The sequence below is a fragment of the Dipodomys spectabilis genome, unplaced genomic scaffold, assembly GCF_019054845.1.
Source record: "Dipodomys spectabilis isolate Male_0828 unplaced genomic scaffold, ASM1905484v1 ptg000059l, whole genome shotgun sequence".
NCBI lineage: Eukaryota > Metazoa > Chordata > Mammalia > Rodentia > Heteromyidae > Dipodomys > Dipodomys spectabilis.
This window is the reverse complement of record NW_024870736.1, coordinates 4,506,364-4,789,336: the sequence shown is the minus strand read 5'-3', so window position 1 is coordinate 4,789,336 and position 282,973 is coordinate 4,506,364. Positions and strand designations below refer to the sequence as shown.

Genomic DNA, 282,973 nt, shown 5'->3' with positions numbered 1-282,973 from the left:
TCCTCTGATTTTGTTGTTGACACAGAGAATGAGGTGTCACCAACCATCATTCTAATATAAAACTGTGGGGAAAGGGCACTGAGTGCAGAGTCCTTATGTCTACTGTTGACTTCAGCTCCCAGTTTTTCCTCTCTCAGAGCCTCCTGAGAAGGCAGTTTTTATTCTTAGCGTCATTGTTTCTATTCATTAGGTGGCTCAGCCTCACAGGTACTCACTTTGTTCCAGTCTAACAGGAAGTCTGTCAGGGCACAGGGCTCCATCCTACTGTGTTAAACATTGAAGATTACATGAGTCTGTGAGAAAAGTTTGCAGATTGGATCTAGGATTCCCCAGGATATTAAGATAAGTTCGAATTTGCTAAATGGTAACTACACAGACATAATGAAAACAAAAAATTTATACTGTTTTGGAGATTTTATTTGCTCCACCAATAATAGTGGGTTCACTCAAGTCAATATACTTAGGCAAAATTTTCTTTTCAAATAATGTCAATTGGTAGTATTTTAAAAAGTGTATCTAAAAAGGAATTTGTGCCCTTGATCTTAGGTAATTTGCACCTCTGTGACTAGGGAGTTAAACTTCATATATATATATATATATATATATATATATGTGTGTGTGTGTAGATATATAGATATATATAGAATGAGTATATATATAAATATATAGATACATATACTCATTCTGTTAGATATATTTATATATCTATCTCTCTCCATATATATTTTTATATCTAACAGAATATATATATATATATATAAAACAGAATGAGTTTGGCTGTTGCTTTAGTCAAAGCAATTATCATCATTAAACACTTTTGTGGCCAATACAAGGGTAATGTTCATCTAGTCCAGAAAAACATATACTCGCCTTATATCTCTGGAAAAGAACTCCAGCATCTAGTTCATTTTTTCTAGGACAGGCTATGCCTAAATTAATAATTTCAAATCACTGCACAGGTATGAATTACAAGGTATATTTGTTTCAGCAGCCTTGTTCCAGCAGGCTATACATGAGAAAATGATAGTATCAAAATGTCTCCCCTGGAGACAATCTGCCGACATCTTCTTGCCTGGCAAGCCCTCTTCTCCAGGAGATCTGGGCCTGGTTATCCTCTCTACTTGAAAGCATCTTTCAGTTCCTCATGTGTATCTTCGGGTTCTGTGAAGGATGACAATTTCTTCCCTCTGTCATTCTTTTGCTTCTTCCTCATACTTTGAGATGTTCCAGGAATCAAACAGGCTAAGACTTTAACAATGATAACCTCCATCTAACTGATATTCTACCAGACCAGAGAAAAATGTTTGGAGCTGGAATAGTAGGAAGCATGAGAAGAAATATGTGCGAATACACTAGCAGTTCCCTTGAATGGAAAATTTGCTTCTGTCTTCTGGAAGAGTCTTGAGAGGACCCTGAATCTGAGATCTGCTAGAATCTCTGTGAATGGAAGCGCTGGTGAGATCCACGTGTCAGAAGAGACCAGGTATATAGGACCAGGGGCGGGAGGAGACTTCATAATTGCTGATGTGGGCCGATGCCTATTAGAGTGATTGGCATTCCAAAGTGGGTTTGAACAGCTCAGAATTGATAGCCAAACTTCTCAAGCTCACTCATATCTATGCATGTACACATATACTAACATTATAGTAGCTGTACCTAACTTAGTCCCAATTCAACTCAAAAGTAGAGGGATTCAAAGTGTAATGAACGCAAGTTTCTATTTTCCTAGTAGAATAAAAGCTTAAAATAAAAAAACCACATATATCGTTAAATAGAAAATACCAATTCTACTTTTTGAAAATTTGAGCTGTCATGTTTTTTCTTTGAGAATTTTCTGAAAGATTCAACTTATAAGTAGGAAAGACTTTCTTAGGCTCATGACTTATTCTATAAATAAGACATTTGTGACTGTGGTGAGATAGTACATTATGGAGGAGCAAATGGTGGAAGAGCTATTCATCTTATAGTAGGAAGCAGAGAGAGAGGGAGAGAGAGAGAAAGAGAGAGAGAGGGAGGGAAAGGGAGAGGGAGGGAGGAGTGGGGATGGAGGAGGGGCTGAGGTCCAATGTCCCTTACAGACCATGGCTCAATACCTAACTTCCTTCCATTAGGCTCCACTTTCTAAAGGTTCCACTATCTCAGCCACAGGTTGGGAACAAAGCTTTCAATATATGGGCCTTTGGAGGATATTTACCCACTCACAGAAATTATGGACTTAGCATAACACCATCTATTCTTTATGGTACTTGCCAGTTCATTGATTTGTCTTCCCATCTTCCCTGTTAACAAATCCTTGAAGACAGGAAATGTGTTTGTCCTTATCTACTCAATACCTGCAGCAGTGCCTGACTAGCAGGCACCAAGGAATAAATGGGAAATGATGGAATTGATGGCTTTACAGGGACCTTATATCTAGCAGTTTCCAATAAATAAAGTACTAGTTCAAATGATGGTCTATGTCAAAAAACAAACTTTACAATTTAGGCGGGGAGAGGAGGAGTGTAGATGGGAGGGCAGGGATGGGAGGGGAAAAACAAAGGAGGAGGCAATAATGCTTGATAAGAAATGTACTCATTACCTTGCTCATGTAATGGTACCCCTCTGTACAGTATTTTCACAATAAAAAAGTATTTAAAAAAAGATGATGTTATGCGAAATGAACCCCAAGATAAGGACACACACACACAAAAATGATGGTCTATCTATGGAATGAAATGTGTAACCAATTAAAACTTGTAGAAAGTATTTCATGACATAAGGAAATGATTATTACTTTGTGAAAAGAAAAAATTCAACATAATCATGTGTTTTAAAATATTTATAGAATTTCTCTGTGGGGTGGTGTGTGTGTGTGTGTGTGTGTGTGTGTGTGTGTGTGTGTGTGTGTGTGTGTGTCATTCCTAGGGCTTGAACTTGGGGTCTGGGTGCTATCCTTGAGCTTTTATTGCTAGCACTATACCACTTGAGCCACATCTCTACTCCCAGCTTTTTGGTGATTAATTGGAGATAAGAGTCTCATGGACTTTCCTGCCCTAAGTGACTTTGAACCTCAATCCTTAGATCTCAACCTCCTGAGCAGCTAGTATTAAAGGCTCGAGCCACCGGCATACAGCTGTGCCTAAATTTTTTAAATAAAAGAGAGTCAACCTTATAAATAACATTCCTGAGAGATGATACTATAGAGGGATATTTTTAACCTTTCGTGTGCTTTTCCTACAGTTTAAAATTTTTCTCTAGTGATTCCAGATTGGTTACTTAGCAAAGGGGGAAAGCGCAATTGTAATCTTTCTGAAATGGCATCTTTATTTTCATTTCTTTGCTGTTGTTCCAGTTTCTGAAGTTGCTTTGTGGGTTCTCCTTCAAACAACAAGGGGCCTCTGACAACTCTCTGACTTCCTCTGCTTTGTCTTCCACGTTCACTTTTTTTATGCCATCTCCCCATGAATACTCATTTACTCTAGCTTTTCTTTCTCTAGGATGGAGTACGTCCTCTGAGCTATTACAATGCAGATAAATCAACTCCAGTCTTTCTAAGTATGGCTTACTCACTTGGTATAATTCTGAGCCCTTCAGCTTTTTCCAAAAATCCCCTTAAGCACTCCCTCTGAAATCATTATTCTTTCCTTATGTAAAGATAATAATAATAAAAATATTAAAAGTATTTTACTTCTCCATTTTTTTCAAGTGAAGAAACCAAGGCTCAGAAACATAAAATGCCAGACTAATGTTGAACAAGATTCAAATCCAGGTCTTTCTGGTTTCAAAGCTTTAACTATTTATTCTGAGGCAATATGTCTTCCTCTGTCACTGAGGAACTGAGTCTCAGAGAGGGGATAGTCTGTCCAAATCCACATGGATGGTAGGCAGCCTTTAAGGACTTTCTAAGATGCCTGGCCTCTTTGAAAAGAGGTTAAACCAAAGATGTGTACAAACAGGAGATAGATGGAGGAAGAGACTAGAAGCAGTTAAAACAGAGAGATAGCTGGGTGGCAGTAGCTCATGCTTGTGATCCTAGCTACACAGGAGGCTGAGACCTGAAGATCACAGTTCAAAGTCAGCCTGGGCAGAAAAGGCCCCATGAGTCTTTTTTTTCTTGATTTAAGTATGCTCTTTATAATTAAAAATTAATGATAAATACATTCTCTTAGTAGAACTGGTTAAGGAAATTAAGGTTAAGTGACTTGTATTTTATTTTAAATTTTAAATTTTGAATTACTTTTTATTATCTTCTAAAGTAGTCATACAAAGGGGTTTCAATTCAACATGTCAGTTACAATGCATCTTGATCAATGTTTCCCTTTTCATCACTCATCCCTTGCATTTACTTTATTGCTGTTGTTTATTTTTTTATTTATTTTTAAAATTTTTGAAATTTTATTGTACAGAGGGTTTACAGTTACATATGCCAGGTAATGAGGACACATCCTTGGGAACAGTGTTACCTACTCCCTCATTCTCTCCCAGTTTTTCCCCTCCTGATGTCCCTTCAAGTTGTATAACTCATTTTTTCTGTTTGTGGTTCTTATTTTTTTCTTTCCTTTTTTCTTTGGTTTACTGTATTCCATTCAGACACTCACTGTTTTTTATTTCTGTACCCTTTGTCTTGTATGTAAGTTTATCTGATTTGGGGAAGGGAAAGGGAAGCACAGGAATGCTGGGACAAAGGGTGAATCAATACAGCAGTGAAATCCACTAGACACTATGTTGTAGACTCTTACCGCCAATTAACCCCGAGAACTAGAAGTAGAGCTATGACTCAAAATGGTAGAGCTCTAGCCTCGATCACAAAAAGCTCAGGCCCTGAGTTCAAGCCCCATGACCAAAAAAAACCCCCAAACAAATAACAACAACAATAACAACAAAAAGAACAGAGAGAGGAAATGATACAATGATTTGCGAAGACCTGAAGGCCTGGTTAATTCTCAGTGAGATTCACTTCCGATAAATATATAATAGGTGCCAAATGCTTTGATATATGACAAGTCTCTTGACCAGAAGAGTGTCAGGAATGTGGATAATCTTCCGTAGACGTTTATTGAATAAATACATTTAAAAAATCATTGTTCTGCTGGCACCAGTGACTCACCCCTGTAAACCTAGCTACTCAGGAGTCTGAGATCTGAGGATCACAGTTTGAATGAGACTTTTATCTCCAATAAACTACTCAGAAAGAGCTGGAAGTGGTGCTTTGGCTCAAGTGGCAGAATACTAGCCTTGAGCACAAAGAGGCTCAGGGACAGTGGGACCTGAGTCCTGAGTTCAAGCCCTAGGACTGGCAATAAATAAATAAACAAACAAATGTTCTTTATGTACTCCTTGTAGCAACCCTGGAGACAGCGTTTCTTTTTCCATCTTATAAATGAGGGAACTGTGGGTAGAAAAGTCAGTACTTTATAAGAATCTTCAAAATGAGTGTAAGGAAAGACGGGAACTCAGCTGGCTCTGCCATGGTGTTCCATCTTCCTGATGTACAACTGCTTCTCATATACAATGGAGAATTATTGTATATGAGAAACCATTCATATATTTTTCAGGATTAGTGGGGGAAGTGAGAAGAGACACATGAAGATATAGTTAAGTGGTACTGATACTGGCTATTATTATTTTCAACATGAAATTTGTTAGATATAACTCTGAAAGTAAGAATGATGTATTATCTCAGAGTTTTCTGAATTTTAGTCATATATACCCTGCTTTAAAATTTTTGTTTATGCTTGTTTAAATAGCATGCAATTAAAATATATTATAAAATATTTGTTCAAAAGTTTAAATATACTGATTATTAAGTATTATCTATTTAAGATACTACTTCAAATACTGTAAAATGAATTTTTCTTTGAAATGTTTAAGTTGGCTTGATGTTTAAATTTAAATTTCTACTTTAGAAAAATTTTAAGTAATAAAAATAAAACCTGTAAAAGCCATAGTTTGATGTGCTTACAACATATGTATTTCCCAGTAAAATTTAGAATAAATGTGTGTTCAGACAGACTTGGCCATGCTCTGGATGCAGAGCAGGGAGCCCTTCATGTACTCCACTCCTGATTCCAGACTTTTTGCAACCCTAAAATTGACACATGGTTCAAGTTGTAGCTTCCTTTCAGGATGAAGGCAGAGAACCCTCAGAAAGTCCCTTGGAGGTGCTTAACGAAAACTCAGCTACAAAACGGAGTATGGAACAGAATGAAAATTACTAGAGAATTTAAATTGAACCAGGGAGGGAGGCATGCACATTGCAGACAGTAGTGATGGTATGAAGAATACCTCTTAATGTCTGGGTTTGGTGTGGGATGAAGGGTCCTAGAACAGTATACAATGTGAGCTAGTGGCAAGCTCTGACCTCCTAATTTTACATTCTAAGTTTCATGAGATTCCCAACATTTGCAATTGGCTCAGAGTTAGAGATACTTGGAGCTGTGTCTGTTGTTAAGACCTAAACAGGCTCCATGCCATATCTGTCTCTTCCCTATCATCTGCCAGCACCTCTGAGTTGTCCACAGGAGTGTCCATACTTCCATAAGGGCATAGCACTGCAGGCAGAGAATGATGTATAATTTTGTTTACTTATCCTGAACACTGGACAGGAAGGTTTCTAGGGTTCTGCCTTGCAGCAGGCCTGGTCTGGTATAGGAGACACAGCCACCTTGCTCCTAGTAATCCCAGAAAAAGTCCCTACCAGGCCAGGGAAATGAAAAACAGCTTTGTAAACTGAACCCAACACCAGCAGATAGTCAGGAAAAATGATGCTCTATTTATCTGAAGACTGAAGTTATGGGACTCTTCACTATGGCAGTGTCTACACCAGCCAGGCTTTGTGTCTTTTGGCCACTCTGCAAGATGCTGGCTAACTCTGCGCTGGAGCCAGTCTTACCCTGCCTGGGCTGAATTCTGCTGGATAGAGCTCTGGGTTTCCTAACTTTCTGTGTCTTCTCTGTCTGTGTGGAAAGGGTATTTGAGGAAACTGCAAGTCTCTCCAGCAGTGTGGACTTCGGAATGGCTCCCTGTGAGCCATGTCAGGAAATGCTTGCACATGAAAGGCTGGCAGCCCCCTTGTACCTGGGGGCTTTGGACGAAGGTTTCCAGCCCAGCCTGCTGGGTTGCAGGTGTGAAGGGGGAAAAAGGCCCATGGAGAAGGCAGTGGTGGTTCCAAGGAGCAATTGCATGCTGACATGCTGAGTGGACTAGGGGTTAGTGCTAAGAGTGCAGAGCAGGAGTCCTGGACAGAGATGCCTGCGAGCATCCAAGGAATGAAGGAAACCTAGAAGCCAAGATGTAGAAGGTCTTTGTGAGTAGAGAGCAAAAAACTAAATTGACGGATCTGCCTCTTCAGGACAGGGCTTCTTCTGCCTCTTCTACACAGGGCTCCCAATGTGCCTGAGAACTGCTGGCCTCAGGAGGAAACTATGGAGCCCCCTACCACTCCGCCTGTGCTATGAGCTATGTGTGGCTGAGAGGGCTTTGGGTAGAACCTGCCACAAGCCTTGCCTTCTGCTACTATAATGCTCCCATGCTGGGATCATTCTGCTTCCTGCTGATGGTTGGTTGCAGCCCTGGTGGTAGTGGCTGCTTTTCAGTTGCTACTCAACAGAACCATTGTAAATTGAATATATAAACTTAAATTGTGTTAGAAACAAAGTAAAAAGCATTCAAAATAAACATTACTTGTGTGTTGTTGCCTGCTATTATTTCTGCTTTTTATTTTAATGTTTAAATGACAATACAATTTGTACATGTTTATGAGGTTCTACATGATGGCTCAGCACATGTGTAATATAATATCTAAACAAAGGTAAGCACATTTGTCTCCTCTAACATTCAGCTTTTTCTCTTTTTTGTTAGTTCTTTTCTTTTCTTTTCATGCCTGGTACTGGAACTCAAGTCTTGAATACTGTCCATTAGCTATTGTGCTAAGGCTGGCACCCTTCTACTCAAGCTACAACCTCACTTACAGCTTTTGCTGGCTAAAAGAGTCCATAGATTTTCCTGACCACGTTAGTTTTGGAACTTGAGCCTCAGATCTCAGCCTCCTGATTAGGTAGGATAATAGGTATTAACCACCAACACCTGACTATCATTTCTTCATTGTAAAAAAAATGTTCCAAATCTTTATTTCTACTGTTTTTGAAATATAGTCATTATCCACATAACAATAGGAAACTAAGAAAGTTATTTCTCCTCCCTGACTGTAACTTAGTACTCTCTGACCTTCCTCTTTTCCTCCCCTTTTCTACTCTCCCAGCCTTCACCACCACCCTCTCAACTTCTGTAAGATCAGCTTTTTAAAAATCCCATCGATGCATGAAATCATGTGACACTTGTTTTGCTGTGCCTAGCTTAGTTCACTTTACATAATGACCTCCAGTTTGATGCATGTTTTGTGCCAGAATCTGATCCCATTTTTCAGGCTGTTTGTATACATCACATCTGTGTGTTTTTCCAGCCCTGTTTTCAGTGGCATTATGTTGGCTGCTTGAGGCTGACTGGGGTGGAAGTATTTACAACACAGGAATTAGTAGAAACCACAAATTAGGCTTCCCCTTGTCCTCCTCCTGCCATTTGTCATCACACCATCAAATGGCACTTAGTTGGCCATTTTCCTCCCATTTTTCCTTCTAGTTTTACTGCATTTGGAATGCCAGAGTAAGAGGAGTGGTGGGAGAAGACTGAGGACTCTCATTCTCCAGTACAGCATAGAGTGGCCTTTCCTTATTGAACGCTATATAATGGTGCCCAAATGTTGGCTCCTAAATATTCCAAGTGAAGGGAAGAAAGTCAGGATCTTGGTTGTGGAGATGGGAGGAGAGTTCTGGAAGCTCTTGCCCCATAAGGCCTGGGTTTCATCAATCAAATCCCATGACCGATTGTTCTACCTTTTATAAAACAGAGTTCCCTCTACCTGCTTGTATTTCACCAGCCATTTCTCCATCCTTCTTCACCCCCTCTTTTTGGAAATCCACACATGCTCCACCTGGTAAGCACTCTACTTGCCCAGACACGGCTTCACCTACATAAGAAACTCCACTGCCAGAAGGGAATGGTCCAACCCAACAGAGTCATCACATTTCTCTCCTCACAGCAGGCCTTCAGCTACTCACCCCTGCTTTTCTGTTTCAGCTGAATCTTTTCTTTTCCAGCCTAAGATTACAGAGGTTCATAAGTGGTGGGGCAGAAAGAATAAATGAAAAAAATCTACCCAAAAGGTCATCTAGGTAGTATGCTATACTCACCTTGTGCTGCCATCACTCCAGGGCTTTATTAATGCAGCTGCCTCCCCTATCCTTCCCTCCTTGATCATTCATATCTTCATGCTCTTTCTCATGTAGGCCACATAGACTTGATAGGAATGAAATAAAACAGCAACTGAATGACACAGACTTGTAGGGGTAACAGTGGCTTCAAACTTTATCCTTTATCCCAAGATTTCAGCAGCCCCCATTAAGGGAGGTATGTTGACTGCAGAAAGGAAACAAGTTTCACTCTAAATCCTATTCAGAAACCATCCATATCAATGTTATTCCCCAGTGTTGACAGGGGACCTATTGCCATGCTTTTTCTAGTACTACCTACCAAGGTACATAAAATAATGTACAAAAGACTATGTCAACAAAGAATACCTGTTTTGGAAAGTTTATGACTATAGAAGAATGGAAAATGTTGCAATGGATAGAAATTTGTTGCTTTACATTTTTATTTCAATGATGTTATTCTTTTACACATTCTAAATTCAACAGTTATGTCATTATTAGTAATTCCAATTTCTTGTTTAATTTCCATGCAAGACAGGGCTTGCCTGTAAAATGCATTGATAGAGATAACTTTCTATATTTAGTGAAAGAGATGCTATCAGTAATTTACGGAGAAATGGTTACATCAGGGTCTACTGTTGATGAAATAAACCACAACAAAGAAATGAGGCGTAAGATGATATAACATCTTATATGCCACAAAGAACCAAGACCAGTTGACTTTGGTGTTGACGGATCTTTGGTCCCCAAGCACTCTCCAAGTGAATGAGCCTAGTGGCCTTAGTGCCCTTTTGGGTTAAAGGTAGAGTAATAGTATCAAACAATTCCATTTGCACCCAGAGAAAACAATTATCTGCTCACCACAAACCACCAGGAAAATGGTATTTTAGAAAGGACAGCTGGATATGAAGTTCCTCTGACTTGCCCAAACTGCCTCATACAAACAGGAAGGGACTGCCTGAAACTCACCCAGGCTATCCTTTTATATTTCCAGCAAAGAAAACTGAGGCACAGGATGGAAAGATGGCCTAATGGGATCATGTGTGTGACCAAGCTGAGAATGCCCAAGTTGATTGCAGCCCTGTTCTTCCTGTATAATATGGAATTCTCTCTGAGCTTCTGCCAGCACTTAATGTGTCCCAGACAAATACAATGCTGCTTACAAATATTAGCCACCTCTGTGAACTAAACTACCAAATAGCCACCTTTAAAGATAGCAGAAATGCATGGCTGGAATTAACTTTAATAATACATTGTCTATCATCCAAAATTATCACTCAACATGTATCCAATTACGAAATAATTCTTAACATGATAGGTTCCATTTTTCTTCTCCTGATTAGACTATGCAGTTTACACTTACTGAAAAACCTCCATTAAATGTTGTTGGCAAAGATTTCTTTGGTAGTTTTTGTTTTGCTTTTTAGTGGTTTTGTTTGTTTCTTTGGCTTATTTTCTTATATATTAGTTTATCTGTCTTTGGGAGTGTAAGGCACAGGAATGGAGGAACAAAGGGTGAACAAATACAGCAGTGGTAAGCATTAGACACTATGCTGAAAACGAACTATACAACTTATGGGCAGTGAATGGGAGGGAAAAACTTGGAAAGAGTGAAGAAAGAGGTATATTGCTCCAAAAGAAATATACCCATTCCCAACTTATGAAGTGATAGGCCCACTGCACATCATTTTTATAATAACAATTAAAATATATACAATAATCTTTATGAAGACAGACCACAGTTTACATGTTCAGTTGTCACACCTGGCCAGGAGCTATTGCTCTGGATATGAAACTCTGAGTTTTGTTTCTTACTGATGAGACCTGAGACGATTTCTTACCTTTGAGCCCAGGTGTTTTTTAGGTTTAAAATGAAGAGATGCACAGGTGTTTCTATGAGTGTGAGAATTGCAAATCTTGCAAGTCCAGGAAGTTCAGGAAGCATCTGGCTATGTGTGGGGCCTGTGGCAGCAGTCCCAGTACCTTGCTGCATTAACTAAGGTCTTCAGAACCCAGAGGAACACAGCTACAACCTTTATAGTTAACCATGAATGGCATTTCAGGGCCACTTGGTAGTAGAGATTTCTAATGATAAATACCTTCATTCCATTAAGGAAACCCTCTTTTTTTCAATAAGTTTTTTATTGTGAAAATACTGTACAAAGAGGTTACAATCACATGAGCAAGGTAATGACTACATTTCTTATCAAGCATTGTTGCCTCCTCCTTTGTTTTCCCCCTACCATCCCTTCCTTCCCATCTCTACAACTACATCCCCCCCAGCCCCACCCCCACCTCCACCTAAATTGTAAAGTTCATTTTTTGACATAGCGTTTTGTACATCTCATTGTTGCAATGGGTTAACGTGTATCCCTATTTAAACAATTGTTTTTTTGCCTTCTGCTCCCCAAATTATACCAACATCAAATACAGCAAAAACAGAGGTTATACCATGGGGGAGGGACATACAAAGCAACAAAAATATTACATGGTTCCTTATAAATACGTTAGACCAATAGCAAGAAAGAAAAAAAACCACTTGTGTCCTTATCTTGGGGTTCATTTCGCTTAGCATCATCTTATCTGACCTTTTCTGCTTGTCTCAGACATATACTAGTTATTGCAAATAAGGGAAACCATGGGACCTATGTTTCTTTGGGTCTGGCTTACTTCACTTAATATGATTTTTTTTTCAAGTCTTTCCATTTCCTAACTAATGGGGCAATGTCATTCTTTCTGATGGAGGCATAGAATTTCATTGTGTATATATACCACATTTGCTTGATCCATTCATCGACTGAGGGACATCTGGGTTGGTACCATATCTTAGTTATGGTAAATAATGCTGCAATAAACATAGTTGTGCTGGTAGCTTTAGTATGGTCTTGTTTGTGATCATTTGGGTAAATGTCCAAAAGTGGGATTGCTGGGTCATAGGGGAGCTCTATGTTGAGTCTTTTGAGGAATCTCCATACTACTTTTCAAGGTGGTTGAACAAGTTTACACTCCTACCAACAATGCAGTAGGGTTCCTTTCTGGCCACATCCCCTCCAGCACCTGTTGTTATTAGAGTTCTTGATTATAGCCATTCTAACTGGGGTGAGGTGGTATCTCAATGTTGTTTTGATTTGCATTTCTTTTATGGCTAGAGAGGTTGAGCATTTCTTCATGTGTCTATTGGCCATTCTTCTTTCCTCTTCAGAGTAGTTTCTCTTTAAGTCTTTAGCCCACTTATTTATTGGGCAGTTGTTTCTTTGAGGATTTGTTGTTGGGGGATTTAATTTTTTGAGTTCTAGGTATATTTTAGATATGAGACCCTTGTCTGTTGTATGGCTAGTGAAGATCTTCTCCCAATCTGTGGGCTTTCTATTGATTTTGCTGGCTATGTCATTTGTCATGCAGAAGCTCTGCAATTTCATGCAGTCCCATTTGTCCAACCTTTCTTTGATTTGTTGTGTTTCTGGGTCTCTATTAAGAAAATTTCAGCCTGTGCCAAGGAGATCTAGGGTTTCTCCTATTCCATCCTGTAATGTTTTCAGGGTGTCTGCTTTGACTCCGAGGTCTTTGATCCATTTGGAGTTGATTCTGGTACAGGGTGATATATAAGGATCTAGCTTTAGTTTTCTACAAGTGATTAACAAGTTTTGCCAGCACCATTTACTGAAGAGGCTGTTTTTCTTCCATTCTAATTTTTTTAGCTCCTTTATTGAAGATTAGGTTGCTATAGGTCTGTGTGTTCATTTCTGAGTTTTCAATTCTATTCCATTGGTCCTGATGTCTCTTCTTGTGCCACTCCCAAGCTGTTTTGATTACTATGGCTTTGTAGTAGAGTTTGAAATTTGGTACTGATATTCCTCCAGCACTGATCTTTCTGTTAAGGATTGTTTTTGCTATTCGCGGTCTTTTATTGTTCCATATGAATTTTTGGATTGCCTCTTCTATTTCCTTGAAGAATGAGGTTGGAATATTGATAGGTATCGCATTGAATTTGCAGATAGCCTTGAGAAGTATTGCCATTTTCACGATGTTGATCCTTCCAGTCCAGGAACATGGCAGGTTTTTCCACTTCCTAAGTTGTGCTTTAATTTCCTTTTTCAGGTTTTTAAAGTTTTCATCATAGAGGTCCTTCACTTCTTTGGTTAATTCCTAGGTATTATATTGTTTGTGGGGCTATTACGAATAGAGTTGCTTTCCTGATTTCAGCCATGCTCTTCTCATAGTTGGCATACAGAAAAGCCATTGATTTTTGAGGGTTAATTTTATACTCTGCTACTTTGCCAAAGTTTTGAATTATCTCGAGTAATTTGGGAGTGGAGTCTATGGGATTCTTTAAATACAAGATCAAGTCATCTACAAAGAGGGAGAGTTTTACTTCATCTTTCCCTATTTGGATCCCTTTTATGTTTGCATCTTGTCTTATTGCTGTAGCTAGGCATTCTAATACTAAATTTAAGAGAAATGGAGAGACTAGACATCCTTGTCTTGTTTCTGAGTTTAGCAGAAATGGCTTTAGTTTCTCAAACCCTCTTATACTGTAGACACTCGGTTGGTTATTGCATCTCAAGTTCAAACAGACAAGGGTCCTGAATGCATGGTTATAAGAGTGAATATTAGAAGTCTGTAATTTCTACATCTTTTTTTTTATAAAATTTCTCTAAGATATAAAGTATATTCATTGACTTAAAGTCATGGTCTTTCCTTCAGTTAATTATAATGAAGACTTTCACACAAATGAAATACAGACACCTTTTATTGCTTACAACTAGGGTAAATATGCAGTTATATATGTATATTACATTCATAAACATACATAAAGTGACTACAATGTAAACAGTGACTGTAGAGTTGTACAGTGCAGAGCAGTGCACAGTGGCCCTGAGTTGTCATTAGTTCACTGGAGGAAGCACAGTGAAACAAGTACAAGGCAGGGAAAATAAAAAACAAATAAAAACATGAAAAGGCAAAGGACAATGAAGGAAATGAGCTTGAGAAGACAAATACATGGAATAGGTAGACAAAGAAGTGAGGCTCTAGGTGAATGGAGTGATGTATAGTCCTATATGTCTTTCACTAGATTTGCCTGTCCTGCTACCTGGCTCCTGTATATTCTGCTATTGAAATGTGTGGGTTTTGCCTGTCACTGAACATTGGGGATGCCATAGAAGCTGTAGGGTCTTGTTAAGAGACCAATTGAGCCTTCCTAATCTCCTGAGGAGAAACTTAGGCCAGGAGATGAGCCTTTTCTTCTTCTCTAGTGGTGTCACCATTGTCAACAGCTTTGAAACACATGTGGCTCATCTGTGGACATAGTGCCATTGACCAGAAGGTCAGAATGACTAGGATGGGTTCCTGTGCATATGACTTTTTGCCCCAATGTCCATGGATACATATTTTAAAGATGGCTGCATCCTAATTGGTGCCCACAGATTCAATTATGGCAGTGGCCTTTTTAGTCCTGCTCAAGTGGGTTTACCAAAGCTCAAGTGGGCTGACCAAAGCTCAGGCCATCTCCATGTGACCATTCCTACTGAGTTATAAGAACTTGTGACCAATGTGACTCTAGCAAAAGAAACTACACTCGTGTCCTGACTGCAGGGTAGCATAGTGGGAGAAAGAGGAGTTCCAGAGAAGTAGTAGACTTTAGCTTTGTGGAGTCAGTTCTATTGCTGCCTTAAATCCCACCTTCAAAGAAACAGCTCTGGCTTTGCAACAAACCAAGAGAGTGTGTGACGACATTCATCAAAGGTTGCACTTGCAGCCTAGCCAACTCTGCAAACTAAAAGAGTACAGGAAAATGGTTATGTCTTCACATAACAATGCAGGTGCAGCCTTGCCAACTTCATAGACACTCTTATATGTGAGTCTGCAGAACCAGTGAGTGGCCATCCCTATTGCCATTTTATATTTCCCCTAAGCATTCTATTTCCATCTTTGTTTTCCAGCTCCAGCATTTGTGGACAACAGTAAATGGATAAAGCATCCACAGAACTGTATATATTGCTCTCAGAGAGTGGCTAAATATTTTCTTCAGATATTACTTTTGAGTGAATAGATGAGCACCTATTGTATTTTGAAATATTTCATTAGTAACTAAATCCCCCACCAAAGAAAATATATGGATGACTAATTGGCACATGGGAAACTATATTATTCATTAGAGAAATCCAAATTACAATGAGTTCTCTACTTCTATTAGAATGATTAAATAATGAAAGAAAAAATGAACAATATCAAGTGTTAACAAGAATAAGGAACAATTCAAACTATCAAAAGCAACTGAGAGAAAAAAAAACTGCTTGGAAAAGAGTTTTGCAGTTTCTTAAAGTTAGTCATACACTTACCACCTGATTAAAATATCTTACCACTAACCAGAAAAGTAAAGTCTTCACATAAAAATATTAACCTCAGAGGTGAAGGGTAAACAAAGGAGGAGGCTGCAATGCTTGGTAAGAAATGTATGCATTATCCTGCCCATGTAATTGTAACCCCTCTGTACAGTATGTTCTCAAATAAAATAAAATAAAATTTAAAAAAAAAAAAAAAAAAGAAATGTGCTCATTATCTTGCCCATGTAATTGTAACCCCTCTGAACAGTAATTTCACAATAAAAAATAAATAAAAATTAAAAGAAAAAAAAATATTAACCTCAGCTGTGTTTTAAGTGAAAAAATCCAAAAAGCTTCCTATTACATGAGTCCATTGATATGACAAAAACAGTAAGAGTAAAAAAAAGATCAGGGGAGGCTAGGGCTGGAAGAGGAGGCATTTGTCTAAATTAACCTTTGGAGCAAATTGAGGAAAGGGAGCCAAGCACTAGAGTGATGGTGCTTCCCACTCCTATTCCCCAAATTGTCAAAAAAAAAAAAAGTACACCAGAAGGAGTAAATCTTCTTTCCTATATATATTTAAAATCTCCACTAAAATAAAATTTTCTAATGCCTTCAGACCTAAGAACAAGTTTTTTAAATCTTCCTGAAGAATAATATAGCTTTTTCTTTTTTTTCTATAGTGAAAAGACCGTATAGAGGGGTTACAATTACATGGGCAAGATAATGACTACATTTCTTATCAAGCATTGTTGCCTCCTCCTTTGTTTCCCCTTCTCATCTCCCACTTCCCCACCCCCCACCCCCTGGCCAAAGTTGTAGAGTTCGTTTTTCGACATAACGACTTGTACATCTCATTGTTACAATGGGTCCACCTGTATCCCTATTTAAATGATTTGTTTTTTCCCTTCCCCTCCACAAATTATACCCCAGCTTTTTATTTTTCTTATAATGTTTCTACAGGAGCAAAACTTAACTATAAGGAAAAAACAAAAGAAAGAAAGATAGTGACTGTCAGAGTCTGAACTTTTCAAGGCCAAGAGAAGTAAGAACAGAGTAAGCTTGCATCAGGCAGGTATGGCACACATGCTGAACAGAAAAATCTCAGTAGAAATCACCTCCAAATCAAATGCTAAAAATCACAGTTTATGGGCAATCCTGACCTGGACATAAGCTCTGTGGAGTAGGGCCATGACTCTGTCCAGGGTAAGATAGATAGATGCTTGTCCATATGGCATCTCAGCCACCTAACCCTCCTTTCTGGGTTGGTCAGCATATTTATTTTCCTTAAGTTCCCATATATTCCTTTATCTGTGGATTGAGAATTCCTACTATGCTAGAAGAAGGATTCCAAGATGATGACACCCAACCAGGTGGTAGGTTGGCCTAGGTGAGTGGCCCTGGGAAGGAGCAGGAAGTGTAGGAGCAGGCTTCCGTAGGATAGGAGATAAACACTCTTCCTGTTCAAGTTTTCTCTGCCCTACTCACCATATTCTCCTGTCTCTGGTTGTTCTCTCTTGCTGAACAAGTTTTCAAATATCAAGACCTAAAAGGTCTTCAACAGCTCCAGCCAGGTACCCTCAGCACAGGCAAGGGAAAGCACCCCAGTCACACCTTTGCCTGATCTTTCCTGATCCCATGTACACTGTCATGAGGGTCTGCATGCCTAAAAGCCCAGGTGTGAGGATCACTGGAGCCTAAGAGCATTAGGTATCTTCCTTCATTACAGAACTAACAACTGCCAGAAGCAATGGCTGTGTCTTACTCATACTATATCTCCAGGAACCGACAAGGGGTCAGGGTAGATACCATTGATGATTCATAAAGATATGCTTAAAATAATTAAGAATAGGTCTGGGAAGGTGGCTCAGTGGTAGAGTGCTTGCCTTGCATGCATGAGGCCCTGGGTTCAATTCCTCAGCACCACATAAGTAGAAAAAAAAGCCAGAAGTGGCACTGTGGCTCAAGTAGTAGAGTGCTAGCCTTGAGTTGAAGAGCTGAGGGACAGCACCCAGGCCCAGAGTTCAGGCCCCACGACCGTACCCAAGAAAAAATAATAATAATTAAGAATAGTTAGTCTTACATTGTCCCCAGTCACATTTCTCAAAGAAAAAGGGAAGGAACTCTAGAGACACAAAAATGGGGGAGACTTGGATGAATTATTTGCATAGCATCCAGATGCCGTACTCTGAATAAGCACTTCCTAGTCACAGCAAAAATTGCCTTAATTGATAGGACTGCCAGAGTGATTTTTAAAAGGAGTAAATTCAGTTTATTTCAGCCTATCAAGACTGCTCAAGGGCCTTTTGGTATCTTCTTTGTCCAAGAGTAAGCCAACGACATGTTGCCACAGCCTGTGATGCCTTCATAGTTGTTTTGGGTGATGAGAGAGACATGTGAAGAAGCCACGATTCCAGGATAAGACAGAAGCAGAGAGACTGGGAAGATAGGCAGAGCTGTGACTCATATCTCCACTAATGCTCACTTTTTATTCTTTGCAGGCTTGATCAAATATCAGCTTTTAAGTGGGCAACGCCCAGGTCAAACTCAGTTCTTCAGTTATTACAATCGCTGTGTGGTTTTCTTCAGTCCTTGGCCTCAGCCATTGGCATGAACTGAAACACAAGAGGCAATTTGCCCATGAACTGGTCTCATTTGTTTTTGATTAAGATGATTTAGAAAGGGAAAGACGGTCTCCATCAGATCACTGTATTAATGGATATAGGCTCCCAACACAGGAGATAGAAGGTTTCTAGCCACAAGGGCTTAGACAGGCCATGGTCAGAGCAGTGTATCAACAGTGATTCAAGCTCTGTGACCTCTGTGGAAACAGAGCTTTGGGTCCTCATTAATGTCACTCCTTAGGGCAGTCACCAAGAGAGATAGGCTTATAGGGAGAGTTCCAGAGCCTGATTCAGGCAAGACACAACTGGCTGCAGGTATTTGAGATGGTCCAGGGGCAGGTCTCTATTTCTAGATTTCTTAGACAAACAGGCCCCACGGAACCAATTGCCAATTGTTGATTCATCCCTGAGTGATGTTTAGCTGGTTTCACTGGCAAGTGCAATAAATATTCACAGAAATGTATTGCATGTGCTCTGGAAAGTGCCCTTCCATGAATGCTGGTTTCAGAGCTGGGTTCATGGAGTAGAAGAAGAAAACACAGGTTCCAATTTCTTTATTACACATAAAACAAAACTGATTATCTTGATCATTTGTAAGTAAACAGTTCAAAGGGTACATGGCTATGAACCATCACCTCCACCATTTCCAGAAGACTATCATCTCCGTAGTCTGAGACTCTGTACCTATTAACTCTTTGTGTCTCTACCCTAGTGCCTGGAAGCCCCTATTCTATTTTTTGTTTCCATGAATTTGACTTCTCTAGGTTTAAGTGGTATCACATAGTATTTGTCCTTTTTTTGCTACTACCCTGTTCTATTTAGCCAACAAAGTCTTCAAGGTTCATCTGTGCTGTACCACATGGTAACATTTCCTTCTTTTCATAGATGAGTAGTTTTGCACTGTATGGATAGATTTCATATTGTTTGAACATGGATGGATTCTTGTGAATAGTGCCACCATGATTGTGGGTGGCTGAATGTCTCAAGTCTTGATTTCAGCTTGTTGGCTATACCCACAGAGTGGGAGAGGATCATTTACTATTTTCCACAGTATCTGTCCCATTTTAAATTTCCATCACAGAATTTGGTGTCTGTTTGCTGCTTCAAACAGTGAGACAGGTATAGAATATGCTTTTAAGCAAACAGATCTTTGTCAAACAGAAGTAGATTTGGCCTCAGAAGCCAAGACAGGGAAACTGGCTTTTGTGCATTTTCAAGACAGTCTCTAAAGGGTGCCTTTTCAGCCCAAAATTGTAGGAGGGAGTTTGGCATGATGCAGTGGTGAGATGACACAATTTTCCATAGCTCACAGGGCTATGCTTGATAAGGGGCCCTGTATTCATACCCCAAAACTAATGCCGTCCAAGATCTCTATATCCTGGATGGCAATAGCCAAGAAAACAACATGTTGCAAAAGCTGTGGCAGTGCAAGCCTGCTAAGAGCTGGAAGACTCAGTGACCTTTTAGGGCAGATCCCACTGTTTTGTTTTGTCTTGTTTTGTATTGACAAGGACAGATTTGGTAAAAATCAGGTAAAGAGACACTGAGATGTGTCATCCTGAGGCAAAGGAATTCACTGTTGTGAATCTAGGGCAGTAGCAACAGTTACTGGTATTAACTTTCTGGTTTGTTAAGACTTCTATGAGAGAAGACTATACAATCATCCCATTTTATAGATATGGTACAGAGAGATCAAATAAGCCTGGCTTCCAGTAGTCTGGACTCACTTTTTTTTACCCATTCTGAAGAGGGAAGAATGTCGAATAAGCAGTGCTTCATCTTCAGGGTACATGCAGCATAATTGAGAATACAGATAATAAGGAAAACACAACCCTATGCATATGATGTAAAGCAAAAGGAGTCCTCAGGGGCACAATAAAAGTCTTCTTAGAGATACTCACCTTTAGCCAGGCACTGGTGGTATGATTTTCATGCTAGTTATTCAAGAGGCTAAGATCTGAGAATCATGGTTTGAACCCAGGCAGAAAAGTGCTTGAGTATCTCCATCTACTCACACAAAATCCAGATGTGGAGTTGTGGCTCAAGTGGTAGAATGCTAGCCTTAAGATAAAAAGCTCAGAAACAGCAATAAGAGACCTCCCAGCTAAGAAAAGTCCAGGACCAGATAGTTTTACAGCGGAATTTTACAAGGCCTTCAAAGCAGAGCTCACACCAATACTCCTCCAACTCTTCAATGAAATTGAAAGAGAAAGCTCACTACCGAACACATTCTATGAAGCCATCATAACCCTCATCCCAAAACCAGGCAGGGACTCATCAAAGAAAGAGAACTATAGACCCATTTCTTTGATGAACATTGATGCAAAACTTCTCAACAAAATTTTGGCCAACCGACTTCAACAATTCATCCAAAAAATCATACACCACAATCAAACAGGATTCATTTCAGGGATGCAAAGCTGGTTCAATATATGCAAATCAATTAATATTATTCATCACATCAACAGGAGCAAGAATAAGAACCACATGGTTATCTCAATAGATGCAGAAAAAGCACTCGACAAGATCCAACACCCCTTTATGATGAAGGTTTTGGAAAAATTAGGAATCCATGGAACATTCCTCAATACAATAAAGGCTGTATATGACAAACCTACAGCCAGCATTATACCCAATGGTGAAAAACTAAAGCCATTTCCTCTTAACTCAGGAACAAGACAAGGATGCCCACTCTCTCCACTTCTCTTCAATCTAGTATTAGAATGCCTAGCTACAGCAATAAGACAAGATGCAGACATAAAGGGGATCCAAATAGGGAAAGAAGAAATAAAACTCTCCCTCTTTGCAGATGACATGATCTTGTATTTAAAGAATCCCATAGACTCCACTCCCAAATTACTCAAGCTGATTCAAAACTTCGGCAAAGTAGCAGGTTATAAAATTAACCCCCCAAAATCAATGGCTTTTCTGTATGCCAACAATGAGAAAAGTGTGGCTGAAATTACGAAAGCAACTCCATTTGTAATAGCCCCACAAAAAATAAAATACCTAGGAATTAACTAAAGAAGTGAAGGACCTCTATGATGAAAACTTTAAAATCTTGAAAAAGGAAATCAACACAGAACTTAAAAAATGGTAAAACCTCCCATGCTCCTGGATTGGAAAGATTAACATCGTGAAAATGGCAATACTTCCCAAGGCTATCTACAAATTCAACGCAATACCTATCCAAATTCCAACCTCATTCTTCAAGGAAATAGAAGAGGCAATCCAAAAATTCATATGGAACAATAAAAGACCCCGAATAGCAAAAACGCTCCTGAATGGAAAGAACACTGCTGGAGGAATATCAATACCAAACTTCAAACTCTACTATAAAGCCATCGTAATCAAAACAGCTTGGTATTGGCATAAGAACAGACCTCAGGACCAATGGAATAGAATTGAAAACCCAGAAATGAACCTACAGACCTATAGCCATCTAATCTTCGATAAGGGAGCTAAAACAATAGAATGGAAGAAAGACAACCTCTTCAGTAAATGGTACTGGCAAAATTGGTTAACTACATGTAGAAAACTTAAGCTAGATCCTTATATATCACCCTGCACCAGAATCAACTCCAAATGGATCAAAGACCTTGAACTCAAAGCAGACACTCTGAAAACATTACAGGATGGAATAGGAGAAACCCTAGGTCTCCTTGGCTCAGGCCGAAATTTTCTGAATAGAGACCCGGAAACACAACAAATCAAAGAAAGGTTGGACAAATGGGATTGCATAAAGTTGCAGAGCTTCTGCAGGGCAAATGACATAGCTAGCAAGATCAATAGAAAGCCCACGGATTGGGAGAAGATCTTTACTAGCCATACAACGGACAAGGGTCTCATATCTAAAATATACTTGGAACTCAAAAAATTAAACCCCCCAACAACAAATCCTCAAAGAAACAACTGCCCAATAAATAAGTGGGCGAAAGACTTAAAGAGAAACTTCTCTGAAGAAGAAAGAAGGATGGCCAATAGACACATGAAGAAATGCTCAACCTCCCGCTCAACCTCCCTAGCCATAAAAGAAATGCAAATCAAAACAACATTGAGATATCACCTCACTCCAGTTAGAACAGCAAAAATCAAGAACTCTAACAACAACAGATGCTGGAGGGGATGTGGACAGAAAGGAACCTTACTTCATTGTTGGTGGGAATGTAAACTTGTTCAACCACTTTGGAAAGCAGTATGGAGGTTCCTCAAAAGACTTCACATAGAGCTCCCCTATGACCCAGCAATCCCACTTTTGGGCATTTACCCAAATGTTTACAAACAAGACCACACTAAAGCAACCAGCACAACTATGTTTATTGCAGCATTATTTACCATAGCTAAGATATGGAACCAACCCAGATGCCCCTCAGTAGATGAATGGATCAAGAAAATGTGGTATATATACACAATGGAATTCTATGCCTCCATCAGAAAGAATGACATTGCCCCATTTGTTAGGAAATGGAAAAACTTGGAAAAAATTATATTAAGTGAAGTAAGCCAGGCCCAAAGAAACGTAGGTCCCATGGTTTCCCTTATTTGTACTATCTAGTATATGTATGAGTCAAGCGGAAAAGGTCAGATAATGTGATGTCAGGAAAATGAACCCTTAGATGTGTATTTTAATGTTTTTTTCTTTCATGCATGTGTTTCTAACACATTTATAAGATTATCTCTTTGTTGCTTTGTATGTCCCTCCCCCACAGTATAACCCCTGCTTTCACTATATTTGATGTCAGTATAACTTGTGGAGGAGATGGGGAAAAACCAGTTGTTTAAGGATACAGGTGGACCTGTTGCAACAATGAGAAGTACAAGTTGTCATGTCCAAAACGAGCTTTACAACGTTGGTGCGGGCGGGGGGGGGGGAAGGGGGGGGGAAGGGGGGAAGGAGAAGGATTGGGATTAGGGGGAGAGGGGGGAGGCTGGGAAGGGATGTGAAGGGTAAACAAAGGAGGAGGCTGCAATGCTTGGTAAGAAATGTACGCATTATCCTGCCCATGTAACTGTAACTCCTCTGTACAGTATGTTCACAAATAAAATTAAATTTAAAAAAAAAAGATAAAAAGCTCAGGGATAGCACCCTGGCCCTGAGTTCAAGCCTCAAGACCGGCATACAAAAAGAAAAAAGACACTAAAGTTTCCATGATCCATGCACCTGAGTAGCAGGTGAAGTTGACACATACCTTTTGTTTATCACCACCTGACATCATATCAGGGGCACACACACACAGCAGACTTGGGTCAAATCCAGCCTGCCAGATTCAATTATTTTCCAAAAACTATACAAGTGATTCTGACCTCACTGTGTACTTGTCTGCGAACAGTGGCAGAATTGTTCAGATTCTATCTATCTCACTGGCTTTGCACGTCTTTGCTCAAGCATTTACCGTAACTTTTCAACTATTGATCATGTTTCAGTACAATGATCCAATGATCCAATAATTCTCAACTCACAGCCAGAGTGTTTGCATCTGTGATCTGTCTGCTGACCCTCCTTTATGATTATTTGGAAGTAAATCCTACACATTGTGCCAAGAAAGAAATCGTCTTAAAATCACATATGTATTTTCAAAAACTTTAATATATCATGAATATATCATGAAAACCAATTAAGGATTATGTGAAATACCTCTTACTTTGCATTGTTTGGGTCATCTGAATTTATCACTAAAACCCCTTGATATTTCCTGATATAAATACACCAAATACATTTTACGAATCTAGTTGCACTGAGGATCAGATTTTTTTGTGCATATTCATCATCTCAAAAAAATGGCCCAAAAGAGTATCATGCAATATTAGAAAACATAAGAAATTTTAATTTCCCAAGAGAGGTCTATTGATCTGCAGATAGGGGTGTAACAAAATCATTCCCTGCCAGGAGGAGCTGGGAAAACTGAAGAAGTGAGTGTGTATCACTGTTCTGAAAGAACAAAATGTGTTGAAATGACAGTCGAACAAGGACTTGATGCAGACCCACACAATGCAAATGTAAACAGAGCCTTTCTTCCCTTCCCTTTCTCTACCCCTTCCCTTCCATTCCCTCCACTTCCCTTATCTTTCTTTTCCCTTCTCTTCTTTTTCTCTCCCTTCCTTTCCCTTCCCTTTCTTTTTCCCTTTCCCTTCTTTCCTCTCCTATTTCATGCCTGCCAGGGGAAGCTAGGTAGCTACTGGGACATAGATACCCTTGTTATCTACATCACTGAGACACTGTCCTTACTGTTTGGAAAGTCTTTGCTGTGCCTTTAGAGGGGCCAACTCCTGGGCTTAGGACAGAGCTCCTTTAGCTTCCAGCAGCACAGAGGCCCTGCTCACTTCCATTATTTCATGCAGACACACAGTAGGAACAGATGTCTTCCACACAGATCAGTCATCACAGATGAATTCAGTACTGGTTAATGAACACATCGTTTTGGACCACATTTACACAATTAGTCTTTAGAACTAAGAGCTGCTGGAAATAAAGCTCACAAATCACTTTCTGGATTGTGTGTGTGTGTGTGTGTGTGTGTGTGTGTGTGTGTGTGTGTGTGTGTGTGTGTGTGTGCTGATATTGGGGCTTACACTCAGACCCTGAGTGCTGTCCCTTAGTTTTTGGTTTTTTTTTTCATTCAAGGCTAGCACGCCACCACTTGAGCCACAGCTCCAATTTCGGCTTCTTGGTGGTTAATTGGAGATAAGAATCTCTTGGACTTTCCCACCCAAATGTTGACTCACAGTCCTCAATCTCATCCTCCTGAGTAGTTAGGATTACAGGTGTGAGCCACCAGTATCCCAAATGACTGCTTGTTTTAGGGAACAGGCCTTCCTAACTTTGCTGCTCCCAGCCTGTATCTGAACACCATCGCTAAAGCTTCCAAGAAGAGACACATCTCAGGCTTCAAGTTTCCTCATTAGAGGAGTAATTGTGAAGAAAACATTGGGGCCTCGCTATGAGCCTGTGTCTTATAACACAGTCACAGCTACAAAATTACTGTGTGCTAAACCTGCAGTTCCAAGAGGACCAGACTGCTTCTCTTGGGCTCCCACAGTACCTGAGACAACACAAGACACAAGAAGTTGGCTGAAGGATGGAATGAGGAATGAGTGGAGAGTTGGTAAACATCTCCCACTGTATGCTTTACAGACACTTCCTAACACAATACACATTTAATCAGTGTATTGTCTTTGCTCCTTTCCACTGCTTGTCCGTATCATGTCTTTTTACAGGATGGCAATCATAGCATAGGTGGGATTTTATTATCTACTTGTATTAGTCAGTTGTGATTACACAATTGAGATTCCTGAATCATTTAAATTTATAAAGAAAAGTTTATTTAGCTCAGTTTTAAAATCAGAGGGCATGGTGCCTGCATTGGATCAATTTTTTTTTTCTGGTTCTACTTGAACTCAGGGCCTTGAACACAGATAGCTTAATGCTGGTGCTCTACCACTTTAACCATGATTCCAGACTTGCTTTTGTTAGTGATGGAATCTTGGAAATGTTTCTGTACATGCTGGTTTTGAATCATGATCCTCCTAGCTCTCATGCTAGGATTTGGCTCAATTCTGTCAATGATTCTCCTCCTAAAAGTACATGACAGCAGAGGCACTTGAGCAATTGTGGAGGGATAAAAGCTTCCATTATTGGACAGGAACGTCAGGGAGATACAGGAGATACACATTTCCTTCAATGGTCATTGCCTCAATGACCTCTCATGAGACTCCCTCCTCCAAAGATTCTACACCTCCTAACCTTGGGTGCCAGATCTTTAATAAAAAGGACCCTGAGGGCATTCAGACTACACCTAAAGCATAGTACAAGAGCATCAACAATTATTTCCAGAGATTCATTTTCACAAGTAGAGTATGTGGGTAGGTCACAAATGTGATCCTGAATAATTTTGTGTAACTACTATAGGTTTTCTATACTCGCTGCTGCAACAAGGACCCTCACAATGTATGCCCACTCTGTGTTGGCTGTCTTGATTCTTTACCCATTTCAAAGGCTCCAATGTATCTTCAGTCATTTTTACTTTCAGATGGTCAGATATGCTCTCCCTTTTCTAAGAATAATAACAATGTGACACCATCACCATTATGACTACTATTTGCAACACAAATTATCAAATACCTAAACATCTCCTGTGCCTCACCCGGAGACAGAAGTTTCAAGAATAATCACAAAGGTCAAGAAACCAACACAAGAATCCATTCCTCTGACTCTCAGATTATTGTTTTTGAAAAGAAATTATCATCAGAAGTCAGTGGTTCATGACTATAATCCTAACTACTCAGAAGGTTGAGATCTGAGGATCCTAGGTCAAACCCAGCTCAAGTAGAAATGTCTGTAAGACTCTTAATAAACCAACAAAATCCTGAAAGCAGAGGTATAGTTCAGATGGTATCAGCCTTGAGTGGAAAAGCTAAGGGACACTGTTGTAAACTGTTAAGGCTTACAATGGAGAGGGACAATCCCCTTAAAGCCAGGACATGGCTTCCCTCACGTGGCCACTGCTCCCTGGGTTGTGAATTTCAAATATAGACTACTGACTTCTGCAGTGAGAACCTGCTGTTCTTCCTCCCCTTCTCTTTTTGTTACACTGCTATTTCCAGCTCTCTTGCTGACTGTCCCTTTTCTCTTTTCCTGGTGGCATCTTCTCTTCTCTTCCCCAGGTTTTCTTGCCCTTCTGTCAACAGTAGGGTTATTTGCAGGGAGAGAAGTTCCAACATGTTTATGACTTGTGATCAAACTGCGTTAGACACCAATGCTCTCAGTGAATCTTTTGTGCTTTGTGGTTTGTGCAGCTGGGACACCAAAAGTTTACATCCCTGTGCTCCCTGCCCCCTTCCCTGCAGGTGTTGGCTTGATATTTCCTGTCATACAACTTTCTGTTTTCCTCCAAGTTTCTACCTCAGAAAAGGTGTGGAAAATAGATAAAGAAGAGAAAAGATTTTCCAAATGCTGGTTTCTGTTTCATCTTCCCAAGGGTCATTAGAGATGCCTGGTAACTTTCTAGGAGGGGACATGTGCAATGCTTCAGGCAGGCCTGGGCTCACTCTACATTCACCTCCAACCCATCATGAGCCAAACCTTAGTATGTCTCAGATACCTCATCTCTGGCCAGAAAACCACACAGACTCAGGAAGACAGTCTTTCTGTGGTGGTGTGGGTGTTGGGAAAAGGTGTCTATCTCAGAAAAGCACTTGCTAATGAAAAAAGTGTTTCTTGGATTTCTAGCTAACAGTAATAATAACCATGATTATAGAGGAGTCAAGACTATTAGGCAGGTGATGGGCAGAGATGTCCTAGATAAAGGAGACTGAGAGACACAAGTGAATACTGCCCAAGACCTGGGAAACGTTTTCTTCCTTTCTGTAAGATGCATTAGAGGGTATGTTAGTGACTTGGGAGTATTGCATGGGGATTAGATTATTTTTAGGATCAAATCAAAGTCTATTCTTAATGTGGATAAATACTATGTGGCAAAATGTCTCTGTATTTGATTTTAGGAAATACAATACATAATACAGTGATTACAAATCTTTACAACATGCTCTCTGATGATTCAGAAAAACATATAGATGTGAAGAATGCTAAATCATGGGGAAGCTAAATCATTTGGAAAACATGGATGGAGAAAAAATTTTGCATATGTTTATAAACTGTTTTGTAAATCTAAGTTACTTCAAAATTAAATGTTAGAAAATAATAACAGCCAGACATTCTAATACTTTCTTTTAATTCCAGCATTCATGAGGTTAAGGATCAGGAGTTCAAAGCAAGTCTGGGCTACATAAGCAGTTTTTTGTTTGTTTTTGTTTTTTGTCAGTGATGGGCCTTGAACTCTGGGCCTGGGCACTGTCCCTGAGCTCTTTAGCTCAAGGCAAGATAAGAGATTAGAGTCCCACAAACTTTCCTGCCCAGGCTGGCTTTGAACCATGATCCTCAGATCTCAGACTCCTGAGTAGCTAGGATTACAGGTGTGAGCCACCAACTACCAGCACCCGGCAACATAAACAGTTTGAGGCTAGCTTAGGCTATACAGAAGTTTGGCATCAGCCTGAGCTATATATGGGTACTCTGAGTCAAAATAACAAATTACTCTAATAGAGTGTGTGCCTGGCATGCTCATGGCTGTGGTTTGACCTCTAGCACTGCAAAAATAGAACAGTATAATGAATTGGCCTCCTGACCACATAAACTACTTCTGGAGGTATATAAAATTTTCATAAGCACATAGTAGTTGGATCAACATTATTCCATGCACATATATTATCCCACTGCTTTTCAAGTGTACAAAATTCTGTTGAAATAAAGAAAATACAAATCTATTCGCAAATGGTAATGAATTAGTTTACAGCTCCTTATTTCATAAAACAGAGTAAGGATGAATCTGGAATGGCAGCGTTGTACAGTTATACATTGTACTATTTCTAGCTATTTTACTATGTGTTTAAAATGAAAGAGTGATGAACTTGAATTGGTGAAAAGGAAAGAAACATACTATGATGAAAAGAGTTAGATAACACAGAATGTTGTTCTGGTGTCTCTTTTGTAAGACCTGTGGCTAAGAGTGAGGCCAAACCAGCACTGGGCTTCTCCAGCTCATCTTTGCAGTGGGGGTGTCCAGGGGCGCAGCTAGGACCCTTTGTGGCAGGGAAGGGCTTATAGATGGGTGGGGACAACAGGAGGGGGGGAAGGGGAGGGGAGCTTTGCTTAGGGAAAGCCAGAAAGGTTTCTTTGGAAATGGATAGGCTGAAGTGAAATATGAACATGAGAAATGGAAGCAAGATCAGGCGTTGGCAACAAGAGAGAATGGAACATCAGGCAGGAGACCTGGAAGGAGGGAAACTAGTTATACTTTGTTTTCCAATGTCCAACTGGAGAAGGAAATGCAATTAAAAATAATAAAAAAAAACAAATAAAAATTAAAGGTAAAGTCAGAGCAGAAGACAGAAGCAAGTAGACTATGAAAAAGGAGGTAGTTATTGCATGTGATGGCATATATATATAATGTTACAGCTACTTGGAAGACTGAGGCAGGAGGACTGAGCAACATAGTAAGCCCCTGTCTGAGAGAAAAAATAAGAAGGAAGGAAGGAAAGAGAAAGGAATGGTGAAAAGTAGGGAGAGAGGGAGGGAGGGAAAGAGGAAGGAAGGGAGGCAAAGGCCTCCAGAGTCCTAGTCATGCCTAGGCCCCTCCCATTCATTCCCATAGAGGGGACAAAGGGTCTTCCTGGAAATGAGACAAAACTAGGCCTGGAAGACAAAAAAGCAGACCACTGACATAACTAGGTAACCTTGTGTACAGAGGCAGAGCAGCCACTCTGGGCATCTTCACCTGCTCTGGACCTCCACCTTTCACCCAGCCTCCCCAGGAAGAGGGTACCACCTACATCACATGAGTCCATCCTTCCACAGGACAACTGTATCAAACAGAAGCTCCTCTTCTTGAACTGAAATATTCCTCTTTTCTACCCTTTCAGCTCAGGAGACCTGGAAACTTGAGTCAATTCCTAAATGCTCCCTGATATTACATGGCACTTTGCAGGAACCAAAAACCAAATACCACTTTTGGTGCTTGAACCCTACCACTGTCTATGGCTTAGATTCAACTTTTGCTATGTGTGCCCTAGTCTACTTAATGTTGTGATGAAGTCCTACTGTCTAGTCTAGGTGTTGCCACTGACTAGACCTTGGGAGTCCTTCTTATCATCTGTTATGTGGGCATGGTGGGGGCCCACACTTTTGCTAAGAATCAATATAGGGGACTATGCAGTAGCTACTATGTAACAAATGCTTGCTAAAGGTGGGCACTGGGCAACAGCTCTATCTTGGACCTTTCACCCTTTGACCCATTGAACAAAGGCTTCTCCAGAGCCTAACATGCCGCTCCTGTCCTTGAGAAGCCCAGCCTTGGGACGAAGGCAGGTGGTAGTCTGCAAGGGGGCACCAGCCATGGTAGGGCTTCTGGGAGACCAAGTAAAAGCAGAGCAAGGAAGACTGCTAGGAAATATTTGGTAAATCAATTTATTTGGTGATTAACTATTTTTTGCTGAATGGATATTGAATGTGTTTGAAATCAAAGACCAAACCACAATACCCAAGAGGAAATGAGAAATGGCTGTAGAGAGGGTGCAGGTTAAGGCGTGGCAGACATTGAAAAGGCAGCTCCCTGATGGGGTGCAGAACCCGAGACTATGAGAAAGCACGTGTCTTGATTTTCCTTTTTGGGTGATGATGATGGTGTGTGTGTGTGTGTGTGTGTGTGTGTGTGTGTGTGTATGCACGTGCGCATGTGTGCAGGTTCTTCCTCTGGTTTTTCAGAATTTGAAGCAGTAAGTTGGGGATTTATCAGAATCATTGTAAGTAAACAAAGTAAAATGTGTTTCCATGACCTGCTGCATGATAAACTGATTTCTATGGTTTTTAAGCTTTAGTGGAATGAAATGGAGTCTCTGAAACAAAAGCAAATTAATGGATTGATGAGACCCTGGTGTGGGTCTTTCCAGAAACACCTCCAGGCACTGTCCTAGAAACTGTTAAAGGAAAATGAGGGCTGGGTGCTGGTGGCTCACGCCTGTAATAGCTACTCAGGAGGCTGAGATCTGAGGATTTCAGTTCAAAGCCAGCCTGGACAGGAAAGTCCATGAGACTCTTATCTCCAATAAACCACTCAGAAAACTGGAAGTGGTGCTGTGGCTCAAGTGGTAGGGCACTTACCTTGAGCTGAAGAGCTGAGGGACAGCGCCCAGGCCCAGAGTTCAAGCCCCACAACTGACAAAAAAGAAAAAGGAAAATGAAGCACCCACAGGATCCTGACAAAACCACAATTATGCTTGATGAAACACAGTCTGTCAGTGGGGACTCTGAGAGGAGAATAGCAGGGCCAGGTGGTGATCCAGGGCAGGTATACAGGGAAATATGACTTAGAGCCCAAATCTGCCTGAGGTGAGTGGCTGTTGGCATGGTCTTCAGTTCAGACACTGGAACTGAAACCCTAAGGGAAGCCTAGAGACACAGGCAGTTTCTAGGATTCAGACAAAAGCTGGAAATGGTCCTCAGTGTGTCCACACTTCACAAAGAAGTGGTCTCATGGAAATTCTGAGGTCACCATGGGCTTTTACAAGGCCCAGCATAAGGACTGACACTGTGCCAAGTCAGAGACAATTAGCAAGCTGGAGGGATGACAGGAGTGGCAACAGGCAGGGTGAGGGCAAAGAGAATGGCAGCCTTCTGTCTTAGCCCCTGGGCTCTGACTAGACTTGCTGAGGGAGCCCCAAAGTCCCTGTTGGCCCAAAGACAGTAGCTCAAAAGTCATCTCTTTAAAGAAAATTCACCTCCTTGTTCTTTTACACTTAATGACTTATGCAATTTAGAAAAAAGAGAAAACAATAACCGAAACCAAGCCACAGCCTTTCAACAACTGAGTTTCACCGGGAGAGTCGATTTAGTGGAAACATTGACAGGTGCTCCTGTGTAGCTGGCATCACACAGCTACTGGTAGATTCCACGAGAGGGAGACTCGGCTGACCTGACTCAATGAAAGGAAGTGGTGTGTTTCCATCACTGAGCTTGAAAACAAGGTGGTATGAGGAACAGCTTGTGTGTCATTGGCATTTCCCTGTTGTGTTTATGAACTTAAGGTAGGAATAAATTGTGGGGTTACTCTAATCTTATCTTTTACAAGAAACTAAGAAGCCCCTGGTGGAACGAAGGCATGGGGCTGAGGTGTCTGGAGGTGCTGGGAAAACCCAAAGGTACTGAACCAGGGAAGGGAGGACAGAGGCTTCCAGAGAATCAACTTGTATAAGTCAGAACTGAGATGTAGAGACTGAAGAAATAGGATCAGGAAGAAAAGACACCAGCACAGAGTCTCAGAGAGGCAGGTAGGCAGGAAGCCAATGAGAAATACATTTCATAGCATGTTGCCAGGATCCTGAGTGATACAGGAACTAAGTATTAATCATGCCTTTGGCTTGGGTAATGTTGGCCAGAGCTTCTTTAGGGTGATGGAGGGACAAATGTCAGTTAAACAAAACAAGAGTAGCCAGGATGGTGTTTGGACAATTCTAGGACTATGGCTAAGGAGCTGAGTGAAGAAATGTAGTTGTGGTGCGGGCCCAGGAGAGGGAAGAACTGACTAAGATGAGAAGTAGAGAAGAAGCCTGTCTACTTGTGAATGGGAATGAGGCAGTGAGAAGGACCACTGTTTATAACAGTGTAAGACAGAGCAGGGCCACAGGCCCACAGGAGATAGGGTGCTTTCAAGAATGGAAAGACTTGGAAAAAATTATATTAAGTGAAGTAAGCCAGGCCCAAGGAAACATAGGTCCCATGGTTTCCCTTATTTGCAATTACTAGTATATGTCTGAGACAAGCAGAAACGGTCAGATAAGTTGATGTTAGGTGAAATGAACCCCAAGATAAGGATTCAAATGTTTTTTTTCTTTCTTGTGACTGTTTCTAACATATTTATAAGATGATTTCTTTGTTGCTTTGTATGTCCCTTCCCCATGGTATAACCCCTGTTTTCACTGTATTTGATGTTGGTATAATTTGTGGAGGGGAAGGAAAAAAACAAATTGTTTAAATGGGGATATAGGTGGACCCATTGCAACGATGAGATGTACAAGTTGTAATGTTGAAAAAAAGAACTTTACAACTTTGGGGGGGGGGAGTGGAAGGGTAGGGGAGATGAGAAGGGATGGGAAGAGGAAACAAAAGAGGAGGCTACAATGCTTGATAAGAAATGTACTCATTACCTTGCCCATGTAATTGTAACCCCTCTGTATGGTATTTTCACAATAAAAAAAAAAAAGAAGAGAGTTGCCTTAGACTACTCCCCCACCCCCACCCCGTTGTTCATTGATCACAGACCTGTATTCTGTTCACCTCCTCCCAGAAGCCACAACACTCGGGGGAGCCCCAGGAAATGAGTGAGGTAGTGTGGCCTGAACCTATCATGGTGATCTTAGGGACCATGACAGGAAGACTGTGACACCAGGCACAGTCAGTTCACAGAGGGGCCTCTGCAGTCCTATGATGGAGAGAGCAGGAATGTACCCTTCTCCTGGTCCTGAGGTCCCCTCCCCTTAAAGCAATTGTTGGGATTGTGTGTGTGTGTGTGTGTGTGTGTGTGTGTGTGTGTGTGTGTGTGTGTGTGTGTGTGTGTGTGCATGCTAGTTCTGGGGTTTGAACTCAGCGCCTGGGCACTATCCTTGAGTTTTTTTTGCAAAGACAGTGCTTTACCACTTGAGTCACAGAGCCACTTCCAGCTTTTTCTGGAGATGATGAGTTTCACAGAATTTTCTGCCCAGGCTGGCTTTGAACCAAGATCCTTAGAGCTCAGCCTCCTGGGTAGCTAGGATTAGAGGTGTGAGCTACTAATGCTGGCCTGCCTTGGACATTAGGGGACAATTTTAAAAGAAAATTCTCAGAAGCAGAGCATGGCAATACCCCACTGGTAACTAAACTCTAGTCTCGTTATTGAGACCATGATCTTACCAAAATGTCAACTACTGGATTTGGGAATCTGCTTTTGACAAACAAGCATAGAAATTTCCTAGAAAAGCAGCAGCCGAGAAATCAGCAGCCGAGAAATCAACAGCCTAGAAAAGCCCACTAGTCTGTTATGTGGTTGTTGGGGTAATCAGCCTCCAGAGAGTGTCAATGAGATGAGACCAAGCTATGGAAACCCATAGGTTCCTGGGCCAGTTTCTGAAAATTTCCATGCCTCAGTTCTGTAATTATAGCCCCAGCTACTTCGGGAGACTGAGGCAGGAGGATTGCATGAGGTCAGAAACTTGAGACTAGCCCAGGCAACATAGCAAGCCTCATTTTCAAAAAAAAAAAAAAGAAAAGAAAGAAAGAAAGGAAAAAAGATTATAGTCCCTTGCCTCATACAGTTCCCATGAGGAGTAAATGAACCTTCATGTGTAAATTAGCCTATAGTAAGTAATGTTTTAGTTGTTGTAATTAGCCTGTGGACACTTTTATTATTCCTATAAAAATATAGATAAAATGGCTCACATGTAGTGAACACCTATTGTCTGCCAGCAGTACACAACATGATATATGCAACCACTTTAATTCAACTTGGTCTTGATTTTTCAGGACCTGCAATCAACTTTGAGTCTCTGTTTATGTGCCAGTTTCCCAGACTACCCATGACTCTCCAGAAAAAGTCAGGGTCCCCTAGCTCAGTAGTAACAAATGCTCCAACTAATGTCCCAGATTATTACTCCAGATCCTGTGTAAAAGCTGGTGGGCAACTTCAGCCTTCTCCCCTCACACTTTGCCTTCAAAGAGAAAGGGCTAGGATAAGGACTCAAAAGACAGAAAGGGGACATCATGCTTGGAGAAAGGCCATTAGGGTAAGTCTTTGGGAAAGAGCAGCCAAGTTCTCAATGGGGCTGGAAGGTAAGTCTGCTTTGTGGGATATAATAATATCCCTTATGACTGCCAGAGCAGGACCTAGAGCTTCTGTCTCCAGCCTGGGTCTGAGGGATCCCTTTTCTAAAGAAATAAGCCTGTGGAAGGAAACAGAGCAGCTTAATGAAGGCCATGTACAATTTTCACCAGAGCTCAACATCTCATACTCCAACCTGCCCTGCCAGGACTTCATCAGTTATGAGATATACATATGATTCAGATGTCAGTATTAACATCCAACACTCCTGTGGTCATCAGGGTTCTTTGCAGAAATTTCCCAAGGCTCCCCATGTTCCATCACCTTAAGTGCAGTCCCGTAGGATTTTCAAACTGTTGACACAACCACCTGCCTGTGGCATGGATCAAACAGAGTGGCTGTCCTTTGCACACATATCCTGTGAGCCATGGCCCTGGCTTGTTTCTGGCAAACTCACCTTGTGCTTCTTAAGATCTGAGGGGAGTGGTGAGGGGGGCACTTCTCAAGCTCTCAGGTTCATAGTCTTGTTTCATCGCTGACCCTTCCTCATTCCTTCAGTGTGTAACAGAGTAGGCTGGCCATTTGGTCATGACCACACATTGGGAAGCAGCAGAAGTCCTGAGCTGAGTTTAGACTCCAAAGCCAATGGATGTTGTAACTATTAAGGAGAAGACTTTACTGTATTTTTAAACTCATCTCTTTAGCGTCTTTAGAAGGGGAAATGAATTAATTAATCTTCAAATGTTGAAACAACATTTTGCTTCCTGGGTGAATACTACTTGGTTATGTTTTATCCTTTTTATATATTCCTAGGTACAGTTTGTCAATATTGCATTGAAGATTTTATCATTTAGGTTTGTGTTGGTCTGGGTCAGTCATTTTCTTTTCTCATAAGGTTTTTGATATTAGGAGAATGCAGGAATTAGACAATAAATTAGAAAATGTTCTTTCCTATATTCTGAAGGAGTTCTGTTAGTTTTCAACACTATAGAAAACACTTAAGAAAATCACCTTATAAAAAAGGAGAGGTTTATTTTGGTTCACAATGTTGGGAAGTTTTATCCTATGATCAGTTGGTTCCATTGTTTTTGGCCTGCGGTCAGGTTATGGAAAAAGCACATGGTAAAGGAAACTACACAGTTCAAAGTTGGAGAGAGATTAGAGAGACAGCTGTAGCCCCAGTCTCCTTCAGGGTCATGCTCTCAAAGACCTCTTAGTAGGTCCAACTTCTCAAAAACTCTACTATCTGGCAATAATGTTAGTCCTTGAGGAGAGCTTCCAGACAGCCATCTGGCCAGGAGCATCACATTGGACTATCAACTGATAATGAAGTAAGTTTTTTTTATTTTGTTTTTTTTATTTTTATTTTTTTATTGTGAAAATACTGTACAGAGAGGTTACAATTACATGGGCAAGATAATGAGTACATTTCTTATCAAGCTTTGTAGCCTCCTCCTTTGTTTCCCCTTCCCATCCCTTCCCAGCCTACCCCCCAACCCCCCACCCAATCCTCCCCGCTAGTCCCCCACCCCTCCACCCCCGCACCAAAGTTGTAAAGTTCATTTTTGGACATAACAACTTGTACATCTCATTGTTGCAATGGGTCCACCTGTATCCCTATTTAAACGATTTGTTTTTCCCCTTCCCTTCCAATGAAATAAGTTTTGATTACATCAAAGTTCTAGAAGTTTCATGTCAATAGAGCAGTTAAACTATCATGGGACAGGCTAAGAAATCAGTGATGAGGGGGAAGAATCCAAGAAACCCTGTGTTGAAGAGATGGCTGGGTAGTCAGTGGCTAGAGGAGGCAGAGAAAAATATTCAGACCATTCAAGGTAAGAGCAAGGAATCTTTCAAAGTCTTGAGGGAAGAAGGAAAATGAAGTGGTGAGGAAAGAAATGAACCTGGGTTTGAAGAACTTGGCTTTGATATTCAAAAATGTTATATTCTAGTCCGTAGAGGATACAAAGCACTATGGACAAGAATGGAAGAGGTTAATTTGATCTCAAATTTGTTTTCTGCCTCTTGAAAAGGCTCACTGGAGGATAAATTGTCCTCTGAGTCACAGGGAAGTGCCTATGATCAGGGAATGGTGGGAAGGAATCAGAACGAGCACTCAAACTTGACCTAGCAGTTGGAAAGCTATCATAAATGGGAGGCCACCTTGCCAGGCTCTGGTTGAGCTCTCTACTTTTGATTAGCATGACACTGAAAAGTAGTTGTTGAACAAATGAATGAAGAAAAAATAGAAATGATCCCTTTGCTCAAAAGGTCTAGAGGCATTCCATTCCCTCTGGGGAAATTCAGACTTAGGTAGAGTTGTTTCCTGTCAGAGAGCCCAGGGATCTGTCTGGATCCTACTCCCATTCTGGAGATCAACAACTCTTTGACAAAGCTGAGCATAGACAGAGATGAGATGAGGAGGGACATGACAGTAATGAAATGAGGAGGAACATCTCCCTTTCCCTGAAGTCTCAGGGCTAACTAGAAACAATGTTCAATTCTGACCATCTTTGTAAACTCCTTCTCTTGCTTGCTCTTGACTTCAAGATTCTTTAGGGAAAGAGCTGCCAGGGCATTACTCGAACTTCTATCAAATTATTTTGAAGTAACTTTAGATTTAGAGAACATCCTACAATGTGACCTTATACCTTGTTGCACCTGGTTTTCCCAAATGTTAACATTTTGTATAAACATGGTACAGTTATGCAAGCTGACACTAATACTGCTAATAGGAACAACCTTTATTCAAATCTGGATGACAATTTAATGAAAACAATTATTGAGCCATGTACAGGAAACTCAGTGCCATGGGAGGCCTCACAGGAGTTCATCTGACACCATTGTTCCAGAGTGCCAATGCAGTTGTCACCTCTTGAAGTTCCAGGTGTAGCTGTGTACAATGGAGAAGAAAACTTAGGGTATCAATTTTGCAGAAACAGCTGGAAAGAGACCACCATCCTATCTGCTCTGTCCTTTACTTACTGCCAGCTGAGAGTGAAGAGGCACCAGACCAGTTCTGTAGTGGGTAATTATAGGCAGAGATCAGCTACCTCATATATATGCGGAGAGAGACAGAGACAGAGAGACAGAGAGACAGAGAGGCGGGGTGGGGAGATAGTTGTTGAGGGACACTGCAGTTTACAAAATTTTTCACAAAATCACTACAGAGAATTTGAGCTTGACTTACCTCATGTTATTCCAAAACCTGTAAGGAGCTTTGGTAATGACCTAGAGCAACTTCACCCTGAGAGACAGATCTTAGGCCAACGGACACTGGGAGCTACATCTTCTGGGTGAGGAGAGCCTAGTTCTGACTTCTAAGGTATGTCTGCCACCCTCAACATTTTAACTCACTTTCTCCAGAGCACCTATACTACATTGTAAAGCAGAAATCAGAAGACCACCCTGTTTGTCTTTCTGATTAAGAGTATTAGGCTGATGCAGAAGAGAACCAGAGATTTCATATCTAGGCCACTGGAAGCACAGAAGATGAAGGAGGAGCAGAAATTTTGTTGTAAGCCAAGTAAGGGTTAGGTATGAGGCCCTTGTCTGTTGTATGGCTAGTGAAGATCTTCTCCCAATCAGTGGGCTTCCTATTGATCTTGCTAGCTACGTACTTTGCCATGCAGAAGCTCTGCAGTTTCATGCAATCCCATTTATCCAATCTTTCTTAGATTTTTGGGGTTTCTTGGTCATTATTAAGAAAATTTTGGGCTGTGCCAGGAGCTCTAGAGTTATTCCTATTCCTTCCTGTAATGTTTTCAGTGTGTCATCTGCTTTTATTTCAGTCTTTGATCCATTTGGAATTGAGTCTGGTGCAGGGTGATATATAAGGATCTAACTTTAGTTTTCGAAAGGTGTTTAACCAATTTTTCCAGCATCATTTACTGAAGAGGCTTTCTTCCATTCTATTTTTTTGGCTTCCTTGTCGAAGATTAGGTGGCTATAGGCCTGTGGGTTCATTTCTGGATCTTTAGTTCTATTCCATTGGTCCTCAGGTCTGTTCTTGTGCCAGTACTAAGCTGTTCTGATTACTATGGCTTTGTAGTAGAGTTTGAAGTTTGGTATTGATATTCCTCCAGCACTGTTCTTTCTGCTAAGGATTGTTTTTGCTATTTGGGGGTCTTTTATTTTTCCATATGAATTTTTGGATTACTTGTTCTATTTCGTTGAAGAATGAAGTTGGGATAGTGAATCTGTAGATAGCATTTGGCAGTATTGCCATTTTCATGTTGTTAATCCTCCCAATCCAGGAGCATGGGAGGTTTTTCCACTTCCTTAGTTCTGCTTTAATTTCCTTTTTCAGACTCTTAAAATTTGCTTCTTTAGTTAAAACCTAGGTATTTTATTTTGGGAGGCTATTACAAAAGGGGTCGTTTTCCTGATTTCAGCTGTGCTCTTCTCATTATTGGCCTACAGAAAAGTCATTGATTTTTGAGGGTTAATTTTATACCCTGCTACTCAGCTCAAGTAACTTGGAAGTGGAGTCCATAGGGTCCTTTAAATACAAGATCATGTCATCTGCAAAGAGGGAGAGATTTACTTCATTATTCCCTATTTGGGTTCCCTTTATGTTTACATGTTATTTCTAATATTTCTAATATTCTAATATTTCAGCCTCTGAAATGTGGCATTTTAACTTTTCTTTTCCTAAGGCCACATGCTCAGAGATGCTGATGGTGAGTTTTACGAATTGCAACTCTTAGTCTTGCTTACAAAGTCTGAGTGCCTAATAACTTCTAAAAGCTCCTTGTTTTTTGTATGTCATCTTTAATTGAGTATCTTCATGGTTTTTTGGTATTGTTGGTTTGCTTTGTTTTGTGCTAGTCCCAGGGTTTGAACTCACGCTCTAGGTGCTGTCTCTGAGCTTTTTTCCTCAAGGATAGTGCTGTACCACTTGAGCCACAGCCCTATTTCCAGCTTTTATGGTAGTTTATTGGAGATAAGAGTATCATGGGCTTTCCTGTCTGGGCTGGCTTCCAACCACAATCCATAGATCTGAGTAGCATCCTAAAAAGCTAGAATTATAGGTATTTGGTACCAGAGCCTGGCTTTTCATGTTTTTAAAATATTCAGAATTACTTGAGTTTCATTTATGAGGGGTGTTAGCAATGATGTCAATTTTTATTTAAAAAACAACATTGTTTTTCTAAATGAAAGTATTTATAGGATTATGTCATAAATGAAACAACACTGAACTTTCCCAAAATGAAGTGGTCTGGCCTTGATGAAATGGGCAACAGTGTCTCTACTGCTCTCACAAGACTGGCAGACATATGGGGAGAAATCCAGAACCTAAAAGACTAGTGTTACATCCATTCCTTTGGATGCCAAATGTCTCAACCTGATCCTCACTGCCCTCTTTGGAGACTAGAAAGATGATGCTTGAGCCTTAGAGAGAAGTGGAGATCAGGCCTATCAGGCCTGTCTGCATTTCAATAAACCTCAATGGCTGCTAGATAGTCAGGGCAGCCTTTCGCTCCAAAGGATTTAACAGGATAAAATATTACAAAGACAAGAGAGGCAGGTTTTACCGAACTGTAATTTTTAAAAACAGACCCTGGCTTCCCCATATCCACCCTTCCTTCCACAAGTGGTGAGTATCCAGATTGGTCTCCAGGCTTGCAGGATGGGTTCATCACATTTTGTCAATGAGATGACTTATTTTGTTTGTTTTGGAATGGGTTTGTGCTCAAGGCCTTGCACTTGCTAAGCAGGTGTTCTATCATTTGAACCATGCTGCCAGTGTTTTTTTGCTTTTTTCAAAGACTTTTGTATTTATGCCTGGAATCAGCCTGTACCATAATCCCACTATTAATGGTTCCCACGAACTTGAGATGATACACCCAGCTTAAAAAAATATTGGTTGAGATAGGGATCTCACATTATACCCAGGTTCGTCTTTTTTTTTTTTTTTTTGTCAGTTGTGGGGCTTGAACTCTGGGCTAGGGCGCTGTCCCTCAGCTCTTCAGCTCAAGGCTAGTGCTCTACCATTTGAGCCACAGTGCCACTTCCAGTTTTCTGTGGTTTTTATTGGAGATAAGAGTCTCATGGACTTTCCTGCCCAGGCTGGCTTTGAACCATGATTCTCAGATCTCAGCCTCCTGAGTAGCTAGGATTACAGGTGTGAGCAACCACAGTTGGCTGGCTTACTTTGAGTATTTTTATAAAGGAATGCTACTCCTGGCCATATATTCAAAGCAATGTAAGTCAACATGTAAGATACATTTGTACACACTTGTTTATTATAGCAGTATTCATAATAGCCAAAATATGAAATCAGCCAAAGGGCCCATTAGTTAATGAATGGATAAAGAAAATGTGATATGATACAAACATGTATTATTCAATCATAAGAAGAACAAAGTCATGTCATTTGCAGGAAAAAAATGGATGAAACTGGAAATCATTGTGTTAAGCAAAATAAACCAGACCAAGACAGACAAACCATGTTTTCTTTCACATGTGGAATTTAGACCTAAAAAAATTACATGAATATAAAAGGAGAAGTAGTGGGACAGGGGATGGTAAAAGGAGAGAGGAATTAGGGTTAAATATGATCAAAGTATACTACAGAATGAAGTAAACAGAACAATGCAACCTGTCAAAATTTTTAATAAAAAAGGAGGGTGTGGGATTAGAAGGAACAAAACTGGCTTAATGTGATCAAAGTAAATTATATGCATATGTGAAAATGGAATACACTTTGTAAAATTAATATACATGAATATAAATAAATAACACAAAAGCCAGGAGGAATGAAGAATGAATATCAGAATAAAATTAACCTTAGCATATAATATTTTCTTAAAGAGTGAAACAAAGAATGATATTAGGTGATTTTCAGGGAAATGGATGAACCTGGAAAAGCTCATATTAAGTGAAGTAATTCAGGTTCAGAGAGATAAATAAAGGATGCATGTTTTCTCTCATATATGAAAGTTAGATCTAAATATGTAAAGGTACACAGGGTCATGTACACAAACATATTAGCTAAAGTATAGTATAGGCAAGGTGTAACTGCTTTGAACAACTATAAACAAAATATACACCAGGAAGCTGGAATATATGGTGCAGGCAAGGGGTGGGGTCAAGGGGAGAATGGTAGACAGAGAATGAAAGGGTGGATAAAGGTAGTCATAATATTCAATGTATATATGTGAAAATGGAATAGAACAATTGAGGGGATGGGTGGTGTTAGGAGAGATGGGGAAGAATTATGAAAGGGGTGACACCGATCAAAATGTATCATATTCATAAACTGACTTACTGAACTAAAACTTCTTTATACAATTAAAGATAAAAAAAAACCACACATATATAGAAGTGAAAGAAGGAAAATGAGTATCCAACATTAGCAATCTTCTTAGTGTCCTTTTATAAACACCCTGGGTGCAGTTGGCTCACTCCTGTAATCCTAGCTACTCAGGAGGCTGAGATCTGAGGATTGTGGTTCAAAGCCAGCCAGGGAAGGAAAGTCTGTCAGACTCTTATCTCCAAACTAGAAGTGGCTCTGTGGCTCAAGTGGTAGAGTGCTCTCTGAGAGCTGAGGGTTAGCGCCCAGGCCTAGAGTTCAAGCCCCACAACTGACAAAAACAAAAAACAAAACAAAAACAAAACACCCTGAAAGTTCTGTCATTTGCAGGAAAATGGAGCCGGTGATCATCATGTTAAAGGAAATAAGCCAAGTTCTCTGATATGCAGTTTCTAGATCTAAAAATATAAATGACAGGAATACAAGAAACCTCTTGAAATTGTTTGAGGAAGGAGATAGGGGGAAAGGAGACTGAAAAAGAGGGTGTGGTTTATAGGAATATGTTGTAAATGTGTGGAAATGTAACAATGAAATCCCCTTATAAGTAATGTATGTAAACTAAAAGAACAAATAAACAAAATGCATCCTAGAAGTGAGTTGAGGAGGAGGGACAATTGTCCCTTCTGTGCTTCATGTCATTGTAAAATTGGTTTGCTATTACAGAGGGCAGAATGCATTGGGATGTAAGTTCTGCTGTGATTTTAAACTGTCCTTTAAAATATCATTCCCTCTGTTTAGGACAAGCTTCCAGCTTCCTAGTCACAGGCTGAGGACCTTACTACTCTAAAGATGTTGCTGCTAAGGTCCTGCCCTACAGAAGAAGTCCTTGCTCCTTTCTTGACTTCACATCTCACCTCACTACAGAAAGGTTCTATTAGGAAGAGGTTTGCACTAAGCCTCAGTGGCTTCTCTCCCACCACTTTCACAAGCTACTGGCTACTGAGATCACATGTAAGAAACTAAGCTTCTCCTTCCCTCATTCAGTCTTTTCCATGATAAAATACAGACATTTACATGTTTAGGCAAGACGATGACATGGTTAGAAGGGAGAGTAAATATAGATGTACCTGTGTAGACATGTAGGCTGGGAGTTGCTCTCAGAAGATGCTAGTATGAAATGGTATCTGTATTTTGACTTGAACAGGTGAATAATTAGGTCTGATCAGTCTCTCATTAAATGTGACTGTCTCTCTCCCATTAATACCAGGCCATATATTAGTTCAAAATAAACTGGGATTGGTGGGAAAGTTGACTTGTAGGATTTTCCCCTAAAAATCTAGGACACTGATTTTTACTATAGTTAAGTTCGAAAACATTCCCAGTAGTGAAGTGATGCAATGCCTTTACATTTGTCCCAAGCCTCTACTTCTATTCTTTTGATCTCGTCTGCCATCTCCATGGTTTCCCCTAACATCTACCACAGGACAGGGTGCTCTTGCTATGCAGCAATGGGAGTCTTTGAGTGGCACATATACTTTCTTTAAACTCAGACAGATAGTTCTAGGAGTTGGGGAAAGGTAATCTTCAAACTCCTGCAGCCTAGCTTTCTTGGTTACATTGTTTCCTTCCTTTTGGATTTGCCAAAGGCAAGTAACCAGAAATTCAAAAGCAGACCTTTTCTTTCCCTGGTGCTTGGACAATTCCTTAGAGTAGAGCAGAGCAAACACCATTTATCTTTGGATCTTGGGAGCTGGGTCTGAACCTTCTCACTGAAGGCCATCAGACTGAGCTGTTACTTCTATGCTAGATCTTTGCTACTTTGAAGGAGTCCTTCATTCAGCAAAGCTTTGCTGTCACATGTGTGTCACTTCAAGGTAATGTAAATGGCAGGCACATGAACAGATACTGGAGTAAGACTCCTCAAATCCTAAACCTGTTTCTAAGTCATGTGCCCTAGGGCATTACCCAACTTCTGTGTGTTTAAAAGTGCCTGAAAACATGCTTGTGAGGATATATACTAACATGATAGACCTTAAGAGGGAAATTCTAGATGGTGTCCCACAGGAGCTGGAAAGCCCTCAGCTGTAGCATATCTCAGAACTGCCTAGAGTCAGGGAAGAACACCAAAACCTAGGCCTTCCCCACTAACTAGGGCATGGAGGCTCAGTAGGTGTTTGCAGTGTATTGTAGCAGCTGAGAACCATTTCCTGAGACCAAATGTATTGCTTTCCTTGAAAAGCAAAACAGAAGCAAATGCCTTGGCCTTTCTTTTCTGGAATCCTTTTCATTGGCATCAGTTTGTACAGGAACTCTTCTATAGGAGGGCTGTGAAGGGAATCAATGTGATATGCCTAACTGGGAACACCATCATCTGCATGTCAGGAATGATAGGAGGCAAGTAGTTCTGTTCTTACACAAGGTACCATTTTTCAAAGGTTTTTATTAGGAACATTCATTTTTCAAAACCCACTTGCCATTCAAATGTCATTGTGATAATATCTCATCCATTAGCTCACATGTAATAGGATTTCATGTTGTGACTTGGTTCTGTCAAACACAGGATAATAAATCTTAAAAAAATTCTATGTGTTGTCTCATTCTCCTAAGAACCCCTTTTCTGATGAGGCTGTGTGTTCTGCTCTGGTTAGTGAACAGCAGGACTGAATTGGGGCAGAGTGAGACTTGGTGGTGGAATAGGTCATTTTCTGTTTTCTGTTTTGTTAGGTCAGCAAGAGGTCTTCCAGGGATAAGCAGAGGGGCATTTGGGGGATACCTGATCATAGCTTGCTGTTACCACCAACTGTCCTGACATAGAAACAGCTTTTCTTCTTCCTTTTTAAAGCAATGTATGTCAATGTTTCTCTGTCCATTCCTGATACAGTCCTGTTTATTTTCCTTTTGACCCATCTTGCTAGTTTTTGTCCCATTCTCCTTTACATTTTTTTCAGTAGCCTGATTTGAACACCCTTACTGCTTTTTAGTTTTTGTTTCTTTCCCTCTACTTTCTTTGTGCTCATTCTGTTTTCAATTTTAAACTTTTGAGTTTGATGCTTAGCTCTGCTTATCACTGCTTCTGCCTCTGGACAAATCACTAATGCAACAAGGCTGCTGCACTGCATTCTACCTTGCATTCTACCTTGCAATGTGGAAAATTTTTCAAGTTTTTCTAATTTTTGATTTCAAAATTCTAATTTGACTGATGTGTTATGCAGAAGTCTGAACATTTTCACACATATGCAGTGTTTAGGTAGGTGGTGAGGGAAGGATGGTAGGGGAAAAACAAAGGAGGAGGTAACAATGTTCAATAGGAAATGTACTCATTACCTTACTCATGTAACTGTAACCCCTCTGTACAGTATTTTTACAATAACAATACATTAAAGAAAGAAAAAAAAGAAAGAAAAAGGGAAAAAGAAGAAAAGTATGTTGCTGATTTCTAGTATAATTTCATTGTGATCAGATTTCTTGAGAATTGCTTTATGCTAGTATGTGGTCAGCTCTGTAATTAAAGAAATTACATATCTTGAGGTTATATTAGTAATTTTACCTTAGTTCAGAATAAAAATTTTATCTGCCTGGCAGATAAAAATCTGCTTTTATCCTGGTATAATAGCCTTTATAATAAATAATTTTTGGGGGGTTATCATGGGGCTTGAACTCTGGGCCAGGGTGCTGTCCCTCAGCTCTTCAAGGCTAGTGCTCTACTACTTGAACCATAGCACCACCTCTGGTTTTCTGGTGATTTATTGGAGATAACAATCTCACAGACTTTCCTTCCCAGGCTGGCTTTAAACTCTGATCCTCAGATCTCAGCCTCCTAAGTAGCGAGGATTATAGGCAAGAGATACCAGTGCCTGGTTAATACATTTTTCCTTCAAGTATCTTTTGTGTTCTATCAACTCAGCACCTTTATTGTTAACTTCATGCCTACCCTCTAGGCATATTGATTCTTTTGGGGGTTGACATTCTTTTGCTTTTAATCTTTATGAGCCCATGTATGTGAGGACCTAGAAGTAAAATATTTATAAATACCATATAGATGGACATTTTCCCCCGGTGTGTCTATCTAGCCTGAGGATCTATTTGATCTGGAAACATAAGTTGACATTATTTTACCAACTTATTTAAAATATACCAACTTATTTAAAAATATTTGCTGTTTCAATTCACATATCTCCTTATTCTCCATTTTAAATTTGCATGTCATTAGCAACACATATTAGTAACTTGTTTAGTTACTGATTTAGTTTTTCTTTTAATTCTCAAGCATATGAATTGAAAGTTTCCTTTGCTGTAATGCTTAAAAAATTAAAACATATCTTATTTTAAAATAAGTCTTGACATAAAACCTCTGTTGTCACTGTATTTGATTCCAGTGCCCTGCATCTTGTATATACATTTTTCTAATTTGGGGAGGGGAAGGGAAGTAAGAAAATGCTGAAACAAGGATACAGGTTGACCCACTGTAACAATGAGACATACAAGACACTATGTTGAAAACGAACTTTACAACTTCTGGGGAGGGGAGGGAGGTATTGGGGTGTGAGGAGGGAAGGGACAGTAGGGGAAAAACAAAGGAGAGGGTTACAATGCTCCATAGGAAATGTACTTATTACCTTACTCATGTAACTATAACCCCTCTGTACAATATCTTTACAATAAAAATATTAAAAATAGTAATATTTCCCATTAACTCCAAATATTAATATCTCACATAATCACAGGAAAATTACCAAAACCAGAAAATTAGCAACCCAATATAATTATATAATATATAGGTTTTATTCAAATTACAACAGTTAATTCACTGATGTCTTTCTTCAAATTTGAGATCCAACTCAGGGTCAGACAGGACATTTAACTGTCATCAACCTTAATCCAGTCTCCAAGTCTTTTTGTTTTTTTGTACCTTTGATAGTTCTGAAGAGTATTAGCTTCATATTTTTAGAATATCTCTCAAATGTGCTTAATGTTGTGATGAAACTCAAGTTATGAGTTATATTCAAGCTGTCTATTCTACAAACAGGCAATTAGAACTGTTATCAGTCCACCTCACTTCTCTTTCAGATATCATTCTTGATGAATCCTGTTCTATCCCAAACCTGATTTAATTCACTGCAATTCACCACACAGACTGCAAGAGGTAGTCCTAAGCAGGATAATTACTAGGCTCAGGAGTCTGTCATTGACTGACAGATCAACTTAAATGATATGTATATCACAATACTATACTCCACAGCTGAGAAATTCATATATTTTAAATTACAAAATGCAGTTAACAGTCCAGACCTGGTAAAAAGGAATCTCAAAAGAAAACTGGAATCAGACAGAGTCTGTTCTCAGGCTACAGATAGAAAAGCTAGAAATGGGGACAATAAAATATCTCAAAAAGCCTTAAAATATTTAGAAGTTAAAGAATACACCTATGAATAAGTACCTATGAGGAATGAGGGTTTAGTTCAGTGATAGGGTACTTACCAAACTTATATGAGGCTCTAGGTTCATTCCTTGCCAGTAGCCTCCCCCCTTTCACCAAAAATATACAAATCAAATAAGAAAAAAATTTAAAAATATTGAAACTGAATGAAAAGTAAAGCATATAAAAACTGGAGAGATGCAGGTATCAGATGTTAAGAGAAATTTATTATGTATTAGAAAAGATTCATAATAAATTGTCTAAGATTCTATCATAAAAAATCAGCAGAAAAATTAAAACCAAGCCCTGACTAAGCAGAGTGAGAGAAATAAACATAAAGACAAAAATCAATAAAAGAGAATATATATCATTAATAGTGAAAATGAAATCCAAAGGCACTGAGTTGGTCTCTCTCATCAGCTCTCTGACCACTCTGGCAAATTCCGAGGCCTCTTGTTGCAGCTAGTACTCCTCTCAAAATGAGGCAGCTCACCCAGGCAACACAGAATACTCAAATTGATGCTTGTGGAAGCAGAAGAAATATAATCTTAAAAATTAGCTTGTACTGGCAATTCATAAATATGCTGAACAAATGAAGACTCAGAGAAGACAATCATTTATGCAAGTATTTTTGTACATTTTTTATTGACAAAGTGCTATACAGAGGGGGTTACAGTTACATAAGCAAGGTAATGAGTACATTTCCTATTGAGCATTGTTGCCTCCTCCTTTGTGTCCCCCGCTACCATCCCTTCCCTCCCACCTCCACAACTAACCCTCCCCTCCCACCAAAGTTGTAAAGTTCATCTTCAATATGGTGTTTCGTACATCCCATTGTTACAATGGGTCAACCTGTACCTTTATTTAAGCATTTTGTTTTTTTTCCTTCCTCTCCCCAAATTAGGTAAGTGTATATACAAGATGCAGGGCACTGACATCAAATACAGTGAAAACAGGGGTTATACCTTGGGGAAGGAACATACAAAGAAACAAAAAAATCACATGGTACATTATAAATATGTTAGAAACAATAGCAAGAAAGAAAAAAGGCATTTGTGTCCCTATCTTGGGGTTCATTTCATCTTATATGGTCATATGTATATAGCTTTTGGCCTTTTCTAGTTGTCCTACACATGTACTAGTTACTTGTTCAACCATTTTGGAAAACAGTATGGAGGTTCCTCAAAATACTCCACATAGAGCTCTCCTATGACCTAGCAATCCTACTTTTGGGCATTTACCCAAATGATCACAAACAAGGCCATAAAGGCTACCAGCACAACTGTTTATCGCAGCATTATTTACCCTAGCTAAGAAATGGAACCAACCCAGATGCCTCTCAGTAGATGAATGGATCAAGAAAATGTGGTATATATAATGGAATTCTATGCCTCCATCAGAATGAATGACATTACTCTATTTGTTAGGAAATGGAAAGACTATGCAAGCATATTTTTACAGTCTACTATCCTGATTAGTTTACATTGTTTTAATACTTAAGGATTATATACCATAGGCATATCAGGCAAAGGTGAACATGTGCAGACTTGCCACTGAGATCCTTGAAAAACCATTCTCTTCATTCTGTGAGTCAATTTCCCTATATGAGTTTTTTTGCATTATTTTTAAGACTCAACCAGACACTCAACAAAAGCCAATTTCTGTCATAAAATCAATTTTGGCAAGGAGCTTCCTTGATTTTACTCTTAGCTCTTGTTAAATTGTAATGTATATATATATATATGTATGTATGTATGTATGTATTCTTAGCTGGGCAGTGGTGGCTCATTCCTGTAATCCTAGTTACTCAGGAGGTTGAGACCTAAGGATCAAAGTCTAAAGCTAGCCTGGACAGGAAAGTCCATGAAACTCTTATCTCCAATTAACTACTGAAAAGCTGGATGTGGAGCTATAGTTCAGGTGATAGAACACTAGCCTTGAGCAGAAAAAGCTTAGGGACAGCACTACAGGATTGTCCCACACACAAAAAAATTATTTGAATTCCTAAAATGACCTTTACAGTCGTTTTTAATATCCATGAGGAAGTACGTCGTAAAAATACTAAGAATAAATAGATCACTATGAGGTGTCAGACACAGTATCAAAGTAAGTCTTCACATTTTACTATCCCAAGCAACTATCAAGGGGCTTCTCTTGAGCCTGGTGATTATCCTGCAGTCAGGATAATTGTTTGCAGTCTGTATAGAGAATTAAATTGCGTTTGAGCTAGAACAGGATTCATCAAGAATGATATCTGGAAGAGAATAAGGTGGACTGGAGACAGTTCTAATTTGCCTGAAGATCTGAATTTCTATCAGTATTATTTCATTCCAGTTTGAACAACTTCCTTTAACATTTGTTGTCTGGTAGCAACAAATTCTCATAGCTTTCTATTACCTGAAAATGTAATTTTGCTGGAAGAATATTTTCATTTGATATAGAACTCTAGATGGATGGATTTCTTCCCCTTCTTCTCCTCCTCCCCTGGCTCCCCCACTGGTACTGGGGATTGAACTCAGGGTCTTGGCATTCTCCCTTAGCTTTTTCATTCAAGACTGGTGCTTCCTAATTTTTTGGTGATTAATTGGAGATAAGATTCTCACAAACTTTCCTGCCTTGGCTGACTTTAAACTGCTATCCTCAGATCATAGCCTCCTCTATAGTAAGGGTTGCAACCATGAGGGCCTGGAACCTGGCTCCACCTGGTACTGTATATACATTTATATGAATTAGGGAAAGGAAGGGGAACAACAGAATGGTGAAACAAAGGACAAGGGGAGAACCAATGCAATAATGTTATTCACAAGAAATATTTTGGAAATGATCTGTATAACTTAGGGGGGTGGCTGGGGGGAGGGAAAGTAGGAGAAAAATGAGGGAAGGGGTAACAAGTTTATCAAGAAATGTACTTACTACCTTACCTATATAACTGCAACCCCTTTGTCCATTATCTTGATATTTTTTTTAAAAAAATCCCAGTACTAGAGAATAAACAAATAGAACTACCATACAAGCTTGCCATTCCACTAGTGATTATATATCCAAAGGCATTTAAGTCAGAATAAAAGACAGATACCTGCTTACCCATGTTTATTGCAGCACTACTCACAATAGTTATACTTAGTGTAGAAACCCATCAACAGATGAGTGGATAAAGAAAAAGTAGCATGTATGTACAATAGAGTCTTATTCAGACATAAAGAAGAATGAAATTATATTGTAGGAAATTGATGGAACCAGAGATCATTATGTTAGGCAAAGTAAGGTTTTCTCACATAATGTGATATTTACACATATACACACGTACACACAAATAGAATGATTGTAACTGTGGCACAGTTTTGAGGGCGGAGGGTAAGGGGTAGAGGGCGAGAGAATGGTGGTCAGGGAGTAAACAATATCGACATATGTTGTATTTATAAATGAAGATGGCACAAGAAAATCCAGTGAAAGGAAACTCATTGAAAGCTATTGAAAAATAGAGGTTGTGGAGATGGGGAAAGAGAACAATAGAGGAGTTTAATCTGATCAAAGAACAATATATGTACTTGTGAAATACCACGACAGAAACTTTTTGTATGATAAACACTTTCTTAGAGAAATGTGGTTGTCTGCTTCAGTTTCCTGAAGTACTGATTTTTGCTGAATGCCTACCAGTATGTTTTCTTTCTCTACAAATTATTTCTATTCAAACATTGAGGTTTACTTCTGGAAAGAAGGCTTCACTGGTGCATTCTAAGCCTTGTTCCTAATTATAGTATAAAAACTATTTCCTTACTTGTGACTTGATAAAGTGAGCTTATAAGAATAGATGACCTGGTGCTACTCTCTACTACTCTTCCTTCTAATTTTTTTTTTTTTTTTGGTCCGGTCGTGGGGACTGAACTCTGAGCCTGGACGCTGTCTCTCAGCTCTTCAGCTCAAGGCTAGCCCTCTACCACTTGAGCTGCAGCGCCACTTCCAGCTTTTTTCTTTTTTGCTTATGTGGTGCTGAGGAATCGAACCCAGGGCCTCATGCATGCAAGGCAAGCGCTCTACCACTGAGTCACCTTCCCAGACCATCTTCCTTCTAATTTTTAAATGACAAAATAAGTTGTCATGTCTTAGAACAAAGCTGAAGACCATGTACACATAAATATCTTGATATTATGAATGAATGAGTAAAACAAAATTTATTCTGAACTTTCAGTATGATAACAGAATAATACTAGACATTAGCCTTATTTCTATTAAAGTTCTATAAACGACAGTACATCTGAGTTCTGGTGGCTCAGTCCTGTAATACCAGTTAATCAGGAGGTTAAGATCTGAGGATCACAGTTCAAAGCCAGCCCGAGCAAGAAAGTATGTGAGACTCTTACCTCCAATGAACTATGAAAAGTGCTAGAAGTGGAGATATAGCTCCAATGGTAGAGTGCTATTCTCGAACAAAAGAAGCTCAGGGACAGTACCAGGCTCTGAGTTCAAGCCCCAGGACAGGCAAAAAATAAAATCGTACAGTATGTGTATGCAAAGTATATATACCGAATACATGTTCATTCACACAGCACAAATACTGCAATTATACATACTGAGTTAATAACAATGAACATATATAAAAGGTTTAATTCTACAAAGAATAGGAGAGGAAATAACAGCTAGTAAATGGGTAAATGGAAATGGATCCAACAGATCTAGATAAGTGAGATCTTAACCAGCAGTATTAATACTAAAAGATATAAAATTCAAATTCTCACTTTGAAGTTCCTAAAAGGCTCAAGAATTTGGGTATGGAAGCCTCTAAAGTTGACAGTATGTAGTTAGTGTTAAAAGTTAATAACAAGTTTGAGGATGTTCAAGAAACAACCAGGTATCCTAGGGCTCTTCCTCTTCCCCACACACAATCCCTACAAGCTAACTAGACCCTAGAAGCTATAACTTCATCCTGGAAGAAGGCTAATGTAGAAGGCCAAGGAATACCAGATCCTGCTGAAAGCTGGGGTACACTCTGCCAAAACTGATCTCCAAGAGTTCTTTCTCATTTGTCTGCCCGAGTGGCAGTTATATCTACTCAGCAAGAGACAGAAAGAACCTTACCAAAGAATCTGACCTGCCTCAGATAAAATAGCCTAAAGATAAACTGCAGATTCTCTCTGGAAAAGGCCCTGCCCACCATAATTGAAGCATGTACTTGATGAGCCCTACCTACTGAAGTAGCTCATAATCATGATGGACTTTTCAGTGCTCTACTATTGAGTATGAGTATACTTCCAAAAGTTATGGGAAATCAGAGAAAAGCATATAATGTATTCCAATACAAAGACATAATAAAGTAACTGGAGGCTATGCAGAATAAAAACCCAATCCTTCAACAAAAATTATCATTCCCAAATAAATAAGAAATAAATGAGTCTATAAAAAGGCACATTTAGAGGATTAACCCTTTTTAAGTTAAAAAAATTAGTAAACGTAAAACACAATTGAAACATTAAATGGTACCAGTGAGAAAATTTCTCAGAAAGCGGAATACAGAAACAGAAAACAAAAAAAAGTAAAGATTTCTTTTTCTTTTTAATTAAAGGACCAAGTCAGGAGGTCCAAATACTAAGGATAAAGAGAATAAGGAGTGTCACTGGGGAGTCAAAGAAACAATTAAAGAGAATTTCCTAGAATATAGTCATTCTTTTTACCACTAAGAATAAATAAATGGGCATCATATCCATAAACACATTACAAACTTTCAGAAGTGAGGCAAAGGAGAAGATTCTCTGGAGAAAGACAGGCAGATATAGTTGGAATGAATTCCAAATACCAGAGAAAATTATTTCCAATAGATATTCTATATTCAGCCAACCTATCAATAACCATTTTCTACAGATATTCAAGGCCTCAAACATAATCTACTTTCCCTGTACTCCTTCCATAGGAAGTCACTAAGGACTAGATTCCACCAAGGGATGGAACAAACCAAGAAAGAAGACTGGAGATATAGAAGTAACTAATCTAACACAGAAGGGGAATGCCAGGTTGAGGATTATGACAGGAGGTCCCAAGCATGAGGATGATCTAGTGAGCACTCAGGGTAGACCAACAGGCTGAAAAACAGCAGGTGAAGGTGTTCAGAAGACACATTTGATAAAATGGCTGTGTGATTACATTGTAAGTACATTACAAGGATTGGGGAAGATTAGGGATAAGTAAAAACAACAGAGATAAAAAGCACAGTGGGAGAAGCATCATGCTCTGTAAATGTCTTAGCAACACATTACACAGGTCTCATAATTTGGACAATGAATGTGGATCTATCCCAAACAAACACAGCGGAAAGAAGGCAAATGGAAGCAGGGGTTAGAGGTTAGAGGTTGTTAGAAGTGCAGAGAAAAGAGCAAAATTCTTATGTTCTGGTAGGAAAACCATAGGGCTCCAAACCAATAATTAAGAAGAGTGAGAAGAAGTGAGATGTTAAAAGAGTGAGATGAAGATGAATACCAAAGGACTCAATCAACTTAAAGAACTAAAAGTAGATTGTTTTATGATCAAGCCAAGGAGGAGGAAGATTTTGTGAAATCATTGAACTTTACAAAAGTAATTAAAACTATAAAAAGATAGATTATATGGCTGGGCTATGATGGCTTATGCCTGTAATCCTAACTACTCAGCAGACTGAGATCTGAGGATTGAAGTTTGAAGCCAGTCTTGGGAGAAATGTCAATGAGCTTCTTACCTACAACCTAATCAGCAAAAAGAAGCTGGAAGTGGAGGTGTGGCTCAAGTGGTAGAATGGCAGAGGAAAAAGCCAAGGGAGAGTGAAAGGCTTTGAATTCAATTCCCAATACTATTTCTCTCTCTTCCCCTCTTCCTCTCCCGCTCTCTCTCTCTCTCTCTCACACACACACACACAAACATGCATGCACACACATATGCATGTGTGCACGCACATGTGATTATATGGCAAGTAAATCTGCTGACACAATTTTGTCAGTAATGTTCAGTAACTATTTCCCGAATATACTGGTATTCAGTACCAGCTATTGGGCTAGAACTTGGGTTCCCAAGATGGCCCAGTGACCCTTTTATACAGTCCATGAAGTCACAGAAAACTACTCTAATGCTACTGGACATCCATATCTAGAAGGTGAGAATTATTTCCAGGAGACACTGATATCTATGTTGGGACTAAAGAACTGAGCACATATAACCTTCCAGTAGAAAAGAACACAGGATGTGGGCACCCATGGACTCTTCTTTTTAGTGCTGGTCCTAGGGCTTGAACTCAGGAACAGAGCACTGACCCTGAGTGTTTTTGCTGAAGGCTAGTGCTGTACCACTTAAGCCACAACTCCACTCTTGGGTTTTTTTTTTGGGGGGGGGGAGTAGTTTATTGGAGATAGTCTTATAAACTTTCCTGACTTTGAATTGTGATCTCTGCCTCCCAAATTTGTAGGATTACAGGCCTGAGCCATTGGTACCCAGTTTGATCTTCAGACTTTCGTTGTAGAGAATTCTAACACTTGAGGAAAAGTAACTCTCTTAAGAATTCCTACAGTGAGTCAAGAGAATGAGTATATAATTCTGGTTACTTCTTCATTATTCAATGTAGGCATTTAAAAATTTCTAATGCACGGACACTATCACTATCACTCAGTACTCAGCCTTTGGCTTTGCTGATCACCTTTTCTTACTGTAAACCTTACCCTTCCCTTGTGATCCCACAATCCTACTTCTTTCCTGCTTTTCTTTCTACTTCCACAAAGAGACAAACCTCTGGGGACTTCTTCAGCATTTTGGATTCACATAGTGGTCATGGTTATCAGAGATTTGTACCTTGTGACAGAGTTTTTAGGCAGGTGGAACATTATTTTAAATATCAACAATGATCACAACCAGTGGAGTGCCAGCCATGGTTAAAAGACTGAGGATGACACAAGACTGGTTCAAGTACTTATCTTGACTAAGGTTTATAAGCAGCTTTACTGGCTGCCTTTATTGGTTTTACTGGCCAAACTGAGAAGAGGTAATCAAAATGTCCTCTTTAAACATTATTTATTGTTATGTATTTACTACCTTTCCAGATACAAAAATGTTTCCCACAGACATATCTGATAATATTCAAGAAAATATGGAATAGAAATGGGTCATTCTTTTTTTTTTAATTGTGAAAATACTGTACAGAGGGGTTACAATTACATGGGCAAGGTAATGAGTACATTTCTTACCAAGCATTTTTGCCTCCTCCTTTGTTTCTCCTTCCCATCCCTTCCCATTCTCCCCCCCCATTACCCACCCCCTCAGCCCTGGCCAAAGTTGTAAAGTTTGTTTTTCAACATAACTTGTACATCTCATTGTTGCAATGGGTCCACCTGTATCCCTACTTAAATGATCTGTTTTTCAAACATATAAATTTATTTCAATTATGCAAATTGCTTTAGGACTCTAATCTTGATTATAAAAGCGAGTTGGAATTTATGATTTTTGGTAGGAGAAGACAAGAGGATTAAGAAAAGAAATATAGTTGGGGTATATTTGATCAACATACATCATATGAATGTTTTAAACATCACAATGAAACCCTTTGTACAATTAATCTATGCTAATAAAATTATAAAAATATTTTTCTAACTTTTCAAAAAAGACTACAACATTCTAGTTCAATTAGCAAATACCGTATCACTTGTTCAATGCAGAAAAAATGTGGTACCTTGTACAAAACTTGAGTTAAAACTCATTCTCTAAGAACTCCATGCAAAACTAAGTCACAAGGGAAATGAGTCAGTAAGCAGTGCCTATAACAATGATGCTTGCTTTGCAATGCCCACATCATTTCTAGAACATGCCACTTTCAAGGTATACTGATACAGAAAGTCTTAGTAAAACCACATTATTTCTAGTAGTTCTTTAGCATTCAAAGCGAGCCAAAGTAGCAAACTTATACAAAGTCATGCTGACCCCCACAACTTGGATGTACTAAAAGCCAGATGCTACTTGCAGATGAAAGTACCTTGAAGTACCTCAGTCCTCTTCCTTCTTCTCAGCTACTTTTGTGAATAATACTCCAAAGCCTAGCTGTCCTTTCAATGTTCTTCTAACTTATGCCATGTTTCTCCATCTCCTTTTCCCCGTAAATTCATCTTCTGTAACTCAAGTGGCTCTTGAAATCCCCTTCTTCCAAGAAGTCCCCATGACTTGTTGGAAGAGTAGTCCTTGAACTCCCTCATTTGCATGTGGGGTTTTTATACCACTACCCACCATTCTCTTAGCCATAAAAGCCATTAAAGGAACCTGCATGTTCCTATGTTGCTAGAGGTGCTTTCCTGGAGCTGTGTCCCCAGTGGAAGGATGGCAGAAAGTATGTTCATCTGGGAAGAAGAAGTGGGAGGTGATGAGGTAAGAAGTCAGGAGAGCCAGAAGCTGTGAGTTCAAACAGAGGTCCTACAGCCTCAGAAGTCACCCTCTCCACGATCACATCTCATCTGCTAAATGAAGACAGGAGTAGGCCTAGCCTTTGAGGTTGTCCTATGTTGTTGTGAGGCTCAAATGAGGTAAGGTAGTACAAATGGCGAGGCCCCAACCAACAGAATCAGCAGGATACTTAATAAATATTGCCTAACAATGACACAACAAAATATAGGGTAAGCCAGAACTGAAGTATTTATTTTGAGTGTTAAAATTAGACATATAGTTATATAGATAATGAAAATGTTAAAATAAAGATATTCATGGAAAAATGTTAACTAAGTTATGGGGAAGACAAATATTTTATTGGCTGAACATGATGCATCAGATTAAAACAACACAAACATTCAAGATTGCAGTTTTGTAATGTAATGCCACTGAGCTAGGTAAAATGGTTAACACACACGGGGTAGACAATATTATGCATACTGCTTAATGGCTTCTTCAAATACATTTGTAAAAGATTAATGAACTGATGGTGCCAGAGCAACATTCTTCCAGCTGTGCAGCAAGACACTTCAAAGTGTAAGAAGTGGAGAGAAGGTAAGCTGCCAGAGGGGAAGGAGCAACTAGCAGTAGACAGCAGTGCTAGCTGCCCCATGAGCCTAGCTTATTGTTTTAGGCCACACTGAAGACTGTGCTACTTTAGCAGTGCTTGGGAGTGTGAAGCCTCTGGCATCCACCCTGTGTCACACGTAACACACAGGTCCTCCTTGGGGAGCTGCAGTATAGACAACAAATGACACATATCAAGGGTGAGAACAAAAAGCTACAATTGCACTAGGAAAAATGACAGTAAAATCCAGAGCATTAGGTATCTTAAAACACACCTAAATGAAGCTTTCAAAATCCTTTCCTATATCGGAAACTGCTGAGATTCCATCCTAATAAATGAGATGCTTGAGAAACACTTTCAATCACCATATACCACTTCCATAATATACTCCTTCAAGAAGTCCTTCCTGAAGCTCTCCCCTTGCAGCATTCAGATAAGAGAAAAATCCTACTGGGTTGAATCCAACCAAAAATGGCCAAAAATAACAATGAAAAGCTTGGGTAATTCAAATATGATCATTTTGGGTCAAATTAAACATATACCAGCATTGTTTCCTTTGGGTGGTGAAGGGATTAGAAACAGAGTGCTTTATATACCAAATACCTTTAGGGCATTTAAGAAAAGTGAATAGGGCTGGGAAGGTGGCCTAGTGGTAGTGTTCACCTAGCACGCATGAAGCCGTAAGTTTGATTCCTCAGTACCACATAAATAGAAAAAGCCAGAAGTGGCACTGTGGCTCAATCATAGGGCGCTAGCTTTGAGCAAAAAGCTCAGGGACAATGTCCAGGCTCTGAGTTCAAGCTCCAGAACTGGCCAAAAAAAAAAGAAAGAAAGAAAAGAAAAGTGAATAGTCTTAATGCTTGTTATCTTTCTGAACTGTTCTTCTTTTGCAGGCATTTATGTTTTCATCATGGTGGAAGAAGCAGCTTGGAAGCAGGTGAGTTGCAAGTGCATGCTGCTCTTAAACTTGTTCAGCAATTCTTCCAGCAGCCTGCAGGGAGGAGACATTGTTTTACAGCCTGACAGGGAGAGTGCCCTAGCAACTAACAGAGCGGGAGCTGGCTGCTCAGCATTGCCTTCTGTTTGCTGTTTTAGAATGAAGCTGCAAATGTCATTATCTAAGGGTTTTAGCTCAATAAAACATAGACAGACATCAAAGATGCTAGTAAAAAGGAATTTCTGCTGGGCGCTGGTGGCTTATGTCTGTAATCCTAGCTACTCAGGGAGGCTGAGATCTAAGGATCACGGTTTGAAGCCAGGCTGGGCAGAAAAGTCCATGAGACTCTTATCTCCAATTTAAAAAAGCCGGAAGTGGCACTATGGCTCAAGTGGTAAAGAGCTATCCCTTAGTGAAAGGAGCTCAGGGACAGTGCCCAGGCCCAGAGTTCAAGCCCCAGGATTGGCCAAAAAAGGGGGGGATTTCTTAATATGCAAATCTATTCCAATATTTTATTATTTTATTTTATTTTAGGTCAGTTGTAGGACTTGAACTCTGGGCCTGGGCGATGTCCCTCAGCTCTTCAGCTCAAGGCGAGCGCTCTACCACTTGAGCCACAGTGCCACTTTCGGTTTTCTGGTGGTTAATTGGAGATAAAAGTCTCATGGACTTTCCTGCCTGGGCTGGCTCTGAACCATGATCCTCAGGTCTCTGCCTCCTGAGTAGCTAGGATTATAGGCATGAGCCACTGGTGCCCAGCTATTCCTATACCTTAAAATTCCCTTTTTGTCTTCTTCCTTTAGATTGAGACCTTCCAAAAACAGGATTAATACTTTGGCTTTAAAAACTTTATTCTGAAAAACTAATGAATATTAAAATTCATTATGTGTTGCATGTCTATGTGTGTACATGTCTGTGTGTGCCTGTATGTGTGCACATGAGTCATACTGGGGCTTGAGCTCTTGTTCAGCTTTTTCTCAGCTGATGTTCTACCACTTGAGCCACACTTTCAGCCTGGATTTTTTTTTTTTTTTGGTCGGTTGTGGGGCTCGAACTCTGGGCCTGGGCGCTGTCCCTCAGCTCTTCAGCTCAAGGTGAGCGCTTTACCACTTGAGCTACAGCGCCACTTCCAGTTTTCTGGTGGTTTATTGGAGATAGGAGTCTCACGGTCTCTCCTGCCCCGGCTGGCTTTGATCCTCGATCATTAGCTCTCAGCCTCCTGAGTAGCTAGGATTACAGGCGTGAGCTACCAGCGCCCAGCCTCAGCCAGGATTTTTATTGGCTAATTGGAGATAAGGGTCTCATATACCTTTCTACCTGGGATGTCTTTGAATCTCAATCCTCAGATCTTAGACTCTTGAATAGCTAGGATTACTGGTATAAGCCACAGGCACTCAGCTTAAAACTCACTCTTTTGGTCAGTTCTGCGAATGCTGACAAACACATACAGTAAAACAGCTCCATACCAGAAGACAAGATAGTCCACCACCTGAAATGTGGTCTGCTCCTCCTTCTCCCAATCCCAGTTAACTCTCAGTGCTATTGGTAATTTCATCTCATGAGTCATTCTCAGGACCTCTTTGTGCTATGGGTTCCCACAACATTTACCTCTTCTAGGTCAGGGAGCTGAGCACCCTGGGTTTCCCACAGTCCCCTAATCACTTGTATGTGGATGGATCAATCACATGCAAATGTGGACAGACTTCAGTTATACCTGGTGAAGAAGCAGAGTTTCCACTACCACAGCTGAGGCCAGACTGGGCAATTATGAGCATTTGCCTGGCCTCAATTTGCTCTCAGGTCAAAATTTCCTGTTATATGAACAGTAAAATTTAAATGCAGGCCAGGCACCAGTGGCTCATGCCTGTAATCCTAGCTATTCAGAAGGCTGAGATCTGAGGATCATGGTTCTAAGCCAGCCCGGGCAGGAAAGTCCATGAGACTCTTATTTCCAATAAACCACCAGGAAACAGAAAGTGGTGCTGTAGCTCAAGTGGCAGAGTACTAGCCTTGAGCTGAAGAGCTGCGGGACAGCATCCAGGCTCAGAGTTCAAGCCCCATGACTACCCTGTCCCTAAAAAAATTAAATGCAGATTGAGATCAAATTTAAAATGCAGGTTGAGATAATTAATATGGCAGTAATGAAGTATATATAGGTTTATGTGTGCAGACTGATTCTTTTAATACTTTATATTTTGCAGAGGAAAAATGTACATCACTGAGCTAGTCAAAACAATCACTGAAGCTGGGCATCAGTAGCTCATGCCTGTAATCCTAGCTACACAGGAGGCTGAGATTTGAGGATCATGGTTCAAAGCCAGCCTGGGCAGGAAAGTCCATGAGATTCTTATCCTCAATAAAACCACTAGAAAACTGGAAGTGGCACTGTGACTCAAGTGGTAGAGCACTCGCCTTGAGCTGAAGAGCACAGGGTCAATGCCCAAGCCCAGAGTTCAAGCCCCACGACCCTCCCCCCCCCCCAAAAAAAAAAAAAAAAAACGAAATAACAAAATCACTGAGACCTGTTCTCTTTTTATGCTTTCTGCTTAAATATAGAAGCCAAAGTTTTTTTTAAAAAGTGCCATTTCTCCATAAATAGAAGTCACTGTTACTTTTATTTCATTTTTAATTTTTTTTTTTTTTTTTTGTCGGTCGTGGGGCTTGAACTCTGGGCCTGGGCGCTGTCCCTCAGTCTCACGGTCTCTCCTGCCCGGGCTGGCTTTGAACCGCGATCCTCAGATCTTAGCCTCCTGAGTAGCTAGGATTACGGGCGTGAACCACCAGCGCCCGGCTCATTTTTAAATTTTTATTGTAGAAGTGATGTACAGAGGGCTTACAGTTAGTCAGGTAATGAGTATATTTCATTTTGAACAGTGTCACCTCTTCCTTCCTTTCTTCCTTGTTTTTTCCCTTCCCAACCATCAGCCCCGCCGGTTGCACAGCTAAGTTTCAACAGTGTCTAGTGAGTATCACTGCTACTTTGCTCACCCTTTGTCCCACCTTTTCTGTGCTCCCTCTTATCTTCCCCCAAACAGATTAACTTGCATATAAGACAAAACATAATAAAAGAGAGGGAAAAAACCACAACCAAAACAAAGAGTAAAATAACAAAAAAGAAATCTTGTTTCCATTTCTTGGAGTTCATTTTGATAAACACCATTTTATATGCCTTTGTCATCCTCTCCTAAGAATATCTTCCTTTAATCTCACTGTGTAATGTTTAGAGTCCTGCTTATCATGTCTAGGTGTAATCTTTTTGTTTTTTACCATGTATTGTGTTTTGTGGATTTATAGGCACCTTCTAATTACTATAAATGAGGGAAACTCAAACTTGGAAAAAAATTATTAAGAGAAGCCAGACTCATTGTTACTTTAAAAAGTCTTAAGTAAAAAATAAAAAATAAAACAAAACCTTATTCAACACATCTATTTGGCTCCTGAGGATAGCACTTAGCACTTACTTTTTATCTGCTCCGCTTGCTAGCTGAGGCAGGGCTTCCAAGGCCTGTTTAAAACTAGATCTAGAATACAAAACATAGTGACATTCAGGCCTACTGTTCCCAGCTTATTATAGTTAATGAGGATCACTAAAACAATTCTAAAATATATTTTAAATAGAAAGAAACAATATAAGCCAGTATAGCAAATAGTAATCTGAGAAAAAGTAAAAGTGAAAAACAAAAAAAGTAAAAGTAAAAGTAAGGCTATGGTAAGGCAGACAACCTTTGAAAGTTAGGACCAGAAAGATTCAGACAGGAAGTGAAATGTGATCTGACTGAAAGGATGTTACTGGAAAAAGAGATGAGTTTGTGTAGATGTGTTTAATTCATTTTTTTTTCTTTTCAAAACAAATTATAGATAAAGCAACTAGCAGGAGAGGAAGGAAACTAAATAGGAATGGATATGTACTACACATAGGAATGTATATAGCTTACTGTATATAATATTATAGTATAAAATAGTAATTATAGTATAATAATCTCATGTTGTATGGTATATTCTTACACATTAGGATGTTTAATGTTGACATAGATAGGGTCTCATTTACAGAAAGATTTTTGTATAATTGAATATGGTCCTTTTGGGATTTAACTATTTAAAATCTGTAGGATATGCAGTATCATTTCTCTATATAAAAGAGGCAAAAGGAATGAACTCAAAGACCAAGAGTTAGTGTGGCTCAAGTGGTACAGTGCTAGCCCTTGAGTACAAAGAGGCTAGGGATAGTGTGCAGACTGAGTTCAAACCCCACAACCAACCAAAAAAAGAAAAGACCACTTTTTAATGTGATTTGCCTTAGTAAGTAGTATATATCAGAAAAAATTATGGTACCAAATGAAAAGCACATTAGGAAAGGTTATTTGATAATAACTCATCCTGCTCACTAAATAGAAGTCTGAATTATTTTTGTTGTTGTTGTTGTTGTCTTAGGCCTTGAACTCAATGCCTAGCAACTGCCTCCGAGCTCTTTTGCTAAAGATTAGCGCTCAACCACTTTGAGCCACAGTACTACTTTCTAGTTTTCTGGTGGTTAATTGGAGATGAGTCTCATGGATTTTCCTGCCAAGGCTGGCTGGGATCCTCATATCTCAGCCTCCTGGTAGCTAGTACAAGTGTGACAACAAAGATATCTATACTGTAAAAACACTTTTTATCAATCTACTAGGAAATGAAATTTTGAGCAACATTTTTCTATCTAGGGGTCGATGTCACAGTATCATGTAAAGAGAATGTAAAGTGCCAATAGTTATGAAAATGGGCACAGATATACTTTGCTTATCTCAGAGAGAGGCAGGCATAGAGTGGATGGGGACCAGGGCATGTTGGAACACTTGGTTGCCTTCAGTATAACATTAGCTCTCCTAAGTTTTAAAGTAGGAGAATATTGCCAATAACTCTAGCACTACCTTGTTTCTTATAAAGCTTTCCTTAATAAATCAGAAGAAATATGATCCTACACTGTCCTTTATGTTCATCATAACAAAAATGGCAATGAAGATGAAGACCAAGATTCTAAACTTAAGGTTTTAGAGAGTGACAACATGTTTTGTTATTTAATCTCCTTAAAACTGCCTGGAAAGTACTGCAGTTAGTCCATCTCTAATGTGAAAGTCTGAAATTTTATATGCTTCAAAATCTGAAACTTTTTGAGCATAATATGATGTCACAAGTGGAAAGTTCCACACCAAACAAAATTACGGTGTGGACTGAAACATGAATGAATTGTATATACAGACTTGGCTCCATCTCCAAAACATATCATTATGTATTACAAATATTCCAAAATAAAAAAAAAACTGAAATCCAACAGACTTTTGGTCCTGAGCATTCCAGATAAAGGATACAGCCTGTATTACCTTCGTTTTATAGCTGAGGGACTCAGGCCAAAAGATTGAGCTCATGAAGGAAACAGGTATGTATACCAAGTAGCTGTGAACTGGGTGCTTCCTGTCTCCTGCATGTACTTTGTGCAGGAAAATGATAGCTTGAAAAGGTGTGACTAAATGAGAAACGTGGAAGCCATATGGAAATGGCTTCTTGTAACCATGAGAAATAGGAATGAGAAGCACAGTTCATTTATTAGGAAAAAAATATTTTATAAGGTCTTTTTTTGTAATGATAATAAGAACAATGACATAAACTATGTTATCAAATGCTAGAAATGAAGATGTGTACTGCAGGATGTCCTGTTTGTATACTACTTACTTCTCATGCACATTAACATTATAACCCAGTATTTTCTTGGAGATATTGTGAATGTGGTAAACAATTTTGTATAGGCAAATAGTAATTCTGTTTCACTTTACCTATGATAGGAAATCCTGACTTTCATTCAAAACAGTTAAAAATTATCAGCAAATTTCCACTACTAAATTCTACAGAGAAACCACAAGGTTTCCTTTCATGCTGATATTTACAACAATTGTACTGTCCTTCTAGTCTGCTATGAACAAACTATCACTCAATTCTTTTTCTCTTTTTTTTTAAAAGGAAATATGTAATGCTGCCATATTACTTAGGAGACTAGATTAATAAAAACAATGTGTATTAAACCTCATTTCTTTATGTTGTGCTACAGAAACTGATTTTTAGAGTCCTGGCTTATTGTAAGCTTGTGCCCTTTAGCTAAAAACAACTGCACAGACTATCAACTTTACCACACACAAATTTATGAGCATTTGCTCTGATTACTTACCTTTATAATACACTAAAAAAAGCATCTTTATCTTTATACAATACTTAGACCAAGAGTATATGGTACTTACTTGCTTTCAGTTGTCAGGTAAATGGCTACAGTGTCCCTCAGAGCACAGATTTCAAGTCTCGCCTAAAGATGAAAAAGAGTAACGAAAGGAAAATATGTCAATTATCAAATATACACAAGGACTGAGTGGAACAGTCTCTAGCCTATAACTGTAGGTCAGGGTAGACATATACCATCTTGGTTGGAACAGACTTTCAAAAAAAGAGACCGATGATATCAGCTATGAAAAAAATCTCTATTTATTTAAAATTAACTTATAGTCAAGTAAGACTATATACAGCAGAAAGCTACAAATATTACTATGAGAAGGACAAATGGTATAATGCTTTTCCAACAATCTATCTAACTAGCAATTTGCCTTTTAATCTGGCTCTTAGAGGAAGGAAACTCTGAAGCACTGGCCCTGAGAGGCCTCTGTCCTACAGTGGAGGAGGTGTGTTCTCACAGCTATGCTCCTTTCAAGTTTACACTGAGCTCTACAGATTCAATGTAAAGCCCTATTAAGATCATAAAATTCATATGGAAATTAAGAAACACAGAAGAGCCGCTTTCTGGGTTAAATGTTAATTACCAAGCTACAATGGTCATGTTAGTGCAGCACTAGCACATGGACAGATATATAGACCAAAGGTATAGAACTCAAGAGTCCAGCTCTTACAGTTATGATCAATTAATTTTCAACAAGAGTGTCAGGAATATGCAATGGGGAAAGAAGAATCTTGTCAACAAATGATACTAGAACTAATGAATATTCCACACAGAAAAGAATGAACATGGAACCCTTTATTTTAGTAAATGTCCATGACCTTGACAAGCCTTCAAAGATTTAATGCCAAACATACAAACACGGAAAATAAAAATAAACTGGACCTCATCAAAACTAAAAACTACTGGGATAAAATAGATACAATTAAAAAAGCAAAAAGACAACTCACAGAATTAAGATATTATTTCACAACCACTATGATGGTTACAATCAATAAGAAACTGAAACCTTATAAAACAGTATAGCCACTTAGAAAGACAGTCTAGCAGTTGCTCAGATTAAATACAGTAATAACCATATGCACTAGCCATTCCTCATTGGGGTATACACTAAGAGTAATAAAAACATGTCCATCAAATGGGATTGCATGAAATTGCAGAGCTTCTGCATGACAAAGGACATAGCTAGCAAGATTAATAGAAAGCCCACGGATTGGGAGAAGATCTTCACTAGCCTTACAACAGACAAGGGTCTCATATCTAAAATATACCGGGAATTCAAAAAATTAAATCCCCACACAACAAATCCTCAAAGAAACAACTGCCCAATAAATAAGTGGGCTAAAGACTTAAAGAGAAACTTCTTTGAAGAGGAAAGAAGGATGGCTAATAGACATGTGAAGAAATGCTTAACCTCTCTAGCCATAAAAGAAATGCAAATCAAAACAACACTGAGGTAACACCTCACCCCAGTTAGAATGGCAAAAATCAAGAACTCTAATAACAACAGATGCTGGAGGGGATGTGGCCAGAAGGGAACCCTACTGCATTGTTGGTGGGAGTGTAAACTTGTTCAACCACTTTGGAAAGCAGTATGGAGGTTCCTCAAAAGACTCCACATAGAGCTCCCCTATGACCCAGCAATCCCACTTTTGGGCATTTACCCAAATGCTCACAAACAAGGCCACACTAAAGCTACCAGCACGACTATGTTTATTGCAGCATTATTTACCATAGCTAAGATATGGAACCAACCCAAATGCCCCTCAGTAGATGGAATGGATAAAAAAAAATGTGGTATATATACACAATGGAATTCTATGCCTCCATCAGAAAGAATGACATTGCCCCATTTGTTAGGAAATGGAAAGACTTGCAAAAAATTATATTAAGTGAAGTAAGCCAGGCCCAAAGAAACTTAGGTCCCATGGTTTCCCTTATTTGCAATAACTAGTATATGTCCCAGTCAAGCAGAAAAGGTCAGATAAGTTGATGTTAGGGAAATGAACCCTAAGATATGTATTCAAATGTTTTTTTTTTCTTTTTTTTTTAATTTTATTTTATTTTATTTGAGAACATACTGTACAGAGGGGTTACAATTACATGGGCAGGATAATGCATACATTTCTTACCAAGCATTGCAGCCTCCTCCTTTGTTTACCCTTGACCTCCCTTCCCAGCCTCCCCCCTCCCCCCCACCCAATCATACCTCCCCTTCCCCCCCCTACACCGACATTGTAAAGCTGGTTTTGACATGACATTTTGTACTTCTCATTGTTGCAACAGGTCCACCTGAATCCTTAAACGATTTGTTTGTCCCCATCTCCTCCACATGTTATACGGACATCAAATATAGTGAAAGCGGGGGTTACACTGTGGGGGAGGGACATACAAAGCAACAAAGAAATAATCTTATGAATGCGTTAGAAACACATGCATGAAAGAAACAAAAACATTAAAATACATATTTGAGGGTTCGTTTTCCTAACCAAATGTTTTTTTTTCTTTCAGGTGATTGTTTCTAACACATTTATAAGATTATTTCTTTGTTGCTTTGTATGTCCCTCCCCCATGTATAACCCCTGCTTTCACTGTATTTGAGGTTGGTATAATTTGTGGAGGGGAAGGGAAAAAACAAATTGTTTAAATAGGAATACAGGTGGATCCATTGCAACAATAATATGTACAAGTCATTATGTGGAAAAATGAACTTTACAACTATGGTGGGGGGGGGGGAGGAGGATTGAGTGAGGGGGCGGGAGGAGGATGGGAAGGAATGGGAAGGGGAAACAAAGGAGGAGGCTACAATGCTTGATAAGAAATGTACTCATTATCTTGCCCATGTAATTTTAACCCCTCTGTATAGTATTTTCACAATTTAAAAAAAAAAACATGTCCATATAAAAATTTGTATAGGAATGCTCAGAAAGGCATTTTTTTATATCAGCCATAAAAGTGGAAAAAATCCAAATGCCCATTATCTGTTATACAGATGGTGTATATTATTTATATTATATATAATATACATACATACCCATATACATATATATGCATATATATTTATGCAAAAGAATATTATTTATATAAAAATACAGTACAATAGACCCTTGGTATCCATGGGTATATGGCTGCAAGGAAACCAACACTGATGACAAACGGCAAATGTTCAGGATGCTCAGAATTCAGTACTGAATGAATGTTTTATTCTTTTCCCAATAATGTCACCCAACTTCTACTAAAAACGATTTCTTTCAACAAATCCTAAAATTTTATCATTTAGGCTAAACAACCTTTATATTGCTTTTGGAGTACAATTTACTTTTCAGGAGGTAGATTTTCTCAAAACTCAGGATTTGTAATATTTAGAATATCAGACAACAATTGAAGTACAAAATATGACCAGATAAGATGAAATTAAGTGAAATGAACCCCAAGAAAGGGACACAAGTGGTTTTTTCTTTCTGGCTATTGTTTCTAACCTATTTATAAGGTACCATGTGTTTTTTTTTTTGTTGCTTTGTATGTTCCTCCCCCACGGTATAACCCCTGTTTTCACTGTATTTGATGTCGGTATAATTTGGGGAGGGGAGGGGAAAAAACAAAATTTTTAAGTAGGGATACAGGTTGACCCATTGTAACAATGAGATGTATAAGCTCCTATGTTGACAAACAAACTTTACAGTTTGAGGGGGGGGGATGTAGTTGTGGAAGTGGGAGGGAAGGGATGGTAGGGGAAAAACAGAGGAAAAGGCAACAATGATTGATAAGAAATGTACTCTCATTACCTTGCTCAGGTAAGTGTAACCCCTCTGTACAGTATTTTCACAATAAAAAACATTAAAAAAAGATAACATGGGCTTGACTGAGATCTTCTCTACTTCAACTGAGTAATGCAAGGGACGCACAGGAATTAAAATTGTTTGGTTTTGAAATTTCTTTGGATTTTTAAAAATGCTTCTTTCTGACCATGCTTGGTTGAAACCACATGTAATAAATCTGTGACTAAGACATGCTTGTGGTACTAGTACATGGCATAACATAGTGGAATATGGAAGCACCATAACAAGAAAAAGAAGCCAGTCAGAAAAGACCATATTGGCATGGTTCCATTTGTATTAAAATTTCAGAATAGATAACAGAATAGGTAGCCGTCAGCTGGTGGTTGTCATAGTGGGGAAGTGTGTTGAAAGAAGATGACTAGTGTGAATGCTAATGGGGTTGGAGTTCCTTAGATCGATGAAGTGTTGTTTCTAAAGACTGATTATGATAATGACTGAACATCTTTGTGGATATACTGAACATCCTTGAATTTTGTACTTTATATATTGCAGTAAAAAGTGTAAAGTATTATGTCATATATCTGCTCAAAAAAATAAAGAGCTAATCCAAAGCCTTCATTTCCATGTGAATTGAAGATATATGACCTAGCTAGGCACTGGTGGTTCATGCCTGTAATCTCAGCTACTCATGAGGCTGACATCTGAGGATCATGGTTTGAAGCCAGCCCAGGTAGGAAAATCCATGAAATTCTTATCTCTAATTAACCATCACAAAGCTGGAAGTGAAGGCATGGCTCAAATGACAGCACCAGCCTTGAATGAAAAAGCTAAGGGAAGAGTGCCCAGGCCTTGAGTTTAAGCCCTAGTGATGGCACCAAACAAATAAATGAACAAATTAAAAAAAAATGTAACCTGATATCCAGAAGAACCACAGATGGATAAGATCTGTATCCATTTACTGTATTCTCTGACACAAGTACCCATGGTGAGAGTAATGGACTATAGAATACTTATATAAACTGCCCTATTCTTAGAAGCATATTAACATAAAACACTGACCAAAAGGCACAACTAGTTCTTTACATGTCAGTTAATTAGAAATTCTGTAAGCTACCTAGATAAAAGTTGATTTGTATCAGTTTATTCAGTGACTTTCAGTTTGGAAAGCAGTTGTTTGGCTTCATTTTCAGTGCACTTTAGAAATGTAAAATTATTTGTAATTAGAAAGTTTAATGTACGACAATTTCAGCTTCTATTGCTTTATGTTCTTGTAAATGTAAAAACAGACATAATAGGAGAATACCAAAGAGAAAAATAAGGTGGAAGTTTTAGTTGAATATTTTTAGAAGGCAGATTAAATAGCTACAAAATTAATCTTCAGATGAATTGATTTTATTCAATCAGTTTTAAGGTATTTCAAGTAAACTATGAACTTTGCCAATTATAAAAACTTAGTTTACTTATAAACTGTAAGTCAGAAAATGACAAACTAAAAGATTGCTAAATGTACTGGCCTTCCTCATTCAATGTGCTCTCATAAGGTTCCAGAGACTGGCACTTTGGAAAGTGACAAATATGAACCTGCAGACACTCTCAGATACCTGTGTCAGAGAAGGTTCTAATAGTCATTCTCAAAAGGAACACATAATAGGAGTTCAGCTCAAACAAACATTTTCAAAACAGTCCCTAAGCGGGATCGAAATATTGCAGACTTCAGTTTAGGCAGTTACTCTTAACAAGCACTCTTGATAGTGTACATCAAGTAAACTCCACTTTAGTCTGTATCTCTTCCCAATGTCTGCCTGCTAGATCTGAGGGGTTTAGCCTACAGGTAAATGAGTTACAGAGGTAATGTATGAAGAGTGTGAACCACCAAGGTTGATAGAGCAATCTTTTTTTTCATTTAGCTTCATCATTACACTATGTATACTATTGATCTTCAGTGATGAGACCATTATAATAATCAACCTTTCAACTTAATATATAAATCAAAGTGTTGATGAAAATTAAAAAAATTTGGTGGCAAATGGAAATGCAGCATAAATTTTTGTAATAGATTTCTCTAACTAAATAACAAATGTTTCCCATTCCTTTTCTCCTCCACTATTTTACTATGAAAAATTTCCAACATATTGACTTTGAAAAATTTTACAGTAACTACTCACAGGCTCTGTCATTAATATTTACTTGAATGTGTCACGTAACTATCACCATTCCGTCACACACAGTTTAATTAGACTATACATGCCAGTTGTGCTTTTCTTTTGGCAGTAGTGACTTCACCCTTGCTAGGCAAGGGTTCTTATCACTTGAGCCATGGCCCCAGCACTTTTGCTTTTGTTTGTTTTCATATGGGCATCTCACTTTGTTTGCCTAGGATAGCCTCTAACCATGATTCTTTTACTTTATCTCTTATGTAGCTAGGAGGTTTGCCTTGTTTTTGAAAAAGGTCTTGCTTGTCCCTGGTCTAACCTCAAATCACAAACCTCTTATCTTTGTCTCCCAAGCAGCTAGGATTACAGGTGAGTGCCACTGTGGTTGGCATTAGTTATTTCTTTTTATTTAGAGTTTACATTTCACACAACTGCCACAATCTCAAGGTCTTCTAGGAGTGCTTTAGCCAGTGTACATACCTATGTGGTGGAAAGCCATATCAAAGTATACAACCTCCTTCACATACTTTCAAATTAAAACTAGGCACCCAAAAGAAACCACTATTTCTACCAGAGTAGTTGTTTATACTAGAACTTGCATGTATGAATCTACACAGCACACATATATTTTGTGAAAAGCTTTTAATGTATAAACTTCCCAAGATGCCTCTATATTTTCAGTAGTTTGTCCTTTTATTAATAGCGAAAAACATTTGCTTAGGTGATTATATGGCAGTTTATTTTATTTATAGACAATTGGAGGGTTTTCAGGTTGGACTATTATGAATAAGATTGCCCTGTATTCTTTTTTTTTTTTAAATTGTGAAAATACCCTACAGAGGAGTTACAATTACATTGGCATGCCCTGTATTCTTGTAAGTGGTTTTCCTTCCTTCTCTCTCTCCTCCTACCCACCTCCCTCCCTTTCCTTCCCTCCCTCCTTCCCTTCTCCCTCCCTTCCCTTCCCTTCCTTCTTTCCTTTGAGGGTACATTTTCAGTTCTAGCCATCATGAAGATTCAAATAGCTGGGTCACAGAGTATGTGTATGTTTAGTTCTAAAAGAAACAAAAGCATTTCCACCAAATTGAACTATTTTACTTCCCCAATTGCATGTGAGTTCCATTTCTTGTATGTTCTTGACAATTTGGTATTGTCGATCTTTAAGTTTCTTTATCTTGATGTCCAAATGACATCATATTTCCATGTTACTTTTCATTTTCCTGACCTTCCTTTCCTGTGCTGATTGGCCAACTTCATTGCTTTCAAAACCTACTTACATGCATGCTAGATGTGCTGACATTGAGGAATTCCTGGAGTTGTTTATTTTTCCCAATTACTATTTTCTCTATTCTTCGACTGGATAATTTCCATTGGTTTACAAGCTAAGTGACTTTTTCCTGTATCCTTTATATACTGCTATACTCATCTACTAGATTAAAAAAGTTATATATTGTATTTTCCACTCAGGTTGTTGTTTTTCAAATGATTTCTATTTCATGGCTGAGAACTTAATTTTTGATTCATTATAAGTATATCTCCTTTCCATCACTGGTCATAACTCTAGGTCTGCTATATCCAAACACTGGGTCATCTTGAGGTTGGGCTCAGTTGACTATCTTTATTATGTGGGCAGTGGTTTCCTGTTTTATTTGTCTATTTTCATAAAATTTCAGTTACTTTTAAATTTATATCCTGGACTCTGTGAATATGTTTGGAGATTCTAGACTGTTACATGCCCCTATAGAATGCTGACCTTTTGCTTTGCTTGTTTTAGCATGTAATTACATTATTTGGATCCATACTGAACAATAGTTCTGGCTCTAAGATAGCAGTGCCATGCTTACTTCTGTTCCTGTAGCCTTAGCCAGTCTAGAGACATGTCTTATGAGCCAGCCAAAGAGTTGAGGTAGTGAGTATGTATCAGATCTTATGGTGCCTACTTTCTACTCTCTGGATATTTTTTTCACTTTTCTATAGTTGAACTTCCCTGGAGCCTATGGTTTAAACCAGAAAGATAGCAAGCTCTGTATTCTGGTACAGGTGCTATTTCCTCTAGAACTTGTTCACTCACTGACTCACTCTCTGGGTCTCCAGATAGTGTTTTTGTTTTGTTTTGAATTTTAATAAAAATGTTACTCAAGGCTGCAGGTGTTATCTGTGGAAGGTAGGTAGCCAGAGTCCCAGGCATTTCTGTCTACCATTGTGGTAAAGCTCCAACCCCATTATTTTAAAAACACAACCCCAATGTTCTTTGTATACAAATAGCTCACAGGTAGGAAATCACTCTTTTATTTTCCTGAACACCTAGATTCTTACCAGTTTACTTTACATGTGTACTAAGAATCAACTAGTCTAAAAAAGTTTTATTATAAAATTTAAATAACTAGGATATAGGCTAATGGAACATGAGTACAATGAGACAGCTACTGGTAGTTTAAATGTACATTATATTCAATGCTTTGGTGATACTTACTAAAGTTATTACAAATTTCCTATGTGTGGGGGGAACTGGGAAATTTTATGTGAAATTGAATATAGTAAAGTACAACATGTTTTTAAAAAAAATCACAATGTTATTGAAAGAATCTGCATTTAGATAATGTTTATAAGACCATGGTTTTACTCTACTTCTAAGTCTGGAATAGAAACTTTAGAACACTGTGGTTATGGTTCATGCAAGAAAGATGATACACGTCTGCCCTAAAATCAAAAACCAGTCTGTACATTGTAAAATGGTAAGTATACTTATATATTTTAAATAAAAATAAAAATTTAACACAGATTTGAATAATTTTGCTACCTGTAATGCTCCATTTTTGCTGAAGGATGAGACACACTGCATCAGTCTACTCAGCTCTTCAGAAACTGCTTCTACCACCTTAGACAGGACTCGTGGCACCAATTCTTTGGAAATAGTGAACACCTGATGTAAGGTTTAAAGTAAAAAGAAACACTGAATTATGGGGATTTTTTTATCATACTTAAATTTAATAAATTTATTAAATTTATTAAAAAGAAGTAGCATATAAAACTTATATGTAGATTTTCTAAGTCATATTTTTAAAAGGCCAAAGTTATGAATGAAAAATAGACATAAATTTCAATTATATTAACTGATCAGTGAAGTTTTTTTTTTTTTACTTCTTTTATTGTGAAAATACTGTACAGAGGGGTTACAATTACATGGGCAAGATAATGAGTACATTTCTTATCAAGCATTGTAGCCTCCTCTTTTGTTTCCCCTCCCCATCGTTCCCCCCCCAACCCCCCCAATCCTCCTCGCCCCTCCCTTCCCCCACCCAAAGTTGTAAAGTTCGTTTTCGACATAACAACTTGTACATCTCATTGATGCAATGGGTCCACCTGTATCCCTATTTAAACGATTAGTGACAAGTTTTTTTTAAAATACATTATTAAAAATAAAAATTTAAAAGGTATTGTTGATGTTGACCAACTGAAAATTGTTTTGAAGATTTCCTTTTATTGGCCTCTCAAAGGAAATAAATATAATTTCTAAAGAAGAGATTAGAAAAATATACTACAGATAGTTATTTTGCCACAATTAAGAAAAATAACGAGCTGCTGAGGCTGAGGTGGTACATTCTGGTCATCCCAGCTACTTAAGAAGATGAAATCAGGGGATTAGCTAAGCCCAAGAGCTGGAGGCCAGGCTGACCAACAAAGTGAGACTTTGTCTCTTAAAAACAAAACAAAAAAACTTGTGTCAGACTGTCCTTAGAATATTTCAAAGCCCTTCACACTGAGTTGCAACTCTGTACTGGAAAAGGTCTCTAGTTTTATGCTATACTAAATACATTATTTTCTTTTATTTGTTCAACATAGAACATTATTTTCAAACTTTAACATTCAACACTTTTAAACTGAGAGATACTATACTTGGGCTTACCAAAACATTTTACTCTCCTGATTTATAACCTAAAGTAAATGATGTTTTATTTCTAGCTTTTGCTTTTTTTCTTTTGATTGAGTCACTAGTATTAATTAAATCATCACCAACCCAAACATAACTGAATTGCTCAAAAAAAAATTCTGACAATTTAAGAACATGTGACAAACATTAGGAGTACAATGATACTTTTAGTCATTGATCTAAACTGAAAGAGGACTTGAAAACCAGCTATTTATAATCTCAGGTTACTGACAATGGCCATCAGCTAATCTGCCTTAACACAAATCAACAAGGTCACTGATTATATGCAATTGGAATGTTCCAGCACTGATTATGTCAAGTATACTCAGATTTTAACAATACTACCATTTTTATATTCCTGATAAAAGCCACAATTAAATACTATTCCTAATTATAAAGAGGTCTGTAGGAGTTAAATGTCATAAAAACCATTTTTATAGAGAAATTTGCTTCCTTTTTTACTAAGAAATGAAAATTATAGCATACTAAATAAAGTGTGCTCAAATTACTTCAAACTTAGGAAATAGGTGGCAATTTCTTTATTATCTTTACTGTTCTTTAGCTTTTCAACTTCACCACAATAGCCTCAGTGTCTCTGGATGGAGAAGCAGGATAAGCCTAGAGGAACGTATCTGGAACATAAGCTGAGAGGTACTTAGGCAAAAGTAGTAATCACTTAATGGTAACAGCTTCACTCTGCCCTATTTTATCTGGTTTCCCATCAATCTGTGGGTTAAATGTTGGCAAAGCAATGAGTAATGGACTAAGAAATCACTGGGTGAAAATGGGTCATCGTTGTGGTGAGAGTGGTTGGTAGCTGTGGTACCCTTTGTGGCAGCTTAATGTTCCCAAAAAGGGTCATCTTCCCAGGATGTTTAGAAAAGATGTTAGCATGAAACTTCAGGTGATAATGCTTCAGGGAAAACATGTTTATGCACAAAACAATAAGTTCCTAAGCCAACACTATTGATAAGAAATTACACATCTACTTCTTTTTGACTTCAGCTACCCTGAAAGCCTGTCTTTCCAGCAAGTTTCTAACTTTTCTGGAATCCCCACAATATATGCAACAGGAAAGACACACCAAAGCTTATTTGTAGTCTGGCTAAAAGAGGATAATAAAAATTTCCATCTTTAGAGGTAAAACCTCCTTCCATTCTATTTTTTGGTACCTTCCAAATATTACTGAATTATCATGAAAAAAAACTTGTACATAGTGTCTAGTGAGTACCACTTCTGCATTTGTTCATGCTTTGTCCCACCATTTCTGTGTTCATACCCTCAGTCACCCTTCCCAGAGACAGATAAATGAACAAACAAGACAAAAAGGAAAATGAAATGTTGAAAATGAACTATACAACAGTGGGTGTGGATAGGAGGGAAAAACTGGGAGAGGAAAGGAGTGACATTGTTCATCCCTTATCTGACTATGTAACTGAAACTCATCTGATTGATCACCTTTATAATATAATAATTAAAATACAAGGAGAAAAAAAGAAAAAAAACCTGTACAATTCTGAAGCAGGGGATAGTAATTGAGTTTGCCTTTTTTTCCTCTCGTTTTCCTTTTTAGTTATCCTCCTTTCTTAGGAACAGTTAATAACAGCTTACCTCTGCATGCACAGCAATTATATTCACTAATGCTTCTTTTAAGTAATTTCTGACACCTGAAATGGAGATGAGGAAGAAACAGGTATTTAGTGAGAGCAGAGCCAGCCTCTTTCCTGCTGGAATTAGCATAGGCTGTGCTGTGCCTCGAGATCCTGAGTGGGGAGAAACAGAAAGCAGCAGCAGCACTACCACCACTATCTGTTTCCTTTTGAGAATCAAATGGTTGACAGGACTGTTTTCATACAGATCAAACAAAGGTTAAATTGGGAATTTCCTTAAATGCTGATTATAAGCTATTAGTCAACTTACTTCAAAAATAAAATTCAAAAATGCCTTTCTATTTCTTCATGAATATATATCAATAGCAGACAAACTCAATGAACAGAAGGATGATTTTTAACAAAACTTCATAAAATGTACATTAGGTATCATAGCCTATTACTTCCAAAGGTAAAAGAACGACAATTCTGAACTGAAGGTATCACTTTGAGGAGAAACCTCTCAGAAACAAACACTGATCTGATTCTGTAAAGCAAGTTAAGCACTGTATAAATGATTTTCGATTATAGCTCCAGAAACAATGAGCATGCCTTCACTCAATAGCACCCAGAAGATGTATGAGTGCTGAGGTTAAGGCCACATTTTACAAGCAAACCTCAGTTTCAACACCTACTAGCTGTGGATTTTGGAGAGAAGGCCTGAGTCTTAGTCTACTCCTCTGTCAAATGGTTATAAAAATCGTGACACTGCAGAGGATGAAAGGAGCAATGCTTGTCTTCTCTGACCTCTGAATGTTCCATTAGAGTTTCATCACCAATATCTTGCATATAAAATAAGAAAATGCTATTTTTGCAAAACCACATATACTTGCATAAATACATTATTAAGCATAGACTTACAACATTGCCCCTCCTTTCGCTTAATTAGCAAAGTTGAGAAAGACCATAAAATATAATCAAGTTTTTGGATGGGCACCTTCAGACTCTAAATATACAACTGGCTTTGGATTCTGTCACGTATGATAATATATAAGAAAGTATAGGGGCTAATTATGTATATATGTACGTTTTTAGACATGAATAACAATGTTGATGGGATACTTGAAAATTCTGAGTGAAGAATTATAAATATAATACAGATATGAACTGCTTCTTTCTGAGAAAAGGGAAATTACAACAGAATAAGTATTATATGGGAGGACAGAAGAACATAAAAGCCTATATAATATGCTGATAAATGAAAGTAAAACTAATTTAGAGACTGGAGCAGCTTTCTTCACATTAGAGGAGAGTAACACTGACTGGCTTCCTGCTGTTGTACAGCTCATAGATGTACCCTCTGGCCCGAGTCTGATCACTGTCTCAGATCTAGGGTCTTTTAACTGCAATTCTATGGAAGGTCTGTTCATGTACATTCATCTACATTCACTAAAACATAGGCATAATATTAAGCCCATGATGAGTGTAAGAAACTAAAAGAAGAAAATGCAGGGCTCAGAATGTGACTTAGTGGTAGAGTGCTTGCCTAGCATGCATGAAGCCTTGGGTTTGATTCCTCAGTACCACATGAATAGAAAAAAAAAGGCGCAAGTGGTGCTGTGGCTCAAGTGTTAGAATGTTAGCCTTGAGCAAAAAAAGCTCAGGGACAGTGTCCAGGTCCTGAGTTCAAATCCCAGGTCTGGCCAAAAAAAAAAAAAAATGCAATAGCCTCTGTCCTAAGGAAATTAGGATCCCATCAATTGCTACTATAAGAACAAAAGTCAGGGTCCACCGGTATCCCTATTTAAATGGTTTGTTTTTGCCCTTCCCCGCTTGTATTTGATGTTGGTATAATTTGTGGAGGGGAAGGGAAAAAACAAACCATTTAAATAGGGATACAGGTGGACCCATTGCAACAATGAGATGTACAAGTCCTTATGTTGAAAAATGAACTTTACAACTTTGGCTGGGCTGAGGGGAGGAGGGGTTGATGGGATGGGATGGGATGGGATGGGATGGGATGGGAAGGGATGGGAAGGGGAAACAAAGGAGGAGACAACAATGCTTGATAAGAAATGTACTCATTACCTTGTCCATGTAATTGTAACCCCTCTGTACGGTATTTTCACAATAAAAAAATTTTTTTAAAAAGTACAAAAGTCAGGAGAGTTTGGATTCTCACAATGTTCTAGCAATGGTGAACAAAAATTTAAGGGTGGTTTGTAATTTTTAAAACTGTTCTATATAAATAAAGAATGGGGCCAGAGTGCTAACTAAAAAGCTAAAAATGAGACTTAGAACTAAGCAAGAGGGTGGAGTGGGAGTAGGGGGAGGGAAAGGAGAAAAATAAGGGAAAGGGTAATAAGTTTGACAAGAAATGTACTTATTACTTAACTAATGTAAGGTAACTGTAACCCCTCTGTACATCACCTTGACAAAAAAAAGAATTAAGCAAGAAAATGTCATGCTCAGTGGCAGACTGCTATGAACTTAACTCCTTTCTGACTCTGATATAAAAAAAAAAAAAAATCATTTCCTGTAACAGCTATTAGACTAATTATTACTAATAAAACACACATTAAAACACACTAATAAAAACACACATTTAAGTTAGCCAACATAATAACAGCAAGTAATAACAGCAAGAATACTTTTGACCAGAAGAACCGTATTTCTGCAAAAAAAACATTTTGTTTATAAATGTATTTGTGTTGTATCAAGGAAAAATCTACAAATTAGAGCAGCTTAGAAACTCTTCCCAAACTGAGTAAGTAGCATATGCATTTGAGGCAAAGTATAACAAACAAATTATACTAAAATTCCACCTTCCAGAGTACTTTGTGTGAAACTGCACAGAGTTGTGACAGATAGTTCATGATAGTTCACCACAATTATATTGTTATATTGGATACTGCATTTGGGCTATTTGCTACCATTGTGTAGCTTATGTGCTTGTTCAGTATTCTTTTCTACTTAAAAGAACCTTACTTTAACATGAGCAACAGTCTTACAGGTTGTAGCAGGCAAATGTAGACAGCATGAGTTTAAGACAGAGAAAATAACATGCCTTCTAGCCAAGTATTTATATCCTGTCTACAAACTATAGTCCCTGACATACATTTTGCTCCTTCCTGATAATTCAGTAGTATTTGAAAGGTACTAAGAAAATAGAATGGAAGGAAGTTTTTCCTCTGAAGATAGAAATTTCTGACAAAAATAGCTTCCTATTTTGGGCTGACCACCACAGGTTTCACATGGGTAATAATAAGAAGCAAGGAGGCATGTACAAATTTTATTTCTTCGAGATTTCACCTCTATGAAAAAAAAACAAAAGGGAAGAATTGATTTTCAGAATTTCTCCCCACAAAACAAGTAATAATACCAGAAAAAAAGGAAAGGGAAATCATTTGGTCCCCATGACAGACAGACATAGTGATCCTACTATGTCAGGCAATGAAGATCACAAAGGCTTTGTGACACTGATCTCTGAAAAAAGGTCCCTGGGCTTGAGGTAGAGCTTAGTAAAGCTGTTTTAACCTCCCAAAGCAATATGAGTCCTAGTTATAATTAAATAACTAGGTGGGACACACCTGTGTAACTCCACCACTTAAGAGGCTGAGGTAGGAGGAGCTCAAGTTCCAGGTTAACATGACCAGTATGGCAAGACATTCTCTCAAAGAATAAAAAAAGGTAAAATGTAAAAATCAATCACTTGTTCCTTTCCAGAAGGTATCTATTATGCTAAACAAAGCATTTTTATAAAACTGACTATTCAAGTTATGTTATTTTCCTTCTAAGGAAGTGACTAACAGTTCTCCTTCAGTCAGTTAATGTAAATTTACTAGATCCCACTACATTCTAGACACCATTAGATAGCTGCCAGAGGGATATTTTTTTGTGGGTCATGGGGCTTGAACTCAGGGCCTGGGTGTTGTCCCTGAGCTCTTTTGCTCAAGGATAGTGCTCTACCACTTTGAGCCTCAGTGCCACTTCTGGTTTTCTGGTGGTTAATTGGAGATAAAAGTCTCATGGACTTTCCTGCCTGGACTGGCTTTGAACCATGATCCTCAGATTTCAGCCTCCTGAGTTGCTAGATTACAAGTGTGAGCCACAGATGCCAGGCCAAAATGGTATTTTTCGATTTGGGGAATGGAGGAGGTGCAATGACTGGCTTTAGACACCGGTTCTCTCTTCCCTCGTACTGTATGTGGCTCACCTCCTCTTAGAGTGCTGGGTCCTCTCTCCCACTGTAATAGCTACACATTTGTCTGTGTAATTAATTACCTGAGTAACCCCTACTTCTTCTACTGGGCTGCAAAGTATAAGCATAGGGATCCAAGCATCATCTTCCTTACATTTTTAAACCCAGAACCTATGACAATGGCTATAGTAATGAATGAAAAAGAAAAAGAAGGTAAATATGTCTGTCTTGCATACCACTGAGTTCTTAGAGCTAAACATTAAGTGCCTCTGTTAATGTGAAAAGAAAATGTTTTCTGAAAAAGCATCTGTTACTTCTCACCAACTGTAGGAAAGCAGAAGTTCCTCTGAGAGTATGTGTAAAAAGCCATTTGAAAAATACAATTTGAGTAAAGTAAGTATAAGCAGAGTAGAATGTTGCTAAGGTTAAATCAGTTTTCCAAATTAACTTTATTTTTCTAGCTGTGTTTCTAAACTAACAGCTAATTGCAAACAGTAAACCAGTAAAGTGTTTGTTGAATGCTACATGCTAGATATTTAGAAAGATGAAGATGTATAACATAGTGGACATGTGTTACAAAAACTAGATTCTAGCTTGCACTTAAAGCGTAGTAGAGTATAAAATGCCAAATACATGGAGTAGACACCATTAGGGAAGCAACTATCAATGTGATGGCATGCACAGAAAAAAAAAAGGCAAACTAACTTGTTTCTTGGAAGTGTAAAAATGTGCCACATTATTATGCTATAGTAATAAGTATGGCTTTTAGAAAGGTTACCCACAGATTAAACCCCCACAAACTTTCCATGTTATTGAAGTGAGGGAATGGGAAACAGTGTCTAAGCATTTATAATATATGTAACTTCTCTATTGTCTGAATATGAAATTAGAATGTGTCATGATATTTGACCAAAAAAGTGCCCCCACCCACACAATATCAACCCAGACTATCACTTAGCAATTAATCTAGTAGCCTTGTGTGGAAATTCCCCATGGAGACAACAAAGCTCATCTCTACTTTGAGTAAGGACATGTTGGCTGCTATGTGCACATTGAGCTTCCTGTAAATCAGCAGTACAACTTAACATTTTCAACAGAAGAACCAGCTTTCAATAATCAAAACAGAAGAGCAGCTTCCTTGCTCAGTTTTTTTTTTCTTCTGTTAATCAAGTAGGGAAGTCACATGAATTTGGAAAGGCACGTCACTAAAAATATTTACTATTTACTATCATATATGGTGGACGTTGTTCCAGGTGCTGAGGATATGGTAGTAGCTACAGGGACACATCTTCAGATCCTTTCCTCACAGGGCTTACATTTGTGTGAGAAGATACCAGGCTTAATACCATCAAGGTCCATCTTGCACATGGGAGAGAAGAACTATGAGTTGCCCCTAAACAGTATAAAAAAGTGATTGCATAATATAAAATTGTTCACCTGAACAATGACAGGGTTTCTACTTAATGACAAAATTGAGCACCACTAGTGCAAAAATGGTGCCAGTACTTGTTAAAAGGATATCAGTGTTCTGCATGTGTCTATCTCATGGGAATAATTTTTAGTAATAACTTTTGCATAGTAGATAAAAAGTACACAGCTGTTTACTGGAATGTTGTTCTGGTTTAAATCATAACTTGGAAAATCAATTAACTTGAGTTTCAGGTTGTCCTTAATATATGGAAAATGACTTGCAAAGTGTACAGACAAATTTGATTCTTCTTAATAATTTGGACAAACTACTAAGCAGACTGCTATGGTAAAGTGTCTAAATTAATTAACAGAATATTAAACATTTTTGATTGATCAAGGCTTTGTTCTTAATTCTTTATTTTGAAATTTTAAAAAGTCTCAGAAAAGAAATGACAAAAGACAAGAACAATTTACACAATAATAAAAGTTCAATTAACTCTTTTTATTCCTTCCACTAGAAGTAATTATAGACAGCCTACTGTATATTCTTATATTAGATTTTATACTATAAATAAAATATTTTTCTAAGAAATAAAGTTACACTATACAATTTCTTCTTGAAACTTAACTATTCCATAACACAACCATTATTTTAGTAAAAGATAGTCTTTATATTTAGAGCAGTTACTTTCTCAGTAAAGTTCAGCAAAAGATAAAGATATACCATTAACTCTGCTACTACGCAACAGTCTCCTAACTATTACCTTCAGTAACACTTCATACACACACCAAAGATCAGTCACTCTTGTAACTGGCCATTCTATAGGTTTTGATAGATGTATAGCAGCATATACCCACCATTATAGTGTCACACAGTGTTTTCACTGCCCTAAAAATGTTACATGCTGTGCTTATTCATCCTCTTTCACTAACTCCTTGAAATCACTGTCCTCATAATCTTGCCTTTTCTAGAAAGAAAGAATCATACAGTTAAAATCATACACTATAAATGAAGTCTTCTGGATTGGTCTCTTACATTGCAACATGAATTGAAGATCCCTCCATGTCTTTTCATGACTTGCCAGCTCATCTTTACTTTTGTATAAATCTAGATATAATTAGCTTATCTGTTCATTTGCCTACTGAAGGACTTAAGTGCTTTCAAGTTCCAGCAATTATGAATGAAGTTGCAGGTTTTTGTCTGGATCTAAATTTTTAGATTCTTTGGGTAAATACAAAATAATGTCACTGCTAGATCTTACAATGAAAATATGTTTAATTTTGTTAAGCAACTGCCAAGTGTGTTCTGAACTGGATGAAACATTTAGTATTCCACTGGCAAAGAAGAGTTCCTGTTCCTCTTCCCAGCATTTGGGTGTTGTCAGAATTTTAGACTTGGTCATTCTAACAGGTATGTAGTGGCTAATCACTGCTGTTTGAATTTGCACTTCCCTAATGACTATAGTGTTGAGTCATCTTTTCATATGCTTCCTTGCCACTTACTTTCTTCTAAAGTCCTTAGCTCATTTTTTAATTAGTTTCTTCTTAAAAGCATATATCTACTTTATAGATTTCAGTGGTAGTATATTACTTTACAGTATGTATATACCATGATGTATTTAATTATTCTCTTATGCTCTTTTCAGTATTTAGTGTTATAAAACAATACCATAGTATATACAATCTTCTCTTTTTTAAAAATTTAATTTTGTAAAGGTGATATAGAAGGGTTACAATTACATAAGTAAGGTAATGAGTACATTTCGTGTCAAATATTGTTATCCCTCTTCTCATTTTCCTCTTACCTTCCCTCCCCTGATTTCCCACCTTTCCTCCACCCAAGTTGTAAAGTTCATTTCCAACATAGTGTCTTATGCTGCTGCATTGGTTCACCCTTTGTCCTTTGTTGCACCATTTTGTTACTCCTCTTCCCTTCCCCAAATCAGATATATGGAGGGGTAATAATGTTTGACAAGAAATGTACTCACTACCTTATGTATGTAACTATAACCCCTCTGTACATCACCTTTACAATAAAATTAAAAACAAACAGATAAATGTATATACAAGACACGGGGTACCAGAATCAAAAACGGTGACAATAGGGGATAAACCAAAGGGGGAAAAAAAAGAAAGAAAAAAAGAAATAACTTCATACAGTACATTAAAAAAACAAAACAAAAACAAAAAACCCTCTTGTTTCCTTATCTTGGAGTTCATTTCAATTAACATCATTTTATATGGTCATATGTATACAGCTATTGAGCTATTGTGATCCTCTGCTAGAACTATCCTAGATATATACTAATTATTACAATGAGGGAAACCATGAAGCCTATGTTTCTTTCAGTCTGGCTTACTTCATTTGAGTTTTTTTCCAGGTCTTTCAATTTCCTTATCAATGGGGCAATGCTATTCTTTCTGTTGGAAGCATAGCATTCCATTGGGTATATACACCACATTTTCTTGATCTATTCATGTACTGAGGGGCATATGGGTTGGTTCAATATCTTAACTATGATAAATAATGCTGCAATGAACATAATTGTGCTGGTAGCTTTTGTGTGGCCTTGTCTGTGGTCATTTGGGTAAATGCTCAGGAGTGGGATTGCTAGGTTATAGGGGAGCTCTATGTTTATGCTTTTGAGGAACCTCCATACTGCTTTCCAGAGCCATTGAACAAGTTTACATTCCCACCAACACTGTAGTAGTATTCCCTTTTGGCCACATCCATTCTATCATTTGTTATTATTTGTTTGCTTGATAAACAATCTGTTTTGTTTTGTATTTTTCCCCAGCACTAATTCAAATCCAAGGCCTTATTCATACAGAGCAAATAATAGCTAAGTACAGCTATTTTCCCAGCTTTTTAGTGTGTCTGTGTATATGTACACACACATGTGTGACAGTACTGGGGTCTGAACCCATGGCCTCTCACTGGTTGGTGGGCTGACAATGATAACACTGAACTGCATCTCTAGCTCTGTTTTTCACTGGTTGTATTTAGGGTAGAGTCTTTTTTCCCAGCTAGGCATGTGCTAGAGCCTAAATCTGCCTACTTTTAGGCTTCCCATCATCAATGGGCACAGGCATCCCCCACCATGACCAGTTTTTATCCATGTGGATGAAGTATCACAGACATTTCTGCTTGGGATGGTCTGGCACCACAATCTTCCAATCTTAGCTTCTATTGAACTTAAGAGGAAAGGTACATGCCATTGTACCCAGCTATAGGTTAAACTGGGTTCTCTAGAACTTTTCTGCCAGTTCTCAGCCTCCAATTTTCTAGGATTACAGGTCTAGTCATTGCACTGGTGCCCTATTCCAGCTCTTTGACTTTTGAAATAGTCTCACTTTATAGCACAGTTGTCCTTTCTCTGCCTTCAGAGCACTGGGATTACAGGTGTGCTCTACCACCCCCATACTCATGTATTTTAGTAGAATAATTTTTTTTTTTTTGGGGGGGGGGTCTGGTCGTGGGACCTTAAACTCTGGGCCTGGGCGCTGTCCCTCAGCTCTTCAGCTCAAAGTTAGTGCTCTACCACTTGAGCCACAGCACCACTTCTGGCTTTTTTCTTTTTGCTTATGTGGTGCTGAGGAACCAAACTCAGGGCCTCAGGCATGCAAGGCAAGCGCTTCACCACTAAGCCAACTTCCCAGCCCTTTATTAGAATAATTTATGTAAGATATCTTTCTGGAAGGAGAAAGGTTTTTAGTTTTGATCTATTATGCCTAACTGTCATTCAAAAGGCCACAGAAAATTATACGCTGACTTCTTCATGCCTTTTTGTTTTAACTTCAATTTTGATTGTTATTAATATGCTATGCCTCAACTATGATAGTCTATTGAAAACATTGTCAAATAGTCAAAGAAAACACAGCACTTACACTTAATCTGACAGCACAAAAAGTTAAAGAGGAAGAACATTGTAATTACAGAAAACAGTGCTAAACCATGTGAATCTATACCAAAAATGCAAATTTTTCCATGAAGCACTTCCTGTGACAATTGGACAGACTCTTTTAAATGAAGACTGAATTCAAAGTACGCTGCCTAATGTTGTTTTGAAACTTGACACTCAGACAATACTACAAGAAATCAAACTCTGGAAACTCTGGAGATCCTGCCTACTTAAAAAACCACATTTCCTGTTTTTAACCCTTGTGCCCTAAATCAGTTATCACTCCTAGTCTACTGATAAAAATAGATTGAAAAATACTATAAATATCCCACAATGTACTTTTTTATTGTCAAACTGAAACAATACTATGAAAGAACTTTGGAGGTTTTTTTTTTTTTTCCAAGCAAATTATCTATTGAATAATGTGAAGAAACATCACACTCCCTACCAATTGAAAAAAAAAAGGCAACAAAGATTTGTACTAATATTGGCATGATAATTAGAAAGGCCTGTAATTACATAACAAAATTAAGCTTTTGTTAGAAAAAAGAAAAGTTTCCTAGGAAACTTTTGGAAGCCCCAGGTCTTCATGTTTTAATATACTCATTCTCAAAGTGATAAATAATTTTGCCATATATTTTTAAATGCAAATTTTAGGGCAAGATATCCTTCACAATATAGTATATGAAAAATCTCAGCCTATTTTCTAGGCTAATCAAATATAATCATTCTGAACACTAGCAGTGACAATACAATAAAATGATTTCCCACTGCAGTGAAATGATTTCAAGGCTTGATTTTTCTACCTATAAAAGAGATAGTCTTCATAAGAGTTTAACATTCATAAACAGCTCTCAATATTTAAATATGAACAAGAGAAACACAATCCCCTCACCCATTTCAAAAGCTGAAGTCAGCTGTGTAAAATGAACCATAAATTACACTAATATAAAACAATGGCTGGAATTACCACTGAGAAGCACAGGAGAGAGAAATAAGGCATAGTCCTTTATGCTCAACATATGGCTCCCTATCCAACCTCTGAGTAAATCTAATCATTGTAAGTTTTAGCCATTAAATAAAAGGTAAGATTGTGAATTTAAAAGTTTGAGCCAATAAAACTGAAGGCAGAGAAAAATATGAAAAGCCAATAGGTAAAAGGGAATTTCAGTTCTTATTTATGAAGAAATCCAGGTAGAAATGCCCATCTTTTAGTGGCTTCATTTTTCATGCAATATATCTGTTCAGACTATTAAAACCATAATGGGCTTGGGCTGCACCCTGTTGAAATGGATAACTTTGAAGGAAGAGACCAAGCAGAAAGGGTTGATGACATTTGGGCTGGAATCCCCCGCTCAGCAAATCCTCTGCATGGATTCATAGCTGCAGTGCTAGTTCTTAAGAGTAGTTCTGAGGAATGCCAACCACAAGGCACACAGCTCAAGGTCACCAGAGATTTTTTAAGATACAGGATGAGAACTGTGTTTGCAGCCACCGAGCCAGTGCCGCTCTCTGATACCAGCGCCGCCTCTCCTTAGCCAAGCTCCAGCCGAAGGAGAAGGGGGGTGTTGAGGCCTCTCCACCATGGCTCACACCAAGTCCACTGGGGGCAAGGCGCCCAGAAAGCAGCTGGCAACCAAAGCTGTGCACAAGAGCATGCCTTCCACCGGAGGGGTGAAGAAACCGCACCGCTACAGGCCTGGTACTGTGGGCTCCATGAAATGAGACACTACCAGAAGTCCACAGAACTTCTGATTCACAAGCTCCCTTTCCCAGCGTCTGGTGTGAGAAATTGCTCAGGACTTCAAAACAGATCTGCACTTCCAGAGTGCAACTATTGGTGCTTTGCAGGGGGCAAGTGAGGCCTATATGGTTGGCCTTTTTGAAGATACCAATCCGTGTGCTATCCATGCCAAACGTGTAACAATTATGCCAAAAGATAGCCAGCTAGCACGCTACATACGTGGAGAACATTCTTAATAATCCACTAAAATGGGAGGCTTTCATTCTCAAAGTCCCCACCACCACCTCTTTTTCTTGTTATCAGTAGTTCTGAATGTTTTGATTTTTTTCCCCATGGTGTCAAAAGGTCCCAAAGTATATGATTACCAGTGGAAAAATAGGGGACAGAAATCAGGTATTGGCAGTTTTTCCATTTTCATTTGTGTGTGAATTTTTAATGTAACTGTGGGGATATAAAGTATTAATGTAAGTCAAAATGTTTCAGTGAGCAAGTTGCAGCAGTTCAACTTCATAAAAATTATAAATAAACCTGTTAAATTTTTCTGGACAATGCCAGCATTTGGATTTTTAAAAAAATAAATAAATTTCTTATTGATGGCAACTAAAAAAAAAATAGAGGAAGAAGGGCAGAAGTACAGAATTGCTTCTTTCTTTAAAATCACATCTTTACTCAAGGTCCTGAATTCTCAATGGATTATTATTTATCTTGGGTATTTTTATTAACAATTATTCAGCTACTATTCCAACTTCTATATGAATGTTTGCTTTTTGACTCTTCTGCAAATGTGTTGCTTAGTACCCTGGTACACTTTTCTATACAAATTCCTTATACCAAAATAGATGTAACCCTTTACTCTTCTTGATATCTTTATTTCTATTCATAATAGAGACTTCCTGGAGGGACCAGGAGGTGGTTAAGGTACAATGCTTGCCTTCAAGAGGCACAGTCTAGGAGAAATGTCTACATTTATTTGATTATGCAAATCAAGTTTTGAACTGTCAACATATTTATATTTACATATAAATACATAGGATTATACATAATATAAATGCATAACTTTTACTATGTAAAAATATCTATAACCTTAATATATTCTGCATACTGTGGAATATATACAAAGTAACATGCATGTACATTTTGTATTCTATACACTATAAATAAAAATAAAAAGATAAAGAAAATATTTTATTAGCCTGGGTAAAATATGCTAAAAGTTAGTAAACAACCTCAAAATGTTAGCAGCTTAAAACCAAGAAAATACACCTCTTGCTCATAGTCTGGCTTGGGTCATGAGGTCTGATCAGCATAACTTTTAGGTCTAGGTTTACTGAGTCTCTACTATAATATATGCTTTCATGGTCATAGCAATAGAGAGTGAATGAATGGAAGCATGGGCTAGGCAGCTACAAAGTCTCTGACTGGAGGTCGTTCAGTGCTCTGCCTTCAATAAAGCAAGCAGAATCCTCTACCAAGGAGAAAAGGGGATTCTGCTAATAGTAAAACAATCTACATTTATTTATAGTAGTTTTGTTTATTTTTTAAATTTTTCCCTGCCTTCACCCATCCCCCTGTCCCCCACAGTAATTTTTTTAATACCTAGTAGTATAAAAGGTGTTTCAGAATTAAAATGTAAACAATTTGAAGATGGAATTATAAGTTCATTTTAATTTGCTACTCAGAATTAATGGATTTCATAGCTGAAAACAGTTACAAAAAGAAACACAGATGGGGGCTGGGAAGGTGGCTCAGTGGTAGAGTGCTTGCCTTGCATGCATGAGGCCCTGGGTTCGATTCTTCAGCACTACATAAGCAGAAAAAAAAAAGCTGGAAGTGGCGCTGTGGCTCAAGTGGTAGAGTGCTAGCCTTGAGCTGAAGAGCTGAGGGACAGTGCCCAGGCCCAGAGTTCTGGCACCATGACTAGACCCCCCCCCCCAAAAAACACACACACACACACACACACACACACAAAGATGTATTTGGAGGAGATATGCACATCTTACTAAATCATGATCACTCTGTTGTAAGTTTTTTTGGGAGGAGGGGTCAATACTCAGGTTTGAACTCAAGGTCTTACACTTGCTTGCTCTTGGCTGGTGCACTACCTCTCGAGCCATGTCTCCAGGATGGCTTTTTGCTGGCTGAAGATAGAGTCTCTCTGACTTTCTGCCTTGGCTGCTTTTGGACTTCAGATTTCCACATTTCAGCTTCCTGAATAACTATGTTTACAGGCATGAACCAAGAGTGTGTGGTAACTGTTATCAGGATCTTTAAGTTTTTAGCATACTCTCCCTCTCTTAAAAATTAACCATAACTTACACATAAATCTTACAACTTGATGTGTATGCATGTGTATGTATGTATGTATGTGTGTGTGTGTGTTTACATTTTACACACACCAGCCCGATCCAGGAGAGAATCTATTTCCAGCAGATTCACTGTACCCGTTCCCTAAACCGCTATTTTGACTTCTGTCTCAAGCTCAGTTGTTCTCACTATCACACAAATAAACAATGAAATCTCATAATTATTTCTGTAAGAATATACATAGAGGAGTTTGGTATCTCATTGCTATTTAGCAATGAATTGTACTGTATGAACACACCATGATTGATCTGTCCATTCTTGTTTCTGAGTGTTAGCAATTCCAAATGCACCTACTATGAATACAGTTGTTCATGTCTTGCTGGGCCTAAGCAATCTTTTCTCTTAATGAATATATTTGAATGTAACAGGGCCATTGTAAACCTGTATGCAGCTAGTTTTCTAGTGGGGAGAAGGGCAGGAGGAAGATAAGACTCATCAGAAGTTCCCCTAGTCAGTAGGAGTTTACATGCAGTGCTACACCATTTGGGCCTCTATGTCTACAAGTAGCACTAGCTCTAGTTAAAACAAAAAGAAACAGTATTTGCCATCCCCATTTTCCCTAGCAGAGTAAAAAAAATAAGGCAAAGCATACACCAAAAAAGAAGAAAAAGACAAAAGTCCATGAATATACGCCAATTTTCTTTTCATTAATACAATCAAACTGTAGAATAAAAGAGTAATATTTTTTTCACATCCATCATATTTAAAGATTGTGTGAAGGACATTAATAATAGATTTTATGGAATTCCAAAAGTCCTTCAATACACAAACTAGGTAAAAGCAATTCTACATGTGATTCTTGGAGTTCTTGTTACTGTAATCACAGGCTGTCACCATTTATAACTAGAGATGACAGCAATTTCAAAAAGGAAAAATGGGTCTTCAGCATATCATATATATGAATTTACTTTGACTGTCACTCAAACATTTTGATTATTAGTATGAGATATTATCAAAAAATTGAAGCAAATTGATCCAAAAGAATCCACATCCTACATAAATATGCTGTATAACAGGATTCTATTACTATTGTCTTTAATTTGTTCTGTAGACATAAACTGCTTCATTCTTTTACTTCAAGCACTTACAACCTATTCCCCCAACTTGAGTTTTTAAATTCAATCGGAATATATTTGACTGTTTTAGCACTAATTAGCTTGTTGAAAATGATATATTTTTGGAAAGTGATTAGAAAGCAGAGGGAGAGAAATCCTGGGTTTGTTAGCTAAAGGCTCCACACTGAGGCCAAGGGGATCATGCATGTTTCATCTGAAGCTCAGTTTGGTAACCAAGAGAGGAAGAGTATTAGTCCTCCAATTTCTTCAACTATCAGCTTCCCTTTTATTGTGAATTCTTAGGAAATGTTCAAGATGTAATTTTCAAAACATATACACATTACCTACTTTCATCTTCAGAATAAAGAGTAATCAAGATGGCTAACTACTAAGCCATCATTTAGGGATTAGATTTTGCTATTTATTCAGAGAAGGTGGTTAAGAAAGTTGGACATGATTAATCTAATAATACCCAGAAAACCCCTTTAATTTTCTGGTGTTCTAGATGGTAATGGCATTTCTGATCTCTAAATAGAGAAGATGAAACACACAAAGAACTGCTCTATAGTTTAGTATTCTTCATAAATTCTGTAATCTGTTCAATTTCTACTAAAATGAGCATGTCTTTGTGCTTTCCCAATTCCTTGAGCACAGGGCTGGGCTTCTGACATGCACCTGATGCTTCACTAGGGGATGTGGGTGGCATGGGGAGGAAGACTTCTCAAAGGCTCTAGGGAAGCTCTGACCACTACAGACAAAGGCTGTAGGGACAGAAAAGACTGTCTCCTACAGAGAGATGCAGAGAAAGGGTGGAGAGAGATGCAGCAATGAAGTGAGGCTAAAAAGAGTGCTGAAAGATGTTTTAAAGGAGAGGTGACAGGAACTGATGCCAGATCTTACATAAATAAACCCAGAATAATAAACAATCTACTCCAAACTAATAGTTCTTTTTGTTTGTTTGTTTTTTGTTTTGTTGATTATGGGGCTTGAACTCTGGGCCTGGGCGCTGTCCCTAAGCTCTTTAGCTCAAGGCAAGTGCTCTACCACTTAAGTCACAGCACCATTTCCAGTTTTCTGGTGGTTAACTGGAGATACAGTCTCACAGGCTTTCTTGCCTGGGCTGGCTTTGAACTTCAACCCTCAGATCTCAGCCTCCTGAGTAGCAAGGATTACAGGTGTGAGTCACTGGCGCTTGACACTAATAGTTCTTAAAATGGTTCTCCTCCAATTCTATTCACAAATAAAAAAAAAAAAAAAGCATATGCTGGGTTTCAGTGACTTACTCCTGTAATCCTAGGTAGTCATGAGTGTGAGATCTGAGAATCAAGCTACAAAGTCAGCCCAGGAAGACTCTTATTTCAATTAGCCACCTAAAAATGCTAGAAGTGGAGCTGTGGCTCAAGTGGTAGAGTGCTAGCCTTGAGCACGAAAGCTAAAGGACAGTGCCCAGGCTTTAAGTTCAAACCCTAGGACTGCCCATCCCCCCTCCCAAGCTTACAAATGTAGCTTTTGATGAAGTTACACATGGACTGTTTTGAAAAAAAATATCGTGTGAGAAACAAATTGATAACTTTTTTAAGGTATAAAGGAGAAGATACTTGAAATATCCATTTCTTTCAGCTCAGCTCATTTACTTCTACCTCACCCCAAACCACAAAGAGAAGCAAGGAAACTTCAAAACAACCCAAACCAGAAAGACACAGGCCAGGTAATATGGGAATTGGGAATGAATAACATGATAAGAAATCATGCCATGACATCTTCCTATCCTTTTCATAATCTCCTGTCCTCCTACTCATTCCTTTCATCTCTTTTGCTCTCCAGCAAGCTGCCCCAACCTGTCAAAGGGCCAACAACAGTGACAGAGCTGCAGTCTAGCCAGTTAGACTCTCAAGTGTGCTGAGTGGTATGGGCATCATAGTCCTGAAAGGCCACAGCTGGTAAGAATAACTGCAATTTGATATTTTAAAAAATGGAGTTTGTGTGCATAATTAAATATCCAAACTGGACACTAAAGTGGTCTCCACGTTTTTCTTTACAAAGCTATCAGTCCTGAATCTATGGTGTTACATTAATCACTTAGATTCTGTAAAGCAGAGACTAAGCTGGTATTTTTTATGCTATCTCAAAAATCTGTGAGGAAGCCCAAATACATCATTTGGAAATCATGTGAAGATCAGCCTTTTGCTGCAGGCATGCTTGGATCTCTGGGAAAGCACTGCACTGGCAGCTTTCTAATTCAAGTGACAATGTAGAATTGCTACCATCACTTTCAGTCAGAGCTCACTATCTCAACCATGACCTGTTTCCTTGATCTCACCTTTACTGACAGTGAAGAAGTTAAACTTATCCCAATACTTCTGTTACATAGCAGTCCATCTTCTCATGAACTCTAGAAGAAAGCTATCTAAATCTGAACCAAGATTTATTTTAAATAAATATCAGAGTGACAGTAAGGAAAATCGTAGGCTACACTTACATGAAATGATCCAAATTGCAACATCTGTTGTAGACTTACTATGTTCTCAAACATGAGTTTGTTATTGTAGAGCCCTTTCCCTGTAGAGCCTTCCATGCAGAAAGAGTCATGTGGAATGACTGCCTGAGAAATGACATTAGTCTACTAGGTGTGGGGCACACAGGAAATCCTCGGGCTCTTCACTGCAGGCTGTGAGTCAGAGACCAAAATAATAGCATGGTCTCCAAAGATCTTCAAAAGTTTTCAGAGACATTCCTCATACCTGTAATCCCAGTTACTCAGGAGGCAGAGATTAGGAGGACTGTGAAAAGGTAGCCTAGACAAAAGTTAATAATTCTCCATCTTAACAAATAATCCACCTATCATGGTTCATACTATAATCCCAGCTGTGGGGAAGGAATAGGTAGGGTGCTCAAAGTCTGAGACCAATCCTGAGCAAAAAATGTGAGGCTATCTCAAGATTAACTTTAAAGGAGGAGGAGTATTGGAGCAAGGCTGAAGGAATAGAAGGCTTGTCTAATAAGTGTGAGACTATGGATTTAAACTCCAGTACTGCTAAAAAAATATTAAAGTTTTCAGGTAGAACTGTTCATTTATTAAATTTACAGTTAAAATTAACTCTAAGTGTAATTAGAGCCAAAAAGAACTAAAACACCTGAGGTATAGGGAAAAAATGGTCAAAGCATGGAATATTTACAAGTATCTGTTATGTTTCTACCTTGGTGTGTAAAAAGACATAAAGTGTGAAAAAATGAGTTTTTGAAAGAACCCCTTAGACTTATAGTTAGAGAAGAAAATCAGGTAAAGTGAAGAGGATCCCTAATACTTTACATAGTACCTGAGGGACACAAGTTGTAGATTCACAATAAAGACATAAAATAAATACAGAGCATTCATGTACATTTCTACCAATGCATTTTTGAAGAATCCACTGAAGAGAGTAGGAATCTAGCTTTCTATCACAGTTTGATAGGAACAGTGAGGTTCAGAACCGGTCAGCTGTGCTGATTTAAATAGGAAGCAGAAAGGTAATGTGACAGGGGCTGACAACTTCAAAACAGAATTTCTGGACAAGACAACCTGAGAGTGAGGGAGACCATACAAAGACAGGGGAAGAAGAGGATAACACAGTGTGGGAAGAGTATGAGAGAAATGAGAGGAAGATTTCCACACTGCATATTTCCTTCTACCTTTCATGTATGAGTCCACAGGAACAAGGACCTATAGCAAATGTAAAATAAAACACAGCTACGCTGACCTTGAGGACTGAAACCTACTCTAAGGGGCTCCTTCAGCTAAAGAAGTCACAACCTAACTGCTGTTTTTTTTTATCATTCCAATTTCCCACCCACTCATGTACATGTTTATTGAATTACCAACTGATGACTGTTCGGCTATTTGACAATTTATGTTATCCATTAAATTTTTCCTTCCCACTGGCAATATCTTTATCCAATAGTCTTTTGGATGGCACCTTTGTTCTTCTGACATATTTTTTCACTATGAGTCTTTATCCATACAACTTATTATGTCAGAACTAATAACTCTCCCTCTTTCCCTTCATTTTGATTTTTTTCTGCTTTCTATTTCTGTTTAAGGACAACTCCCTTGACAGAAACACCCAAAATAAATCTATTTTCATTTTCATAAAAGTAACTATGGGCTTTATGGCTTGTTTTTTCTTTTTTGCTGCGTTACTGCTGTTAGTGGTTAGTTATCCTGTGCTCTCTTGCACCTCTTGCTGAACTGAAATCTCACATAAGATATTAGACTCATTGACCCAAGGAGATATTCTTGAATAGAACACTTTTCTCCTGCCTCAAACAACTGAATCTTTGCCTTAATATTCTCTATCTAAATGTTCCTCTGGCTATCTTTTAATTTTTTAAAACTTTATTGTTATTATAAAGATGATGTACAATGGGATTACAATTACATGAGTCATGTAATGAGTACATTTCCTTTCATATGGTGTCTTCCCTCCTTCACTCTCTTCTAGTCCCTTCTTTCCATCTCCATTCACGAGCTGTATTTCACTTTCACCAGTCTTCAGTGAATTCCACTGCTACACTTTGTCACCCCTTTGACCTTGAGTTCTGTGTCCTCCCTCCTACCCTGCCAAATATATACACAGGAATATACCATATATAAAGAAAAAGAAGATAGTATCATCAATAAATAAAAGAAAAAAGAGATAGCTCTTGTTTCCATATCTTGAAGTTCATTAAAAGTAATAACTACCATAATGAATTAAAATTCATTAGATATGCTCATATTATGAGATCATAAAGGTAATTTTTAAAGCAAGTGGTATCTTGCTGACAACCTTAAGAAAATGCTAGGAAAATAACTTATTCTGGAAACTGCTAACCAAAGTGTGAAATGTTTCTCTATCTTTCCTAGGTAAACTGTGCTTCAGACTAATCAAAGAGTTTATGAAAAAAAATTCATGTTCCAGTTAATAATTGTTAATTTGCAATCTCCAATAAGAAAGATCATGGTAAACATCATCAATGGTGCTGAAACTGTTAAGTGAAAAGCTTATAGGAAACATCAAAACATGCACCAAACTGGTAACATTTGAAATTAAGTTTTAATCTTAGAAGTCAAAACCAGAGACAATTAGATACTATGTATCACTAGGTATGACTGAAAATTTAAAAAATCAAACCCAGAAGGGATGGAAGGGGAAACAAAGGAGGAGGCTACAATGCTTGATAAGAAATGTACTCATTATCTTGCCCATGTAATTGTCACTCCTCTGTACAGTATTTTCACAATAAAAAATAAATAAAAATTAAAAAAGTGTACTCATTATCTTGCCCATGTAATTGTAACTCCTCTGTACAGTATTTTCACAATAAAAAAATCAAACCCAGCTCTGATAAAACTTCTTTATTAGCATACAATGGATTCTACCCATTCACTATACTTTTTCTGAATTGTCCAATATGCAAGTAATGTTTTTACTGCTCCTATATGTTATTAAAATAGATTTAACTATAAAAAAAACTACAAAAAATTCATTAGCCACAGATTTTAAGAAGCACAAAGAACAGAGGAGCATGTTATTTGAAACCATGAAGAAACAATACAAAAAAAAACTAGGATGTGAGAACATCTACATACAAGAATCTAATTTATTCAACAAATGAATTGAGAAGGGACTCTAGAAAGTTAAACTAGCAGCCCATTAACTTAAGACATTCATTAAATGTCTTAAGCAATATATATCTTGAGAATCTGAACAATGACTAGGTACTTTGTAAAATTAAGAAATTATTTTTCCAAATCCATTGATATTAATGGTTACACTTTCTTTTTAGAAACAAGTATTTGGACTGGGAAGGTGGCTCAATGGTAGAGGGCTTGCCTTACATGCATGAGGCACTGGGTTCGATTCCTCAGCACCACATAAGCAGAAAAAGTCATAAGTGGTGCTTGGCTCAAATGTAGAGTATTAGCCTTGAGTAAGAGCTGAGGGACAGCACCCAGGCCCAGAATTCAGGCCCCACGACTGACAAAAAAAAAAGTCTTTATCTGATTTGTGTATGGATGACATAATTTAATATCTAGAATTCACTTGAAAATAACAGATTCCAGAGCTAGAAGGGAGTATAGGGGTACAGATAAAACAAGATTGGCCAGGGCTAGTAATGAATATTGAAGCTGACCAACAGGTCAGTCAGTCAGAATTTATCATTGTGTTTAATTGTGATATGTCTCTGAAAATTTCCATAATAAAAACTTTAAAAATGATTCAGACAATTAGTTTTCACAACAGTATATTAGTCTATCCTAGTGCCAAATAGCATAGTTTATGGCTATCAATTTTACACATGATAAAACAAATACTTTGGCAGATGAGACATGTAACAAAGAAAGTATGTAGGCCAAAGGCCATCTCAAGGTTAATAAATTTCATATGTAAGCAGTAAAGCCAAAATTCAGCTCTACTGAAAAATGCTTGGCAGACAAACTATAACCAAATGTCCAAAGCATCATTGGCTCTAACCTGATAAGCTGATTGTGAAAACGTGACTGTCTGAAAAAAAAAAGAACTTATAAAAGGAAACTAAGATTTAAAATAAAATGACCAGCCAGTATTATCCTCCTTTAGAAATAGTAAAAATGTATTTTTGCTTTTATAAACAGATTAAATACAAAATCATTAAAATTAACATCACAGTTCTTTTAAATAAAACTACAGTCTCATAAGTGACAAAAGGCTTTTCCTTCAGGTTTTAGTAAAGGGAAAGATTAGTGACTTGGACATTTCTTCAGATTTGAGGTCCACTCAATTGGCATACGTAATGATCAAAACCAGAACTCATAGAGAACCCAACTACACCTACCAGACCACAGGAACCTGGGAAGGGTGTGTAGGTAACAATAGAGACTATCATTTTACCAAGTTCTAACAGACTCCACATATAGAGACGAGAAAGATTTTCAAAAGTGTCCTAATATATAAGATTGGGAATGTGATGCTCATAGGTGCCTTAAAATTTTGTAAGGCTCAAATAATGATAAGAAGAATTATGGAAAAGGGAGGTACATTTAGGAGATGATTGACATTACAGGCATTTTACAAAATTGGATGTCTATATTATTTTTGCATGACATCCTATTTAATTGATCAAAATTCCATTCTTCGACATTTATTGAATAAAAAATATTTAACTCAATTTATCATTCACTTGCAAATATCTACTATCAAAAACAAAACTATAAATTAGTATTTTAATTGCTGTTTTCCCCCCCTTATACTCTCTGGCTACAGGAACCTTTGTTGGTGTTTCTCATGAAGTAATCAACTAATTTTTGAGGATATCTCTGGAAATTATGAGTTAGTTCCACCTAGTACACAGTGCAAGTGAGGGCACTGTGTACGTCTGGTAACCAGCACAACATGAGGAAGAGTTGTTGGGCTCAAAGGGAAGCTGGGGCTGAGCCTAGGTGGGCTGCAAGAGTGGCTATGTGTGTGGAGGCCTCAGCCAGGCCTTGAATCTTGGTGGGGCAAGTCAAGTGGAGAAGCACAGGGTATAAAAGGAAATACCACGTAGAAAGATTGTGATACCACAGAGTATGCTAAGTATTGATGCAATGGACAGCTAATATTAATGGATGAAGCTGCAGAAGGAAACAGCCCACGATAGTACAAAACTGTTTATGCCCCTGCAACATGAGAGAGTACATGAGAGAATACACTGCATGACTATGAACAAAAATGAAGTTCAGGGACAGGCCAGGAGGATATGAGGGAAATGAGACTCAAGAGGAAGAAAAATTTTCCTAAGATACAATGAATGGGAGCTATGCAGGAAGTGATTATTTACAGCCTCTGCTGGTAAGGTAGGAAAGGGAGGAACAAGTGAAACACAGGCAGCAGTGCCGTTATACAGAGAAAGAGCACAGGAAGAGCACTAGGGGAAAAGGGAGATGAATGCTTTTGCCATGAGAACTGCAGGTACAGTAAATGTGCAATATCTGTGTGCACAAGGCAGCAGAATTCAGATGCTTGAAACTTGTTAATCTTAGGGTAGATACAGGGTACACCAACAACTGAGGGAGAAGGGTGCTGGGGGCTAATGGAAGTGTCCAGGCAACAAATAGCAAGCCAACAGTCAAGAACGTGGTCAGGCTGAAGAAAGGAGGGTTTCAATGAGTGGGAAGGAGGGACTTAACTGCAAGAAAGAAGAGCAATCTGTATGCATAGCTTTGAGTAACCTCCAATGTTAGTAAGCAGAGAAAGAAGATGTCAATATCGTGAGAAAAAAGAGGTGAGAAATGAGACTTTGAGGCAGTGTTGGCTGTGCCTGGAAGTAGATGCAATTAGTTTGCAGTTGGAGCAGCATTTTTTCTAGTGTCATATCAGGACAGGCACTTATAGGGAAAGTAAAAGGAGCTGGAAGGATGGGCTATGTTGATGGCTGGGTTCTATGGTCCAGAAAAGCAGGAGCTGGTTACAGCAGTAGAGCACTTTACAGTTAACTTATAGTTTTATAAACTGTCTTTATATTGACCCTTAAACTGTAAGTCAAAATATTTTATTTGTAATAGTTATTAATACTGAGATAATTTACTGTGAAATTATTCTGCTTCGTTTGTTAATAGGGCACTGCAGTTTTTTATTTGCTGATTAGCATATGTGATGTATATGATACATAAATCATATTTATATATACACATACACATATATAATATGCATACCACATACCTGATATGTATGATTATGTATAGAATATATGATATATATGGTTATATATATGATTATATATTATATATAACCATATAACATGGTTATAAATTATGTCTGATTAAATATTGTATATTATATATTCAATTATATCATATATATGATATATACATCATATATGGTATATGAGCTATGTATTATGTAATATATAATCAATATACATATGTATATGTTATAAGATAATTATATACAATATATGTTATATATTGTATATATGCAACATATACGTGTGTATTTATATTATGTTTTTGTCTTTTTTTGGGGGGGGGAGTCCAGTCGTGGGGCCTGAACTCTGGGCCTGGGCGCTGTCCCTCAGCTATTCACCTTGAGGCTAGTGCTCTACCACTTGAGCCACAGCACCACTTCTGGCTTTTCTTTTCCTTCTTTATGTGGTGCTGAGGAATCGAACTCAGGGCCTCATGTATGCAAGGCAAGCGCTCTACCACTGAGCCACCTTCCCAGCCCTGTTTATGTCTATATAGATTATTGTATACACAATATATGTATACATATTTTGCTGAAAAAATATATATCATTCATTATGTTATTACTTACAATAATACATGACATCATTAACTAAAACAATATCAACTCATATGAACATTTAGAAAGGGAAATAATGAATGATTTAGGAAAGGGCTTGAAGGGGCAAGCTCCTCCTTCTAATTCCTCCCTCGAGGACAGCAGTAACAAGGCACCATCGTGGAAGCAGGGGAGAATCTTCATCAAGTATCCTGGTCTGGAACTTTTCAATCTCCAAAATGGAGAGAAATCATTCTTTACTATTCCCAAAGTACTCAGTGTGGGATTTTCTTATAGCAGTATAAAAAACTAAGATGAAAGATAAGCCAGAAAGCAATACTCCAACAACCTGGTGTAGCCCTGGTGTTTCAGTTCTTAAAATGCCTTCTTTCTCTCTCCTCTCTCCTCTCTCTCTCTCTCTCTCTCTCTCTCTCTCCATATATATATATATATATATATATATATATATATATATATATATATATATATATATATATTGGTAGTAGGGTTGGGGTGCTGTCCCTGAGCTCTTCAGTTCAAAGTTTGCACTCTACCACTTCAGCCACACCACCACTTCCGGTATTCTGTGGTTTATTCAAGGTAAGAGTCTCATGGATTTTCCTGCATGGGTTGGCTTTGCACTGTGATCCTCAGATCTTAGCCTCCTGAGTAGCTAGTATTACAGGTGTGAGCCACCAGTGCCCGGCTCTGCATTCAATTTTTGAATTTACTTGTTATTATCTTTAAATATTTGTATAAAGGGATTTTAATTTATCATGTCAATTTATAAATACAATGAATCCTGTTTTATCATTTCCCCTTCCCCCAACCTATCCCAACCCCACTGCTTAAAATATATTTTAGTAAACTCTAGAAAATCAGTCTTCAGCAAAGAGATTAATGTTCAAATGAGACAATAATTTAGAGACATAAGTCTAGTCATTATCTCACTATTCTACATGTAGAATTAAATGTAATTAGATCACTGGAATTCAATGATCTACTTAAAATAAAAATCAGTATTAAGAGAAAAGTGCTATAAAAAAATCATACAAATTAGCCAACCAATGCATTCTTCACAAAAAATAGAAATAAATTTTCTTTAAACAAGTGCGAAGAAATGATAATAAAAGTAAACAGTAACAATCTTCTTCCATACGAAACCAGTAAATATAGAAAGAAGTTCTTCCATTATCCTCCTCTCACCACACCCCACAAACATACTGAACTTAAAATTTAAATTAGAAAATTACTCAAGTGGTCCAGGAAGATATGATTTTAAAAATCAAATGGATATAAAACCTTAAGCAAGTAGCTGATCTATTTTGGTATTTACTATTTTTTGTCATTTAATGAAAATAATAGTTTTCACCAAAGCCTCCCCATACACACACACACAAAACCAACACTACCAATACCTAATTCAGTAACAAATAAACCATCTCAATACATAGACAAGCCAATAAAGGAAGAAGCACCCACTGAAGGTAAAGATACTAATAAAACTCAAAAACAAGTTTAAAAGACTTTTCTCTAGCTATGCTTATTTCAAGGATATTACATACTGTGGAAAACATTAAGTAACACACCCTTGAGATCCTGCCCTAGTTTTCATGGACAATACAAACATTACGTTTCCTAAGTAAAAATCTCAATGTTGTCATTAGAATATGCTTCTGCATTGATTCTGTGTATGCACATATATATTTGTATGCATGTTGGTTCAGGGACTTGAACGTAGGAGCTCATATTCTTGGCTTGACTTACTACATCACGGCTGACACTGTACTAGCTGAGACACGCTTTCAGTCTGTCAGCTGATTGTTTAAGTAGAAATGGAGTCTTGTGAACTTTTCTGTCTGGGCTGGCCTTGAATCCTTGAATCCTCCTTTTGCTATCAGACTTCCTCAAAAGCCTCCTAATGCTAGCCAAGTGATCACACCCATCTGCAACTCCTGATACCTAAACACACCATCTGAGCCTCACTATGTAGGGTAATGGAAGCATCACTTTAATTAGATTAGCTTTGTCTGAAATTCACATTTCCTTTAGATTTATAAATTTAAAACATATAAGCATCATTTTCTATGGAATATATCTAAAAATGGAATATTAGAGAACCAAAAATATTTTAAATACCATATAGTTTATTAAAATGTTATAAAATAGTTGTAAATATTCTTAGTTTATCCCAGAACATTCTTGTAGGAAACACTTACAATACTCATTTTATAGTAAATGAACTCAAATACATGGAGCTAAGTTGTTCAGAGGCTTACAGTTGATTAACTACTGATTAAGTTCAAGTATGCATGTTTAGACTAAGCTTGATCATCATCAGCTTTTTGTTTCTCATCAGCTTTGAGAACTAGAATTGTTGCTATTTTTAGCTGTGGGGAGTTTTGGAATACCTCAGCATTTAAATCTGTATTAGTTTTCTAATTGTCTTGCTCAAGATATCTACTCTGATACTAAGTTAAATCATCTCCAGCTAGAGTGGCAGAATCTGGAGAGAGCAAGTCTTTGAAGGGTATTCTAATCAAACAAGAGTTCTTTATAACACCAGATGTGGTTCCTACCATTTCTAGTTGGCTGGGAGTTTTTATCATGAATTGATACTATATTGTCTTAAATGCTTACTTTGAATCTATTGACTAAGATGACTTATGTTTACTCTTCTTTAGACTAGTGATATAATAATTTTTAAATGGTTTACTAAACATGCATAACAAAAGTTAAGTGCTTCCTAGTCATAAAGTATTAATACTCTATTGTATCCATAATGTTCCTTTGTTTCTTTTGCTAAAATTAATCTTTTTTCCTCCAATAGTCATGAGTGATATTGGTGTTTAATTTTTTCAATGTAATGCTCTTGATAGATTTTTGGTTTGGGGGGGGGGGTGGTACAGGCATCATAAAGTAAGACTAGATAAGTTGCCTCTTCCTATTTTCTGACAAAATTGGTATAAATTTGGTTTCTTCCTTAAATGTTTTCATACAGTTTATCAGTAAAACCAAATAGACAAGGAATTTTATATAAAGCATTTTGAGTATGAATTCAATTTAATGAACATCTGGCTTTTTCTTGTATCAAAAATTAATTATTCTTAAAAAGTAAGAACCAAAAAAAGATCCAAAGTTTACATTTTATATTTACTTACATGGCCATTATTTCTAGTGCTCTGTACTCCTTTTTTTAGATTCAAGATGCTATCCAGTGTTATTTTTCTTTGGGCTGTATTTCTTGTCCCACAGGGCTATGGCTTTTTGTTCAAGTGCTGGCCTCAGGCTGCAGCCTAAGGAGCAAACACTTGGACTGCTATAAGCTCACTGAAGTCTTCTCCAGTGCATGTACAGTTCTGGTGGTTCTCCAGTGCTTAGCTTGGGTTTCTACAATCTATGCAGAGACTGAAATTGAACTATGGATGGAACAGTCTAATGTTTTCCACTATTACAGGAATAAGTATTCCTCTGAAGCTTAAATTTTAATTATGTGATAGTATGAGTAATAAAACATCATAAATTTTGACTAATTTTAAGATATGCATACATAAAAATATTGTAGAAACTTTGTATCATGGAATTGTAACATACTGCTATAAAGCTAACTTCACCAGGTTTTTCTTTATAAATTTAGCTAAAGTAGTTTCTATCATTTCATTTTTAAATGTCTAATAAAATATTTTGGGGCTGGGAAGGTGGCTCAGTGGTAGAGCGCTTGCCTTGCACGCATGAGGCCTTGGGTTCGATTCCTCAGCACCACATAAGAAAAAAAGCCGGAAGTGGCGCTGTGGCTCAAGTGGTAGAGCACTAGCCTTGAGCTGAAGAGCTGAGGTTCAGCACCCAGGCCCAGAGTTCAGGCCCACAACTGGACCCTCCCCCCCCCAAAAAATTAACACTGCTTAAGAAAATGCTCATATAATGACTGCAAGCTTCCTTCTGAATTGTCTAATAATTCCAAAAGAATAACCAGAAAGACTGCCTGAAACATAACAATGTATATCATGTTTCTATCAAACCAAAGTAAGTGTCCATGAAAAGAAAGTGTTAGATGTGAATTTTCCTCATGACTATGCTATGCCCATAGTATAGAATTTTTAAAATGAAAATGTATAGTATGTATATCAAAACCTAAAGTAGAAAATTAAATTTTCTGACACAACTTCTCACTCTTATCAAGATAAATTTGTATTTGACAAACTGCATATGTATTTCAGTAAAAAGTATGTGAATAATGAATGCATTTTTTCCTTGACCAACATATTCTAATACACAGACAACTTGTGTGTGTGTGTGTGTGTGTGTCTATGTGTCTGTGTGTAGAAACACAGAGCAGAATCATACCGTCAAATCTGTAAGAAAGTATAGAACCGAAGGAGATTTCATACCAAATTCATGGATGCTAAGTGTCTCATTTAAAATGCAGTGATCTTTGCACAGAACTCAAGCACGTGTTCTCCTATATTTTAAAGCCTCTCTAGAGGACTTACACTATCTACTATAATATAAAAGCTATGTAAGTAATTGTTAGACTATATTGTTTAGAGAATAATGGAAAGAAAAAGTACCTGAACATTTTCAGTACAGGTATGATTATTTTTTAAAAAATATTTTTAATCGAGGAGTTCCGGGAACATGGCGGAGGAGAAGCTGGAATCTGAACAAGCTCTTGCATAGAAAACAGTTTCAGAGTTCCAGTGAACAGTCCCAAGCCAGAGAATCACACCAAGTGTGCCATCACAGGACAGAGAGCTAGCCAAGAGAGGGGAAGCCAAGCAGACACATCTGAGCGCCTGCCAGCAGCTGCTGCTGCGGCGGCAGGGTCGCGGCAGCGACCACCACCGTGGGGGCATACCTGAGACACAGTCCGGGACGAAGGAGCCAGACGAAGCGGACGAGCGGATTCTACTCAACACCAGCAAGAACCGACAAGGAGCGGACAACTTCATCCTGCACTTTGCAGACCAGAGACAACCCGGGATCCAAGACTCGGCGTGAGTAGAAGCACGACTTCCTCACTCCTTCTCAGAGAGCAGTGGAGGCAAGGCCACCCCTCCCCACCCAGCACCGGTGATCTCCATCTTGGATACCGACAAAGCTCGGAGGAGCGGGTAGCTCCAGCTCAGGCCTTGGAATAAAACGAGTCATTTAGCAGGTCACAAGAACTTAACGGCGAAGTGACCTCACAGACTCAGTTCCATCCAGGGAAAAGTCACCCAGCTCAGGCGCCAGCCATTGGAGTGGCTCTCCTCACCGGGTAACCAGAGCCAGAGGCTGCCCCTCCCTCTAGCAGCCACCACAATCAATTGAAAAACAGAAACCCTGAGAATGGCTCCAGGCTGGGTGCTGTGAGATTTTTTCACAAAATAGCCCCAGGGAAAAGCTACTGTTTGTTGAAAGGCCTCAACTCTACCCAGAACCTAGCCTCATCACTGCATCCCCTCTTGTGTGATTCTCAAAGCAGATCACCCTCCCAGTAAACTAACCTGGGAGGGGGATCTCAAAATCTTGGGTAAAGCAGAGCATTTTTCTGCCTGTTCCAACAAACTGACTTAAGAAACCAATCAAGCCACAGGACCTCAAGCTGACCAGAGACTCCAACCAGACTCTGGTTACAGACAAAAGGAAGATACAGGACTCTTCCCACCCCTCCCAAAAAAAAAAAAAAAAAAAAAATCAAAGAACTTTTTTTTTTCTTCTTCTTTTCTTTTTTTCTTTTTTTGTTTTGTTTTTTTTTCTCGTTTTTTGTTACCTTATATATATAAAAAAATTTTTTTCCTTTTCTAAAACTTTTATTAATCTTTAATTTTTGCCTCTTCTGAAAAAATAATTGTTTTCCAGTAACTTTTTTTTTCCTCATAATTTTTATTTTAGGAATAACGTGAATGTGTGTTTTCCTTCCTTTTCTTGTCTTCTTTCTCTTTGTCTTTCATTCTTAATTATCTTTTTGTTTTTTGTCTAGCTCTACTCAACTTCTGATCTTTTCTTCTCACTTTCCTATCCTTTCCACCTTTTCCTCTTTTGTTCTTCTTTATGTGACTTAACTCTTGTCCTGCACATCCTCAGATAAACAGGTAGTTAACTAGTAGACCCTATCCCCCATTGTGTACACACTTAATCCACAAACTTATTACTGAATTCAAAACCTCTGAGGCTTAAATTCATTAATAGCAGTACTACCTCTTTATACCTATATAATATTTTAAGCATTTTTTTAAAGTTTTTCACATCTCCTCTATGTCCCTCCCTTTTCTCAACATATTCACATTCCTCTCTAAATAGATGGTCTTTTAATCTCTATAATAACATTAATTTTTACGTTTCCATTTTTTTTCTGGTCTCTTTTCATTCCCCTTTCCCTTTCTTCTTTTTCGCTCTCTCTCTACTTGCATGGTACCCAACCAATTTCCTGACTTGGGATTAGGGCATAGTTAACTCTCCCTGTGCCTCCCCACACCAATCTATTCCTATTTTTTACCCACATCTCTCCCTAACCCTAATAATTTCTGGTTTTCCAAATTCTTCTCTGCGGTTCGAAGTCCTTTAACATATAGTTGTTTGATGTCGAATAGATGTATCTGTTGAACTAGATTGTATCTGTAGACTATTGACTGTACAAATGCAAACTTTGGTTGATGGTTGCCTTAAGATAGTGTTCTAGCACAAAACTGGTGCTATCTTCATCTCAAATGGGCAGAGTAAGCCGGAAAAACACAAGAAAAATGGCAAATTCGGGTATCTCAATTCCCAATCTTGATAATCAGGGGTTAGAACAGATAATGAATAATCCAGAGTAGAGTTCCCAAATAGCTATACAAACACTGCTGGCAAACATGATAAATGAGAAGTTTGACAACGTACAAAGGACTCTGTATGAGCGTGATAGGGAGAGAGAGGAGGCATCCCAGAAGTTTATACAGGAATATCATAAGCGTGAGGAAGCTACTCAAAAACTGATACAGGATTTGCGTGAACAACTTGAGAATACTCAAAGAGAAAGGGAGGAATGGCGTGAGCAGGCTGAGAACACTCAAAGAGATCTGCAGGAATCCCACGAACGGGAGGAAGCTAATCAAAGAGTAATACAGGAATTGAGAGACCAGGTAGAGAACACACAAAGATCACTAAAGGCATTCATGGAATCCATTAACAAAGAGCTGAAGGGAGTCAGGGAGACCACAAAGGGAATGCTGAATGGAACCCAACAGAAGGAATGGGAGCCCAAAGAAACCATAACCAATCAACTAAGCGATTTGAGGACAGACACTGAACACCAAATTAAGGAAGTAAAGAAATTCATACAAGACCTAAAACAGAGCTTCAACAAAGAACTTGAAGCCATCAAAGCTGACCAACTAGAAGGAAAAGAGATAAAAAACAAAGTAGAGAGTCTTGACAGCAGGTTAGACCATGCAGAAGATCGAATCTCAGGGATTGAAGACAGCCTAGATATTATAGAGAAAGAACATACAACCATCCAAGACAAGTCCAAGAAATATGATAGATCTATCCAACACCTGGAAGACACCATCAGAAGGCCTAATCTAAGGATAATGGGTGTAGAGGAGCACCTAGAAACAGAAGTTAATGGTCTAGGAAATTTGTTTAACAGGATCCTAGCAGAGAACTTCCCAAACATGCAAAAAGATAGGCCTGTCCAGATACAAGAAGCCTTTAGAACCCCAAATAGACCAGACCAGAATAGGACATCCCACCGCCACATTATAATCCACACAGGATCAACTCAGAACAAGCAAAAGATCCTTAAAGCTGTCAGAGAGAAAAGGGAAACCAATTAGAATCACCTCAGATTTCTCAGCAGAGACAATCAAAGCAAGAAGAGCCTGGAATGATGTATGCCATGCCCTAAAAACAAACAACTATCAACCAAGAATACTGTACCCAGCTAAACTCTCCTTCATAACTGAAGGCCAAATAAAAACCTTCCATAGCAAAGAAAAATTGAAACAATACATCTCCACCAAACCAGCCCTACAAAAGATTCTTAAAGATGTCCTACACATGGAAAACCAACAAGACCGCAATAAAGGCCAAGAAACTGCACCCAAAATGAGAATCCAAGAACCATAGGAAGAACCCAGTTTTCACAGCCCCCAAGAAGGTAGATAACATGGCAGGAACTCCCAAATACCTCTCAGTCCTATCTCTTAATGTTAACGGACTGAACTCTCCAATTAAGCGACATAGACTGTCTAGTTGGATTAAAAAACAAGACCCTTCTATCTGCTGCCTGCAGGAGTCACATCTTGCCCATAAAAACAAACACATTTTCAATGTTAAAGGCTGGAACAAAATCAACCAAGCAAACGGACCGCATAAACAGGCGGGAGTTGCAATCCTAATATCAGATAAAATAGACTTCAAATTAAAATTCGTGAAAAGAGATAAAGAAGGTCGCTACATACTAATTAAAGGATCTCTCCTTCAGGAGGATATTACAATTCTAAATATCTATTCGCCAAACAATGGAGCACCCAAATTTATCAAAGAAACACTACTTTCCCTCAAATCCCATATAGATCCAAAGACATTAATTGTTGGGGATTTTAACACACCACTCTCCCCACTAGATAGATCAACTCGGCAAAAACTCAACAGAGAAACCGCAGATCTAAACAGCTGCATAGATCAACTAGACTTAACAGACATTTACCGAACATTTCACCCAGCAGCATCGGAATACACGTTTTTCTCAGCACCACGTGGAACGTTTTCTAAAATAGACCACATTTTAGGCCACAAAGCAAACTTGTCTAAATTCAGAAACATTGAAGTTATACCTTGCATTCTCTCTGACCACAAGGGAATAAAATTAGAACTCAACACCAAAAGCCACCAAAGAAAGTCCGGTATCACATGGAGGCTGAACAACACACTGCTGAATCATGAGTGGGTCATGGAAGAGATTAGAAAGGAAATTCAAATGTTCATGCTATTCAACAAAAAAGAACACACAAAATACCAGCTCCTCTGGGACACAGCAAAGGCAGTACTCAGAGGCAAGTTTATAGCTCTGAGCTCCTACATCAACAAACTGGAGAGATCTGAAACTAACAATTTAATGACACATCTAAACCTCCTTGAAAAAGAGCAGCAAGATAAACCCCAATCCAGTAGACGGAAAGAAATAATCAAAATTAAATCAGAATTAAATGAATTAGAATCCAAAAAAACTATAGAAAGAATCAACAAAACAAAGAGTTGGTTCTTCAAAAAACTTAACAAAATTGACAGACCCTTAGCAAATCTTACCAGAAAAAGAAGAGAACACACCCAAATTAATAAACTCAGAGATGAGAATGGAAACATCACCACGGAAACAACCAAGATTCAGAACATTATAAGGGAATACTTCTCAAAACTTTATGCTAATAAGTTTGGGAACTTGACAGAAATGGACCTCTTCCTAGCAAATATTGACATGCCAAAACTAAACCAAGATGAGTTAAACTATCTTAACAGGCCCATATCAATCATTGAAATAGAAACAGCAATAAGAGACCTCCCAGCTAAGAAAAGTCCAGGACCAGATGGTTTTACAGCGGAATTTTACAAGGCCTTCAAAGCAGAGCTCACACCAATACTCCTCCAACTCTTCAATGAAATTGAAAGAGAAAGCTCATTACCGAACACATTCTATGAAGCCAGCATAACCCTCATCCCAAAACCAGGCAGGGACTCATCAAAGAAAGAGAACTATAGACCCATTTCTTTGATGAACATTGATGCAAAACTTCTCAACAAAATTTTGGCCAACCGACTTCAACAATTCATCCAAAAAATCATACACCACGATCAAACAGGATTCATTTCAGGGATGCAAAGCTGGTTCAATATACGCAAATCAATTAATATTATTCATCACATCAACAGGAGCAAGAATAAGAACCACATGGTTATCTCAATAGACACAGAAAAAGCATTTGATAAGATCCAACACCCCTTCCTGATGAAGGTTTTGGAAAAATTAGGAATCCATGGAACATTCCTCAATACCATAAAGGCTGTATATGACAAACCTACAGCCAGCATTATACTCAATGGTGAAAAACTGAAGCCATTTGCTCTTAACTCAGGAACAAGACAAGGATGCCCACTCTCTCCACTTCTCTTCAATCTAGTATTAGAATGCCTAGCTACAGCAATAAGACAAGATGCAGACATAAAGGGGATCCAAATAGGGAAAGAAGAAATAAAACTCTCCCTCTTTGCAGATGACATGATCTTGTATTTAAAGAATCCCATAGACTCCACTCCCAAATTACTCAAGCTGATTCAAAACTTTGGCAAAGTAGCAGGTTATAAAATTAACCCCCAAAAATCAATGGCTTTTCTGTATGCCAACAATGAGAAAAGTGTGGCTGAAATTAGGAAAGCAACTCCATTTGTAATAGCCCCACAAAAAATAAAATACCTAGAAATTAACTTAACTAAAGAAGTGAAGGACCTCTATGATGAAAACTTTAAAATCTTGAAAAAGGAAATCAACACAGAACTTAAAAAATGGCAAAACCTCCCATGCTCCTGGATTGGAAAGATTAACATCATGAAAATGGCAATACTTCCCAAGGCTATCTACAAATTCAACGCAATACCTATCAAAATTCCACCCTCATTCTTCAAGGAAATAGAAGAGGCAATCCAAAAATTCATATGGAACAATAAAAGACCCCGAATAGCAAAAACGCTCCTCAACGGAAAGAATACTGCTGGAGGAATATCAATACCAAATTTCAAACTCTACTATAAAGCCATAGTAATCAAAACAGCTTGGTATTGGCATAAGAACAGACCTCAGGACCAATGGAATAGAATTGAAAACCCAGAAATGAACCTACAGACCTATAGCCATCTAATCTTCGATAAGGGAGCTAAAACAATAGAATGGAAGACAGACAGCCTCTTCAGTAAATGGTGCTGGCAAAACTGGTTAACTACATGTAGAAAACTAAAGCTAGATCCTTATATATCACCCTGCACCAGAATCAACTCCAAATGGATCAAAGACCTTGAACTCAAAGCAGACACTCTGAAAACATTACAGGATGGAATAGGAGAAACCCTGGGTCTCCTTGGCTCAGGCCGAAATTTTCTGAATAGAGACCCGGAAACACAACAAATCAAAGAAAGGTTGGACAAATGGGATTGTATAAGGTTGCAGAGCTTCTGCAGGGCAAATGACATAGCTAGCAAGATCAATAGAAAGCCCACGGACTGGGAGAAGATCTTTACTAGCCATACAACGGACAAGGGTCTCATATCTAAAATATACTTGGAACTCAAAAAATTAAACCACCCAACAACAAATCCTCAAAGAAACAACTGCCCAATAAGTAAGTGGGCGAAAGACTTAAAGAGAAGCTTCTCTGAAGAAGAAAGAAGGATGGCCAATAGACATATGAAGAAATGTTCAACATCCCTAGCCATAAAAGAAATGCAAATCAAAACAACATTGAGATATCACCTCACTCCAGTTAGAACAGCAAAAGTCAAGAACTCTAACAACAACAGATGCTGGAGGGGATGTGGACAGAAAGGAACCTTACTTCATTGTTGGTGAGAATGTAAACTTGTTCAACCACTTTGGAAAGCAGTATGGAGGTTCCTCAAAAGACTCCACATAGAGCTCCCCAATGACCCAGCAATCCCACTTTTGGGCATTTACCCAAATGATCACAAACACGGCCACACTAAAGCTACCAGCACAACTATGTTTATTGCAGCATTATTTACCATGGCTAAGATATGGAACCAACCCAGATGCCCCTCAGTAGATGAATGGATCAAGAAGATGTGGTATATATACACAATGGAATTCTATGCCTCCATCAGAAAGAATGACATTTCCCCATTTGTTAGGAAATGGAAAGGCTTGGAAAAAATTATATTAAGTGAAGTAAGCCAGGCCCAAAGAAACATAGGTCCCATGGTTTCCCTTATTTGCAATATCTAGTATAGGTATGAGTCAAGCGGAAAAAGTCAGAGAATGTGATGTTAGGAAAACGAACCCTCATATATGTATTTTAATGTTTTTGTTTCTTTCATGCATGTGTTTCTAACGCATTATAAGATTATTTCTTTGTTGCTTTGTATGTCCCTCCCCCACAGTGTAACCCCCGCTTTCACTATATTTGATGTCAGTATAACATGTGGAGGAGACGGGGACAAACAAGTCGTTTAAGGATTCAGTTGGACCTGTTGCAACAATGAGAAGTACAAAATGTCATGTCAAAACCAGCTTTACAATGTCGGTGGGGGGGAGGGGGGGTATGATTTGGTGGGGGGGGAGGGGGGAGGCTGGGAAGGGAGGTGAAGGGTAAACAAAGGAGGAGGCTGCAATGCTCGGTAAGAAATGTATGCATTATCCTGCCCATGTAATTGTAACCCCTCTGTACAGTATGTTCTCAAATAAAATAAAATAAAATTTAAAAAAAAAAGAAAAAAAAAAAAAAGAAAAAGAAAAACCTAATAGTTATCAAAGTAGTTCATGCTGTTCCACCTTTCACTGTCATTATATCTACTGTTCACAAAAATTTCATCTTAAATACAGTGCTTAAGAAATAAAAAAAAATATTTTTAATCTGTGATAGCTAAATCTAGATGCAGAATCTGCAAATAATGAGGGATAATTACATACATATATTTCTAATTCATACATATAACAGATATAATCCATATGCACCCATAAGCATTTAATCATCCATTTTATCCAGAATATCAACCTTCGAAGTCTATAGTTTTCTGTTTTTTTGAAAATCAAATTTAAAACCTATTTTTATTTATCTCCATTTTTCTAGTATTCTTCTTATTCTCTAGAAATCCTAAACATGGCCGGACTTTGAATGATTTAGCTACAAGATGCAAGTTGTAAGTATGCTACATCTCAACAGAGCTAATGAAAATATCTGTAGACTGGGAAAGAAAAAGACCTTAAAATACAATCAAATACTTTTGGGCAAAATAGATATAAGAAGACCTCTGTATTTGTGTTTTTGCTTATCATTAGATTTATACTATTTTCTCTTTGACTTGTTTAAATATGCTGCCTAGCACACTGCTTTGAACAGACATCTAATAACTCTGTTCACTAATAAAAGCATCACAGGGCTTATGATCTTAGCTACTATTGATATATGGGAAACTATTCTGCTGCAGAATATATGCATTATATAGAGAGGTACACTATGATACTATTTTTAGAATGATTCGAACTGACAATAAATTCTAGTCATACATAGTCTATCAAAGTTATATCAAGAGGATATAAGACACATACATAGATATATAACAAACAATGAAATTAAAACAGTAATAGTCCCTCAACAACTGGCCAGATTTCACTGCTGAATTCTAACAGAATTCTAACAGCAATGTTCCTCAAATAGAAAAAGAAGTACTACTTTCAAACTAATTCTTTGAAGCCAGTATTAACCCACAAACCAATACCAAATGAGAACAATTTCCTTGATGAACACAGACACAAAAATTGTCAGAAAAAATTTTGAAAACTGAATTCCATAGTACATTAAAAAGATCATACACTGTGACCAAGCTGGCATCCCTCCAAGGATGAAAATAAAGTTTAACATATGTACATCAATAAGTGTTATATAGCATATAAATAGAATCAGGGGTTTTAATCAAAGTCACATTATCTTAATAAATACAGAAAAGACTTCTGACAAAATTCAACATTCCTTCCTGAGGAAAACAGAAACAAAAGGAACATACCTTAACACAATAAAGGGGATATACACCTGACCTATAGCCAACATTTTATTAAATGAGGAAAAATAAAAACAATTCCTCTAAAATCAGAAGGAGACAAGGCTATCTACTCTTTCTACTCTTAACTCAATATAATGCTAGAGCAGTAAGTCAAGAGAAGGAAATAAAAGGAATACAAACAGGAAAGGACAAAACTAAATTATCTCTACCTGCATTTTTGTATATATACATATACATTTATATACAAAGCAAAATGATAAAACACTAAAAGGCAGAAAAGACTTCATGTTCATAGGTTAATAGAATTAATTTTGTGAAAATAGTTATTTATTAAAAGCAATCTATAGAAGCAAATGCAATCTCTATCAAACTTCCAATGCTACTCTTCACATAAATAGGAAAAAAAAGTTCTAAAATTAATATAGAAACACACAAGACTCCAAGTATCCAAAGCAATCCTGAGTAAAATGTCAGGCTGGTCCTGCAATACTTGACATAAAAATTATACAACAGAGACATAGTGATTGTGTTATTGGGGTTTTAAATTGGAGACTAGTGCTTACTACCCACCTCTAGACCTAGAATGGAATCTTTTCAGTCTTTTAAGTCTACAATTATATCATCAACAAATAGGTCTAATTTGACTATTTATACTGTTTTTTTAAACTTTATCAAAACAGGCATTTAATCAATGGACTAGATTAGAGATTCTAGAAATAAACTATAGCTATCTGACTCAATAAAGGTGACATAAGAATATACCGAAGAAAATACAACCTCTTCAACAGTGCTAGGAAAGTTAGACATCTACGTGTAGGACACTGAAACTAGATCCTCATCTCTAATTTTGTACAAAAATGAATTCAACATGGATAAAAGACCTTAATGTAAAAGCTAAAACTCTGAAACCATGACAAGTACATATAGGGAAATCCCATGAAGATAAAAGCATAAGCAATGAATGACTTTCTAAATAGGACTCCAATAGCTCAGGAAACAAGAACAAGAATTAACAAATGGGATTGTATCAGATTAACAAACTTCTACACATTACAGGAAACAAAATTATGAGAATGAAAAGACAATTCATACACTGGAAAAACATCTTTGCTCACTGTTCACCTGATAAGAATTAATATATAGAATATATGAAGAACTCAAAATAGTAAACTGTGAGAGAACAAATACTTAATAAATGGGCAAACAAACTGAATAGACAATTTTCAGATGTACAAATAAATGCCTAAAATATACATCAAGAAGTGCTCAACATCTTTAGCTGTAAGAATACAAATAAAAATATCAATGCAGCCGGGCACCGGTGACTAACACCTTTTATCCTAGCTATTCAGGAGACTGAGATCTGAGGATCGCGGTTCAAAGCCAGCCCGGGCAGGAAAGTCCGTGAAACTCTTATCTCCAATAAACCACTAGATAACCGGAAATAGTGCTGTGGCTCAAGGGATAGAGCGCTCATCTTGAGCTGAAGAGTGCAAGCCCAGAGTTCAAGCCCCACAACTGCCCCCCCCAAAAAAAATCAATGCAATTTCATCTCACTCCAGTCAAAATGTCAACAATCAAGAAAACAAAGACAAATGCTAGGAGAACGGGGAGGTGAAGGAATCATTATATATTCTTGGTAGGAATATAAATTAGTGCAGCTACTATAAACATCAATGTGAAGATTCTACAAAAAACTAAAAACAGAACAATCATCTGATCCTGCATCTTTTGGAACATCTGGGAATATACCCTAAAGACTGTAAGTCTGCTTACAACAGAGATACTTGATGGACATGCGTATAGCAGAACCATTCACAAAAACCAAGTTATGAAATCAGCCTACCTGTCCATCAACAGATGAAAGGATAAAGAAAATGTGGTGTACATATACTACAGAATATTATTCAACTAGAAGGAAGGATGAGGAAGTGGCACTGTGGTTCAAGTGTTAGAGCGCTTGCCTTGAGCTGAAGAGCTGAGGGACAGTGCTCAGGCCCAGAGTTCAAGCCCCATGACCGACATAAAATAAAATAGGGAAGGATTAAATTATGTCATTTGTAAGAAATGGATGCAATTAGAGATCATCACATTAAGCAAATTAAGTCAGGCTCAAAAAGAAACACTGTTTTCTCTCAAGTGCAGAATCTGGATTTAAAAATAGTAAAAATAATAATAGTAAAAAACGTGAACATAAAAGGGGAACTATTAGAAAAAGGAACCAGTGAGACATGGAAGAGAATGAGGGTATATGTGGGAGAATACGATCAACATACATTGTATGCATATATGAAATGAACATAATGAAACTCATTTGAGAGGGGCTGGGAAGGTGGCTCAGTGGTAGAGCGCTTGCCTTGCATAGATGAGGCCCTGGGTTTGATTTCTCAGTACCACATAAGCAAAAAGAAAAAAGCTGGAAGTGGTGCTGTGGCTCAAGTGGTAGAGCACTAGCCTTGAGGTGAAGAGCTGAGGGACAGCGACCAGGCCCAGAGTTCAGGCCCCACAACTGGACCCAAAGGAAAAAAAAAAAAAAAAAGAATATTATAAGAAAGCTAAAAAAAGGGAAAATAGTTTGCAGAAGGAAAATCAAGGAGAGTAACTGAGGGAGTAAATATAATCAAAGTACATTAAGTGTATATATAAAAATGTCATAGTGAAACATTTCACATTGTGCTATATCATAACTTATAAACCTCATTTTCCTCTCCCCCTGCCCCAGTCATGGGGCTTGAACTCAGAGCCCTGGGTGTTATCCTTAAGCTTTCTGTTCAAGGTTAGCACTCTATCACTTGTGGAGTGGAGTTGTGACTACGCTTTCAGGTTCTATTGTTTGTTTTTGTTGGTTTTATGTGAGTATTTGTGTCTGTCTGTCTGTCTGTCTGACTGACAATAGACTTTCCTGCCCAGGCTGGCTTCAGACAGTGATCCTCAGATCTCAGCCTCCTGATTAGCTAGGATTACAGATGAGAGCTACCACCACTCAGCTTAATTGTTAAATTAAAAAAAATTAAAATATCAATTAGGAGTCAGGTGCTGATGGCTCATGTCTATAATCTTAGCTACTCAGGAGACTGATATTGGGAGGATTGTAATTTGCAAAGTTTGCTACTCTCCACAATAACCTGCAAAAAAAAGTATGGATGCACGTGTGGCCCAAGTGTTGTCAACCCAGAAAGTAAGTCAAGCAAGCATGAGGCCTAGATTTCAAACTCTGGTACCAGAACTTCCCTTTACACACACACAAAAAAGGCATTTTACTTATATTAAAAACTGTTGTTTAAATTCACTTATTAACTATCTTATACATTCTGGAATGGAAAAAATAGTTAAAAAACAATGTATGAGACAATTTAAGGACTTTTTAATAATATGCTTTATGTAAAGCTCCATGTGTACATGAAAACAGAAGACCAACATTAGTATCAATTTAGTTAAAATTTATAAAATGCAAATATTCAAAGATCTTAATAATCCTGAATAGTTAAAATCTGAAGACTCAGAACTAAATAGACTATCTTCACCTACACATACAAAATTTAGTTACAATCACAAACATATGTAGACAAAGAACAAGTATTTATAAGTAATTCAAGTGAATTCTTTGTGTTTTTGCAATCTAAGAAACAGCAAATTGCTGAAATGTTACCTGTCATTTGCTTTTGAAAATTCTATCTCAAAAAGAAAAGGAAAACACATCTATACTAAAAACTGGCCATGTGATGTCACATAGCCCAACAGAATTCTTTTGGCATAAAAAATTATCTGAGCTGTTATTAAGATAAATTCTGTAATCAAATATTTTTAGACTCCAACCCCAATTCTTAACAATGGCCTGGCCTATTCACTATCAATAAAAGACTTTATTTATTCATTTATTTTTTTTTGGGGGGGGGGTCCAGCTGTGGGGCCTGAACTCTGGGCCTGGGCGCTGTCCCTCAGCTCTTCAGCTCAAGGCTAGCGCTCTACCACTTGAGCCACAGTGCCACTTCTGGCTTTTTCTTTTTTCTTATGTGGTGCTGAGGAATTGAACCCAGGGCCTCAGGCATGCAAGGCAAGTGCTCTACCACTGAGCCACCTTCCCAGCCCCATCAATAAAAGACTTTAAATACCTGAAATAAATACATTACAATGAAGGACAATGAAAAGTAAATCTTGCTATCTAGTCGGAAGGAATGAAAGTCTAAAGTTTCTATTACCCTGGACTACCATTCACACAACCTTTCACTCTTGTTAATTTGCACTGAAATGTTATCCTAGGATCTACAAGGAACCACTGAGTCTGAAATGGTTTGACCTCACAGCACCCTTTAGGGGTTCAGGGATGTTGCTGGTCCAAACAAACCTCTTGCAGAGGTGAAGCTGTGGAAAGAAGACCTGGTTCTACTCAACTGGAACTCCTCACAGCTGCTGTTGACTTCCAATGAGCACCATGCAAGTCCTACTCTTTGCTAAGAGAAGAAGCAAGTTTGAGAAAAGGCTGGCAAAAAGGAAGTCCTCCTCTGACTCAGCTTCTCAGGAACAAGAAACGAATTGTATAGAGACATATATGAATCACTGTTTATGAACACTGAAACTCAATTCCAATTCTCAGTTGTTACGATAATTATTAAATTGGTTTGCAATGAATGTTCCTGTAAGTGGCTTATAAAGTGTTTCTGGTTGGGTGCCAGTGTCTCATGACTGTAATCCTAGCTACTTGGGAGGCTGAGATCTGTGGATCTTGGTTTGAGGCAGCCAGGCATTAAAGTCCATGAGATTCATCTCTCCAATTAACCACTTTAAAAAAAGAAGAAGAAGAAGAAAAGTCAGAAGTGGAGCTGTGGAGTAGAGTGCTAGACTTGAGCACAAGAGCTCAGGGAAAGTGCCCAGGCCCTGAGTCCACAGGATCAGCATCCAGAAAGGAAAGAAGCAGCTTTGTTTGTTTTTTGCTGAGATGACACCTGATGGGTCAACATGTTACCTAAGAGCACAATAGAGGCTAGGCATCCTACACTTTTCCATTTTGTACTGGTGTCATTTGTCTTGAGCCATTTTCTCCTGTAGTCACATTGCAGCCATCTTGGAGTACAAGTGGTAAATGAACTATAAAACAGACTTCATCAGATAAGTCCTAAGACAACAGACTTTCAGTCTATCTGAAAACACCTCAGAACTTGATGGTGACTTGAGACTTTTAAGGATTCGTACATTCTTTATTCAGCCTCCATTTTTCCCTATTTAACCTTAACATCTATATCCCTGGTATCTTCTGGTTGTCACCTAATAAGCTTTCTTTTTCTCCCTTAACCACATCTTTATTTGGCATACAGGCACCAGTGGCCCAACCTGTGAAATTCCTGGGTTTGGGTCTCTCATAGAAATATTACAAGTATTTTGATGAACTTGAAAATATATCAAATAATGTAAAGATCATTTCACTGCTAACAGTTAATGACTAACACAGGCTGTTAAATAAAATGTAAATTTTAGCAAAATTCATTTGAGCCATGACTGAACAATATATTACTTTGGCATGGTGATGTCACATAGCACTTCTGATACATATCTGATGGCTGCATTTTCATTTGGAATATAATTGTTCATCCAAGAAATAGAAACAAGAGGATTTTCACTGTACTGTTTGTGGCTCTTTTTTTCCTTCTTTGTTCTTTGGTTTATTCCCTTTTGTCAGTGTATTTCATTTCTGTGCCCTTTGTCTTGTATATGAGTCTGATTTGGGGAAGGGAAGGGGAAACACAGAAACAGTGGGACAAAGGGTGAACCAATTCAGTGGTGATATTCACTAGAAACTATGTCAGAAATGAACTATATAACTTGAGGAGGAGGAGAGATGGGAGTGGAAAAATTGGGAGAGAACAAGGGTATGGGTGACATGGTTTAAAAGGAAATATATTCATTACCTGACTTATGCAACTGTAATCCCTCTGTACATCACCGTTACAATAAATATGTAAAAACAAGAAATATGATTGCTCAGAATTTAGCAAATGCATACAGCTGTAAGAATTCACAGAAGAGAAAAGAATTAGTGCCAAAATGTTCATTTCTATTCAGTAAGTATGAATATCCATTGTATACTATTAAAAAATTTATGCTAATAGTGGAAACAAACTTTTCTGCTGAAGAAAATTTTGAGAAAAAGCACTGTAAAACCACCTAGCAAACACTTGGGAGATAAACTGAGAAGGAATCTGCCCATATAAAAGGGCTATGTATTAGTGAACTACTATTCTTTATCAATTTGACACAAATGCATACACCTTCTAGGAGCTTAGGAAAGGAGGGCTATCCCTGTAATAAAGCTGTCCAACTAGGAAAAAGACAAGGACAGTCACCCAACCTGTAGTACTATGAACCAGTAGCTCTCCAGGAGTGGCCAACCTACTTGGAAGGCAGAAGGAGGTAGATGAGGAAAGCTTCCCAGTGCACACAGGGACTAGTAATGTAAGCTAGCAGGAAAACAGCCAATAGGAATTGTGGCATATATAGCTGGCAGATGGCAGGAAAAGTTGATATATCATGACAACAAAATGGGGGCTGGGGGATAGCAAAAATGAGGAAATAAGAAGAACAAAACATAGGCAGAACCTAGATGACACAGCCCCTAAGAAGTTAGATAACTTGACAGGAACTTCAAAACACCTCTCGATCTTAACTCTCAATATCAATGGTCTTAACTCCCCAATCAAAGGTAGATGGATCAAAAAACAGGATCCATCTATCTGCTGTCTACAAGAGACAGATCTTCCCCACAAAAACAAGCATATTCTGAAAGTGAAAGGATGGAATAAAATCAACCAAGCAAACAGCCCCCATAAATAGGCTGGAGTAGCAACTCTAATTTCAGATAAAATAGACTTCAAATTAAAACTAGTGCAAAGAGATAAAGACAGACACTACATTCTAATAAAAGGATCTCTCCTACAGGAGGATATGACAATCTAAATATCTATTCATCAAATACTGGAGCACCCAAATTTATCTAAGAAACTCTACTTTCCCTAAAATCACACATAGATCCAAAGGCACTGTTCGGGACTTTAACACACCACTTTCCCTGCTGGATAGATCAACTCGACAAAAACTCAACAGAAAAACAGCAGATCTAAGCAACTGCATAGACCAACTAGACTTAACAGACCACTACAGAATATTTAACCCATCAACAACTGATTCTTCTCAGCAGCACAAGGACCATTCTCCAAAATAGACCACAAAAGGTCACAAAGCAAATCTGTCCAAATTCAGGAACACTAAAATCATGCCCTACATTCTCTCAAAATTAAAATTCAACACCAAAAGCCATCAAAAAAAACCCTGTAACCCAAACTAACAATTTAATGATGCACCTGAAATTCCTTGAAAAAGAGCAACAAGCCAAATCCCAATCCAGTAAACGGAAAGAAATAATTAAAACTAAATCACAATTAATTGACCTAGAATCCAAAAAAAAGAAAAAAACCCATAGATAGAATCAATAAAACCAAGTTGGTTCTTCAAGAAAATTAGTAACATTGACACTCTTACCAAATGTTACCAGAAAAAGAAGAGAACACACTAATATAAACTCAGAGATGAGAATGGAAACATCACCACAGAAACAACCAAGATACAGAACATGATAAGGGAATATTTCTCAAAACTTTATGCTAATAGGTTTGAGAATCTGGATGAAATGGAAGAATATATAGCAAATATTGACATGCCCAAACTAAATCAAGTTGAATCAAACCAACTTAATGGACCTATATCAAGCATCGAAATAGAAACAGTAATAAGAAACGTTCCATCTAAGAAAAGCCCAGGAACAGATGGGTTCACTGCTGAATTCTACAAGGCTTTCAAAGCAGAACTCACACCAATACTCCTTCAACTCTTCAATGAAATTGAAAGTGAAAGTTCACTACCAAACTCCTTCTATGAAGCTGTTATAACCCTCATCCCAAAACCAGACAGGGACTCATCAAAGAAAGAGAACATCGATGCAAAACTTCTCAACAAAATTTTGGCCAATTGACTTCAACAAGTCATCAAAAACCATACATGTGATCAAACAGGATTCATTCCAGGGATGCAAAGCTGGTTCAATATACACCAATCAATTAATATAATTCATCTCATCAACAAGAGCAGGTAGGTATAAGAACCACATGCTTATCTCAATAGATGCAGGAAAACCATTTGACAACACCCCTTCATGATGAAAGCTTTGTAGAAGCTAGGAATCCAGCAGACATTTCTCAATACAATAAAGATTGTGTATGACAGACCTACTGCCAGCATTATACTTAATGGTGAAAAGCTGAAGCCATTTCCTCTAAACTCAGGAACAAGACAAAGATGTCTATTCTCTCCACTCCTCTTCAACTTAGTATAAGAATGCCTAGCTAGAGCAATTAGACAAAATACAAACATAAAGGGGACCTAAAAAGGGAAAAATTGAAGTAAAACTCTCCATCTTTGCAGATGACTTGATCTTGAATTTAAAGAACCTCATGGAATCCACTCCCAAGCTACTCAAGCTGATTTGAAAGTTTGGCAAAGTAGCAGGGTATAAAATTAACCCTAAAAAATCAATGGTTTTCCTGTATGACAATAACGAGAAGAATGTGGCTGAAATCAAGAAAGCAAAACTCCTTTTGTAATAGCCCCACAAAATATAAAATAACTAGGAATAAACTTAACTAAAGAAGTGAAGGACTTCTATGAAGAAAACTTTAAAAATCTGAAAAAAGAAAATTAAAGCAGATCTAAGGAAGTGGAAAAACCTCCCATACTCCTGGATTGGGAGGATTAGCATGGTGAAAACTGCAATTCTGCCAAAGGTTAGCTATAAATTCAATGAAATACACATCAACATCCCAACCTCATTCTTCAATGAAATAGAAAAAGCAATTCAAAAATTCATATGGAACAATAAAAGACCCCGAATAGCAAAAACAATCCTTAGCAGAAAGAACACGGCTGGAGGAATAACAATACCAGACTTCAAATGCTAGTACAAAGCCAGATTAATCAAAACAGCTTGGTACTGGCACAAGAATAGACCTGAAAACCAATCGAATAGAAGACCCAGAAATGAATCCACAGACCTATAGCCACCTAATCTTTGATAAGGGGGCCAAAAAAATAGAATGGAAGAAAGATAGTCTCTTCAGTAAATGGTGCTGGAAAAAGTGGTTAAAAACCTGTAGAAAACTAAAATTAGATCCTTATATTTCATCCTGCACCAGAATCAACCCCAAATGGATCAAGAACCTAGAAATCAAAGCAGGCAGACATCCTGAAAATATTACAGGAAGGAATAGGAGAAACTCTAGGGCTCTTTGGCACAGGCCAAAATTTTCTTAATAAAGACCCAGAAACTCAACAAATCAAAGAAAGATTGGACAAATGGGATTGTATGAAACTCCAGAACTTCTGTATGGCAAAGGATAAGATCAATAGGCTGCCCACAGATGGGAGAAGATCTTCATGAGCTATATAACAGACAAGGGCCTCATATCTAAAATATACTTAGAACTCAAAAAATTAAGTCACCCAACAACAATTCCTCAAAGAACCAACTGCCCCATTAGTAAGTGGGCTAAGGACTTAAACAGAGACTTTTCTGAAGAGGACCTAAGAATAGCCAGTAGACACACGAAGAAATGTTCAACTTCTCTGGCCATAAAAGAAATGCAAATCAGAAAAACAATGACATTCTCTCAAATAAAATAAAATAAAATTAAAAAAAAAAAAAAAAAAAAACAATGACATTCTACCTCATCCCAGTTAGAATGGCTATAATAAAGAACTCTAATAACAACAGATGCTGGAGGGGATGTGGACAGAAGGGAACCTTACTGCATTGTTGGTGGGAGTGTAAACGTGATCAGCCACTTTGGAAAGCAGTATGGAGGTTCCTCGAAAGACTCCACATAGAGATCCCCTATGACCCAGCAATCCCACTTTTGGGCCTTAACCCAAACAATCAAAAACTAGACCATACTAAAGTTAACAGCACAACTATGTTTCACAGCATTATTCACCATAGCTAAGATATGGAACCAACCCAGATGAACCTCAGTAGATGAACTGATCAAGAAAATGTGGTACATATATACAATGGAATTCTATGCTTCCATCAGAAAGAACAACACTGTCCAATTTGTTAGGAAATGGAAAGACTTGGAAAAAAATCATATTAAGTGAAGTTGCCCAGTCCCAAAGAAATTTAGGTCCCATGGTTTGCCTTATTTCCAATAATTAGTATCCATACAGGATAATCTCACCAGATCAGCTGAAAAGCTCAAAAACCATGTACAAATGACCATATAAGTTGATGCTAAGTTAAGTGAACCCTACAATATGGACACAAGAGGTCGGCCTTTATTATTACTGTTTTAAATGTACCATGCAAATTTATTATTTTTTGTTGTTGTTTCCTTTGTATTCCTTTGTTGTTTCTTTCCCCTATGGCATATCCCCTGTTGTCACTGTACTTGATTTTGATACCCTGCATCTTCTATTTACATATGTCTAATCTGGGGAGAAGAAGGGGAATAACAGAACGCTGAAAAAAATGACACAGGATGACCCACTGCAACGAAGATACCTACTGGACACTATAATGAAAGCGAACTTTACAACTTCAGGCTGTGAGAGGGGGAGGGGAGATAGGAATATTGGGAGCTGGGGAGGGAAGGGACAGTGTGACAACAACAAGGAAGGGAAGGGGTAACAATGATCGACAAGTAATGTACTCATTGCCATACTCATGTAACTGTAACCCCTCCCTACAACATCTTAACAATAAAATAAAAATTTAAAAATAAATTTTAAAAATGGTTAACAGGTACTTTCATTTCCACATTATTTTGGAAAAAGTAACAACTATTAGGTCTATTAAGAAGTTTACATGATTCAAATGGCAATAGCTTTAAAATGTATCTGTAAGTTAACTTAAGCAATTTTGAACTGGTATCACAAAGGTAATACTGGAACTATACTGATCATCCTATTGTGGTCTAGTTTCTTTGCTAAATTACCATAATTATCTTACTCCCACTCATTAGCCTTCTCTCCATTTTCAAAGCATCAATAATTAGGACCTATTGGGTGCCAGGAAGCTGAGATATAAGGATTGTGATTCAAAGCCAGCCCAGAAAGGAAAGTCCATGACACTATCATCTCCAGGTTATCCCAAAAAGTAAGAGGTAGAGCTTGTGGTTCAAATAGCAGAGTGATAGCCTTGGGCAATACACCTCAAGGACACTGCCCTTGAGTCAAGGCCCAGGACCAGCACCAAAAAAAAAAAGTTAGATCTTACACAAAATCAGATAAATTCCTTGCATAAATTTTTTGATGTCATTGAATTTTCACAAAATCATTCCACTGTACCTATGCAAAAAAGAAAAATCATAAAAAGTATGCATTAATAAAATGATCAAGGATTGTAACCTATAATTAAAGATTGCCTACAATTAAAGAGAATTTGCTAAGCATCTAGGTGCTGGGTATCAGTGGATAATGTTTGTATTCCGAGCTACTGAGGAGGCAGAGATCAGGAGAATCACAGTTTCAGGACAGCACAGATAGAAAAGTTTGAAAGACCAATAGATGGTACAGTAGTCCATATCTGTCATCCTAGATATGCAGATTGGGTTTATGGCTTTTGGCCAACTTAAGGAAAAAAGTTAATGAGACTGCATATCAGTTTTTTTTTTAAAAAGCTAATAGAAATTAAGGGATGACAGAGGAGCAGCAACAGGGAAACATTCTTCTTGTCTCTGAACAAAAAGAGTTTGAGGGTCCCAGGACACATTTCACCTCAAAAGAGTCACACCAATAAAACTATAAACAGATGGAGACACACTCTAGCAAAGAAGAATTTATACTACAGGCACACAATGACAAAAATCTACAAAGAGGTGATGCAGCAAGCTGCCCCCTGCTGCACAGCTGTGCTGCTTCTCATCCATGGATAGGGATACACCTGAAGATCCACAACGGGCAAAAAAGAGACCACACATCTAGATACAGAGTTGTCTTACAAGAATGCTGATGTCCAGCTCAACACCAACTCTGGGAACCTTAAGTATACCACTGGGGAACCCTCCCCTGGGGAGAAGCTCCTAAGGTGACCCAGAGTATCTAGACCAGATCTCCCACCCAAGAAGGGGGCATATTTGAAGAGGGCAAGGAAGCAAGTTCTTTCCCACACCTTCCAGGGCTACCCAGGAAAGAGCACTGGGACACAGCCCAACCCCTGTGCCAGGGATCTATAATACCTAGTAGGCCTAAAAGCTCCAGTAAGTAGACAGCAGTGACCTTTAGAGCTGCACATAGCCAGGGAGGTACCTAGAAAAGCAACACCACTCCCGTAATGGAAAGGCTGCTAAAAATGGTTAAATCCCTGAAACCTGCCTATGCTGGTGGCAAAAGTCTGAATAGCTGCAGTAGCTGTTAGTCAATTCCCAACCATAAACTAAGAATTTTCCTCTGGCTGCCCAACTGTGGCTTACAGGAGGTTGCGGCTCACTGAGGGGAACAAAAAGACAGCAATCCTATAGAAACTGCTTCACAGAACAGCTCTTATCTCTGATCTACTAAGCAGAGAGCTCTTTTTTTTTCTTTCTTCTTTTCTTCATTTTTTTTTAGAGAACATGAATCTCCCATTTGAATGTTCTGTGTTTACTGGTCTGTGGGTTTGAGATATGTAGTTGTGTTGCTTGTTTTACATACACATACAATATCCAATATCCTATTCTGTATATTGCTTTTTTCTGTTCAAAAGTAGAGTTGTAATTAAGTAGGAGAATGTCAGCAATTACCTTCAGCTTTTTAGAGTAGACAGCATTAGGGCTCAGGGTATTTGATGCAATTTCTCTCCACTCTATTTCCATCTTCAGTGTAGACTACAGGTTTTCTACCTCATTTTTCTCTTCCATTGCACTCATTCCCCTTTCCTCTCTCCCTTCTTTTCTCTACAAATGCCCCTTTAAACTTATGCCCCTCTCATTTATATGTATCTCTAGAAAACTACCTGTCTCCATACTAACCTTATCTTATAACCTCAATACGTTCAGCTGATAGACAAATTTTAAAAGTACTGCTCCAAACCACAACTGAAATCTACATCATTCAACAATTCTTACAAGTCCTGAACCCAGATAAGTAACTCTTAATGAAGGATCAGAACACCAGCTACCTAGTCAACCAAAAACACAGGGAACCGTGTTACAAAGATCACAGGTTCCCAAAAGATAAAACTAAAAAAGGTCTTCAAATGGACAGAACATATCACTGAAATATCAGGAATTTGCAAATCCATCACAGAAAACAACCATACAACAGAGCAGAAAAACAGGGACTTAACAAGACACTCACAAGATGCATTTAAAACACTGCTGATAAATTAATAAAAAGTTTGACAATGTATACAAAACAATTCCTGAGCATGACAAGGTTAACCAAAAAATAATAGAAGATTTCATGGAGAACACAAACAAGAAGCTAAATGAAGAGAGGGCAAATGAGTTCAATGAAAAAACAGCCATCTAGTTAAAGAAGATTAAGGAAAACACAAAGAAACAAATCAGTGACGTAAAGAAGTCCTTAGAAACGCCAAAAAAAGACTTTAATAAAGAGGTAGAAGCTGTTACATATGATAATATCAAAAACAGAAATAAAAAATAAAGTAGAGAGTCTGTGTGGCAAAATAGACAATATAAAAGACAGATTCAGGACTAGAAGATAGAGCAGATGTAACAGAGGGAGAGGAAATAACTATACAGAACAAATCCAAAAAAACAAGAACAATCTCAAGAAACATGATACCCACAAGACACTATATCGAAAATGAACTTTATAACTTTGTGGGAGGGAGAGAGGTGGGGGGAAGGAAGGGATAGTGGGAGAACAACAAAGGAGGGGGGATACAATGCTCGACAAGAAATGTACTCATTCCCTTACTCATGTAACTGTAACTCCTCTGTACAGCGTCTTTACAATAAAATAAAATTTAAGAAAAAGGGGGCTGGGAAGGTGGCTCAGTGGTAGAGCGCTTGCCTTGCATGCCTGAGGCCCTGGGTTCGATTCCTCAGCACCACATAACCAAAAAGAAAAAAGCCGGAAGTGGTGCTGTGGCTCAAGTGGTAGAGCGCTAGCCTTGAGCTGAAGAGCTGAGGGACAGTGCCCAGGTCCAGAGTTCAGGTCCCATGACCGGACCCCCCAAAAAAAAATTTAAGAAAAAGAAAACATCAAAAAAAATTCCTTCAGAACTTAATTCAAATCTGTGGCTGATAGGTATCCAGGAATGAAAAGCAACAGGCAACTAAGGGGATAGAAAACATTCCACAGAATTCTAGTAGAAGACTTCCCAAACGTCAAAAAGATAGACCCATTCAGATACAAGAAACATTTGGAACATTGAACAGATAAGAACAGAACATCCTACTGCCACACTGTAACTTGCACAGCATAGAGACCAAGGAAAGGATCCTTAAAGCTGCCAGATTGAAAAGGACAAAGGACAACCAGTCAGATTAACTACAGATTTCTCAGCTGAGATCATGAAAGCAATACACTATGGCATGTTGTATTCCAAATACTAAAAGCAAACAACTACTACAAGAGAATACTGTACCCAACAAACCTCTCCTTCATAACTGAAGATAAATAAAAACATTCCATACTAAAGAAAAATTCAAACAATTTATCTGTACCAAACCAGCACTACAGAAGATACATAAAGACGTCCTACATACAGAAAGTCAACAAGAAAACCATACTGGCTGAGAAAATGCTCCTTACCAGAGAACCAGATAAATATATAGTGAGAATAAATGAGGCACAGCCCTTAGGAAGGTGAGTATCATGGAAGGAGTTACCAGACATTTCTCAGTCCTAACTCTCAATATAAATAGCTTTAACTTTCCAATTAAAAGATACAGAATGACTAGTTGGATCAAAAAGCAAGACCCATCCATCTGTTGTCTACAAAAGACACATTTTTCTGATAATATCAAACACATTATTAAAGTGAAAAGGTGGAATAAAATCTTTCAAGGAAGTGACTCCCATAAACAGGCTGGCGTAGCAACGCTAATATCAGATAAAACAGATTAAAAACAGATAAAAAAAATTAAAATTATTAATAAGAGGAAAAAAGGACATTCCATACTAATAAGGTAATTCTCCTACAGGAGGATATAACAAGTCTAAATATCTATGCATCAATGCTAGAGCACCCAACTTCGTCAAGCAAATACTACTTGACCTAAAAACACACATAGAAATAAACTCACTGATTGTTGTCTAACTCAAGCCATCACTGTCTCCTTTGGATATACCATCCAGGCAAAAACTGAGCAAAGAACCCTCAGACCTAAATAACTGCATTGATCAACTAGATTAACTAGACATCTACAGAATATTTTACTCAACAGCATCAGAATATACATACTCAGCAGCCCATGGAACAGTCTTCAAAATAGATCATATCTTATGCCACAAAGCAAATATGTGATGAAAAGTTTAAAAATCTGAAAAAAAATTAATGCAGATTTAAGGAAATGGGAAAATGTTTTATGATCCTGGGTTAGAAAAATTAGCATCATGAAAATGTAAACAATGCCTATAGCAATTTACAAATTGAATGCAATCCCCATCAAAATCACAACAACATTCTTCAATGAAACAGAGAAAATAATCAATAAATTCTTATGGAATAAAATATCCTGAACAGCAACAGCAATCCTTAGTGGGAAGAACACTGTTGGAAAAATATCAATACCAAACTTCAAATTCTATTACAAAGACACAGTAATAAAAATAGCTTGGTACTGGCACAGGAACAGGGCTGAGAACCAATGGAACAAGATAGAAGACCCAGAAATGAACCCACACTTATAGCTACCTCCTTTTTAATAAGGGAGTCAAAAACACAGGTGGAAGAAAGACAGCTTCTTCAACAAATGTTGCTGGCAAAATTGGCTATACACATGCAGAAAACTGAAGCTAGACCCTTATATATCACCCTGTACCAGAATTAATTATGAATGGATCAAAAGCCTCAATATAAGGCCAGATACGATGAAAATATTACAAGAAGGGATAGAAGCAACACTAGGGGTTCTAGGCATGGGTTAGAACTTACTACATAAAGATCCAGACTCACAACAAATCAAAGAAAGACTGGACAAATAGGATTGCATGAAATTGAAGAGTGTCTGCACGGCACAGGAAATAGCTTATAGAAAGCCCACAGGAAGGCAAAAGATTTGTTTTTTTACCAGCTGTGTGTCAGACAAGGGTCTGGTATCTAAAATATACTTAGAGCCCAAAAAATTAACCCACCCCAAAATAACAACAACCCAATTAATAAATGGGCTAATGACTTAAAGAGAGACTTCTCAGAATAAGAAGAATGGCCAATAGATACATGAAAAGATGTTCAACATCTCTGGCTATTAAAAAAATGCAAATAAAACTGGAATTGAGATTTCACCTCTCCCCAGTTAGAATAGTATGATCAAGAAAACTAACAACAACAGATGATGGTGGAGATGCAACACAAAAGGAACTTTATTACACTGTTGATAAGAATGTAAACTTGTTCAATCACTCTGGAAAGCAGTATGGAGTTTCCTCAAAAGAATAAACATAGAGCTTCCCAAAGACGAAGCAATTCTACACCAGGGAATTTATCCAATAGACCACAAACAAGGCCATACTAAAGGTACCAGTATAACCATTTTCCATTGCAGTGCTGTTTACCACAGCCAAGCTATGTCATCAACCCAGGCACCCATCAGTGGACAAATGAATTAAGAAACTGTGTTACATATACACAATACACAACAACAACAACAAAAAGCTATGTGTGGTAGTTAACATCTGTCATCCCAGCTAAGGCAGGAAGTACAAATAAGATGATTATGGACTAACCTGAGTAAAATGCAAGACTCAAAAGTAACAAGAATAAGATAGAGTGGATATGTGGCTGAAGTAACAAAGTATCTGTCTAGCAAGTACAAAAACCAAAACAGTAACTAAATCACTGAGTATTAATAATAAAAAAAACATATTAAATTACAACCTATCAAAAATATGCTTAAGCTACTATTTCTGGACATGTGAGAAACTTAAATAGTGATGACTATTGTTATTACTACTATTATGTATCTAACAATAATTTATACTCATGTTCATTATATATAAAACTTTTAAATATGAAAAAAAGCTTAAACTACAAAGATTTTAAGAATGAGAAAAATGTGAAAATAAATAATAGCCTTTTGAGCATATATTAGTTAATAAAGCCTGTCTACATGTCTAACTCTCAAGGGTGTCTAGATGTCCAGACCCATGTCTAGAACATGGGTCATGAGATCTGTGAAATCATTTGGTACACGATGGACAAACACATAGGCTTCTTATATACATTTTGTTGGCTGTCTATGACCATCTGCCTGTATGCCTGTATTGATAACTTTGTATGGTATTATAAATATTCAAATGGTGCTTGCAAAACAAAGGTTCTCCACCCTAGTAGATGTACAAGATCACATACAGAGTGCCTTCAAATCCTTACCTGTTGGAGGCAGGCAGTCTTTCCAGTCAAAATAGCCTGCATAAATTCCAGGTTCCAAGGAACCAACAATGGGATCTGCTTTTAGTTCAATGTAATTTTCAAAGAGTCTTTGGTCCAGTTCTTTCAGGGAGGTCATGCTAACCTAAAATCACAAGTAAAGTATATTAGCTGCCAAAGATTCTAGTAATAAAAAAAGGTGGGGAGAAGAAAGTTTTTCAAGCTTTCAAATCTAAAGAATACTTGTGTGAGAGAAAGGATATGACATAAAATTTCTCACATGCAACCCTGGAACCTGAGATCACCAGACAGAATCTACAGGAGTAAGGGGAAAACCCCAAGAAATCTGTAGTTATCCAAGATGTCATTCCCTTAACAAAAATCATTTTGGGCATGCAAACATTCAGTGTATTTGGAAAAGGTTCTAATCTAATGTTAAAGAAGTCAGAGTGAGAAACAATTAAGGAAAACAGTGACAGACAAATGTAAATTCCCTCTCATCCTTCTTTCTCTCTCTCTAATCTCTAAACCATAAACCTAAATATATCATTATAGCCATTCTGGGAATGGAAATTACAAGTGATTAATACAATTTTTCTTTTGACATAAGTTCTCACTATATAGCCCAGAAGAGACGCCAACATGAGATCTTCACCTCAGATTCCCCAATTATAGCCTGAGTCACACAACATCTGACCAAGAAAATCAACAGTCCAGTCAGGGAAGAAGAAAAATACTTCTAAAGGGGTTATAAGGGGTATAAAGGGTATGAAAAGGGAGAGGAAAAGGAGGGGGAGAAAGGGAGAGGGGGTGAGAGAAACAGAGAGAGAGAGAGAGAATACACTGATGGTGCTGATGGTTATAAGGGGTATAAAGGGTATGAAAAGGGAGAGGAAAAGGAGGGGGAGAAAGGGAGAGGGGGTGAGAGAAACAGAGAGAGAGAGAGAGAATACACTGATGGTGCTGAGAGAGATTACACAAAGAGGAATCAAGGGCAGGAGTCCTGGTGAAACAGGTATATTACCTTATTACAACTCAAGCATCTTCTTTAATAAAAGTAATAATGCAATTCTTTGACTCAGAAATAGACTTATTCACTAAATCCCCACTTAAAAGAACATCGTTGATGGTATATATGTTCAGGTATTTGTTAAGTGTTTTGAATATTGTACTTGAGTATACTTATTATATAGTTTTCTCTTCTGTAAATCAGAAAAAGGCAATTTATCTTTTAAATTTTAACATTTTTCCATTTGTTTTGTTTCTTCCCTTTCCTTTTATCCATTCCCATCATATCTGAAACCTATTACCTGTCTTTATCATTTTCTTTTGAATCATAGTTTCATTTCCTTCTTATATACCCCCATGTAGATAGGTAGATAGATAGATAGATAGATAGATAGATAGATAGATAGATAGATAGATAGATAGATAGATAGATAGATAGATAGATAGATAGATACAGATATATCTATAAATGCAATTCTCATATTCTTTCATATCCTTGTTTCCTTACCCCTAAATCTTCCTTGATTAATTACTAACAATAAACTCTGAAAGTAAGAAGTGGCACTTTTAACAGAAGAAAATTGTAAAGCATCAGATAACATTTTTCAGACTTATCCAACTCCTGCTTTGGGTTTCACTTGCTGACTTACTAAGCTTATTATACTCCAAATTTGAATTATTTCATTTTCTGTGAACATTTTACAGTTAAGTACATCCACACTGATTAGGCTACACTTGTTTGAGGTAGTCTCCTAATAGGATAATTAACGTATTTGGTATAGACTGTGTAAGACTCAGTTCACATAGGACAATCTCAGGGGTGCTGGGAAGACCTTCGTTGTCAAAAAACTCTTCCACTGATATTTGAAATTACATCATATCATGCTAAGTTACTCATTTTCCCCCACATGCCAACAAATCCACAATAAGCATCTAGAGATAAAAACAGACACAATAATGATAGATAATTAAAGATAAGGAAAATGGGGGGAAATAAGGAGACACAGACAAAAAAGACAAAATGCATCATAATGCAGAGTAGTAAGTGCTACCTAGTGACAGGAATAAAACATGCTAGGAAGAAAAGAAGACAGGATCCATGTTTAAGTGGGAGGACAAATAAGAAAGGCCATGAAAGGCTTTAGGATGCATGGGTATCTGCATCTTGAATGGCTTTAGAAGATAATCAAGACTTTATAAAGTAAGGAGTCCAGCCAGAACCATACTAGCCACAATATAACAGCATGGCTAGCTGGTACTAACTGAATACTTGCTGAATGAGTGAATGAGAAAGAAAGATGAGTGGACTGAATGAGGCATTCTGGAATGCAAGAAGCTAAAGACATGAGGTTAAGATGAAAGTCCCATACAAACACCGGCCGAGGGAGCTTAAGTTTCAGTCTTCTACACAATCAGATCTATTTCTGACAGTTTCCTGACAGTTTGTGTAGGATTAGTTGGAAAGCCAAAATATTTAGAGCTAAAACAACTTGCATGGTAAGTTTCTACAGCATTACAATGGTCTTATGATGAAAAAAAGCATGAACTCAGACAGAAAAAGCAAATCAAGAGAAATGGAAGGAGATCCAGAAGACAAGTCAACTATGCCTAGCTTTTTGAATAAAATAAGGTCCCACTAACTTTTTACCAAGATCTTTTGGATCGCTGCAGCCCAACTAACATTGCATGGATACATTACCGAACTCAGACAAATTCCTGATAATTTCTGACTAAGATTTTAAATTCCAAACTGGATGAATTGGTCTATATTAACTGTTGTGTAAAAATAGCTTCTAAACAAAATTCAGCTAATTTGTATGGAGGATGAAACACATACAAATATAGAAAACAGAGCCATAAGGAAACAAAGCTGATCTATTTCTTATCTATTAATTCAAATGACTTTAAACTTGAAATTTAAATCTATTCAATTAAGCCAAAAATAACCAATTACATAAAAACCGGTATACATGGTTCATACAAAAGACACATTTAAAATTGATTGCTGAACATATGATAAATACAAGGTGCCTTCTTTATATTCCCCATGTCTTGTATTTGAAAGAGACTTATGGAGACTTAAGTAAAACTTTAAACATGGATTTAATGGCAGACTTATTTAATATCTATTTGCCTAAATCAGAAGAAAATCTTCAATATCAAAGCCACATTACATAGTTTTTTTTGACGAATGCGAAGACATGTTGAAATAATAGCCCATACATATATAAAATAACAGCCCATATGTATTTATATGTAGAATAGATATCAATCTCTATATATCTACTGTAACTTGTATGCCTATTTCAGAGTTTAAACTCTGTATTTCTTTTACTAAGTACATTCAAAACTAGCTCTTCTAGAATATAAGAAGTGAATAAACAGAGGAAAAATGCTAATAATCTAAAAAGGGCAAAGCATGCAAATTACAATACATGAATAAGTACTTTTACCTATCAAAATTAAAATTCTAATAGGAAATGGCAAAATGTGGTGAGATTGTCTACCCAAAAGCAATGTGCCAACATTTGTCAAGGGTCTCTGGAGCTACAAATCCACTTCTAGATGACTATCACAAGGCAATAATTAGACCTGAGATCAAAGATCATCTAGGTTCTTACCAACAAAAGGACAGTACAACATGAAACTGGCCTTAAGTTTCCTACTAAAGGATAAGTTAAAAAGTATAGCATATCCACACTAACCAATGTTACAAATCCATATTTTATAAAACTGTTATTCTCAAAATATTTAATAAAACTGGAAAAGTATTCACAACAGAACATTCAACAGAAAAATACATTCAGTGTAAAGTGAATTCAGAAAAATGTTTTTAAGTTTTGTAATATATGGATATATAGGCTATATAAAATATTGATTATTACTGAAATAGTGGTTATCTTTGGTGCCTTATACTTGATTTTTATTTTTGGATTTCTCAGTATTTTCCTTTTTAAAAATAATAGGTGAATTCATATGTATATGTGTGCATGCGCACACATGCGCACGCGCATACGTATGTGCCAGTTCTGTCCCTGAGCTTTTGTGCTCAAGGCTAGTGCTCTACTACTTTGAGCTACAGTGCAATTTTTAGCTTTTTGGTGGTTAACTGGAGAAAAGAATCTTACAGACTTTCCTGCTCAGGCTAGCTTTGAACCGTGATCCTCAGATATCAGCCTCCTGAGTACTTGGGATTACAGTCATGAGCCACTGGTGCTGGCTAATAGTTGGATTTTTTTTTTTAATCAGTAGGAAAATAAATGCACGAGTGGAAAACATATCTCTAAGTTCTGGGCTTGTGTTATATAGGATCCCAATAGAAGAGCAGGAAGGGGAAGGTCCTGGAGGCATTGCAGGCATGGGGCAGGGCAGGATGGCCTCATGAATGGCCAGTAGCCATTCAATGTTAAACAAAAGGCCCAACGGTGTATAGTAATTCCCTAGTTTCAAGCTCTACTCTTATTTTATGGTATATCCTTATTCTTTATTGTGCTGGACTAGAGTTAAAATGAGAATAACTTAAAATTTAAGGACTGTCAAGATCTGCTCTGCTTGCAGGTCAATTGCTTAAACTCTCTGAACAAACTTTCCTGCGAAGAATATGGAGCTAAAAATATCATCTTCATTTTCTTTTCAGGATATTTCTATCAAATGACATATATATATATACACCACATAATTAAACATTAATGATGATTTAATAATCATTAAATGTCAATAATCTTCTAAAAAGCATGATTTGATACAATTCCTATACTAAGATTAATACAACTCTAATTTTGAATATAAGAAAAATTTAAAATTGTTTTCAGATCTCTACTGGCAGAAGTACCAATATGACAAAATGAGGGAGGCTGATGGTATGGTTCAGTGGTAGAGGTTCAGCTTACTAAAGAGGCCCTGGGGTTTAATCCAAAAGAAAATAGAGGCTAAGGAGGAAAGAAGGAGAAACAAAGAGAGGAAGGGAAGAAGGAAAGTCAATCACCAGATCCCAACAGGAGAGAGATCTAAAAAAAAAAGAAGAGCAAAATGAAGAAAAATATCTTAGGAGGATAGGTTAGGCTTGCTCTGAGTCACTAGTCAAGTATAGGGAGAACAACACCTTTCAGGCTGTGCCTAGCTTTGATCTACTCCATTTTGTAAAGTAATAAGTTTTAACCTAACCTTGAGCATAAGGACCAAAACAGATTGACATTAATATCTTGTTTATGCAAATATACAACTACCATCTATTAGCATAACAAGGGACACAAACTAATTATTCATTTATAATCAATTATATTAACAAATATATCAAAGCATATCAGAAAGTCAGATTTATCAGACCTATCAGACACATCTGATATAGTCATTTAGTCAGCTCCATCACCTGAAATATCCAAAAGGAGGGGCATCTAGCACAGGAACATGGCAGCAAACACTGACACATCATCAGTCTATCCCATTTTTGAGTAAGACTTAAAATAGCACTGAACTGACTCTGTCTGGGACATCCGCTTAGCTCAATCCCATTTGACAGGATTCTCTCATATTGCCATTTATCTCTGATCTAGTAAGCAACAGAGCTCTGCACCTCAACTTAACTCTGCCTGAAATCAGCTCTGCATTTAAACTACATCTTGATATCACTGGGCTTCAATGGTTCAAAGACAGCTCTGAACAGGGATGTTTACATATCTCCAAGGACAACCAGAACAGTCTCTTTGCATCTATATAGCTCTCTACTCTTAGGCTAGGCCCCTTTGAATCCTGAGTCTGCTTTAACTCTTGCTCTGTGTGTGTGTGTGTGTGTGTGTGTGTGTGTGTGTGTGTGTGTGTGTGTGTGTGTGTGTTATTATGAACTATATTGTATATTCTGAGTTAATATAAGAATTAAGATTGTAATAAAAGAATCTGTATTACCAATGGCTTAAGTTATTAAATGATCTCAGTAGTATTTGTGTGTGTGTGTGTGTGTGTGTGTGTGTGTGTGTGTGTGTGTGTGTGTGTGTGTGTGTGTGTGTGTTATTATGAACTATATTGTATATTCTGAGTTAATATAAGAATTAAGATTGTAATAAAAGAATCTGTATTGCCAATGGCTTAAGTTATTAAATGATCTCAGTAGTATTTGGCATATTAATGCCAAGGAAATTGATGCAGCTTACTAATTTTTTGTTAGTCAATAAATTCTGACAGTGAAAAGACACCAGTATGTCAGGATCCTACCTTTCTGAGACTGTGTGCTAGAGCAAGTATGCATACTGACTCTCTGTGTGCTGTGATTCTTTTTTAGATGCCTGTACTTTTGTCAATTTAATTTTATTTCTTTATGATATAAACTGATAATTTCTATTTATTATTTCATAAAACCTAGAGAAAATAAAACTTTATTATATACAATCTTTAATCATCTTATAATTTTTAAGTGACATAATTTCTTCAATGAATATATTCATGTCACTATTGTCATTGTATAAAAACAAAGTATCCACTTTTACAAACAGTAACTTGGACAACATCCTACAGTTCTCAACAACCAAATTTTCTGAAAATAAACTAGACATTGGCCCTAACATTTTAAGTCACAACATTTCTCATCAGGATGATTAATCTTTACAAAAAGGCAGGAAAACAAGACCGAGCCACCCACTCTGACATTTTCATTCTTTGAAACAAGAAATCCTACTCTAGTTTGTGAACTGGAATCATCATTTATAAACCTATGTAATCTACCAGAGTAAACTTTATGACTAACAAGATTAATATGATTCTCTGGACTGAGAAAAGTGTACTGACATTAAAAAGTACTTAGAGCATAGTTTTACTCAGAAATCTGATAAACTTTTGCCAGGGCCCAACTAACCTTTAATAACTTCATTTTTTCCTTTTCTGTTTACTTGACAAAATATATAAATGAGAAAACATTATTATAAACCACTCCATTAATGCTACAAGGCCTCAATTTGCCTCAAAGAGAGTGGGGAAGATATATGTCCTGTCAGATGCTAACCATCCTGTAGCTGCTGTGAGCTGGGCATATTGAGTGTGGAGGGTGAGGTGAAATGCTGGAGAAGTGCATAGGTGCACATGCTCATGTATCTAAAAAGTATAATAAAATCATTCCTGTTGTCAACATGGAGAGGAAGAGAAGTAGGAGAGATAAGGTGTGGAACAGCAGAAAGAGGTCTGTCTGCTGGCTCAGAACGTTTGATTCTGTTTGCACTTAAAAGAATCTGTAATGAGTCAACTCAGGAATAAATGATTCTTAAACATTTAAGCCAGTGGCTCACACCTGTAATCCTAGCTACTCAGGAGGCTGAGATCTGAGGATCAAGGTTCAAAGTTAGCCTGGGCAGGAAAAGTCTGTGGGACTCTTATCTCCAATTAACCACCAGAAAACTGGAAGTGGCACTGTGGCTCAAGTGGTAGAGTGCTTGCCTTGAGCTAAAAAGCTCAAGGACAGCGCCCAGGCCCAGAGTTAAAGCAATATTTAAGCTTGATGTTTTTTCATCCCTCACTTTTAAATAGCTTAGCTAGGGAATAACCAGCTCCATCTTGAGAAAGCTTTTTTTCAGAGCAAAGCAGAGTATTCAATTAAAAATTCAAGGTAAGAACAGAGAAAGCAATCTAATACAGGATAGGTCAGGAAGAAAGGAAATGGGCATGAGTAAAGCAAGCACAAGAAGGCAAAAGAAATGAATGTTGAGAAAACAGCTAGAAAACTAAATTAGTAAAACAACCACTTTGTCCATATAATACTTACCTGTGTAATTTTTTCTATTCCCTGGAAGTTGTGCTTTTCAAAATGTTCCACTATATTTAAAAAGGTGCGGCGTTCTAGATAACAGCAATTACTCAGAACTATAAGAAGTCGCTGTTCCTAGAAACAAAACAAAGCTTCAGGAAACTGTATTTATAGTAACACATGGTAAGTACAACAGATAAACCTGATAATATATTAGGTTTAATTATAAGCTCTTGCCCTTTGACATCAATATTCAATATTCAAGGCTCTGCCATTCTTTTTTTCATATATATTTTTTATTATAAAACTACTGTACAGAGGGTTTACAGTTACATGAGTAGGGTAATGAGTACATTTACTATCGAGCACTGTTGCCTCCTCCTTTGTTTTTCCCCTACCATCCCTTTCCTCTCTACCTCCCCAACTCCTCCCTCCCCCAGAACCCCGAAATTGTAAAGTTCGTTTTCAACATAGTGTCTTGTACTTCTCATTGTTACAATGGGTCAACCTGTATCCTTATTTAAGCATTTTGTTATATCCCTTCCCCTCCCCAAATTATAAAAATGTATATACAAGCTGCAAGACACTGGAATCAAATACAGTAAAAACAGGGGTTATACTGTAGGGGAAGAAAGCTCTACCATTATTGGCTGCTTCTTCAATGCAGTCAGAAATCATACAATTCTATTATTCCACTAACTGTTCATTATTACATAATACACTGAAGAGTCAATCAGCAGCTGGTAGTTAGCCCAGTGCTAAGCACTTGCCTAGCATGAAACAGGCCATAGGGTCAATCCCCAGCACTATCTCAAAAAAAACAAAAACAAAAAGTAAAATGCTACCTTTAATATTTTATGTATACATGTGGACATCTTATAAAACTAATTATATATAGAACAAGTTAGAACATAGTTTATAAATTTTTCAAAACTTCAAAGAATTATATTGACAAATTATCTGTTTGATGGGTTCCTTTAGAAGCTTTAGGCCTGTAATAATTTATTTTGTACTCAGTAACAGCCTTCTCCAATGATTAGTTACTGAGGTCTAAGGACTCTTCCACATGAAGTGTCAATCTCTTCTTGCTGCTTCATCCTCCAGGGTCCAAGCCACCTAAAATAACATCTTATAAAAAATTTTATAAGACCTTATATTGGTGAAAACAAAATTCCTTCAATTTTGTAAGAAATATTTCTGTGAATAAGATTCCATGAAAGGCCCACAGAAGCCCTGGTCTGTCCTCAAACAGTTGAGGGTGTTCTCTGGAACAGCTGATTTATCCAGGGCTTTCAGTCAAGATCCCTGACTACAACTAAGATAAAACCTCTTTCCAGGTTGGCTCATTCTTGCTGTAGAGAATCAAAATAACTTATAATAGAGTACTCCTAGATAGAAAATGTAGAAATAAACAGGTACCTATCCATTGAGATAAGTGGACTACATATAAACAAAAGTATATTAAGTCAATTATCAAGCAAATCTCTATCTCCCAATAATTACTTAGTTCAGCAAAATTTCCAAAGACTTTTTAACTTTATTGTCTATCTTTATATCTTTGTTCAAAATGTTAGTATTTTTATTTCTAGTAGGGTAGAAACTAGTGGTGCACTTTTTGGCAATCAACAAATCAGAGTAAAAGGTCAAGAATTATACATGCTGCACATTGTGTCCCACAACCTTCATTCCCAGCTATTCAAGAGGGAAAGAAAGGAGGAACAAGGTTATAAGATAGCCTGAACAAAAGAAAGAGAGAGTGAGAGGGAGAGAGAGAGAGAGAGAAAGAAAGAAAGAAAGAAAAAGAGAAAGAGAGAGAGGGTGGGGGAGAGAGACGGGGGCAGAGAGAGAGAGGGAGGGAAGGAAGGAAAGAAAGAAAGAAAGGAAGGAGGAAAAGAGAAAAAGAGGGAAGGAGGGAAGGAAAGAAAAGAAAGCTTACACAAGCCAGGACTTAGTGACTCATGCTATTTGGGAAGTTGAGTGGAATGATCAGTTTGAGGCCAGCCCAGGCAAAAAAGTTCCCGATAAAATATGCTGAAAATAAGCAACAAAACCAGGATTGGAGGCAAGGTTCACATGGTAGAAAGTCTGCCTAGCAGGCATAAGGCCCTGAGTTCAAACTCTAGTACTGCCACAAAGAAAAATTTGTATGTTCAAGTAAATGAAAGGTTGTTATTGGCCCTGAATTAATCTATGGCTAGGAAACAAGCTGATGGAGTGATAGGTGCAAAATATCCCATTTCCTAATTTAGGGAATGAACAGTAGGAAAAACAATGAAAAGAAGGCATGATGAAGCAGTATTTACCTTTTTGTTTCCAGGTCTGGTATTTCCAGTAAGCGGGACAATTCATCAACCACCCTATACATGCTATACTCCTCAAAACTCTTGATTAGTTTCAAATTAATCCTTTATTACTTTTCCCTTCAAGATTTAATCCTGGTGAGCAAATGCAACAGTTATACTCACTAGATACTATTTTGAATTTGCAGGTGGGGACAGGGAAAAACTGAGAGTGAGGGAAGGTGACACTGTCCAAAAGGATATGTACTCCATCTGACTTATCTGATTTATGTAAAAGAAACCCTTCTGAAGATCACCTTAGTAACAATAAAGAGAGCAAGGGGAGGGGTGACATTGTCCAAAAAACTATGTATTCACTACTTGACTTATGTAACTGTAACCCTATTTATATAAAGGTAATGTACAACACCTTTATAGCAATAAATAAATAAAAAGGTCAAACCTCCTTATATACCCCAGTGAGCCTGTGATGTCTGCTATGTCCTGTAAGTTCTCTTAATTTTCCCAAAGTAATATGTGTTGTTCTTCTCCCAAAACAGATCACTACTGAATGATCTTACCCTTAGAAGGTTATTTCTTTGCCTCAAATCTAACCATTCAGCTGAAATAAACATGGAAAGAACAAATAAGCAGCACAATTCATTCTTTAAACTGGAGTTGTTAATCAGAAGTCCTGTCGCACTTGAATAGAGAAGTGTATTTGACAGTAAGTATATAACCAACATCCTGTAGCACTTCAGAAGAAAAGCAGGTCTGGTGTTACTCTTCGTGAGTATAAGAGGACAGTGAGGTTCTTTTTCTTCCCATGCCACGCAGGCCTGACTAACTAAATCTCCTCACCCTCATCATATCTGGATACCAGAGACCCTGGGGAGACTTGAATATCCCAAGATCTACTAAGGCATTTTGTGATGGGGAGAAATCAGTCAGGCAGTACAATGCAAATTCTGGGTGGCTGCTGAAAGGATGCTTATTGTGGAACAGTAGAGAGCTATGACTGAACTGTGGTCTGTTTGTTTACGCTTGCTTACTGAGGGACAGGCTATACAAACGGGAGTCCATTCTCACTTTCCTTATCTCTAGCTAGTTGATGGCTCCAAGTCTCTGGCCTTCAACTCAATTGCTTTAGCTTTCTTTGTCCTAGGCTTACAGAAGGGTTGGCTTAAGCTCAGCACCAAGCTCCTTAGCTCCTGCTTCTATAGGAGAAGCTGGCCATAGAAATACACTTACGTCCTGGCCCATTACACTTTCATGGCCACTGACCCTTCTGGGCCTTTGACCTGTCAACATGTTTTACTTCATACTCCTTAACCCTAACCTAGGAATTCCAGTCCATCCGAATTCCTTATTTTTACAATTATTCCTTTGCAGAAAAACCAAGGTTTTCTACTTGTAGCCTATTAACTACTCTACCTCTATTCTTAACTACTGTTACCTCCAATATTGATTTTAGCTATTCTTTCTATCTTCTAGGGTAGACCCTGAGGTCTCATGGTTGGCTGTTTTCACTGACAGCAGAGTGCCCAAGCTGGAGTTTGAGATCCCAGGTCAAGGAGGAGGCTAGAAAGCATGTGACACCCACTGTGCTGCTTAGCATGTGGGAACCAGCTCCTTCCCATTCCCTTAACCCAAACCACATTTGACTGACGAACAGATCCCTTTTCTGTTGAACATTTCTTCTCCCTGTCCACTGTCCACAGACAAGAAATACTGCTGCAGCTCCATGCCAGCACATGTATAAGAGTTCATAAGACTCCACCTCAACCAATGGCTGAGCAAGGGAATGCACGTCTGTTATCCCAGCTTCAAGGGAAGCACAATGGTTGATCAAAGTGATATATACCTGTCATCCTCAGCAACAGAAAAAAGCGCAGTAGGAGGATCACAGCACAGGCTGGCTTGGGCATGTGTGACACCCTATCTCAAAAATCACCATTGCAGCTGGGTACCAGTGGTTCATGCTTGTAATTCTTAGGTATGTAGGAGGCTGAGATCTGAGAATCACAGTTCAGAGCAAGTCCAAGTAGGAAATTCCATGAGACTTTTTAATCTCAAAAAGGCATTGGTGGAGCCATGACTGAAGTGGTAGGGTACCAGCCTTTCACAAAAAAACTAAGGGACAGTTCTCAGTCCTAGCGTGCACGTGTGCATGCGCACACACACGCGCACACACACACACACACACACACACAACCATCATAAAGATAGGCTGGAGGATGGCCCAAATGACAGAAGACCTACTTAATGAGTGCAAGGCCCAGAGTTCAATCCCCAATCTTGCTTAAAAAAGGAAAAGCAGATCTCTGGCTAAAGAGACAAAGACTCAGAAAATACCCTTGTTCCTGCCTTCTCCCTCATTCATCAAGGCAACTTCCAGTTCCTGGTAACACAAGGGCAATCTTTTACTCAAGATTCTGCACAGAAGTGGTGAATGCATGGGTCCACTTAAAATAAAACTCCAGCTGAAGAATCTCAGGTGAGGCATTCGCCTAAATTTTGCTTTACTAAAATTTTCACATGCCCTAGCAGAGCTTCAAGCTATACAGCAGAATTTCAGAGTACAGTTATGATAAGATGCTCAGAATGTACTAAAAGTGATTTAGGCTGATTTATAAAGTAGCTATTAATTTCAAAATGAAAGATTTTACTTTCTAACTTCTTACTTACAGAATTCAAGCTGAAGTCTTCATGGATACTTCCAAACAAATCAGGAGAAGAAACATCCATAGAAAGACTGAATATAGAAACAAATAAAGAATATTTACAATTAAAACTACAACTTAAAATGAATAAATTATATATATACACACACACACACATATATATTTGAAGTTAAAATATTTTAACCAGGTGTTGGTGACTCATGCCTATAATCCTAGCTATTAAGGAAACTAAGACTTGTAGGATCAAGGTTTGAAACTATCCTTGACAGAAAAGTCCTCAATACCTTACATCCCCAATTTGATAGCAAAATGCCATAATGTCATACTGGAAGCATAACTCAGGTGGTAGAGCATCAGCCATGAGCAAGCCTAGTGAGAGCACAGGCTTTGCATTCAAATCACTGTACCAACACAAACACACACAAACGTGCACGCACACACACACACACACACACACACACTTTTTAAAAAAAAATATTACATAGCCTTCTATATGTTTTCTTATATATAGTCATTAATAGCTCAAAGAAGCTACTGTGTAGTACCTTTCAACCTGGGCCATATAAAATTTTCTTTTGGATCTTCATTAAACTTAAAAACAAAAAAAAAAAAATGAGGAAGCTGGGCGCCAGTGGCTCACGTCTGTAATCCTAGCTACTCAGGAAGCTCAGATCTGAGGATCACAGTTCAAAGCCAGACGGAGCAGGAAAGTCTGTGAGACTCTTATCTCCAATAAACCACTAGAAAACCGGAAGTGGTACTGTGGCTCAAGTGGTAGAGTGCTCGCCTTGAGCTGAAGAGCTTAGGGACAGTGCCCAGGCCCAGAGTTCCAGCCCCTCGACCAAAAAAAACCCAACAACAATAACAACAACAACAAAAATCAACAAAGGGGAAAATGTTAAAAAAAAAAAAAAATTACTGAATTACTTAAAATGCTTAAAAATTACTTAAAAATAATTAAATTTTTTAAAAAATCTATCAGAAGTTTTAACTCATTTCATTTTGGGGATGGTAGTAGGGTAAGTGGTCTAACACTTAAGCCATTCTTCTTATTCATTTTTGCTTTAGTTTCTTTTTAATATAGTCTTGCTTTTGCCAGAGCTGGCCTGGCACTTTGATCCTCTCATATCTATACCTCTCAAGTAACTGAGAATACAGGAATGTACCATAACACTTAGCTTATATTTGAGCACTGGTACAATTCCCTAGTGCCACAAGTAGAAAAGCACTCAACTAGGAGCTGTATAGTTATTATTTTAAATTTTTATTGTTATTTAAAGGTGATGTACTGAGGTGTTACTGCTTCATAAGTCAGGTAATGAGCAAATTTCTTTTTCAGTGGAACTGTATATTAAATCTTCTACTTTATTATTGAGAAGTCTTATTCTTTTGGATACTTAGTAAACTATTTATTTGTTCAGTGTCCAATATGGCTCTAGTAAGGCTAAGGGAAATTCATTAAAGGTATCAGTGATCTCTCTCTGTCTCTGAGACAGGGTATACCTGGGCTGGGCTGGAATGGACAATTCTCCTGCCTCAAACTCCCAAAGCAACACCCCCAACCCACCTTCTACTTCCTTGCACCCTGAGTCACACCCTGAGTACTGACACTATAGGCCTGTGCCACCACATAGGCAAGATTTGGGGGTTGTTTAGTGGTGGGGCTGGGTATCAAACCTAGGGCCTTGGACATACTGGGCAAGTACTCTACTGTGGAGCTACACTTCCAGCCATAGATTTCATTTTTACTTACTGTGTAGTATCTATGTCTGCATCAGGCTTGGTGCTCAATTGTTCCAGACAGTATATAAAAACCTAAGTCAGAAATGGTAAGTCTCAGAATTAGAAAGTTTCAGATATTAATCTATTTGGACATTAAAAATTATTTTATATACATTAAAAGGGTAACAAAATACCCTTTAAGTAGCAAGAAGGATGTGTATCTAGTAAGTGTATGTATATGTATATTCCATATATATATATATATGTATATATATCCCATCAACATATACTACAGTCCTGACAAAAAAAACTAAAAGCAGTTATAGTTTGATCAATTATTGAGTTCCTGAATATACTTTAGGAGAAAACCTTTTTTCTTTTATTCACTCAATAACATGCTAGATTTGGTTTCTGTGCATAAAAAGCACTGCTATCAATGAAGACCCATTATGCTCTAGATTAAATATCAACAATTAATTATCATTTTACCCAAGCTGAAAACTAATGGGAATATGTACAAAGTGTTAGGAGAATAAAAAATGGAAGTACAATATAAAGGAACATTCATACTTTGCTAAAGCAGGCAGAAGCATATATACTGTGATTTTAAATCCACACTTGATATGTGCTACATATATATTACCAACAGGACTGGTTGGCAGACTCAGACGTCAAACTCTGAGCACCACTGCTTCCAAACAATACCTGCATGATATTGATGCTCAGTTGGCAAACCTCCTCCTGTGTTTTGGGATGCTGAAAGACCTATGAAGAAGAATTTCATTAAAAATTTTCAGCTTTGGTAAGGAAACAAAACTTTTGCTTTTGAACTTAGATATAAGGCACTAACTGCTTTAAATGGACCCATTATTATAAAGAGTAAACCCATAGGGGCACTTGTGGTGACTGACAACACTAGGGCAATCACCACTATAAACACAAAGTCCCTGCATTAGTGCTCTGTCCACAACTCCTGGACACACCTGTCACCTTGCCTCAGTCTACCTTGGAATTACAATGTTTGTGAAATGGATATGCAATGAGAGACCAAAAAACGAAAACAAAACAGAACAAAACTTTGTTCAACAATGACTCAGACTTACTTATATAATTGTAGTAAGTGAAGTAAGCCAGGCCCAAGGAAACATAGGTCCCATGGTTTCCCTTATTTGCAATAACTAGTACATGTGTAGGACAAGCAGAAAAGACCAAAAGCTATGTACATATGACCATCTAAGATAATGTTAAGCAAAATGAACCCCAAGATAGGAACACAAATATCTTTTTTCTTTCTTGCTATTGTTTCTAATGTATTTATAATGTACCATGTGATTTTTTTGTTGCTTTGTATGTTCCTCCTCCACGGTATAACCCCTGTTTTCACTGTATTTAATGTTGGTGCCCTACATCTTATATATACACTTCTCTAATTCGGGGAGGGGAAGGGAAAAAACAAAATGCCTAAATAAGGACACAGGTTGACCCATTGTAACAATGAGATGTTCAAAACACTATGTTGAAAACAAGCTCTACAACTTCAGTGGGGGGGAGTGGGGAGATGGTGTTGGGGGATAGTTGTGGAGGTGAGAGGGAAAGGATGGTAGGGGGAAAAGAAAGGAGGAGGCCACAATGCTCAATAGGAAATGTACTCATTACCTTGCTCATGTAACTATAATCCCTCTGTACAGCATTTTTTACGATAGAAAACATGTGTGTATATAATATATAAATATATATATACATATATATATATATATAAATACATATAATATACACAATGACTCAGAATTTCACAACTAGGATTCCCAAGGAAGTGCTTCTCAGGACTCTCAGGTAGGTGGAAATGAATGGAAACTTACACTGGCTTCTCCAGGCTTGCACTCCAGAACATCTTTCAGTGACTGGAGGGAATGCAGGATACACTGCTCAAACTGACATGGCTGAGGGAAAAACAATGACAAAACAAAAATGAAAATAAACTAAAACTTAGTTTCAGCTAAGCAGGCAGTGAATGCCCATCAAAAAATAAAAATATTGCTCTTTAATTCAAAACTACACAATGGCTATGAAGATATAGCCATTGAAGTTAGTATGGCCAAACATTCTAAATTTTCCAGATTTGTGAGAAGTAACAGTGATACAAATAACCTGACAAGTATCCTGAAATCAATGATTTGGGGATGTGCACAGGATTTACACTTAATTATTGTTGATAATTATGAACTGAAGGATGTGCAAGATCTTTAAGTCAAATATGTCACTGTAGTTATTTACTATATGTAATAAGTCAGAAAAGGAAACTTGAAAATAAGTCCAACCAATGATACCTCAAGATAAGCTTAACTGTATCCTAATATGATCAGAAGGTTAAACTTCCTATGTTGAATTTTTTTTTTTTTTTTCCAGTCATGGGGCCTGAACTCTGGGCCTGGGCACTGTCCCTCAGCTCTTCCGCTCAAGGCTAGAGCTCTACCACTGGAGCCAAGCACCACTTCCAGCTTTTTCTGCTTATGTGGTGCTGAGGAATCAAACCCAGGGCCTCATGCATGCAAGGCAAGCACTCTACCACTGAGCCACCTTCCCAGCTCCGCTATGTTGAAATTTTTTAGCTCTATGTATAGTATAACATGAGAGTGAGTGAGACACGTAAAGTTTCCATTAAGAGCTTATTCTAGGTGGTGAAGACAAACAGGGAAATCACAATCAAAATTATTATGAAAAATAAACTGCACTAGCAAAATGCAATACGCATCATGAAGAAAAAAAGTGAAACTAGGGGAAAAAAAGGTACTGAAGAGGGATCTATTCTATATAGGTCACAAGAACATGGAAGTTGAAGCTAACAGGGAGTGAAGGAAGTAAGAAACCACAAGGATGGAGGGGCCACAAAGGGAAGTTAGCCAAAACTTCAGGAAATGAGCATGGATGCCAGAGATGGGGTTAGGAACCTGAAATTTGTTCAAGAGACACTGGGGAAGGGGAAGATCAGTGTTTAACCAACCAGCTATATGCCAAACATCTAGAGTGAGAACTTCTCCTCAACATACATATCCGTTTTTCTTGTAAGGTTGGGGGGAAAAAAATAAAGGCAATGACATCTGTCTCTGTATTTAAAAAGTCAAATCTATTTTCTGCCCAATAAGTCTTGAATTTAGGTAAAATGGTGCCTGGACTTCAATGTCATCTTACTACTGCATTTTGAAGTCACCAGAAGTACTATATAGAATATTTATAAGAGAATATTTATAAGAGGAGATAGTGTATAAGATAAAATACTTTAGAGTCATTACTACTCATCAGTGTATGTGTATGACCTTATCCATAACACTACCATAAAGACAAAAAAGTATACAAGATGACATTATTCATATGACCTATCTTTCTTACTAAGGACAAAAATGTAAGATATTAGAACACAACAAAAACTATAATATCAAGACTAAATCCAGATTTCAACTGTGGATATTAATGTTTATTTATGTCCATTGGATTTCTTGTACTAAGATTAAACTAGACTTTAAAATTTTTATACCACATCAACAGAGTGATAAGACAAGGAATACTGGAAAGCTCATTCACTGAGCAGTTTCAGCTAAGTAGGGAGTGAATGAAAAATCTAAGTAACTGCCTTTTCTTCTCAATAGAAACAACTATCTCTGTGTGTTATCGGTGAATCATCCAATTTAGCTGACTACAATAACTTATCAAAATCATCCCAGTTCTTCTGAAAGAAGAAAATTCTAAGAATTATCCAAATTGAAAAACAGGCAAAAAACAATCTCAACATGAGAAGAAAACAGGATGCTTTCCAGTGAGAAGCACCATGGTGAAGCTCTAATCATAAAGATAACACTTCAGCAGAAAGGACAGTCATGGTGACAAAGCTGGAGACCCACCTCCCTCATGTGTAGGAGTGCTTCCCTCTCCCAGTCACAGTGAAGGGATTAATGGTCTTAACCTCATCCCACACAGACTGGATCAGCTTAGGTAAAGAAGTCATTGTTCCAAATCTTAGAATTTTAAATGTTGATCAGGTTAAACTACACAGAGCTGAACTGTAGACTTGTGTTCTATGTTGAGTACCTTACATGGGCTAAAACACTTAGTAAAGGCGTATCAAGCCCAATGTTGGCTTCTTTCTTCACAGGCTGACTAGAAAATGTCTCTGCTGACTCCAGATGAACTACTTCTTGTGAGTTATTTCTTCCCCCTTTCTTTCCTGCACATACTTAATGTGACGTGTGTATGAATACAAACATGAAATTATTTTGTGGTTACAACTGCATTAAGATGGTCCAACAAACAAGTTTCTTTAGTAACTATTCCAGTCATTTTCACAGAGGCTGACCTTTGATAACAGGCAAATCAGTAGTCCTGGGTAATGAAGCTCTCAAGATCGCTCAAGCTGGAATGGCACGCACACTGAGGCACTGACCCAAGGACTTAAAGTCAATGTCTGCTTTGTAGTGATGACTGAATACATTTCAGATATTTCTATATGTATAGATATATATATATATAAAGCCATATATCTCTATATATACAGTTAATGAAATAGAACCGTGGCAACTCAGACTTAGTAACATTTTTGCATAAAAGTAATTTGAGGAAAGCTTCATTCACTGGGCATTAAAGTTACCTAATGTCTCATTTCCCACACCTGCCCATACTTGGGGCACATTATTAAATGGATGATGCCCCAAAGACATGTTTTTGTTCTGTCCTTCAAGCTTGCTAATGGTAATCAAGAAAGGCTCTCAGAAATAATGTAAAATTAAGGAATAATCATGATAGCCAAGTTATTGCAAGTATTAATTTAACTAAGAAAATTGTTTATGTTACACAAAGTTTTATAGCTTATATAGCACTTTAGTGCATAGCACCACATTTAATGCTGAGGTAAAACACTGTGAAGCCATGTTGTGCTTTTTTTCAAGAAAACCTGTGTCAAGACTGTAGGGTTTCTATGGGATAGGCTCTGGTACTCAACTCTAACACACTCATCTTGCTCTGTCTAACACTAGGTAACATGGGCCACAGATTTAGTTCTAGATTTTCTAGTAACTATTTTAGAAAACTAAAAAAAGAAATTTTAACATAATTCATTTAATGCAACATACCAAATATGTAATCAACTTGAAATTAATATTAAAAAGTTGAGGTATTTTACATTTAATTTTTTTATACTGCTGTAAGGTGTTGCATAATTATCTCTAAGGAATTAGTGAGTGAATTAACTACAAAACAGTTTTTACTTAAATACAAAAAATTGTGACAGTCAATGAAACTACTATTTAAATACACTTTAAATAAAATTATAACACATTTATTAAAAATACTGAACTTCCTGGGCAGTGGTGGTTATTCTAGTTTTCTTTTCTTATATTAGGCAAAACTCAGAAGTTCTTGCTAAGGAAAGACAGAAACTGGAAACAGACACCTGTACTGCTGAAAAACCTCCATTTCCCAGCCTCTGCTGCTAAGGCTGTAGATATGTGAATACAGTCTGTACAACTATACCTGAGAAAAGTGAGCTGTGGTTCATGGGCAGGGTGATCCAGGTAGAAGCCAGTGGCAAAAGGGTGAAAAGACAGAGAAGAATGGGGAGTCCTGGGCACAGGCTGCATGACTGAGCTGTTTTGCCAGTGTGAGAGATAAGAAAAAGTGAATCTCTGCTTCATGTAAGGTAACAGGTGACTCACCCACCTACAGGATTGTTGGGCAAACTTGTAAGCCAGGTAAGAAAATATGAAAACTACTTTCAAAGGTATCTGGAAATCCTAAAATTCATCTGAAAAGATGAGGATTGTGGAATGAATCATCACAATGCTAGGTGCTGCCCTACCTATGAAATTATCTGTAGATTGCACTTGTTTTGTTCTTGTTTAAACTCAGAGACCACAATATCAGTTCTTTTGTCTCAATTTTATATACATATATATATATATATATATATATATATAAAATATTCAATTAAGCACAGTGTTGTTGAAAAAAACAACACAAGCAAGAGCAGTGATATAGGATGATGATAATTACTCTAAATAAAAACCACTATTTTCACTATTTTTTAAATACCTTATTAGCATTACACAAAAACGATTTTGAGAGGGCTGGGAAGATGGCTCAGTGGTAGAGTGCTTGCCTTGCATGCATGAGTCCCTGGGTTCAATTTCAAAGCACCACATAAGCAGAAAAAGCCAGAAGTGGCTCAAGTGGTATGGCACTAGCCTTGAGCTGAAGAGCTGAGGGACAGCACCCAGGCCCATAGTTCAGGCTCCACAACCGCCAAAACAAAAAAAAAAGATTTTGAGAAAATCTGTAAGAAGCTTATTTTCTATTCCAGAAACAATTCAGAATTGCACAGCAGAAACCATTCTGTGTTAATATACATTTAATAATGGAAAATAATTTAAACTTACTAGGGAAGTCAATCCTTCATTATCAACAATCCAGTCCTCCTTTTCAGCTAATCTCTTTATTTCTACAGGAAAACAAGTAAACAAGTATTTTATTATAATCATTGCACCGTAATTTAGAGATAAAATTATATAAAGGTCATGTTTTTTAATTATTTATGAAGGTTTGTAAAAAAATTGGTATAAGGATAGAGCACAATTTTAGTACACTTGAGGCTTTAAAAGTGTACTCTTCACTGTATTTTTCTGCAGGTGAACCCACTGCCACAATGAGACCTACAAGTCGTTATGTTGAAAACGAACTTTACAACTTTGGTGGGGGGCAGGAGGAGGGCTGAGTGGGGGAGGGGGGGTAAGGGGAAGGATGGGATAAGAAGGGGAAACAAAGGAGGAGGCTACAATGCTTGATAAGAAATGTACTCATTATCTTGCCCATGTAATTGTAACCCCTCTGTACAGTATTTTCACAATAAAAATAAACAAATAAAAGTATACTCTTTACTGTATTCTTCTAGTAAAACTGAACAAAAGCTTTTACTGGACCCCTCTGTACAGTATTTTCACAATAAAAATAAACAAATAAAAGTGTACTCTTCACTGTATTCTTCTAGTAAAACTGAACAAAAGCTTTTATTGGACAGCCCAATTCTAAGCTAAACTTAACGTAAAATAATGTCTTCTTCATATTATCAGGAAGACATGCACATAAGGGCTAATATTTCTTCTTTGAAATTTTTTTTTCTTTTTGCTTATGTGGTGCTGAGGAATCGAACCCAGGGCCTCAGGCATGCAAGGCAAGCGCTCTACCATTGAGCCACCTTCCCAGTCCATCTTCCTTGAAAATTTTAAGGAACAATTTAGATTCTCTTTGAATCCCCTCAGCACAATTCTCACTTAGGTAAAGAATTAGCACCTGCCCATAAAATGTGGCAGACTGGCTTAGATTTCTGAAGGGCTTGGGAGAGAGCAAAAAAGTGTCAAAATAAGAAATATCTATAATTTCTTATAACTATTAAACCACTGCTAATGGTCTTTCTTCCAATTTTACATTGAATTTTTCTATATTAAAAATTTTAAGGAGATGGGAATGTGGCTTAGTGTTAGAATGCTTGCCTGGCATGCATGATGCCCTGAGTTCAAGACTTCAGTACCAAATAAACAGAAAAAGCCAAAATGGCACTCTGGCTCAAGTGGTAGAGTGCTAGCCTTGAGCAAAAGAAGCCAGGGAACAGTGCCCAGGGCCCTGAATTCGAGCCCAGCACTGGCAAAAAAATATTTTTTTTTTCCAAAAATAAGTTTCATACTTTATGTGAATTTTATATCCTACCTTTTCTACTTATAAACTGCCTTATAGTCTTAAATATTTTCAAATACACTCATCTTAATTTCTGCATCATTTTGCAAAATTTGTTTCAAGGATCTGGAACCTGGAAAGAGGTGATATATTCAGACAACTACTCTCCAGCACATATTATCAATTTTCTTTAACAGACCTTCTGCTGTGTGTTGCAATGTGACCATGACACAACGTACACGGAGATCCAAAATAAGGTCCTGAATAATCTGCAGCATGTCATTAGGAATTTCAAGGGCAGTCAATGACTCATAAGTAAGCCTATGGAGCAAACACAATGAAACAAAAGTGAGCAGGTGTGATCTCAAAGCAGCTCCCATCATCATTTCCCCATGCTGAACCTATGCCTTAAGAAGCACAGAAGCTATAACATTAAGTTGAAAACAGGCAGAATAAGATCATAATTAGGACTATAATGTACCATAATACTGAGCTAAGCAATAGAAATAATGTACATATTAGATGCTGAAAACACCAGTAAAGCTTAAGAGTTTCGTTGTTAAAAGACAAGTAAGAAGTAGAGGTAGAGAAGGCAACAGGACAGAGAGGAGGGTTAGATGAACTTTCATCTTTATTATATACCACACACTGAAGGGGTTAAAAACAACAATGAAAAAATTTATCCTTTTTGTTGTGTCCACATTTACCTTAAGGTCTGGATGACATGTGCAAGCCACTGCCCTGAGAGCTCTGACTTCACCTCCCAGCCTCCATACTGCCTCCCTTCTCCCTCTCGGATGCTGAGGGGCAGCAGAGCTCCACGGATCAGTTTCACAAGAGAATGCATTACTTCCTGTATCATTTTCTAGGAAGTAGAGAAGCAAAATTGCATTAAAATGTCATCAATCTGGTTAAATTAAACAAAAGATATATGTTGTCATTCAAAATCCCTATCCTGTGAGAAAGTAGACACACATAACTAGCTTACCTTGAAATCATTTTGTCTTTGCCTTACATTCTTTGATCTTTCGATCTGGCCTGACTTCTCAGCAGTCTTAAAGATTGAAAAACAAAATAAAACATATTAGCTGTCTTTTAGAAATAATTTCGAAAACTAAGAAATGGTTTAGCACTTCTATATAAAAACATTAAATATAACTTGATTAAATGAAATGTTTAAATTACATTCATGGTTATATTTAGAAAACCTTTCTTATTTCAACAAGAATTCATTTTTCTAAAACCTTTACATAAAAGGAGAGGGCTGGGAAGGTGGCTCAGTGGTAGAGCGCTTGCCTTGCATGCATGAGGCCCTGGGTTCGATTCCTCAGCACCACATATGCAGAAAAAAAGCCAGAAGTGGTGCTGTGGCTCAAGTGGTAGAGCACTAGCCTTGAGGTAAAGAGCTGAGGGACAGTGCCCAGGCCCAGAGTTCAGGCCCATAACTGGACCCCCCCCAAAAATTAAAAAAACAAAAAAAGTGGGAGAGATGGCTCAAGTATAAGCACCTCTTCGGCAAGCTAGAGACTCTCATTTCAATTCCTACCACTAGGCAGGTGTGGGGAGCCAGGAGCCAAAGCCTAAAACCTTTAGGTATATTCCCATAAATAAACTTAAGAATTGGGTGGGGGGGGGGCGGGAGGGAGGATGGGAAGGGATGGGAAGGAGAAACAAAGGAGCAGGCTACGATGCTTGATAAGAAATGTACTCATTATCTTGCCCATGTAATTGTAACCCCTCTGTACAGTATTTTCACAATAAAAAAATAAAGGTACCAATTTTGAAGGTGAATTTCATATACCATTTTAATCAATTCCATACGGTTAAACCATAATATAGCATACATATGGTGGCATTTCTTATTAGCTAGTCAAAACACCAATAACAGCTGTAACTTGGAAGTAATGTGAAGCAATCTTAAAGTAGCCAATCCATTTCCTTGGTAGACACAATATAGGCATCAAATATGCTGTTGTTTTATTTTTTTTAGAAAGTATAAATCATTCTCTTTTTGATTCTTCTTTCATGGATTTTATAGTACAATTTAGGACAGGATATATTCTGCTGTTCTAAATTAGGGTTGTTTTGTTTAGGGTTCTTTTTTATTTTTATTTTTTCCTATTTACTGATATGAAAAGTGCTATCCTTTTCTTATATAGATTAAAGTAGAGATCTGTTTAAGTGGACTTCATTTAGCTTCTAATTCAGGAATGGTCTAGTAACCAATTATTTTCATGTAAAATATCCTAGAAGCACAATCTTAAAATCTTTCAAAATCAATGAAATTATGTAACAGAAAGTCTGACCTAAGACTGACATAAAGCAGAATTTTTCTCTTAAACTTAAAACCTTCATTGGCTACTGATTAGGCTAAAACATATCAAGACTCTTTTCAAGTTAAAAGGAGTAACATTGTAAATGATTATGATATTGATTTTAAGTTAAAATATTTACATATGCATATATGTTAAAAATAATGTAAAGAAATCAGGTGGTTTATATACTGATTATTATGGATGAAAATGAGTAAAAGAATAATTCTATTGTTAGGTGTTATCAACAAAATATCAAACATCTCTGAAAAACATCAGTGTATATATTCCTATCCTTAAACTCTATACTTAATCATGTTTTAATAACATTAAACTGTTGTACAGTTTAATGATATTAAACTATATTACTTGTTTCTCTGTATAAATGCACTTTTGCTTTGAAACTATTAAAAGTATGTATAAAAAAATTAAACTTAAAATTCACTATGGGAAAGCTAACTCCCAAGTTTACTAGCCAGTGACTCTAAATTCTTTTAAAAGGGTAAAGTTTTTCCTCTTTTATTGTTAAATGAATAAGAAAGTGTTTTAAGCATGAGAGTCATGATTTGTCCTTAATGAGGAAGAGGGCAGAGGGCCAGCCAGCAGAACCAGTAGTCATGCAGCAGTTCAGGTGAGCAGTAGAGCATCTGGGAAGCTTCAGGTGAATGGGCAGGTAATATAAACAGTGGAATCAGAACACCAGAGGGGGTACTGATCTCTCTAAGCATGATAGTAAAGAAGGCCATGTGCCAAAAATGACTGAGTTGTGCACACTCAGCCAAGCTCAAATGGCTAAGTATCTGCTAGTGTGCTTTCTGGCTTTGTCCAGGATAGATTTAAAACCAAAACCACATTGCTTGCACCCCAGGGCCTTGGTCCAGAAAAGCAAATGGATGCCACTATTTATTCAAGCTAAACAACAAACCCTTTTCAGAATATTCAAATTTTTCAGGTTAGTCTTGGACTTTTTTTTTCTTTTCTCCCACTAATTGGTTATCATGGTTTCAAATACCATCTGTATGCACAGCCCCCAAAATGGGTATTCCCAGCCCAATACTTCCTCTGAGACCCAGATTTAGATTTCAAATGCCTACTTGTTTAACTCTTCTTGAACAATTTTCAGGATTCTCAAGCACAACACATTAAAAACAAAAACTTTATATATTTCCTTCCAACATATGCTTCCTCAAGTCTGACAGTGTAAATATCCCTTTGCTCTTTTGGGAACCTCTTTCAGAGCTATGTCTGAACATTTGCCTTGATGTCACTCTCCCAATTCACCAGTCAGACCAATGACACCTACCAAACATTATTCTGGGTGTGTCTATCAGGGTGTTTCTCTGTGAGTTTAACATTAGATCTGCAGAGTCAAAAAAGTAGATGGCCCTCCCAAGGCATGTGGGCCTCATCTAATCAGGGAAAGATCTGAAGAGAATAAAATGATTAATTCTCCTTATTCGTTCCTTATTCTCTTCCTTCCCTTCTAGAACACCCAAAACTAGGACATTCAGAGATCTTCGGTTGTTTTCCTGCCTTCACACCTCCATGGTGTGAAGGCAGGAAACATTTTCTTTTCTTGAATCAAGACTAGAACTCCTACCTTTGGGCTCCTAGACCCAGCCCCCCGCAGCTTGCTGATCATCCTGCAGATGCTGACACTTGTTCATTCCATGATCACATGAGCCAATTGCTTATAGTAAAGGTCCTCATTTGTGTTTATAAATACATGTCTGAGATCTTACTTCTCTGCAGAAACTTACTCATGCAGACCTGGTATGCTATGTTGTGAAGAATGGTATGCCAGTACAAACCTCTATGTGTTCAGATGTCTCAGAGGATATTCTCCAATGCAATGGGAAGGTTGTTCTGAAGCTGTGTGTTCTGTTAAGTATTTTTATATCAAAGAAAGTAAAATCTGTAGTTTAAAAGTATATAGCAAGGACTGGGTTATAGCTCTATAGCAAAGCACTTGTCTCATATACATGAACCCAGGGTTCATTCCCAGCAAAACCACCACACACACAAAAAAAGATCATATAAAGGCTAGTTATTTGAGTTTTTTTGTTTTTGTTTTTGCCTAACAATGGTGTCCACAAACAGGTATTCATAATGTAGGATGACATTTTGATATCTATGAACAATAATTTAATTTCAGGGATTTGTCCCTTAAACATATGCAAAACAAAGGGGGAAATCAGGTAAAGAATACTAACTAGTTTTTAACCTGAGTATTTTCAACACAAGAAATTTCATCGTTTTCCCTTAAAAGAAAATCTAATTTTGGAACCAACATTTTAATTTCCATGAGTTATTTAACTTTTAAGATGTCCATCAGTAATATTTAACAATTATTTGGTTGCATTAAAGATTTTCCTTCAAAAATACACTACATTTAAAAACCTATTGGAAGGTGAGATCTTAATCTATTATTAACTATTTCGTTAACAAAACCCTTTAACTCTTTCCTGCACACACAGACCAAAACTACTTTGTGGTGAGATCAACGGCTAGATTTCACTGTTTTGATTCACATTACTTCAGATGGGCTTCACTGGTTTAAAGAACTGACTATTTTTTAAACTGTTGGAAACTTCATCTAACTTTTTAACGGATGAACTCTTAAATCAAACAAGATTGATTATAAAACAAGAAAAACAAAAAGAAATTTTTAAGTGGACTAATGTTTGAGTATTGTAAAGCTGTGTTAAATGAGATTAAGAATAAGCTCTCCAAAGCCCAGAACTCTTCCCAGCACTTTAATGTCATAAAGTTTCTGGTGTCCCTCACAGACTGATGGGTTGGGCACACTTTCCAATTCTTGCTACCCAATCCCTTCCTGCTTTTCTCTAGGTGCCTTTGATGCCTTTCCACAGAGGACAAGTAAGTTATAAACATGCTTAAATCTGTAGAGTAATTATACTTAATATTATTCCCATAAAGCTTTGAAGTAAAGTTTACCAATATAAATAGATATTTAATAAGCATATGCAACTCAGTAGATTTAATTGTCTTGCATTTCAACAATAATGTCCATGAATTCTGAAGATTATAATTTTTCATCTACAACCAAGTATTTCCTTTGTATTTTTGCCATAAGTAGGTAACAAAATCTATAAGGAAGGAAAATGCTCCCTTTTCACCTAACTGTCCCAGATCAAAACCCTTAGAATTCCTGATTCTATGAAGACTCAAAGCAACTTCTGTCCATTTTGGGGTGGGGGAGCCTACAAGAAATTATCCAAGTGTGGAAAATAGAACTTGGCTGGATATATAGTATGAAATCCATTTCCTAGAGTACTAATTTACCTTGACATCATTCAATTCTACTCAAATAGTTCATTTTTTTTAATGCTACCAAATTTTCTTCATTGAATACTTATTATGTACCAGGTCAACTGCATTTCAGATACTATTTGTCTAGTTTTTTTTTTTCAGTGCTGGGTACTAAACGCAGGGTATACTACATGTTAGACAAGCTGTCTACTACTAAGCTACATCCCCAGATGTGGAATACACTTCATTCCAAATTCTTGCATATTGAATACTTCACTTAGGTTAATTCTACATTCTCAAACCAGCCTCTGGAAGTAAATACAGAAACATTCACTAGATGTTTCTTATATAATACTAGTTTTATAATTAGAAAATGCATATGCACTATTTGTGTGTACATAGTATAGAAGTACCTAACTTTCCACTGCATCAGAATGGAGTGAGCAGGTCTGGAGATAGAGCAGATTGTAGCACTGTCCTCCACTGAGGAGAGTGAAAGAGATTTTCACTTGTTCCAGCACAGTGAATCATACAATGCTTACCCTCCTAACATTCACAAGATATAAGCACATGCAAGACACACAAAAGCAGCGCAGTGGAAAAATTTTCTATGGACGTCTGCAAAGTTGAAGTTACAGCATTCTCTCCCTAAGTGCATTTATGAAGTACAGTCATATCCTAATTTCATATATGGAAGAAAAACTTCCTCTGCAGAGTTAATTCTTCAATAACTTATACATAACCAAGTGATATAAAGAAAGGAAGAAAAATGTACTTATTGCTACAGTTTTTGAAAACTTGATTATATATAAGTAATATAATACCTAAAAAAAATGCATTGGCAAGTCATAGTCAAGACTGGCTTTCCTACACTAAGCAGTTGTTTATCATGCAGTACTATTTTCCTATTTCTCATTAAATTCCATGAGTCAGGATAACCAGCCAATAGAAACAGTGACCTAGGTATCTAGTGAGTTTAAAAGAGCTAAAAGGCAGAGAGAAATTAATTATACAAAGAGAGGAAAAAATTTCCAGAGCACAGTTGTTTTTCTTTAATATCAGTGTGAATTTATGTTCATGGCCAAAAGAGATGGACAGATCCCAGAGTATCAAAATCCCAACTTTTCACTGAGAGGAAGGGTCTTACACTACACCAAGACTGTGTTTGTACCAAAAGCCAAAAGTTTTTAGCCTTGTACACACTTTGTGTGCTGCCAAGGCCAATTGCCCTCATATTCAAAATACCACCACATTTTTCAGAGCTTTACCTAAAAACAAGAAACAGAGCTACCTTATTGTATAGGTAGGCCCTGGGAGTGGCTAGGGGAAAGAGGTTGAAGGCTACACTCCAAACTTTCATGGAGCATTTGGCATGAGTATGAATGTGATGAGTCTGATTCCACATGCAACACAGGCTTACTCATTACTTTATGTGCATATTTTACTCTACCAGTTAGATATTTCTCTATATCCTAAAAAAAAGTATCATAAATCAGAAATATCTTATGCATTTAAAGCCAGGTGCCTGTGTTTCACACCTGTAATCCTAACTACTCAGGAAGCTGAAATCTGAGGATTGTGGTTCTAAGCCAGCCCAGGAAGCAAAGTCTATGAGACACTTGTCTCCAATTAATCACCAGAAAACTGCAAGTGGGGCTGTGGCTCAGTGGTACAGCACTAGCCTTGAGCAATAAAGCTCAGGGACAGCACTCAAGCCCTGAGTTCAAGCCCACGACTGACCAAAAAAAGCACTTAAAACCCAACTTATGTGTAACTTTGCAACATAGCTCATTGCAGTATTCATTGTTGTCCCTTGAGATCTGGAAGTTGTGTTCATTTTAGCTCTTGTCATCTGAGGGCTGATACCCAGCATCTCAAGAGATGAGAATGATCAAGATTTAAAGTACATTTTTACAGAATGTAAATCATTTTCCACCACTATGAAGTTAAACTGTCAGTAAATTGGGGACATCTCTAAATTACTACCAAGGTACTCAACAAAACTGCTGCATATTGAAATAGAAGATTAGATTATCTGATCTTTAAATTCTTTCCCACCAAGAGATCTCATTCATCTAGATCACTTTAGACCCATGCACAAACTACAAATTTTTTGTGCCTGTTTTATCATTTGCTCATAGTCTACCACACAATAACATCATCCACAGCTTGTCCTAATGGCATGACGCTCAACTCTGAGTCCCTAGAAACACATCATTTTCCCTTTCTCTTTACTTGCCCATTTCATGTCACCATGCAACTACCTGTTGAGATAACCTTATGTTATTACCAATGAGACACCCCCCCCCCCCCCGCAAACAACAAGCAATTTGCTCATGGTCACAGATATAAAGTATTAGGACTTTGTAATGCTTTTAACTGATCTTAAGACATATGAACATGCTATGTATATTGGACCTCAAATTTGGGGAAAAAAACCAGTTCAAAATCTAAAAATGTCAAGACTAGAAATTCACGGTGACTTAGCTCCATCTATAGTAGAAACTGTACACATACCTCACTGAAAAGGCTTCCATTAACATATGAGATCCAGAGTTTCCAGAAGTTAGGCAACTGACTTAAAACAAGCTTGGTTAATTTTTCAACAAATGCCACTCTGTGGGGAGTTTTGTATCTCCATGCTAAGGAAGAGAAGAACAAAATACCTGAGAATACACTCTGAATCAAGAATATAGATCTATTTGTACATATTACCCCTATAACCCTGGCCCCAAACCAAAATATTCAGATGTAGCCTTGATATCTGGCCAGCACACACAATGGCCACTCTGACTGGGGAGATGCAACAGTACTGTATTTCTCACTTAGCATCCTGAGCACAGTAGAACCCAGAGGACCCTCAGCATTTTTCCCTCTGATAAAGAAGTGATCCTATTAGTATCATGGCTGGCAAGGTCTAGACTTATTTACTAGGAAGTTAAAGTAAAAGCAATCTAGGCATGTATCTTCTACATACAGATGCCTATATAGGCACATGTATCTTCTACATATAGGTATCTATGTAGGTAGCTGTATCTGTACATATCTCTATTCTATACACACACACACACACACACACATATACTCACACACACACACACACACACACACACACACACACACTCTACAAATAAGTCTCTGAGTAGTCTAATGTGAAGATTAATCTCTAGCATAAAAGATAAACAGAATTCTGACTTCGTTGATTTAAGAAAAGTTCCTCAGCTGGGCACTAGTGGATCACACTTGTAATCCTAGCAATTCAGGAGGCTGAGATCTGAAGAGCACACTTTAAAGCCAGCCTGGGCAGAAAAGTCCATGAGACTTTTATCTCCAATTAATCAGCAAAAAGCCGATGTGAAGGTGTAACTCAAGTGGTGGAGTGTTAGCCTTCAGAGAAAAAGCAATTCAGAATGTGAAGCTCTGAGTTCAAGGCTTAGTACTAGCACACACACACGAAGAACTACTTCTTTAAAAACAGAAAATAAATAGAAAGTTAACTTCAGATTGAAGTGATTGTATAAGGATGAGTATTTAAACAACTGTACATAAAAATATAGCAAATCAATTCCAAAAGATTGCTTGCTTTGGTAGATTAACCAGTAAAAGTATTGTCTGAGTTGACCCCAGTAAGGGATATTAATATAGCTGTTATAGAGTGTTGTCAGATAATCCTCTTGTGCTGGAATTTCTGTAAATAATTAATATGTGTCCATTCATTAGATAAGTTTGCTGAAAAATAGCTGGGCTCCTACAGCCTCCTGATCAGTGACATAACTTTTCTTAGGATTGTGTTCTATTAGATATTTTTATTATCTGAAAATTCTTCTTCGTAGCAAGTATGAATGTAATAGAGTCCTTTTTAGTTCATCTTTGCTAAACAAATCCAAATTCTGATATGAAAGTTGAAAAATGGATTTGGATTTTCTTTTCTTAGAAAATCTAACATATTGTTAGTGCTGACAAAATCTCAAGAGTAATTTCCTAAAAATGGAAAGAGGAGTAAAGGGGGTATGGCAGGAATGTCTATTTTGTGTAACAGAAATTACAAAGTTTATGGATTTTGTTATAATAATAAAGATGTATGTTTCTATTTCAAATAACTTTGGAGAAATTAAATTTGATTGATCTGAGTTGCAGTTCTAGCCACACACTGAATTAACGTGAACTGGACCTCAATCTAGCCATCAATGACTACAAAACTGTTTTCACACCCAGGCAGCAGGCAACATGGGCCTGAGATCCTTGAGGTGGGGAAGACATGTGCAAGAGCTGCACTGTTGGATAGTTTCTGATTATGGAAAAATGATAATGGCTGCTAATTTTTAGCACCAGTAACATCCCTAGTCATAGAATTTTGCAAGAGGGAAGATTTTTTTAAATCACAAGCCTACAGATCAAAAAACAAAACAAGGAGGAGTAGCTAGGGGTGGTGTGATACTCACTGTCATCTCGACTAGACTGAAAGCTGCTGCCCCTCTTTAGTGATGCCGTCTGACTGAGATGGCCCAACATGGAGGGACGTACCTCATTATCAAGATCCAACATGGGACTATGCAGGCTTGGGTTTCCTGGAAAAGAAGTGATATTCCCACATATTTTATAATATACTCTTATTTTGCTGATTTAATGCACTAATTCTCTGAGGCTTTTTCTTGCTCAATTCTTCTACTCTTTTAAACAAAGTAATCATTAAGTAAAATCTAAAATTTTTCCTCTACAATCTTATATTCCATTTTACTTTATTTTTGCATGGTGCTAGGCTGGAGTTCTAACATGGACAATCCTAAATAACTTTTAAGTTATTTCCCATAACAAACTGGAAGGACTCAATCCATAATTCCACATAGAACTGATGCATCATTTTAGAGTTAAAATAGGAGGTAAAATCATTTAAAATACAACTTGTCACTTGAAAAGAATTCCACAGTTTCACTTTTCTGTTTCATTTAATGTAGTAGACATATCAATTTTTATAGCATAAATCTTCTAATTCCTTCCTTAATGCTACAACTTACATTTAAATACTACTGTTTCCTTCTTTGGGATGTGGAATTTGATTCTATATTTCTATTCCTGAAGCCAGCCACCTAGACACTTTTCACCTTACAATGTTACTATTCCAACATTCTACCAGTGTCAAAATATTCTCTTTGGGATCCTGTGTTAATCACACATTAAAATACTGCTTTCTAGCTAGGCGTGGTGATGCATCCCTGTAATCCCAGCACTCAAGAGGACTGTGAATTCAAAGACATCATGAGTTATATAGCAAGATTCTGCCTCAAATAAATTCATAAATAAATACACAGATAAATTTATGAAACAAATGAAATATTGCCTTCTTGCCTCTCTTCTCAGAAGTCCTCCAGAAAAACCCTCAAGATACATATATACCAGTGTTTTCCAATCAAATTATCCTGAGAATCTAAAAATCATTTTTCTAAAATGGGCTTCAAGAACTATGAGGAATGAAAATACTATGCACCAATGGGGTTTATAAGAACATTGGCTTTAAGTAGAAAGATTTTGCTTTGTTCATCTACACAGGAGCCTGCAAAATCCATGCTAACCTTTAGTTGAGCATTTGAAGATCTTCAAAACAAATTGAATTCAACAAACATTTGCAGAATTTTACTATGAAAAAACAAAATGCTTAAATAGGGATACAGGTTGACCCATGGTAACAATGAGATGTACAAGACACTATGTTGAAAAATGAACTTTACAATTTAGGCAGGGAGAGGAGGGGGGGGAGTGTAGTTGTGGAGGTGGGAAGGAAGGGAAGGTAGGGGAAAAACGAAGGAGGAGGTAACAATGCTTGATAGGAAATGTACTTATTACCTTGCTCACGTAACTAACCCCTCTGTACAGTATTTTTACAATAAAAAACGTATTTTAAAAAAAGAAGATGAAAAGACACACAAAATTCCCCCTACAAAAACAAAGCCAATCAACTAACAAAAAATGTTCTATACTACAAAAAAATGTAATATAAAGACAGGTATAGTGTTGTATATCTGCTGCCCAGCTACTTAAGCGGCTGCAAGGTGCAAGGAAGGAGGATAATTTGCACTGAGGAATATGAAGCTAGACTCGGTAACAGACACATTTCAAACAAAAACAAGTATGCTTAAGGTTCTGGGACCAAGTCCTAGAACTGAGGAAAAAAATTTGTATTTACTGTAATAATATTTTCTTGTCTTATTTGCTATCTTCTCCACATGCAAGACTCATTGTTCATCAACTTTAACATTTTTGCTTAAAGACTGAACTTGAATTATTCTTTCTTTATAGACATCTCTTACTGTTCAGTGCTACCTATCTCCTCTGCTTTGACAGTGGTCAGAGCCAGCTTCAACTTCATTGACAAATCACTTACTGCTTATTCCCAAAACACATCACTGTCCTCTTGGGGATGAGAACTAAATGTTATTATCACTGTGTTCCCCACCATCACTGGACAATCCCCAGATTTCTTAAAATGAGGAATAACTATATTCCCTCCAATTTTACATTTTAACAGAATTTTTAAGCTCATAGGTTTATTTTCATGTGCTAAAGTAAAACACATTTATAAGTGAATAATTTAATATTTTAATCAAGCTATCCCTTTATTTTAGTAAGAGAATAAGATGATTTTGTTTATTATAATAATAGCTACTCAATAACAATAACTGAGCATGTTACATGTGCCAGAATACGTAGAACCTATAGATAAAGTAATGAATAACTGATGAGGCCCTATTCTCAAGGACTTTACATTCTCATGGCAGAGGTAGAAAATAAATGAATACAAAAACAATAAAGAAAAAGTACAACATATTATGCAGAGAACCTGGGGAGTGGATATGATGGAATTGAGTAACTAGGTAGTCAGGAAGGCTTGGTTTCGTAGGACCCTGCTATCATGGGCCACCTCACATGGTACAGTATTAGCACAATTCTACCCACTATGCTTTATAGAAATAGAAATTCGGTCATTTGGAAATATTTTTTAACTGTTTTGAAGACTATGTTCTAACCAGAGTGCTAAATGCTGTATGTGCATATCTGAGATGATAAGATTTATATAATATATAAAATGCTAAAACAAAAATTAAGTCACATGTATTGCAGAGTAAACAATACAGGCAGTGAGAAAACAATATATAACTAATTCTATATTAACTACAGGGTTCGTATGTGGAAAATTTAATGACGGATAATATTTTTCTTTGATGTTTATGCCATTTCAATATTAATTCAGGCAGGAAGTTAATATTAAAAATAAATTTTGTGATGTAAGAGAAACACAAAGGGGCTTACACTTAAAATCACATTTTAAAAATATATAAAAGAATTCATAATTTATACAAACATGTATAACAAATGTAAGAAAAGAATGTTGACATGTTAAAACAATTCCTGTCAAAAGAGAAGGTATTAACTGGAGGGGGAGGACAAATGGACGGGTGAAAACTGTAAGAAAAGAATGTTAACATGTTAAAACAGTTCCTGTCAGAAGAGAAGGTACTGACTGGAGGGGGAGGACAAATGGACGGGTGGAAAGAAGGTGAATATGGTCAAAATACTTCATATATATATATATATATATATATATATATATATATATATGAAAATGGAACATGAAGCTTGTTAAGACTAGTTTGTGAAGGGAGGGGTGAAATGAGAGTGACAGAGGGGGTGAATTTATTGAAGATACACTGTATACATACATGATGTCAAAATGGCCTAATAAAAAGTGTGGCTAAAACTGGAAAGAAAAGTATTACAAGTTGCTTCTGCAGGTTTCAGGACTAAAAATCTGATAAAGAAGAAAGTACTTACTACATTCCATTCTTCTAAATAATGCAATTACTATTGCTTAAGCATATCTTCAGAAAATTATGTCTCTCCATAACTACTATTTGACAACTTTAAGTGGTTTAATATTTAAATTAATCATTTATGTATTTTAAGCAAGTCTTTATGTACTTTAAGCAAAACTCTTTTACTAATAAAAGCTATATGAGAAATATGCTTTTGTTCATTAGAAACCACATCTCAGTCCCTTGTGAAATCAGGAAAAGAAAAGCTAAACAGGAAATCATTCCTTAACTGCAAGTCTATCAGCAGCAGTGGCAAACAACAGACAGAAGGAAGCTAGAATGGCACAAGCAGCAAGTCAATGGGCATCTGAAACACATTCTGAACTTAAAGGCCAGAAGGTGGCACTCCAACACTGCATATAAATACATGAACCCTACAAGTGATGTAAGTACTGACCTAGAAAGAAATTCACTTCTCTCAACAACATTTTACTCCTTTTTCTATCCAAAAAAGGTCTTACAATATACTATTTTACAAGCAATGAGAGTTATGCTTTGGACAGAAAATCTATGCAAACATTTAAATATCAGTTGTCACAAAGTATTTACATTTAAGTATAAAAAACAAAATCAAAATCGTCCAAGGATTCTGACAATCAAACTTCAATTACATGATTTGATTTTTTTGTGCCACCCTGGGGCTTGAACTCGGGGTCTAGGTGATGTCTTTGAACTTTTTTCACTCAAGGCTAGTGCTTTACCACTTGAGCCACATAATTTCAGGCATTTTGGGGGCAGGGAATAGTTTATTAGAGATAAGAGTCTTAGAGCCTTTCCTGTAGTCTGCAGATCTCAGCCTACTGAATAGCTAGGGATGATTTGATATTTTTATCCCACTAAGCTATTACAAATATGAAACTATTTTAACAATTAGTATTAATATAAGAAGAAAAATGACTTGTAAATTACAATATCAGCAAAAAGCTTTAAAATATTTCATAAGAATTAGCCTATTTTTCTATCTCAGGGTATATTTAGGAGAAACATATATATACTCGATAAAGCATTTGGTTATAAATGGTTATATATAACTAATAGGAAATGTTCCTTATATCATGCTTTCATGATGTATATATCATCTGCAAGTGAAATGATGTCTTGGTGGATTTTTGCTGAAAACTGAGGGTAACAGTCAACTATATCCACACAACTGTGGTGTGTTAGCTTGCGAGGAACATTAGTAGGCAACAGAGAATAAAGCTGTGTTTGACTGTTTTTTGACTGCATTAATGCAAAATTTGACAGGTTATTTGTTTTCTCAGTAGTAAGTTTTCTCTAGAAATAAAATCTCCCTATGACTTCTTTTGGGTGAGAGGGCAGTAGAAAAAAGCCATGTTTGTTTTGTTCTGAGTGTTGGGAGATCAAATTCTGGTCTCACACTAACATTGGGTTATATCCCTAGCATTATAGAACACACACACACACACACACACACACACACACACACACACACACACACACACACACACACACACTTACTTCTGTCAATGAGAAGTATAAGGGGTAAGAAAGAGTAACAGGAACAGGCTAAATTTAAACAAAGTGCGTAATATGCATGTATATCAATACTATAAGGAAACCCTTCTATATAACTAATTTATGCTAACAAGTTGTTTTTTAATTGATACTTTAAAAAATTAGCTATAGAATTCTGATTAAATGAATGTCTGAAGATTAAGTGTTCAATGAACACCATTAACAAGATAAAAACCATGCACATTCTGCTGATTAGGTGACAATTTAGAATACTAACCATATCCTGTCTACATGTATAAAAAGCTGACTTCTATATAGAGCAAATATGAAAAGTATGCCTTATAGGAAACTTAACCACAAAAATATTAGACAACAAACAGGTTACAATGAAAACTTAATTAGGATTTAATATTATTTATTATGGACTTCACAGTGTGGCTATTTTGAAAACATTAAGTATAGTTACCAATAAATATGCTCAAGTGAAAATAAATACTTGTAAGATCAAAATGATTTCACTACATTCTATCAACAATATCTGACATATAATAACTACAGGGTAATGAGTACCTGAAGACAAAATCTGACATAGGCACAAAACTTTACAACTACAAAAACAACAACAACAGTGTGCTGTGTTTCTGGTTCTAGAATTCTATTTGGTATTCATAGGAAACATGGTATAAGTAAAATTCTTGTATATTTTCTTGTGGTCTATTGTATCTTTTAGTTTCTACAATCTAGTATGAGTTATAATTTAACCAAAATAAAAGCTGTATCTACTGGTGGTTAGGAGGTTAAAGACTTACTGATATTCAACATATGCACACATAACTATGTTTCTTCATTACTGACAGTCAAGAGCCATTATCTCCAAAGAACCTTTCTATAACCTTTCTATAACTAGCAACACTCTCAAAGGGAATTGCTGTTCTGATTGTAACTACACAGATACATGAGTTACCAAGAAACACTAAGAAATTTGGAATGCTTTAGGAACTCAAAATTTTTAAAAAATAACAAATTAGAGAAAAAATAGTTGGGAAAAGGGAGGCGTTTAATTAAAGAAGTTGTTTTCTCCAGAATACCAATGAAATAATCTTAGTGAAATAATTCTAGCTATCTTATCCTTCATAAGTTAGTAGAAACAAATTGAAACATTTGCTATTTTTTCCAACAACTGTGAAATGTCTACTAAGTGTTTCAGTTTTTGGTTAGCCTATAGATCTCAAAAGCTCTCCACAAAGCTTCCAGACTTAATGATCTGTACTAAAACTATATCCTACAACCATCGATTTTTAAAAACTTAAAAAGCTTAAGGAGATTTTATTTTAAGGTGCTTATTATACCTTAGAATACCATGACTTTTAGGAAACCTTCCATGTATCAATAAAATCCTTTCAACTCTTACAGTGCAAAGGTTTTTCCTATTTTAAATGCAAATAATAGCCAGTATTTGTTTAACAACATAAGGGCAAAGGAAAGTTCCTCCTGCAAGTGTGCAGATGCAAGGCCAGGTGAATAAATGTACTGTACTTTCTCAACCTTCATGCCTCATACAGCAAGTTTTCTCACAATCTACAATAGTAGGCCACACTGATCTACAATCCTGGACTCTCAGAAGGGCAGATGACTTCCTCACTGCCCTTAAACACCTTTGAACACATTTTCCTGTGCACAGCGGGCTCTTGTCCTGTCCTGCAGCCTGACCACCCACTGTTGCTTGCTGACCAAACACCACAGGATGGGAGTCCTTTCAAGCATACTACACAGAAGAATTTCAATGCCAAAGCTGGGGAATTACGAATTCGTTACTAATTATACCTGTGTCAACAGATAAAAATGCTCTTTTTGATCTTCTGACTCCCTCTAGATATTTAAGGAAATTTATTCAATTTAAAGGGGATCGCTGAATCCAAATCAAACCAAAGGAGTCAACACCTGACATACCTCTGTGAACTCATGACATCTTGGGTTGTCCTAGCAGGTTCCAGGGAGTTTGTAATATATATTTCAACACAGTTTATGCTGTATATATGTGTATATACATATATGTATTTACTTTATATATGTATATACATGTACTTACTACATATATTTATAGTACACACACACAAAGTAAGGAGAATGAGTAGTTAAAATTATTCATGCTTTTGTTAAGGTATTTCACTTTTTAGCAGTTACATATAAGTTATATGAGAAAGAAAATTAAAAATATAGTTAAATATGTCCAAGAATTATTACAAAATGACAAAGTAATTAAAATATTTATAATAATATATTAAAATGACCAAATAACGTGTACAAACTGAACTAACATTTGCTTGACATTTCAGTGTCAAAATTCTCTTTCTGTGAAGGAAAGAGACCGGAGACATGCAATCCCAGTTATAAGATGTCTTCTGTGAGATGAATACCAAACCAAGGCATCCAGCTGCCAGGATAATTCACTTGAAAAGGTCCTTTTGGCACTGTATGTTTTAACTGTCTCATTTAATAAAGGTGAACTCAATGTATTATAAAGTAAAAGAAATAAAGAAACCTTAACATACATTTCCTCCAAAACTCAATAGCTGTCATCTTACTATAGAATCCAAAGTGCTATTCCAAAAGTAAATCAAGTTCTCAGGTCTTAGATTTACCTCTCAAAAAAGTGTCTAAATTACAATTAATTATTAGTATTATTTTGGAGGGCAAAACTGGCTTTCCAACTTAGATTTAAAACCTATCTACATTCATTGTATAAAAACCTGCAAATCTACATTCTAGTGATTAAAACTATTTATATAAACCTTCACTACATTAAATACAACAGTGATAATTTCTGCCTGCATATATACATACATACATCTTTAAACTAATTCAAGACATGAAATATCACCAGGGTCTTTTTTTTTTTTCTTTCTGAAAAATGGACAAAAAAGAAGAGAAACTCACACTCTGGCTTTACTGCAAAGAAAATAATTTTGACTGAAATAAAGAACTGAAACCTTCCTTTTGCTTGCCTTTCCCGAATCTATTACACACACACACACAAACACACACTCACCCCTCTGTATATACATAGTTCTGTATATCTTCCAAATAGTATATAAAGCAGGCAAGTAAAGTCCCAATAAGTATGTCATCTGCTAATACCAATTTAAAAAAGAGCCTCTTGTCTCAACATGAAAAGTAAAGGGGACCCTGTACTAACCCCAGAAGTCAGCCAGGCGGCTGTTGCATGAAGATTACATACCCAACATGGAAGGGACTGACTTACAAGGAACAGATGGAAATCAAACTACTACCTCATATCTGTGCTTGCTGCAGCTGTGTTTTTCCTTTTCTTCTCTTTAAATAGACCTCTGTCATTCTGGTTTCATGTTGTGATAAACATTGGAAAATAAACTATTTTTTTAACCTCTAGAAAATAAACTCCATAAAAGGGCCTTATTAGTATAAACTACATTACAATTTTAACTAAAAATTATGATTTTATTAAATATAACATATATTACAATGTACTTCGCTGTATATTTAAATATGAAAATATTTTTTATAACTCTGAAGAAAATTCAACTTATCTGCTGTCAATTTCCAAATGGATACTGCAAGGAAATCTACCTATACATAAAAGTCATAGCTAAAGTTCAAGAAAAAAATATAGTTTAATGATACTACATAAATTCACAAAACTGTAGATAAGCCGCAAGAATTTATGCACATAGTTTATGAATTTCAGGTGAAAATGTGACATTTTTTTATACTTTAGAGTCCTTGAAGAAGCATAAACCTTTTTTGTTTTTTCAACAAATCTTTAACAATCTGATCAACGGTGAAATCATTTAATAAAAAGGTACATTGTTTGCAGTGACTAGGAACAAACTCAGGGCCTACCCTGCTCTACCCCTGAGCTACATCTCTAACCCCCCCTAAAAGATATATATTTAGCATAGCCTATATTTAGTAGGTCCACTATGATGATTCAGAATAAACCATTCAGATATACCATTTCCTAGTTCTCAAAGAAAATCCAAGCCTTGTATAAGTAAGTATATTTCCTGCTGCTTTTTGGTTTTTAAAAACTTTTTTGATAGTTTGTAAGCTAAGGCTCCAATTCTAAACATCATTTAGGGAAGTCCTAGTTAAAGCCTGTACCTAAAAGGAAAAACTACTCTATGAACAAACTAGTGACTTTTCTATCAAGTTAACAGACATAACTAGCAAGTACCTAAAGAGTTAGATCCAACCACTTTCAGAACAAAGAAAAAGACACTTCCGAAGACCACCTTTAAAAATCTTGTTTGAGAATGCCAGTGGGGGGGGTTACCCAAAAGCTTTTCCTGTAGGAAACCTGAAAACTTACTTTAACTTTACACTAATTTCACAGGAATTTCGAAAGAAGAATTCTTACAAGGTGGTAAAAGTTTAACATATGCAATGATGCCAGGGAGTAGGCTGTTTTAGATACTGGCAATCGGAAGCAAATGGTCACACAGTTCAGGCCGGAAAAATACAGCAGTCAAACTCTTAAGTTTTCTTTTAATTTTATCCTTGTTTTTGTTTTTTCACCTCCTTTTCCTTCCTGTGGAAAAACTGAAAGATCATATGCAGGCTACAGTGACAGGCCGCACAGAAGGAACAAGGGCTATCTGGGAATGATGGCCAGGTGTGTTGAAGTTGGGGGCTATCCTTGGGTTGTAACTTGAAGAGTACCACCTGCTAGCATTCCTGTATATTATTATAGCAAAAACTAAAATCTACAAAAGGGATTATCTCAGTACTGACAGAATACTCATCTTATGGTCCCTCTATACTGAATTCTTCACCTAAAAGAAGCTTTCTTGGAAAAAAGGCAGCTTTGTATGTAGAATGACCACCTCTGACAATCTATCAACACCTCTGTTCCTAAAGTTTCCTCTGAGGACCACAATTACCATTTCGACCAAACTACCACGTAAAATCTTTTTTTAAAAATTATATGTTAATCAAAATTTCTTAGATTCATACATAAAGAGGAGCTTTAAGGCACCAAGAATTCTTTCCCTGCTGGAAATACTTATAGTCTATCTACTTTATAGTTTTACTTCACAAAACTGTCTCAGTTCTTCTACTCTATCAGTGGATTTATTTAATAAAAAAAAAATTAGTAGCACTTTATTCTCCAGTGTTAACAATCCAAATGCAGTTATTATAATAAAAGAATTTAAACATACTTTCTTTGAATTTAAAAGGCAACAAGCTTTCATTTCAAAACTAGGCTCTTAAGTACACCCTTTAAAAAAACAATGTGGCTTTACAACAACAAAATATTAGATGAAATATAGGCAGTATCTTTTGAGGACAAACTTTTCCTAAGCAATTTCTGACAAGTAAAATATTATTCACCTTTTTATTGCTTAAGCATTCCACAGGCAGCTACAATTAACTTAAGGAAACCAGAGACTGCCAAGCAAACATATACTCTGTCATCAAGCAGAGGGGTCAGACCACAACACAAAAGTGGCATCAGCTGAAAGCTGGTGGACTGTCTCCGATGCTGCCCCTGTTATGCTGCCCCTGTTAAGTCCTACAAAGCTACAGCTTTTGGTGGAAAGAGAAAAGGTCCTCCTAGATCCTCCTTAGTATTTCCTGAAGTCCCTCCTAGGACAGTGGGATGCTTTCTCACTGGTCACTAGCTTCTTAATGTCTTCACTCTGCAGAGATTTACTTATACTTAATGTTTGATTCTGTGTGTGTTTGATATACTATTTATTTTTCAAATTACTTTTAAGTAGTTATAGAAAGGGGGTTTCAATTCAACATGTCAGTTGCTGAATACAATGGATTTTGATCAGTGTCACACCTTTCATCATTCTTCCCTATCTTCCCCAACCCCATTCATCTCCTCAACTTTCCAAGTTCCATTTCACATATATACATTGAATATTATGACTGCATTATCCCCGCCCTTCCAATGTATGATTTTAGAGGTCACTAATTAGGTCCACACAAAATCCCTTTAATAGAATTCACCATGTGTAGCAAAACAGCATCAAAAGCAACAGAAATTAGAAGCAACTCATCTAGCTTATCTTAAAGCTTATATGATAACTCTTTCTCTCCTCTGCCTTCATGGCACTATGCTCTCCTTTCCCACCTACACTATACTTACCCTTTTATCATCTCCTTTGCAGCCGTCCTTCTACTGTGACGTCTACTGTCATTGTGGCTCCTAAAGATTTTGTCCTTGATTTTCCTCTATTTCTTTGTCAGCCATGGAGCTGGGCAGACAGGGCCTGGGCACTGTCCCTGAGCTCCTTTTGCTCAAGGCTAGCACTCTATAACTTTGTACATGGCACTACTTCAGGTTTTCTGGTGGTTAATTGGAGATAAGAGTCAACTGGAGTTGAAAGTCCTGCCCGAGCTGGCTCTAAATGGCCATCCTCAGATCTCAGCTTCCTGAGTAACTAGAATTACAGGTGTGCGGCCCCAGTGCCCAGCTTCTTCTTCTCTTCCCTCCCCCCCCCCCCCCCGCCACCACCCTCTCTCCCTCCCCCCCCTCTCTTGTTTAATCTTGAGTGAATATATCAACTTGTAAGGTCCCAAACCTCTTACTCTTAAACAACTACCTACTGGTTATCTCTTCACGCACAGAAGGCAATTCCAAATCCACCTGTCCAAATCAATGGGGAAACCACTTTCCTCTCCTAAATTCCCTGACTCAATGGCACAACATGGTAATGAGCTACCATGGCAAACACATCTGAGAGGCCCCATGCACCTCTCCTCCATTCTTCCAGCACCCAGTCCAATCCATTTCACCCTCTAAATAGCCTTGAAACCCATACATATCACATTTCCACTGCCTCCAAGCAGTCAAGTACCAAAGTTACCAAGCCAGCCTCCTATCTGGCTTCCCTGTTTATCATCCTTTAAAAGAAATCTAATGATTTTTCCTTTATCATTCTTCCACAACCTATGGACGAAGATCTGGCACATCCTAACAGCTGCCTCAACTCCTCAACTATAATCATGCTCTCAGCCATACATTCCTGCCTCACACAGAAGTGGTCTTCTGTGGCTTAAAACCCTGCATTCTTCCTGGAATGGTCTCTTTCCTTCTTTGTTTAAACTGACCAACACAGATGTCTTCAATACTTAAAACACATGTCACTACCTTGCAATCTCAGCACCACTTTCCCTAATCCTAAACCTTAAATCAGATTCTAAGTGCTCCTACAATGTTCAGAACTTCTCCAGCCTTAAAAAGCAGCATATATACAGTTCTCCAATACAATACTGAATTACCTGTCTTTTTCCTCTATGTTGTCAGATGGTGTCATCTAATCCAGGTGCCTGTTTATTGTGTTGACAATTAAGTGATTGGAGTAAAAATGGTACTTAATATATTTGATATTTGTTGAATGACAGGATTACACAAATGAAAGTCAATAAACTTAAATGCAAATGTAGCTTTAGTTTCTTTCCTCAAATTTACCTTGGGACCTTTACACAGGTAGCTCCCTTTCTTAGGCTGGAGCCTGTCTAAGAAGCAACTTCTAGTTAGTTCTTAGCTAACATGTAGCCTTCCTGAGACAGGTTCCCTAGTACATTCTCCTCACTTAATTACCTTTCAGAATATCCTATTGTTTCTCTTTTTATCTCTATCTCAACTTTATTTGGTTAGTTACATGCTTAATATCTTTCCTTTCTTCTGCTAAGTTCATGAGGCAGGCCTTGTGTCTGTTTTATTCACAGCTATCTATGTAGCATTTGGCAACTGCTTGGAACACAGCAGAGGCCCCACATGTATTTGATGAAACAATATTTGAAACTCACATCCACTGAAGACCAATGATTCCTACAGCATCATGTTCCTATGAAGTTGTAACCATTCCTTAAAATAAACCTTTGTCAACCCTGCTGGTCAACCATAAACCTTAATATATTAAAAAGTTTTTTTTCTTCTATCACTCACTCTTGGGTATAAAGCTAAAGAGTAGAATAGAGGAACAATAAAAACAACCACAAAAAAGACAGTGATGGATATCAAGCAAATCAGGAACATTCCTAAAGTGTACTGACATGACATATAAGTCAGAAAAGAATTCCTTGCCTTTCAGGTCCTTCACATAGCCCTCTTTGCAGCTGTGCATGAGCTGAAGGGTCCACTTGTGCTGGGCTCCAATACACTGCCAAGCAGGGTCACCCGGTGCATGAAGGTCAGACAGATATCTGAGAAAAAGCAAGTTCAGGCTGCTTGTTACAGATGATAGCAGAAGGATGAAGTACCAGTTTTCAAAAAAAAAGTATTATAAATTAGTAAATAACCTGCCAATATGAGTCTTAATTATCAATGAAATTTATTCATATATTTTCTTACAATTGTGATAACAAACCTGTATGTTGTAAAAATTAGATATTTGCATAAAAGACAATTCAAAATACAATATGCTTGTACCAATGATCCCACCAAATGATCCTACCAATTTGGTGAAAATTTTTCTTTATATTTACATTTAGTTCACAGAGTGTTTCCATTTGGTTAGCAGTTATTACATTAAACAGGTGGGAGACATCAGCACATGGGTGTTTTTTTTAAAATTTCAACTTAAAATTCCTATTTGGCTTGAAAAGTCCACTAGATGGCAGTATGGCACTGTTTTCCTAATCATGGGTTCCTGAAATTTAAGTCCACTTTCTGTATATAAGCAGATTTGATAACAACACGCACTGACTTCTAAAGTGTAAATTAATTCAGGTCTGAGAAAATATTCCTCCAGAAGACATAATGCGAATGGGTGTTTTCTTACTTTTTTTAATTAAGTTTTTTATTGTGAAAATACTGTACAAAGGGGTTACAGTTACATGAGCAAGGTAATGAGTACATTTCTTATACAGCATTGTTGCCTCCTCTTTTGTTTTTCCCCTACCATCCCTACCCTCCCACCTCCTCAGCTATATCTCTCTATCCCCAACTCCCATCCCTCCACCCCCCTACCTAAATTGTAAAGTTCATTTTTCAACATAGATTTTTTTTCTTCCTTGCTATTGTTTCTAACGTATTTATAAGGTACCATGTAATTTTTTTGTTGCTTTGTATGTCCTCTCCCATGGTATAACCCCTATTTTCACAGTATTTGATGTTGGTATAATTTGGGGAGGGGAAGGGAAAAAAACGAATTGTTTAAATAGAGATACAGATTGACCCACTGTAACATTGAAATGTTCAAGATGCTATGTTTTCTTACTTTTTAAATAGACTTACAACATTTAAAGTCTTTCTGCATAAAACAATCAAACCTACACAATTTAAATTTATTTCAAATGAAAAACTTCTGTCAAATAATATTCAAGATTTGGCCATTAGGTCTCATAAAATATGTCCACATGTCAAGTTAAATCCAATGAAATAATCTCTAAAAGTATGTTCAAATGAATTACCTTAAAATTATTCTTAACTATAAGCTGTCTTTTGTCTTGAGGTTTAAATTTTTGATCAATGGTAATTACTCATTAATGGTTGCAAGCTGTGACCTTAGCCAAATCTCAATCACTCAGGAGCATGTCTGATACCCTTCCCACATTTCTTCAGTAATGGCCACTCATTACATCTAAATTAACGGATAATTAGAGGAGAAGCAAATCCATTTTGTAGTAAGTTAGCAACAAATAAAATGTTGAGAAGAAACCTAACATAGCACTAAGAACGATCTACACTGACACCACCACAAGCTAATAAGGCCCTGTTTCAAAAGGGGTGTGGCCTCTGATCACCTGCCAAAGGGCAACCAAACAGTATGGTTCATACTTCATGGACGGCCTTTCTCCTCCTCTGGTGACTGTTACAGATTGCAGACAGGCCTTAGTTGAGTGGTGAAAACATGACAAGTCAATTAAAAGGAAGGACTTTCCTTGTACTAAGCAGTCACATAAGACAACTCCTTATGAATTGAGACTAGCATTCTAAGAAAAACAGTACATGGCATGAGGAATTCATTCCAAAGCCTCAAAATGTTGTCTCAGTTTTCCTCATACAAGTCTTTCCTACTATCTAGAATACAAATGCAGCAAATAGTATCACTTGTCTTTCCCTCCCAAAGAATGTATGCTCCTCTATCTTTCTTGCTGGGGGTAATTTGTTTCAATAATCTCCCCTAAATAGGTTTATTTTACCTTCAATTACTCTTTCCTAAGACTTTGGTTCACATAATCCTCAGATATAATGTTAGCAAAATACAGGAATGTTCTTTTAAAGAATACTTTTAAACTGCTGGATAGGAATGTGGATGGCTTTATGAGTGCTTTCTTTGGCAGTGAAGCAAGAGAAATCAGTAAGCTTGATTCACAACTTTTTAATATACCTGCAATTACACTGATCATTGTCTGTGCAAAATTTAAGGATAATCAACTTTCTATTATCTTATTTATGGATATTAGGTTAAAGGACATTTGAAGTATTTCCTTAAGAAAGATAAAGTCCTATCAGAAATTCTAGACAATGTGTCAGTTCTATAATACAACATATCTTGTTCAAGTTTCTTCCAGAGTTTCTTCTTTACTTTTAAAATGAAGTTCAAAAAATTAGGTACTTTCATTTTAAAAATTGTTCAAAATGTAATATATGTTATTGGTACTTAGTTATAAATGACATAAAAGGCTTTTTGGAGGAAAAAACAAGGCAAACAATGATAGACATAGGTTTACTGTTTTAGAATTTAAGAATTAAATTTCAGTCATACTTGTGATGATTTTTACATTTCCATGGACAAGACCAAACTGATATGGAAGGACTAAGAGGAGCTCTGCTTCTTAGTTAAAGTTACAATGTTCCTTTATAGCAAGATAGTGTTACAAAGAAGTCTTTAGTTAGATGAAATAATGCATGTAGCAAGAATCTGATCTTTACCCTTGTTATCCATACAGGATGGCAAACCAGCCATAAAGAGCTGTATACCTGGCAAGGATTAACATATTGTTGTAGGCAAACTTAATATAAGGAATGAGTTGGTAGGTAAATCTCTAACTCATAACCAATGAGGCAACAGAAAGGAACACAGACAGCAAGGATCAAGACATCTGCCACACAGACCTACACCAAATGTTCCATCTTCCTGGAACTCTATCTGTACAAAATGAGGCAGTTGGGTAACTGCTATACAGCTTGCTTACACTGTAAACTCATGCAGTTCTACAAGTCCACCAGCATACCCTTCCTTTCACAGGCAGCCTAAGAAGAACAAAACAAGCTTTAAGAGGAGGGTCTTCCCAAGCTGTGTGTGAAAGGCAAGATTCAATTTCTGGAGCCTGCATAATGATTTCAGTCCCCCACCCCAAGTTTCATACAGCAGCAGCAGCAGCAACAGCAATCAACTATACTACTCTCACTGAAGCCACTGCAAAAGCCTCTGCCTACCAATTTGGTATACCAATTTGCTGTCAGAGACAGTATCTCTCATTCCCTCTATCTGTCACCAACTCCACAACTGTATACATAGCAACTTTCAGGCCAGATCCTATTACTGAATGTACAAATATCAATAGTCTACTGTAATTTTATAATTACTGATTATTTGAAAAACTTCCCTAATTAAAGAAAAGTCACTAAATTTGGGAAGAAATTTATTGAGAACTTAAGATATGCTAGCTAAAAATAAAGTTAATACTTTTTAAAATTACATACAAAAAGCTTACCATGTATGCTATCTCTAAACTTTATGAATTTACATATGTAATTACATATGGCAACTGATTCAACGGCAGTCCTTAAATGTATTCTCCCTTTGCAATGACCAAGAGACTTAGCCTGTGTTGTCATATGCAGATGGAGAAACTGGAACAGAGTAAGACAGGTACTACTTCCTTCTAAGGTGTTCTTCGCATGCCCTGCAATGTTACTGCTTTTTGTATGTGCCAATTTGGGGACTTGAGAGCCTGGGCATTGTTTCTAAGCTTCTTTGCTGGAGGCTAGAACTCTATCGCTTGAGCCAAAGCTCCAACTTCTGCCTTTTTGGTTGTTTGAGATAAATGTCTCATGGACTTTCCTGCTGGACTGGCTTTGAACTGCAATCCTCAGATCTCAGCCTCCTGATTACAGGAATGAGCCCCTTGTGCCTGCCTGGCTGTTACTGCTATTTTAAAAATGTAGCAATATATATATATATATATATATATATATGTATACATATATACATATATATATATATACACACACACATATACATAGATATACATAATGATATGATACATATATCACTAAACTTTCTTTTACTGATCACTACATGTTTATAAATCAGATAGCCGCTCATGGACAAAACCTTTCACAATTTTCTCTACTGCAAAAATTGCTTCTCAGGGTGCAATAGTGCTGTGTTCTGACCCAACAAGAATCCTTGCCTTATAGACAATGACACTGCACCACCCCACAGGTAAGCCAGTAGGCAGTAAGGAAAGAGTGACTAAGCAGTGGATCTGCTTTTCCTTAGGCCAAATTGGCAGAATTTTCTTGCCTTTAAAAAGTGAGATGCAGAGAAAGAAGAACCCTACTACATTGCTGGTGGGAATGTACAGTAATATAACCACTTTGAAAAGTAGTCTGGAGCTACCTCAGAAAGCTACATAGAGACTTCCCCTATGACCCAGCCATCTCACTCCTAGGCATCTACTCTGAGCAACAGGAACCAGTATACAAGGACACATACACCTCCATGTTTATTGCAGCACTGTTCACAATAGCCAAGATATGTAAACAACCCAGATGCCCCAATACTGATGAGTGGATCCAAAAATTGTGGTACCAATATATAATGGAATATTATGTACCCATTAAAAAGGACAAAATAATGGCATTTTCAGGGAAATAGATGGAACTAGAGCAAATCATTTTGAGTGAGGTAAGCCAAGAACAAAGAGACAAATGGCACATGGTCTCCCTGGTATGTGGATGCTAAAGCCAAAATTGCAAGTTGATATGACAAAGTAAACAAGACTCGAGAAACAAAGGACAGCCACTCATTTTGTCATATCATTGCTAAATGAATCCATGTTCCTGACCATATATATGGCATATATATGCACACAACAGAGGAAAGCAAGGAGGAGAACACAGAATAAGTGGGAGATGGAACAACATACAACAAAGGGACCCATCAGCTGCACTGAACATGGATGAAAAAGAACTAAGCAACTCAAAGATAGCGATGGGAAGAGAGGAATGAGAGGGTAAGAGGGAACAGCTTACACTAAGCAAAAGGATAGAAATGTAAATATCACCTGATGTGGAAGAAATAATCGGAATGTCAAAGCTCACAGAATTCACAAACTTTATAGACCCTGATAATGACATTTTGCCTTGTGAAGGTAAAAATGTGTTTGTGACTTTAACTAAGTATCACTATTCCACAATACTGTGAAATATGTGAAATTTACATAATCACCTAATCTCAATTTAAAAAAAAAAGAAAAGTGAGATAAGGGATGGATTAGGAGTGATGGGTGACAATGTTGTCAGACACCTTGTATTCATATACTGTTTTGTAAAATGGGAACTTCTTTGTAAAATTACTTAGAGATAATAATAACAAAAGAAATGTTTTTTAAAAAGTGAGTACCCAATAACTAGTTGTAATGTATTAGTATTCTGAAGAATCCTGATGTCCTACACAAAACTCCCTTAAACTGCTATTTCTCTTCACTTTCACCATTTCATCAGTCTCCTAATTTTCCCCAAATGAACTTTAAGACTTATACTACAAATCCAGTAATACCAAACACATATATGTAATGTATCAAAATTCTTTAAATTTTACCTTATGTAACGTTTTTGGTCATGTAAGGTTGATGGAGTCTCAAGCAATTTATCCAGAAGTAATTCTCGTAAAGCTTCAATTCGTGTTTCTACTTCGGCATAATCTATTTTTCCAAAAAAGAATATATAAGATTTACAGAATTGAAATTCTAAATCAAATTTCAGAAAGCAAAACAGAGATTACATTCTGAAAAGAGACACAAGGGACCTTTATGAAGTGATCCAAATACACCATCACGTCTATGTATGTAGACATATGCATTCATCAGAATTCAATGACCTGTAACATGTAAGGTCTGTGCATTTCATTGCATATACATTTGATCACAGTAAAGAAATAAATTACGTGTCTGCTTCCTTATGGGTTTCATTTTTTAATAGGCTTTGTTATATTTCTCCTGGTTGATAAGGTTTTAGCTACAAGTCATGTTAAGCTTCTTTTACTTTCTGTAACTCTGTTATTAGAATTAAGTTCAAAAGCTACTGGGTCTCTCTGCAGGTTTTCATGTCCTTAGAAGACTGTTGTTGCTTCTTTACAGTGAAAAAGGAAAGATTTTTTTTTAATTGCATCATTATTAATGACCATCACAGAATGAGAATGACCAAGCATTATAATCAGTCATTTTCACTACATTTCAGGAAGAAACCCATGTTACTTTTGAAGTAATTGTTTTACATTTTAAAGAGAATACCATATAAACAAAATCCAAAATACACATAACATTCTTTACAGAACACATTCCACATTCTTCCTGTAAAAGCAAAGTAGAAGATCTAAGAGCAATAAACAAATCTTACATTTCTTGAAAACTTGCACCTCTGTTTTCCCAAAGAGTGACTTGGCTTTTTCATAATCATTAATAACCACATCATAATCACCCTTTAAAATAAAAAAACATTTTAGAGACTGTCAGTAAAGCATAATGAATATTTGGTTAATAATAAAAATGACCTTAACAAATCTTCAAGATCTATAACATTTACCATTGTATGGACATAAATAAGTACTTTACCTTTTGAATATTCCTTTCAATATTCAGAGGTAAGTTGAAGAGAAATTTAAATCGCTGAAGTACATTGAGTGCATTTCTAGTGGAATCTGCCTTGTCCTTTCGTCCTAGCACTTCTTGAAATAATGCATCAGCAGTATTACTTGCTCCTATTTTAAAAGGAAAAGATGAAACTTAGATAAAAGCTTACTTTAACCAGAAAATGTGTTAGATTTCTATTATGACTTTCCATTAACTCAATGGATTGTGTGTTAAAAGTTAGCTAGATGGACTATCTATAAAAGTATTCTACACTAAATGTTTCATTTTGCCTGCTATGTTACAAATGCTATCCAATTAGAAACAACCATATTCACCATGTCCAAATAAATTCTACACTGTGAACCTACATTTATTTTGCTTTTCTAAATTTTATAGTAATAGATGGGACCTTTAGGTTATTTTATTACTTCAGATAATAAGAGGTAAAACATATGCATATGCATGTTTGTGCACACACATACACTAGTAAAATTCCACAGATCCAGTATCTTCAGATGGAATAGCAAACAAAATAGAAAAAAAAAAAACATTTTCAGAAAAAAAATGTTCAAAAAATATTTTAAAAGTAACCCTACTCCTTGATAGAAATATCTTCAAAAGGGCACAGAAAATTATATAAACCATTTTTTTAAATGACACACTTTAATATAGCAGCATCATTAATGTTTCTTAAATCAGTCCTGGCAAAATTATACATGAATAGGACATTTCATAAATGTTTTTCCTAAAAGGCTTCAAATTATACAGATCACTGTAATAAGAGTTGGTTTATCTAAAGCAAATTTTGCTACATTCAAAAACAGTTTAAATTCTGCAACTTGTGAAATATTTTTAATTAGCTACTAAGAAAGGAGAGAGAAAGGATAAACTGTTTTTAGCTGTTTGATCACTGCTTGTAAAATGTTTCTACATTATCTGGTCTAGTGACTATACTTTAAGCAAAGATGAAAAAATTACCTCAGTCTCACTGGGTGGCTTGTACACCACATCCGCTGGTCCACACTGTGGGTGGCCTGATCGTGTTAAAAGCGTCTTTGTAACATGATTGTTTTATCTAAATAATGTTTAAGTTCTGTCGAAATTTTAAAGGCCTGATATAAAAACTTTGTTTGGTCAAGATAGCTGTTTTCACCACATTCTATTTCATGTAGAATACTAAATTTCTATTACAAGATGAAGAAAAATACATTTCCTTCCTACCACCATGCCACATAATATAGGCTAAATGAATATCTAAAATCTGAAGAGAGTTAAAGATTTCTTTCCTCAAGGAAAATTACTTTAAAGTACCTATCATTTAAAAAAAATCAACTTTATGAGTTGAGGCTTCATAAATGAATTAAATCTTTTAATATGTGACACTTAGGTGTTAAATCACCAAATGTTTCTTTAGTTTCTTTAGTTAATATAATGAAAGCAAACAGTATGAGTTCAAAATTAGTTCTTTTCTCACCTTATTTTTTAAAGTAATAAAAATTACAAATTAATATTTTAACTACTCTAAAATGTGTGAAAGTAACTAAAAGAGAAACTTTATTTAGAATTAAATAAAATACAAACATTCCACAGAAAAAATTGTAGGTAGAAATTACTAAACACAAAATTCTAATTTAATTTATATAGAAATATACTTTTATATATTGAGAATTTTAATTTATGCTATATTGAGAAATTATATAAGCAATTCCTGCCAATAAATTATTATCCTGTTGTGAATTTTATTGCATTCACAATAAAACTAGTTCATAACTGATAACTAGATGATGTATCCAGTAATAACAGGGAAATCAAGATTTGCATAGCAGATAAAAATCACCAAGCAGCTCACAAAGGCACCCTATCTTTTTTCTCTTTTGCTGCTAATAAAGAAACAAAACTGCTACAGGGACGAATACTCTTCCATATGGGGCTGAAAGCAAAGATAAGGCTATCAGCCAGCATCCAATTATCAGGTATAAATTCCCACGTGTGCCTCCTCGTACCCTTACACCAAGGACAATTGTAGAGCAGCTGGCAGTGTGGAAGAGAAAGGAGAGAAGAGAGAAGAGAGGAAAAGAGAGGAGAGGAGAGGAGAAGAGAAGAAGAAGAAGAGATCAAAGTCTGTTATCTGTGTCTCCATTTGAAGATTCTATAAAATGACTAGGTAGGCTGCTACGCTATTATATGAATTATATCATAGGCAGTATTTATAATGCTTGTTTACAACACCATGCCTGACACTGGAAACCTATAGTTCTACATAAAATACAGAGAAAATAGCTGAAGTCAGACTCTTTTTCACAGATTTACTGATAGTTTTTGACCTTGTTATTATAATATTATACATAGTACCACTTGGAATAAATCACATGATCTTATTACTTCAACTACCATCTCTATGCTGGTGATTTCCAAATCTGTATTTCAAGATGTGTCTATGAGCTTAAAACTAGTACTTAGAAGTAATTTCACTAGACATACAGTAACAAGAGCTAACACACTGAGCACTCACTTCATGTTAGGTGCTATTCCAAAGACTTTATGTGTATGTCCCATTAAGACAGGCACTGTTTTACTCCAATTTCATAGTAGAAGCAACTGACATACAGGCTACTCTAACTTGCTATGCAACACAGAAAGGAAGTAGTGAGATCCAGAAAGATACTTAGTGATACGGCCCCCAGGAATCTTAGCCTTTCTTCTCTACTCCTCTCTTCATACAACAAACCTGCTCCTCCTTAGTCCATTTGAGGTCAAAAATCCACTTCCTTTTTCTTACTTTGTATATCCAACCAGTGACCAAATACTGCCATCTTCACCCCTTTAATGTTCTTCCTCTGCTAGTCTCTCTACCTTCCTGTCATTCTGGCTTATATTAGTGCTGCCTACTCTATCACCTCTGTGCCTAGATGGTGGAGTGCACCTTAAAACTATCGTTACATCACTCCCATACTAAATTCCTACAGTGCACCTTGTGCCCGCTCTGAGGTAACTGTCTTCTCCCTCACGCAGCAGGACACATACATATCTGTCCATTCACACTGGCCATCAGCCAATCTCTGCTTATCTGGCTACATTGTGCAACCTTTTTAAAGTGCACATGACTATCCCATTATTATTTCCACTCCACTTTTTCTTGTTTGTTTGATGGTGTTGGGTTTGGAATCTGGACTGCACACTTGCTAAAGCAAGCACTTTGTTCTTGAGCTAAATTCCTAGTCCTTCCCTTTTCAGTAAGGTGCCTCTTCTGTGGGAACTAGGTACATCGTAGGACTACCAATAGAACAATATGCATGAATTTTAGCTATTATTCCCACAACTGCACTATCTGCCTCTATACTATCTAACCTTGGAGCTTCTAGCCACCTTCTGCAACAGAAATCTAAAGATAATGCTATAGTATAGATCTGGAGTGACCCCAAAAAGCTCATGTTGTAGACTTGGTCCCTAACCTGTAGTACAATCGGGAGTTGTGGAACCTTTCAGTTAGTAGGGTCTGACAGAAGGAAGTTAGAACATTAGAGAGCATGTTTTTAAAGGTGATAGGAGGAATCCCAAGCCCTTCCTTTCTCTTTTTGCTTGCCAGCTACCATGAGATGAGCAGCTTTGTGCACCATGTGTTCTAACTTAACACAGGGCACAAAACAATTGGGAGCTGAACTCATGAACCAAAATAAGTCTTCCTTCTTTTTAAGTTGATATTCTCAGGTACTTTGTCATAGCAACAGAAATTTGACTAACAGAGTTAAATTAATTTAAAAAGTATAATTTTAAAATTTGAAGTTGGTGAAATAGCTCAGTGGTGGATAACATGCCCAGCAAACACAACATTCATCAGCACTTGGAGAAAAATTCAGTTCCTCAGTTATCCTTGCCACATTTGAAGCACTCTATAGCTACACTTCATCAGTCCAGAGGGCTAGTAGATAGCAGTGTTCTATATATTCTATTTGGAATAGGTAAGGACATAGCATTCTTACCTATTTGAGTTTGATATATACCATCAGTAATATTACCATATTATACTGTTACATAATTATCATATTTTGTATATTGCTATATGTTATATGTATGATAATATGTTAATAATAGCAGGACTTATTAGTAGCTTGAAATCAAGAATGAATTATTATGTTTAAGGGAAATCATGTATTAGCTACTTTTCTCATAACTGGTGATCAAAGACCCCACAGAAACAGCTTATAAGACAGGAAGGGGACACAGGAAGGGTACAATACAGTCCCAAGCACATGACCCCAGTGACTTACTTTTACTGACTAGGCTTCACTTCCTAACTTTCACTACCTCCCCAAATGCCAGGATATTATTAATACAAGAGGTTAATCCATTTATTACATCAGAATCCTCATGTCTCTAGTAATATCTGATCCAATTCTCTTAGTCTTTAGGAATAATACCTAAAACACTTATAAAAGACACCCTAAAACAAAAAGATTCTAAAGAAAAAGACAAAGTCAATCTCAGAGGTATGATTTACTAATCTTCTACTAATCTCTTAGACTTTCTTAATCCAGTAAAGCTAACAATCATATTTAACATATAAAAATGTAAGTCAAAGAAAACACAAAAAAAACAATTTCAATAAAAAGTTTCAGTATTAAGAAGTATCATTACTGATAAACTGTGAATAAGACAAATAAGCAAAGATTTTTAAGGCCAACATTATTGTCTTTTAGAAGCTTAGCTTAAAATTGTAAGACTGCCTAAATAAAAAATTCATTTAAAAAACTAAATTTGATGTAATCACTTAATCACAATTTAAAAAAAAAAAAAGAACCTCAGGGAAGGGAGGGAGGGAGGGGATGGTAGGGGGAAAACAATGGAGGTAACAATGCTCAATAAGAAGTGTACTTATTACCTTACTCATGTAACTGTAACCCTCTGTATAGTATCTTTACAATAAAAATTTTTAAAAAAAACTAAATTTGATTTAAACTAGTATATTCATATAGCTAAGATAAAAGCATTAATAATAACCTAGGCAAACTATATTCACACTCATTTGTTCCTTTTGTAAAGAAAGTAAATATTCAGTTAACAGTCCTATAATTATTTTATGACCAATTCACTGCATTTCTCATTTCTACAGCACTGGAATTTCTGGATAACTAGGATTCCCCATAGGGCATAAGATATTCTTGATGCACTGAAGTCAACCCACTTTAGCCATAGCTCCCAGGGCGGCTCAGCTGGAACTTAGTATGGGTTAAGTAAATGCTTGTCAAGCTGACCTGGATTAGAAAAACCTTATCCTAAGATAGCAAACATCAGCATCATGATGACAAGAATGTATCTGGAAAAAGTGAACTATTATAAGGGATTTTTTTTTTTACAATTTAAAAGTCCCAATAGTCTCATAAAGTGACCATTTATAGCAAGCAGTCAAACCCAACTTTCAAGAGTTATAAACTTCAATGGAAAGTTAGTATGTCACATTTCTAGAAAAGAATATAAATAAAACAACTTCCCCTGTACATCTTATACTATGATTCCTGAGGAAAGATTTCTCAAACTATATTTTAAAAAATGTTACCACATAATGCTAAGCCTAATGTATAAAAGAGCCATTAACAGTTTCCAAACATTAACAAGTATGTCTTATACTGGCACAATGATACATGTACTATATCAGCTATTCCTGCAAATCATACTTTAAAAGTTACTGAAGTAATCTCAATTTTTGTAGATACAGTGATAGGATGACAAAACCATCCTTGGGTAAGAAATCTCCTACCACAACTTTAAAGTGTCTGACTATACCAATAAAAGCCATTAGTAAATAGTTATTTGAGTAGAATTCAGAGTACGTTCATTATAATAAAGTTGGTATATTGGTTTTTGGTTCTCAAAAACACAGCAAACCAGGTACTTACTGGTGGCTCAGACCTGTAATTCTGGCTACTTAGGAGGTTGAGATCTGAGGATCACTGTTTAAAGCTAGTCTTGGCAGGAAAGTCTGTGAGATTCTTTATTTCCAATTAGACCCCAGAAAACTGAAAATGGAGCTGTGGCTCAAAAGTGGTAGAATGCTAGCCTTGAGCAGAAAAAGCTCAGGGACAGCACCCAGACTCTGAGTTCAAGGCCCATGACTGACCAAAAACAAAACACAGCAAAATCTCAAGGCAAATAATACCAACAGCAGTAATCATCAAAGGAAAATACTTTTAAGTGCTATTAAATTCATATGAAATATAAGTATTCAAGTTTTGACACCAAGAAAAGCCTACACCAAATTAAAGTTTTTTTCCTAGAAAATATTTTCTTATTAGAAATTCCCCAGATTTTTGTGAACAGATATCCCAAAAAGGTCAGAAATTCTGCTCAGGGTACTAAAATAAATTAAGAGCACAAAATTAGCTTCATACCACAGTCCTGCATTCATGGAACCTTTAAAGATATATCTAAGGTTTCTTTTTCTCCTCAACCCTTCTTTATAAGGAAATCATTTTGTCATATTTAAAAACAAAGAGATTCAGGTAGGCATTATTCCTTCACAATAGATGTGAACTACATGTATAAAGCAGGACCACTTCCTTTTACATCACTAATATTACAATAATGACTAATTCATCTGATGAGTTTAAATTAGTAGGATGTCAGAGAAAAGAATTAAAAGAGAGTGTAACAGAATCTCAAACTTTGCATACATCAATATTTTAATATAATTTTACTGGTATTATTAAGGTGTTACACAGAGGGGTTACCATTTCCCAATTCAGGTAATGTGTACATTTCTCTTTGGACAATGTTACCCCTTCTTTTACTTCCCCCGCATTTCTCACCCCTGTCCCTGCCCACAAGTTGCATAGTTCATTTTGCACATAGTATATACTGAATACCATTGCACTTGTTCACCCTTTCTCCCTCCCTTCCTGTCCCCCCTTTACCCTCTCTAAAAAGCAGAAGAAGAAAAAAAGCAAGCACAAATACCACCACCACCACAACCAACAACAAAATAAAAACCCATGCTTCTGTTTCCTGGCATACATTGGTTTCTACAACAATGTCTGAGTTAAGACACATTCATAGACAGTTGCCTTAATTCTTTTTTGGAACATACAATGTGTAAATAAGCAAATGGTGCTTAAGCTCTTTACTGATCACTGGTGCAAACTTACAGACTGCTTTTTCCAGGTTTTAGTCAATGGCAATCGTTGTTGCTACTTCAGTGTTTTGCTATCTTTGATGAGGCTATGTTGTAGAGCGGCAAATTTTATTTCTTAACATGTTAAGAATTATAACAACTTGTTTTTAAGTTATTGTTTCTCATAAATAAAATGTAAACAGAAACAAAACATTCATTTTCAATGTTTCTACTCCCCTTCACACTCACCGAATCATTACTATTTAAAAATAAATACTGAAATGCAATTTATTACTTTATCTTGTAAGATCAAGGTCAAGAACTATATTAAAGCTTATTATAAAGTCCATAAATAGTTTTGAGTAGAGAACAAAACTTACCATTCAGAACATTCTCCAGTTTCTGTGTCATGGATCCTTCTACTTTTTCCGTTCCATCTGCTTCTAGCTTTTGATGGATGGCTAGGGGGGAAAAAATCATTAAAATGTAAGCTATTTAAATGAGTGAGAAGATATTACACCAAAATGACATTTTTGAGCAGCTTTTTCATATATTTTTATTGCTGGAAAGAAACAAAAACACAAGACATTGTGCAAGTACCCAGCAAACACTACCTATAATATTGACAGTCTAGCATTTAAAAAAAAAATAGCTTGTAATGTTCTTCATCTAGTCTTTAAGGCTGGATAGTAAAAAACAGTTGAATTTTTTTTTAAAAGAAGAGACTTCAGACATCTGAGGTCTTATTAACTTTGATATTTAGGCACAGGAAATTCATTTTTATACTTCAGTTTTACAAAATAGAAATAGAAAAGAGAGATATCTGAAAAAATTCAATTTCAGCCTTAGAATATAGGTCAGCAAAATATATATTATCTATATTCTATTCACCACAAAGTATTTAGTGGAATTTCAAAAACATAACAATATTTACCAACAGATCAACTCTAGATACATAAAATACATGGGAACTTTTACTTTTGCTATTCTCTCATTCTGATAAAAATTCTTGACGGAAAACTTAATATTGCCTAACCCTTTGTAACTATTAAAGACAGGAGGTTTAAAACAACAAATAAAGTTTATTTATATGAAGAATTAAGAAAAAATTCAAAATTGCCAAATATAATTTCCAATTCGAAACTGTGATACTATAAAAATAATGAAATAAAAAACACAGCAAACATTAAACAATGACTATAAGCTAAACACTTTTTAACTCTTTAATGCATTTCTGTCATCTTGCAAGAAGTGAGTGATATAACTCTGTCATTTCTATTTTGCAGATGAAAAAAATCATGACAAAATATTATGTAAGCTGACCAAGGTCACAAAGCCCAAGTCCAAATGTGAACTCTAGCAATCTGGTATCAATACTTTTAATGTTGTTCCATGTAGCATGGACAAACAACTCATACTGCTTAAGCTACTGTTTTCACATCAGTAAAATGAGAACAATAAACTTCTATGGCAATAGAAAATTAAATCCAGTTGCAAATAAAAGAGGCTTCCTCTCCTCAAAATCATAGCTGCTAAAACACCTTTGGATTTCTACTCTTCCACATAACTTGCTCTAATAAAATTTCACATTCGAGATGTTTAACTCAAATAATTAAGTTTTAAAAGAAATAACTATCAGTGAAATAACCATCAAAATTAAGTATTAATCTCTAAATTTCACTTAGTGAGTTCAAACTCTTAAAACAAACTTACACATTCTAATTGATTCAAAGGGCAGATTCATGCTAAACAAACAAAACAGTCTGCTTCTACAAATGTGTGCATTTCTTTATTTCTCGTGACTTACTGATCAAAAACTTGAGTCAAATTCAGTGGTCAAATGAATTACAAATAAATTCTCAGTGTCTACAAAGATTTACTGTTCTGATCTTTTCATTGGTTTTTAATGCTAATCTTGTTTTTTTTTATTATTTTTTTCCTTATAGAACCACTCAAATTTAGTGATCATTTTGCAATGCATATATATATATATATATACACATATATATATACACATATATATATACATATATATATATACACATATACATGGAAACATCAACTTGTACTTCTTATATATAGAATTATTATTTTTATTTTACCTTAATAGCAAAATAGAAATAATAAATCTAAAGTAAAATTTATTTTATGTTAATAAACAAAATAAATTTATATTAATAAATCTAGAGTAAAAAGAAAAAGACTGTGTCTTCTATATATGTTTATCTGAATTGGGGAAGGGAAGGGGAATAACAAAAAGGTGAGACAAAGGACAAAGGGTGAACCAATGCAACATAGATATTCACAAGACTATATGATGGAAATGAACTTGACAACTTTGGGATAAGGGAGAAGTGGCGGGGAGGAAAAGCGGCAGAAGAAACAAGGGATGGGGTAACAATGTACTCATTACCTTACATATGGAATTGTAACCCCTCTGTGCATCACCTTGACAATAAAATTAAATTTAAAAAAAGAAAAATATCTAAAATAAACAGACTATTCTTTTGCTGGAAACATATTCATATGGGAAAAAGGCCACTGTATTTCTAACTGTCTTGGTTGATTCAGAAGTACAGACAAAATTAATTTCTTTAATCTTTCAAACTCAAGTCATGTGGTAAAACATAAATTAATAAAAAATCATGTGGTAAAAGTGGCAGAATTATTTTCACATATCAAAATATAAATTTACACTCAACATATGAATTTAAATGGAAAACAACTTCTCTATTGCATTTAGGAAAGGAGACTGTGCCTAAGGATAAAAAGCTAAATGAGAATGACTTCTATAACACATGTGAACAAATCTGCTTATATTCTTTACTAAATACTGGCACATTATACTGTTTTATTGAGTGAGCATTGTATGTGGTCCATGTGGACTAGTAAGATACTATATGTTACATAATCCTTCCTCAAATGTTATTTTCTAAGCCAAAATTAGCATTAAGGGAAATCATGTAGCCACATTTTCTGATGCTGACATAACTCATCACTGATCAGCAGGTCAAGATGAGGTGACCCTAGTTGGCCCAGCTCAGTTTACAGCCCATTTTGCTGACAAAGCAACTTCCCCAGCCCATCTCTACCACAGCACCAGCCAATGTCAAGCTGTCAGCTAGGCATGAGGACTGAGAGACACTGTGATCTGATAAAGGCAATCCTATTTTCCAGAAAATTAAACCAAATAACCCAATGTCTGGTTCACTTGACCTTTTTATTTTCTCTGAAAATATTTTTAAATAGAATAACTCAATACGTAAAGTAGTACATGATCACAGGTTTGTTATCTTTTCTGATCTCTTAAAACTTAAATATGTGAAGCAATTGAACATCCTAAATTCACATTTGCTAAACAAAAAAGGTATGTATAAAAGTACTACCAAAAAATCAGTTATATAAAGGTTGCCAAGTAATTCACTGGAATTTTCTCAACCTTTAATTCAACCCCTGTAAAATGTGGGTAACAAATTTTCAGTTTCAATTGAAAAAGAAATTCAAAAGTTCTATCTATGCATTTATACAGATGTTATTTTAAATGAGGCAGTAAGGGATGACATATGTACATGGTCAATGTCTACAAGGGTTCCATTTTATATACAGGATGTTTATATACATAGTCTCACCGTATATTACTACCAGCTGATGTAAGAGACTGCAAACAAGATCAGAGACTATCAATCTACTCTTACAAAGAACCAAAGAGTAATTATTATATAATAATCTCTATTAAAAAGTCTCTATCACATATCCATCATCAGATTCTTTTTATTCCTCTCTTGTTTAGCAACCCTTGGAGATCATGTTTAAGCTCCTGGCCTAATTAAGCTTACAGCCTAATTTGGCTAGCAGTCCAGCATCTAACAGTTGTACTTATTAAGGAGATGAGAAAGCGTTAAGTAAGCTACCTGAGATTTACAAAGAGCGTTTCAAACATTTAGTATCTATTTTTATCCTACCAAACATTTGTCAGTGTGTACCTTGGATGTTAAATGCCTCCCAAAGAAACATGTGTCTGTAACCTTTAAGAGGTAGGGCCTAGTGGGAGTAAGTTAAGCCACTGGGTTTGTATCCTTATTGGGATATTGTTACCTTTCTTGGCTTTTGGTGATGAGGCCAGCTATTGGCTCTTCCACACTCCCCCACCATAATGTACTGCCTTATTAGAGGCCTATAGCAGATCCCCCAGAACATGGACTGTCCCATCTAGAATAGGGAGCCAAAATAAACGTTACCTCTTAAAATTCACTTATCTTAGTATTTTGCTTATAAGACTAGAAAGCTAACACAGAATGGCTAAACAATATACAAGTTATATTTAAACTTCATAAATCTATGATTCTTTGATTCCTGGTTACTTGATGCATGAGATCAGAGGGCATTCAGGAAAATGGTGAATGAGACAAATGAGGCACCAAGGAGGCCAGAAAGCTTTCAACATTGTAAGTAGCTTCACAAATATTCCTGCAACCTGAGAATTGTGAGTTCAAGGTCAGCTTAAGTTACATATCAAGCTCTTTTTCTCAAAAAAAAAAAAAAAGAAGGAATTAAAAACAACAACAAAAAAAAACTATAGATAAAAAAAACACTGGTAGAAGGGAAAAAAAAACTCTGGTAGATAACATGCCAAACATACTTCTTGTCACATCCTAATTAAAATACTTGTGAGTATACACAGGGAAAAAACAAAACTAATACATACATAAAATTTTATAGATTGGGTACTGATTAAATAAGCAAATGGGATTGAGTTAAGAGACTTAGTGTGTCTGAGACAGTCTACTCTATCACAGAGAACATGTGCAATATCCAGAATATACATGGTGATAAACTGATTTATACTCAATTTTGCTATCTGGGTAGCACAAACCAGAAGCATGTTCATAACTTCAAAACTTTTAACACTACAATTCTAATACCCTGCTTTTCTCAATTCCAGTAACTCCTTTTGTTTAGAGACCAATTCTCCCAAAATCAGCATGTCAGAAAACAGAAGGATATTATGAGAAAAAAACTCATGCTGGGCAGTTGACCAGCCTACTGAAAAGGAGAACAGGGGTTATGTACCATTCAAAGCAGAAAAATGTACAAATCGTTGTCGAAAAACTAACTTTACAACTTTGGCTGTGTGTGTGTGGAGGGGGCGGGGAGGAGGTGGGAGATGGGAAAGGGTGGGAAGGGGAAACAAAGGAGGAGGCAACAATGCTTGATAAAAAATGTACTCATTATCTTGCCCATGTAATTGTAACCCCTCTGTACAGTATTTTCACAATTAAAAAAAAAACAGAGAGAAAGGTACATAATTTCTATACAAGATTATTTAGAGACAAGACATAAAATAACCATAGGAATTGAAGATATTGACCTACAGATTCCCCAAGGCTGCAGAGTATAGCATAAAGTAAATGACCAATATATATTACAGAGGTATCTTCTTCTTTTCCTTCCTTCCTTCCTCCCAGGCTGCCTTCTTTTATTTAATTCAAGGATAAACAAACATTTATCTCAAGTAGTTAGGTGGATAAAAACAAGTAATTTGCCTACAATAACAGATTTATGCTGGCAAAAGATTTCTCTACAGCTCTAAAAGTCACCAGATCAATGTCTTCAGAAAACAGTTCTCTTAAAGTATGGCTGAAATTAGGAAAGCAACTCCATTTGTAATAGCCCCACAAAAAATAAAATACCTAGGAATTAACCAAAGTGAAGGACCTCTATGATGAAAACTTTAAAATCTTGAAAAAGGAAATCAACACAGAACTTAAAAAATGGCAAAACCTCCCATGCTCCTAGATTGGAAAGATTAACATTGTGAAAATGGCAATACTTCCCAAGGCTATCTACAAATTCAACGCGATACCTATCAAAATTCCAACCTCATTCTTCAAGGAAATAGAAGAGGCAATCCAAAAATTCATATGGAACAATAAAAGACCCCGAATAGCAAAAACGCTCCTCAATGGAAAGAACACTGTTGGAGGAATATCAATACCAAATTTCAAACTCTACTATAAAGCCATAGTAATCAAAACACAGCTTGGTATTGGCATAAGAACAGACCTCAGGACCAATGGAATAGAACTGAAAACCCAGAAATGAACCTACAGACCTATAGCCATCTAATCTTCCATAAGGGAGCTAAAACAATAGAATGGAAGAAAGATAGCCTCTTCAGTAAATGGTGCTGGCAAAATTGGTTAACTACTTGTAGAAAACTAAAGCTAGATCCTTATATATCACCCTGCACCAGAATCAACTCCAAATGGATCAAAGACCTCGAAGTCAAAGCAGACACTCTGAAAACATTACAGGATGGAATAGGAGAAACCCTAGGTCTCCTTGGCTCAGGCCGAAATTTTCTGAATAGAGACCCGGAAACACAACAAATCAAAGAAAGGTTGGACAAATGGGATTGCATAAAGTTGCAGAGCTTCTGCATGGCAAAGGACATAGCTAGCAAGATCAATAGAAAGCCCACGGATTGGGAGAAGATCTTTACTAGCCATATAACGGACAAGGGTCTCATATCTAAAATATACTTGGAACCCAAGGGATGTGAAGGGTAAACCAAAGGAGGAGGCTGCAATGCTTGGTAAGAAATGTACGCATTATCTTGCCCATGTAATTGTAACCCCTCTGTACAGTATGTTCACAAATAAAATTAAATTAAATTAAAAAATATATATACTTGGAACTCAAAAAATTAAATCCCCCAAAAACAAATCCTCAAAGAAACAACTGCCCAATAAACAAGTGGGCTAAAGACTTAAAGAGAAACTTCTCTGAAGAAGAAAGAAGGATGGCCAATAGACACATGAAGAAATGTTCAACATTCCTAGCCATAAAAGAAATGCAAATCAAAACAACATTGAGATACCACCTCACTCCAGTTAGAATGGCAAAAATCAAGAACTCTAACAACAACAGATGCTGGAGGGGATGTGGACAGAAGGGAACCTTACTTCATTGTTTGTGGGAATGTAAACTTGTTCAACCACTTTGGAAAGCAGTATGGAGGTTTCTCAAAAGACTTCACATAGAGCTCCCCTATGACCCAGCAATCCCACTTTTGGGCATTTACCCAAATGTTTACAAATAAGACCACACTAAAGCTACCAGCACAACTATGTTTATTGCAGCATTATTTACCATAGCTAAGAGATGGAACCAACCCAGATGCCCCTCAGTAGATGAATGGATCAAGAAAATGTGGTATATATACACAATGGAATTCTATGGCTCCATCAGAAAGAATGACATTGCCTCATTTGTTAGGAAATGGAAAAACTTGGAAAAAATCATAGTAAGTGAAGTAAGCCAGGCCCAAAGAAACACAGGTCCCATGGTTTCCCTTATTTGCAATATCTAGTATATGTATGAGTCAAGCGGAAAAGGTCAGATAATGTGATGTTAGGAAAATGAACCTTTAGATATGTATTTTATTGTTTTTTTTCTTTCATGCGATTGTTTCTAACACATTTATAAGATTATTTCTTGGTTGCTTTGTATGTCCCTCCCCCACAGTATAACCCCCGCTTTCACTATATTTGATGTCAGTATAACTTGTGGAGGAGATGGGGAAAAACAAGTCGTTTAAGGATTCAGGTGGACCTGTTGCAACAATGAGAAGTACAAGTTGTCATGTTAAAAAAAACCAGCTTTACAATGTCGGGGGGGGGGGGGGGGGGGGCGGGGAAGGATTGGGGGGGGGGAGGTGGGAAGGGATGTGAAGGGTAAACAAAGGAGGAGGATGCAATGCTTGGTAAGAAATGTATGCATTATCTTGCCCATGTAATTGTAACCCCTCTGTACAGTATGTTCACAAATAAAATAAAATAAAATATAAAAAAAAACAAAAAAAAAAAAGATTGATCCTGATGCTCAAAAAAAATCAAAGATTATTAAGATGAAACATAGACAAGACTACTAATAAGCTTTAAAACTTTAAACATATACAAAGTAAATTCAAATCACAAAAATAAATCTAAATAATACTTAAATGCAAGAGGTAAAACAATGAGGATCTTAACTTCAAATTAAAGTCAGGAAAATGCACAGGAAATAAAGATGCATTATCACAATGTGATTTACAGGGTTTGGGCCTCAGCTTCAGCTTTCAAGAATCATAAGGGCTACTGACCATGTCTGTGGAATTTATTCCCATTAAAGGCTGGACACCAAGACTGACAATTTCCTCAATGAGCAGTTGTCCACGTATGTTATCACACACTATTACCAGGAGAATCGTAACTCACTTAGAGACAAGAACTGAAAGCACAAGTGGAATTCTCCTGGACCCTGCCCAATATGTCTATTAATCTTGGCTCTGCATCTCCTCCCGATGATCAACCAAAAGCGTTCAGTGAGCTCTGTGAGTCTTTCTAGCAAATTACCAAACCTGAAGGTAATCTTGAAGACTGCCTTTATCTTGTAATTACTACTATCATATAATAACAATAACACTACCAGAGTACAAGCAATCAAAAGTTACAAACTAAACACAGATTTTGCATACAAAGAAAAACTATCAAAATTTTAAAAAGACTTGTTTGTCCTATTTACTATTACCTAGATTTAAGAAACAGCTAACCAGGTATTGGGAACATATGAAACAAGTATCCTTGTTTCATCTTGTTTTTATCTGTGATGCTGAGAATGGAACCAAAGACCTTACACATAGGCAAAAGCTCTACTTCAGAGCTATACTACAAAAGCTCTGCTACAGAGGCTCCTTAGCCCTCTCCTTATCTTTGCTACAGTTATAGAAAATGGACATGTATTAAGAAAAATATCCTCAATAACATTATCAGAAACTAACCTCAAAAACAAAATCCCAGTACAAAGTATTAGGTTTCAGAGGAAAATTATAATGATAAATTTTTATTTTTATTTTTTGTGAGCCAGTCCTGGGGCTTGAACTCAAGGTCCGAGCACTGTCCCTGAGTTTTTGTGCTCAAAGATAGCTAGCCACAGCTACATGGGGGGGAGTTTATTGGAGTCTCAGTCTTTCCTGCCTGCTGGCTCTGAATCATGATCCTCAGACCTCAGTCTTCTGAGGAGCCACTAGCAGCTGGCAAAATGACAAATTTTAAAACACAAATATAGGTATAACTATTGAAGCAATATAAAAGGAAAAGAAAGTAGAATATATCTGTAAATTAAAAAGATCATGGAAAAGCCTGTAACATGAATTCAAAGAGATATTTAAAAAAACTGCTAATGCAATGATAATAATAATAATAAGGGGAAAATAAACCAAAATAAATAAAACATAGAAAGTAGAAGTTCTAAAAGTATAATCTACCAATTTCCAGTAACCAACCTAGCCAAGTTCTATGTCCACAAGAAAGAAACACATACTAATGATATGATAAATGAACACAATACTACCTGTGACCCAAGTACTAAAATTATCTCTTAGTTAATATGTAAGCGATATGACAAAGTAACATATGACACAAGAAGGAACTAATCATTGTAATTCAACTGGGTTACTCTACAGGTAAATTGACCCTGTGTCTTCAATGGCATAGAATAGGAAAAAGGGTAGGGAAGATGAGAAGACTGCTATAAGATTTAAGATCAAATGAAATATCTGAACTTGGGTTGAGTTGATCTGAACAAATTACTATAATAACAAAGTTTATAGGTCAGTGAATACATGTGCATATGAATGAGAATGAGGTGATATTGAAGAATTACTGCTAACTTTGCTAGCTACTTCAATAGTTGGGGAATTCATGCAAAGACATATAGGGAAGCAAAATCATACAAAAAAATATAACTGTGAAATATTGAATGACTTTCACCAAGTTTGAAATTTTTCATATTTACCACTTCTAAAATTTTTCATAATAGGAAAGTAAAGCAAATTACTTAAACAATTTTAAATATCAGCTCTTTCAACTTCTGAGCAGACAATAGGTCACATTTGTAGAATTAGACACATATGTAAGAAGCAATAGCAGTAAAAAGATTTTAAGATTTAATTTCTTATCAACCTCAGATTGGGCATTATAGGGAGGTTAAAAAGAAGTCTCTGATTTCACATATGTAAGATGGGTCAACAAAGCCTCAGAGACAAATATTTAAAGTACTAGGCCTTCAAAGAGATTCCAGCCTACTCTGCAACAAATATTTATGGTACATTTTAGATCTCTACTTTTATAAATACAGACTGAATGTCACACCCCGTAAACATGAGGCAAGCACGGTGTCAAGTTTCCATGGTAGGGGCTCTTAGCACATGGCTCTGGGGATCGTCTTACCTGAGAGGGCATCTTGTGCCTCAAAGAATGTACTGAGGCCACCCTTCACATAGGCCAGACTGCCCTCACTCTTCTTGCTGGCCTGCTTTTTGAGGTTGGTGACTGCCATTTTGAGCTGCTCAAAACTGCAATGAAATTTAAAAAAAAAAAAAATGATTCAGATTCCTAACAAGCAAAAAATAAAAAGAGAGAGAGAAGTAAGATAACTCAATAAGTATACAATATTAAAATTGGTAAAAATCTATGTGAAGAAGCCTACCTATAGACTGATATGTTATAATCATAATCATATGAAAACAAAAACTTTTCAATTCTAATCTAGATATAACCTTGTATTGACTGAAATGCTTAAATTATTATAGCTATCGTAAGAACTCTATAGCTCTCAACTGGCAATTCAAATACATCAGACCCTTAACAACTTAGTAGATTTTTTTTTGGGGGGGGGGTTCAGTCAGGGGGCTTGAACTCTGGGCCTGGGCGCTGTCCCTCAGCTCTTCAGCTCAAGGCTAGCGCTCTACCAATAGAGCCACAGCACCACTTCCAGCTTTTTCTGCTTATGTGGTGCTGAGGAATCGAACCCAGGGCCTCATGCATGCAAGGCAAGCATTCTACCACTGAGCCACCTTCCCAGCCTGATATTATACACAATACACAGAATTTGTGAGATAAAGGGTTTGAATATCTTCAACCTGATAGAAACACATAGTTTGTCCAGTGTTGGGCAATATTTCAAAGACAGGACTTCTCCATACACTCAAGAAATTTAGGGCCAGGTATTGGTGGCTCATGCTTGTAATTCTAGCCACTCAAGAGGCTGAGACCTAGAGGATCAAGGTCCGAAGTGAGCCCAGGCAGAAAAGTCCTTAAGACTCTATTCCCATTTGCGCCACACACAGACACAAATTAGAACATAATTTGTTAACCTGATCACCTCAATTTATAGTCTTCTATCCTTAATAATTAAATGACATAAAAATTGTGGGTAAACTAACAATTTAAGTACCAAAAAAGAATGAAGTTTTATCTATAGAACTCAAGCAAAGATCTACAGAAAAGGTAGGCCCCTGTGTTTTAGAAACTTTATTTCCACTATCTATAAAACTATGAATGTATTTTTGAGTGCTATGACACCTCCACTCAGAAAATGGAAATCAATTCTGAATCATAATAGAAAAAGCACTCCCATAATGTAAAAGTAGAACTATCTTCTACAATAAAAGACATATACTTTAAAAATATATCACACCAAATTTATTCTATTAACTCTTTCCCTCATGATTTCTAGTAATTTTACCCTAAGTTTATAAAATAAGTATATAAAGAGGTATAAGTTCAAGTTTACAAGTTGACTTACCAAGAATATAAATTTTAAGCAATAAACCATTTATCTCAATGTTTTTACTAAATATAACTATACAAACTATATAAACTCAATATTGCAATAGTTATTAATCTGTCTTCGTAAAAAATAGGTAAATTGTAATTAGCAGAAAATGCCACCTTTTTCACTAATTTAAGCCAGGTCTTTATGGTCAGGAAGGGCAGTGTGTTCTGTATTTAACATTGTTATTTAAGTAAAGAGATATATTACATTCACACATACTGACTTAGGGCCCTAGCTATAAAACATTTCAAAATTTTAATGAGTTGAATGAAATATATAAAAACATAAAATAATAGCAAATGAGGAAACAGATACCCTAAGATGACAGACTCCAAAGAACTCATAAACATAAAACTGTGTTACTGTGGGCTGACCCATACTTAAACTCACAAGTACTAGTTAACCCTATTATTAGCATCTGAGTGACACCTATCATAGTCATGGTCCAACATCCACTAACCTGGTAGTTGAATGATTCTCTATGAGATACCAGGCAGCTGAAAAATTCTCACTTGTAAAATCAGCACTCATTCCATGGAACATCATTTCTAAGTCCTTCTGGGGAAATTTACTTCTAGAAAGAAATGTATTTAAAATACATTACAACTGTTATTATAACCAAAATGTGACAGACATCACTGAATACCTACATTAAATGAGTATAAACCATTACAATTATATACAGTAAGTTCTCAATCATGTTTGTATACATGTCTGAAATATATTTCTTGTCTTTTGGCTCATTTTCTATCATATAAACTTTCTAGATATAAGACAGAAAATTAGTTGAAGAACAGAAATTATATCAGTAAAAGAATTTAAGATTTTAATAAGGGTTTCAAACATAAGTTTGATGTTTTTATGGATTCTTTCAAAACAGGAATAATTCCCTTCAGAGCATAAAAATCAAAATTTGGATATAATGAAATTTTAAAACTTTAAATTACTTTGTCAAAATGCTTTTCATTAATGATGTACACAAAAGTTGCTTTAAGATATCCTAATGCTTAAAAAAATCATCAGAATACTAAAAACCTACCTTTAACTATACAGTAGGAATCTTCACATGTCCACTCTAGAACAATCTTAAGAAAAGCTCGTAATAACAACAGACTATACACTCTCTGCAGCTTTTTTAACTTGCATACATCCTTAAGGTGACTTGTGGGTCAATTCATTTACATATTCATGCAAGGACTAAGAAGAAAATAGAAAGTCCTTCTGAGTCCTTCAGTAATGGTTTGTGCTTTCTGCCCACTGGGTATTAAAATCTACTTGAATCTGTGGGAATTTCCATGGGTTCCCTGAAACCTGCTCTTGGGGAGCTCTCTAACCATGATTTTTTTTTTTTTGATGGATTTATTTCTTACTGCTGCTCCTCAGACTGGAGTTGTCTTGCTGTTTTACTGTCATTTACTCCTTCTGGAGCTGGAAGCAAGAGGCCAACCTCTCAGACACAAAGCCCACTATCCCCATTCTTCACATGGTTTCTATGTCCCACAGCTACAGGTCACTCTGTCATAGGGACTTCAGGAGAACATTCTCACCAGGCCCACATGGAGAAGGTCATACATCTCCATTTCCACCTCTACTCCTTTATAGCCCAGAAGGGCTTTTTCCTATGAAAATGCTCCCCTGTACTTTGTATTTAAAATTCACCTGATTACTAAGCTTAAGTCAGTTATTTTCAGTATGTTATTTTTACAAACAAAACTTAGTCATATAAAAAGGAAACTTCTAATGAATTTTGAGGTCTCTAGGAGATAACTCTCCTATCGCAGAGATAGCCCACTCCATTTCCCATTGACTCTGGGAGTAGGATATGTCTGGCCACATTCCTTGGCAAGGGAAGACCACAGCATGGTGAGGCTCCTACATGCCCAGCAACTCATCTCTCCAGCATATTCACATGCATCATAGACAAAGCAAGGATGTATGAGAAAAGGGCAGCAGATCCTGGAACTGAACTTGATATGAACAGAAGTGGTTAAGGAGGCCAAGTACTTCTACCAGGAAAAGCTATACACTAAGAATTCAAGAACTGGCCCTCACTCTTTCTGCAACTTTTTGCTCTGAAATGACCAGGCAGAATTTGAAAAAAAATATCCAAACCTTCATCCCAGAAATTGTTTATTCTTATTAAGTTCTTACTGAAAATATTACAGCTTTCTCTTAACCACAACTATTTAAATTGGAAGAAAAATACCTAGACCTAAACTAGGAATTAGGATTGCAAAAGGCAGAAGTAATTTTCAAGATGACACAGAAATGTCAAACATCTTATCGAAATCACATGTCAACTCCAGGCCAAACCTTACACACACAGAGACACAGACTACTATTAGGAGATGCCAGTGATAACAGCAATCCCTCTGATACTCTGGGCCTGCTCTGCTAGAAGAATCTACATAGCACAGGAGCCAGCAAATGGAGTAAAACTTTTTTGTTGCTCTTTGTAGGGTGACCAAGTTTTGAGCAGCTATGTCTGAGGAAAGATCAACTGAAGCCTTCCTCACGGACTATCACCATACTTTTCAGCAGTCAGAACAAATAACATCTTTTTGCTATGACATAATTATGTCCAGTTTCAACACTGGGAATTGTTAATACCATTTTACAATTATGAAGGAAGCCAGTTTTCTACTAAGTGAAGCAGAACAGCAAAAACCCTGGTTCCTCAAATCGCAGTAGTATGACTAAGTCACTGTCTCTGCCTATCTTGGAGTCTGCCACCTTTGGAGTCTGTAGATTATGAAAAGAAAAATGTCCTTGTTGTTCAAGTCAAATTAATTTTCATTTTCCATTACTTGCAGCGGAAGGTATCCTGACATAATATTCTACCTCTAAATATAGATCTTAAAATGCTATTAGTTTGTGTATTTACCTCAAATAAATGTGAAATATATGGCTCAGAAAATAAAAAAGCAGAAGAGCACTAGCCTTGAGCTGAAGAGCTGAGGGACAGTGCCCAAGCCCAGAGTTCAAGCCCCACGACCGACCAAAAAAAAAAAAAAAAGAAAATAAAAATGATTGACAATGTATTGAATCTCTATGGGAAAGAAATGGCAAACTGCACTAGACATAGGGGTATTTACTACGGAGCTGAAGGGACAAGGGATAGAGGCACACACAATACACTCAATCCCTACTTAGCCCAAGTCTGGTACAAGTGGCTACATAGCCTTGCACAAGATAATTCACTTCTCCAAGATTATATTTATTTGTAAGGATAATGAGATCAGAGTATATTCTCCTTAGAAAAGCTTTGAGGATTAAAGTAGAAATGGATAGAACTGTCTGACAAAAAATAAATGCTTCAAAATGCTATTTGCAGTTCATTTTTATTAATGATAGTTTATTTATTATAGATTATTTGCTTAAGTATTGTTACACTTGGTCCTCATCACAAGCAAATCAAATATCCCACTTTACAGATAAATAAGCAGCCCTCTTGTGACAGGTCGCTCTTCAACATTTGCCCCTGGTGCTTCTTTTGGCAATACAGAAAGAGAGACTTATATATGAAATAAAAATGCAACTACAAATCTAGAAATGTAAAAATTCAGGGGAAGAGTAGGAAGGGGAGTGAGAAAGAAGAAAAATGCCAGTGGTCTTCTTCATACTACATCAACATTACTAATGAAATGTAGAAACTTAAAACTTAAATGTGTGTTCATAACTACTACAGTTTAGCCTTCCAAGTGACCTGATAACTCTGTAAGAGCAAAATATTCCCTCAGTTCAACTTAAACCTCCATTTTAATTTACTAGCATGGAGTGAGAGATTGAAAACAATATATACTCTCCTATGAAAACTCTGAAAATACTTTCATTAGAGAATCAAAACACTCTGCTTTAGATTCTGACAACTCTTGCTAATCACTAAAAACAAAAAATGTTTTCCATTAGATGGCAGTGTAAACTCAGATTTAAACATTCTAAAAAAGGTTAGTCCCAGGCATGAGATTAAGATAGACATAAAGCTAACATCTGCAGTATTGACCAAGTAGCTAGTGAAATGACAAATCTAGATGGGAAAACAATCTAGTTCTTAAAATGCAATGAGACCTGGTTGCAGTTGGGTACTTTGTTTACAGTATAGGAAACAAGGCTGGGAAGGTGGCTCAGTGGTAGAGCACTTGCCTTGCATGCATGAGGCCCTGGGTTCAATTCCCCAGCACCACATAAGCAAAAAGAAAAAAGCCAGAGGTGGCACTGTGGCTCAAGTGGTGGAGCGTTAGCCTTGAGCTGAAGAGCTGAGGGACTCGCCCAGGCCCAGAGTTCAGGCCCCAGGACCGGACCCTCCCCCCCCCCCCCCAAAAAAAAAAAAGAAGGAAACAGTGTACTTGATATGGCTATACAGTGAAAAAAAAAATCTGGTGCAAAAATAGTAAAAGGGTGATGGTATACTCACTTCTTTTAGCTTCAAATTTTTAGCTATACTATTTATATTTGATTGTATTAAATACTGTAAGTTGGTTTGGTTGTTTCCTTTTATTTTTCATTACAATTTTATTATCATTAAACAAAGGGGTCTCAATTCAACATGTCAGTTTATGAGTACAATACATCTTGATCAACATCATCCCTTTCATCATTCTCCCAAATCTTTCAACACCCACCTATTTCCTCAACTTTTTCATCCTTTTTAAAATTTTTTTAAAGTGTGCTACATTTTCCAGACTTAGGCATTGTATCACAGCCACAGCTCTAATTTTACAAAATTTTGAAACTAAATTCAAGGTTCTTTTCTTCTTAAATTCTTACTAAGAAAAGTGGCCACCTTTTTACTTTATTTCTGTTGGAAAGCCAAACTGATTAGAAGAAAATAAGATGTACATCACGATAAAACCCATATAGAATTGGTGCATTAAGTAGTCATTCTCAAGTCACAACTTAGAAGAACAGTTGTAGCTTACAAAAACAGAGGCAATGCTTCATTTTCCAGTCCACACTCCAAAATTTGCAAATACATATTAGTTTTAAGAAATAAAATCTAATTAAGGCTCTCACTGATTATGAACCTATTTGTAACTTGTCAGTTAAAGTCTCTGTTAATTGTTTATTTAAAGTATCTGTCAATTGAAGCTATATGAGAATATATATATTTGCAATAAGAATAAAAAATCAGGGCTGGGAAGGTGGCTCAGTGGTAGAGTGCTTGCCTTGCATGCCTGAGGCCCTGGGTTTGATTCCTCAGCACCAAATAAGCAAAAAAAGGAAAAAGCTGGAAGTGGCGCTGTGGCTCAAGTGGTAGAGCGCTAGCCTTGAGCTGAAGAGCTGAGGGACAGCGCCCAGGCCCAGAGTTCAAGGCCCCACGAACAGACCCAAAAAAAAAAAGAATAATAAATCAGAAATACAAATACAAAATGATGAGACAAAGGACAAAGGGTGAACTAATGCAACAGTGATACAAGATACTATTTTGGAAATGAACGTTACAACTTCAGAGGAATGACGAAGAGGGAGAAAAATGAGGGAGGGGGTAACAATATTCGACAACAAATGTACTCATTACCTTATGAAACTATTACCCCTCTGTACATCACCTTTACATAATATTAAAGTCAAAAAAAGACCGTGAGCTAGATTCAAATCCAATTAACTCAAATTAACTACTAATAATTAACACTCTGAAAAAGATTTAACATAGACTTAATTTTTCTCATATTTACAATGAGTAAATGTGGGCTAAGAAATTATAGAATGTGTTCAACTCTGAAATTCCATGAGATTTTAAGAGCAATTCTGATGTTTCAAGGCCTTTTGCATTCTTTAAATATGAAATTTTTAAAAAAGAAATACATATCTTTTACAAGCAGATCTTAATCTCAATTTAAAGTCAAATTATTTTTTCTGTAATTAGTAGTATTTTCACAAATATCACGGCACCACATTTGTAAAGCAACTGTTAAAAATTTAGAATACAAAGGATTTTAACAGTCAAAAGTGGCCAATAAATGCCAGTTGTTAAAACTTGTGGACTGAAAGACGACAGCCTGCATGCTGAGTCCACCAATAAAATATTATTAAATCCTAACACCAACGATATTGTGTTACTCTCATTTGCTTTTTCATATTCAGATATAGCAGCCAAAACACAACAGGTTCTTCACTATTCCACTTTGTACCCGACTCTCACCCATGGAAGATGTCCATAAATACTCTAACAAAGGCCTAGGCCCCATGTTAATTTCATAATTCACAGGACCACAGTGATTCTTTTAAAATAAGCTTTTATAATTCCTCAAACATTCTTCATTAATACTTTTCAATCAAAAAATATTATTAAAACCCTATTATTCCTTAGGTATTGCTTATTCAGACTCTCCTGCCTTTTAATTATAAAAGAAATGACATTAATTTAAAAAATCTGGATTTTAAACTGAATGCAACACCATTCTCTACAAAGACAAAAGCTTGTATTTAAAAAATGTTAAGTAGGTCTGGAGAATAAAATCTTCAACAATATTTTAGTCTGCCTTTCCTTTTCTCTTCTCTGAAACAAGATTTCTCTATCTGAGCTATGGGTATAACTCAGTGTAGAGCATATGTATAACATACACGAGGCCAAGAGTTCAATCTCTGGTCCCATCAGGAAAAAGTAAAAAAAATTGAAATAATTTGTCTGAGGTAAAAGAATACAAAGGAATACAAAGACTTTTTAAAAATATTCATTTTAAAACACAAAAAAACCATCTAGAAAATAATTATTCCTTGTTCATAATTGTTCATTTTCTCCTTGGTTTCCATTCTCTCTGTTGGTATTTTCACCTTTTCCTTTCTTTTTTTAATATGTATTTTTATTATAAAGATACTGTACAAAGGGGCTACAGTTACATGAGTACGGTAATGAGTACATTTCCTATGAGCATTCTTATCCCCTCCTTTTTTTCCCCTACCATCCCTTCCCTCCCTCCCCACCTCCCCAACTTCTCCCTCTCCCCCGCCCCCAGCTGTAAAGTTCATTTTCAACATAGTGTCTTGTACATCCCATTGTTACAATGGATCAACCTGTATCCTTTTTTTTACCATTTTGTTATTTCCCTTCCCCTCCCCTAATTAGAAAAATGTATATACAAGATGCAGGGCAATGGAACCAAATACAGTGAAAACAGGGGTTATACCATGGGGGAAGAAGATGAATGGATCAAGAAAATGTGGTGTATCTATGAATTCTATACCTCCATCAGAAAGTATGACACCACCCCATTTGTTAGGAAATGGAAAGATTTGGGAAAAAATCATATTAAGTGAAATAAGCCAGGCCCAAAGAAACATAGGTCCCATGATTTCCCTTATTTGCAAAAACTAGTGTATGTCTAGCACAAGCAGAAAAGGTCAAAAGCTATGTACATATCACCTTTTATTTTCTTGCTTGCTGGAATGTCTATCCTCTTTCCTGACAGTAAAATTTATTAAAAAAAAAAAAAAAACTCAAAGATGGACAGAAAGATCCCGGGAAGTCCTTTTCCTGTCCTGAGAACATGCCCAGAGTTCTCTGATGCTGTGGAGCTCTACCCCAGGCAGTAAGGACACAAATGCTTACTGCCCAGTAGAAGCAACTGCTCAGTACCTATCAACATTTCTCACTGCCTATTCCCTCCCTCTTCACTTTGCTCTGAACTAGTTTTAGTGTCTACTGATCTCATATTAATCAATGAGTTGAATAAAAGCTATATTATCTATTCACTTGTTGTATGTCATAATTTTATCTTCATCAAAAGTACTCTTCAAAATTTTACATTTTTCATGGCTAACTAAATAGTACTGAAATTTAAGTAATGATTTAAAAATTTTGTTAATACTATCCCTATATTAATTACTTCTTAAATAAATATGTATGAGGCCATTTTAAAATCTGAGTATAACTTATTACTCTGAAAATTTAAGTCATTAAAAATATTATTTCAAGCCAAGCACTGGTTGCCCATACCTGTAATCCTAGCTACTCAGGATGCTGAGATCTGAGGATTGAAGTTCAAAGCCAGTCTGGGCAGAAAAAGTCCATGAGATTCTTATCTCCAATTAATCACTAAATAGCCAGAAGTGGGGGTTGTGGCTCAAGTGGTAGAGCTATAGCCTTGAGCAAAAAGGCTTGGAGTCAGTTCCAGAGCCCCAAGTTCAAGCCCCAGGTCAAGCACAAAATAAGAGAGTGGGGGGAGGGTGGGAGGGGAAGAGAGAAGGGAGGGAAGGGGAGGGAAGGGGAGGGGAGGGGAGGAGAGGGAAAGGGAGGGGATGGGAGGGAAGGGGAGGGGAAGGACTTGAAAGAATGTCTTTCCTTAGGGGCAGAGCTATGAGCACTGTAAGTTCAGAGGAGCAAAGTACCTCAGTATTGATGACTAACACTGACTAGGGATCAGCTATGTTCCAAGAGTTTTGTGCCTCACTCTCTAACTAAATCCTCACAACCCTAAGAAAGAAGTACTCTTTTTTGTAGTTGAGGAAATAGAGGCCTGGGGAAGTTAAGTAACTTCCTCAAATCATCCTGTTAATAGTAGATTCTAAATCTAAATCAAGAAAATTCAGCTCCAGATCATACTAAACTACCTTTTAGATAAGAAAGAAAAGCTGAGCACTAAAAGTATCATTATTCCTTGATGCCATTATCCTCCTTATAAGAGACTATCTTGGAACACCTTAAGCAAAAATACTGCTAGAAGATGATTCAAGAAAACCTCTTTATAGGTAGCAGTAGTAAAGGGAATGATAAAAAAAAAAAAATGTGAGAGGCTACGAAAGAAAAGAGAGTATAAGTAAGGGAAGGCTATATTCTAAAAGGAAAGTGGAATGTGTAAATTTTTCAGAAGATGACCATCCTATTGAATTCACTGAAACTTAACTTTGCTTGACTGACTCTCACATGGAACATGAGCAACTGCTCATGCTCCTTGGCCAGATCTGGTTCAAGGTTGCATCTTGATTAAGGAAGAACAACTGATTGAAAGGGTCCTTCTATTCTGAACTTCTATAGCAGCCACGGAAAGAAGCTGGCTTTCAGGAGTCTTCACACAGTCCCTTTGTAGTGTCAATTACAAAGTCTACCTAGGGTTGTAAGTGCATTCAAATATGTGCCTGGACATGACTATTCCTTCCCAGACTGTCTCCATTTTTAAACTCTTAAGTACAGGGCACCAATGACCCATGTTGCTAGTGCTTCAAAGATGCTACCTAGATAGTTTAAGGTCAGTAAAAGCTCCAAATCCCTAGGGCTTTTCAACATGTGATACCTGCCAAAGACAGACTTCTTGCATAGCAGGCAACTCCAGAGTGAAAATTCAACTTGCATCCTGAAACACTAATGATCTTCAAGAGCAAGCTTGAATGTTACATATTTCAAGCTAAGTAGAGAATTCCATAATTCTTAGGAAAGCTTGAAATAAAGCCTGAAATATGGCTAAAATATCAGTGAACTATTTTTTTCACTTTCCATGTTTATGAAGCAACATTCAGTAGATAGCTCCATAATTGGATTCACTGAGGCCAGAAAGTAAACAATATATAAGATGAACTGTTTAGAGTAAAATATAAAGACATTCACTACAAAAGTTACTAAAATACCCTACTCAGAATTTAAAAAATGAAACTCCAGATTTGGCTACCCAATAAGGTATCATTTACCTGGCAACATTTTGATGAGGAAAGTTAATTAAGTATGAGTTAAATAAGAATGGTAGGCAGAAAGTACAAATAAACAAAAAGAATTATTTAATTATTCTAAAATATTTCTAGAAAAATCAAGTAGTTGGGTAGATTACAAATCCTATTTAGATTTAAAAATACCACCTGAATAGAATCTTGCCAAAACCACAACACTGATCCATAACAAAACTGACCAGGCTTCTGAAATAACACCTGGCTCCAAACAATGTGCTCCCCAGGACTTTCTGGTATTTGCCTCCCTTCGTTGTTATAATATAAAACTTCCAGCAACTGAAAAACAAAGAAAAGGCAAGATAGTACTCACTTTTCAATTTCAATGCCAAGAGGATTTGCAGGACGGAGGGACAAAGGAGGAATTCCTTTATTCCTGTCTGTACGCATATCATAATAATTCATTTCATCAACCCACACAGCAGACTGATCCAAAATGCCTACAAAAATGAGGAGCACAACCTTAATAAGTGAAAGACTCAACCAAGCACTTTTACTTCTAACCATATTGATTGTTTAAAGCCCCAATACAAAATAGACAATTACCAAAAAAAGATAAAGGGACTACAGCTAAGACTTTAATTGCTAGTGACTTCATTAAAAATACTAAGAATGAGCCAAGTAACAGTGGCTCATACCTGTAATCTTAGCTATCTGACAGATTGGGAAGATTTGGGCCCCAGGCCAATCTGGGCAAAATTGTTCACAAGACCCCATCTCAACTAAAAAGACTTACTATGGTGGTTCATAATGTCATCCCAAATATAGCCGAAAGTTTACTAAAGAGGAATGTTGTCTAGGCTGGGACAAGTAAAGAGGGAGACTATTCTCAAAAATAAAGAGAGTACACTTGGGAGGCTGAGAATGGAAGGACTGCAGTTCCAGTCTAGCCCAAGCAGAAAAATCCTTAAGATTCCATCTTCATGTGGTAGCATGTAACTGTAATATTAGCAAGGCACAAGAACCCCTAAAACAGTGCACTCATTCAGAAAAAAAATTCTATGCTAAAAATACCCATGAAAATTAGAGCTGGAGGTATGCCAGCCTAGCAAACCAAGGCTCTGTGTTCAAAATCCTAAAATGGTTTAAAAAAAAGAGATTTATACATGCATATATACATATATATTAAGAACATGTAAAATAACAATAATACCTCTTGGCTTATGATTTTATCATACATTACTCAATAGAATAATTTACCAATCAGAGGCAAATTAAAACTTTGAGAAAATGGTCTACAATACATACATATGTATTTTTTTTACACATAAAGAATACTACAGTTCTTAATGCAACATCATCAAATGTTAACTGTTCATATTGGTAATAAAATTCAGAAAGCTGGCATAGGGGTATAATGACCAACATCTGTTTAATCAAAAGAATATTCTGAAATCATATAAACTTTTAGAAAATAACTGGAAAATACCTAGATGAAAAACGATCAAGTTAAGCATTAATTCTATTTTTTTAAAAAATCCTTTTGCTTATGTCGGCTAAAAAGACGAAGCACTAGACACAAGCAGGGCCTAGAGCTTCATTTTATTTTTGCTCAAGTAGCACTCTACCAGCATCCACTTCTGGCTTTTTCGGTTTATGTGGTACTGAAAAATTGAACCCAGGGCTTCATGCATGCTAAGCAAGCACTCTACCACTAAGCCACATTCCCAGCCCATACAATATTATAATTAATATTTTGAATTTTTTCTCCTAAGTTCCACAAACTACCTAAGATCACTTCACTAGCTAGTTATATGAGCCTAGGCAAGAGAATGGGGAACTGTTTGGTAGATAGGAATAAAAAATGGCAGATATAACATGTGGCCAATAACAAGTCCCACCATGATGTTTCTTGTTCCCACAGTACCCCGGGCTCCTGCTATGCTTCTTGATCCAGATTCAGTGCTGCTTCTTCCTGTTATGCCCTAGGAACCTGCTCAACCAACAAAAAGAGCCAGGACAGCACATACATAAGCTATCAAGTAATCAACACAAAGCCCACAGAAGGAAATATGGGACAATCCTCCATATTATAAAAATTGCCCTCTGAGAAAACTCCATTGGACTCCTCTTTAGTCCCCCACTCCGGATTGGAGGGCTTCTGCTACTTTGTTTCATGGCTTTCCTTTCACTTTCAGCTAAACTTTCCATTGAGTTTTCTGTTTCTAGCTTTATTTTTACACTGCTCTAGAGGGCAAGAAACTATCACTCAGATATCAAGCCTATGTTTAGAATTTAGAATCTGGGCCAGGTGCCAGTGGCTAACGCCTGTAGTCTTAACTACACAGGAGGCTGAGATCTGAGGATCATGGTTCAAAGCCAACCCAGGCAGGCAAAGTCCATGAGACTCTTATCACCAATTAACCACCAGAAAACCAGAAGTGGCTCTGTGGTTCAAGTGGTAGAGTGCTTGCCTTAAGCTGAAGAACTCAAGGACAGCGCCCAGGCCCAGCATTGAAGCCCTACAACAACAACAACAAAAAAAAAAAAAAACAGAATTTAGAATCTGCAGACCAAGTTATTAATCACTGCTAATTAAAGAGGTAAGTGTATAAAAATCACAATGGGTATGTGCTAAGGGGTACAAAAAAAGTTTGTACGGCTAGAAGCAGCTCTAAGCCAGGCTATATTTTATCTAGACCTGAAAAGATACAGAAAAATGATGGAAGAAGGAATATTGTTTAGATAATGCTACTGCTCATCTGGCTAAATCAAAAGGCTATTTCACCTTGAATTCTGATTAATGGTTTAAGTGCTAAGTCATTATATTCAAAATCAAATAATCAAAACTGGTTTATCATATCAAAAGAAAAAAGAAAACAGTAATTAAGGAAACAAATTTAAGCCAGGCACCAGTTGCTCATGCTTGTAATTTTAGCTACTCAGAAGGCTGAGATCTGAGTATCACAGTTCAAAGCTAGCTCAGAAAGGAAAGGCTGTAAGATTCTTTATCTCCAATTAATCAACAAGCCATACATGGTGTTGTAGCTCAAATGGTAGCCAGCCTTGAGCAATGAAGCTAAGGGATAGCACATAGGATCCTGAGTCCAAGACTCAGTACCAACACATAACAAAAAACTAATCTATTTAATAGCCTGCCTACAAGGATAGTTCTTTATGATCATACTCCTTAGGCCTGATTGACTATTGGCTCAGCAAACTGCCTTATCAAAAATAAAGCAAATTCTAACCAACATCCCAGTATTTTCTAAACCTAAGTTAATGAAACATGAGAGTCATTGAGTTTTATAGAAATCTAGCATGTTTAAAATATAAAAAATAAACCAATAAAGTCATAAAGAGTTTTACCTATCTTTTCGGGCTTGAGTAACTTGAAAGAAACAGTTGAAGTTCCTTTGCCACCAGATTTAGTTGTGACAATAATATCTCCTTTGTCATTTTTGGCTTGTCCCACTCGACATACTATTTTACTTGCAGACATCCACTCTGCTGTTAGGAGGCAATTATGTCCACAAATAGTCAAACCTGAAAGCAAAAGTATGCATTCAACAAGGTTCAACATAACAAGAAGCCCTTAAACATGGCTACTACATGGAAGAAAATTCTTAAGCATTTGCTTGATAGCTATTTTTATTAGAGAATATACTCAATGATACTAGTAAATGTACCTTTAGCTTTGCTGTTTTCCAATCTTTTTTCTGTGATGTTTTTCTGTGATGTTTTTAGATATAGTAAAATTAGAATACAATAGAAAATGCCTAGGCATTCCAGATTAATTAGGCTAGGAGAACTGTTGGAAGAAAAACATACTGCTACTGTCAGAACTTAATTTAAGTTACTGATACAGGATTTGTAAATGTATTCATAGATTTATAGATCATTCCCTAAAACATATTCATCATCTTCCTAAAAAGAGTAGTACATGCTTTTTCTAGTGTTCAAGTAATTATTTATAAACAGTGTTATAAAATGAACTAAGGTAACTATTTTATTTATTGTAAGTTTTGTGTAGAGTGTGGTAAATTTAACACAACGTTCTCAACATTACTGGATTATCATCCATTTCCTTTAAAGGTAGCTAAAATTGTGATGTTTTCCTACCCAAGTGTTGCTATACTACTTTTCCACTGATGAGCTCTTCCAGTAAACCAGCACTCCCAAAAGACCACCTCAGGTTCCTTAAGTCTTTCTCCCTTAGCATGTGAGTTAAAATTTAACAATAAGGAAATGAGAGACAGTAAGGTATCACCCCAGGTGGAACACAAATGACAACACACTGATACCATCCCGTCCTCTAATTTAATTCTTTTGCAAATTTTCTACTTTCACAAAACAGAGGTCAATATAATAAATATTTATGGAAAAATAAATTAGAATGTATGTGGTCTACCACTTTACACTTTCTTTTCTCATTATTTAACTTTCCACATTACTCAGCAAATTAGGCAAATTAAATTTCTTTTTTTTTTTCTTGCTCAGATAACAGAAACAGCTCAATTGATGACAAATTTAGTTTGACAATGGAGGGAGAGATTCAAGTCATCTTTTGTTAGCACGAAAAGCACTATTTAGTAACAAGATTATAATAACCATTAAGGGATTTTTAAGACATATTTAAATAGGCACTTGACTCACATCTATAATACTAGCTACTCAGTTTAAATCTGAATTACTCAGAATCTCAATTCAAAGCCAACTCGAGTAGAAAGGTCTGTGAGATTCCATCTCCAATTAACCTGAAAAATGCTTAGCTAGAGGTGTGGCTCAAGCGGTAAAATCCCAGCCCAAAGCAAGGAAGTTGACCAAGAATGCAAACCTTAGTACCTCAGTATGTATTTATATGGTTTGAAATAATAAATTCCTGATCCTAGAAGAAATTTGTTTTCCTAATTAACAGTATTAAAAGTTCCTTTAGGATTAAGTTTTATTATATTTTTAATGCATTCATAATTCAAAATTATTTTAATATTTCTTATTTGACATCATTTCTTATAATCATCAATTAGTTATTAAAAATGAAACTGGCAGTATTAGGGCTTAATATTCAGAGCCTTGCAATTACTATGTATAACCACTATGTTCAACTATGTGCAACCACTTGAACCATGCCCTTAGCACTTTTTGCTTTAGTTTTTGTAGCTGTTGTTGTTGTTTTAATAGAACATGTTTATACACAGACCAGCCTGGGCCAAAATCATGCTTCCTACATAGCTGGAATGACAGGCACACATTATCATACTCAAATTTTCATTGAGATAAGAGTGAGATAAGAGTGTCACTAACTTGCTAATTCTGAATGTTATCTCTATATCCTCATTTATATTTCACACACAAATGACTGTAAGGACTATAAATTTATACTTAGAACTTGCTCTTACCCAACTATGCCTGGCACCTATTTGTAATTTCAAAATCAAAGGCCAATCTTTAGCAATCTAAGATCAAAATAGAGGAAATGGATATAAATCTGGATGGTGGCAATCTTTCTGAAAAATGGGTTTGAATAACCGTATTGAAAAATTTGATAAAATAATAATTTTCAGAGAAGTATCAGACAACATATACAATAAAGCTTTCTTGTCACTTTGACTACTTCAAAATCATGTATCTTGCACCTCAACATACCAACATAAAACTCTGTCCCAGAGGCAGAGTGTTCATCTTACCTATAAGGTCAGTGGGACCAACACCCAAATTCTCCCCTCTTATTGTCACCTTCGTCCATGGGATCCCTTCATTTGGAGAGATGCCTGTCACAAGTGGGGGCTGTCGGGATCGAGACATTGTGCTTTATGCAGGAAATCAGTGATCTAATTATAGAAGCAATCTGTTAGAAGAAAATAAAAAGGATCAGTGCCAACTGGGAAGAGCACTAAATGAAAATATACGAATGCCAGATAGACAGTACCAGCATAGAACAATCTCAGGATTTTTGTTTTTTGCTGTCAGCCCATCAGCCAACATATACTGAACACATTTTACTAAGGACAGTAGTTAGTACTGTTGAAAAATAAAATAAGAAAAAAAAACACAAGTCCCTCATGAGTGGTCAGAGTTTTCCCATGGCCCACATGCCTTTATCACCTGATGGAAAAGCTACTTGCAAACAAACTGCTCAACACCAACTGATTTAAATCACATCAGGAAAGACTACAGGATAATCATGAAAAAGATGGAAGACAAAGATGGAATACAGACAAGTACAATCCAGTGCAAGAGGTATTACATGGGCTGAACTGTGCTCTTCCCCTGCCCCTCACCAAAGTCTGTATGCTAAAGTCTTAAAGTCTGCTATTTCAGTATATGGCTATATTTGGAAACAGAACTTTTAAACAGGTAATAAAGATAAAATTAGGTCACTAGTGTGGGTGTTCTTGTGACACCAAAGTGACTAGTGTTCTTGTAAAAGGAGAAGAGTCAACACACAAATGGATACCATGTGAAGACACAGGAAGAAAATGGCCATCTGCAAGGCAAAGAAACCCTATCACACCTTGATATCAAACATAAACCTCCAGAACTATAAGCAAATAAATTTGTGTAAGCCCTCATCTGTAATATTTTGTCATGACAGCACTAGCAAACTAATACAGCAGATAACAGAAAAGTATAAAACACAATGGAAAATTATCCATTTTTTTTTAATGAGAGAACTATTACCTCTAAAAGTAAAAAGTACAATGAAAGAAAATCAGTACAAAAATAAGGGCTTTTGAAATCTTCAAAAAAAATCAAAAGAAACAAGATTTATATTGTCATAATAAAGTAGGATCTGATCATTGGTTTAACCAAACTTGTACTGCCACAAAAGGCATATATTTGTTGGAGAACAGGGAAGAAAAAGAAGAGATGACTTTTTTTCTCTTCTAGATTAACAGCTAATGTCTAAAAATCAATCATCAAGAAACAGCAGATTAACCCAGGTGCCAGAGACTCAGGAGTATATTCCTAGCTACTCAGGACGCTAAGACCTTGGAGGACTGTAGTTCTAAGACTGTAGTTCTAAGACAGTAGATGCAGAGAAGTCTGAGACTCCATCTTCAATTGACCAGAAAAATACCAGACTGGAAACAGCTCAAGAGGTAGAGTCACAAGCCCTGCGTTAACTACCCTGGAATAGATATAGATGAAAGGTAGGAAGAGAGAGAGGGAGGGAAAAAAAGGGAAGACATTCACAGACGTGAATGTAAAATAGGGCCTTAAAAGAGATTAAACTGTCCTATATAACCAAGAATTTGACTGTGCTTTGACTTCTGGGTGGGAAAATTAAAATTCTTGGAGTTTTCCTACATATCTTCAAGCCCATAAAACCACATGAGTTTAGAACAACATGATGGACTTTTGTCTTACTATGCCAGAACAGACATGTGATTAGAAAACCAGGGGTTTGACCCTAGAGACAACAGCCCAATCTTTTCTAGAAAAGGCTCTGAAGACATGGCCAACAACTTAATCATGACCACACAGCCTACAATTACTTTTACAGCTATCATCTTGATTTTTCTAGCCTTGGATACTGAAAAAGTCTTCGAATAGATTACTGCGGTACTTGTACCCCTCAACCCTTGGCAAATGTCAGTTGGTTCTCCAATAAGGAACACCTAAAATCATTCATCCCTGCTTTAAAGAAAAAAAAATACTATGACACTCACTCCCTAGTGGTCTCCAATGCCCACTAAAAGCTTACCTTTAAATTCAAACATAGCATAGCTCAAGCAGTGGAGCATTTGCCTGGCAAGGCCCTCAGTTCTGTCAGAACTAAACTCTTTTAGCACTTTTCTTATTTTATCCACGTAAGTCCACTTACCTCTTTTACACTATCAAGTACATTTATATATGATTTCACTTACCTTCTTTCCACTAAATAGAAACTGTTAATATTTTCCCAACCTTTGGGGCCAATCTTAAGTGTTATCTTCTCTAAGACAGTCTCTAATCCCTCCTTCTACTGGGTTTCTGCTGCACAATTGTAAAACAGTATGTGAAATCTTAAATAAGTCTCCTCTTTGAAAACATATGAGATTTAATCAATTCTAGGACAAAGCATAAAAATCTCCTTTCTGTAATCCGAAATACTGAGGAGGTAGAGATCAGGAGGCTAGTTGTTAAAAGCCAGCTTGTACAAAAAGTTAGTACAAGTTAACAAAAAGTCAATAAATAAGTTGGGCATCATGATGTGCAACTGTCATCTTAGATATGAAGGAAGCCTGAATAGGATGATTAAGTCCAAGTCAGCTTAGGCAAAAACATAACATCCTATCAGAAAAGTAAATAAAAAAGGACTGGAGTCATAGCTCACATAGTAGAGCACCTGTCTAACAAACATCTGGCTCTGAGTTCAAACCCCAGTTCCACCAAAAAAATAATAACAATAACAAATCAATTCAATATTCCCAGTGCTTGGTATAAAGTATTTGTCAAAATAAGCTTGCTGTATCAAATGAAAGAAATGAAATTTTTGGATGTCTATACATCAAAGGAACATTATAACTTAAATAGGATAGAACAGAGGTAACTACATAGGAATATCATACAGCACCAAGACAAACATTCAGGATTAAACTTTTCAAAAGAAATACTAAATTTGTACTCTGAAAACTACAAAACATTGTTGAAAGGAATAAACAGAAAGATATGGGTAGCAAAACCTAATATTGTTAAAATATTACAGAGTTGGAAATTCAACACAAAACCTATCCCAAATCCCAACTGGTTGTTTCACTACTCTGAAGATTTAATATGGATGAAAAGCATCCTGAATTACCAGAACACTCTGGAAAGAGATTTTAAACTGATACAAAGGTATGCAATCAAGAAAAGGAACACTGGCATATGAACAGTCATACAGATCAAGTTGATAAAATTGAGCAACTCCAAAAATTAAACTTATTTACTTACTTTAATGATCCATAATGTCAACTGAGCTTTAGAAAATAGAAAAATAATGTTTTCAATAAATAATGTTGGGATAATCCAATAGTCACATGGAAAAGAGTGGAGGTGACTGGTAGAGCACTTGCCTAAAATATAGAGCCACTGAATTCTATCACCCCCTCCAGAAAAAAAAAAAAATTAAAAAGATTAGAGATAGACCTCTCCTTCCCCTACTCATAAAAAATAACTGCAAGTGGATTGGAGACTTACACGTGTCAAGTTAAGATTATAAAACTATTTGAAGAAAACATAACAAATGTGAGCTTGGGTTAAGGCAAACTCATCTTTGAGAATCCTAAAATGCAAGCGATGAAGAAAAAATATTAACTGGACTTTGTTCTTCAAAGACCCCACCTAAAAACTGAAAAGAAACCCCACTGAAGAGAAGAAAGTATCTGTGAATAATGCAGTAAGAGATTATTTAGGTACATAATGAACTTTTAGAAATCAATGATAAAGATAAATCATCCAATTTGGACATAGGCAGAGAACCTGAACAGACACTTCTCCATAAAAGACAGAAGTGACAAACAGCACATGAGAAAAGGCCTAAAATAATTAGCAAATGTCTAAAGGCAAATTAGAAATACAATAGGATGCCACTCTACATCCATACTCAGATGGCTATAATCAAAAAACATGTAATCTTGTGTTGGCAAGGATATAATGAAATTGGAAGGTTGCATATTGGTGATGGTAATATACAAAAGATCCAACCACTTTAGAAAACAGTTTAGCAGCTCCTTAAAAAGTTAAATATAGAGTAACCATATGAGCCATCAATTCTACTCTTAGAGATACTCAAAGAAAAACATGTATCCTCACTAAAATCTGTATATTCGTGAAATATTAACAGATCCAAAATGGAATCAACCAAATAGGCCATCAATTAATAAACAGATAAATAAAAGGTGGTATAGCTATACAATGGAATATTATTTGGCATTAAAAAAGGAATGAATGGAGAAGGGACACAGGGGCTCATATGTGTAATCACAGCTTCTTAAAAGGCAAAGATCAAAAAGATCCTCACGTAAAGACAGCATAAGCAGGAAGTCAGTGACACTCACCTCAAAAAATTAGCTGGGAATGGTGGGACTCATCTGTAGTCCTAACTATACAAGTATAGATAGGAGTATTGGGTCTGAGGGAAAACAAGACCCCATCTCAAAACAACAACAACAAGAAAACACTAAAAGGGAAAAAAGAAAAAACAAAAGGACTGGTTCAAACGTTAGAAAGATCATATAGCAAGCACAGGTCCCTGGCAACTGTGAGCATAGGGGTTTTGTTTTCTTTCTTTAAAGGAGAGGGGAAGGGATGCAAGGGGGATAGATGGGAGGAAAAGAGTTCTGACATCTGAAAGGGAAGGAACATCACATGGAAACTTAGAAGGAGATGTTACAACGATGAAAGGATGAGCTCATCAAGAAAGGTACAAGAACCCAGTACTTACACTAAATTTTAAAAGAGCTCTACAACGAATGAAATATAGGTAGGAGAAAGAGGATAAATCTATAATCATAGTTAGATATTTTAATATCCCTCTTAATACTTATAACTAGAGTAAACAAAAAGTCACCAAGATAAAAGATGGACAAGATGAATAATCTTCATTTGACCAACTTGACATTTATGGATCTCTTTTTCAAGGGCACATGGAATGTTCACTAAGACAACTCTTATGCCAGGACATCATATAAATACATTGAATTACAAATACTACATAAAATTCAGTTAGCAAAAACAATAAAACATTTAAAAGTATACCCAAGTATTTGGAAATTCAATATTTTTCTTTTTACTCTGTTTTGTCTTTGACACAGGGTCTCACTCTGTATCACAAGCTGGCCTCAAACTTGCTATGCAGCCCAGGCTACCCTGAAACTCACAATCCTCCTACCTCAGCCTCCCTAATGCTAGGACTACAAGTATACACTACCACATCTAGTACTCAAGAACATGCTTCCCAATAGCAGTTTAAGAAGAAATCAGGAAGAAAATACTTTAAACTGAATGATATTAAAAAAAAAAAAACCCACAATTTCTGAGATGCCACTAAAGCAGTGCTTAGAAAGCTTACTAGTATATACTTGTTAATACCAGTAATCTAGAAGCAGAGCAGGAGAACTGCCTGGAATACATAGTAAAACTCATAGGTAAGACTTATAGGTAAAACTCATAGGTGAGGGTTAGGGTGAGGGTGAGGGTGAAGGTTAGTGTGAGGGTTAGGGTTAGGGTTAGGGTTAGGATTCGTGTTAGGGTGAGGGTGAGGGTGAGTGTTAGGGTTAGGGTTAGGGTGAGGGTTAGGGTGAGGGTCTGTGTAAGGGTTACACAGGGAAGGGGGAGGGGAGAAATGAATAAAACTAATAACCCAAATTTCTACCTGAAGAAACTAGAAAAAAGAAAGCTAAATAAAACCAAAGTAAAGAGGGGAGCATGTAAAAGAAATAAATGGAAAATGTAAGAAAAATAACATACAGTGCAAATCAATAAAATAGAAACTAAAAGAGGAAACAAAATTAAATCCCATACCTGATCACTAAAAACTTATCAAATAAGCCTTAGCAAAACACTGTGTGTGTGTATGTGTGTGTGTGCGCGTGTGTGTGTGTGTGCGCGCGCGCGTGTGTGTGTGTGTGTGTGTGTGTGTGTGTGTGTGTGTGTGCCTGCACGCGTGCACATGGGTGTGGGTGTTTGTATGCAAGCACAAGATTTTGAATTTAAGACCTCATGCTCTTGTGTGGCTTGCTTGCTCACAACTGGCATTCTACTCAAGCTCACATTTCTAGCCCAGACTTTTTGCTGGTGTAGATTTTTCTGCCCTGGCTGGTTTCAAACCATAATCCTCTAGATCTCAGCCTAATGAGGAGATAGGATTATAGGTATGAGCCAGTAGACCAAGCATACAAAACTGTTTTAAAAATGAAAAGAACATACAGATACAGTGGCTCATTTCTATAATCCTAGCTACTCAGGAGGCTGAGATCTGAGGACTGTGGTTCAAAGCCAGCCTGAGCAGGAAAGTCTGTTAGAAAAGTATCACCGAATATTAAGCACCAAAAGAGCCAAAAGTTGAGCTGTGGTTCAAGTGGTAGCAAAAGGCTAGCTAGCTGGCCTTGAGCACAAAAGCTCAAGGATAGTGCCCAAACCCTGAGTTTAAGCCTCAGACCAGCACAAATTAAAGAAAGAAAGGAAAAAAGAATGAGTGAGAGAGAGAGAGAAAGAAAAAAGAAAGAGAAGAAAGAAGGCAGGCAGGCAGAAATCATTAATTTCATAATGTGAGTAGGGTTAATTACAGTTACCAAGGACAATGAAATAAAGGAATGTTATGAATAATTGAATAATTATTTGAAATGATTTTTATAACTTCAATAAATATTTTCTTGAAAGGAAAAGCTAAAAAAATTAAACAAAATGAAGTGAAAAACTCAATAGTTTCATATCTATTGATCATCATCCTCCAGGCCTAGATGATTTCACTGAAGAATTGTCATATACTTAAGAAAGAAATTACAGTAACCGTCTAAGATTTTAGAAGACATTATGACTAAGAAGGTTTTACCCACACATAAGACCAACTCTTAACTTTCAAAAAGGAATCACGTAACTCATACCAAAAGATGAAGGGTATATTTAATACCTAACTAGATGTAGGGAATAAAAAACTTTGACAGATGCAATCTTTATTCATAATTTAAAACTCTCATTCCAAAAAAGTAGAGTGGGTGACACAACATTGAACATAGGAGCCTCATTTTAATGATCATATCCTTGATAATGAAAAAAGATTGTTTGTAAGAAGACAAGGCTGTCTCTCAACAAAAGTCGAAAGATATCAAAGACATTCCCTAGATGAGCATTTTATATTTGTAGACTATGTGATTTTTTTTTCACACAGAAAATCATGGGAAATCTACTAAACAACTAATAGCAACAACTGAATTTAGCAGTAGCTTAATGTTCAGGTCAATATATATAAATTAGTAGTTTTATGTATGTTAGTAGCAAAGCCTGAAAATTTTTTTTTTAAACTTTTAATTCTATTTGAAAATACCATCATAAAAGAAAAAATACTTAAGATGCACTTAATTTTAAAATGCTCAAAACTTCTATTGTAAAAACTACAAATATTGCAGAGATCATAAAAACCTAAATAAGCGAAGATCTATATCATGTCCATGGATCAGAAGACTCAATGTTGTTAAAATACCAGTTCTCCTCCACTGATCTTTAAATTCATCCAAGTTTATACTGAGATTTTTGGCAAGGTGATTCTAAAACTCCTATAGCTATTCATATAAAATAGAACAATTTTAAGATAGGACAAAGTACATAAATTCAAGACATAATACAAATCTACAGTAATTAAGACAGTATGTTGCTAGTATGAGGATAAACTAGCACATAAACTAGAACATAATAAATTCAAGAAATGGGAAAACACTTATATGTTCACTTGACTTTTCATAAAGTCACCAAAGCCATTCAGTGGGAAAGAAAAATATTCTCACCAAATAACATTCACACAACTAGATATCCACATAAGGATAAAATAAAAGTAAAAGAGAGAAAAGAACAATGGAGGGAGAGAAGGAAAAAGATAGAAGAAAGCGAGAGAAAAACATTAATTGCAATGTCAAAACTATAGGTGACTATAGCCATTACCTTGTTGCAGATAAAGCTTTGATAATAAAACAAATAATACAATTATTTCAATGAGTAAAAGATTTGAAGAGACTCAGTAAAAGATAAATTCAGTTTTTTACACCTAATATGTAACAGATATAACAGACACAGATAAGGAAGGAGGGGAGGAAGAAAGATCCTTATGAATCTGACATCTCAAAATGTAACAAATGGATATGGTGATTATTTTAAGTTAAAATCATTTGCAGTTCTGTAAATTTAGAAAGGGTCATTCAGCATGAATTTCCCTACATGCAATAATCCATAAAAATTATTTCTGGAGGTATATCACAATCACCACAATCACCAGTTACTGCTAATTTTGGCTGCCATAAACCTAAATAAGCACTTGAAAGTAACACTTACCTTCCATTAGATTCTCTCCTTGTGCTCCATATATCTATTAGTAACATCCCTAAATGTTATAATCCTAGTCTATATAGCCATTTGTCTTGTTATTCCTTTATAGATTTATTGTTCCTTGTTGAAAAAGCGGGTATCAACCAGTGGTCATTTCTTTGGCCTTCATTCCACATGTACATGTAAAAATGGATAAAACGTGCTTTTGTTAGTACGCTCCTATATTCACTTAGTTAATATAGACAAGAAGCCCATCTGAGAACTAAACAGGGATAAAGTAGATCTCTCCTTCGTCTACAACATAGAGACTGATTAGACAGATTGGAAGGACACTAAGAGAAGCAATAATGGCCATGAATTCTAATGACCATTACCCAATAAAAAAGAAACAAAGCCTTTGGAAAAGGCTGTCTCCAAGGTAAAAGTAGGGTATATACAAAATAAGTCTGAAACATTTAGCTTTATATTCATAAATATATAGAATTCACTACTGCAGTGCCCCTTAATATAAAATGTCCACTAATACGTAGAGAAATACTAATAAAAATTATCAGTTTGTGCTAAAACTAGTAAGTGTATGATTTAAAACAAAAGATATTCACATAATCTCAGAATATCTCCCTATAAATTAACATCAAAGGGGAAATAATTATTTTGAAAAAGAAGAGCTTAACATATATCACCATTAACAAATGATTAAAATTAAAATCTGCAATTTTGGGGCTGGGAAGGTGGCTCAGTGGTAGAGTGCTTGCCTTGCATGCAGGAGGCCCTGGGTTCGATTCCCCAGCACCACATAAGCAAAAAGAAAAAAAAAAGCCGGAAGTGGCGCTGAGGCTCAAGTGGTAGAGTGCTAGCCTTGAACTGAAGAGCTGAGGGACAGCATCCAGGCCCAGAGTTCAGGCCCCACGACCGACCCCCCCCAAAAAAAAAAATAAAATAAAATAAAATCTGCAATTTTGAAATAGATATCATTTGTTTCTTGATATGATTCAGTGAAAGGGATCTAACATCACTTCTGATAAATTCCTGCCCAAATTAGCCAAAATCTAACAAAAATCATCCTCATTCTTTGTGACAGACATTCTATTAAGGTCAAGAAAAAAAATATAAAAGACCCAAGCACTTTTAAAAGGCTGAAGCACTGATGTTAAAGAACATTACAACTAAGCATAATATATGATTCTGAATAAATTCTAAGACAGGAAAACTTTTCTCTAATAAAATATTTGGAATAACCTTTGTCTTCTTTGACCTTTTCATTAAACAGCATGGACCTTAGTCTTTGAATTCAATAGTATGGTATCATTGTCAAATTTTCCTAGTAACTATACAGTAGCATTATGGACACTGTTCTTAATAACTACATACTGAAGTATTTAGTTACTGAAGAAGTGATGTTTGCATCTTATTTCAAATACTGGGGAAAATAGACAAATAGATGAGAAGAATGATAAGGTAAGTGAGGCAAAAAAGAAAATAATTGGTGGGTCTGGTTAAATAAATGGTTTGTAGGAGTTGTTATTTGCCAAAATAAAAAGTTACTGTTAATCCCAGAAAGTTTTCAGTAATTATGTAATTATCTCAAAATAAAAAGTTACCAGAAATAACACTTTAGAGCTAGATCTGGTGGCTCACATCTCTAATCCTACTCAGGATGTGGCTGATGGGAGAAATGCAGTTGAAGGCCAGCCTGTGCAAAAAGTTCATCAGACCTGCATCTCAACCAATAAATGCTAAACATAATGGTGAGTGCTTGTCATCCCAGCTATGTAGAAAGCATAAATAGGAAGAAAACTGTGAAGGACTGGCCAGATATAAACATGACACCCTATTCAAAAACTAAGACACAAAAAGGGCCAAAAGTATAACCCTTTTTGAGGGCCCTAAGTTCAAGTCCCAGTATCACAAAAAAAAAAAAAACTTTTTTTAAAAATGCTTTGAGCAGAGCTCTGGTGGCTCACACATAAATCCTACCAACTCAGGAGACTGAGATCTGAGGATCACATTTCAAAGCCTCCCTGGGCAGGAAAGTTCATGAGATTCTTGAGCTCTCAAAAGGTGAGTGCTAGGCTTGGCGAGGGAGGGGGAGGGGAGTAAGCTCAGGTATAGCAGGACTCACAACAACAACAAAAAAATTGTTTTAAAATAAAGCCCAACCTAACATATTAACCCCATCTAATCAATTAAGAAGGCTCATTGCTAGTGAAAAATCAAAAGATTTTTAAGTAGTCAGGCTGGGAAGGCGGCTCAGTGGTAGAGTGCTTGCCTTGCATGCCTGAGGCCCTGGGTTCGATTCCTCAGCACCACATAAGCAAAAAGAAAAAAGCCGGAAGTGGCGCTGTGGCTCAAGTGGTAGAGCACTAGCCTTGAGCTGAAGAGCTGAGGGACAGCACCCAGGCCCAGAGTTTAGGCCCCATGACCAGATCCAAAAAAAAAAGATTTTTTAAGTAGCACTTCTGTATGCGATTAATTTGTAACAAAGCCTTACAGACAGGTGCAAACAGTAAATCTTCCTCTGCAACCCAGAGCTCATTGTTGAGTATGAGTTTTGGTACATGTAAAAAGGACTATGATTCCTACAACAGTTTGAAGTAATGGTGGTATTGTTACTCATGCAAGTTGGCTCTGGGAATAAAGTGGCTGCAGCAGCCAAGAAAAATCATTTTTACTTGCATTATGAGCATGAATTCTACTTTCTTGGCCTTTTACATCTCTTTGTGGAATTTATGTTTCATTATTTTTAAGACCTGTGGTAAGAATACAAACCCTTCATCTCCATAAATATTGTCCCCAGCTTCTCACTTGCTTATTCACATTTCTATAGTATTCTTTTCCCTTAGGGAATATTGATGTCAAACCTACTTTAGATGTCAAACCTACTCATCTTTCTGCTATGTCTACAGTCCTGCTCCATATGAAATACAAGGCCACAGTTTGAACTTCCCACATTCATTCTTCCCTCTGCAGTGTACCACAGGATGTTTGACTGGCTCCACTGTATTCAGCTACATGCTTGATCTTTCCAACAGACTTGAAACAGATGTCTGTGGATAAAAGTAAGAAACCTCCCAGTGGCTCCTGCCAATTTTTGCTGTAGCTAGAGGGACAGGCAAATTCTGATGGTCCTGATCAGAGCTGCCCAGCATGAAAGCAGTTTTTCTGGAGGATAAGCCTTGAGGCAGTTGGTTCTGTCTGGGGTTCCACCACTGCTGCTCATGCTGTGGGCTATGCTTGTGAGGCTATCCTAAAGGAGGGTGGTCTCCCACTCCAACCAGCTGGAGATCTAGCAGACACTTTGTTCAGCTGGCTTTCTGCCTGAATCCTGATTCTCCCCATTATTCTGACTTCCTGTTAGGGGAGAAAACAAAGGTGAGAATGGAATGGAAGGCTAGCTACTTTGGACTAGCAGAATGCCTAGTCTCTGCAGGGATGGTAGCTTCAAAGGTAGAGTCTGCTAAAGACAAAGCTTCAGCTGACAGTGTAGCTCTCCAGCTATGGTATTGTATAGACCAGGAGCTGAGAGCTGGACTACAAATGAGTCCAAAATCTCAAGCCATTTTCAGTTGATAAACAACACAGATTCAGCTCAGGGGTCAAGGTAGTCAGGGAGTGGGTTCAATGCAGTTTCAGTTCGACTTCATGACCTACCTTTGTCCCTGGGTTCCTGGGATTTCCTATGAAGTGTCTCTCTCACTAGGATTGGGGATTAGAAATATCTTTAATGTTTTCATACTCTGTAGACACATAAAAGGAAACATATTATAATCTTCAGTAACTGTGTCTATACTGCTGCAATATTCTGCCCATTAAAAGGCAGTGATCCGGTCATCAGAGAGGATAACTCCCAGGCTCTCCCAGGGCCAATGTACCTTTGGCCCAGAAAAATTGTGGGGTATCATAACGGTGACTATAATAGGAGTTATCTAGCTTGTTTCCAGAAATGAGTCCACTGCAGTCTCTTGATGACCAAGTTAGCAGCCACTATGATTTAGTTAAGTACCTCCAAAGGTCAATAAGCCCACTTGTTAGCCAAGATGAAGTTACTGGGAGGTTTGATGAAACTTTAAAAGGTGGAGTCTGATGAGAAGCCCTTAGATCATTGGTATATGTCCTCAGTGGAGATTGGATTCTATCTTTCTCTCTCTTTTTGTTTCCTGGCTTATGAAATAATCAGTTTTGTTCCACCACTTACTTCTACCAAAAGCTCCTGGCCAAAGGCCCAAACAATGGCTCTGTGTGATCATGGACTACAACTTCCAAAATTGTGAACCAAAACCAATTATCTTTAGAGTTATCTCAAGTGTTTCAAAGTAATGAATGAAAGCTGATTAACACAGATGGCAAAACATGGAGTATTAAGATGGGAGGGGATGGAATCAGAGGGATTATTGGGATGTGATAGGGTACCTGCTCCCCAACTGGGGTTGTCCCATCAAGCTGACAACCTATAAGTGACACTTAAGAGTCAGATTGTTCCTCTCCAGGGCTCTGGTAACAGCTTAATCTCAACCTCAAACAGAAAAGAAGAAATGAAGGATGGAAGAGAGGAAGGAAAAGAGGGAGGGAAGAAGGGAGGGAAGGAAGGAGGGAAAATAAGGAACAAAAGAGAGGGGAAAAGAAGGAGGGAGAATGGGAGCCCAAAGGGCTTTTTGTGTGTGCTGGAATATTTAATATATAAAGTAAGGCAAGAGAGGGAACGGACACGGTAAGGTACATTATTAACATCTGTGAAGCTGGGTAGAAGCTAGCTAGCTTCATCAAATTTTCATTTTAGAGTTTTTCCTAATCCTTGGAGCAGATCTCTCCCCATCATGAAACACAGAACTCACTCTGTCCACTGGGGTAGCCTTAAATATAGAAGTTACAGCTGTGGGTCAAGAAAGTCGTCTACTTCTTTTTAAAGCCAATAAAAGCTGGGCCTCAACCTCTATCAAAATTCTTTGTTTTTATTTTTCTGCAGTTTGAATATGATATGCATAAGAATAGGTTTTAGGATTTGCCTGCTTACTATTAACTGGTCTACCTAGATCTAAGGTTTGATGTCTATCATTAATTTTGGAAAAATGTCAGGCATTATTTCAAATATTCTTCTGTTCCTTTATCTTTTCCTTCTAGAATTCCCATTATACACATATTATACTTTTTTAAACTGTCCCACAATTCTTGGATATTCTGATCTGTTTCTTCAGTCTTTTTGCTCTTCCAATTTTAGTTTTAAAAGTCTCTATTGATATTTCTTCAAGTTCACAGATTCTTTTTTCGAAATTTAATTTTTGATGAGTTCATCAAAAAGTCCATTAAAAGCATTCATAATGTCTGTTTTTGTTATTTCTATTATTTTTGTGTTTTTTAAAATTTCTACTATTTCCTCAAACTTTCCATTCGTCTATATATATTATTTACCTGTCAATAATTATCTTTTTTACATTTGGGCCTCTTAACACATAATCATAGTTGCTCTTCATTTCTGGTTTCACAGTTTCTTCAAACTGTGTTTTAACATGCACTGCAGTTTTTGTTGAAAGGTGAATATGAAAAGCATGCTTTTTTAAAAACCACACAATTCTTTTGCAATATTCACTTATAAATCTCAATATATGCCTGTTTATTTCTCAAAATTCAGGGCCAGCAGCCTCCTCTGTGACTTTAATTGTCTAATGGACTTTAAAGTTGATGATTTTCAATTTATTCCCCTTTTCTTACTGAGAAAACACAAATGGTAACCTCCAAAAAAATACAAGAATTTTTTTTAAATACTTAAATGAGCTGAACTAATGTAAAATTTAGAAATAAAATATACTCAATTTTTGGCATATGAGGATAATCTAAAAATTAAAGTTATTTTAATGGAGTATATATCAACAAAATCAGAAATTTGTAGAATGTTTTAAAATTCACATTGATCAAAAAATTAACATAAAATATAATGCAATGTATTCACTTGGTTAGTTTTCTATTTAAAGAAGTACCACTTTAAGCCTCAACAGAATAAGGCTTTGGCCAACATGTTATTTCATCAGACTACAGTGTTTTGTAAGCTTCCTTTTAATAATAACTTCACTTAATATCATACTCTTTTTTTTTTTGAGCTCAATATATTTTGTTACCTTTTTTTTACTGTTATTGTAAAGGTGATGTATAGAGGAGTTACAGTTACATAAGTTAGGCAATAATTAAATTTCTTTTTGGACAAGTTACCACTTCCCTTGCTCTCTCCCAGTTTTTCCTTCCCATCCCCCCAACTACAAGTTGTATAGTTAATTTAATATCAGATTTCTATTGATGATTAAAAGCAGAATGCCAATCTCTGTAAAGTTCTTTTCCTCTCTTTATTGGCTGTCCCTAACTCCTTCACTGCTTCTAGATGACCACCACTCTTTCCAGATCTCCTCCTGTGATAACTTTTGTTCAATTCCCCTAATGACAAAGTTCTTAAAGATGCCCAAAAGTTCCATAAAGTCTAGATGCCTCTCACAAATCAGAAAGAATTTGGAGCTCCTTATACTCTTTCTCCAAGACTGAGGTTCTCTACTATGGCATTAATAATAGTTTGGACAGGACCATTCTTTGTGAAAAAGACTGTCTTAGGTTGCAAGATGGAACAGCATGCCTGGCTTCTATCCACTAAATGCCACTAGCTCAATCACTAGTAATGATCAAAAGTGTCAAATGACAAATGTTACCTCCCATTAAGAATTACTGCTCCAGGGGTTAGAATATGCCCAGAGATTTGAGTGTTTTTGATAAACTTACCACTTAATGGGACCTATACCACCATGGCCAGAGGGAAGAGTAGAAAGCAGATCTCAGGGTATAACTGACCTTTCCCCTCAAACTCACCACCATGATCTTCCTGGACATCATGTCCTCTTTATGCTCACCTTGGTCACAAAAAAGAAAAAAAGGCTTACCTCCTGGTATTCTACATAATCAGACACTAACCCTTATATAGTCTAAACTATCCCTTTCCTGATTCTTTGCTAAAAATAGATTCAGACTCTGGAGGAGCTCATGGCTGTGATGGCTTCCATTCTTACATCTGTGCCCAGACAGGTAGGTGTGGTGTTAAACAATGAACCAAAGTACATTTACAAAAGCTAATACGTGGTTCCTTGTGATTTCCTTAATCCAAAAATAGGACAGTGAGAACTATCACTTTTAATCAAGTTTTATACTGCTATGCTGGATACAAAGCATAACAAACAATAAATCCTGAGTCAAAAATCAAGCTAAAATTTTAAATTGATCATAATTTATTTGCAATTAGCCAAATTAGAACCATTTTTACTAAATAGGGAACTAGAGGTCAAAGTGAGTTTTTTATTGTATTATAATTACAGAACAAGTGTTTCTAAATGAATAAGGAAAGTTTTTTAATTGATTGTTTCGCTTCCATAATTGCATTAAAAAAAAAACAGAAAATTTGTTTAGGCTTTGAAGTGACTTATTTACTCTTTCAAATAACTAGGATTTGGGCCATATTTGCTCAGTAAAGTTCACGTATTATATTTAAATATATGTGTGTGTGTGTGTGTGTGTTGCACAAAATGTGCAATTAATACTTCTCAAAGTCTAACACTAAAAATGAATCTGGCCTATAATGGAAAGAGAAATCTACAAAACACAACAAAAGCTTCAAAAATACCTTGGGTAAGTGAGTTAAAATGTTTCTACTCACACTCCTTTCCAGATCAAAAAAAAAAGCCTCTTCTTGCCAGCAACAGGAATGAATGCTCTCACTTTTTCCCCCATACTCTACCACTAATTCTAAAGCTGTGTGTCAAAATCCTAGTCTTTGTATCAGTAACAGTTTTTACACTTTCTGATGCTTCAACATGTTGGAATCCTGGAAAATGAGAAAGAGATTGCGTCTCTGAGAGTTAACTAATTTCAGAAACACACCTGAAAGCTAGCCAATTTGGAGTCCACAGTATTTTAGTCAGCCTCCTGCAGTCAGGGACACTCCTCTCAGTTTTAAACACCCTAACAATACTAGACAACTGAAACCTATCCCTGTATCCTAGAGCCCTGGGAAATTACTCAAATTATTCAATCCTTAATTTTCTCAGCTTGCCTACCCTGCCTAGCCCGTTCCTTCCATGAATACCACAATAAAGGCTCGACACATGCCTCTCCCTCTGGTTCTATCTGCTTCAGGACCTGTATCTTGATGGTTCCTGGGTAGTTCTGTATGGTGTAATATGACATAACTCCTCTGCTCTGAAACTGTGAGTAATCAACTATCTTTCAACAGCAATTGTCTCTGACTATGTTTACTTCACCGTACCTGGACAACAAACTCTTAAGTTAAAATTCTTCCCTTAAAACTTGGAGGTGGGAGAGGGGAAGGTTAATTATACAGGCCCATAATCCAAGCAACTCTAGAGGCACAAGCTAGAAGACCTCAAATCTAAAAAAAATTATATCTGACTATTGAGTAAGTGGAAGGTAATCAGGAATAGGGAAGGAAGACATGAATAAGGGGAGGACTGGGGATGCAGAAATAAAGTGTGTTAGATGCATATACTAATGTGCCAAAATGAAACCCATAATTCTACAAAATATGCACAAATAAAACTAAGAAAAATATTTTAATAATGTTATATGTTTCAAGTATGGCTTCATATGGACTTGTTATGAAAACAGATTTTCTATTTAATTTTTTAATAAATGAATTTCACTTAGTAAATTTAAAAAATCAACAATTCTTCCCTTTTTAACCTTTTCTGGACCAGAAAAATCAATGTGCACCCACCCTTTTCACCAAAGGTTGGGGTCAGAGGAAGAAGTAAAAAGAAAGCAAAATATATTTAGAATTTTTTTAACTCCTTTAAGTGCTTTAGGGAGATCTAGACAAAGTAACAGTGTTGTCATTTATCAAATGATTTTAGACAGACAGAGGCAAATCCAACACACCTGATCTCTGACTTTTCATGGATTCACAAGAAGGTGCTTTCCCCATTCTAGAAGAAATGGGTACCATGTTCCACCATGGTTTCTCTTCTCTGGGACTCTGTACAAAAGACAGACAGGTTTCCCTGGTAGCTTCAATTCCATAGCTTATAGAGATCTTGACTCCTTAATTAGTAGGTGAAAGTCGTGTGGTCAGGAACAAACAGGCACTTACTTGCCTGTATTTAAAATATTATTCTGTCTTGGGAGGGGGGGAGTTCAGTGATAAAGCACACTGGTAGAATCACTGAGACTCTAGTTAATCCCTATACCAAGCCAAATAATTACTTTTTAATAGAAAATAAGAAACAATATGAATAACATTATAAATGACATAACTAGCCACAAAACAATAAGCAATCTGTAACATTAAGCTAACCATCAATCAATGATAATAAAATAATTAACTGAAATATAGTAGATTCAAGGGAGAACTCAAATAGTATAATCCCTTAGAAAGGCAAAGTCAAAGCCCAATAAAATAAGCACCAAGAAATGAGTACTTGAAAGAGGGAGAGTGGGGTCAAGGGGCTAGATGTAGGTGAGTGAAGAGAAGTGTGAGGACACAGTCAAGAACTCAGTATACACACACACACACATACACACACTACAAAATTAAGAAAAGGAAAGGGGTGACATGAGAGAAGTAGGTGAGAATGTCAAAGTTGAAATAGGTGGCACTGATCAAGATGCATTATATTCATAAACTGCTTTGTTAAATGGCAACTACTTTATACCACTACTCAAAAATATGAAAAATACATAACTAAAAATAAATAAAAGAAAATGAAAAATATAAAACTCAGTCATCTTAGCTTAAACAGTACATTTTATTCTACAAGCTTTGTTTTCTTCTTTAAATAAAGAGTAAATACATCTGGCTTTATGTCATCTCCCCCTTTTCCTTGTTTTAGGCACAGAAATAAAACCAGGAACTGCAGCAACCTCTTATAACTATATGAAACAAGTACTACACTATACTATGACAAAATGTTAAGACAGAAGCAACCTATATTCTCCATTACGTGGCTACACTACTGCATGAACCTCTGGATTAAATACATATAGACATTGTGCTAAGTCCAAAAGGAGAATTCTATTTGTCTAAGCTATCATCTGTCAAATTTCCTCTTACTTGCAACCAAATGCATTCCTATTTAGTACATACACAATTTGACAATACTGTGTATTAGGTGTGTGCATACAAGTGTGAGAGTGTGTGTGTGTGTGTGTGTGTGTGTGTGTGTGTGTGTGAAGACCTATCTTAAATAACAATACTGTAACTCTCTCAAAAGAAAAGTATGTATCCCATAAAATTCTATTAATACTGATTAAAATTCAGCAGAGTATGACAGTTTATCAACGGAAACACAGGTCCACACTAAGAATCTATCATATTGATTTTCCTTTTTAAAGTGAAATAGCATTTCACTTTAAAAATAGCATTTCCCATGCCTGTGCCTCTTATTTTTACAATTTATCATATTTAACAGACATGTATCTATTTTCAATTTTAGAGTCAGTAGTCTTATTTTGCATAAAAAAGTGACAAAGTGGTTTGCAAAGGTATTTAAAAAAGTTTTCACACTAACCTAATAAAAGCTTCAAGAACTCGAATTTTCTTTGCATGCTAAATGTTAGATGTGTTTCTGTGTTTAAGAGATTCAGTTGCTATTAATATTGGAAGATGATAATTCCTATTATTTATTCCTTTATTTAACCATGTTTTTTACTTGAAATATTCCAAGTATAGAAAAATTGGTGTGATTGTTACGTTTACACTGAGACTTTGTTGTGTCAAACTTGAGAATAGTGTGAAACATATCAGTATTATAATTCCATAATGATGGGTATTCAAATAAAAATAGCATTACTTAATAATAACACTGTAAGAGTTTGCTTGTTTAGTACTTAGTATGTCCAAATACTTTTCTATGTCCTTCAATGAAATAATTCCTAAAACTCCTGCTCAGTTGGTCTGATAAATCCCTTCTCTAATACCCTACAAATGACAACTGGCAGAGTAGGTTTCCTGCAGCAATATGGCTAGACACACACACACATTCACACAAAGGAATCATTTACACGAAGTACTGACCTCCCAGACTTTTAGCTTGGGTGCTGGTAGCTCATGCCTATAATCCTATCTACACAGAAGTCTAAGATCTGAGATCCAAGGATCTTGATTTGAAACTAAGATGAATCCAAGACACTTCTATGTCCAATTAATCAACAAAAAGCTGGAACTGGAAGTTTGGCTCAGGTCATAGAGCACCATCAAAAAAATTAAGTGAGAGTTCCAGGTCCTCATTTCAAGCCCCAATATCAGCATTAAAAAATTACCTCTAGGCTGGGCACTGGTAGCTCACATCTGTAATCCCAGCTACTCAGGCTGAGATCTGAGGATCAGGGTTCAAAGCCAGCCAGGGCAGGAAAGTGCATGAGATTCTTATCACCAATTAACCACCAGAAAACTAAAAGTAGAGCTAAGAGCTGTGGTTCAAAGTGAGAGAGCACAGCCTTGAGCAAAAATCTCAGGGAGAGCACCCAAGCCGGTCCTGAGTTCAAGACCCACGATTGACCAAAAAAGAAAAAAAACAAACTCTGAATAGCTGAATCTATGCATATATACCTATACCCTTATCTATTTACAAATATCTACAGCTAACTATCTAGAAATATCTAGATAGATCTATACATCTGGATATAGAAGATCTGGATAAATATCTATATTTTGATAATGGTATCTAGACAGACAGATGAAGAGAGAGACCTATAAAAACTATTTTTACATTTTTTATGGTACTGGGATTTGAACTCAGAGCCATGTACTTGCTAAGCAGGCCTACTAGCACTTGAGCCATACCATCTACCCAAAAATAAAAAAAAATTATATTAGTATATATTAATTGTACAAAGTCGTTTCATTTTAATATTTCTGTGTGCATACAATTTACTTTGATCGAATTCAAAGTATCACTGAGTTTGATTATTCTTGATATTCAGCATTACTCTTTGATATTTCCCAATACTAATCTTTAATCTGGTGAATAGCTGGCAGAGTTTTTTCTCCATTCTATAGATTTAAGTTTTATTCTGAGATAGTTTGTTTTGCTGTGTAGAAGCTTTTTAATTTGATGTGATTCTTGTTCTTATTTCCTGAGAAATTTGGATTCTATTCAGAGAAGTATTACCTATACCTATATCTTAAAGGGCGGGTCCTGTTTTTCTCTGGCAGCTTGAAAGCTTTTAGGCCTTATATTAAAACCTTTTATCCATTTTAGATTAATTTTAAAACAGGGTAAGATATAAAGGTCTAGCTTCAACCTTCTATATGTGAATATCCAGTCTTATCAGCAGGATTTTTTGAAGAGACTTTTTCTCCAACAAAGGGTTATAGCACCTTTGTCAAAAATGAACCAACGTTGGGCACTGGTGGCTCAAGCCTGTAATCCTAACTACTCAGGAGGCTGAAATCTGAGGATCACAGTTGGAAGCCAGCCCAGGCAGAAAAGTTGGGAGACTCTTATCTCCAATAAACTACACAGAAAAAGCCAGAAGTGGTACTGTGGTTAAGTGGTAGCATGGTAACCTTGAGCACAAAGAGGCTCAGGGACAGCGCCCATATCCTAAGTTCAAGACCCAGGACTGGGGGGGGAAAAAAAAAAAAAGTTAACCGACTATAGCTGTATGGGCTTATTTCTGGGTCTTCTATTCTATTCCATTGATCTATATATGTTTTGGTACTGGTACTAGAATTGCTTTTGTTACTATGGTATAATCTGAACTCAGGTTACTGTGATACCACCAACATTGCCCTTTTTGTTCAAGACTGCTTTGTCTATTCAGGATTTTTTGTACTTTCGAATTTATGTTTAGAATTTTTTTTATATTTCTGTGTGTAGGGGGGAAGACTGGACTTTTGATAGTGACTATGCTTCTACTAACATAGTCATTTTTACAATATTAATCCTGCCAATCCATTAACATAGGAGGTCCTTTAACCTTCTACTGTCTTCAATTGTTCTTACAACATTTTGTAGTACTCCTTACACAGGTCTTTCACCTCCTAGGTTAGAGTTATTCTTTGGTTATTAATTGTTTTTGAGGCTATTGTACGTAAGTTTATTTTCCTGATTTCGTTCCCAGCCTGTTCACTATTGGTATATACATAAACTACTGGTTTGTTTTATGTTAGTATTTTATGTCAGTATGATTTTTTGTTAGTAAAATACTGTTACTTTGCCAAAAGTATTTATCATATCTAAGAGAAATGTGCATCTTTAAAAGGTTCATAAATAAGAGACCTGCTAATTTAAAAAGCTAACAGGAAGTAATCTCCAAAATGAAAAAATATAAACAGCTTAACATATAAAATGTCACACACACACACACACACACACACACACACACAAATCAATTAAAAACTCTTACAAAAACAAAGAAAACGAGGCCCAAAGAAACATAGGTCCTATGGTTTCCTTTACTTGCAATAACTAGTATATGTCTGGGACAAGTAGAAAAGGTCAAAAGCTATGTACATATGACCAATAAGATGATGTTAAGCAAAATCAACCCCAAGATAGGGACACAGTGATTTTTTCTTTCTTGCTATTGTTTCTAACATGTTTATAAGATATTACTTTGTTGCTTTGTATGTCAGTCTCCCACGGTATAACCCCTGTTTTCACTGTATTTGATGTTGGTATAATTTGTGGAGGGGAAGGGAAAAAACGAATTGTTTAAATAGTGATACAGGTGGACCCATTGCAACAATGAGATGTACAAAACGTTATGTCGAAAAAAGAACTTTACAACTTTGGCGGGGGAAGTGGGGGTCCGGGTATGGGAAGGGATGGGAAAGGGAAACAAAGGAAGAGGCAACAATGCTTGATAAGAAATGTACTCATAAACTGGGTGGCTCAAGCCCGTAATCCTAGTTACTCAGGAGGCTGAGATCTGAGGATAGAGGTTCAAAGCCAGCCCTGGTAGGAAAGTCCTTGAGACTCTTATCTCTAGTAAACCACTAGAAAACTGAAAGTGGCGCTGTGGCTCAAGCGATAGAGCGCTCGCCTTGAGCTGAAGAGCACAGGGACAGCGCTCAAGCCCAGAGTTCAAGCCCCACAACCAACCAAAAAAAAAAAAAGAAATTTACTCATTACCTTGCCTATGTAATTGTAACCCCTCGGTATAGTATTTTCACAATAAAATAAAAAGTAAAAAAGATGTCAAGTGAAATCAACCCCAAGATAGGGACACAAGTGGTTTTTTCTTTCTTGCTATTGTTTCTAACAGCATTTATAATGTACCATGTAATTTTTTTTTGTTGCTTTGTATGTTCCTCCCCCACAGTACAACCCCTGTTTTCACTGTATTTGATGTTGGTGCCCTGCATCTTGTATATACACTTCTCTAATTTGCAGGGAAGGGAAAAAAACAAAATGCTTTAAATAGGGATACAGGTTGACCCATTGTAACAATGAGATGTAAAAGACACTATGTTGAAAAACTAACTTTACAATTTAGGCAGGGAGGAAGAGGGAATGTAGTTGTGGAGGTGGGAGGGAAGGATGCTAGGGAAAAAACAAAGGAAGAGGCCACAATGCTTGATAGGAAATGTACTCATTACCTTGCTTACGTAACTATAACCCCTCTGTATAGTATTTTTCCAATAAAAAACTTTTTAAAAAAGAAAAAGAAATGTAGAACAGACAATTTACAACTGAAATGTTGAACCTGAGAAGAACAAGCTAAAACAGATTTTATTGTTGGCCTATTAACTTAACACAGACTATTTAAGAAATACATACACTGAATCTGTGAAGTGTTCCTATACTTTGCTGGCAACAATACAAACCATTCCAAGAGATTAAGTGGAAAGTTACAAGAACAATGTGTTCTAAAATGCTAAATTATCTTATTAGCAGGGGTAGCATTATCAGAGATTAAATAGCTGGTAGCTTGGCGTAGTGGGACTCTAGTTCCAGCTACTTGAGTGATTGAACAGGAGCATTGCTAGAGCTAAGCTGGGAACAGCCTGGTAATATAGTGAGACCCTGTCTCAAATAAACAACAGTCATAGCTAGTAAATAGCAGAGGAAATTGAAATAAAGCAAATAGATTGCTTGTTTCATTGGAAACACTGGCCACATGATGGCTCCCTGGGAAATTCAGCCCCTAACTCCATTCTTCATTTTTTGTTCTTGCTCTTCTTTTTTAGGGAGAGTGGGTGATGGGAAAGAGTTAAGGAAAGAATTGCAATTAATTACTATAAGAAAAGATGCTAACAACAAACAATATATCCTCTATATTTAAAAAGGCAAACAAAAAAAAAAAAACCCAGCTCAGTAGATATGGCTAGGTTATCATATTCTTTTTGCTTTCTTTTTTGGTACCATTACGGGAGCTTGAACTCAGATCCTCCTGTCTTCCCTTGGCTTTTTCCATTTACAGCTAGTGCTCTACCACCGAGCTCCAGTTCTATTTACAACCTTTGCTGGCTAATTGGAGATGAGTCTCTAAGATTTGTCATTCTCTTTTTTTTTTAATCTAGTAACCCAACACAACCTATTTAAGACAAAAGCCTATACTGAATCTGTGTAGTGTTCCTATACATTGATGGCAGCAATACAAACCATTCCAAGTGATTAAGTACAAAGTTACCAGAAGTTAACTCCTAGCATTCTCCTAGCCCTCTGTAGAAGAATGGCTGGGACTATGAAGATCTGAGAAGTCAAGAGCTATGATCTGACTATTCTTCAGGCTCCTCAAACACAGCAACAAGGACCTCAAAAGCCATGTAAAATTCTAGCTATGTGAAACCAACTATATGGTCTTCCAGAGGAACATCAGCTAAATTTGTTCTACTGCAAGATAGATGCCATCGCTTGATCCTTACTGTGTCTCACATACTAGCTTGATCCTTACTGTGTCTCACATACTAACTTTTCCTTTTTTTGAACCGATCACAGGACTGACTATAAGTCCACTAATTACATCTGAAAGAAGAATTAATCTATAGTAGGGAATCTTGACCCTTAATATAGAAATGTCACAGGAAGAATTAGATGAAGTCAAATTAACCATAGATCTTTCTGAGGGTCCCTTTGAAGTGACTAACAAGTCATGCTTAAAGATGATCTTTAATTGTATGGCATAAGAAGTACAGTGTTTGATATTCTTTTTTCTATAGAGAATTACCTAAAAACTAGAAATGTTGGCTTGAGGACATGTGTCCTTTATACAAAGGACAAATTAATTTAAATGTTTAAAGTAAAATAAATTTCCCCTTCATATATCTCCTTCATTCTTATATGAATTAAGCTAAGACTATTTCATTTAATTTTTAATTTGAAACAAAGTTCAAATAAAGATAGGAATATTTTTAGATGCAAAGATGAACTTGTCTTCAACAGAAATGCATTTTGAAATACTGTGGTTTGCAAAGTTACCAATCTGCTATAGCTCTACCTACTGGAGAGATCAACTGCCCTTAAGGATAATCTCAATCCAGTTACAGCAGAATAAAAGCAAAGTCCTTTCCCTGTTCTCTGTTCATTCTCAGGAGAATAAGCACAGGAAAAGTAAAGTTAGGATTGGAGGAATTCAGCTTACTCAATGTTAATCCTTATGGTATTCTCTATACAATTTTAAGCAATCACTTAGCACTGGCACTAGTAAAACTCAAGATTGACTGCTTCTGTGGCTAGCAGAAAATGTACCCATGTGGCATTTCTATCAAATATAAGCTTAGAGCACTTCACACTTTCTAGCTTATTTCATTTGTTATTATGAGACTATAATATTCATTTATCAGTACTTTTCATCATGAAGAGAATTTTTACTTCTTAGATGAACACTATAGGCTAATAACTAATATCATGCATGCATTTACTCTGTTATAACATATAAAAGATTGTATATATGATTCCACATTCAGAAAAATTTAGAAATAAATCTGTTGACACAGAAAGAACATTAGCAGTGTCTAGAAAAAAAGAGAATAGAAAGGATTGATGATGGATTTGGGATTTTGTTCAAGAATGATGAAAATATTCTGGAATATTGCATCTGGAATAATCAGTGTACCAACTCTGTACATATACTAACCATGTTTCAGGATTCTGTGAGCACCAGATTAATATCATAGTCCCACTGATACAGAACCCAAAAAATGAACACAAAAAAGAAATATAAGATAATATAATTTAAAATTTTAAGTATTCCATACTACTAAATTCTTAAAGTCTTCTAATTCTAAGCCAAATGAGGCTAAGGAAAATCATGGCTATTATTAAAAAGATACAAGGTAATAGGAGGAAGGTTTACCTTCTCACTGATATAAACTGACTTCATCAACTAAAAATCCAGGTTAGAGCTAGGGAAAAAAAGAAAATGAAAAAAGTGGAAGGAAGGAAAGAAGGAAGGAAGGAAGGAAGGAAGGGAGGGAGGGAGGGAGGGAGGGAGGGAGGGAGGGGAGGGGAGAGAAAGATAAAGTAGAAAGAAAAAGAAAGGGAGAGAGAGAAAGGGAGGTAGGGAGGGAAGGAGGGAGGGAGGGAAGAAAGGAAGGAAGGAGCAGCAGAGCAATAAGCTACATACAGTAGCCCCTCTGGAAAATGTCAGTGACCTAGACTAGACTGAAGTTTTCAGTCTGAACAAAGCATCAATAACACAATTGCACTGCAGCAAGACTACTAGGAAGGCAGGGAAGTGAAAAAGTTGAATAGTGCAAAATTCCAAATGATATTAAATGTCTATAGGTATCTATTCAAATAACAAAATGTTTGACCATTTCAACAAAAATGTTCAGGAATGATAAAGGAAGAAAATATTACTATACTATTTACAATAAAGAAGTAGAGAAAGAAATCTTTATGATGAAAAAGCAAATATTCACTGCTGACAAATACAGTAACTACAGTAAATAAGCATGCCAAATCAATGTAGATGGTTTTTTTCCCCCAAACGGTCAAAGAATCACCTGTCAACTTAACCTAGTTAACTTTATTAAAATTGTTAAACACGATGTCACCTAACTTCCAGATTCCTTCAAATGAGCACACTTGGATTATTTGCATCAATATTTTGTGTAATAGCTTTCCAATTTCTAAAATATACCAATTTGTCACTTATCTTATAATTTCTGCTGTATTAGCTCTATCTCAAAAGAAACTTCTTCAAGGCCACATATCTTGACATACTGAAAACAAAATAATCACAGCACTCAGCAGTGCATTAACATTTCTGAGCCTCAAGGGATTAAACAGGCAAATTCTATGTAAAGTGCCTGGGGGAAGAGGCTGGTGAGGTTCAGATGGAACCACAGCTGTGAGGGATTGAAGCTGCTAGCTGTGGAGTCAAGCTTAGGAGAAACTCTGGGCACAATTCCGGCATCCGAAATAAATTAAAGTAAACAGTATCGCTCTCTCTCATCCACCCTGTTAGCTGCCTCTCTGTTGAGCTGGAGACCACACACTCAGACCACACAGCGCCAGCTGAACTCACTCGCACGCAACATCTACAAGCTGTCACTGGGCAGCAGAGAGTAGAGAGAGAAAGAAGAATGAGTGGATGGGAGGGGAGGCAGGCTTGTCTCTTCAAGGGCAGCTAGGGAAAATGATGTGTGGTTTGGAGGAACGAGGGGGGGGGGGGAGCCCATAAAACTTTCAGAAAAAACAAGCTGGCCAGGGCCCATGTAGTCCTGACCTGGACTCCCCATACCAATTTAGTAGCTGATGAAGGATTAACAAAGCATCCATTTAACATCAATTAACCTCCTATCCATCATAGGTCAAAACAGGAAAATTGCCATTATAAAAGCATTTCACTAAAATGAAGACAAAAGGCCACATTTTCTTATAGCTTAAAATGTATGGTAAAATAACTGCATTTACTTTATAGATTATTTGTTTAAATCTACCTCTTTTCCTTTAATGAAGTGCATAGGGATGAATTTAATGTGTTTTTGCAACAGATTCACAATATTTTTAATTAGCTTTATTGATACAAAATTCATACACCCATACAATTTGCCCATTTAAAAGCTATATAATTCAATCAGTTTAGTTTTTAACTTTCACTACAGAAAATTTTAGAACATATTTGTCATCCCAGAAAGAAATCCCTTATCTGTTAGTAGGTACCATCAACTCCTTTTCTGAAATTTTAATTTTACAATTTTCTCATTATCACCTTGTAGCACAATGTTAATTTTCCAAAATACTTATTGGTAGTATAAAAAACAGTTAGGTGGGGGAGGGGGGCGGGGAGGATTGGGTGGGGGGGTGGGGGGAGGATGGGAAGGGATGGGAAGGAGAAACAAAGGAGGAGTCTACAATGCTTGATAAGAAATGTACTCATTATCTTGCCCATGTAATTGTAACCCCTCTGTACAGTATTTTCACAATAAAAAATAAATAAGTAAATAAATAAGTAAAAAGATTATATTTGAAAAAAAAAGTGTTATTTTTAAAGAATTTGACTACAACTAAAAAATTAGCTGGATACAATATTAGGGAAATTTTTAAAAATATAAACACAACCAATAGTTATAGAACCATAAAAGCAATTCTTTTTAAGTAAGAAGGAGTTTAGCTGATTCCAATAGCTGATGAAATTTGAACAAGAGACTCAGCTTTCCTACAGAGAGAAGATAAATTCTGATTGACTAGACTTAAAGAATATTCACTAACTAGGACAAGAAAAGCAGAAAAGCCTGATTTTAAAACGTATTTTCCTAACAGATTAGGTCATAAAAAAGGAATGTTTCCCAAAGAATTAACAAAAAAATTCTCCAAAACATCTTCCCTTGGCTACTCGCATTAACAGTCCTGTGGCATCAACAGGGAACACACCAAAAAGGCAAGTACAACCTGAACCCCAGTTCCATTCTACTTACAAATGGACTACATACAAATGCAGCCAATCTGCACAAATCCTGATCTAAGAAGCACAACAATTCACTTCACATTTAAAAAGCAGGGAGTAGCCCTACCCCGTCCAGTCATCTTGGATCCAGAGGACCCCAGAAAACTGATGGCAGAGCTGTCTAGTAAGCTTTAACAGAAAATTATTCTCAGATCCTCAGAAACAAACTGTAGAATTCATATCCTCCATTACATGAATTCAAGCTTCCCTAGAATAGATCTGTCCTCACTAGGCAGAGTTGGACCTACAGATTTCCCAGAGAGTTGAAAGGAATGATTTCCTTCTATCTCAGTAAACTGGACTCCATTCTTCCGGGTAGGGTCATATGTCACAAATTTTACAGGGTGGGACAAATATCAAGAGACAAGTCCAGTTTTCTAAATTCATTGTCTTCAGCTCCAAAAACAACAACAAAAAAAAATCACAAAATTGACAAAACACAATCACAGACAAACCTGAAGGAATCCAAAGTCCAAACTGTATAGCATTAGGTCTTGATAAAAGTCCTATGAAGTCTCATGGTCTCAAAAGGTATATCTGCAGAAAGGATGAATAGATAAAAGCATCCTGCTTTCCTGAAGGCCTTCTCTTTAGACTTCTTTTCCTTCTGTACCTAATAATTGAAATATATTATCTGATTTTAAACAAAAATGAGCAGGTTGACATTTTTATCTTTTAGGGAAAAATCTAATAATTTAAACAATATAATATTAAGTAGCATTTAATTTTATTTATCTACTTTGTTTTTAGAGAAAAACACTATTCCCTACAACAAGGTTTGGAGGTACAGGCTTAAGGGGAAGACAATGTGCCTGGAGTTACCAGGAAGGAAATAAAATAGAATATAGAAAATGCCTACAGTTGGGCCCTCATGCACCACATAAATCATCTGCTACATAAATACATAAATACCAAGCTATTCTCAAAAAAATAAAATGTGGATTCCATCTAAACTAAAGACCTATTTAGAATTCTCCTTTATTCTTTGAGAACTAGAATACTGTCTTCTACCTCAGCATCTAAGCCTTTTCCCAGAAAACAATGATTTCACCACACTGTACAAAAGCTGAGATCTAAATGTAGCTGGTTTTAACCAATGCCACCAAATACTGCTCAAGTATTAAAATTGCAATAGGCCAGTGCAACTATATCTCCCTCAATGTAACACCACCAAATCAATCAAAAAACCTCACAGAATCAGAGACTCAGCTTCAACTAACAAAAAAAAATCCCAGAAGTGGAGGTATACCTCAAGTAGTAGCCTACCAGCCTTATGGGAAAAACACAAATGAGAGCACAAGGCCCTGAGTTCAAGTTCAGTACCTGCAAAAAAAGGAGGGGAAAAGGGAGGGAAGGATGGCAGAAAGGGAAGAGAGGGAAGGAAGGGGGAAAGAAGGAAATTGGCTAGAGCTAGGCATGATGACTCAAATTTAAAATCCTAGCTTCCTGAGACAAAGATGAGGGAAATACGGTTAATGCCATCCCAGTCATAAAAGGTCCAAAGACTCAATGGTTGGAACGTAGTGAGTCCTTGTTATTCCAGCCATAGGATAAACACATGGCTATGCAGAGAGGCACGTGCTTGTCATTACTAGTGACTCAGTGAAGCCTAAGTAGGAGGACAGAGCCCAGACTAGAACAAGCATAGAGATTCTATGCAAAAATAACTAAAAGACAAATAGGCAAGAAGTATGCCTTAAGTGGTAGAATCTCTGCAATTGTAAGCATGAGGTCCTGAGTTTAAAAAAAAAAAAAAAAAGTGGGACTGAGAAGGTAGCTCAGTGGTAGAGTGCTTGCCTTGCATGCGTAAGGCCCTGGGTTCGATTTCTCAGCACCACATAAGCAGAAAATGCTGGAAGTGGGGCTGAGGCTCAAGTGGTAAAACGCTAGGGCAGCTCCCAGGCCCAGAGTTTGGGCCCCATGACTGACAAAAAAAAAAAAAAAGCTTTATAAGATTATTTCTTTGTTGCTTTGTATGTCCCTCCCCCACAGTGTAACCCCCGCTTTCACTATATTTGATGTCAGTATAACATGTGGAGGAGATGGGGACAAACAAGTCGTTTAAGGATTCAGGTGGACCTGTTGCAACAATGAGAAGTACAAAATGTCATGTCAAAACCAGCTTTACAATGTCGGTGTGGGGGGGAGGGGGGGTATGATTGGGTGGGAGGGAGGGGGGAGGCTGGGAAGGGAGGTGAAGGGTAAACAAAGGAGGAGGCTGCAATGCTTGGTAAGAAATGTATGCATTATCCTGCCCATGTAATTGTAACCCCTCTGTACAGTATGTTCTCAAATAAAATAAAATTAAATTAAAAAAAAAAAAAAAAAAAGCTAGGAAATTTTAACAAGGGAGTGTGAGAAAGAGGACTCTAGGTTTTTGTTGCAGTTGTTTTGCAAGTTTGCTTTACTGTTGCTCTCCCTAAGAATATGTAAAAATATACAAAGGCCAACTGGAAATGTGAACAAGTAAGTCTCACAAGTCCAGAGCCCAGGTACAAGGACTAGTCTTCGTATAAACAGTCTCTTCCCTATATTGCAATTGGAGAAGGCAATGTTTTCTTGTCAGTGAGACCATGGGATTCTATTATTTCTGAAGCAGGTAGAAAAATCATCTGCTAAGAATAGACTATATAAATGCATAAGCAATTTGAAAGTGGTTTTTTTTTTTTTTTTTTTTTTTTTTAAACAGAGAGTACTAGGTGCCAGTGGTTCAGAACTGTAACCCTAACTACTCAACTACTCAAAGCCAGTCTGGGCTAGAAAGTCCCTGAGACTCTTGTCTCCTGTTAATGACTGGAAGTGGAGCTATAGTTCAAGTGAGAGAGCACTAGCCTTCAGCAAAAAAGAGGCTCAGGGACAGCATCTAGGCCCTGACAGGTGTACGCAAGCATGCACACATGCACATGCCCTCTTTTCCCCCCTTTCCCCACACCACTAAGAATATATTCTGCAAATCAGAAATAATAAAGGAAACTCTAGAAGATCCCTTGATGGATTATTCAATTGAGAGTGCTGACCATGGCTTTAAAGGAACGTATCTACTAATTTTTCTCACTGGTCCTAGCAATCCAGAACCCAAACACTAGAAAACTAGAGTTGAGACCATGTTGCAAGCAGAGTTACAATATTCAGGTGGCTGAGGCAAGAGGATGATATGTTTAGAATAGTCTGGGCTACCCAGGTAGACTCATTTGCTGGCTGAGATCATCTAAGGCTGGATTTGCCACACAGATGCTATAGAAAAACAAATGGAATGATTGAGCACACTGGCACAAGAATGACTGAAGATGAGGGAATCTCTTACAGAGGTAAAGGAACATATATGGTGGTGGTGAGTGAATGAAGCAGAAGCTGAGACTTAGCAAAGAGTGGGAAGCATAAGCTCTAGAGTGAGGAAGTGGGTAAGTTTCAAGGTTGCTGCTCTATCAACCCAGTATCTCTAACAATATATGCACCCTCGTCCAGAGCTCCAGCTCGCTCTCTACCTGACTTTCTCCCTTTATCCCTCCTCATAGTATCCTCTTACCTATTCTCTAACCCTTCCTTCATCTCTGTAAATTGTCCCTTTATTAAAGTCTCCTCATTTGAACCACCTGGCATAAATTCTGACTCCTGCTGAGACTCTGATTTACATAGATAAACTTACATCACTCACATAGGGCTTTCATAAAAATTAAGTAAAAGTCAAATAACCCTGGCTTTTTGTCTGTGTCTCAGTGAAATTACAATAGAATGAAAATTAAATACCAAGCCTTCTAAAACCTCTAAACTTAAAACTGGGGGGAAAAAAAACTGAATCCAAACTCAGCCAGTCTAGCAAAAGGTAGCAAAACTAGCAGAAGCAAAGCGGAAGCATAACACATGTCAGGCACTATTCCTTAGTGAATGAAGTCTCACTATAACAGGAACCAATAAGGTCTAAAGCCCAGGTACAGGGATCCATCTAAGGAAGGTAACTAAAACATCTTGCCAGACACCAGTAGCTCATGTCTACAATCCTACTACTCAGGAGGCTAAGATCTGAGGCTCAAGGTTTGAAGCCAGCCCATACAGAAAAGTCTGTGAGACTCTTTATGTCCAATTGACCAGCAAAAAGTCAGAACTGGAGGCATGGCTCAAGCAGTAGAGACCAGCCTTGAGCAAAAAAGCTGAGACAGCACCTAGGCTCTGAGTTCAAGCCCTAGTACTGATAATAAATACACATACATACATCCATACGTGCATGCAGAAACAAATAAATACATAAAGAAAATGTCTTCTCACATCAAGGTGTCCAGTGTTCTCTCCATTATTAGCACAAAAATTCCTGTGCATGGAAAATATTAAGTAAAATTCAAATCATGATAGAGACTGATTGGAATACATTGTATACATATGTGGAAATGTCACAATGAAACCCCCCTCACTGTATAACTAATGTACATTGATTTTAAAAAATGAACCAAGCTAAATGGCTCACCTAAGTCTTAAATGCTATCAATAGTATTAAGTTAAAGAATGTCCAGGAAACTTTTAGTTGGCCTATTAAAATTCTGCAAATTTCACACACAGAGATAGACAAAATGCCAGTTGTCAGTGGCTCATGCCTGCAATCCTAGCTACTTAGAAGACTAAGATTTCAGGATCCCAGTTTAGAGCCAAAGGGGTAGGAAAGTCCATAAGATTGGTATTTCCAATTAACTATCAAGAAGCCAAAAGTAGAGCTGTGTCTCAAATGGTAGGATACCAGCCTTAACTGAAAAAGCTAAGGCACAGTGCCCAGGCCCCGAGTTCAAGTTCATGTCCTACCTGACTCAAAAACCTGGGCTTTGGATTTTTTTAATGAGTCCAGAAGATGAAAATCACCCGAGCCAACACAGCGAAATTTTTGTCATGAAAGAAAAAGTAAATAAATCAAAGACGAATTAACACTAGAATATGTGAAAAAATAACTGAAAGACAATTTTGTAACCAATACTTCCTAAATATCTGGTTGCTTCTATATATCTCCTGTTTCACCCTCAAAAATTTAAGTTCTTTGCTAGAATGATGCTTTTGCAAAATGTTTGAGTACAAATTTCATTTACCCCAAGATTTACAAATAATGAACTCTCAAATATTTGAGGAATGAATGGAAATTCAATGTACCAGTGTAATAGGTAGTATTTTAGAAAGGTAATATTTCAAAATGATATCCAATATAGGAGATAAAATTCTTGCCAAGAAAAAGAGATTTTCTAAAATTTCCATGAGTTGGTCCTCTGCTTCCCTTTTAATAAGTTCCTACTTGATCAAACAGTAAATACCATTTAAGTACCAAGTGCACTTCTTTCTCTCAAAACCCTGTTAATCACCAACTTTTCTCACTCAAGTCATCCTTTGGAAGCTTTTGGCTTTCACTCCTTTGTCATTAGTTACAAAAGCTGGGGCCAGCATGTACTTTTATATAAATTAATTAATTAATTTTAAAAAATAATTATTGTATAGGTCGACATAATCTCAGCACTAGGTTGTTTTTTTTCTCAATATAGGTGCACAAATGATTTAATTGAGCTGTGGGTAGTGCGTGTTCATGTGTGAACATAACATACATACGTATAAAGTTTTCCCTGTAAGTGTACTCATAGATTCACTGGCATCAAAATTCATTTTCCCCCTACTTAATCAGTATGCTGGTCTTTTACAGATTAAAAATGGCTTATTCCCATGCAAAGTCAAATTATTTCAATAAGTGTTTTCTTGCAATTAAGAAAATGCCTATTTACAAAATCTTGAGATACCAGGTCAGACGTCCACAGGCTGCAAAGAGGCGGATGTGCAGATCGGGGCCTCTTCTCAAGGTCTCCACGGGAGCTATGACACTGAGGGGCTACACGACCTCAGTCTCCTTACTTAAGCACCCTGGGTCGCCCTTTCCACGTCTGTAAAACGGCATTAGACAGGACCCACCCCTGATGAGGACTAAATTGGCCGGTGCGCCCCCAGGCTGAGAAGAGGGGCCGGCAAGTGCCTGGTGAGAGCCCCCACGTCCCTTTTTCTCAGGGAAACGCTCGCAGCTCACAGCGACAGCGGTGCAGACTAGCATTGGGGCTGCAGCGGCCTCCAGGTCGAGTCCGCAGCCGGGGCCCAGCTGTAGCCCCGGGCAGGGCAGGCGGAGCGCGGCTCCCCCTCGCCACTAAGGCCCGGAAACAAAGCGCCTGCCACCCGCGGGCGCGCGCCGCCTCACCGTCCTGCCCTCGCTGGCCTTCGGCCAAGACCACCAGGCCCCTACACATACCTCCAAGCCCGTCTGCGGCGCCCACAACCGGCACCGACCGGGCCCAGCCGGTCTCGCCTAGAGCTCGGGCCGTAGCTCTCCAACCACCAGCGCCCCACTTCCGCCCACCCAGAGCGCCGATAGCGTGGATCCGCCAGCTAGTCGAGCGCCGAGTCCCAGATGAGCCGCGCCTCCTAGAGACAGGAAGGGATGGTTGAGGAGGGAAGGGGACCGGAGGAGAATCGGCTGCACGGGTCATAAGGCTGAACTGGGTCTGCGCACTGCGCCGGGCCCAAGAGGTACATTACGGAGTGTACCGGTCAGGAAAGTGGGAGAGGCTCTGAGAGGCACCGGGCTGAGCCACCCGGCCCCCGGACCCCTGCTCCAAACCGAACCCTGTTTTCCTGGACAGGCTTTGTGAACGTGTGCCGACTTTACAACCTCAGTGTTCACCACGTGCACCTTTCTTCCCGCGCCTCCAGATTTTTCAGAGGGTGTGAGATAACATATGCCTTTGGGGCCATAGTTCACAATTCCAGCTCAGAAAATCGCGCGTTTCCGGGACTGTATTGGATCAGGAGGTCCTCGTGGGTCAATAGAATGTTGGAGAGGTAGGCTGCACCTTGTTTGAACTTAGCACCAGATCAAGAGAGTTGCACAGGGTGAGAGGGCTGCACTGAATTCGAAGGCCTCAGTGAAGCACAAAAGGTCAATGAGTTCCCTTGATCAAACTCAGGTTAAAGGGTTACACCAGATTGGGACGCCCAGTGAAATCAGTAGGCCCCACATGACTAAGCTCTGTGGTTCCAGCTGAGGGCCTGAAAAGCAGGGTGATACACATAGTTCAAAGAACCATGGAAAATACATAGGGACTTCTTGTCTATTGCCTGACCTCTGAGTGTTGAAGTTAACCCATGAATTAGGGCACCATGCAGGCACTGGTGATAGTAAGATCAGTGAAGGAGGCACTTCCCCATGGCTCTCAACTGGGGATGACCATGGTATAGTAAGATTTCAACAATTTAGGCAGGAAAGGATGGTTGTCAGCTTGAGGCGATCCAAGTCATAAACCCAGCTACATAGACCTTGGAGGTAGGAGGATTGATACCCAGGCCAGACAAAACCAAAAACACAAAACCCTACCTGAAAAAATAAAAAAGGTATGGGTTAGGTGGTACTCTACTTCCCTATTTAGTTCAAACCTAGTACTGCTATGAAAATAAATGAAAGGCTGGTGGTCTGCACTGGAGCACAAGGGGAGAAACTGGGAATCAAATTGGGAATTGTGACAAAATTGTCAAGACGGGGTTAGGAACATAAATAATGACAAGGTATTTATATTTAAGTACTGGAGCAGTGGTTTCTTTACTAAGACAGGAAAAATCAAAGGACCAAAAAATGCAGCCATCCGACAAAGGATGACATCCAGGGGCTCAGATCTGACAGGACCAAGGATCTAGATCATGTCCATGAACAAGCAACATGGAACACAGAAGTGCTAGTTGCAGGTGAGGGAATCTAGAGGGAAGATCAGGAGAAACACAATGAGATAATGGGAAAACCATAGGACTAACTGCAGCAATGTACCCCATTGCAAAACCCCCCAACCCTCCTGAGACGATCTGTTTTCTCCCCAGTAAAATATGATTGGACATCACCCTGAGGGTGGGTGCAACAGGGATAGGAGTAACATACAGTAGCAGAGACTGAAGTCTTCTGGGAACACTTGTCGTTTTCTTTGTGCCTGAGGACACTGGAGCAGATTTTCTGGAAGCACAGGAGAAAAAGTTCATTCACTCAGAAGTAAGCCACAAGCAGTCGCTTCTGGAGCTGATCCTGAATTGGTGGCACTCAGGGCGGTGCAAAGTCCCCATATAGACTGTGCTCTACTTGCCACCATCAAAGTCAAATACAAATCTAGAAAACTTATCTCTGGGTCATTCTTTGATGGAACCAGCCAACATTGTCATTATAAGCCCAGAACAACCTGTGCTTATTAGTGTCAGGTCCACCCAGGAAGGCCTTACAGATGCCTCCCACCTACCCTCCAGTATCTGTGTCACCTAGGTAACTGGCACAGCTGTCTGGAAGCAGTAACCTCCCCTTCCCTGGGGTCATATCCTGAACTGCCCCCAACCCCCACCCCTCCCCCCACCCCTCCAACCACCGCTTTGTGTCTCCCATCCGACATGGGAAGGTCCCCGGTTCTGATGTCACATCCACATCAGGTGTGGCCACCACTTCCTCCCACCTGGCCACACTTTCTCTCACCTGGCCATACTTCCTCCCTGCCACTGCCCTAGATAAACTTGGGTAGACAGCAGCCCACCTCTTCAGCCATGGGGCTCCACCATGCATGGCAATTCTGGAAACAAACTTCTTTTTCCTGCCTGAATACTGTGTGGTATTTTCTTCATCAGCTACCTAATTTAAACCTAACAATTAATATTCACGAATCTTTAATAATGAATTGCACTCTTATTTGGAAAATATATTCTCGGAAAAACATATAGCGCCAATGTTTTTAGTCATGCAATTTAGAATGATTTTTGTCTTCTTTTATCCAGAGGATGTGTCAAAGTATTTCTTCAGTAGACAACAACTAGACTATCCTTAGGACTGTTCATTTTAAAGACCAAGGGGAAAGCATTTAAAATTTGAATGAAGAGATTTAGCAACATAGTTCCAAAGGAAATAAAGTAAGAAATCTTTGGCAGCAGTGCACCTCTTCACAGTGAAACCAAACCCTTTGGGTCTCAATGACATGCCATTTCTCAGGTTAGGTGATCCTGCCATTTAGCTGGGATATATGGGTCTTGAAACCTCAGATTTTTCCTGGATTGAAAAAATAAAATAAATAATATCATATTCCTGAAACAAAAACACTCAGAAGAGGAAAGATATTCTTTTGTCATTATAACTGATGCTGTTTTCTTTCTTTTTCCTTAAGTTTCTGATTCTAATTCTAAAACAAGCTTGCAAACATTGTGCAGTGTCTGCAGAAGTTGGTAGGAAATAAAAATCATTAAATCTAAAATTGTAATAGTAGCTGTTGGAGCAAGTAAACATCATGGTGACTCGTACGTTCGATGAAACAGTCAAATGTCATTGAACTTAAGAGAAAAGAATGTTAAAACATGCAACCAGTTTGGAAAAACTAAAAGATGTGTCTATCTTTTCCTTAAATACTATTTTGTGTATCAATTTTAAAACAACACCTTAAATGTATTGCACTTCATGTATCCATCTGAAATAGACAATAATTAATAAATACTTTAACCCTCAAAACAATAAGGATTTACCATATCTGAGTGAATCCTTTTACCAAAAGCTGTTTTAGATATTCTTATAGTGTTGTTCTTAGTTAAGGAAGCCCTTTACTTCATTTCATTTTTACCTTCACTATAATTATCATGTGCTTCTTGCAAATGTCTTTATGTGGATTTAAACATCTATGTTTTTTATGGGCTTCAGAGCTCTGTAGAAGAAAAAGTCCTCAACACAGGCAAATGTCTCCAATCAGCTTTGCAGCAAAAAGAGCTCTGTGGCTTTTCTATTTGCTTGCAATTTGCATATTTTCATTAAAAATTGTAAATAAACCTTACTTCATAGAAGGGTATGGTGTTACAATCGTGGTACACCAACCATATGGTGATTGCTGCCATCCAGAGCAATGATGCAGATGTGTTTTGCACCTGTGTTTATATCTGGGCAGTTTTGGCAGTAGGTTGTGTCTGTAGGTGGTCCAAAAGGGAAAAGAGAAATTGAGGAAAGGCATTTACTGCCCGAGAGATCTAAGGGCCACAAAACCTGGAGAAAAGGAACAGGGGCAGTATGTGAAAACAGCTTATCTTAGCAAACCACAAGAGCACTTTCCTGTCCCTGCCAGCCTTTCCCTGTGTTTCAGGGGGCAGTAATAATATAATTCTGTGAAAAGAAATTCAGGTATCTTTATGTTTTGATGAAAGATGTCTACCTGGACATAAAATAACATTTTAATTTGTTTTAAATTGCTAGTAGGTAAGTAATATTTTGGGGGTGGGGGGGAAGCATTGTGTTTGTCTTTTGGAATTTTCCAAAATACAAAAGCTGTCTATAACTCATTTTCTGGAAAAAAGGCCAGTTTTCATTTGGTCACTAAAAACAATGATCACAGAAAGGGAAAAGAAAATAACAACATATTTCTAGTTAATTCCATGGTCATAATAGAGTACCCTGTAAAGCTTGAGGCTCAGGGAAGTTTGCCCTGGATTCTATTTTGTAGCTCAATCCCTGAAAAACAGCATCCCACGTGGAGCAGAAATTTCAACCATGGTTTCATATTTACAGGGAAGTGTTGTGCGAAGTTTAGAGTCATGTCCATACTTCTTTATACTACTGTCCAGAATGTCACCATGCACATGACTTGCCATTTGACTTTTGGTTCGTTCTCTCTCTCTCTCTCTCTCTCTCTCTCTCTCTCTCACCTCTTTTCTCTCTCCTCTCTCATTCAAATGACACGAGTTTTATCTAAGTTCTTTTATTGCTCAGTTGAGCCTCTGGTTCCCCACAAACCCAATAAAAGATTTAAACTCCTTAGAAGAGATTTTTCCTATATCTATGTCTTTGAGAGAGTCAAGGGTGATTTGTCTAGGGATTAATCTTAGTTTCCAAAGGCTCTGTCAGGCATCACTAAGTATGTCTCTGCCACTTGCTCTTGCTCACCAGGGTTGTGTCCTAACCAGGTCATCATCAAGTACCTGTCCTGTCTATACAGGAAGCTGCCCTTTTTCCATATTCTGTGGTCTTAAGGGATAGGAGCACACATACAGAAAGAAAATTACCAAGGAGTCCAATAGTTTAAAGTTTGGACCTTTGTTTTTTCTGATTAAACATTTGTAACATAATAGTTTCAGTAGGAATTCATTTTTCACCCCTTGTGAGAAAATAACACTAAAAAACAGCAAAACACAAAAAATAAAGAAGCAAAATATATCCATAACCCCTGAAAGAAGAAAAAAGAATTTACCAACTGACTACTGATTAAAAGGAAAATCACATGAAAAAATCCAAAGCCCACATTTTTGAGTCAGGTAGGACATGAACTTGAACTCGGGGCCTGGGCACTGTGCCTTAGCTTTTTCAGTTAAGGCTGGTATCCTACCATTTGAGACACAGCTCTACTTTTGGCTTTTTGATAGTTAATTGGAGATGTCAATCTTATGGACTTTCCTTACCCCCCTTTGGCTCTGAACTGTGATCCTGAAATCTTAGTCTCCTGAGTAGCTAGGATTGCAGGCATGAGCCACTGACACCTGGCATTTTGTGTGTGAGTGAGTGTGTGTGTGTGTGTGTGTGTGTGTGTGTGTGTGTGTGTGTGTGTGTGTGTGTGTGTGTTCTGGGCCTGGGGCTTGATTTCAGGGCCTGGGCACTGTTCCTGACTTTATGTACTCAAGACTAGTGCTCTACCACTTGATCCACAGCTCCACTTTTTTAGTGGTCAATTGGAGATAATCAGGAACTATTCTGTCTAGGTTGGTGTCAAACCTGGATCCTCTGACCTTAGCCTCTTGAGTAGCTAGAGATTACAGGCATGCATCACAGTTAATCTCATTTGTGAAATAAGATAGTAAAATGGGGGACAGTCTAAAATACCTTTAAGCTGTACAATTTTATGAGCATACTTTTCTATAATTGACTATTCTGCCTTAAATTTTGGCTGAGCTTCAGTGCCCTCTCTTCTGGCAACTTTTATCTGGCCATCTGCACAGACCAGGACATATGGGTGGTGTTAGGGGAGTTTTTCCAAATAAGTCTATATGCCAGCAGTACTAGCTAGCACTGATGGTTCTGCAATTCAAGTAAATGGATTTTTTTTCACCCAGATGCTTTGTCCTTTACATTTGTTACATATATGGCAACTCACTTTAAAAAGAATTTTTTGGTTGCTCTCTCTGACCTTGAAGCAGATTTTTGGTCCTTTTCTGTTTCCATAACTTGTGGCTTCCCTGTCATGAATCATTTCCACACCTTCCAAACAACACCCCTGCCCTCTGAACTAATTACTTTGCTGTTTTCAAAGCCAAACCACAGTAGGTCAGCTGTAAAGTAAAGTAGTAAAGAGAAAAGCAATGTAATGTTAAATACCTGGACTGAATTTTTTAATTTGCGGTTTGATTGAATTCCTGCTTTTCCATTCAGCAATCTTTCTAAGCTTGGCCACATTGTTTTTCAGAGTTTGAAGGTTGAATCTGTGTTGATTTCCATTATTACTAAATTTTTCACGTATTTAACATGATGCATATCCATTCTACTAATGTATATTGGAAGGTTAAATGAATACATAGGCATGAATGATAGAGTTACATGTGTTCGTGTGCTTTCTCTCACATAATCAATAGTTTTTTTACGAATACTGAGAATGTGTGAGAATTCCTAACAAAAGTTCATTTAAGAACAAAGGAGGAATCTCTAATTACGTAATTAAAATGGTATTCTAGAATGCTCTATGCATTTGATGGTCATTTGCCTTTATCCAGTCTTCATTTTGTGAAAGAAGAAAATGCCTGCAATTGCTATTTGTTCCTTCAGGTCACTTTGTGTTTTGGATATATTTAAATGTAATTGTTACTGATATTAAATGGCCTCCTATTTGCTAGCATGTGTTTGTTAAAATATGTTCAGAAGGAAGTTTTCATTCTTTAGGAAAATCAGTTTTGAACTAGAATTTATAGACTATGTTTTCCTTAGTTACAATGCTGGCTGGCTTTGAAATGCCTAACCATTGTGTGACAAGGCACGATGTTGACTAATATCCAGAAAAAAATATTAAACAGCATCCAGCTTTCTGAGCTCTTGCTTTACATATTCTAGTAACTATTGACGCTTTAAGTTTGGCAGCAATTTTTTTAGTAAATATAATTAGATTCTATAATGTCACATAAAATATGGTTCAAATGCAAAAGTAAAGTAGTGTATTATATCTACTCCCCTTCCCATGATTTTTTGGCATGCTGTAAGAGAAATAAAATATAAATTAATTTTGAAATAATTTAGAATTCTTTTTCAGAATAAGACAACTCAGCTTCCCAATCAAATAGAGGGGAGCCTTTTGCATATTTAGTGCATCTTCTATTTTTACAGAATTTTCACTTGATTTATGATGACACAATAATTCCTTTCTTTAAAAATGTCAAAGAAATCTGTATTTAACTGATCTGAGAAGCACTACAATTCCTGGAGGTACTTACCAAAGAAAATGATTTATGTCTAGTCACTAAGTCAGAGATATCTATACATGTACAATGCAGAAATTCAAACTTCAATTTTTCAAGTCCACAAACATTGAGAGTATCTCTTATATGGAAGACATTGTTCTTTTTACTGCACATTACCTCTTGCTTTTCTATAAATTAAGCTAATCTGCCATTAAGATAAAGAAATAATATTATTAATTTCCCAGTAAACCAACAGTTTGGACACTGGAAGGAGGGGAGAATAAGTTACAATGTTGTTTGATCTTTGTTGTTGTTATTTGTGCTGCTCTTGATGAGTTAGTCTTTATGATCAGAGTTGATACAGCAGTCTAAAAGAGAATACGTTGGAGAGAAACTCTTTAACAATTAAGAAAATAGCCACTAAAACTATAAAGAATATACTTGATTTTAAAGCAGGTGCTAACACATTTAAATAGGAAAATTCCAAGTAAAGGACTTGGTTAGGTTTATATAAAACATGATTACATAAGCAGTATTTGAGGGTGGAAATTATCCCAAGTACAAGGCCACATTCACAACTAATCCTTTAACAACCTCCACAAACATGAGTAAGATCACTGCTGTATAAGGTCAATTGCCCCATAAGTTATTAGTCTTTAAATTTTTAATGAACTTATTGGAAATGTATATTATAATTACTATATGTGATCATTTGCATAAGCATTGAGAATTCTTATGAAATACAGAAAGATAGGCATGTAGAGGTTGGGGTTTGTACCTCAGGGGCATATTAACTTGCTTAGCATGATGAAAAACTTGGGTTCAGTCACCAGTAGTACAAAATAAAAAGATAGTGTTTTAAAATTGTCTTCACATCCTAATTAAGACTCTAATAACTACATATTATCAATTTCAAATTATCACAAGCATTATATATTTCATGACATTAAAAAAACCTAAGTAATTTTGAATATTCAACTTCCTTATAAAATACATTATAGAATACAGAAAGTTCTTTCATGGAATTAAGGATTTCTACTTTACCCCAAAAAGATTTACTTATTTTGAATAACATCAAATTAACTTTTATAAACCTAAAAGCCTTTATATTTCTTAAGAGGGATTAAGAATGTTTCTACATTGTAGAAGCATTTTGTGAAGTAACAATACAGCATTTAATAAGTTATCCTTCTAAAAAGTCTTAGCAATAAGTTTATTCAAGTATGAAATAACAAAATAAAACAATTTATCTTGATCAGTGAATTTATACTCACTTATTGTCACTCAGCATATCTGTAATACTTCAGATATGAACAATATTGCTGTTAATATTCATAATTAATAAGACCTGTCAATTTCTGATAAAAACTTGGATATCCTTAATATTTTCAAATCTCCGGGAATCCCAGATGTTAAAATCTTCACCTATTTTTGTTTGCTGGTTTCCCTCATTCCCCTCAAGTTCACTACTACCATGGTTAGCATAATGCACACTGAGATGCTAACAGCCAGTGCAGGATGTCTACAGCCCAGGGACAGTGAGTGGACGGGAGCACTAGGCAAGGCTAAAGCTAGTGCTTCAGTCCATGGGTGAGATACAGACTATCAATTTCTTATTATTTCATAGAGATTTACTTTCAATTCATAGGGACTGAATATGTTACATGTCCTATTTTAATATAAAGGGGCAAAAATGGTTATAAAACAAAACAAAAAAGTGGGGGTAGACAGAAAAGTTGAGTCAACAGACCATGAGTTCCTTGCTCTTCTCCTCCCTTCATCTCTTCATCCCTCTCTCTTTTACTCTCTCCCTTCTTTCCTTCTTTCCTTCTTTTTTTCTTTGAATAGAGTTTTTCTTGATAAGTAATAGGCATCCATCATTGCTCACACACACACACACACACACACATGCAAATAAATATATACATGTGTTCACATATATGCCCATATAGACACATATTCAATAGGTAAGTGCATACATGTCCACATGCACATGTGCACATGTATATCCACACATATGCATAGAACCTCAGCAATGCCTCCATACAATGCATATCCACATACACATACGCATGCAGATGCAGATGCATACACATCCAGACTCACACGCACATGCATTCCACATACTACAAAGAAAATATTGAAAAATTAAGCTGCATTTAGAGTTAGGTGTTCATCAAAAGACTTGGAATGGGTAAGTGAGGGTAGTACTACTAGAAATTAGTTCTGACCATCTATGCCAGGAACTGTGAGGGAAGCGGCTGTGGGACTCAAGGCCTTTGAGTGTTTAGATTCTATATTGCTTACTTATTTTAGCCACCTTGCATCATCCTGTTTCATCAAGCAGTTTAAATGTTTATTTCCCCACATCTCCTGGGTCTTTTCCGTAAATTAAGGTCTTCATCACAATTCCATGTAAAAAATAATGCTGACAGTGGTGTCCTAATTTTTTTTGAAAATTCTCTGATTAACACATTTGTTTTTTGTGGCTGAACCACTCATCATAGAAAGATTGTTCACTGGCACTCTGCCTTCAGCAGCAATTCAGATTACTAAGGAGTGTGTAACTGGAGAATTTTGCTAGGGAGGGCTGGACACCAGGCCTCTTCTCTATCTGGAAGGGAGTTGACAGTCTGAACTACCCGATCAATGGCTATGGATGTCTGTCAGGTTCCTTGCTCTCTTGCCTATATAACCTTTTTTTGCCTCTCTTATGAGAAAGGACTCTGAAGGACCAATTTATTTTCACGAGAAAAAGAAATCAGGAACCTGGTTTATTTTGTTTTATGCTTTGGATAAACTAATCCATATCAGGTGAGTTGTCACTGTTTACAGTTACATATCAGATGTAGAAAGCTGATACAGAAATCCAATAATTTTATTATCCAACATTGTACATACATTCAAGCTTTCTGTCTAAGTCATTACATTTCAAGAGAGAGCAAAGATGGGAAGATTGTTCGTACTTCGGCTTTTGTGTTTTGTCCCCTGCTTTCACTGTATTTGATGTCGGTATAATTTGTGTTTTGTTTTCTATATACTATTTGGCAACCCAGTCCCTTCTCTGCCTTCTGCAGATGGTGACTGTCCTCTGTAATATAAATTCTCCAGCCTAAACTTTGCATTTTTATCAGGCATAATTTTGAAATTCTGGTCAATGACTAATTTAGCAATGAGTTTTGTTGGTGCACAAATTATAAAATATACTCTGATGTCACACTTCCTTGTTTACATGAAATGGCAGCTCTTGGCTCAACTCAGGAGATAGGGTAAGTCAAAATAAGTGATTTTGTTGTTGTTTATTCTATGAAATACATTTCTTTGACATACATTCTAGATCTTTGAAAGTGGATATGATAGTGAGAAATATTAAAAATGAACATATTTTGGAGACTTTGTGTAAGTGGTAAAACAGGCCTTTATCTGTTTAGACTTCCTACAAAAGCCAAGGCATACAAATGGACAATTACCTAGGTGCCATTTATTTACTTAACATAACAAAGCAAAAGAGACCCAGCCCTCTAGAGGCCAGCCCACTAACAGGAAAACAGAAGCAGTTGCAGCAATGTAATTTGCTTTTAACTTTTTATTTTTAAAAGGCCAAATAAAAACTGTTAAATAAAATACATTTGCAATATGAATGAAGGTTTTTTTTTTAACTTCTTTTCTGCATTACATATTAAGTATATCCATTCAAGATTCAGTATCTTCTTTATTTAAATTGCAACATATTTCCTATTTTTCAGACTTGATTATTTTACTATGTATATGCTTTCAAAAACACAGTTTTACTTTATATATTTTTCTATTGAATTTAACATACCTTTTAAACAAATTACAGAATTATGAAATGAATTAGATATTTTAAAATACTTTTGTAGTCTATGAAGAGCTATATAAACATGCATTGTTACCAAGATAATATAGCAACTTTCAAATATATAACCAGTATCATGGGAAAAGCTATTAGTTATTATTTATCTTGCATATTTATATTGAAAATTTGTATTTCAGCTAGACAATACTTGCAGATTTTTTTCCATTAATATCTTTAATTTTTAAGACAAGGTATGCAAGTGTAGCTAATTAAATTGTTTGACATGCTTAAGACTCTGGGTTCAACCTCCAGTTCCCTTTAGTAAAGGAAAAGAAAGAAAACTATATTTAGAAGAAATCCCATATATGAATTCCAATAAAGCATTAGTAAGTTTTTTCCACTCGAGAAGTCAGATACATTTATATACTTATTTTTATGCAAGATTTTTTGATAGTGTTTACTAAAAAAGTAAAAAACTCCTTAAGTAACATAAACATTTTGGTTAAAAGGTACAGATAAAGTCTTGTGTTTTGTGTTTTGTTCTCCTACAGTTGCCCAAACTATAAAAAGGAGCAGTGGGTTTATTTCAAGAGATTATTTTTGTTAGCATATATTAATTATACATTTAATAATTTTATTAGCCTACATTGACAATAGTTTCAATGTGCAACTTCCACATTAGCACACAATTTGCCCTAGGCAATCTCATTCCCCTCTTCTCCTTTTTCCTTCCATCACCGTCTCAGAACAAATTCCTCAGGTTTTATTGTTCTATTTTCATATATACACGTGGAAGGACTGGTGGTGTTTAAGGTTTACTTTCAGTTCATAAGCATAGCAACCATTTGCTCCACAAAGGAACTTATTTTCCATTTTGAGAAAAATTGATGTACCCTTAGCAAGCCCATCAAATACACCAATGGCAGCTAAGTATTTGGAACACATCTGCATTAAGAAAATTAACAAGGTCCTGCCCCTTTTAAAGATATAAAAATGGAAATTGACTTGCCCTTGAATTAGTACTCTTTCAATAAAATTAATTCAATTAAAATAATCATCTTTGGCAATTAAATCTTATAAATACATGTAAATATTTCAGACACTCTAAATTTTTTCTTTTAATGTATTTCACACAAAATGTGTCAATTATCAATTTTTTTCTCAGCATTTTTTTAGTTTAGAAATCAAAGGTGCACACATCTAGGGTGAAATCAAAAGTCCTTTCTAAAGTATGAATACTCTAAGCCAAGTGTATAAATCTATTTTTTGCCAAAATTATGTTTTTATATAAGTGCATTGAAATAGAGTCCTCTTTGCATGTTGGGCATACTAAATTTACAGTCATGATAGATTATTAGAACAACATGGTTTAGCATCTTGAGAAAATTAGAAGTTCACTGTTAGCTCACATATTCCTAAAGAAAAACCCTTATGCCCCATATGCATTCTGTTACTTGTATATAACTCCAGAGCTACGGTATAGTGAAATAAGCTTTATTTTTGTAGCTTTCTAAAAAAATACTAACTGGGCAGAAAATTAGTCCATTGTATAAAGATTCAGAAAAAGGAATTGATTATTGAATTGTTTCAGATAATGTTCAGTTCTCCTATTTATCTTTTACTTGTCATAGTGATTGAACATAGCACTGTATTTGCTCCTTTTCTATGAGGAAGTAACTTCTCTTTAATTTCATGAAAGAAGCAGCCATGTCCAGTGGCTTATATTTAGTTGCAATTTATAGACTGAGGATTCCAAAGTCAAAGCTTGGTTCAGTGTTCTGCTGTGTGTCTGCATGCTGACAGAGACTGTATTTTTCTTCTCATTGTTGTAGTTTGAAACACTGCACTGCTGAGAAAATGCCATGAAAATAACCCACTGCATTCCTGGAAAATAAATAAGCAAGGCCACCCAAATTTTCAATTAGTGCTCCTGCAGAATGCAGGAAATGGCAAGAGATCCATCCAAGGCGCCCTAGGCCAGTTAGGAATGGAGAGCAGGGACAGGAAGGCCGGGAGGGCAGGCAGGCCCAGTGTGAGGATGGCCCATCTCCAAGGAAAACTGTACACTAACAGCTAAGGCAGGCTTCCTGAGACCCGCTCAGCTTCTTCTGTGATCCAGGGTCTTGTGAAACTTCAACCCTTGGTTGGTTTGTGGTAAAGTTAACACCTGAACATTGGGCTGTCATTTCCTATTCTATGGCATAACTTAGCAAACAGTTTCAGTGTCCCCGCATGCAGAGTGTCAGCCACCTGAAGCAATGAGGTTCTGGTCAGCTGAAGAAAATTATGAAGTACTTTTGATTTCTAAGGTAAGGCCTAAGAACCCCATTATTTACTACTCAGTGGCAATTACTTGCTAATATTCCCCAGCTGGCCAAGGAATCCCCTGTCATGAGGAAAAGAAGCACAGGCAATACATATCTAAAGCCCAAGTGAGCTCTAGTCCTGTTCGAACTAGCAAGAAGTGTAAGAATAAGATTCTTGAGGAAGGCAAGACTATTTTAGAAACTCCTTACTTGATTGTATTTCTCTGGAACGTTCAAATTACTAGTCTAAAGATGGTACTTGAAAATCGAAAATGAAAGAAAACTATAATGGGCCTTTGGGACCCTGTGCTTATAATGACTCCTCTTTCTCATTCTCTGATTTGCTTTCTGCTTCTCAGATCCTCACTGCTGTGGCCTTTGGGATTTCTTGTTTCATTATGTTGAAGTTGGTTAACAGAGAAAGGGAGAAAGAAAAGGTTTTGGTCTTTCCATTTGCAGAACAGAAGCCCTGGTTATTGTCATTTGGGATGCAATTTATCTGTATCATAAGCCTGATTGTTTTAAAACTAGGCTACATTTGTTGATCCCCTTCACATTGTACTGGTAAATCAAAAGCAATTGTACACATTCTGATTATTCTTACAACCAAGACATGAAATAATTGAGTAGTTACTATGAGGTAAGAAAAAAAACAAAACTCTGAAGCCAGGTGCTGGTAACTTATGCATATAATCTTAGCTACTCAGGAAACTGAGATCTGAGGAACATAGTTCAAAGTGAGCACAGGCAGAAATAAATCCAGGAGACTTTTTATCTCCAATTAACCATTAAAAATCAGAAGTGGAAGTGTGGCTTAAGTGGCAGAGCACCAGCATTGAACAAAAAATCCAAGGCCTTGAGTTAAAATCCCAATACTGGTGCAAGGAAGGAAAGAAAGTAATAAGGAAGAATAGAAGTCAGGAAGGAAGGAAGGAAGGAAGGAAGGAAGGAAGGAAGGAAGGAAGGAAGGAAGGAAGGCTTGCTCATAAGTAATCTCTAAGCTACAATCACAATGTGTAGACAAAAGAAATGGTGTGGAAACGAAGATATGGATCTGTCACTTCAACTAAATATTAAATATAAAATTCAAATTGTGCTTTGTAATTATTTAAAAAACTATGCTGTGTATTTGTGCCATTAACAAGAGATTGGATTTTTTAAATGCTTATAGAATGAATGGAAACAAAAGCAGTCATTGTATATTTCCTTTTAGCTGGTTTCTTCTGGTTAACAGTATTTTCTTGCAAAACAACTTATTTTTAGGTCAGAAAGGATATCATTTCCTTTTCACAGTAAAATCAGAGATTTCATTTTTGTACAGAACTGCAGCATTTCCTATAATTGAATTCCAACAATTTGTGAGCGTGTTCCTTTCCCAGTTTCTCTACACAGAACAAAGAATATGGCAATCGAAAAGCCTTTTAATCCATTTGCATAGTTTCAAAATATACATGGCTTTACTTTCTTGGGTAATGTAAATTGGAACCACAAGGAATTGAGCAGGATCAGAGTATATTATCCATATCACAGGGTAGACCTGAGAAAAAACGCTTTAGGGAAATCCTCCCCATCTTTCTTCAACTTGCTTCTGCTACAATCTGTAAGGCCTCTCTCTCTCATCTTTTCTTCTTTCTTCTTCATGTCTATGTCCTTACTTCTCAGTTTTTGTTAGCACATACCATCTATCTTACCTGCTTCCAGGAAATTATCCAATGAATTCACATTAAAGTCTAAGTTATTCATAGGATTTAACTTATGTATTCAACAAATGTGTCTAAGTGCCATACTTGGTAAGGTTTCTGGGAAATGTAGAAATGAAACTGGCACTTGGCCTTACGATAAGACTCCAAAATAAATAACCACAACACAAAGCCTCAGTCCCCAAGTTATAGTTGGAAGAGACCTTGATATACTGTAGACCAAATCTCTGATTTTATTGATGAAAAAGTCAAGACTGAGAATAAGCTGATTGACATGACCATGGTTTTAGTAAAACTTGTCTGTGTAGCATACTTTGTAGATTGCATTAATAACCACATTGTTCTGGCACATTATGATGGATAAAATTGTTAGAGAAATAATTACTGCTGCTCTGACTGGGTTTTCCTCTGAATCTTCTTGATGTCAGCTTTGAATGTAGGCTTGTTTAGACAATGTAATAGGAAAGAAGTGAACCAAGGCATCATTTCCCCTCTTTCAAGGCATCTCAATTTTCCAGAAAAAGGCCTCTTATTCAACCTAGGTTCTGGGATATAGAATACATGAGATGAAGTCACAGGTATGATGGATGTATCAAGAGTGAGAGAAAAAATCTTTGTTGATATAAGGTCTCTGACATTTTATAGTTGTTTATTAAATCAGGGTCATTATAAATATGGAGATCCTAATTTGTGCATCTGTTTGATGTTGAGTACTAATTTTTTTTTTTTGGTTGGTCATGGGGCTTGAACTCTGGGCTTAAGTGCTGTCCTGTGCTCTTCAGTTCAAGGCAAGTGCTCTACTGCTTGAGCTACAGCGCCACTTCCAGTTTTCTAGTGGTTTTATTGGAGATAAGAGTCTCACGGCCTTTGGGGCCCGGGCTGGCTTTGAACCACGATCCTCAGATCTCAGCCTCCTGAGTAGCTAGAATTACAAGCATGAGCCACCAGCGCCCAGCTCCTAAATTTTTATATTAAGATTTAGAAGGGTGAGAGGGGTTTTGGTGGTTAACACTCACTATTCTGTCCCTTGGGCTTTTTGGAGACTGTGCCTGGGTAAACAAAACCCTGGAAGGCCATCGACTTCACTGTCCAGTGATAGCCAAGTTCACCCATACCATCAGGTGCTTTCATATGAGAATTCTGGAAGCATCATCTTAGATACCTGAGAAGGAATCTAAGATGATGTGCTTTCCTCTCTTTGGTCACTTCAGTTATTATTGACCAGAGCCAGGTGTTCCAAATGGAAAAGTCATAATAAAAAACATCTATGAGATAGATTAGAAAGTGGTACACTTATGAGAAAACAATTAAGAAGGTCCAGAGTATATTCATCCTTAAGAATACACAAAATCAACCGGGCGCACCAGCTCACGCCTGTAATCCTAGCTACTCAGGAGGCTGAGATCTGAGGATAATGGTTCAAACCCAGCCCGGGCAGGAAAGACTGTGAGACTCCTATCTCCAATAACCACCAGAAAACCGGAAGTGGTGCTGTAGCTCAAGTGGTAGAGCGCTCGCCTTGAGCTGAAGAGCTGAGGGACAGTGCCCAGGCCCAGAGTTCAAGCCCCAGGACCGACAAAAAAAAAAAAAAAAGAATACACAAAATCTTCATGGTGTTTGGGTTCTTTGAAGAAGAAATGGTAATTTGACATTCTGAGATAGCAGGGCCATTTACAGTAAATTCATTGCTATCAGAGACTTTGCTTCAGAAAACTTAGAACATGAACTGTGGGTGTGACTCAGTGCTAGAATGAATAGTTGATATGCACAGGGCCCTGAGGTTAGTCCGCAGCATTGTAAAAAAAGTTTTTTTTAAAAGTTTGTAGTTTTGTTATTTCTTTTCATTTCTTGTGTATTTCATTTGCCTATAAATAAAGAACAAAACATTAGTTCAAATAATTTTGCTTGTTAATCATAAAATTCTACTTACTAGCTCATTGGAGCAAACTTTTTACTTTTGTTGTTTCAGAGGAGACCAGGTTGCTCCAAATCACTATACTCTACATCCTGGCATACACTCTTATAGCATTTTTTCTGGCATTTAGGCAGTAATTATATACAAGAATGTTTTCTACACTTATGTCTATATTCTCAACCCTGAGCACTAAGCCAAACAAAGGCAGAAGAGTGTTTTGCTGACCTGTCTTAAACCTAGCATAGGTCCTGACACAAGTAAGCTTATAGCAAATACCTACTGAATCATAAATCAATAAATACCATACCATTGAACTTTCACATTCAACATATGTAGGAAAGATGTCCACTTTATAAAGTGAAGGAATTATGTATCTGTGATTGCATATAGAAAAAAGGTCAAAATTATTGTCAAGAATTGCCACCATATATGTCAGGGCCTTTCCTCAATAGCAAGTCAAATATATTATTTAAGTCACAGCCTATAACTGTGCTGTGTCTTTACGTTTTCCATGTAACCATATGTGTCTTTGAAATTCATTCATGATGAAAACACTTTAAATATTGGTAAAAGCAATATATAATTGTCCTATGAAGTAAATTTACAACATTTTGCTTAGCTAGGCACTGGTGGCTAAAACCTATAATCTGAGCTACTCAGGATGCTGATATCTGAGGATTACAGTTCAAAGCCAGCCCAAGCAGGAAAGTTTGCAAGACATTCTTTTTCTCCAATTAACCAACAAAATGCTGGAAGTAGAGATGTGGTTCAAGTGCTAGAGGACCAGCTTTGAATGAAAAGGCCAAGTGAGAGTGCAAGCTCCTGAATTAAAGCCCTAGTACTGGCATACATACAACAACAACACTACCACAAAAAACAATTGCTTATTTCAGCTCCATGTTTTACCATTACATTCACAACCTCCTGAATAGCTTATCATTCAATGGGCTTGTGGTCCTTGGACTCCAAGGACCCCAGTCCATTGAAAGAAGATTCTTTTCTCACAGGATTACATAGAGCTGCTAGGAATGATAAGAGTCATGGCAACATGGGGGAAAACATACTGGTTAGGGTGCTATGACTACCTGATCTAGTACAGTCTTGTTGAGAGATAATTTATTAGCACAAATATGGCCACGAAATTGATGCCTCTTGTTGCCCTCATGATTAGAGCAGTATAGATAGATATTCCATAAGAGATGGAAAAAGGGTTTTGGAATCAGCAGCTACTATTTAGTCCCTAGTTCTGCCCTGCATTACACTTGGAAAACTAACTAACCTAAGTTTCAGTTTTTTGATGTACCCGGAGGCCATACTGTTTCTACCTCTCACCTTTGTGGTACTTGGCACAAAGTAAATGCCCTTATTAGTATTTGCATCTATTATATTAAAAGTAAGTACGAACTATGAACTATGATACAATGGCCTAGTCTTGATTTTGCTTATTACTGTATTTGGGAAATACAAGGTATTTCTTGTTTCTGTCATGTGCCAGGCAGAGGGTTCAGTGCTAATCCTTCAGCAGCTCAGAGCCCATCCAAAACTTCCTTTCTTCTTTTCAGTGCTAACTCCCCTGCCTCCCATCCCCCTTGTAATGAAACATATACCTAAACCATAGCCTATTTAGAGGTTGTGGCATATGGCCATCTTCAATGGAGCAGTCCACTCTGAATTTAAATTTGTCACCATTCCCCTTAAAGGGAATGAGAGGGAAAATGAATTTAATTTAGTATAAAAAATAAACACTTCTGGGCTCTGGAAATGTCTGTGGTGTTTTAAGAGCTGTTATCATTAATCAGTCAAGCATGTTTACCCAGACCCAGGATTGCTTATGAAACTGAACCACAGGCCCCCTTGCCCTTCACTGAGAGATGGCCACCAACATCCCAGGCAAAGGAAGCATGTTCATGGTAAATGTTATATGCCTTTGACTGTCTTGTGAATGTAGCCTCTTTCAGAGAGTGCTTTTCATGGCTAAAAGGAGATGACAGAAAACATAATTGGGAGTACTGCAAAGCCCTGCGTGGCCCATAGTTACCTTGTAATTCTGTGCTTGTGCTTTTAGTTTATCCTGTGATAAGTTTGAAGACCAAGAAGGGATAATGCATCTGTCTAGGAGGGAAAATTATTTAGGCGTGAACAAGGATAGGAAGCAGATATCTGACTGGAACTGTCAGGAGCACAGCTTGTAAGCACTGAGTATTTTCCTTCAGTATGCCTAAGAATTTTTCCTAATAAATCGACATGAAAAGGAAGCCCAACAGAGAAATATGAAACCTGAAATTCAAAGCAGGTTTCCTGAGTTCCTCATTCATTCATGCATGCATGTACGTAATAAATATTTGAGTTTTAATTATATACTTAAAACAGTTTTAGAATAGTAATAAACCCATGAACATGGCAAAGTTCTTTCTTTTCCACATGGTACGGTACCCATATTCTATGAAAACAGCAATAGTTAACAACCACTTATTTACCACAATACACAATGCTGATTCATTTAATCTTGAAAATTTAAAAATGAATCAAGGAGATGAAGATGGACCAGATGAGAACGGAGACCTATTTTTCATGAAGGATTTGGGGGAACTGGGCAAGAAGAGACCTGAATGGAATGTATTGTGAAGATTTCCAGGGTGAGAGGGTTCTAAGCACAGATTGACAGGAAGTACCAAGTCCATGAAGACAAATGTGCTTAATTGAAGAAGAGCAAAGCAATCCACGTGGCAAAGAAAATGAGAGTCATGTCATACCTCAGGCTGAGTGGTGAAGTATTTGGAGGAATTATGAAATGGTAGGAAACATTGAAAGTGGTAGGCAGGGGAGCAGCATCATAGGAATAGGTATGATTATAGTGACCTAGGTATACAGTGATCCTGGCTCAGCAGAGTGGACGTAGGGCAGATGAAAAGTGATTGCAGAGGAACACCTGGGGCTTACTGATGGAATGTGTGCATGAATGGTGAAGAAAATTGAAATACTATGGTGTAAGGCTTAGAAGCAGGCTTTGGAGCTAGTATACATTCCTTCAAAGCTTACCTGTTCCTTGCTCACTGTGTGAACTTGGATGTTATTTAATTTGCTAATGTTCATTTGTAAAAAGAAGATGGTACTGGGACCTCTTTCAATGGGGTACTGAAAAAATTAGGTGTCTATAGACACACACTATAGTTTAAACATGGTTTCTGTGTGTCCTCCAAACATTTTTGTGGTGGAGGCTTGTTTCTCAAAAGTGTGAATGTAGAGAAGAGGTGGATCTTTGAGGCAGGGCATAGTAAGAATTGGGTAGGTCCTTGGAGGTGGTACTCTCAGAAAGGATTAGTAGTTCTAATGAGACTGTGAGTTGCCTCTCCCAAGAATGAGTTATATGAAGGAAAGTTTGAACCCTGGGATTCTCTTTGGCTTCCTGTCTCTCCATATGATCTCTCCATCTTACCAGACTGCCACTATGATGGAACCGTCTAAGTCTCTCATTAAGGTAGAGACAATAATGTTTTCATGTCCTTGAACCTCCAAAACTGTGAGCCCATTAAGCATCTTTTTAGAAAGTGCTCAGCCTTGAGTATTTTGTTATAGTAACATAAAAAAGGATTCATACATATACATTGGAACAAAATCTTGTCTCTATGAAAGTATATATGTACTAGTGACTATTAGTAAATTAAGCAACTAGGTCAAGTTAGTGCCAGTTATTGAAATAGACAAGACTGGTAGAGTAATCTTGGGGGAAACTACTTTGAAAGTGTTAAATTTAATATGTTTTAAAATTTCTCACCAGAGATGTTGAGCTGGGCATGGGGATCTAGAGGTCCTGGGAAAGATCTAGAGCTAGAGCTACAAAATTAATCTTCAAAGTCAGTCTTGAAAGGGATTATAAACACTGAAAAGTTGGTGGAGGGAGGATGAATTAGTAAGATGAATTAAAAGAAAGAGCCAGAAAATAGAAGTCTGATTTCTAAAGTAATGTTGCTTTGAGAAATAAGTGTGATCCTTCTATGCTCTGAGAGGTCAAGGGTAGAGAAGGTAAGTAGCTTCTTGGACAGGAGTGGCTTTGGTGTAGTGTGAAGGATAGAAGCCTGTGTGATGAGCCATGAGGAAGAGGCGGCAAAGTGGGCAGTGATATCATTGTCAGGCAGCTGCCAGGCATTGGCTCCAGTCTTCTTGCTCATCTTGCTAGGCACATGCTTGATTTTCATGTTGGTGCTGCTGTAGGCCAATAGGTTTTTAACTCTTCCTAAACTCTTTCAAGAAGGAATGGGGATTAGAGAAAGGTTTCTGTTGTTTAACGCTGGCAATCGTGACTGATACAACAAATTCATATGCATTGGAATATTAAAGAATTCTGTCCCCAGACCAACCAATGGATCTGGTCTTTGACTGACAGAAGGCTTACCTACCCTTCTAAATGATTGTGGGTGGGGTACATAAGATAAATATGCAAAATAAGTAAGACATTTGTAGTTTATATAAGTTGGAAAGTTACTATTGAAGCTTCCCATCTGATCTTTCCTTTCTGTATGAACTAAACTGGGCTGAACAATGTGATTATATTTGGAGATAGGGACTATAATTATCTGATAATAAAGATCAAATGACATCATAAGCCTGGGCCTTGATCCAACAGGACAGATGTTTTTATAAGAAAAGAGATGGGCACTAGGGATGTATAAACACAATGTAAAAGTCCATATGAGGACAAAATGATCCCATCAACAAGCCAAACAGAGAGGTCTCAGGAGAAATCATCCCATATGATATCTTGGTCTCAGACTTTCAGCCTTCAGAATTGTAAGGAAATAAATGTGTATTTAAAACACCTGGACTGTGGTGTTTTGTTACAGCAACTTGTGCTAGTATGTTATAGCAGCTTATGCTAACTAATATGCTTCCTATCCATCTATACTATATCTTTCCACTATCACTATTATGGCTTTTGAATCTCTGCCCTCTTCCGCAACCCATAAAGTGTTAACTATCTCCTTCCTGGACTAATAAGAGTCATTATGTTGGTCTGCTAACACCCTTATCAACCCACCTGCTCTCCTCTTTTTTGCTCATCTCAGGATCTAGAACCAGAGATTCCCTCTAAGGCACTTCATGAGTTGGGGGCTGAAGACTATCAGAAGAGGAGGTTCCTTAGTGTGCAGAATCGAAAGCACCCTAAGATGCAGGGAAGAGAGGTTCTGGAGGAGCCCTCCAACTGCAGCCATGGTTATAAGCTGGATACTTCATTAGCTCCATCATTCTTTCATGAGCTCATTGAATGTTATGAGGTAAGCACCTATTACCCAAATTAGTGAGGAATAACGAAGAGCTCCTGGTTTTGCAGAGCTTGTGTTCTGATAGGGGAATTAACCCACATAGAAGTCACTGAGAGGATAGAAGATGGCGAGGTGCTGTGGCACTTATGACAAAGAGCAGTGAGGTGGTATGAAGGGACCTTCTGGTCCAGTGGTCAGACAAATAGACAGGAAATGACAGTATACCAGGCCCATGAGGGAAGCAGTAAAGGAAGAGGAATAAAGTACTGGGCAGCTGCAGATCTATGGAGGGAACCTGGGCACAGGGGACAGGGCACTGTGGTGCTGAGGGCCAAAAGTGCTTGTGAGGTAGGGCTTGACTACTTGCATGGCTGTAAGGGGAGATGAGAAGATGGCATCTGTCCGAACGAAGAGCTAGCCCACAAAGAATCCTGAGATAGGCTGAGAAGTTATTCTTGCTGGGTGCTGGTGGCTCAGGCCTGTAATCCAGCTACTCAGGAGACTGAGATCTGAGGATCATGGTTCAACGCCAGCCCAGGCAATCTCCAATAAACCACCAGAAAACCGGACGTGGCGCTGTAGCTCAAGTGGTAGAGTGCTAGCCTTGACTGAAGAGCTGAGGGACAGTGCTATGGCCCAGAGTTCAAGCCCATGACTGACAAAAAAAAAAGTTATTAGTGAAGTTACTAGGTTGCCACTGGATGGTGTGTGGGAGGAAAGGGGAAAGGAGTTATGAAGAACTCCACTAAGCAAGAGAAGCAGAGTTGGGAGCAAATCCAGAGTTAAGGCTTAGCTCTGTGATGTTTGTGGTATTTTATTAGAAAAGAAGTCTGGTGAAAAGTAGAAACAAATACCACATAAGAAGTGAGAGCCCAGGAGGGACCACTGTTCTGTATTTGGTCAGATGAAAATAGCCAATGCCTTTGATAAGAGCCATGTCAGTGAGTGTGGGGTGAAAAATGCTTGGCCAGAGCATATATGAGAGGAGAGGGGAGAGGGGGGAAGAGAAATGAAGGGAGAGGAAGGGAATTAAGGGAGGGGAAAGGAGCACCAAGCCCAGTTTTTTTTTTCCAACTTTTTGGCAGGGTTTGCAAAGCATGCCAGGCCCTGGGCTCCATTGCCAGCACTAACAAATAAGCCAAACAGAGAGTATGCAGCAAGAGGTAGAGAAGTCCATCTGGAAGAGGAATGGAGGAGCCAAGGGCTACATGGAGAGGTGGGATCTCACATGGCTGGGTAGATGGGACACAGTGTAAACAGTGACACTCAAGAAGCTAATGTTGGAAAATTAAAGCTTTCTCCTAATTTTGGTGTTTCTCTTGGAAATAATATGCTTGTTTTGAAAAGATGAATATATTATAAAACTTCAAATGCATATATATTTCTTTTACTTTTCATAGAATGGATAATTAATAACTGAAGAATTTTGTCTGTACATAAAATATTAAGCATTTCCCCTTTAGTAGTGACTATAAATTATTTATAGTGTATTACATGCTGATAAGAATTTTGAAGGATAATTTATAGCTGGCATATACATGGCTATAATCCTGGCACTCTGGAAGGCTAGGGCAGAAGTATTGTGAGTTTGAGGACAGCCTGGGATTCTAAGTAAGTCCCTGTCTCAATGGGAAAAAACAACAAAGAATCTAATGACTTTTCAAGTATTATACTAAAATTTATCTGAAGTGACACTCCTCTGATATATTTCTGTCATTAAGAAAAAGGAGCTGGGTATAGTGGCATATACCTGTAGTTCCAGCTGCTCTGGAGGCTGACTTAGGAGGATGGCTTGAGTTGAGGAGTTTGAGGGAAGCCTAGGCAATATAACCAGATCCTCCATAAAATAAAAAAGAAAAAGAAATAAAAAAGGAAAGGGGAAGGAAGGAAGAAAAGGAAGGAAGGAAGGAAGGAAGGAAGGAAGGAAGGAAGGAAGGAAGGAAAGAAGGAAAGAAGAGAAATCTTAAACTTCCAGTTTTTTGTAGCTCTGGGGATGGAACCTAACAAAGGCTTTGGGAAGATAAAGCATACATTCTACCACTATGCTGCACCCCTGATTACATCTCATGAACTTTGAAATGTCCTGCTGTTTGCAAGTTCCTAGCACCTACCACTAGAAGGAGCTCTCAAAGGCTATTACATAATTGGAAAAGGAATCTTCCTTCCCTCTCCCTCCCTCTAAGCCAGCATATTCTTTTTTTTTTTTTTTTAATTGTGAAAATACCATACAGAGAGGTTACAATTACATGGGCAAGGTAATGAATACCTTTCTTTTTTTTTTGGGAGGGGGGTGTGTCTGGTTGTGGGGCCTGAACTCTGGGCCTGGGCACTGTCCCTCAGCTCTTCAGCTCAAGGCGAACATTCTACCACTTGAGCCACAGCACCACTTCCGGCTCTTTTTCTTTTTGCTTATGTGGTGCTGAGGAATTGAACCCAGGGCCTCATGCATGCAAGGCAAGCACTCTACCACTGAGCCACCTTCCCAGCCCCAATGAGTACATTTCTTATCAAGCATTGTTGCCTCTTCCTTTGCTTCCCCTTCACCCCTCCCAAAGTTGTAAAGTTCATTTTTCGACATAACATCTTGTATATCTCATTGTTGCAATGAGTCCACCTGTATCCATATTTAAACAATTTGTTTTTCCCTTCCCCTCCACAAATTATACCAACATCAAATACAGTGAAAACAGGGGTTATACTGTGGGGGAGGGACATACAAAGCAACAAAGAAATCATCTTATAAATATATTAGAAACAATTGTAAGAAAGAAAAAAAAATTTGAATCTTTATCTTGGGGTTCATTTTGCCTAGCATCAATGTATCTGACCATTTTTGCTTGTCTCAGACATATACTAGTTATTGCAAATAAGGGAAACCATGGGACCTATGTTTCTTTGGGCCTGGCTGACTTCACTTAATATAATTTTTTCCAAGTTTTTCCATTTCCTAACAAATGGGGCAATGTCATTCTTTCTGATGGAGGCATAGAATTTCATTGTGCATATGTTCCACATTTTCTTGATCAATTCATCTACTGAGGGTCAGTAGAAAGCCCATGGATTGGGAGAAGATCTTCACTAGCCATACAATGGACTAGGGTCTCATATCTAAAATATACCTGAAATTCAAAAAATTAAATACCCCAACAACAACTCTTCAATACATAAGTGGGCTAAAGACTTAAAGAGAAACTTCTCTGAAGAGGAAAGAAGGATGATCAATAGACACATGAAGAAATGCTCAACCTCTCTAGCCATAAAACAAATGCAAATCAAAACAGCATTGAGATACCACCTCACCCCAGTTAGAATGGTTATAATCAAGAACTCTAATAACAACAGATGCTGGAGGGGATGTGGACAGAAGGGAACCTTACTGCATTGTTGGTGGGAGTGTAAACTTGTTCAACCACTTTGGAAAGTAGTATGAAGGTTCCTCAAAAGACTCCACATAGAGCTCCCCTATGACCAAGCAATTTGGGCATTTACCCAAATGATCACAAACAAGACCATACTGAAGCTACCAGCACAACTATGTTTATTACAACATTATTTACCATAGCTAAGATATGGAACCAACCCAGATGAAAAAGGAATCTTTAGGATAGGGATCCCAACAAGGACATATTAAACACAAATTAAACATGTTTTGCGTAATAATCATTGTTTACTTGTTGCCACCCATTTCCCAGGTAACAGATTCAACAATCAAGAAGTAGAGTTGGAAATTTGGTTTTCTCCATTTCTCTTGTAAAGCATGCAGTTAAAAAAATGTTGCAGCACACACACACTCACACATTTGCATACAAAACAATTCAAGTTTTTGAAATCTGTAGAGGTTAAAAAACAAAATCAAAACTGAAAATGAAATAGTGACACGTCCTAAAATAAACTCCTCTGGTATAATCTGTGATTAGCCAATTGTATTGGGAAATGAATATGTAGTCTCTAACTGCCATTTCTTTGTGGAAATAAGACCAAGGAGATCACTTTCTCTTTCCTGTCTATTTCTTGATTTTAAACATTCAATAAATTCCCAGCCAAGTAATGCATTTTCCTTTTCTGTGGTTTCTTAGGATCATTTCTAGAATTATTGTGGTTCTGCTTACCTCTGCCTGCTGTTTCCAGACATTCAAGCTTTCCTCTATAGCTACAGCTGTGGGTTTCTCATGTGAAACCACAGATCACTTGAGAGCCACAGAACTGATCCTGACAATTAAAATTTAAGACACTGTCCTGTGGGGTTTTCAGAGTCTCAACAGAGTCCATACTTTAAATCTAAATTCCTAAATTACTACCATCTGATCTCTGAAATAGTCTTGGATTTCAGGATCACTGAAGGATTCTAGATCAGTCTTTATCAATTTTAGTGAAAGTTTGTACATACCCAACACACAAATATTCTTCCCAAATACACCCACTAGGAAATAAGACCATGAGGATGGGAATTTGACCTTTCCTCTGTGTCTATTCTTGCGGTCTAGGACCCTAGGCCTACTTATCTGTGGGACATATTCCAAGATCCCCCAGTGGATTCCTGAAGCTGTGAGTAGTACTGAGCCCTGGATACTCTGCTTTTTCCCACATACACTTTTCTATATTGAAGTTTTTCAGTTCAGCACAGGAAGAGCTTATCAGTGGTAGATCCTTACAACCTCAGCATGTATTATAAAAGAGAGGTTACTTGAACATAGACATAGCAGTATCTCAAAATTCTATCTGCTAGCCAAGATGACCAGGTGGATGACTAGGTGACTAGTGGGTAGGTAGTTTATGCATTGAATTACTCTGGACAAAGGGATGGTTCATATCCCAGCCCAGATGGAGCAGGATGCTGCAAACATTTATCATTCTATTCAGGACTGTGCAATTGAAACCTAATAACTTCTTTACTTCTGAAGCTTCCCATTTAATATTTTTGGACTGAGATTTACCACGTACAACTGAAACCTCAGAAAGTGGAAGGAAAGACTGTTGTATCTTGCCCGTGTAGCATGACTGAGCCCTTCATTAACATCTAGTTGTAGCGATGGTTTTCTTCAGAATCTGCTACAAAGCTGGATAAAACACAGATTGCTATCTCTGACCCTCGAGTTTCAAATTCAAGTCTAGAGAGTGGGCAAAGTTTGTATTTCTAACAAGTTTGAAGGTTATGCTAATGTTTGGGGCTCATGAACCAAGTTTAGAAGCTCACAGATTCAGAATAATTAGAATTTCCATCAGAAAGAAAAACGTGACAAACCCGAAGGTGTGGCAGAGTAGAATTTAGCCTAAAGGGGCTTGGGTAGGCTCACTTTCTAGTTAGTCTACTAATGGAAAAACAAAAACCAGCCCCAGTTAGAAACAGTATTGAACTTTGAGCCAAGTAAAACATGTAATACCTGTCCCACTTAATAGGACCTCTGGTCATGAAGAGAAAATAGTATGGAGACTTCCCAGTTATTTGTTTAGAATTGAATATATAGTCACTTTCCATTTTTGCCCTTGTGACTGTCTACTGACAGAGTTTAATGTGTGAATTATTAATCACATATGCTATTTAGGAAAGGAAGTTTGTCTCACTGATTTATTATCCCCAAGATAGGTGTTTATTTCTCCATTGCTTTGTATAAGGGGTGGATTTGAGTCTGGCAATGTAAAATAGTCACAGGGGCAGTAGAAAAAAACTTACTGTCAGTCTCCAAGGTTGTGTGTCTGTATTTCACAAATCACTTCAATTCTATGAGTGGAGTCTATCTGGCCCACACTTACTCATCCAGGGCTTCTAGAAGCTAAACATGGACTAAATCACCTTCTTTATAGGCCTAGACTTTTTTCAACCTGTTCAGTTGTCTCTTTAAAAAACCTGGTATGTTCAGCTGCTATGCTGATGCTTCTAAATAGGTGTACACATTTTTTGCTATGTACTAGGGGAAACAAGAAAACTCACAATCACATGATTCTTCACAATGGAGTCTTTTTAATATAGACTAGTCTCCAATGGAAATAAATGTAGGCCTGAGATAACTGCTCAGTTTCTCTTCTGTGGGGCTTTTCTAAAAACAGATTCCTCCTCAACCAGATGTTAGTCAGTTCAGAGGTATTGGAAGAATTAATGCTCCTGGGAATGGTTCTTATCATTGGGACAGGAGCAACCCCCCCCCCCCCCCCGGGGCCCCTGCCTCTAGTCCTTACTTTCTCTTGGATAGACCTCTGTAGTGCATTTTGCTTGTTTTCTTCAAGGATTTAAGGTAGACTTAGCAGCAGAGGCAGCAGTTGTTATGTTTTCTCTGTGTCCTTGCTGTTCTGTCCATATCTTTCTTCTCAAAACTAGCCACATCCAAGTCTTTTCTCAGTCAGGCTCTGCAAAACAAAGGAAAATTCAGGACAAGACACAGAATATCTGATACCACTCAAATGTAAAATAAATGGAGTACAGAAGTCATATAGAATTTGAAGATCACGGCAAAGTTTACTGAACAAGGGTGGGGATGCAATGATGATATTTATTTTTCTTCTCAGGAAGAAAAAATGGTAAGCAATGGTTCTATGGAGGATTCTTCGCTGTTGTTTTACCTATTGCACATTCACACCTCAGATTTCTCCACTGAAACTCCTTATCATTACTTTCTGAACAGACAAACCTAGTAATCCCTTTGATTCTTATTAAATACACATTTGTACGTCATTTGACATCCATGTTCTTGGTCTCTCAAAAACTCACTTCTCTTGATTCATTTTGGCTGTAATTTGCAAATTCTTATTTAATTCTTTGACCATTCTTCACTTACTTGCTTAAGTCTACTGAAGTATGGCTTATTTGTTCATTTTTGTCTTACAAAATTGTTTTCTTATGTTCCACTTCTAGCTGTTAACCGTCAGTTGCCCGATTTTAGAATAAATATCGAAAAGCGAACCATTTAAAAATAAATTTCTTGCCAGGTACCTGTGGTTCTGAGCTCCAAAGGAGACTAAGGATACTAGTTAGAAGCCAGCCCAGGCAGATCCATTCAAGGGCTGGAAGTGGAGGTTTGGCTTCAGTGGTAGAGTGTCAGCCTTGAGGGAAAATGGTAATGACAGCACCCAGACCATGAGTTCAAGCCCTAGTACCAGTACACACCCAAAATAAATTCTTGTAATCCACACTGCTTCCATTTATATCAGAACTGACACAGGGACTGGAACACCTAGAAAATTTATACTTGTCTGCACAGGTGATTGCACTTCTTACAGCCTTAAGGGTCGAATCTATGACCAGTGTGTCAATGGTAAAACTGGTCAATTGGAGCCATGTGTACATTGAACTATCTGACACTGAGTAAATGTCATGAAAAATGACTGCACAGTATAATCATGGGCAAGAAATTACAATGAAGCCAGGCACAGACGCCTGTTATCCTAGCTACTAAGGAAGTTAAGATCTGAAGATCATTGTTAGAAGCTAGATTGGGCAGAAAAGTTTTCATCAACTCTCATCTCCACTGAACCATGAAAAAGCTAGAAGTGGAGGTATGGCTCAAATAGTAGAGCACCAGCCTTGAATGGAAAAGCCAAGTAAGATTGTTAGGCTCTGAGTTTAAGCCCCAGTTCTAGGACACACACACACACACACACACACACACACACAGGTGTGCATTTATATACACATACCAAAAAAAAAGAAGAGAAAAGAAAAAGAAAAGTTATCATTGAAGTGCATCTGATCATGAGAATTAGAAGGAAGGGAACATTTGACACTCTAAATAAGATTTGGAGGTCTTAGTAAAAAGTGATCTTGTTCTTTTGAAATTTATTTTATGTCTAATTATATGCAATTTCAAGAATATTATCTCTGTATAGGGAGGTTAAAATTATATCAGAACATAATACTGCCAACTCAACTACATTTTCATTCCATAAACATGTAATAACAAAAAAACTGGATATTTTTCAAGACAAGATGAGATCATTGCAATCTGGATTGGAAATGAAGGGCTTGCCATATGAAGGGTTTGTAACATGATTCCAGGTCTTGTCTTTGTTTTTAAGTATTTTCAGATTGAGAAATTATTACTTTAGTGGGTTAGTTATGTCAAGGATCTCTTTTAGTAATCATTAAAATATTTGTTTAAAATATGCCCACTATAAAATCCATAGTTTATTTGTCATAGGAAACATAGTCTTCATTTTTCAGAAGCAAAGTCATTAATTAGTGGTTTTACATGCATGTCTTTTCATCTTACCTGGTGGTTCTCACTCTTCTCTTCTGCTCTCTTTCCTTTTTTCTATCCCTCCTTCTTCCCTTTCCTCTTCTCAAAGGACTTAAAGTGCTCAAATCAGTTAACTGTTTGGATTCTTTCTCCTTATAAGCATCAAGCTTTTCCCTTAGCTCAGACTGAGTCCTTGGAAAAATGCTTTATGGAAGTTCAGGGAAAAGAAATGTCACATAAAAATTGAAGGAGCTAGCAAAAAAAATAGTTTCCACCTCTCCAAGATAGACAGATTTTTTATTTTATTTTATTTTTTTAATATTTTATTTTATTTGTGAACATACTGTACAGAGGGGTTACAATTACATGGGCAGGATAATGCGTACATTTCTTACCAAGCATTGCAGCCTCCTCCTTTGTTTACCCTTCACAACCCTTCCCAGCCTCCCCCCTCCCCGCCAGTCCCAATCCTTCCCCCCTCCCCATCGACGTTGTAAAGCTCGTTTTGGACATGACATTTTGTACTTCTCATTGTTGCAACAGGTCCACCTGTATCCTTAAACGACTTGTTTTTCCCCATCTCCTCCACAAATTATACTGACATCAAATATAGTGAAACCAGGGGTTATACTGTGGGGGAGGGACATACAAAGCCACAAAGAAATAATCTTATAACTGCGTTAGAAACACATGCATGAAAGAAAAAAATGTTAAAATACATATCTAAGGGTTCATTTTCCTAACATCACATTATCTGACCTTTTCCGCTTGACTCATACATATACTAGATATTGCAAATAAGGGAAACCATGGGGCCTATGTTTCTTTGGGCCTGGCTTACTTTACTTAATATAATTTTTTCCAAGTCTTTCCATTTCCTAACAAATGGGCAATGTCATTGTTTCTGATGGAGGAATAGAATTCCATTGTGTATATATACCACATTTTCTTGATCCATTCATCTACTGAGGGGCATCTGGGTTGGTTCCATATACTAGCTATGGTAAATAATGCTGCAATAAACATAGTTGTGCTGGTAGCTTTAGTGTGGTCTTGTTTGTAAACATTTGGGTATATGCCCAAAAGTGGGATTGCTGGGTCATAGGGGAG

At 37.1% G+C, this 282,973-nt stretch overlaps 1 protein-coding gene and 2 non-coding genes across 4 annotated transcripts; 2 read left to right on the top strand and 1 right to left on the bottom strand.

Annotated features, from left to right (window-relative positions):
• Window positions 1-58,034: 58,034 nt before the first annotated feature.
• Window positions 58,035-251,617, bottom strand: Exoc2 (exocyst complex component 2). Of its 2 annotated transcripts, XM_042680325.1 has the most exons (29): window positions 229,036-229,121; window positions 225,391-225,547; window positions 217,068-217,228; window positions 214,750-214,926; window positions 211,754-211,880; window positions 202,247-202,360; window positions 200,400-200,524; window positions 190,509-190,589; window positions 183,006-183,151; window positions 182,791-182,872; window positions 181,994-182,096; window positions 176,302-176,420; window positions 163,320-163,445; window positions 161,395-161,519; window positions 154,281-154,346; window positions 154,000-154,157; window positions 153,492-153,613; window positions 152,002-152,063; window positions 147,439-147,519; window positions 146,285-146,344; window positions 145,611-145,672; window positions 143,862-143,928; window positions 138,913-139,029; window positions 131,163-131,304; window positions 75,919-75,974; window positions 73,177-73,299; window positions 64,461-64,522; window positions 61,656-61,715; window positions 58,035-58,248 (listed from the first exon to the last, which is right to left on the bottom strand). In XM_042680325.1, the coding sequence occupies exons 3-29, from the start codon at window positions 217,183-217,185 to the stop codon at window positions 58,155-58,157; spliced, it is 2,775 nt and encodes a 924-aa protein (XP_042536259.1). In that variant the 5' UTR covers window positions 217,186-217,228; window positions 225,391-225,547; window positions 229,036-229,121; the 3' UTR covers window positions 58,035-58,154. The 2 variants fall into 2 exon arrangements, with proteins under 2 accessions (XP_042536259.1, XP_042536258.1); XM_042680324.1 differs by lacking the exons at window positions 225,391-225,547; window positions 229,036-229,121 and adding an exon at window positions 251,522-251,617.
• On the top strand, window positions 226,115-226,179 carry Trnaa-ugc. Its single transcript has one exon. It is a non-coding gene; the product is annotated as a tRNA-Ala (tRNA).
• On the top strand, window positions 227,837-227,959 carry LOC122108443. Its single transcript, XR_006147574.1, has one exon. It is a non-coding gene; the product is annotated as a small nucleolar RNA SNORA40 (small nucleolar RNA).
• Window positions 251,618-282,973: the final 31,356 nt, after the last annotated feature.

Coding starts and splice junctions, on each gene's coding strand:
- Exoc2 (XM_042680324.1), bottom strand. CDS start 217,185: ATGTCTCGATCCCGACAGCCCCCACTTGTGACAGGCATCTCTCCAAAT. Junction 190,590..200,399: donor GGCACAAGATGCCCTCTCAG/GTAAGACGATCC, acceptor TTTCCCCCCTAG/CCATCCATCAAAAGCTAGAA. Junction 145,673..146,284: donor TGAGCATCAATATCATGCAG/GTATTGTTTGGA, acceptor TTTCTGACTTAG/GTTTTTATATACTGTCTGGA.